The sequence below is a fragment of the Bos taurus genome, chromosome 17 (assembly GCF_002263795.3).
Source record: "Bos taurus isolate L1 Dominette 01449 registration number 42190680 breed Hereford chromosome 17, ARS-UCD2.0, whole genome shotgun sequence".
Classification (NCBI taxonomy): Eukaryota; Metazoa; Chordata; class Mammalia; order Artiodactyla; family Bovidae; genus Bos; species Bos taurus.
Window position 1 is genome coordinate 63,813,759 of NC_037344.1, and position 204,140 is coordinate 64,017,898.

At 48.9% G+C, this 204,140-nt stretch overlaps 5 protein-coding genes across 18 annotated transcripts; 2 read left to right on the forward strand and 3 right to left on the reverse strand.

Moving 5' to 3' along the window:
* Nucleotides 1-5,011: 5,011 nt before the first annotated feature.
* Nucleotides 5,012-28,023, forward strand: FOXN4 (forkhead box N4). Its single transcript, NM_001205815.2, has 9 exons — nucleotides 5,012-5,097; nucleotides 17,677-17,822; nucleotides 21,890-22,014; nucleotides 22,108-22,221; nucleotides 22,531-22,658; nucleotides 23,277-23,373; nucleotides 24,359-24,566; nucleotides 26,290-26,682; nucleotides 27,764-28,023. Exons 1-9 carry the CDS (start codon nucleotides 5,012-5,014, stop codon nucleotides 28,021-28,023), a joined length of 1,557 nt encoding a protein of 518 aa, NP_001192744.2.
* Nucleotides 28,024-31,792: 3,769 nt separating this feature from the next.
* On the reverse strand, nucleotides 31,793-146,894 carry ACACB (acetyl-CoA carboxylase beta). 6 transcript variants are annotated; one of them, NM_001205333.2, is made up of 53 exons: nucleotides 146,781-146,864; nucleotides 128,929-129,584; nucleotides 103,980-104,112; nucleotides 103,650-103,788; nucleotides 100,700-100,809; nucleotides 100,405-100,486; nucleotides 99,150-99,248; nucleotides 98,003-98,112; nucleotides 97,774-97,884; nucleotides 96,300-96,509; nucleotides 95,841-96,011; nucleotides 95,090-95,251; nucleotides 93,472-93,635; nucleotides 91,654-91,804; nucleotides 91,444-91,547; nucleotides 89,846-89,927; nucleotides 88,974-89,119; nucleotides 87,350-87,500; nucleotides 85,926-86,060; nucleotides 83,389-83,535; nucleotides 80,120-80,308; nucleotides 78,534-78,634; nucleotides 75,276-75,364; nucleotides 75,061-75,185; nucleotides 73,442-73,555; nucleotides 73,158-73,271; nucleotides 72,480-72,569; nucleotides 69,693-69,811; nucleotides 68,004-68,141; nucleotides 66,878-66,977; nucleotides 66,671-66,778; nucleotides 64,493-64,549; nucleotides 64,214-64,255; nucleotides 62,701-62,916; nucleotides 60,883-61,038; nucleotides 59,650-59,853; nucleotides 59,152-59,307; nucleotides 55,247-55,369; nucleotides 54,369-54,638; nucleotides 52,721-52,818; nucleotides 51,420-51,540; nucleotides 49,071-49,181; nucleotides 47,649-47,792; nucleotides 46,869-46,989; nucleotides 45,275-45,371; nucleotides 43,369-43,465; nucleotides 41,610-41,745; nucleotides 40,381-40,558; nucleotides 37,060-37,172; nucleotides 35,590-35,744; nucleotides 34,515-34,685; nucleotides 34,095-34,231; nucleotides 31,793-33,379 (listed from the first exon to the last, which is right to left on the reverse strand). In NM_001205333.2, the coding sequence occupies exons 2-53, from the start codon at nucleotides 129,498-129,500 to the stop codon at nucleotides 33,253-33,255; spliced, it is 7,296 nt and encodes a 2,431-aa protein (NP_001192262.1). In that variant the 5' UTR covers nucleotides 129,501-129,584; nucleotides 146,781-146,864; the 3' UTR covers nucleotides 31,793-33,252. The 6 variants fall into 6 exon arrangements, with proteins under 6 accessions (NP_001192262.1, XP_059731966.1, XP_059731967.1 ...); XM_059875983.1 differs by lacking the exon at nucleotides 146,781-146,864 and adding an exon at nucleotides 136,154-136,215; XM_059875984.1 differs by lacking the exons at nucleotides 128,929-129,584; nucleotides 146,781-146,864 and adding an exon at nucleotides 116,017-116,274.
* Nucleotides 146,895-151,367: 4,473 nt separating this feature from the next.
* UNG (uracil DNA glycosylase) lies at nucleotides 151,368-162,371 on the reverse strand. 2 transcript variants are annotated; one of them, XM_005217795.4, is made up of 7 exons: nucleotides 162,160-162,371; nucleotides 161,300-161,506; nucleotides 160,508-160,603; nucleotides 157,789-157,886; nucleotides 157,098-157,186; nucleotides 155,910-156,088; nucleotides 151,368-152,518 (listed from the first exon to the last, which is right to left on the reverse strand). In XM_005217795.4, the coding sequence occupies exons 1-7, from the start codon at nucleotides 162,289-162,291 to the stop codon at nucleotides 152,378-152,380; spliced, it is 942 nt and encodes a 313-aa protein (XP_005217852.1). In that variant the 5' UTR covers nucleotides 162,292-162,371; the 3' UTR covers nucleotides 151,368-152,377.
* Nucleotides 162,372-163,986: 1,615 nt separating this feature from the next.
* Nucleotides 163,987-169,817, forward strand: ALKBH2 (alkB homolog 2, alpha-ketoglutarate dependent dioxygenase). 6 transcript variants are annotated; one of them, XM_005217791.5, is made up of 4 exons: nucleotides 163,987-164,319; nucleotides 164,559-164,991; nucleotides 166,588-166,786; nucleotides 168,463-169,817. In XM_005217791.5, exons 2-4 carry the CDS (start codon nucleotides 164,715-164,717, stop codon nucleotides 168,821-168,823), a joined length of 837 nt encoding a protein of 278 aa, XP_005217848.2. In that variant the 5' UTR covers nucleotides 163,987-164,319; nucleotides 164,559-164,714; the 3' UTR covers nucleotides 168,824-169,817.
* On the reverse strand, nucleotides 168,965-192,964 carry USP30 (ubiquitin specific peptidase 30). Of its 3 annotated transcripts, XR_238110.3 has the most exons (14): nucleotides 192,737-192,898; nucleotides 190,672-190,781; nucleotides 189,186-189,368; nucleotides 182,777-182,880; nucleotides 180,986-181,084; nucleotides 180,337-180,382; nucleotides 179,023-179,117; nucleotides 176,852-176,911; nucleotides 176,284-176,370; nucleotides 175,230-175,310; nucleotides 174,485-174,704; nucleotides 171,875-171,995; nucleotides 169,874-171,430; nucleotides 168,965-169,784 (listed from the first exon to the last, which is right to left on the reverse strand). XR_238110.3 is itself a non-coding variant. In XM_005217725.5 (13 exons), the coding sequence occupies exons 1-13, from the start codon at nucleotides 192,817-192,819 to the stop codon at nucleotides 171,405-171,407; spliced, it is 1,293 nt and encodes a 430-aa protein (XP_005217782.2). In that variant the 5' UTR covers nucleotides 192,820-192,898; the 3' UTR covers nucleotides 168,965-171,404. The 3 variants fall into 3 exon arrangements, 2 of the variants coding, with proteins under 2 accessions (XP_005217782.2, NP_001178290.3); XM_005217725.5 differs by having other exon boundaries at nucleotides 168,965-171,408; NM_001191361.3 differs by lacking the exon at nucleotides 168,965-169,784 and having other exon boundaries at nucleotides 169,862-171,430; nucleotides 192,737-192,964.
* Between the last annotated feature and the right edge of the window lie 11,176 nt (nucleotides 192,965-204,140).

Below are 204,140 nucleotides of genomic sequence, written 5' to 3' on the forward strand. Positions count from 1 at the left end.
TAGAGTACTCCTTTCCTGGAAACATCCAAGGGTTTAGCATCCTTTTGTTAAATAAGACGTAGGCCAACAATGATAAGCAGCAGTTCCTCTACAAACTTGCTCCCAAAGAACCATAATACACATATCAGTCATGCTAACAGGAGCAAAAGAGATCAACAGCCAGGGTACTTTCATGGTCTCCCACAGGAAAAAAAAAAAAAAAACCCATTCTGTCCTCCCCATCTGAGGAAGCTGTGTTTAGACGTCAAACAGGGGCTTCACGGTGCTGTGGAACTGACTTCTTAGGAAATCAGAATCAGAAATTACTGTTAGAGGCAGCATCAACTTTCGGTAGTGAACACAGGGTATGCTGTTTCAATTGAGAACTTTCTTAACAGAAAATACCATCTGATTAGGGTTTTTTTTTTTTTTTTTTGCAATAGATGAAGCAAGAAGAAAAATTTTTAAGCCTATAAGAATCCTGTGTACTACATACAGGCCTGGGTGCTGTGGCCTGGAGGGGTTGTTCTACTATAATTGAACCTGAAAAAACACCTTGATATTTCTGCTTCCTGGGCATGCCCCGTGGTTTACTATGCCAATCAGTGAATCAGAGTGGGAGAAAGAGAAGTGATTATTTATTGCTACAGATCATCTATCTCTGACCACACTCCCTTTGCCCCTTCACCGCCAGAAAATTAGAATAAGCAAAGCAAAAGTCAAGAAAGTAGAAAGAAACAGTCGTAGTCTGTAACAATATGGAGCTGCTACTTGGTCTAACAAAACCTGTTTTAAACTTGCTGGTGGTTTTAGTTTTAGTTGCTAAGCCGTGTCCGACTCTTGCGACCCCCTGGACTGTAGCCCACCAGGCTTCTCTGTCCATGGATTTTCCAGGCAAGAATACTGGAGTGTGTTGCCATTTCCTTCTCCAGGGGATCTTCCTGACCCAGGGGTAGAACCCAGGTCTCCTGCATTGCAGGCGGATTCTTTACCGACTGAGCCCCCAGGGAAGCTTGCTGAGTAGTTTTTAATCCTTCTATACCAACTCTGCTCCTACACACTGCTGTGAGGAACTGGTCTTCCCAGCTATGACTGAGTTGGTTTTAAGCTCATAATCAACGAACAAACATTTCTTACACAGTCATGGGCACCCAAGTTCTGAATAGACCAGGCAAATAATATACTGCTCAACTACCACAACTTCAGAAACACTGGAGCAAGTTGAAACAGTCTCTGCTACATCAAACCAGAGAGCGAGAGAGAAGCCACACGCAAACCTATTGTTTTTGCTCTCTTCTGCCTTCCCTTTGTAATCAGAGGACTGATGAACTGTTGAGGCTTTGGGAGATCTTACTAGCAAGGAAGCAGGTCCGCTGGCAAAATCAGAGTCGATCTGAGGTTCTCGGTAACCAGAAGCAAATGATAAGGGGCCATATAGCCATGAAAGCAGGTGAATTTCATATTCTTCCAAAAAGAAAAAAAGGGTAGAATCGGCCATCTTTATGTAACTCAGTGAGATCACCTGCTACAGGTGTGCACGCTTAATCATAGAATTACCAGAAACTCTTGTTACAAAATGAGGATTCCCCTGTTCTTCCCTTTTATGGTTCTAATTTCACCCCCAGGTGACTCCTCTAATTCAGCAGGTTTGAGAATTACCATACATTTATAAAAGGCAGAAGATACATTAACCTAACAAAAGAAGGATTTCTGCCAAGTTACCTGGGTTTTCTGAATAACTCTAACAGTAGGCATTTGAGTGGCAATGTTTTCACCAACCAATCCTGGAGCAAATAACTCAAAAGCTCCACTCTTTAGGGAAACAGTAGTTGCCAACCAAAACCCCTGCAGAGAGGTCAAGTTCCTGAGGAAAAGGGGATTCCGAGGAACCGCCCAGGACATCCTGAATCTCTATCTTAAACAACTATTTTCTTTTAGTGAGAAGTCTTTGCTCTTTTTTTCCCATAATGCATAAGTCTACAGAAATTCAAGATTGTCTGCCTTTTATTTTAAAACCTTTACTGAATTTGCCAGTTTCCAGAAGAGAGACTTCCTTTCCAAACCATCCTAAAGATATAAAATTATACCTGGATGAAAAGGGCTGTTACTTCAAAAGAAGGTTGTCAAGTTACCTCTCCTCCCTCAAACCGGCCCCCTCCCCACACTATTTACTGACAACTCTCTTAAGGATTAACACAAACAAACCCAAATGTTTTGAATGCTTACAACGTAACCTCTGAACAAATTGTGGGTCATTCCAGGACGTTCAAAGCAATGTAAACCATCTTTAGAACTGGTCAAAATACATATTTTCAATACACGCAGGTCGAAGGGATGAAAACTGAGACGTTTCATGACCATGACCTTAGCTAACATCTGTAAATTACATTCTCCCCACCCCCAGAGAATGCAAGCTGATCTATTTACTCCGGGCAGAGAAGAATGAAGCAAGGGCGCCCAGGTGCTGCAAGAAAACATTCGGGACGTGGAGCACGGCCAAGATCACAGCCCACCTGAGTGAGAGATGAAACCCAGGTACACCCAGCCTAGGGAGCTCCGGCTCCTTCTTGAAAGTAAACAGAGGGTCGGAAAGACTTCCCAGCCACAGGTGCGGAGACACGGTTCCCCTGCCCGCTTGGGGATAAACCACGTGAATACAGCCTCCAGAAACCCAAGAAGCATGGGATGCCCGGCCTGACTCCGCCAGAGGCGCAGACTCCGGGGCAGGTGCTGTGGCGTCGCGGGGGCCGAGGTTCCAATACCCACTCCGCCCGTGCGCCCTCGTCCACTCATTACCGCCCAGAGCATCAGTTTCCCCAAGAGGACCATCCTGTCCCCTAAGGCGCTGGTGTGAAGGATAAACCAGGCGGCAGAAGCAAGCACATAAAGGATGACTGTGACTATTATCATTGTTAAGTCGCCGAGTCCTGTCCGACACCTTGGTCACCCTTGGACTGTAGCCCTCCAGGCTTCTCTGTCCATGGGGATTCTCCAGGCAAGAATACTGGAGTGGGTTGTCATGCCCTCCATGGGATCTTCCGGACCCAGGGATCGAACCCGCGTCTCCTGCACTGGCAGGCGGGTTCTTACCCATTGCAAATTATTTCAACAGAGGCCCAAGACGGAGGGAGGGGTGCCGAAAACGCAAACTTCCTCGGAGGATCAAACTAACTCAAGCTCCACTTAGGGGACTGGGGAGACCTTTGTCCGCGTTCGACCCCGCGGCCCGCGCCACCTTTCCCGCGGCGGGCGCGGGGCGGGGCAGCCGGCGGCGCGGGCCGGGCGGCGGGGAAGGCGGGAGCGCGGGCGCACCGGCGGGCCGCGGCCGCCAACGGCTCGGCTGCGCTCCGCTGGGCTCCGCCGGCCGCGCGGGACCGCGAGCACCGCAGCCTCCACCGCACCCGCCGCCGGCCGGGCCTAGGGATCCGCCGCGCTCGCTCCGGGCCGACTCACTTTCCACGAGGGACGGGGGCTGGCGGACCCCGGGTATCCCGCCCTAGCGGTCCCGGCAGGTGCAGGCGCCAGGCGCGAGCGCTCCCAGCTCCGCGGGCCCCTCCGGCAGCGCGCCGCGCCAATCCGCGCGGGCGCAACTTTCTTAAAGAGACAGGTGGCCTGAATCCGTGTTTACCTGGGGCCCCCACTCGGCCTCCTGGCCTGTCCGCACCTCCCTCCCCGCCCCCCAGCAAACACCCTTTGCGGGAGAGAGAGGGGGCTGCAACAGATCTCCACACCCACCCATCTGCTTTCCCCCTGGGCAGTGACGGACTGCAAGTTTTTAATGCACCCAGCATCCTTTTGCAACTTAATTTTTTGGGCCTAAATCACCCTCCCACTCACTGCTCCTCAACGCATGCTCGCGGGAGTGCAGTTTGGGGGGCCACTGCTGGCAAAGTTTGAATAGGGGTGTCCCTACCCCCTGCGCCACACCCCACCCAGAGCCCCCGGGGCATGCAAGGCTCGCTGCTGCTGGGAAACGTCCGCTGCAATCCCCTTGACCCTGCCCTGTAACTGACCCCTTGGGGAAAAGCCCCCCTACTTAGCTACTGCGCATGCTCTGAGCTGGACAGCTCCAGAGAGGGAAATTTAAAAACGGTTCGAGCTGCGACGGCGGCCAAATTGCGGAACGCGAGGGGCGAGCGCGAGGGAGCCCCCCGTCTTCGGAAACCCCGGCCCGCCCCAGGAGCGCCTGCGGCGGCGGCCCAACCAGGATCGGCTCCAGGTACCGTCTGCTTTGCTTCTCTCTTCCCGGGCAGTGCCCGGCATTGCATTTCCTGGGAGGGGGGAGACTCGGGGCAGGGGCTGCAGGGGGCTGCCTCTCTCTGCTCCCCTTTCCTCCTTTCCAAGAATCCTTGATGACTTTGGGGGCGGATCTGAGAGTCTAGTGGGTTTCGGTGTTCGTTTCAGGCTCAGAGTTTGGGAAACTTAAGGGAGATTTCTTTTAAAGACTGTTTGTATGTAGCGGGGGTGGGGGGCTGAGGATGGAGTGGTGGTGGTAGTGGTGGGGGTTTGGATTGGTTTTCCAGCAAGGGCATGTGACATTTCTGAAGCCAGTTCCAGGGTGGGAGCCCTGCGGAGATTATTTCCTTTGCAAGTGGGAATTTGGCTCCCCCAGAGAAACGTCCATGACTCATCAGGCTGTCCTTTTTTATTTTTTCCAAAGTGATCCTAACTGAGCTGTGGTTGACAATACTAGGCTTGGAAGGGAATCAGGTTTTTCTGATTTCTATTTTGCAAGTCCACGTTTTCCAGGACTTGACATTTGGCTTCTAGAGACTTCCTTTGCCCTTCCCCCATTAATTTGAAAGAGCCTGGAATTTCATTCCATTCTCTTCATTTGCTTCTAAAACCCTGTAGAACTGCCCTGGAAAAGTGACTTGTGACTCCCAGGAATTCTCTAGTTTTTTTTTTTTTTCAAAGTGTTCTGTTGGTTGAGCTCTATCCTTTTGAATTGGCGGAAAACTATGAGTTTTCCATCCTGTCCACATCGTTGCTGATGGCAGTTTTGTTTTCTGCTTGTCTTTTTCCCAAGGAGATGATAGAAAGTGACATATCATCCATGATGTCAGGAATTATTCGAAACTCAGGGCAAAATCACCACCCCTCTCCACAGGAATACAGGTGAGGGCTTCGACAATAACAAATGACATATTTTTGAATTGTTTGAAGTGTTTATGCACTGGCTATGGTTTCTGAAACTGCCCAAGAACTACGGTTACATTCAGTTCTGTGATTTTGCAGGCGAACTAGAAGATCTTGGTTTTAAAGGTGGTGTCTCTCTGAGGGTGTGTGACTTGTGGCCTGGGGGCAGTGGGGCCATGGTAACCTGCAGTCTTTAGTCCCCTCCTGGGTGAGAGACTGGGCATCTGGGTGGATGTTGAGATGACAATAGCAGTTATGGCTTCTCCAGTGAGCTTAACAGGCCTCCAGGAAATGCCCCCCAAGAAAGGAGAAAGGGCTTGTTCAAGGTCATCAGCGAAGGGAGGGAGGAGGAGAACAAAAATGAATCCTCAGCCTCTCTCCCCTGTGAGCCACTGAAGGCCTGCCTGCCCTGGTTCCCAGTGCCCTGCCCCCAAGACAAGCACCATGTGCCCCTGGGTGGAGGGGGCACGGCCCACATGAGGGAGTGGGGACGGGACAGGGGCTGGCTGGGAAGAGCAGGCTGTCACCTCGGATCAGCCCTGTTTACCCAGGGGCTGTCTGGCCTCCTGGAGCTGCTGCAACTCACCAGCGGTGCCTTTGGGGAAGACCACAGACCCCAATTAGAGGGTGACTGCTTCCAGAAGGCTGTGGATCTGGAGACTGCCTTCAGAGACCTGAACAAGGCCATGCATTCAAACAAGGGTTTGCTGAGAGGCTGCTGTGGGTAGGGCTGGAAGCCTAGACACGTGCCAGGTACACAGCAGTTTGTGGGCACCTACTGTATGCCCAGCTTGAGGAGCTGCTCTGATGAGCCCCCATCATACAGGTGGGAAAACCGAGGCTCAGAAAAGTGGAATGCTTTCCCCAAGATCCCACAACCAAAGACCTCTGGGCTTCCTGTGCTGAAAGGTTTTAAACCCTGGCAGGTGGACTGGGGGCAACACCAGAGTCAGGAGCTTGGCTCTGGGGTCAGAATCCCAGCTTCTCTGGTTGTGTGGACCTCTCTGAACCTCAGTTTCCCCCTCCATCAAATGGGGACAGAAATGGTACCCACTGCATAGAGTTGTTAGATTAAAAGAAATTTCATCTCTGTCACTTGCCTGCTACATGATCTTGGGGAAATCCTGGAGGGTTCAGCCTTTCCTTTTCATAGGGATTCAGGGATGTTTTCTTATGTTAAACAGCATAAATAGAAAGCAGAATAACAAAATACCAACAACAACAACAATAACAGCTGACGGTTTCTTAACGCTTTGGTACCTGCCTGCCTGCCCTGTGCCACAACCACCCTATGAAACGAGCACTGTTGGGCCCATTTGGCAGATGAGAAAACCAAGGCTCAGCTAGATTAAACAACTTAACAAGAGGATGCAGCTAGTTACAGGGACAGTGGGGACTCAAACCCTCACCCGGAGGGTACCACGGCCACCACTCCCACGCCCCACTGGTGAAGAGCACAGGGGGTTGGAACAGAGCAAGTCGCTCCACCACCTCATGGCTGTGTGACCCTGGGCAAGTCACTGCCCCTCTCTGTGCCTCAGTGTCTTCATCTGTGACACGGAGCCGTGAGAGCCCAATTCGCAGGTCCTTGGGAGGAGCCTGTGCATCCATCAGCCACACCCGGGGGAGAGTGCTTTCTTGTGGAGGGGAGCTTTTGTGATTATACAGTGACTCCCCCTAGCCCACTCCCATTTCTCCGACCACTCCCATTTTTCTCCCGGGATAATAGCCCAGGAGAAGTTTATGGGCTTCTCATTCCCCCTCCCGCCTCTCCAGGGAGTGGCTCTGAGCCTGGTTCCAGCCCTCTTGCAGCCCTCCACCCAGACGCCTGCCCTTCCATCCCCAGGGGCGGAGTTTGGCCGTTAACTCTCAGAGGCTGTGCATGGGAGGCTGGGGCTGGGGGGCATAGCAGCTGCCGTGTCCCCCAGGGAGCTGTCCGGAGTCAGGCTGGGCCTAGACAGCAAATTGGCAACGGCATCCCAGCCCGCCTGGGGCCAAGGGGTGAGGCAGCCCGGATTGCCTGAGCAACGGCTAACAGCTCCTGCTCAGCTCCTGCTTAGCGTGGGTTAGCTGGTCTCCCCCTTGGCTCAACACTCTTGGAAATCCACTCTCTTCAGGGTAGCAGGAGACCCTGAGAGGTATTAAGTACTTCCTGTGTGCTAACTCCTTATTCTAGAGATCAGGTCCAACAACTTCCTTTTACAGATTGGAAAACAGGCCCAGAGAAGCCAGAGGAGGCAGGGTGCTGACCCTTGGAACTTCAGGTTCTCCCAGGACCATGAGGCTCAGTAGTTATCATCACAGAGCCTTATACAGGGTATTGACTCCCCAGACCCTCAGTCCCTCCCCTAAGAAAGGAGGTGACTTTGCCTTAGGTGGAGAGATGAATAGATAAGTATCACATGAGAAATAGCACATCCAGAGAAACTCAGGGAAGTTGCATGCTCAAGTGATGACAAAATCCTGTCCTGTGGACCAAGGCAAGCAGACACCACCTGCCTTTCCTCTTAAGCTTCCCACTGCATAGAGTGTGGGGGATGGTTTACCCTCATTCCAGAATGGCTCCACTCATTGGTTGTAACCTCCTTGGGTGGGGGGGGCTCCATCTGGCATGGGCAGTGACCATCCAAGTATCTTTACAACCTTCCGCCCTTCTGGGTGTTTGGGGTGGCCAGGATGGCTACTCAGGCTACCCGAGGGCAAGGGACGAGAGGTAGCCTTCCTGGGGTGCCATCTCCCTTCCGGGTCTTGTGTTTCCACCCCCAGAAACATGCATCTGGCACTCGCATGCGCACCAAGTCCCAAGCCAAGTTCTAGAAAGGAAAGAGTCTCTTCCAAATTCCTAATCAAATCGTTGCATGTTATGCTCATGTTATCCCCGGTGGGGACTTTCTGAGCTTGCTACAATGGCATTTGATTTTCTTCTTCCTGTAAACGGTTACAGAAGATCTTACAAAAGATGTGTTCACTAAATAAACAGCTCCATGAAATGCTAATCCCTTTTGTGTAAAGGTTGGGTTGGAAACAAGAACAGTTAGTAATGATGTAACAATCTCTTACTAACCACAGAAGGCAGGTAAAACCTTCTGGTTATAATCATAGTGGACAGACGGATGGACAGACAGATGTGCCTCTGTGATTCTGCCCCACTCCCCACAGAGACAATATTTTCTGGGCAAACCCCTCCAGTAACAATGAAAGGCCAGAGGAGAAAACAGTGAAATGTGGTTGGAGTAGCTGCCTCGTGCCCTTTCTTAGAGGTTATCTGATCTTATCCTCACAGTTATCCTCTGTGGGGGGAATTCTTATTCCATTTTACAGGTGGGAAAACTGAGGCACAGAGGCCTGAAGTGACTTGCCTAAGGTCACACAGCTACAAAGGGACTGAGACACGATTCAAACCTCAAACATCTGTTCCTTCCACTGCACAATTGCTGTATCAACTCTAAGAATCCCCAAGATAGGAAGTAAAGGGTTAAATGTGGGCTCTGGACTGAGAGAGAGCTGGTTGGATGGCATCACCGACTCAATGGACATGAGTTTGAGTAAGCTCCGGGAGCTGGTGATGGACAGGGAGGCCTGGCATGCTGCAGTCCACGGGGTCACAAAGAGTCGTACACGACTGAGCGACTGAACTGGACTGAGAAGGCAGATAATAGGGTTAAAATAAATCAGTGAGCTCAGGAGTCTATGCCAGGGTAGATGCTAGCAGCAGTAGTCATTCCAGGGGATGGAAGGACTAGGAGATACCAGGCTGGTCTGGGAGGGCTTCCTGGGAGGGGTGGTGTCTAAGCTGGGCAGGAAATGGATAGAAATTGGGGGATGTTAGATGTGTTGGAGCTGAACTGGGTTGAACTTGGGGGAGATCCCTCTTCCTTTTGCTACTCCAGCAGGTATGGAATAAATGCCCACAGGGTGCCAGATCCTTTGCTGGGTGCTGACCACAAAAGAGGGCCTCTCTGTCCTTGCCCTCCTTGAGTGGAAAGACCGGAAACATGTATACATGAATAACTCAAGAGAAAATGCTAAATATTCCTCAGACACAACACTGCAAGGACCACCAGGGATGGGGGTGACGAGGGAGGAGGGAACGGTTAGGCTGTGGTCAGAAGCACAAGAAGGCACTAGCTGTGAATGAGTGCAGGGAACAGCATTCCCAGGAGAGGGAACAGCATGTGCAAACAGAACATGGAATGTTTGGGGAACCTGAAAGATGAGCAGGTTTGCTAGAGCAAAGGGGTGAGGGGAGGAGATGGTCAAGGGTCAGATCACAGCAAAGAGCTTGAGCTTACTACGCTAATGGATTTTAAGGACAGTGACAGGTTCTGATGTCCCTTGTAAAAGGCTGCTCTGAATGCTGGGTATGAAATCCACCCCTTCCGCAAACATGCGCCTAGTACTTGAGCCAAACCCTGCACTGTGGCCTGCAGTGATCTACCTACCCTGAACCAGGAAGCAAGCTAGGCCCTTCCATCACCTCTGTTCTGTGCGTGAGAAAACTGAGGATCAAAGGCAGTGAGTCGCCTGCACAAAGACCACCCCTGCTCCATTAGGAGCGAGGCCAGGACTGCGATCCAGGTCTCCTGGAGCTCACCCACCCCAGGCCCCGCTCTCCTGGGTCATCTTCCATCCCTCCAAAGGATCAATGAACATAGCTAATTGATGAAGGATATTGTTCAGTGTTTTCAGCATGGCCCCCTGGCCAGTGCAGAACAGTAGCCATGGACTCCAAGGATCTCTCTCTTTGCCCAGGGCCACCACAGGGGCCCCTGACCAGTGGCCCCAGCAGCATGCAGGTACCTTGCAGCCTGATCCTCCTAAAAACAACATGAATGGCGTTTGCCCTTCCTGCTTACAACTCGCTATAGCTCAGCCATGCTGGCAGAGTATCCAAGTGAAGAGGCTCTAGGGTGGGTGGTTTAAATCCCAGGTCTTTTGCTGACATGCTGTGAGGCTGAGGGGTATCTCCTCCTTTCTCTGGGCCTCAGTCATCCCATCTGAGGAATGGGTATTGTAAGCAGCCATTCCACAGGTTGGCAGGAGATGAGGGAGTTATAGACCTGAGTGGACTGGCAGGAAGATGGGCATGCCAGGGGTAGACCTCTCCTCCTTTGCATCCCTAGGTCAGTTAGAAAGTTCTTTCCTTGGACAGAGGGAATTCTGTCTGCCTGCCGGAACAGGGCCTGACAAGTAGGAGTTTAGGAGGTATTAGTGGAATGAATCAGATGCTTCCTGAGTCAGATCCTCTGCGGTGTCCCTCCCCATGGAGCCTGCTTCATGCTGAGTCCATACCCTGCTGAGGACGTGTACGCTAATCTGAACTGCTAGCATGCCATGCATATTGATGTGTGCTCTGGGGTGTCCCACTGAACTACGCTCAGTCCTTACAAACCCCTAGGAGATGGGTACAGGTGTTAGCATCCCCATTTTACAGATGAACAAACTGAGGCTCAGAGAGGCAGATGACTGCAGACAAATCTCACAGCTATTAAGGACTGGGTGGGGTTCAAAACCAAGCCTGGTGGACCCTAGGGCCTCCACTCACAACCAACTACACAAAAATGCTACAGAAGGAGAAGCACAGGAGCCCTGGGCCCAGGTTTTCTAGATGCGGTGAGTGCAGAAGATAGCCTTGCAGGGGGCCCACCCCTTCTGATAAGCCCAGAGGCTTCAGAGAGAAATGCGTGATGGCCACACGGAACACAAGCGAAGTGATAGGCGCAGAGGAAGCGCCTGAACACGGCGGCCCTGCTGTTGGCGGGGCTTCCTCGCAGCTCAGCGGTGAAGAATCCGCCTGCAACACAGGAGACGCGGGTTCAGTCCCTGGGGCGGGAAGATCCCCTGGAGAAGGAAACGGCAACCCACTCTGGTGTTCTTGCCAGGAAAACCCCATGGACAGAGGAGCCTGGCGGTCACAGTCCATGGGGTCTCAAAGAGTCGGACACAGTGGAGCCACTGAACACACACACACACCATTGCACTGATAACAGGTTATTCTGATGCTGATTTTCCCAGGGTACCACCTGGCTCCTAACCGGGGTCTGCCCCCTCTCAGATGCTCCAGGCCGTGACCCCCTCATAATGGGTCGGTACCCTTCAGCATCCCACTCTCCGGCACAGCTGGGCTGCCCACCTCTATAGTCCTCCAGGCCCTGCAGGCTGTGTGTCCCAGTGGCTGCCCCACGGAGATGAGAGAGGCTCAACTCCGACATTCCAGATGGGGCAACTGAGGCCCCCGGAGGGACAGGCGGAAGGTGCGGGGGCAGGTTCCTGGGGCCATTGCCAGGAGGTGGCTGAGGCCAGCTCACTGGGCTTGGCCTCATCTTTCCTGTCTCTGAAAGGGAGTGATGGTGCCCCCTGGGGTGTGTATGTATTTTAATAAGAATAAGATGAGTGGGGCTGAGCTTTGAGAAGGAAGATTGCCCCCTGAGTGGGTGGAGAGCTGTGGGGGAACCCTTTCATTCAAAAGGGGACTCTGGAGTCCTACCTAGGTCGTCTTCTTTTTGACCCCAAAGCTTTCCATTCACTAATGAGGATCCCCAGCTGGCGGCAAATTTCCCCCACTGGGTCTGAGAAGGGTGCATTGCCAGGGGTCCCCTTTGGAGCCCCCGAGCTAATAGTTTAACCTACTTTTTCTGCAGAAAACTAGATGCTTCATCTGATCTGATGCTTAGATGAACTCTCAATGTGTTCTTGACAGCCCGCTTAGGGTCGGTGCTATTATTATTATTCCCATTTTACACATAGGGAAACTGAGTCCCAGGGCAGGTGACGGTCATACAGTCAGGAAGTTTTTCAGGCCGGCCTGTCTTGGGGTTCACACCTGCTTCTAACCTTGGGGTGCTACTCCACCTTCTTAGAGTCCTAGGGCCAGTGGGACCCTGAGGAACTATATGTGTTTATATATATATATATATAAAGCCAGTAATGCTTTATAGATGGGGAAACTAGACATGTGGGAATTACCTGAGCACAGGCGCCTGGGTTAACTGCTGTCATCCCCCAAAAAGTAAAAGTGAAAGTCACTCAGTCGTGTCCGACTGGAATTCTCCAGGCTTTTCCCTTTCCTGGGGGAATCTTCCCAACCCAGCCATCAAACCCAGGTCTCCCATATGGCAGGCAGATTCTTTACCAGTTGAGCCACAAGGGAAGCCCAAGAATACTGGAGTGGGTGGCCTGTTCCTTCTCCAGCAGATCTTCCTGACCCAGGAATCAAACCAGGGGTCTCCTGCATTGGAGGCAGATTCTTTACCAACTGAGCTATCAGGGAAGCCACATCCCCTGAAAGCCTGGCTCAATGGCAGCCCTGTGGTGGGGACACAGGAATGATGGGTGGGGGAGTGTGTGGGAGGGAGATGAGTCTGTAGGAGACGGGGGCGGGGGTGGGGGATGACGTGGATGCTGGATCAGAGAGAGAAGGGACTGCAGGAAGCTGGTAGAGGTTTAGCAAGAGCCTCTCCCGGGCTCTTGGCCTCTGTCAGTTTCACCCCACTCTGCAGGGGAGGGGACGGAGGCTGAGGAGGTACGGAAGCGCGTCTGATGTCAGCAGACAGGAACAGCGGGGCCAGGACTTCATTACAGGGCCCCTCAGACCCAGGGACAGGGAGACACACCGAGAGGACAGAGACACTGGCGAGGAGAGGGGGAGACCTGGAGCAGAGGGGCAGGGATGAGGCAGGATGGGGGTGGGGGAGTGGGGGAGCAGACGGAAGGAGCTGGGTCTTTGCAGTTTCATGCTCCTTGTGGCTTTCGCTGGGGGTGAGCCTAGGTGGGCAGGTATCAGTGACATGGTACCCGGGGTTGGCGGAATGCTTTCCTCCTTGCCCATAGACACAGAGGGACCCCAGGGTGATGGGGCTGGGTTTGCCTCTTCCTTTGCATCGCAAACGTCCATCATTTTCCAGCAGATGAGAAACCCATTCAAGAGACTGGCACAGGCCCACACACACACTCACTTGTGGCAATAGTCCCAAACCCTCGCAGATGGCAGGACAGTTCACAAGCCACTTCACCTCTACACTGACATGCCAGTCCTGGGCACAGTATAAGACACTGCAGCTCTGTTTATCATTTGTGCCCATTTTACAGGTGGGAAAACTGAGGCTGGGGAATTCAGTGCCTTTCCGAGGGCCTGTGGCTCAGAAGCCATAGTGGTTCCTGAACCACAAAGTCTTTCTCTTGTCACAACTGCCACGGATCCCATGGTTGAGGCCATTTAACATGAAGTTCTCTAGGACAGAGCAGAAAGTAGGCCCCTGGGGGCACCTCGAATGAGGTAACTCAAGGCACAGGTGGGGGGAGGTTTTGGGGGCCTTCACATGGCACCATGGAGAGGGGCTGTGTGCCTCTGCAGGGAGCAGAGGAGGGTGGGAGAGAAGGAAACAGATGGTCAGGGCCCCAGGCCGGGCACGGGGGACGGGACACTCCCATTTAGGCCCCAGAGCATCACCTCCGGGTTCCTGTGACCCATGATGAAGAGGTGCCTGGAGCCAGATGAGCCAGGGGCAGCAGGACGTAAGCCAGGCTTCAGGGCCGGCAGGCTCCAGCACAGCTCCTGGCAGCCACAGCCATCGCAGGAGACTGGCAAGGCCATGTGCCAGGCACACGGAGGCTGGCATTCTGGCCTGGCTGGGAGGGAGGACCAGACAACCTCTGGGATGCCAGAGATGGCAGGGGGAGCAGGGTCTGGTTGTCCACCCCCAGAATGAGCATTAAGCCCCCAAGGAGGGAGGGCTTGAACACACGCTGTCTCACTTGATGCCCTCAACAGCCCAGGGGGAAGCGGTCTGTTCCTCTCCCATTTTCCAGATGAGAAAATGGAGACTCAGGGACTTCAAGTGACTTGTTCAAGGTCACACAGACAGGCAATCATAAGGACTTGAACCCAGATCTGTCCAAGCAAAGCCTGAGCTGTGTGAAGCCCCTGCCACACCCCCTCCGGGCTGTCTCCCACCCCCCGCCCCCTAGAGCTCAGGGAGGCACTAATACACAGATTCCAGGGCCCCACAGCCCCAGTGTGAGACTCCAGGGACTGGGCTGAGCCTTAGATTCTGCAGTGGAACCAGCTCCTGGGTGACGCTGGTCCACACGGCCCCCGCTGAGAGCCCCAGACTCAGGATGGGGGCATCTCCCCCAGAGGATGGGGCTTCTCTGCCTGTGGTGCCACAGGTACAGCCCACAGTGCAGCAGACAGACCCGGGTTTGAGTCCTGGCCACAATTTTGCTTTTGCCAGTCTGGCCTCAGTTTTCCCATCTGTAAAGTGGGGCTGCCTGCCCCTTGTCCCTCTCCCGAGGCTGTTGCAAGGGCTCGAGGAGGCAGAGGACAGCTAAACTGCTGGACGTGACAGTCACTGTCCTGTCACCCAGGTTCTCTGGATTGGTGGCCTGGGGTCAACCTGTTTGACTGGCCAAGCAGGCATTGAAGTCGCTCCACGGTGTGCCGAGGCCTGGGGTGATGGGGACTGGGGGCCAGCCCTCCGTGAGCCGAGAGGCAGGATCTGGGCAAAGAGATGGCCGGGCAGGACTCACCCACCCAGGGTGCGGATGGGGTCTCTGAGCTTGGGGTCTAGGTTGCAAAGACTTCCTGGAGGAGAAGGTGCTCCCAGGCTGGAAGGGGCCCACACAGCGAGCCCGGAGTCCCTTCCCTAGTCCTTTCCTGGACGATGACATTGGGAACAAACTGCCTCCTTTCTCTCGGTCTCACTCTCCATGTGGGTAAAGTGAGGGGCGGGAATTTGGCATGAAGAAGCCAGAACATAGGATTTGAAGTGAGCCTCCACGGGTGGGCACAGTTGGGCTGGGGAGAGAGAGCCGAAAGGGCTTTCCTGTCCCAGAGGTGGGACTGTCCTCCCGTGTGGGGGCAGGGCGGTACCAGGGGCAGGATGGATGCCAGGCCACTGCAGGGCTGGGGGGTCTGGGGTGGGGGTGTGTGTGCTGCTGTGGGGGCCAGGGAAGCCTGACGGGGCTCTCAAGCAGCAGGAAAAAAAAGAAAAGATTGATCAGATGAGCACCATTAACTCAGCCTCTACCACCTGTACAGCTGTGATTCTCACTCTGGGGGAAGAAACTCAGAGCATCTGCGAGCTCAGGGCCTCAGCTTCTCCATCTGTAAAATGGGCCTGTCAAAGGACACAAGCAGCACTCAGCAAATGGAAGCCGCTAGTAGTAGCAGCAGCAGGGGCAGGTCTGTGTGACCCCAGAGCCCACCAGGCTCCTCTGTCCATGGGATTCTCCAGGCAAGAACACTGGAGTGTAACTGGAGTATTACTGGAGAATAACCCAGTATTTCCTTCTCCAAGGGGATCTTCCCAACCCAGGAATCAAACCTGGGTCTCCTGCCTTGCAGGTAGATTCTTTACCTATTACACTACGAGGGAAGTCCAGAGGACCTGGCTAATATTATCATTAGTATTGATATTAATGACAGCAAAGTCAGACATGGTTCCAAGTCTTTTCATGCAACAGTACCTTTAATCCTGATCATACTCTGTGTGATAGGAACTATTGCTGTTGCTAAGTCGTGTCTGGCTCTTTGTGACCCCATGGACTGTAGCCACCCAGGCTCCTCTGTCCATGGGATTCTTCAGGCAAGAATACTGGAGTGGGTTGCCCTTTCCTTCTCCAGGGGATCTTCCCAACCCAGGGAGCGAACACTCATCTCCTCTACTGGCAGGTGGATTCTTTACCACTGAGCCATCAGGGAAGTCCGATAGGAACTATTATTTAGCCCAACTTTGTCGATCAAAAACACTGGGGCTCAGAGAGGTTAAATCAGTGGCCCCAGGGCACACAGGTAAGTGTGTAAGACCAGGATTAGAACCCAGAGTCCAGGCTCTTAAATAACACATCACCTAACAGAGTCACCTGCCTCCAGAGATCCTGCCCCATGGTGATGCCCAGGACCCTGCTGTGTTTACAAGCCCCATGCCACCATTCAGAGCGCTCTGGTGGGGCCCCCACCTGAGAAACCGGCACCAGGGTTTCACCTCCAATCCTCCTCGGAGTAGGAGGAGGCAAGGATGCCGCCAGGCAGAGCCGCAAGGGCACTGGGGAGCCATAGCAGGTTACTGAGCAGGGCTGGGGCTCCCGCCACCAGGGGCCGGGAGGTCGGCCAGCCCCGGGGCAAGGAGGGGGCTTGGGTGGGCGGCACATCAAGCCTTCAGCCTCACCCCGTGGTCTCCACGGGCCCGAGGGGACAGATGGCATCACCCAGGCCTGGCCCGTGGCTGTCACTCATCCGGATGAGTTATGAGCGGGTTGAATGGGCAGCAGCCGGGGGGTGGGGGGGCTGTAAAAACAATTGCAGGGAGACCCCAGGACAATGGGAGCCACGTGCCATGGGGGCAACAGTCGTTTGTCACACAATGGACCTCCAGGGGACAGCAGCTGGGCCAACTGCTGCCACCGACACGGGCTGGCAGAGTTTTCAAATCGTTTCCAGGCTGTGTTTTCCTACGAGGCAGCCAATCGCCAGGGCGGCCAGGCGGTCACCTGATGCTAGCTTGGTGGGCTGAGGGCCCAGGCCCCGCGACAACCGAGCAGCCGGTGCCATGGCAACGCTAATTGTGGCCCTAAAACACAAGGAAGCAAGAGCAAGAGAGATGGAGAGAGAGAACCGCTTGAGAGGGGCCATGCAGATGGCAGGAGGGGTGGAGGCTGATGCCCCAGCTGGGTCCACGGTCCTGGTCACGAGGAAACCCCAGGCTCCACCTCCCCCCACCCCAACTCTCTCTGAGGTCCCAGGACACCTACTTTTGAAACTTGGAGCTTAAAATTGGGACGATGGGCCTTGGGTCAACAGACCAGGAAGTGCCTAGCCTGTGGGGTGGCAGGCATGGTGGGGCTGGCATGGGCCCCTGGCCGGTTTGCAAACACACTATGTTATAACACAGACAGGATGGTACTGTGAGGTCCAGGGCCCTGGAGGTGTGGGGTGAGCACTTGAAGGACATTGGGGAGCCATGGTTACCCCAAATTGGGGGTACTTGTCCTGGTATCCTTGATGGGCACTCTTTCTTTGCATATAAAGAAATGTTTTTGCTCTGGTATTGGGTGAGTTGTGGGGGGCATGTATCCTAACTGGAAGCTCCAGGGGCTGCCTGGGGTCATGGTGAGGAATTCAGGCTGGGGTTCCAGCCCTACCACTTCCTGTTCTGGGTTGGCCTTGGGTGAGTGACTCGGGGCTATGAGCCTCAGTTTGCCCATCTGTGAAATGGGAAGAATAACACCTGCCTCATCAGGTGACTGGGGGTGTCCTCTGGGTTGCTACCTGGGAAGGACTTGATACAGTGCCTGGCACATAATAAGTGCTCACACAAACACTAGTGTTTATCATTTGGGGGTAGGGATTGAGTAAGATGTGTCTAGTGAATAAATGAAGGAAAGGTGTGAGGATGTGCAATCTGGCTGCTAAAGAGGGCTCCTTAGGGATGGGCAGATTGGAAGGTGAGGTGGCCTGGGGGAGGTGAGAAGCTTCTGGGGTGATTCCAGAGGTGGAGGAGCCCCCAAGAGCTGGCCTGAGCTCCCCGCCCCCGCCCGAGCTCCTGCCCCTCCCTGCAGGCTCCTGGCCGCCACCTGCGATGATAACCTTCCCGGGGACCTGCAGTCGCTGTCGTGGCTCACAGCCGTGGATGTGCCGAGGCTGCAGCAGATGGCGAGTGGCCGTGTGGACCTGGGCGGCCCCAGTGCGCCACACACGCACCCAGGTAGGCACAGGGGTGAGGCGGGGCGGCGGGAAGGTGCAGCAGGATAGGGAGATGGGGAAAGGTGACGCCCAGTGCTTCCGTGAACCAAGGGATGGCCGTGGCCAGGTCAGTCTCTCTCTCTCTCCAGGCCTCAGTTTCTGCCTCTGTAAAATGGGACTAATTCTACCTTCCCCAGAGGGATATGGTTCGCTCTTTTGCTCATCATGGTGTGCCAGGCCCTGTGTGAGCTCAGGTTTCAGCACAGAATAAAGACAGCCCCTCCCCTCACCCCGGGACATCTAGAACACCGAGAGCAGTCGGCAGGTGACCACCTCTGGGAGCCAACGCAGCCCATGGCTCGTTTTTGTGTGGCCTTTGTGTTAAGAATGCTTTTACATTTTTCAAAGGTTATAAACCACAGACAAGACAGATCAAGTGGCTGGCAAAAGCCTAAAATATTTGCTGTCTGACCCTTTACAGAAGTTCAGTTCCTTTACTTCTTTAGGAGTACTTTGGGTTGGGGGTGGTGGGGGAGACAGAAATTTGGAGTTTGGGACTAACGTATACACTACTATATATAAAATAGATGAACAGCAAGGATCTAGTGTATAGCGCAGGAAACTATACTCAATCCTAAAGGAGGGCAATACCCAAGGATGTTCAAACTACCGCATGATTGTACTCATTTTACATGCTAGCAAGGTAATGCTCAAAATCCTTCAAGCTGGGCCTCAATAGTACATGAACCAAGAACTTCCAGATGTACAAGTTAGATTTAGAAAAGGCAAAGGAACCACAGATCAAATTACCAGCATCTGTTGGATCATAGAAAAAACAAGGGAATTCCAGAAAAATATTTTCTGCTTCACTGACTACACTAAAGCCGTTGACTGTGTGGATCACAACAAACTGGAAAATTCTTAAAGCGTTGGGAGTATCAGACCACCTTACCTGTCTCCTGAGAAACCTGTATGCAGGTCAAGAAGCAACCATTAGAACTGGACATGGAACAACAGACTCATTCAAAATTGGGAAAGGACTACATCAGGGCTATTGTAACCCTACTTATTTAACTTACGTGCAGAGTACCTCATGCGAAATGCTGGGCTGGATGAAGCACAAGCTGGAATCAAGATTGGCATGAGAAATATCAATAACCTCAGATGTGCAGATGACACCACCCTTATGGCAGAAAGCAAAGAGGAAGAGAAGAGCCTCTTGATGAAGGTGAAAGAGGAGGGTGAAAAAGCTGACTTAAAACTCAATATTCAAAAAACTGAGGTCATGGCATCTGGTCTCATCACTTCATGGCAAATAGATGGAGAAACAATGGAAACAGTGAGAGACTTTATTTTCTTGGGCTCCAAAATCACTGCAGATGGTAACTGTAGCCATGAAATTAAAAGATGCTTGCTCCTTGGAAGAAAAGCTATGACCAACCTAGACAGTGTATTAAAAAGCAGAGACATCATTTTGCCAACAAAGGTCTGTATAGTCAAAGCTATGGTTTTTCTAGTAGTCATGTACAGATGTGAGAGTTGGACCATAAAGAAGGCTGATTGCCAAAGAATTGATGCTTTTGAAGTGTGGTGTTGGAGAAGACTTTTGAGAGTCCCTTGGAGAGCAAGGAGATCCAAGCAGTCCATCCTAAAGGAAATCAGTCCTGAATATTCCTTGGAAGAACTGATGCTGAAGCTGAAGCTCCAATACTTTGGCCACCTGATGTGAAGAACTGACTCATTAGAAAAGACCCTGATGCTGGGAAAGATTGAGGGCAGGAGGAAAACGGGGTGACAGAAGATGAGATGGTTAGATGGCATCACCAACTCAATGGGCATGAGCTTGAACAATCTCTGAGAGATAGTGAAGGACGGGGAAGCCTGGCATGCTGCATGCAGTCCATGGGGTTGCAAAGAGTTGGACACGACTGAGCAACTAAACAACTATAAGGGAAAAGAATCTGGAAAAGATTTTCAGGTTATATATAAAAAGTTTATATATATATATATTATATATATATAATATATATGACATATGACATATATATATATATATGACATGACTGAGCGACTGATCTGATCTGATATATTCCTCTGTCCATGGGATTTTCCAGGCAATAGTACTGGAGTGGATTGCCATTTCCTTCTCCAGGGGAGCTTCCTGACCCAGGGATCGAACCCGGGTCTCCCACATTGTAGACAGATGCTTAACTGTCTGAGCCACCAGGGATGTCCCTATACACACACACACACACACACACACACACACACACATACATATAACTAAATCACTTTGCTGTATACCTGAAACTAACACAGCATTGTAAATTAACTATAGTTCAACTTTTTTTTTCCTTATGTGAATCATTTTTCAGTCTTTATTGAATTCGTTCCAATATTGCTTCCATTTTATGCTTTGACTTTTTGGTTTTTGGCAGCCAAAAAGCAAAACATAAAACAGAAGTGATATTGTGGGATCTTAGCTTCCTGACCAGGGATCAAACTCACACCCCATGCATTGGAAGGCAAAGTCTTAACCACTGAGTACCAGGAAAGTCCCAGAAGTTACTATCAGTCTTAAGCCAGAAAAAAACCTTAGAAGAATGTGATTTAATATTAATGTTATTCAAGGTGGTGCTGAATGTACTTCTCCATGGCAGATACTTCAATTTTTTAAAATGGTTACCACAAAAAAATTTTTTACGTACTTTGACTTCTTTAAAGAAAGTATCACAGGGACTTCCCTGGTGGTCCACTGGCTACAAGACTCTGAGTGCCCAATGCAGAGGGCCTGGGTTCGATCCCTGGTCAGGGAACTAGATCCCATATGCAAGCTGCAACTAAAGATCCTGTGTGCTGCAACTGAGACCCAGCATAGCCAAATAAATAAATAAACAAATATTTGTTTAAAATGTACTGAGCACAGGGCCCAGCACACAGTAGGTACTCAACAAATGGCAGCCTGTTTGCAGTCATAGCAAGTGGATTAAATGTTTAGGGACACAGAAAGTGTGTCATAAGAAGAAAAAAAATCAACAAAAACAATCACTGCAGTACCCATAGTTAAAGGACCCATAGTTAAAAACGTATCGCCTAGGAGTATTTCTTTCATTGGACAAATTGTTCTTGGCCAAGACATCAGCAGGAGTCAGCACAGTTTTTCTGTAAGGGGCCAGTAAATATTTTAGACCCTGTGAGCCAGATGGTCTCTGTTGAAACATTTCAACTTTGTCACTGCTGTGCAAGACCAGCCATACATAATATGTAAATGAATGGCTGTAGCTATGTGCCAATAAAACTTTATTTACAAAAACATATTGTGGGCCAATTTGGTCTGGTGGCCAATAGTTTCTCAATCCCTGATCTAGAACCCTGAGGGGACAGCTATGTGACCTTGGGCAGATGGCTTTGCCTCTGAACTTCTTTCCTCACCTATGATGAAAAGATAATAGAACTGCCTTCATGGGGTGTTGGAGGACTCAATGCAGAAAGTACCTTGCACACAGTAGGCATTCAGTGGATGGGAACTGTGAAGTAAGGAAGCCCTTCCTTCACTGCATCACGCACATCTCCTGCGTGCCTGTCACTATGTGAGGTGTTTGTAGCACTGAGTTATATAAAATGTGGTCCCAGCTCTCAGGGAACTAGGGGTCTGGTCAGAGATGGAAGGACAAAGTAGACAGACCAAAGCACAAAGGATGAGCCCAGGTGGCAGCTAGAGCTCAAAGGAGAGCTGAAGGCCCCAGGGCGGGATAATTTTGAACATCAGCTTTGCTTGATCGGCAGTGTCTACCTAAAGTCAGGCTGGGGCAGTGAGACTCTGTGATAGATTAGCAATGCCTGTCACAGACCCAGCACAGGAGAAGGGGGTACATCTGCTATTCCTGAGCTGATCCTTGGCAGAAGAGAAGGTGGGAACCCACTCTTCACCACTATCATCCAGAGACATGGTTTGCCAAGCACCTACTATGTGCTGAGCCCCAAGGGTAGGGGACAGCTTCATTCTCTGGAGGTGCCCAGGGGTGGGGCTGTCCCTGTCCACAGCCACCATTCCCCCAGCCCAGGCATCTCTGCGCTTCCCTTTTCCAGGTGCCTTGGCCAGGGCGGCTGACCTGCATGTGGCAGCCACCCCAGGCCACCTGCTCCAAGGCCCACCTGGCATGGCCCCCCAAGGCGTGCTGGGTCTGAGTCCCCTGACCAACCACGGAGCCAGTGTAAGTGCCACCATGTGGGTCGGGGAGCAAGGGAGGTGTCCCACAGGGCTGGGGTCGCCCTCGACCCTTCGTCTCCTTCTCTCCCGGCCCCAGCAAATGAACCAGTTCGCTGTGGGGGGCCAGCCCTCGTCCAGCCTACAGAACCCACCACAGCTGTACTCTGCCGCCTCGCAACCTCAGTTCCCGCTACCCTCAGGTGTCCAGCAGGTACTGCGGGCTGGTGAGGGGGGCCTGAACTCAGAAGCAGACAATCCTGACTTGGGCTGGCTAGGGACTGCTCTGAGCCTCAGTTTACCCACCCAGAACATGGGAAGAACTTTCTTCACCATGTCATGGGGTTGTTCATTTGATTTCCACCCAAAACTCTGTGCTGGGGGGAGACAAGATGGTCTGCCAGGGCCATAAATCCTGCGTCTTCAAGATGGGGGTGTGGCGGGGTGATTGTGAGTGACTGATGCTCTCTCTCATCATCTCTCTCCCTGCCACCCTTCCTTACCCCCCACCCCCGATGGGAAGTGCGCTCCTGTGGGCCTGTATGGCTCCACGTTTGGGGCACGGCCTCCCTACCCCCAGCCCCGCATGGCTGTGCATTCATCCCAGGAACTGCACCCCAAACACTATCCCAAGCCCATCTATTCCTACAGGTGAGGTTCTGGGGGGCTGGGACGGTGGGGGACTCAGGGAAGAGAGGGGTGAGGGCTGTCTCGAGGGCACCTCAGAGAGATGGGTGTGGTGGCCTAGGCTTCCCAGGGGAAGGTTTTGGGAAGTGGGACCCATTCTCAGGACGGATCGTCATGTGGTCAGTCAGTTCCCAGGGCTGAGAACCCACTCCAGACCCTAAGCCCAGTGCTCCACTCTGTCATTCACAAGCTAGCTGTGTGACCCTGGGTAAGAGGCTTGGCCTCTCTGAGCTTCAGTTCCCTCTGATGCAGAAAGTCATCAAATAATAGTATTGGGTACTTCACAAGATTTGGGGAAGGCAGTTAAACAGCCCAGTTAATGTCTAAAGGCCCATTAATGAGAAAGGGGTAAAAGGAGGAAAAGACAAGATTTCTCAAATCGTTACAAATAGCTGAGCTCAAGGTCAAGGGCAGAGGGTGGGAAAGACATAGAGCCATGAAAAGGTATTTAGAGCTAACATTGTAAGCGTCTAGGGGCTGGTACCAACGGGGTTAAGCAGGGCCAACTTCCTGGCAGAGGGGACCTTGGGCTGTCAGCTTGAGATGCCTTCACATCTGGCCTGCCCCACATTTTGCCTCCAGCTGTCTGATCGCCATGGCCCTGAAGAACAGCAAGACAGGAAGCCTGCCTGTGAGCGAGATCTATAGCTTCATGAAGGAACACTTCCCCTACTTCAAGGTGAGGGGCCTCAGCCAGGTTGGGGGTGGCTGGAGTGGCTCTGGTCTCTCCCTGGTAGTGCTAGAACCTGGGCCAAACTAAGCCACCCTTTTAGTCCCCGAGTCATGTCCAATGGCACCCCACTCCAGTACTCTTGCCTGGAAAATCCCATGGACGGAGGAGCCTGGTAGGCTGCAGTCCATGGGGTCGCTAGAGTTGGACACGACTGAGCGACTTCCCTTTCACTTTTCACTTTCATGCATTGGAGAGGGAAATGGCAACCCACTCCAGTGTACTTGCCTGGAGAATCCCAGGGACGGGGGAGCCTGGTGGGCTGACATCTATGGGGTCGCACAGAGTCGGACACGACTGAAGCGACTTAGCGGCAGCAGCAGGCATGTCCAAAGACATCTGCAATGTGCACTCACACAGACATGGGCCAAGAAATCCAGAAAGAGAAGGGGGCATTTGAGCTGGGCATTTGACGGATGAATAGGAGTTCACCAGGCATCTCAGGGGGCAAAGGCTAGAGGGTCAATCTAGCTATTCAGCACAGACTCGGTAAAACATAATGATGCAAACACAGAGAAACTGTGTGTAAAATGAAGAGGGTGTGAGGTGCATCGCAATGTCTGGTTACCTTACAATAAAGTATGAGCACTTAAAATGATAGGCATTTAATACACTCGACAAATTATCCACATATTAGCATCATCTCACTTGTCTGCTGAGTAGGAGAAAAAGAGCAGAGCTGGAAGCCTTGGGCCTTGCCCTTGTGTCTTAACCATTGCCCAGAGCTGAAGTACAGCTGCCCCTCTAATCAGAGCGGGGACCCTCCTGGTTGCCACAGTTCTCACTGCTCCCTCTCGTTTCCCAACCCAAGGTTAAGCATTGGACACTGTCCCTCCTACTCCTCTAGGCCTGAGTCTGAGATTTCCCCTAGGGAGATGGGATTAGAGAGGGGTCCCTGCAGAGAGGTCTCCCATGGGTCCATTTCTTCCCCCAGACAGCTCCTGACGGCTGGAAGAACTCTGTGCGGCACAACCTGTCCCTGAACAAGTGCTTTGAGAAGGTGGAGAACAAGATGAGCGGCTCCTCACGCAAGGGATGCCTGTGGGCCCTGAACCTGGCCCGCATCGACAAGATGGAGGAGGAGATGCACAAGTGGAAGCGGAAGGACCTGGCTGCCATCCACCGGAGCATGGCCAACCCCGGTGAGGCCCAGGCGCCCCACCACACACATGCACGCACGCGCACACTCACACAGGAGCTTGCACGCTGCCCATCCTGCAATGAGTATAGAATCTCACTAACAACCCCAGTGTCTTCCACAGACATGCCACACAAAACAAGCATGGGAAAGCAAGGCTTCCCTACCTTTCCTACCATACTGGAACAGACTCCCCAAAGTAATAACACAGTAACGCCCAGCGTGGGCTACCATGTGGAGAAATCAGCACTGTCGTGCCCAACTGGTGGGAGTGCAAAGTGTGAAACTTTCCCAGGGCAAAGTAATATCATGAAACTTTGCAAATTTGGTCCCCAGTTTGGTTCATTTATTCTACTTCTGGCAGTTCATGCTGAAGAAATCAAAGATTTGAGCAGGAAGTTTATGAACAAAGTTATCTATCATGAAGTGATTTCTGATGGTAAAAAACTGAAAGCAATCTAGACACCCTACAATAGGAGATTAAATAGATATAATATTATACCATGCAAGTATTAGTATTCCAAAAATATTTCTATCTCTAAAAAGAAATGTTCCCAATATGATAGATGAAGAAGCAGGTTATGAATCGATATACATAGTGTAGTCACATTCTAAAATGCATATGTAGCCACACCCATTTGTGTGTCAATTAACGTATATCTATATACATATATATGTATACACAGAGACTAGAAGAAATACATCAAAATCTTTACTGTGAATGAAGAGACCACTGATAATTTTTATATTCTTCACATGTTTCTCTATTTTCCAAACTGTCTACCCTGTTCATGAGTTACTTTAGATTTAAAAAAATATTGCACCTGCTTTTTTTTTTTAATTAAGAGATGTGAAGCTGGGGATATAGGAGTGACATGTGAATAGAAAGAGTGACCTGGGAGGCTAATGCCACCCAGCCTTCGGAATATTTGGCTTGGCCCTGTGGATAGCATCATACCTGAAGTTTGGGTGTGAAGGGGATGGGAGTCTAGCTCAGAGGTGAACAGTTCAATAAGTTGATCAGAACCATAGCAGGACCCAGTAGGCCCTTGGCTGCGAGCTGTGGGATCTGGTTTGATATCCAGGGCTCGTCCTGACTCCTATTTGGTGTGAGATCTTGGGCGGGCCATTTCACCTTCTGAATTCTAAGTGTCCTCATTTCTAAAACGTGTGCAACCCTAGTGGTCCAGTCTGAGAACTGCTGCAGTCAAAGAGACACAAGCCAACAACTCAAAATAATTTTGAGTAACTTCTATCTTATTTCTATTGAAGAGCATTGAAGGAGGAGGATCCAATTTTCAGTCCACAGCAAGGCTTCATCTCTCTGGCTAGGGCCCCCTATATGTTAATAACCTTTGTCCCAGTCTCGTGGGATTTGTAATCTCTGCCTTACTTCCCTCTTGTAGGCCTGTTATGAGGTTTTAGTGAAGTCCTAGAGTTACAGGATTATTCTATAAAGCACTGTCCCCATGAGGGAAGCCAGTGTTATCTGAGACCCATCTCATTGTTCCAAGTCTCTATGTCATTTGCAATTTCATTCCATTTCCACAACCCCCGTGTAGAGTATGTGAGGCCATCTCATAGATGAAGAAATTCATGTTCTGAGAGTCCAAAAGGCTTGCTAAGATCACACAGCTGATAATACCGGGTTTGAATCCATGCCTGGGCTTGGGGCCCAGGAGCTAGAGGGTGGCTTCTGATGAATGACCTCTCCCACCTGCCTGCAGAGGAGCTGGACAAGCTGATCTCGGACCGGCCGGAAAGCTGCCGACGCCCTGGCAAGCCAGGGGAGCCTGAGGCCCCGGCGCTGACCCACGCCACCACAGTGGCCATGGCCCACAGCTGCCTGGCCGTCTCCCAGCTCCCACCCCAGCCGCTGATGACCCTGTCCCTGCAGTCGGTCCCCTTGCACCACCAGGTACAGCCCCAGGCACATCTGGCCCCGGACTCTCCTGCCCCAGCCCAGACCCCACCTCTGCACGCCCTGCCGGATCTGAGCCCCAGCCCCCTCCCTCACCCTGCCATGGGAAGGGCGCCCGTGGACTTCATCAACATCAGCACCGACATGAACACCGAGGTGGATGCCCTGGACCCCAGCATCATGGACTTCGCTCTGCAGGGTGAGGTCGGAGGAAGCGGGTGAGGGGAACAGAAGGGGAGGGAGGGACTGGGGAGGGGGCAGCCAGAAAGACTGGGGGAAAGGAGAGCCCTCGGCATTTACCCCACGGCTCATTCCTTCAATAAACACCTCCCAAGCGCCTAATCATGTCACAGCAGGCATTTAGTTAGCGCCTACAGTATACCAGGCCTTGTGCCAAGCACTTCAGAGGCATCATCCCATCTCAGCCTGCGACAGTCCTGGAGGCCACTGCCATTTCACACTCCCGTTCCACCGCTGAGAAACCTTAGACCAAGAGAAACGAAGTCCCGTTTCTTCATTCAGACCTCATTCGGCCTGAGGCCACCTGGCTATATGTGGCAGAACTGGCATTTCAATCCAGCCCTCTCTGACCCCACATTGTCAATCAGAAACTGCGTCAACTTGCATGTGCCAGCCTCATGCCAGGTCACGCTCTGACCCACATGGTCACCCTCAGTACGCAGGGAATGAACGAATGAACGAACAAGGGAAGTTCAGATTCAGTGAGGCCTCACAAACCGTCCATGCACTGCTGCACCTACTATGAGCCCGCCAAGGGCCGAGTAATCCACTCTCCTTCAAGGAGTTGCATGTCTAGTGAGGGAACGGGACAAGTTAGCAGGTTAGTTAGTTAGCAAGTTACTAACTAGGTCAGTTATCCTGTGAAATGGGTATGTTTGAACTCACATCTCCCCTCACCTCTCCCCTGGATTACCGTGCAGTTAAAAGGAAATCACGCTTTTGTCCCCTGACTTTGACCACGATGGTGCCACTTAACGCAGACCGAATGCTTCCCACGCACCCCCTAGTTTAAGCCTTGCAGTCCCAGGAGGTGGGTTCTCTGATCATCTCACTTCCTCCAGAGGAGCCCAAGGCTCCGAGACGGTGGTGATGTTCCCGAGGACGCCTGGGGTGGGAGGGGAGGACCGGGGCTGGACGCTGGCCCCTCCCTACTGTCCTGTGATGCCGTGAGTTTAAGCCCCACGTGTGGTCTTTGCTGCGTCCCTGGGATGGGATTCGAACTCCTGTCCTTTTGACATGAATGCTCCTGTCTTTGGAAGGGAACCTCTGGGAGGAGATCAAGGATGAAGGCTTCAGCCTGGACACGCTGGGGGCCTTCGGAGACTCCCCGCTTGGCTGTGAGCTGGGGGCCTCGGGCCTGACCCCCGTCTCTGGTGGCAGCGACCAGTCCTTCCCAGACCTTCAGGTGACCGGTCTCTACGCTGCCTACTCGACCCCGGACAGTGTGGCCACGTCAGCCACCACCTCCTCCTCTCAGTACCTGGGCGCCCCAGGGAACAAGCCAATAGCCCTGCTTTGAGCTGACCGCTTCGCCTGCCCCAGAACATGGGCCCTGGAAGGATGCTCATGGAGCCGGGTGTTGTCGGAAGAAGGGCCCCCTACCCTCCCACAGGTCTCTGAACTGTGGCTACTGGCTGACCTTGCCTGACCTCCAGGGGAAGTTTCTGGGCCCGCCTCAATTCAGCAGGACAGAGAAGAGCGGACAAGGCCCCCGTGACGCTCCTCTGAGGCTCGAGACGCAAGGCCTGGCCGCGCTGAGAACAAGGTCTCTCCAGTCTGCCTCCCTGCTGGTTCCTGAACAACCTGCAGCCCACTTTGGGACGGGTGCTCCACGGAAACACCCCGGTGGGAAGGCCTTTAAATTATTCTCCTGGGATGAACACCTGTCTCAGTCTCCAGCGGACAGGCCCCGAGGCCGGGGTGGGCTGGCAGACTGTCCAGCCTTCGTGGACCAGAGAAGGCTGAACTCGGAACCGGGCATCTGCCCCACTGGCCGGCAGCCCCCTTCCCTCGTAGTCTGTTAGGTTTCACAGGCAGATTCCTGAGCCGCTCCAGGCACTGTGACCCTATGTACCTTTATTTATATTTATTGGAGCCCATCCACGCCACCTCTTCAAACCCCGCCCATGGCCCGTGGAATGAGATTCCATGATCCCTCCCTGCACCCCTAAATGATCCGTATATCACATCTCCAACTGACTCTTAAGCCCTCTGCAGTCTTGGACTGCTTTTTTTAGAAAAAGCAAGCACTTTTGATACAGTGAAACATTCTATTTTTTTAAAATTAGAGACCGGATGTTTTCCTAATGCTTAGTCACGATTCAAAACTCTTGAAATGTGTACCTAAGAAGGGAGACTCCTAGTTTGGATTTTGGGGGCTTTCAAGTCAGGATGGGATGGGAGGAATGGGAAGGGGTTTTTTGTACTGGAAATGAAGACACCTGATGAAAAGAAAGTTAATTGTGAACCAGGTAAAGCCACTGACCCACGTGGCTAGTGGGGCCCTAGAAGCTGCCATGCAGAGTATTTATTGGCGCTTGATGGCCTGTCTCATCGCCCCATGACCTTCTTTGTGTCTTTTTTCCCTCTCTTGTTGCCAGTGACTGACTTTCCAAGTGGCAGTTTCTACAGATAGTTGGCTTAGAGGGGAGCCAGGTGAATGACTGGGAAAAAAGCCAGGGATCATCCAGCTAAGCTGAGAAACCATGGCAACCGCTTAAACCACTGTCCTCTCTGGCCCCGCCGGATGTTCGGTTCCTTCATCTGGGAGTTCCCGAACCTTAGAGCCAGAATTTTCTGAGTAATCCACAGGTCTGCCAGTCACCTGGTAGGCTTGGTGTTCAGGCCTGTCTTGAAGGACCATCTCTAACCTCTTCCAAATTCTGGAACTTTCTGCCAAGCATCACCATCATTACTCATAGCTCAGTGCTACCTGTTGGAACAGCACCGCTCGCCTGCGTTGTGTGACATGACATCCCCTCCCATAAGTCAAGATGTTTGAGTCATTGTTAATGAAGATTGTGTTTGGGCACCCCCAGGACTGTGTATCGTAGTGTTGGAGATCCGTCTTCTGTCAATAAAGGCTGAACGCAGCTCTGTGGCTCGAGGCAGGGGTGAACAGGAGAGGGAGGGGTGAACGAGGGGGGACGGGTGAACAGGGGAGGGACGGGTGAACAGGGGAGGGAGGGGCAGAGGACAACAGCGCCTCCAGCCCCTCACAGTGGAGACCCACTTACAGATGGGAAAACAGGCCCTGAGAGCAAACACTGGACCCAGGTCCTCTGATGCCAGGTTCCCCTCATGCCAGACTGAGAGGATGCGGTCATGATTGGTAAAATTAGTCCGGCTGCCAGCCCCCGCCCCACAGTGCCCAGGCTCTGGACAAGCACTCGCTCAGGCAGGGATGTGAACCCTGCCTACTGCTCAGAAGGCGAGGCTCAGAGAGGGTGGGCAGGACTCGGGGTCCCAGTGAGGAGGCAGGACTGAGACTGTGTATGCCAGGCTGAGGAGCTCTCTCTTTGGTGCCTGCTTGGGGTCAGGGTGGGCAGCGAGGTGGGAGGAGGTACACTCTTTCCAGCACCAGGCCCTGTGCCAGTCAGGGCTGTAAATCAGCTCATTCGATCCTCGTGACAACACTAAGAGGCATGTCTTACTACTTGCTATACCCATTTTACAGATGGAGAAGTTGAGGCCCAGGACTAAAGGAGGTGACTAGCCACCCAAGATAACAGCAGAAGGGCATTTTGATTAGCAGTCTGGGACTTCCCTGCTGGTCCAGCGGTTAAGAATCTGCCTGCCAATGCAGGGGACACAAGTTCAATCCCTGGTCCTGGGGCAACTAAGCCCATGAGCCGTAACTAAAGTGGCTGAGCCTGTGCTCTGCAGCAAGAGCAGCCACTAAAATGAGAAGCCCACACACAGCAACTGGAGGAAGCCCACGCACCCACAAACACCCAGCACGGCCCAAAATAGAAATAAATAAATACTTACAAGTCTGTCGAACTTTAAGCCCACCCAGGAAGGGGCTTGCAGCCTCATCGGGAGACCAGACTCACACATAGGCGATGATCAGCCAGTAGGGAAGGTAGGGGTCGATTAATGGGGCTGTAGGTGGTACCGGGAAGGGCTGACCGGGGCCCTGCTTCAGAGGAGAACAGGCAGGCAGTGGGGAGGGGGTGCTGCCTTTCTCTCCCCAGCACCTCTCCTCCTCAGCTTGGCTCCTCGGTGGCTCTGTGACTTGCCTCCCAGCCCCAAGGCACCCTCGGTGATGAGTTGGGGGCAAGGGCCTCGGTCGTATGGGTCACAGCCAAAGAGCATTAACTGCCCGGTCTGCAGAACCTCTGAGACACAGGGGTGCTCTCCTGCTGGGGTGCCGAGCTGGGCGGACGGAGCCCGAGCAGCTGGATCACCATGTGCCGAGGGCTGGGGAGCCCCTTCTTGGGTCTGATATCCATTCCTTACCATGGGCGAGTGGGGCTGGTATGTATAGAGTCAAAGCGCAAATGCCAAGGTCACATGGTCATGGACTGTGGGCAAGAGCCCGGGTCACAGCTGGAAGACTGCCTGTGCCTGGATCGTGCTGACGCTGGAAGAAAGCAGGGAGGAGACACAGGAGCAAAGCTTCGCTGAGAGTCTCTGCAGCTGGCTAACTAACGGGTGAGATGTACTCACTGCCGCCCTTTGAGGACCTGCTGCACACACATAAAGCACCGTAGGACTGGGTTTGTCAGCCTGGCCACTTCTCACCAGCTGTGTGACCTTGGACATCAAGTCCGCTCATCTCTGAGCTGAGGTTTTCTTGTTTATAAAAGTGAGGCTAGAAATGTAGCATCCACCCTCAAAAGGCTCTGCAAAAGAACTGCACGCGATGGAGGCCAGGGCACTGAAGGTGGCCAGTGGGATGACCCTGAGTGCTCAGTGTAGGCCTGGGTAGGCAGCCCAGGCCTCTGGGCACACTCAGTGGCCTGATCCTTTCTCCCTCCCTGGAGGCAGCTGTGCTAAGTCTCCCGAAAGAGGGAAGTCGATCTTACTGGGGAAGGTCCGTTCATGCTAAACTCGGCAACACCAGCTGGCGGACAGCAGCTTGTGTCCAGGTGTGAAATGGCAATGCAAGGATGAAGCGGTCTCCCTGTGGCCTTCGGGAGGGGAACTTGCACCAGAGCTCCGTCCTCCTGAGATGGGGGCTGGCACAAGATCTCAGCAGCGACAGGAGGAGGGAGCCTCCCAGGGAATCCCCTACCAGTCTGCCTGCCTGCTCTACTCCAGGTAATAAGCCAAGGCCAAAATGCTTCCTTCCAAAAATAATTTATTCCACACATTTCCTGGTAGTTTCCTCCACGCACCGTTCCTGGGTTGTAGCTAGTCATCGATGTATCGTCCCTCCCAAACCCGCAGGGACTCCCCTACATGGAAAGAAATCGGTTCCCAAAGCCGCATGGACTCTTACCCACTCCCATCAGTCTCGGGACACGAGAGAGGCTGATTTCTCTTTCTCCCACCCCTCACTGCGCCCACACCACCTACGCTGGCCAGGGCTGTCATCATTGGCCGATGGCCTCAGACATCCCCCGGCATTCCCGCTTGTAGGGGCTTCCCCACGAAACCTCGCTGGCCTCCATGTTGGACAGGTGTAATGTCCGGTGTCCTCAGGCAGACTGCCCGTCACGGCAGTGGAGGATGGCCGGCTCCCTCCATCATGGGCACCAGGGACAGATGGACGCGGCCGGGAGGATCGCAGGTCCTGACGCTGTGTGGTCTTCGGGGCTGTGCTGGCAGCGGCCTCACGAAGCCCTCCCTGAGTGAATCAGCGTGGTCCTCATAGTCCAGTCCTTGGGAACCACCGGCTCTGTCCTCGGGCTACAGCCCCCCACGGACACCGAGGCAGGAGGCGCGAGAGTGAAGGGGACCTGAGGGGCCTCCGAGGCAGGTGACGGCAACCACAGGGGTGACACCTGTGAGCAAGCCAGGCTGCTGAGGTTGGAGGTCTTGCCTCTCTTCTCTGTCCTCCCAGCCCAAGCTAGAGTCCCCTCCTCCTTGGAGAGAAGGGGCAGGCAGAGGGCTGTGAACCACGTGAAAAAAAAAAAGTCTCCCAACGCCCTTGAGCCTAGGGCTATGCAATTTTCTACTAATGAGGGAACTAAGCCCAGTAACGGGACTTTGCTAGTGATTAGCTAGGAGTCTTGTGGGGAACAAAACACCATTTTGTACTCTTAATTAAAAAAAAAAAAATCACCCTTTCCTGGGTGAGAGGAATTCAAATAAGGATTCAAATAAGCAGACTACAAAAGTAGATTTTCTCTTTTCTCATCTCTTATTTTGATTTCCTTGTTATACTGCTGAAACCTGTGAGAGGCTTACATCAAGAGCTAGTCCTGGAGTAAAAAAATAATAATAAGATTCCATGCTCTGATAGAAAATGAGTCTAAAAGAATACCTGGATCCTGCAAAGCAACAGAAAGTGGATGGAAGCTGGAGTGTTTGGGTTCAATTCGATTCAACGATGGAGCAAAGTGTCTTAAAGAGCTAAAAACCAGACTTCCCAGCAACGGAGAAGGGGGCGGTTTCTGCTTGGAAGGGGGCGCTCCCGAGCCTTTTATTAAACAGGAGTGAGCTGGGGGTCAGCAGCCTTGCGGCAACGCCCAGGAGTTTTAAAAAGCAAACCCCCACGGTTCTGGCAAGGGCCTGCAGTCAGTGGATCGGTGTGGTTTCTCTTGCCCGAGGTCCTGCGAACGACCAGGAGGACCGGGGGTCAGGTAGAGGCCGGGCCGTCCGTGGTGGACAGGAGGTGAATGACCTGGGCCCGCTCGGCCGGGCTGATGTGCTGGCTGACGTACACCAGTGAGTCCATGGCCAGCTCGGGGTTTTCTTGAACCAGGCTGCAGGAGTCGGGGGAGGAGGGCGAGGTCATTTCTCCCGCTGAGTTCAGTGGGCCCCCGCCCCCCTGTAGCCCCAGAGCCCCAGGGCCTGTCCCACTCCTGGGTGGGCAACCAGCCACCCGGAGCGCCCAACCCTCTTCCTGTCGCAGTCACAGTGGGGGTAATGGTCCTGTGGGGCAGGAAGGGCCACAGCACAATCTCAAGGAACAACAGTGGACCCTCCTTCTCACAGGTTGTGTGATCTGACACACACACACTCTCACCCTGAACCTCAGCTTCACCCCCAGACGGGGTCCCATGCGCTCAGCTCCCTACCCCATGGGGACGCGGGGAGCAAGCCGTCCAGAAAGGATCATACCCAGCAGGAGCTGGCAGTCCAAGGACCAGGTGTTCAGAACATGGTTGTCTAAACAAACAAGCTTTGGCCATGACCTTGGATGAGGTCTAACCAGGATAACGAATTGAAATCATTGTACCCCCCACCCCCGCAGACGGCATCCCCAGGACTCTGGGCCGGGAGACCTGGCTTGGGGGGAGTGGTGGCCTCTTAGCTGGGGGGCTGGTCTGTGGACCCCGACCCTGAGGTGGGGGCCATGGACCGTGAGATGCGGTGCACTCGAGTGGCCGCTCTGGGGCCAGGTGACCGGACACGAGTCCTGGTGACCAATGTGGGTGTGGTGAGGGGGCGGGGGGTGGGGGCGGGCCGGCCACTCACCCCTGGATGGTCTTGAGGGCGGAGTCCCGCCTCAGGCACGTGATGTTCTCCCGGATGGTGGAGTGCAGCCCCTCGCTCGCCTGCCCGTGCGCCTCCAGCCACTGCACCACCGTCTGGTTGTTGTCCCACAGGTAGGCCTGAGAGAAAGCGTGACTCGCTCAGGCGTGTCCGACTCTTTGCGACCCCACAGACTGTAGCCCGCCAGGCTCCCATCTTCCCCGCCCAGGGATCGAACCTGCGTTTCCTGCATTGCAGGTGGATTCTTTACCGTCTGAGCCACCAGGTAGGCCTGGGGTGGAGGCTGAGGCTGCATCAGTGAGGGGCCCCTGATGGCTGGGCAGGCCCCCTGGGGCCCCCGCCCCGTGTGTCTCTGCGCCTTGGACCCCCGCCCACGCGTGAGCATCTCTGCCCCAGGCCCACCTTGACAGCGCCCTCCGTCTCCACAAACCAGCGGCGCAGCATGGACTGCACATGCATGTGGCTGAGCTCGGGGCAGGCCCTCAGGACCTCCTGCTTCACCTGGCTCTCCAGCAGCAGGCGGCGCAGGCGCCAGTACAGGAAGCTGCGGGCCGTCTTCCACTCCAGGATGTCCTGCAGACAAGCCGTGGGCCTGAGCCCCGCCCCCGCCCCAGAACGGTGGAGGGGGATTCTAGGAGCTGCCCAGGGCCTGGCCTTGTGATCACTCCCATTTCACAGGCCGGAAAACTGAGGCTCAGGGAGGTGGCAGAGACAGGACACTGCCAGGTCTCCGGACCACCTCCCCCGGGTACAAACCCAGGGCCCACGTCCACCTCTAGACCCAGAACACAGGCTCATGAGGGGTGCGAAGGGCCTGGAGAGGAGGGAGCCCAGCACACAGGGGTGTTCAGGACTGCGGATGACCTCGTGGGGATGAGGCAAGAGGATGGGGTTGTGACCATCAGTGGTGGGGGAGTGTGTTGTGGGAACAATGGTCCCAAACCCGGCCCAGCAGTTCTGAACACACACAGGGGTTGGACTGGTAGTTCCCAAACTTGGCGACCTACTACAATCTCTGGGGGATTTGGGAAAAAAAATACTGATGCCTGACTCCCCTCCCACCCATATTCTGATTTAATTGGAGAGCCACCTGGGCACTAGAGTTTAAGAAATATATTTATTTATTTATTTTTGGCTGCACTGGGTCTTAGTTGAGGCACACAGGCTTCCCTCCAGTTGTGGAGAGGTGTGTGGGCTTAGCTGCCCTGTGGCATTGGGATCTTAGTTCCCTGACCTGGGACTGAACCCATGTCCCCTGCATTGGAAGGTGGATTCTTAACCTTTTTGTTTTTGTTTGTTTGTTTTGTTTGAATTGTTTTTGTTCTTTAAAAAGAAAAAAAAAAAGATCCCCAGGTGATTCTCACAGGCGGAATTTGCCTCATCCCACAGGCCTGAGTGCAAATATTCTCTGCGTGTGGGACACCAGGTGACCTGAGGCTCGGCCATTCACGCTGACCGGAGCGCCGCAGGCTCTTACGTAAATGACGCCCTTCTCCAGCATCCTGCCCGCCGTGTCGTGGAGGTCGGCAAAGTGCAGCGCCACCTGGTGGTACATGGGCAGCAGCAGGTCCTCCCGGGCCTTCAGCTGGCCCTCCAGCTCCTTGCGGTCCGTGTCTGAGAGCTCAGACACTCCTGCGGGCAAGGCAAGAGCCAGGGTTTGCAGGGCAGGCCTGAGCTTTAACCTCCCAAGCCAGGTTGCTCCTGCACCCTCAAAAACACACCCAGTGCTAAACAGCTGGTTCCCACCAGCATCTGTTGTACACATGGGAGTGTGTGTCAGCCCCAGTCTCCCAGTTCATCCAGTCTCTGCTCCCGGTCCCACACGTCTGTTCTCTATGTCCCTATTTCTGCCTTGAAAATAGGTTCATTTGTATCATTTTCTTGATTCCACGTATACGCATTAATATACGATATTTGCTTTTCTTTTTCTGATAGCTTGGCTCAGTGCTCTATGATGACCTAGAGGCGTGGGAGGGGGGTGACGGTGGGAGTGGGGGTCCAAGAGGGAGGAGACATATGTTCAATGAGGATCCACCTCGTTGTACAGCAGAAACTAACGCAACATTGTAAAGCAACCTGACTCCAATAGAAAAAAATGCACCCAGATTTGCAAGACAGCATTCAACACTCAACTTCAAATTTGTTCCCTTTCATCAGGCCCACTGCGCTTACAGGACACCATCAGTTACCGTTTTTAATTTACGTAGTAAAATCTAATAAGGGGATATTATAAACAAGTCTACTCCGATTTGATAATTTAAATGAAACAAACTCCTTGAAATAAAACAAACTACAAAAGCTCACCTAAGAGCAAAGAGATTAAACTGAACAGTCCTCTATATAAAAAAGCAATTGAATTTGTAGTTGAATTATAAATCTTTGCTATCAAAGATTTAAAGAAATAATGCCCACTCAGACTCAGAAAACAGAGTGGGGAACACTTTCTGACACACCCTATGATATCAGCATTACCCTGATACCAAACCAAAGAAATTATATACCCGTCATCACCATAAATCTTGTGAATTTCTGATGACATAGATCAGTTATAAAGGCAATGCTATGTCTCATGGATTTTTAAAGAGAATTACAAATAAGTTGCAAGTGAAGCAAACCTATCACTCAAACAAAATTAGTAAAATGCTGGATGGAAAAATTCTAAAGGGTAATTTTGCTACCAAAATTCAAATGTTTCTCACTGGCTTGAAATACCTCAACTATTCTGTTTTGGGTGTGTTGAGAAATTACACTCACCGAGGCGCTGTGTATGTTTTTTCATGTTAAAGGGCTTGATGGGCTGTGTGGGAACGTTTGAAACATCTCACAGGTGCTGCTGCTGAGTTTTGGTTTGTCTTCACTATTTTTAACCTGATAAGAAGCCTCCAGCCATGAGTGGGCTGAGCCCTTTCATGACCTCTGAGAGGTGATACGTTTCAGACCCACTCACCGAGCTGTTCCACGAGCTTCTTGGAAATGGGGTCGAGTCTTCTGATGGTCTTCACCAGATCTTTCTTCTGGTACTTAATCTCCACTGTTCCCTCTGGCTCCAGAACACTTGCTCTGAAAAAGCCAGCAGCGGGGGAGGCGTATATGAGGGGCTCCCCAGTAAGCAACCGCCAGAGGACATGCAGGGGGAGGCAAGACCTCCAGGAAAGCTGGTGGCAGTCCTCTGCTCTGTAGCTGGCTTTCTGCGTGCCCTTGGGCAAGTCACTTCCCCTCTCTGGTCATCTGCTTTTCTATCCATTGAATGAAGAATTAAACCAGCTTTTAAAGTAAAGTGTTCTGGGACTTTCCTGGCAGTCCAGTGGTTAGGACTCCATGCTTCCACTGCACGGGACATGAGTTCAATCCTTGATCAGGGAACTAAGATCCCACATGCCATGGCATGGCCAAAAGCTAAAAAATAAAACAAAAATGTTCTGAACTCTAGAAGGCCCTTTCAGCAACAAGAGTGTGTGACTTTTTCCAGAACAGCATATCCCACCAGCTCTTCAGCTACAGTCCTCTCTGGCTTTCCTAATCTCTGCTCTCCTCAGGCCAGGGTGGTGGTGTTGTTCAGTCACTCAGTCATGTCCGACTCTTTGTGACACTGTGGACTGCAGCACACCAGGCTTCCCTGTCCTTCACCATCTCCCAGAGTTTGCTCAAACTCATGTCCATTGCATTGGTGAAGCCATCCAACCATCTCATCCTCTGTCGTCCCCTTCTCCTCCCACCTTCAATCTTTCCCAGCATCAGGATCTTTTCCAGTGAGTCAGTCAGTTGCATCAGGTGGCCAAAAGTACTGGAGATTCACCTTCAGCATCAGTCCTTCCAATGAATATTCAGGGTTGATTTCCTTTAGGATGGACTGGTTTGATCTCCTTGCAGTCCAAAGGACTCTAAAGAGTCTTCTCCAGCACCACAGTTGGAAAGCATCAATTCTTCGGCACTCAGCTTTCTTTATGGCCTAACTCTCACATCCATACGTGACTACTGGAAAAATCATAGCTTTGATTATATGGACCTTTGTCGGCAAAGTGACGTCTCTGCTTTTTAATACTCTCTCTAGGTTTGTCACAGCTTTCCTTCCAAGGAGCAAGCATCTTTTAATTTCGTGGCTACAAGATACTCTTTAATCTCTTAAAGCACACAAAAGCACATGGAGGAATCCAAGATGTGAGTGGCCCCCTCCATTCCCAACCCTCTCACCCCACCCCTTGGTTTCCCCCTGCCCCCTTCTCTTCTGACAGCTGGGAAGCCCTGACCAATATTACATGTAGCTCTGAGCCTCCTGGTGACCAGAGTGAAAAGTTAATGTGACCCCATTTGGGGCTGCCCTCGTCCTGAGTCTTCTGGAGGTCTGACCTCAGCAGCCTCCCGTGAAGGTCACAGGGCACTGAAGGCAGGACAGGCTCGGCTCATTTGCACCATATCACGATGTCTAACGTAACGCCTGAGACACAGTAGGTGCTCAATAAATATACACTGAACTGAGGAAAGAATACAGGAGTAGACACAGGAGGAAGGTGCCTATCTATAACTTGAGCAGAACTATTCTTTTTTAAAAATATGTTTGTTTACTGGGCTGCTCTGGGTCTGAGTTGCAGCATGCAAGCTCTTAGTCATGGCACGCGGGATCTGGTTCTCAGACCAGGGATAGAACCTGGGTCCCCTGCACGGCAAGCACAGAGTCTCAGCCACTGGACCACCAGGGAAGTCCTGGGCAGAGCTTGGGGCCTTTACATTCTCACAGCATTTGGCATAGTCTTCATTTTGAAGACACTCAAACACTGAGTTACAACAAGCATTATTGTCAGCATCCTTTCTGGAAGAATCTATCTGGGACAGATTCCCACTTGAAAAAAAAAAGTGCCAGGAAGGTTTCTCTCCCCTGAGGAACTGGTGTCCTCTCATGCAAGTATACATTTTAGTCATTCGCTTGTCCAGTATTTCCCAAGCACCCATTAGGAGTCAGGTACTGTACTAGGCCCTAGGCTATAACAATAAATAAAAATGAATAAAACATAGCCTCTATGGAACAGTTTTGGGGAAGACTGAGAGTCTAGTAAGAACTAGACATCTAATCTTATTTCCCTTTTCATCTTGGCTGCCAGGAAGCTCAGGTGCTTTTCGTCTTTCTTTTTTCTTTGGCTGCACCAGGTCTTCGTTGCTGCATGGGCTGTCTCTAGTTGCAATGAGTGGGGGCTACTCTCTAGATATGATGCTCAGGCTTCTTGTTGTGGTGGGTTCTCTTGCTGTGAGGCACGGGTTCTAGAGTGCATGGACTCAGTAGTTGTGGCTTGTGAGCTCAGCTGTCCCGTGGCATGTGGGATCTTAGTTCTCAGACCAAGGATCAAACCCGTGTTCCTGCATTAGCAGGTAGATTCTTAACCACTGGACCACCAGGGAAGTCCTAATTAATTAATTAATATACAATCAATCAATTGATCATAATTAATATTTATTTTAATATATTTAATATTACTATATTATAATTAATTATATATTAATATAAATATATTATATATTATTATATATAACACAATAATATGTATTAATATATTTATATATATTAATAATTATATATAATATATTAATATATTATATATAATATATAATATATTAATATATTATATGTAATATATAATATATAATGTGATATATAAAAATTAGTATACAATATATAATAATAATATAATTAATTAATTATATATAATCTATTATACATATAATATAATATATAAAATATGTATAATATATAATTATATATGTTATAATTGTATAATATATATCATATTTTATGTAATTATATTATATAATATAGTTACTATATTATATAATATATATTATATAATTATATTATATATATTATGACTTAATATAGTCTATATATTATTATTATATAATAGTATATAATATAACATATATATTTATATATTATTAATATATCAATACTATATATTATATTAATTATATATTATAATTATATATTATAATTTTTATATTTTCTTTAAGTGATTGCAAACCTTGGGAAACAGGTGAGTGTAAGTTGTAAAAGAACAAATTACAATTCCTCCACTACTTCTGGGCTCCAGTCACTAATTACACTGAGAAAATCCAGTAGCATGCTGGACGCTGGTTTCAGACTGGGAGAACTGGCAGCTCTCCACCCCTCTGGAAGTTCAGAACAGCCCTGCGATCCCCAGAGTGTGACTCCCAGGGTGTGGGGCCTCAGGACTGGGAGTGAGAGCAGGAAGGCGGGGCTGGGCTGGGGCGGCACACCCACCTGCTCTCTCTGTCCGCGTACATCTCTATGCACAGCGGGTTGATGGAGGTGTCCATGACTGCCCAGGAGCCGCCCCGGACCTCCGCATAGGGCGGGATGTAGATCAGGACGGGCTGTCTGTACTTCCGGAGGCCATCCACGATGTAGGCTCCGAACTTTAGCACCTGGTCATACATGTCTGAAAAGCAAGGCAGCCACCGTTGAGGCGACCTCCGGCCCACCCTTCGCTGCCCAGGGGCTGTGGTGAGGCTCTCATGGGGCCAGGAGGCAGGATCAAGGCACAGAGGGCTCCCTTGACCAGGTCCTCCTCCCTGCCGGGGCCTCAACATTCCCACCCAGAAAAGGAGGCATGGGCTGATCTCTAAGATCCCTTCCAGCCCTGGCTCAGAGATGCCCCCGGCCTGTCCCTCTGTTTCCAGAACAGAACCCTCTCCAAGGATAACACAGTCTCTTCCCCCTTGCTGCCCACAGGCATATGGTCCTTATTTTCTACCAAGACACGTCTAATTAGGCATGGTACATGGAAACAACAGCACAATAACAAAATCTAGGACCTCCCTGCTGGCCCAGTGGCTAGGACTCTGAGTTCGCAATGCAGGGGGCCCAGGTTCAGTCCCCGGTCAGGGAACTAGATCTCACACGCTGCAACTAATACCTGGCACAGCCAAATACACAGATAAATATTTTTTAAAAACAACTCAAAATCACACGGAGAGTAACCACCACACGCAGGCGAACCCTCGCCTTGGCCCTCTGAGGTTGGTCTATCTTTACCCCTCTTTGCAGAGGAGAGAAACTTTGGCTTGGAGCAGTCACCCACCCAACAAGGACTCAGACCAGGTCTGCCCGGCCCCAGTCCAGCTCTTTCTGAAACATCCCACTGACAGCCTCTGTCTCTTGAAATGCGCTCAGTGCCTTGAAGCACTTGCATTTGAGTGTCAGGTCACTGAGGCTCACAGTAGCCCCCTAAAGAGGGCAGGAGCCTTCTCATCTTCCTAAGTGGGGAGGTGACCGCCCAGGTCACTCGGCAGCTTCCGGGGGCCACCCCTGCCTCTCCCTGCATGACGGGGACCTCTGGAAAGTCACACTGGAAGCCCTCAGTTCCCTGAACAGCTCTCGTCTGCCGGGCTGCAGGAAGCGCAACTAAGATGATGATGTTGCGATCCCAAGGGAGCTGTCCAGGGTGCTGACCCCGAGGCTTCAGGGCACCCACAGGAAGGCCACTTTACCTTTCATGCCCCCGGAGAACCCCCTCCAGTTGGCAAAGATCATCAGGGGCAACTTCTCCCGGTTGAAATCCTTGATGGCCTGGGCCGTCTTATAGGCCGAATCTGGGAACCACACCTGGCCAGCCTGCTGGATTATCTGGAACACAGAGCAGCCTGCGTCAGACTCTTCTGAGCAGAACATGGGATGGCCGCCCACATGGCACCCTGGAGGGCAGGCAGCCTGATTGGCATCGGTGACAACACCAGAGATGGGGCTCAGACATGTGACTCTCACGCTGCGGCCCAGGGAGGCTCCTGTTGCCTGTTGATAGGTGCCAAGCTAGTAAATGCCACCCTGAGTAGGGTCCCAGGACCCGCCCTCTGACTTCTGAACTCCTCCCAGGGTGCGATGTGGCCCACCCTAGAAACAGCAACAGTGGAGAAGGAAATGGCAACCCACTCCAGTGTTCTTGCCTGGAGAATCCCAGGGATGGGGGAGCTTGGTGGGCTGCCGTCTATGGGGTCGCACAGAGTCGGACACGACTGAAGCGACTTAGCAGCAGCAGCAGTGACCATATAACATCCAGCTGAAGACTAGCAGGGGGGTACTGTTTCTGCCCCCTTCTGATGCCTATGTCAGAAGCTTTCTCTATCTCCTTTATACTTTAATAAAACTTTATTACACAAAAGCTAAAAAAAAGAAAGAAACAGCAACAGTGACGGGGGCAGGAGGAGGGAGGAATTCCTAGGGACCTGTCATCCTCTGAAGAAGACAGTGAGGAGCACCAGGCATCCTGCAGACACAGTGCTGGGGCCCCCACCCCACCCCACTCCAGAGCCAAGGATGCCTCTGAGTCTGAGCTGGAAGGACAGACATGTGGCCACTCAGGACCCGCTCCTGTCAGCTCAACCGGCCTACACAGCAGACCCAGCAAAACCACAGTCATGGTCGTCAGAATGGCCATCATCAGAGAGTGCAGAAACAAATGCTGGCGAGGACGCAGAGAAAAGGGGACCCTGGAACACTCCTGGTGGGCATGCTAACTGGTGCTGCTACTATGGAAAAGAGTATGGAGGCTTCTCAGAAAACTAAAAACAGAACTGCTATATGACTCAGCAACTCCCTTCCTGGGTACGTATGTGTATATATAACCCAGCACTAATGTGAAAAGATACATGACCTCAGTGTTCACAGCAGCACCGTTTACAGTAGCCAAGATACGGGAGCAATCCAAGTGCCCGACAACAGATGAATGGAGAAAGACGACGTGGCGTATACACATACACAAGGGAATACTGCTCAACCACTAAGAATGGAATTCTGACATATGCAGCAATGTGGATAGATCTAGAGAACACTATACAGAGTGACATTAGTCAGAGAAAGACAAGCACTGTATGTTATCACTTATATGGAAAACCTAAAAAAATAACACACATCAACATACAGGCAAAGCAGAAACAGATTCACAAAAATAAAACAGACAAAAAATAAACTAGGGAGTTACCAAAGGTGAGAGAGAAGACGGGAGGGACACACAGGGGCATGGGATTAAGAGACACAAACTGCAATGTATGAAATACCACAGCAACAAGGACATACTGTACAGCACAGAGAAATACAGCCATTATCTTGTAGTAACTTTTAATGGCACACAATCTGTAGAAATGCTGAATCACTATGCTGTACACCTGAAATGAATGTAATTTGTAACTCAACCTCACTTCAATAAAAAAAACAAAACATGAAAAGAGCCAGCCCAGCTCCCCGGCCCCTAACCTTGGCCTCGGAATCCAGGTTGGCAGGGTCGGCGGGCACAACCAACTCCACCGTCCGCGTCTCTGCAGCTATCACTCCGACGGGGATACCCCCCAGCCTGCAAGGTGGACCACAAGTGAGCAGGGGCGCGGGGCAGCACCCCAGGCCAGTTCGGGGGGGCAGGTGGGTCTGGCCAGCCCAGACTGATATTCTACAGGCATGCGGGCTGGGATGAGGGTGGACAGAGAAAAGCGTGCTGTTTTCAACTTGGCCCTGAAGCGGTGAAAAGCCTCACAAACAAGCAGGCTGGAAAAGTCCTCTGGGTGCCCATGTCGGGGCAACAGCTGCCGGGGTTGTGGGGAGGCTTGGGCCAAGTCAGGGATGGGAGCAGCATCGTCCCCTAGAACTTTCTGTGATGATGGCCACACTCTCTAGCAGCCTGACCAGTGTGGCAGCTGTGAGCTGCACATGACCACGGAGCATCTGAAACACGGCAGGGACGGCTAAGGAACTGAACATGTGACATGCTCTTTTACTGTGTGATTCCTCTGAATTTGAGCTGTCACACGTGGCCAGCAGCCACCACGGTGGACAGCACGGGTCCAGACCCCACGCCACATCGGGAAAGGATGGAGGTGTGCTAAGCCTGAGCAGCTTCAGTTACGGGCGGTCCATGGCATCAGTCTCCATCAGCACCCACCACCGGCTGCCCCTGGCCACCTGTGTCACTTGATTCCTCTCGGTTACGCTCCCAACAGTTTATGGGGCAGGTGTGGGGAGAGCAGTCTTCAAATCAAGCACTTCCATGTGGAAGGGGGAATAGATTTCATCTCAGTTTAAAGAACATATTCCAGGGGATTTCCCTGGTGGTCCGGTGGTTAAGAATCCACCTTCCCATGCGGGTGCCATGGATTTGATCCCTGGGTGGGGAACTAAGATCCCACATGTTGCAGGGCAACTAAGCCCACATACTGGATGAAGACAGTGCAGCCCCCCAAAAAAGAACATTTGAAAAAAGTAAAACACTTATGGAGAGAAGCAATCCCAGTAACAGACTTAGTATTTTAACAGTTATTACAGAGAAGTAAATAACAACAATAATGGCAGCTGCTATTAACAACATTATGGAGCATTTATGATTTTTAAATGCTTTTTATTTATTTAAAAAATATTAACCACCATGTGGCATTTGGGATCTTAGTTACCCAGCCAGGTGTCAAACCCGCACCCCCAGCAGTAGAAGCAAGGAGTCTTAACTGCTGGACCACTGAGGAATTCCCCATTTGTGATATTTTAAATGCCTAACACATCACCACTTCTATTAATCCCAGCAATCCTTTGGGAGTGGGAAGGGGCGGAGTTATCAGCCTCATTGTACAGATGAGGATGTAAAGGCCCAGAGCGGGTGAGTGACAGCAGAGGTCTGACTCCAGAACCTGAACTCGTAGTGCCTGTCTTGTGCCAGGAATCTGAGTGGTAAATTATGAGGCTGTTGCTTTGGGCTCCATAAAAGGAAGAACTCTGGGGCAGCTGGACTCATCCCGAAGAGAAGGAGTGAGCTCAGCTTTGAAAGAATCCAAGCATTATGCCTTCCGCCAGCTCTGGTATACAATAGCGGTTCCTGCCCACGGCCCTCCTAAATGGAGTTCGTACTTCCGACTGTGTGGTTTTCCAGAGAGTACCATGGCCACCTTCTGATTCCCAAAGGGGTTCATGGCCCCCCTGGCGAGGGTGCCCTGGCCCAGGGGCAGACACAAGGGGCAAGGGTCCTGGCCCCAGGAAGAAGTTGGTGGTGTGTCTTCTAAAGTTATGGACAAATCCAGACTCTATGAAGACTTTCATCAGCCAGAAACACTCCCCGCCCCCCAACTCTCTGCATTGGTTTTTCTTTCAGAAAATCCAAGGCCAGGCCCGCCCTCAGGGTTACCTTGCTCGTCCCGTCACCACAGTCTGGGCCCAGGGCACCATGATCTCCTTGAAACTGCCCTGGTCAAAGAATCCACTCTGCCAGGATCCCTTCAGAGCTGTGGGCAGAAGGGCAGAAGCTCAGGCCGGGGTCTGGTTGCTGAGGGCCCCCAGTGTCCACCTGGGGGCAGACTCCTCTGCCCTCTCTCTAGGACAGCCTGACGTTGACAGCCCAGATACCTTTGTTCCTGGAAAACAACAACACTTCCCCTGCCCAGCCCCCAACACACAAAACCAGGGCTGCCAAATGATACGCCGAATCCGGAAGTCAGTCCATACAGAACACCCACCACACGAACCTCCCTCAACGCCAAGCACAAGGAGACCCTGGTCACAGCCTCTGCAAAAAGAGCAGGTGGCTGCCTTCGGAAGGCACGATCTCAGAAGGGACCATCTACTCTGAAAAACACTCATCCCGGACCTGGGGGCTGCAGCCTCAAAACCGTTACACTGCGAAGAACGTGTTCTATTGAGAGACAGAGAGGCAGAGAAAGGGAGAGTGAACAAGCGGATGTCAGTTGCGGCCATCCTGGGGAGGACGCGGTGCCTGGGATCCACACCGCGCTGTACGTGTCTGTGGTTTGGACACGAGGAGGCAGGTAGCAGGAGAGATCTCACTTTGCAGGAATAGCGGGGCTGGGCCCCTGGGAGCAAAGCACCCCAGCCTCAGGGTCTGCCTGGGGGCCGGCCCTACTAGCTGGAGCAAATGGTCGGTAACATATCAGACGTTTTTAAAAATCAAGCTAAAGCCAGTGCTCGCAGGTGAGAAAGCCTAAGAGAAGTAGCAGAGGAGGGGAACAGGCCACGGGGCATCTTTCGCTGGTGGAGCCTGGCATGCTCCTGGCGGCACCTCCCTTGCCCCACGCAGCTGGAAGGAGAGGCCGAGTTCTAAAGGGGGCAGCACGTGAAATTCTAGACTCGGGATTGTGGCAACAGGGGCAGCTCAGCTTTCCAGTTCTGTCCTGGTGGCTCAGAATGTAATCAGATGCCTCCATGAGGCCAACCTGTCCCTTTGGGGGAGGGGGACAGGGAGGGAGGGAGGGAGAATGTGGGCACGTGCAAGCACGTGCGTGCACACGGGTGTGTTTGGATATATGTGTGCACACCCACGTGTGTGTCTACAAACGGAGCTGCAGAAGAGGCAAAGTTGCTCGTCCTGGGTGAACTCATGGAGAGCTACCTTATGAAGGTTTAAGCCAAACAGAAAGAGAGAGGGACAGAGAGAGAAGCGCTCTTCTCTCTGAAACCCTGAGGTTGCAGCCCCAGAGTTGCCACCTATGTGACCACATCTGGGGCAATTTCAGGGAAGGAGGTCATGACCTCTGCTGCTTCTCACCTCCATCCATCAGCTCCAGAAACTGGAGGCTGTTCCCACCCCTTCTCGGTCATCAGCTTGGGAAAAGCACAGAGAAAAATCTCCATTCTTCCACCCCTTTTTGCATTCGACCTCAGGTGTATCCCTTGGCGATAATCTTCTACTGACTCATTCTTTTATCTTGGTGGCAGAAAAGAAACCCCAAAACCCAGGGCTCGGACAAAACCCCGGAGGGACCTACTTGGGTGAGGTCTTCCTGCAAGCAGCCACCGGGGGTCGTAGGGCCCGCGAGATGGTTGGAATTCAATTTCTCTGTCAATGGGGTCCTTGGGTGTGACGACTGGGACTGGGCTGCGATTATCCTAGGAAAGAAAGCAGGTCTCCCACTCGGTCCTTCGGGCTCGTCAATAATGTCTGTAATTCACTCTTTGCCCTCCTCTCCCCTTCCGACTATGGTGATGCCTGGCTACGTGGCAGAAGCCCAACCCAAAATAGGTCATCATCATAATTAGGAGTAGCATTTGGCTGAGGGCCTGCCAAGCGCTGAACTCCACACATCATGTCACTGAGCCATCAGTGATAACACCCTGGGATGGGTGCCATTGTTACTCCCACTTTACAGATGAGGAAACTGAGGCTTAGAAAGATTAAGAGATGGTCCTGAGGTCTCATTGCTATGAGAAGGAAGCCAGAAACCAAATCCAGCCTGACTGCAAAGCCTGAGGATTCTCTGTTGTCCGTGTTACCTCTTTTGATGACGGGCAATGTCACCTCTTTCTAAAGGATAGACACAGCCTCCATACAAAGTCATCAAAAAAAAAAAAAAAAAAGCAAATAACAGTGAGTACAGGGCTGGGCATCAGAAAGGGAAGGAGGGAAGAGAAAAGAAAAATTAACCCTAGACACGATTTCAGTGTTACCTACTCCCTACCCTTCCACACCATTTGGCAAATGAACCAGATAACAGAGTCTTCCAGGCTCCAAGCTTCAAGAGGCGGGGGCGGGGGGAAGGATACTGCACCTTTGGCATATAGGACAGCCATTCCAGGATGGTACAAACACCCTCAAAGTCATCTGGCACGGTGACATGCGAGACGCCATTGTGATGCATGATCTGCACACCGCCCAGCTGGTTGTTGGACGTGTAAACGTCTCTGCCCAGGACCTGCTTTGACATGACATGGTTAGCAAGGTCCTGCCCGACCTGGGGGCCTTCCATCTGTTCAGATGGTCCTCAACCCTGGCCGCATGTTCGGTGGTCCTCAACCCTGGCTGCAAGTCAGAATCACCTGGGAGCTTTCAAGAGTCCTGATGTCCAGGCTGCAGGCAGCCAGACCAATTACATCAGAATCTCAGGTATCTGTTGTTTTTTTTCAACTTCCAGATAATTCCATTATGCAGCCCAATTTAAGAACCAGAGATTCACCTGGTGACTGGTCATCTCCAGGCAAAACCCAACCTAGTGTTGCTGATGGAGCAGGTCTGCAGTGGGGCCAGAGAACTTTGCACTTTTATCATGATCCCAGGTAATGCTGATGCTGCTGGTTCAGGGGCCAGACTCTGAGACCCACTGTGGGATTTTTAGCAGACCTGATGTTAGGGAGGCCTTACAGCATTGTGGAAGGCATTTCAAGACAGTAAACAGTCACACGAAACTGTGTTCACCAGGAGTCTAACTATGTAAAGACATGAGATGAGAGGAAAACTACACAAAAACTACAGTAGGGACAAAATTACTTTTTTTGTTTTTTTGGTCTTTTCCCAATTTTCTGCAATGTGTAATGCTATTTTAATAAGTTTTAAAATTTAAATTACAGTAACACAGAGAATTAGTTCCACCAGAAGAGTCTAACACATACATTGTTGCTGTTAAGTCACTCAGTTGTGTCGGACTCTTTTTCAACCCCGTGGACTGTAGCCCGCCAGTTTCCTCAGTCCATGGGATTCTCCAGACAAGAATACTGGAGTGGGTTGCACTGGAGTGAGAAATGGCAATTTCATTCTCCGGTGGATTTTCCTGACCCAAGGATCGAACCTGCATCTCCTGCTTTGTAGGCAAACTCTTAATGCTGAGCCACCAAGGAAGCCCAATACACACCTATTTGTATGTATCTATCTATCTATAATATATGTTAGCTCATAAGAGGCTCATATAACTGCAAAATGAAAGAACAGCTCTCATAATAGCAGGGATGGAACTGGCTTCTTTTTTCCCTTTTCTTGCTGCATCATGTAGCTTGTGGGATCTTAGTTTCCCAACCAGGGATTGAACCCGGGCCCTCAGCAGTGAGAGTGTGGAGTCCTAACCGCTGGACCACCAGGGAATTCCTGGAACTGCTTTCATGCTGAGAAAAATTCCCCACTGGGGACACTGGGAATGTCAGAATGAGCCCGCCCCCGCCCCAACACGTCCACTCCCCGGCTGTCCCTTCAAGGTGGTCACCTTATTGAGCGCCGTCGCCCCCGTGAGGATGATGTGGGAATTCTCCACCTGGATCACTCGCTGGCCCAGCCTCACCAGGTAGGCCCCGATCCCGAGGGCCCGGCAGCTCACCTGTGGAGACAGGACCCCTCCTGCATTCCTCAGGGCCAGTGCCCCACCCCCCACAGCGGGGACGGTCCAGGAGCCACTGGGCATGAGTGGAAGCTCAGCTTGGCCACGGGCATCCTGATCGGTGGCCGGACAGCGTGGGCTCAAGCCTGTCCTTCAGGCTGCCTGACCTCGACCGAAAGAATGGGGCTAGCGAGGAAGAGTGTTGTAAAGACACACGCAGACGTGGAATGTTCTGGCTCTTACTTCAAGAGGCATCTCTGTGGTTCTTCTGAGTTTGGTCATTCCCAAGACACTGCATGCATTCACACAATGAAAGGAAGCCTAGGAGGGCGGGTGAAACTGGGAAAAAATGATCGAGGTCTGTGTCCAGTTAACAGTGTCGTGCCAATGTCAGTGTCCTTGTTTTGATCACATACGACAGTTACACGAGACTCTATCACACGGGAGCTGGACGAGGGGCACCCACGACCTGCCTAAACTATCTCGTAACTTCCGACGCAGAACTATTTCAAAACAGGAAGATTTATACAGGCAGACCTCATTTTATTGTACTTCATGGATACTGAGGTTTACTTATTTATTTTTTAACAAAGTTTGTGGCAATCCTGTGTGTCAGATGAGGGTTAGCATTTTTTAGCCATAAAGGATTTTAAAATTAAAGTGTATACATTTTTAAAAGACATAATGCTACCGCAGATTTAACAGACGACAGTACAGTATAAACATAACTGTTACATGGATTGAGAAACCAAAAAATCTGTGTGACTTTATTACAATCTCCACTTCAATACTATATTCATTCACTTTACCATAGAGGTCTGGGACCAAACTGCGACATCTCTGAGGTGAGCCTGTCTGTGTATATATATATAAATTAAAGATATGTAAATGTATATCTATTTTGGAATATATAAAAATATTCCTTTTTATATCCTTCAAAAGAAAATGACATATTTTGGAATATGTAAATACATATATGTCTTTTTATTTTGAAATAGGTATGAAACATACATAATGACACCTACACGATACGCCCAAGGAAGACACTCAAGGCCAGCATTTTCCATCTTGGAAACTGAAGAGCCAAGACGAAGGGTAAAAGTCAGGACTTGAGTGACAGTTTACCACTGAAGAGAACTATTACTACGACTCCAACAGAAACAGAAGATATTTCTGTAAAGGCCACACTAGGGAATGAGAAGACAGTCACTTCGTACCAGTTAAAATTAGATAAAAGTTCTTTTTTTTTTTCCCACACTGCTGGGCATGCAAGATCTTAGTTCCCTGACCAGGAACTGAACCCGTGCCCCCTTGCAGAGAAAGTGTGGAGTCTTAGCCACTGGGCCACCAGGGAAGGCCCAAAAGTTCTTCTAAATACTCAATATCTTTTAAAGAAGAAGAGATTGAATCCTGATTCAAGCCAACCAACTATAATAAGACATTTTGAGATAACTACAGAAACTGAAGCCAAGCTGAGTTCTGACGATATAAAGAATTGCTGTTGATATTGTTGGGTGTAATAGTATCATGGTTATGTTATTTAAAAAAAAAAATGAATGGGAGAGCATTTGTCTAGCAAAGAGCCACACTATGGTACTTACAGATGGAAAGATATAAGTGGAGGCTGCTTTAAAATATTCCAGAACAGCGGGCAGATGGGCTGAGGATGCAGGAATGGTTACACGCTGACAACTGTTGGAGCCGGTGATGAGTACATGGGGCTCGTTATCAATTCTCTTTACTTTGGCAACTTTTTTTTACATTTATTTTTACTTGGAGGATAATTGCTTTAATTATGTTGTGTTGGTTGTTTCCATACAGCAAGGTCAATCAGCCATCAGAAAACACACGTGCCCTCCCTCTGACCCTCCCTCCCACCCTCTACCCCAGCCCACCCCTCTGGGTTGTCGCAGAGCGTTGAGTTGGCTCTGTGTCATGCACCAGCTTCCTGCTGGCTATTGTACGTATAGGAATGTATAACACGTGTCTCAGTGCTCCTCAATTCCCCCCACCCTCCCCTTGCCCTGCTGTGTCCACAAGTCTGCTGTGCCTGTGTCTCTATTCCTGCCCTGCAAATGGGTTCATCAGCACCAGCTTTCTAAATTCCATACATACGCGTTAATATACGATACTTGCTTTTCTCCTTCTGACTTACTTCACTTTGCATGACAGGCTTTTCCTGATTAAAGTTTCCATAATAAAAAGTTGAGTTGGAAAAGAAAACGGGCGGGGACTCACCATGCTGATGGTGACGATCTCGTCGTAGTCCTGGGAGGTCTCCCCAGCAATCATGCCTGAGCCCCTCAGGTTCTCTACGCCCAGGCCCTCCTCCTTCCCAATGATGTCCGTGATGACATACCTTTAGGAACCAAATGAGAGTTACAGACTGAGCTCCAGCCTAGGACAATCCAAGGCTGATGCGCTTCCCAAGGACCTGGAGAAGGAAGGCTGAGCAAGGTGAGAGACTGGAGGGTGAGAAAGCAGCCAACGGCGAGATGAAGGCAGGGGTCTAGGACCCTCACGATTGGCCCTCAAGTTTCCAGAAGGGCAAGTACAGCCTCGATGATGATCACCCCTCCAACCAAAGAGAAAGTCTGCTGATTCAGAGGCTGTCCTAACAAAGCATCACCCCTGCCCTGCACTCCTTCGGAGACAGTCTAGAACAGCCTTTGGTCTGCAGAGAGGTGGGCGTGTGCCCGGGGAAGGCATTCGGCTCATGACCGACCAATCGTGGCCACGGAAGTCCACCGCACAGCCGAGCCTCCCTGATGACCCGAGGCGGAGCTGATTAGTAGTAACAGAAGTGCACAACAAACGCAGAAGCTGAAGCACCCCAAACCATCCCCGCCTCCTGGTCCGTGGAAAAATCAGTCCCTGGTGCCAAAAAGGCTGGGTTAGGCCCTAACCCGTTAGGGATTCACAAGGCATTTCAGTGCATTAAATGCTCTGAGAACGTCTGCAGTAAAGATGCTTGTTGGATCTCATCTAACCCAGTGTTTCTGAAACTTACTTGACTATGGAAAATCTTCCCACCCCCCCACCCCCCCCCCCCCGCCACCCAAAATCAATGACTAACATCCCAGGAAACTCAGCCTGGGAAATTTTGATTTAAGTCAGAATCTGATTTTAAAAACCTACAACCTTCCCTGGAAACAACACCAGTATCGCCCTTGACGTTCTCATGGAGCAGACCCTGTCCACGTCTTCCCAGCCCACCCAGTGAGTCAGTTTGGCTCATTTGGTCATAAAATGTGAGCCCACAAGCTCTGGGGACATGCGGGAATCCAACCTAACTGTCCCCGAGTGATGTGCTGTTTTTGTGAGAGATGTGCCTCATGCGGGGACAGCAAGGATGGGGTCACCCTAAAGGGGGCCCCAGGTGTCTGAGCTGTCAGTGCCCACAATGGAAGCTGGGGGGACCCTCTGTACAAACACCCCCACCTGCTTGAGAAACTGTCACCAGCCCAGAGGCAGATTCCCCACGAGCAGCTGAAATGAACCACAGTCAGAACATGGGAGCTGCCTGCTAAGTTATTTACCTGGATTCTCCATCTTCCTCCACGTGTTTACAATGGACGGAGTTCAGGGAGCTGATTCTGGTGTAGTCTTGGGGGGTCAGGTACAGGTATTTAATTCCCTTAAAAACATGTAAATACTTCAATGAGGCTATGAGTCCAGCTCCGTGTACTCAACAGCCACTGTTTTTAGTGCCAACACTGTGTTTGAAGGATGCAGGAAGGACACTGTGTTAATAACAGTCACCTGTCTGATGTTAACAGACATCTGATGTTAACATGTTAATAACACCAATTAACTGAACGTCTGCTCTGTGGTTGCCACTCACCCTTACCACACAACCTCACTTTTCCTCTGGCCATCTCTCTGATTCACTATCTGTTTGTTTTTAAATCTTTATTGAATTTGTTACAATATTGTTTCTGCTTTATGTTTTGTTTTTTTTGGTCCCCAGACACAGGGGATCTTAGCTCCTCCACCAGGGATCGAGCCCTCGGCCCCTGCATTGATAGGGGGAGTTTTAACCACTGGACCACCAGGGATGTCACTGATTCAGTGTTGTTTAATCATCTTTTCATTCTCTCTCCCCAAAGGAGCCTTTCAGATACTTCTTTTTCCCTGATTACCAACCCCTTTGCCCCAGTCAAGCTTTATTATAGATATACTGGTTATGTAATAAATGTACGCATATGTGTGTGTGCACTTCTACATGAAAATAATACTTTTTGTCCCTTTTGGGGGACAATACCACCTCCTTGAGAACCTGTGCCATGGTTGCAAAGAATGCCTCTGTTCCCTGCATTTTCACATCACAAGATGTGTGTTTTTCTTTATTCATTCTGCCTTTTATGATGTCCTGAGGTCTTCTGGATGAATTGTAAGAACTTCCTGAGGCCAGGGATTATATACCACTCACCTCTGCATCCTTGGTATGTACTGTGTTCAGAAGATGCTCAGTATGTATTAAGTACATGTTTATATAAGAAATAACTATTTTCATTATTTTTCTCCAAGGATCCTTCTGAGAGCTTCTGAAGTAGCTCAGTGGTAAAGAATCCGCCTGCCAATGTAGCAGACACGGGTTTGATCCCTGGGTTGGAAAATCCTCTGGAGAAGGAAATGGCTGCCCACTCCAGTATTCCTGCCTGGAGAATCCCATGGACAGAGAAGCCTGGCAGGCTATAGTCCATGGGGTCACAAAGAATCGGACATGACTGACTAACACTTTCAGAGCTCTATGAAGTGACTACTACGATTATTCCCATTTTACAGATAAGGAACCTGAGTCATCTGCTCGTGGCGAAGGAGTGAGGGCTCCCAGGTGGCGCTAGTGGTAAAGAACCCGCCTGCCAATGCAGGAGACGTAAGGAAGGCAGTTTCGATCCCTGAGTCAGGAAGATCCTCTGGGGAGGGCATGGCAGCCCACTCCAGTATTCTTGCCTGGAGAATCCCACGGACAGATGAGCCTGGCGGGCTACAGTCTATGGGCTTGATGGCAAGAGTAGGACGCGCTGAGTTTGGACTTAGCGACCAAACCACCACCACCACGTGTATCCGTGCCGTCTAAGAGCAAGACTTTTCTCCCCACTCCCTTAGAGGTGCTGTCACGCCCTCGGAAAACACAGCAGGAGCCAGGTGGGATCACACTGCCACGCCAGCTTTGTGCGGTACCTTGTGGGGGTCTTCCGGGTCCACCCAAGCCACCTGGAACATGTGCTTGATCTCCTCTGCCAGGCCGATACGGGCCCCACTGTTGGCCGCGAGGTAGACTCTGGGGATGCCCTCGGCCCGGGCCAGCTCAGACGCCCGCAGGTACAGAAGGTCTTCTCCGGGGCCAAAGGATCCGATACGGAAGGTGATGTCATTGCTGATGAGGATAATGTCACGCCCTTCGGGGTACTCGAGGGTCTTCAACGTCATTTTGAAGGCCACCATGCCCACCTGGAGAGGAGATGAGTGCACAAGAAAACAGGTTTGCTTCTTCAGGGAGGAAGAAGATTTTTAAGTTTTTTTTTTTTTTTAATGTGGACCATTTTAAGAGTCATTATGGAATTTATTACAATATTGCTTCTGTTTTATGTTTTGTTTTTTCGGCCATGAGACACGTGGGATCTTAGTCCCCCGACCAGGGATCAAACCCACACCCCCTTTACTGGAAAGTGACAGTCGCTCAGTCGTGACCAACTCTTTGCGACCCCATGGACTGTACAGTCCATGGAATTCTCCAGGCCAGAATACTGCAGTGGGTGGCCTTTCCCTTCTCCAGGGGATCTTCCCAACCCAGGGGTCGCACCCAGGTCTCCTGCGTTGCAGGCAGATTCTTTACCAACTGAGCCACCAGGGAAGCCCTTCCTACACTGGAAAGCAAAGTCTTAACTACTCAACAGCCAAGGAGGTTCCTAGGGAGAAAAATTTTTTAAAGGGTGATTCCAGCCAGGAGCTGGGTTCTGTGGGTTTGCTTTTTTTTTTTTTTTAATTTTATTGAAGTATAGTTGCTCTACAATGTTGCGTTAACTTCTTCTGTAGAGCAAACTGACTCAGTTCTTTACCTCATTTCCTCCAGGAAGTCGGTTCATCTCCACCAGCTGGCCCTGCGGATCCAGCACGAGTTCGGTGTACGTCAGGATGTCTTTGGGGTACTTGTCCGGAGAGGGCCACATTTTAAAAAGAGCCTGCAGAGAAGGGAGGAAAGAGAAAAGCTGAAGTTGCCAGTAAGGAAGTACATTTTCTAGGGCTGCCTTTCTTTCTTAATCGCAAACTATTTAAATCACGCAGCAAAAACATGCAGAAAAAATAAATACCCGTGCATCTATCTTGCAGTTTTGTCAAATCATAATTTCTCCAAAGTTGCTTTAAGAATTTTTTAAAAAGAAATAATAGAAATGCAGCTGAAGCCCCTGGTGTGCTCCTTCCCATCTGTCCCTCCCCCTGCTCCCCTCAGGTAACCATTATCCTGAACTTGAAAGAAAGTGAAAGTTAGTCACACAGTTGTATCCAACTCTTTGTGATCCCATGGATGTAACCTGCTCAGCTCCTCTGTCCATGGAATTCTCCAGGCAAGAGTACTGGAGTGGGTTGCCATTTCCTTCTCTAGGAGATCTTTCCAACCTGGGGTTTGAACTCCGGTCTCCTGCTTTGCAGGCAGATTCTTTACCAGCTGAGCCAGCAGGGAAGCCCATCCTGAACTCAGTGTCAGTCAAGTCCTCTGTATGTGTTTATGTCTTTATCTCATCATATGTGCAGACATTAAAACATGTAGCATTATTTTGCATGACTTCTCTTTTAAATAAATGGTGTCACACCAGACATGTCCTTCTACAACTTATTTTTCCAACTCTCCAGTATAGTTGAGAGATTTATCCATGTTGATAAATTTAGCTCTGGTTTATTCCTTTTCCCTCATGTTCAGTTTTTCATGGTATGAATATGTCACAATTTATTTACTCATAATTTTTAGTAGAAACGTTTAGCTTTCCAATTCTACAGTACTACCGATAATGCTATAATGAACATTCCTATGGTCTTTTTACATGGGTATATTCCTAGGAGTGGAATTGCTGGGTCATAGCATATGTGAATCTTCAGTTTTCCTAGATATTATCAAATTGCTTTACAGTAAGAATGTGTGAGAACTCCTTTGCTCCATATACTTGTCCACATCTGGTTTTGTCAAATATTTTCATGCTTTCCCATCTGCTGGGTGTGAAATCATGCTGTGATTTTTTTTTGCTGTGATGTTGATCTGTACTTAACTGACTGTCACCTAGGTGAGCACCTTAAAATATATTGATCAGAGTTTCTCTTACATAATATTGTTCTAATCTCTTGCTGGTAACAGACATCGAAACATATTCTCCCAAGCTGGGGTCTTTTTAAAAAAAATTAATTTATTTTAATTGGAGGCTAATTACATTACAATATTGTGGCGGTTTTTTGCCATACATAGACATGAATCAGCCATGAGTGTACATGTGTCCCCTGATACTGATCCCCCCTCCCACCTCCCTCCCCACCCCATCCTTCTGGGTTGTCCCAGAGCCCCAGCTTTGGGTCCCCCAACCTGGGGTCTTTTTACATAAATAACTTTTAAATTTTAATGTAGTCAAATTTGTGGGGTTTTCCTATGCTTATGCTTTTAACTCACTCCAAGTGGTTTTAATCTCTTGAAATTTATTTTTGTACACCAGATGAGGTAGAAATAAAAATTTATTTTCCCAATTAGATAAGAAATGTCTTTGTATCTTTTCGTGAGATGTATTCCCCTTCATTCACAATTCCACCTCTGCATTCTGTCAAGGCTTTGTTTATAAGTGGGTCTGATTCTAGACTCTATTCTGTTCCATTGGTCTATCTGTTTAGCTCCATTACAATAATATTATGCATTACATATTAAGTACATTACATTATTAAGTACATTACATTATTAAGCTGCTTGAAAAGTGACTTATTTTAAAGGATGGCTAAGACAAGTTCCCCAGATTATTTTTTTCAAAATTGCTTTTGCTACTCACAAACTTTTACTTTTCCTATGAACTTTTAAGTTACACCCACAACTCCAGAATTATACTGAATATATTATGTGGGGAACTATTATCTTTACAATATTGACTCTTCTGATCATTCATAAGCACGATGTATCTCTGTTTATTTAGGCTTAAAGTACTTCCATAAAGTTTCAAAATTTCCCCTATGTTTTTTTTAATTTATTCCTTGTATGTTTTTTAAATTTATTCCTAGGGAAACTTTAGAGTTGATCTTAATATTGTAAACAGCATTTTTCCAATTAGATTTTAGAATTATTGCTTGTCTATGAGAGCACAATTAATTTTTGTATACTGATCTAGCTGGAGAAGGGAATGGCAACCCACTCCAGTATTCTTGCCTGGAAAATCTCATGGACAGAGGAGCCTGGTGGGCCACAGTCCATGGGGTTGCAGAATCAGGCACGACTGAATGAATAAGCATGCACTTGTATCTAGTAATCTTGCTGTATTCTCTTGCTATGTCTTCAAATCCTCTTGGATTACTTGTATAGGTATCTTATCATCTACAAAAAACACCACTTTGCTTCTTTCTATTCTTGTATCTGAACTCCAGTTTTTTAAAAAAAGGTGGAACAGATGGAGTAATTCAATTTCACTAATGCTTATAATCTATATTTTCTATTTCTTCTTGAGTTAGTTTTGATAAGATGTATCTTTCTGGGAAATTTTCCTTTTCATCTGTTCTCAAATTTATGGGTAGTCCACAGTACTCTTTCTTTATCTAAAAGAAAAGTGGATGGATTTATTTTTGATGTGTCTGCTTCTTATTCTTGTGGCCCATGATGTCCAAGGCAGGAGGATACAGACAATAACATTCTTAATCATAAAAGTTTCCATTTATTAAAATAGCCTCTGCTGCTACTGCTGCTGCTGGTAAGTCGCTTCAGTTGTGTCCGACTCTGTGCGACCCCATAGACGGCAGCCCACCACGCTCCCCCGTCCCTGGGATTCTCCAGGCAAGAACACTGGAGTGGGGTGCCATTTCCTTCTCCAGTGCATGAAAGGGAAAAGTGAAAGTGAAGTCGCTCAGTCGTGTCCTCTACTGAATACTTAATATGTATTTCTTACTACAACCTTGGGAGGTAGGTACTAATTATTATTCTCATTTAACAGAGGAGAAAAGAGAGGCCTCGAGAGGTGAAGGAACTTGCCTGGAGACACACAGGAAGCAAAGGACAGATGTGGGATTCAAGTCCAGGACTTCCTGACCCTAAACAGCAGCTTTTCCTACTACCTTGCATCTCATGCCTAAAGTGCATGGATGCTTTCCTGTCTACAGTAGAAGTCCACAGGCTCAGTTTCATGAATGTCATTCACAAGGCAATGGAGAGGATGTACAAAGGCATCCTTATCACCAATGCCAGTGTGTTCAGTTTCCTTGAAAGGCGCTTCTATGTAAAAAAATATAGGCATAGAAGACATACTTGAAGGAAGTATCCAGTATATATTCTGTGTCCAGTGTATACTTCAAAATTCATCAAAACATAAAACATTCTTTTTTTTAATTCATCAAAGGTAGTGACCCCATCCTCTTCCTCATGGTCTATCCACCCTTAAAATGGTGCCTGGCTTATGGCAAGTACTTAATATAAGCAGTAACAAGACCAGGAGGAAATGGTAAGCAATTTGTCTTTAGTATATGGAACTAGGAGTTACTTTTTTATTCCTTCCACTCTCCTTTGTTGTCCAAAGTTTCTATATTATATTCTTTTTACCACTGGGATGAAATAAGTCTTGTTTTTGAAAAATATACTACAAAGTCATTCCCAGTATTAGTTTCTTTTCGTTTATGAAGACTGTTTTTTAGAGTGAGGTCTTTAGAAAAGTAACTGAGAATGGAGATTGTGGATGCTGGTGGAGTCTTTAAAGGGGGACCCCCGGCGGTGCTGAGTCTCAGTCCCAGGACTTACCTGCCTGAACATTTCTGGGAAGTCATACACATAGGTGGTACCCAGGGACTGGGCCTGGAATCGCTTGGCCTGAAGCAGATCCTTGGTGACATAGGGAGTGTTGATCAGCATCCCATGCTGGGGGCCTTGCTTGTTGCCAAAGGAGTGAAACAAGATCTGGACCAGAAAGAGAAAATCAGAGAGTGAGGGAGGCAAGTCTCAGAGAACCACACTCTTGCTCAATTTATTTCTTCCTGCTCCTCAATGAAAATGCAAAGAGGGAATGCTACTCAGCCTTAAAAAAGAGCAAAATAACGCCATTGGCCGCAACATGGATGGGCCTAGAGATTATCATGCTAAGTGGAGTAAGTCAGAAAGACACCACATGGTATCACTTCTGTGTGGACTCTAACATATGACACAAAGGAACTTTTCTGAAACAGACACAGACCCGCGGACGTGGAGGAGAGGCTTGGGCCTCTGCTCTGACGCGACTTCTGTGACCCAGCCCGGCCTTACGTTTCCAGATCTGGGGTCGGTCACTTCCTTGTAGAGGCTGATGTCCAGGTAGTAGCCTGACTCGTTGGTGATGAAGAGGCGGATGGGGATGGCGCTGTCGGCGGTGGTCTGGCGGATGTTGATCTTGACCTCAGCCTGGAGCACGCGGAGCTTCCAGAGGCGGCTGCCGTAGCGCATCACCATGGACCGCACCGACTCCTCAATCTGCAGCAAACCACAGCGGTGCAACTTCAGAACCTAGACTGCACACACTCCTAACAGTTCTCACTCTGATGATGACAGAATGGTGAGGTATACCGAATGCAAAATGCACTGATGTATACAGCGGAGTGATATGTTGCGTGTATCATCGTTAGCTGATAAGAAGCAAAGGCATCTTCGACTTAAGCTCAGTATCTCGCTCTGTCCCCACAGTTACCCAGAGAGGCTAGCATTTTTGTCCCCTATTGACAGAGGAGGAAACTGAGGCTGTAAGAGCTAGTGCTCCTATGTTACACCGTCTTCCTCTCCTTCATGTATCCCAAGACTAAGCATTTTCTCTTCTGGGAACGACATGAACTGATAGAGCTGGGGAGTCAGCATGAGCCTCTGCACCCCCCCACATGCCAACCCGATGGACTGAAAGGACTTATTTCATCCCAGAATCGCCATCACAAACTCCAACCCGATGGACTGAAAGGACTTATTTCATCCCAGAATCGCCATCACAAACTCCAACCCGACGGACTGAAAGGACTTATTTCATCCCAGAATCACCATCACAAACTCCAACCCGATGGACTGAAAGGACTTATTTCATCCCAGAATCGCCATCACAAACTGCCGGCTTGTGAGGAACCAGCCATGGAGGATGGTTGGGTCACAGACCTCAGGTGCTCACCTGCTCCCCCACCCACAGGCAGCCCATAACAGAGCCTGGAACCAGGGAGAGGCCAGAACTGTGTTTTGCAAAGGACATTCTATTCTAGGCATCCGCATTTCCCAAAAAGTGAAGCATGCCCATGGAGGGGGAACATCCTTAGGGACAGTCCTCAGGGGGGTGGCTGGAATACAGTTCTAGAATTAATTGATGGAAGCTTTGTGCTCCACCTGCAGCAATTGAGGCTCAGACACGCACGTATGCACCCTACAACTCGGGTCTCGCACACCGGGAGGCAATACCACGAAGCAGGAGGGTCCCAGGGAAGGTGAACCCCCAGAGCCTGGTGAGGGCCCTGCGCGCCGAGGGGAGACCTTGGAGGGGTCCATGATGACGGTGGGCACGAAGTTGAGGAAGATGTGGTTGCAGTCTGTGCGCACGCTGGTGTTGTTGAATGCCACCTCCAGCTCGTCCATGGCCTCCAGGAGCAGCCGCTCGCCCTCGTTCTGGAGGTACTCGAAGGAGGCTTCCTGTCAAAGTGGGAGGGGGCAACCGCTAAGGCCAGGGGTGCAGGGCTCAGAGTCAGGGAGAGGGGAGAACAACCCCTCCTCCGAAAGGTGTGCCCAGTAAGACAGCAGAGCCCCACCTCCAGAGGCAAAGAAATGTTCAAGGCCGTCTCGTGTACACGGCACCTCTTTTATTTTCTGTGTTTTCTGCTGTGCTGACCCCAGAGGGGTCTTACAGTCTCTTGCAAGATATTGTAAACAACTCTCCCATGAGCCCTTGCTTTTCAGGCAAACCAACCAATCCAACCAATCCAAGGTCCACACCCCGCTACTCCTCATCAGGTTCACGCCCCAGGCTACTGTCCTGGGGCCCTAATCACCCCAGGGCCAGGCATCAGACAACGAGACAGCCCCTACGTTCAGAGCCTGCTGAAATCACTCAAGCCAGCCACTGCCAAGTCTGCCTGCCGCTTCACCTGGTCCTTCTTGCGAAACCCACAATAAAGGCCCCTGTCCACGAATCCCCCCTCCCACGGCCTCCTGAGCAGCCCTGGCACTTCCCCACGTGGTCCCCATGATACAGGGTGCCCCCTCCCCTTGGGATCTGTGAGTGACAAACCATCTTTTCAACAACCATCTCCTGGTCTGTTGGCCTTTCCCTGGTAGCTCAGCTGGTAAAGAATCTGCCTGAAATGCGGAAGACCTGGGTTCGATCTCTGGGTTGGGAAGATCTCCTGGAGAAGGGAATGGCTGCCTACTCCAGTATTCTGGCCTGGAGAATTCCATGGACTCTACAGTTCATGGGGTTGCAAAGAGTCAGACACAAGTGAGCGACTTGCACTTACCCGGATAATCATAAAAGCTATTAGAACATCTGAGGCAGGAAAACACTGAGATTAGCTTAGCACTCATCACTAGAGGATTCCTTAAAAACATTGCATACACATGATACCTCCGTGCTAGGGGACTGCAGGGAGGGGATCATCTTCATTAACATAGAACGAGGTCTACAGTAAAAACCAATTCTTTACATGGTATGTCCAGCCTGAGCTGGAACCTTCTACCTACAACCCAATTCAAATACACATATGGAATGAGGCCTACAAAGGGTCACCAACAGGGCTGACCCCTGAGTGGCAGGATTCTGGGTCCTTTTCTTTTTTTGGCCAAGCCACGCAGCGTGTGGGATCTTAGTTCCCCGAACAGGGATCGAACCTGTGCGCTCTGCATTGGAAGCAGAGTCATAACCACTGGACCACCAGGGAAGTCCCTCCTTGATTTTTGGAAGTATTCTCAGTATTGCTTGCAATCTTCACAGGATAGTCATGAATTACTTTTGTAAATGAGAGAAACAAGGGGATATGATGGTACACTCAATCAACAAATACAAAAAAAGCCCCTTAACAAACCAGGATCTGTCTTTTCTATCCTCCTGATTCTCTCATGCAGACACATCTCCGTGATGGAACAAAGAATCCTCACGTTACACCATGAAAGTAAGCCGCTATTACCTCCTGTCCCCTCTAGACTGGGCTGTCGGTCACAAGGTCAGGGCTGTGGGTGCCCCGTTCACCCTGCGATCCCCGCGTGCAGCCCAGGCCCTGCCCCGCGTGGGACTCAATCCTGCCAAGGCCGGCCCCCGAGGGACAAGTTCAGGGGGAAACACAAACACCCGCTGACCCTGACCTTGGTGATCAGGTCTGAGTGCCTGATGATGACCCGGATGAAGAACCTGTGGTCCGTGACCTCGGCGCCCTCCTTCACTCTGGCGGCACCCAGGTACAGGTGCATCTTGTGGTTGGCGCAGGGCATGGCGGTCACGTCGAAGTTTCGCAACCGGCTGAGCTCCAGCTGGAAGGCCAGGGCCGGCTCCAAGTGACGGTAGATGCGATCTTCTGCAAACTGCGGGCCGACCGGGGAGAGAAAACAGATGGACACACAGACACACGTGGAGCTGGACACTGAGGCGGCATGCCTGCTTGGTCCACGCCCTGCCCTGCACGCCCCCTGGCGCTGCGGGTTTAGTGCTCAGGAAAGAGGCAGTCATGGTGTCCTCTAGCGTGAACTCGAGAGATCGGAGAGTTGAGATTTTGCGAAGTTCCAGCAGAGAGGAAGGTCTTGTGCTGGTATAGGTCTCTCAGCCCTGGGGGAGCCCAGTGAGTCCCCAGCACCTCCTGGCCCACCAGGCTGTTTTCTGTGATCATGACACAGAGTGCTTCTCAAGAAGTCCCTGGTTTCCTTGAGGAGATTGGTCCCCAGAAGGAAGCGACTGATGGTGCTAGAGTTTTAACTGAAGAGGCTAAAGGAAGGATGGGTCTTAAGTAGTAAAGTGAGGCTCTGGATAGATTAAAATACTGTTTGCTGGATGCTGGGTCTGTGCTGGGAACAAGACCACCTGTTCTAGAACAGGGATGAGCAAACTTTTTCTCAAAAGGCCAGAGAACCGATGGAGTACACAGTCGGTCTCAGCCACAGTCCGACTTCTGAATCCACGTGCTCTGCGTCCGCAGATAAGGCCAATCACAGAGATTCCATCTGTGGTTGGGTGAATCCACGGATGTGGAAACCGCAGACATGGAGGGCTGAGTGTACTCGATTCTGCCTGATTCTACTGCTGGAGCCAGAAAGCCATAGGAGACAGCAAGAGATTAATAAGTAGGGCCTGTGTCCCAATCAAACTTTGGTTATAAAAACAGGGGGCTGGGGAATTTCCTGGTGGTCCAGTGGTTGAGACTCTGTGCCTCCACTGCAGGGGGCCTGGGTTCGTTTCCTGGTCAGGGAACTAGGATTCCACAAGCCATGTGTGGCATGGCCAAAAAACAAAACAAAAACCAACCAATCGATCCCTAAAAAACAGGGAGCCAGTTTGCAAGCCATAGTTTGCAAACCACTGTTCTAGAAGAATATAAACAAAAGAGGTTGGGAGACCTGTCTTACAGAGTTACAACAGCAAGTATAAAAATTCTCCAGGTGAGACCAAAATGTGTATAGCAAAGGCTGAAAGGGTAGGAAATGTGAGGTCTGAGGCCCACATACAAACACGGGGCTCTCACTGGAAATACCAGCCCAGAGGAAGGCTGGAGTCTGCACTTAAGTTGCACTTCTAGAATACAGGGATCATAAGGACTGGGGACAATATTCTTCCTGAATATCAAAGATCGCAGGGAAGAGAGAACCACTTCATTGCTCTTCACCATACCTCATCTCTTGCTCTGAATGTGAAAAACTTGGGAAATTCTTTCTGCAAAAAAGACATATGAAAGACAATTAAGTCAAGCAAGACTTATTTAAATATTTATAGACTTGTTTTATGATTTTTAACCATTACCCAGCCCACTGCTAGAACAAATCATTTGGAAAGCCATCTCTCCTTTAGCCACCGATCTTTCCCACCCCAATCTACAGAGCAAACTTCAAATAAATGGCACCGAGTCTTGAAGAATGTAAAGAACTCAGATGCGCCGAGCATGGGACTGACCTCTTGGGCAATCAGGAATGTGATTCTTCGGAGTCCACACTCCACAAGGATGTTTTTCTGCATTAAAAACCAAACATACAATGGGATCATACTTGGTCACACAAAGGAATGAAGTCCGGATACATGTTACTACTACCTGGATGAACCTTGAAAACATGCCGAGTAAAAGAGGCCAGTCCCCAAAGGCCTCATATTGTATGAAATTCCACTTAGTTTATTGATAGGAAACACCCAGAATGAGCAAATTCACGGACAGAAAGTAGATTAGTGGTTTCCAAGGGCAGGGAAAAGGGTGTTGAGTTGAGGGAAAATGGGGTGGCTACTAATGGGTATGGGGTATTTTGGTGGGGGTGGTGAAAACGTTCTAAAATATAATGATCATAATGATGGTTACACAACCCTATGAATATATTAGTAATCTCTCCTTACTGACCAGGGATATGATCCAGGATCCCCAGTGGATGAATGGAACCATGGATAATACCAAACCCTATATATAGTAGGTTGTTGGTTTTTTTTTCCTATACATACCTACAATAAAGTTTAATTTACAAATTAAGTACTGTAGCCCACCAGGTTCTTCTTTCATGGAATTCTCCAGGCAAGAATGCTGGAGTGGGTTGCCATTCCCTTCTCCAGGGAATCTTCCTGATCCAGGGATCAGTCCTGCATCTTCTGTATTGTAGGCATATTCTTTACCATCTGAGCCACCAGGAAAGCCCACAATAGGAGATTAACCACATAGAAAAATTATAGCCATTTACTGTAATAAAAGCTATGTGATTGTGGGCTCTCAAAATATTTTCTTGTAGCTTAATGCCTTTTCTGTCTTAACTAAGAACTTATCACTCACTGTGGCCATAATGTTTGCAGTTTAAGGGTACATTTCTTTTTTCCTCCTTCACAATTTCATGGCTAGAAGAGTCAGTCTTACTGTAGATCTTAGCATCTCATATGTTTTTTTTCCTGCCTTATTAAGTCAAGAACTTTCACCTTTTCATTTAAGGGAAGCACCCTATGGCTTCTCTTTGGCATATCCGAATTGCCAGCATCGCTACCCTTGCACTTTGGGGCGTAATTAGGTAAAATTCGGGTGACTTAACATAACTACTGCAATACCATGACAACTGACGGGACAACCCAGCCACCTACTAAGTGACAAACGGTGGATGCGCTGGACAAAGGGATGATTCGCATCTGAGTCAGAGTGAGCAGAATGGTGCAATACTTCCTCATAGCAACTCAGAATGGCACACGACTCAAAACTGACAAATTGCCTATTTCTGGCATTTTCCATTTAATGTTCTTGGACTACAATTGGCCATGGGAAACTGAAACTAAGGAAAACAAAACTGCAGAAAAGAGGACTATGGTACCAAGAAGCACTGAACTGCACACTTTAAGTGGAGGAATGGTATGGTACGTAAATTATGTTCATACAGCTATTAAAATATATACACACACATTATTACACATGACACCACATGTTTATAAAACCAACCCAGTTATTTGCATAAGTGGTTGTTAACGTAAGTGACCATTTTAAAATTGGGAGTTTTGGACTTCCCTGGTGGCCCAGTGGTAAAGAATCTATCTGCCAATGCAGGGCACAGGGGTTCAATCCCTGGTTGGGGAAGATCCCACACGCCGCAGAGCAACTCAGCCTGTGTGCCCTTCAACTACCGAAGCCTTCACACCCTTGAGCCTGTGCTCCGTGACAAGAAAAGCCACTGCAACAAGAAGCCTGAGCACCACAGCTAGAGGGCTGCCCCCGCTGTCCAGATAGAGAAAGCCCGCTCACGGCAACAAAGACCCCGTGTAACCAAAAACAAATAAATACAATCGTGAGTTTTCTGGCTTATCCCAATGAAAACACTGCCCTAAACTCCAAAACTATTTACTGACTGTATCATCTGCATAAGGTGGTGTATATACTGTGTCATCTTATTATGGCAACTCCCAGGGAGAGAGAAATGCCACCTCTGTGTTACTGGGGGGAGAAGCCAAATTTCTGGCCTGTTCAGCCTCCTCTGCCCAAGGTCACTGGCAAAGCAAAGCCGGTATGGGCAGCCAGGCCTACGGCTCTGAAGCTCTCAAGACAACTCGGGCACATGGACACCTCATCAAGACAGCCCTCCTCCTTCTCAGGGACCCAGACCCAGAGGCTGCCCAGCATACCTTGGACTGCACGAATGTTCGGAAAATGGGCACCAGCTGCTCATCCTCCTGGTGGTCCGCGTGCTGGAGGGCCACATTTAGGATGTGGATTGGCTCCTCTCGGAGGCTCTAGGACAGAAAGCCAAGGGGGGCGCCAAGAAAACCAAGTAGAAGGGCCCGGGGCCCCAGCCCGCCCCTCCTCGGCTTGCTCCCTGCTCACACCCTCACCTTGCTGTCGTCCTCAGAGTACAGGGAATTCCGGGCCTCGCTGAAGAGGGGGGTGTCCTTGGGCATGTTGGCAAAGCAGGAGATGACCTCATCAAAGTTCCTGGGGGTGCGGGGCAGAGAGGGAGGGCTGAGGGGCCGCTGCCCCACGAGGTCATAGGTCAGATCCAGACCCTCCCTCTTTCCCAACCACCACGCTGCGAGCGCATCCAAGTCTGTACAGAGCTCCTGTGGTTCCTGACTAGGTCCAAGGCACTAGTGATGGGGTCTTCCCCCCAAAAAAGAATGAACCTATGTGGTTTGAGATGGTGAATAAAAGAAAGGGTTCCAATACTTTGGGGGCATGGCTAGGGTCCCTTTTTTATTGGCTGGGAGACTCCTGCAATCTCATCTCACTTCTCTGAGTCAACTGAGGATAACAGAAGTAATCACTACACCTCCCAAGGCTGTTGTAAAGATACCAGATAATCCAAGCATGATGCATAATATACAGGGGCAGGCTGAGAAAAGCGCAATGGGGACTTCCCTGGTGGGCTGGTGGTTAAGAATCTGCCTTGCAGGGGACGCGGCTTTGATCCCTGGTCGGGGAACTAGGACCTCACACGTTGTGGAGCCCACGCGCCACAACTACTGAGCCTGTGTGCCACAACTAGAGAGTCCGTGTGCCACAGCAAAAGATCCTACGTGATGCACCGAAGACCCAACACAGTTGAATACATACATCAAGACTTTTAAACAGGGGAATGATACTGACATTTTTGAGCACGTTATCTACATACTAACGATGGTTTAAATACAATATTTTTAATGTATTATCTCATTTAACTTTCACGGTGACCCTATGAAGTAAGTCCTCTTGTGCCCTTTATACAGATGAGAAAACAAAGGTATTGAGAGAAATCATTTGTTCAGAGTCTTAGAGTCAAGAAGCAGGGTGAGCCAGTATTCAAAAGCAGGAGGTGCTGACATGAACTCACACTTTTGATGCTATATTATTCTATTATTAACTCGCTGTGCCGTGTGTCTAGGCCACCCCCACCTGCGTGTGCAATGAACAGGTGGGTTCAGGGGAAGCTCGCTCAAGCCCTATGGTTGGGGTGTTCTGGGGAGACTGAACCCTGCTGGGTACCTGACGAAATCCTCGAATCTCTGGAAGGCGACCATGGCCCCCATTCGCTGGGACTTGGGGGAGAAGCCACTGTCCATAAAGAGCTCCGTGCTGTGTCTCAGCAGTTCCGGGTTGGTGACACTGATGGGCACGGTCATCCTGCAGTGGGGGTGGGAGGTGGGGGGGGAGGTAGCCGCCTGCAGATCCAGCCCCAAGAGCCATTCCTGCCCTGGAAGCTTCAGTGAGCCAGCCCCACAACACAGTCTTCTGAAAGAGGGGGGCTTAGAATCGGAGGTGGAAGGGATAGGGGAAGAGATCCCCCTCTGGCCATGCACAGCGCACCAGGGGCCTGGACCTCAGTCCTGCTGGTCTCTCACCGGACCTCCCCTATGGTCACAAATGCACACAGGTGTGGAGGGTCCAGTCAGGCTCGGCCTGGGGCGGGACAGTGAGATGTCACCCCTTGTGACCTTCCCAGAGGCCTGGAAGAGCAGGGCCGTGGGGCAGCTGAGGCCACAGGTCCCAGGCAAGCTCCTGACCCTTCTAGCCGACAGCAACAGCAAGGGCCTGAGATGGTCAAGGAAGCCCTCCAGGGTCCTCAGTATCTCCCTGGCTGATAATAATGCCATGTGTCTATATATACTAAGGGTCACAACCATGAGCAGGACACTCATGTAGGTTCTTCCAAGAAACAGAGTGTGAGTGACTACCCCAGCCTTCTTTCCTAGCAGTGTTGAACTGCTGCAGCGAAGAACTCCAGAGGCAAAGAATTCTAGGACTTCCCTGGTGGTCCAGTGGCTAAGACTCTGTGCTCCCAATGCAGGGGGCCTGGGTTTGATCCCTGGTCAGGGAGCTGGACCCCACGTGCCACAACCACGAGCTCATGTGCCACGACTAAAGACCCCACGTGCTACAGTGAAGACTGAAGCTTTCTTGTGCTGCAACTGAGACCTGGTACAGCCCAATAAATAACACAAACAAAGGCAAGGACTGCCTCATCGGGGGGGGGGGGGGGGGGCAAGTTCAAAAGTTCTTACAGCACATCTCCCACAAGCCCCAAAAGGATCCCAAGCCCCTAGTCAGTCCCCCTTTCTCTCAACTGGGCAAAGGTGACAATCTTTATTTTGTGGGATGAGGAATAAAGCTGAATAGAGGAGAGTGTGGAAGCTCTTAGCACAGGACTCGACACACGTCACGCCATCGGACAGTAGTAACAGTGTCCGTCACGATCATCAGAGGGATCCTCACTATTCACCAACTTGCTGTGTGCCAGGCACGGGCCTGAATGCTGTCTGTGCCTCATTCTTCATCAGGGTCTTGGACAACTTTGTGCAACAGAACTTTCTGCGGTGATGGAATGTTCTAGAACCACAATGTCCAATATGGCAGCCACAAGTCACACGTGAGCTGGTGTGACCAAGGACCTGAATTTTTAATTTAGTTTTGACGCGTTTTAATTTCAATATCCCACAGGTAGGTAGCAGCTACCAGCCCAGACAGTGCAGAGTTAGGCGGCAGGCATGGGGTTATCTCCATGCTACTGAAAAGAGAATGGAGATGTGGAGAGACGCCAGGCTGGGGAACGGTGTGCCTAATGTCTCCCCAGCAGTTCCCAGACATCCCTGCTGGGTCCCTCCAGAGACAGGACTACAGTGGTCAGGGAGAAAAGAAACATAAGCCACCCCTCCCCAGGTGGGCACCACTCTGTACCGGTGCGGGTGGGAGGAGGGCAGCATGAACTGGAATTCCACCACGCAGGTGCCATCCGGGAACTGGCGGTGCTGCAGGCTGGTTAGCTCATAGGCGATGTAGCCCCTCCGCACATAGACCTGGTGAAACAGGAGCACAGACCGCACCTGAGAAAACCCAGGCTGGCGGGCCCTGGAAACAAGCCCAGAACACGGTCCCCAAAGCGGAACAGCGCAAACAGTGCAGACTGTATTTTGGGGCTCCAAAATCACTACAGATGATGACTGCAGCCAGGAAAGTAAAAGACGCTTACTCCTTGGAAGGAAGTTATGACCAACCTAGATAGCATATTCAAAAGCAGAGACATTCCTTTGCCAACAAAGGTCCGTCCAGTCAAGGCTATGGTTTTTCCAGTGGTCATGTATGGATGTGAGAGTTGGACTGTGAAGAAAGCTGAGCGCTGAAGAATGGATGCTTTTGAACTGTGGTGTTGGAGAAAACTCTTCCAAGTCCCTTGGACTACAGGGAGATCAAACCAGTCCATCCTAAAGGAGATCAGTCCTGGGTGTTCATTGGAAGGACTGATGCTAAAGCTGAAACTCCAATACTTTGGCCACCTCATGGGAAGAGTTGACTCATTGGAAAAGACCCTGATGCTGGGAGGGATTGGGGGCAGGAGGAAAAGGGGACGACAGAGGATGAGATGGCTGGATGGCATCACCGACTCGATGGACATGAGTTTGAGTGAACTCCAGGAGTTGGTGATGGACAGGGAGGCCTGGCGTGCTGCGATTCACGGGGTCGCAAAGAGTCGGACACGGCTGAGCCACTGAACGGAACTGAACTGAAAGCAGTGAAGAGTAAAATATGCTCACTCTTTAGAATGCTACTTCCTCTGCAAAAGACCAGGTGGTAAATATTTTAGGCTTTTGTGGAATATACCATCTTTATCACAAATCACAACTACTCAATTCTGCTGCTGTAGGGACTTCCCTGATGGTCCAGTGGTTAAGACTCCGAGCTCCCACTATAAGAGGCACGAGTTTGTGCCATGGACAATATGTAAATGTGTAGACGTGGTTGTATTCCAATAAGACTTTATTTACAAAACTGGGCAGGGGGCCAGATGTGACCCACAGACTATAGTTTGCTGACTCCTGCTCTAGAGTAATGCCATCCAGTGGAAATATAACACAGGCCATGGAGGCAGTTTTAAATTAATTTGAGATTTTCTAGTAGACACTTAAAAGGAGCAGGTAAAGATGATTTTAATAACATACCTCATTTCATCCCCAATAACTAAAATATTATCATTTCAACATGCAACCAATTTTTAAAAATTGAGATATTCTCCATTCTTTCTCCATACTGAGTCTTTGGAATCCAGTGTGTATCCTACACTCCGAGCACATCTCAGTCAGACTGGCCACATCTTAGGTGCTCACAAGCCACATGTGGCCAGCATATTGGACGGCATGGTTCTGAAGACTAAGCATTGGGAATTTTTTTAACTGGATAGGGAATCCAGGGATTAACTGCTATCCTTTGAAATTGCTGCTTGCAAGGCTGGCCCTTGGCTAGCATGTGAGAACTTGGATTTGGGAGGGTTCCCACCATTCCCAGGGAAGAATGGTTGGCAGTGCATTAACTAAGCAAACAGTATGACTTATGCTGAGCATATATTTTCTTCCTGGGAGTCTGGAATTGTGGTATGTGCCAAGCAGAGGGCGCTTATGTGCTGTTGCTGCTGCTAAGTCTCTTCAGTCGTGTCCGACTCTGTGGGACCCCATAGATGGCAGCCCACCAGGTTCCCCCGTCCCTGGGATTCTCCAGGCAAGAACACTGGAGTGGGTTGCTATTTCCTTCTCCAATGCATGAAAGTGAAAAGTGAAAGTGAAGTCACTCAGTCATGTCCGACTCTTCGCAACCCCATGGACTGCAGCCTACCAGGCTCCTCCGTCCATGGGATTTTCCAGGCAAGAGTACTGGAGTGGGGTCGCCTTCTCCAGTGCTTATGTGACCAGCCCTCAATAAAACTCTGGACACTAAGTCTCTAATGAGCTTCCCTGGTAGACAACTTGCACATGTTGCCATAATTTGTTGCTCAAGGAATCAAAAGTTTAGATGAAGTGCCTTGGACCTGGCCCTTGGGGGGTTAGTATTTAACTGTGCCTGTGCCAGAGGAGGCTGGAATAACACACAAGACAGCTGGGGTTACCAGCAAGAACTTTGGACTACGACAGTGAAGTGAAAGTCACTCAGTCATGTCCAACTCTTTGCGACCCCATGGACTACACAGTCCATGGAATTCTCCAGGCCAGAATACTGGAGTGGGTAGCCGTTCCCTTTTCCAGGGGATCTTCCCAACCCAGCGATTGAACCCAGGTCTCCTGCATTACAGGCGGATTCTTTACCAGCTGAGCCACAAGGGGAAGCCCAGGAATACTGGAGTGGGTAGCCTATCCCTTTTCCAGCGGATCTTCCCAACCCAGCAATCAAACTGGGGTCTCCTGCATTGTAGGTGGATTCTTTACCAACTGAGCTATTGGACTAAGATAGACTTGATATACATCCTAGCTCTGTCACTTCTTAGCTGTGTGACCTTGAGCAAGTTGCTTCACCTCTCTGAGCCTCCATTCCCTTTTCCGTGAGACGGGTGTAAGTAAAAGGACCTACCTTGGAGAGAAAATGCTGAGATCATGTTTGCCAGGCACATGGCCCAGGGTCAGGCATGTGGAGTGCAGGCAGCAGATGCCAGGACCGACACTGGTCTACTGAAGCTGTTCCAGGGACCTCTCACTTACTTACCTCCAAGGATGCCATGCAAACCACTTTGTTAGCGTGGTAGAAGAAAGTGGGCAGCACATCAAAGATGGTTGTTTCTGAGAGTATTAATTTCTACAGGAAACGGAAAGGGAAATAAAGAAGGAAAGCGGAATGCTAACAAATTCCAACCAGCAGTCAGAGGAGGGGAGGGATAGCGGCAGGGAAGAGAGGTTGGTCGTGTTGTTATCACAAAATGCTGCCAGGCTCCAGGCCCATGAGATCTGAATGTGCAGGCAGTTTTGGGTGACTGTTCTCAGGGCTCCCAGCTCTAGCCATAGAGGGGGTGCCTGGAAGCTTGTGAATGAGGCAGATTTAGTGGGTGAGGAGGGGGCCCTGGGAAAATGAAGCCAAGACCCAGCCATGTGAGTGCTCACAGCTTCCAATAAGCTCCATCACATGTGGAGTTTTAACATCATGCCTCCTGAGAGAGCCTTGCTGCCTTGCCATCCATCCTGCAGGACCCAACCTCTCTCAGAGCTACCCCTGGGCCCCCTCAGGCAGCCCTGGCCATGCTGAGCTAAACCACTGGTGCTGGTGATTGTGCCCTGCATCCGAGCACCAATCCGTGGAGGGCAGGGAGAGCCCGCCTTCCCACTCCCAGGCCCCACCTGGGCCATGGCATGTGCTCTGTGCAACGTGGAAGGATGCAGATGGCCTCACCTTGAGGTTTTCTGGGCAGAACTGGTGGCCGTACATGTCAATGGCAGACAGGAAAATGGACTCCACTTGGTTGTGCCTCAGCTCGTAGGAGGGGAGATGGGAGGCAATCAGGACCTGCGAGGGGAAGAGAGGGGATCGAGGGGCTGGGGTGAGCCATCCTCGCAGGGAAGACGCCAAGGGCTGGTCCTGCAGCAAAGGGGCTGTGCATGTGGGGGGCTGGGCATGGTGGAGGATGGCACCCCGTGAGCCCGGGGTGCGGTGGGGACCACAGCCGGCCAGCCTACCTGCCTGGCTCTGAGGGCCACCTTGCAGTGCTCGCTTTTGCTCAGCTGAGTCAGCTCGTCGAGGATGGAGGTCAGCTCATCGGACAGGGATGGGTCTGGGCCACAGAGCTCATCCTTTTGGGGGACAGAAACAAGATCCAAGGGGATCTTCTGTTCCACCAGAAGGAGACAGGCCAGCACTCACTGGCCCTTGGCTGGGGGTCCAGCTGCCCCAGCCAACCTCCACAGTCTCATACATAAACCCTCCACCATTCTCCACTGCATTTTCATCCACCCCAAAACATGCCCTAAGTTCCTGGCACGAGGGAAAACAGAACCAAGTCTCTGCCTGCATCACTATTAATGGCCAGCAGGTCTAACAGGTATTTACTGTGGCCAGGCAAGCAGCTAGACACTTTCCATTTATTTCCTCAAATGTCCTTCACCCACCGAGGAGTTACTATATGATTCCTATTTTACAGATGAGAAAACTGAGGCTCAGAGAGGCAACGTGCCTTGCCCCAAGGCTACCAAGCACATGCAAGGCAGAGTCATACTTGAACCCAAGGCTCTCCTATCCCTAGGCCCTCTCACTCTTTCCTCTGCACGTCTCTGCCTGACTTAAGGGGCTCAGTTTCAGAGAAGAGGGATGAGGGGAAATAGAAGCAGGTATGAACAAACAGTAAGGGCTATGTGAGGCTCTAGTGCGGGTATGCAAGCCAACTCTAGGAGCCTTGGCATGGGGGGAGCATCTAGGGCCTGGAGACGTCCTGCCAGAGAGAAGATATAGAGGTGAAACCTGCCAACGAGGCAGGGAGGTTGGTTCCTATGGGCAACCCTCCTCTCTGCTTCTGGAACAAGGGACCTTTCTGCCGGAGACCAGGGCTGGGCGCGGCCAGTCTTTGCATCTACTCTTATGCCCTAAATGCAAGAAGGGCTTAGGAAAGGCTCAGAGTTGATGCTCCCTCAATACCCACTAAGACAAAACAGTGACTGCTGGGACCCTGAATACCTGGGCATCACGCCCCGACCTCCGCACCAGGCTGTTCTCCAGGCAGTCACCAGACGGTGGGGCCGGGGAGGGGGGGGTCATTCTTTTCTACTTCTGCATGTCCCTAATTAGAATGAGCCCACATTTTGTTTCTATAATCAGAAAATTTGTTTAACATATTAACATTTCACACACATACACAAGCACACAAGCAGGTCTGTGGTGAAGAAATCTCATGGGAAATTATTCTCAACCTTCTCTCCCTCCCAAATTTTGATTTGCTTTGTGTTATCAAATGGTGGTGACATTCATCGCTATCATTCCCCTGGCCTGTGCCTCCAAGGACAGCATGGAACGCAGGCACTGTCCAACGGCCAGGCTAGTGGTTTTCTAAGACAGGAAAGACTCGAGAGCTCCCTGGTGGCCTAGAGGTTAGCATTCCAGGCTTTCACTGTCATGGCCCAGGTTCAATCCCTGGTCAGGGAAGATCCTACAAGCTGTGCAGCGTGGAGAAATGAATAAACAAGAGAGGCAAGACCCAAGACAAGTTTGGTATGAAGTATTTTAAAATCTGGCGACCAGAATCTTTCCAGGGGAAGCCGGCAGAGCCCTGTCCAACTCTGGGGAAAGGACGCCTTCTCCCGCTTACAATCAACATGATCACCAGCTGGTTCTTCTTGGCCACCTGCGAGTGGGAGAAGATGCAGTCCAACACCTGGGCCATGTCTGGCTTCAGCTGCTCCCGGAGGTTTATCACACACTTGTCGTAGTGGGCTGCAGGGGGACAAGAAGCCATGTGGGGTAAGGCTCCGGGCCGCCTGCCCCTGCGGACTCATCACCAGTGCCTGGGGTGGCGACTCTTGCCTTGCTGGAAATGGTGCTCAACCAGTAAATATCTCCGCAGGAGGTCCAAGACCACCGCCTTCATGTAGCCGCGGGCCCCACTGCGGTACCTGGGGAGGAGGAGAAGGCCGCTGAGTGATCAGCTCTGTGTCCTGGGGTGCCTGTCATCTCCAGCAGGACTTTCAAGACTTGAAAAAGGACTTCAGTTCAGTTCAGTTGCTCAGTGGTGTCCGACTCTTTGCGACCCCATGGACTGCAGCACGCCTGGCCTCTCTGTGCGTCCCCAACTCCTGGAGTTCACTCAGAACCATGTCCATTGAGTCAGTGATGCCATCTAACCATCTCATCCTCTGTCATCCCCTTCTCCTCCCACCTTCAATCTTTTCCAGCATCAGGGTCTTTTCAAATGAGACATTTCTACGCATCGGGTGGCCAAAGTATTGAAGAGAAAACACTAATAAAGAATCTGGAGGAGGACTTCCCTGATGGTCCAGTGGCTGAGGATCTGCCTTGTAATGCAGGGGACATGGGTTCGTTCCCTGATCTGGGAACTAAGATCCCACATGCTGTGGAGCAACTAAGGCTGCCCACCACGACTGCTGAGCCTGTGTGTCACAACTAGAGAGTCCGTGAGCCGTAAGTAAAGAATCTGCGTGACGCAATGAAGATCCTGCATGCCACAGCTAAGACCCAACATAGCCAAACAAATAGATAAATATTTTTACAAAGAATCTAGAGGCTGCACCCTCGAATCCTTAGGTCTGGGAGGGATGCGTGAGTTGGTCCATCTGTGTTAACTCTACCAGTCAGAGACAGTGACAACTTGCCCAAGGTCACACGTCCAACCAGAGGTCCCCAGAGAGAAGGAAAAACAATCACAGAGCCGGGATGCTGAATGGGGTCAGCCTTGCCTGAATGAGTGAAGACAAATATTTTCAATTAACCATCCAATGGATAAAGACAATTCGAAAAATAAAACTTGAAAGACATTTACAATCGGTAACCTGGAGGTTCCTTAAACTATTTCCTCTTCCAAACCATTTCGGAACACGAGGAAAGGGACGCTGAGTTTCAGGAAAGTTGAAACCAGCTTTGCCCCAGCACCAGCAAATGACATCAAAAGAGAGTACGAACCAAAAAGGCTCCTGGTTCGTATGTGATTTTTAAAAACACACACGCACACAATACAGGATATACCTCTGAGATTTATATTTAACACAAGAAGAACGTGCTAGGGAATTGGATTCATTTCTCATTTGTTCATACCTCCCGGTCATTTCTCCTGTACTAAAGGATGGATTAGGGTTAGTGCTGGAAGAGTTCTGGGGAAAGGATTAGCCTTGGCTATGGAGCTCTCACTTTGTGGGGAATCCAAACGCAAATCTCCTTCCTCAGCTGCAACCCTATATTGTCAGTATGTGTCCTCACAAGCCAAGGAGTGCCCTGAAAAGAAGGGCATTTTCCTATAGCCATCTATCTTCTGCACCTTTTATAGTTTTTGGCACGTGGCTAATATGTGCTGAATTAACTCACTCCAGTCTGAAAATGTTTGAATTCTGTCCAAGAAGGCAAAGCTTTCTTGCTGGGTAGAGTTTTCATACAAAAGGGCAGTTCTTTTTATCAGCAGCATAGTTCTTCCTGCTCAAGAGCTATGTAAGACAAAATACAAGTTCTTAAAGAAAATTCTTTTTAAAAATTCTTACAAAGGTGGGACTATAGAACCCCTTACCCGACTCTTGAGAAATCTGTATGTGGGTCATGAAGTAACAAGTCAGAACCGGACATGAAACAACTTACTGGTGCAAATTGGGAAAGGAGTGTGCCTGAGGTTGTATATGGTCACCTTGCTTGTTTAACTTATATACAGAGTACATCATGCGAAATGCCAGGTTGGATGAAGCTCAAGCCGGAATCAAGATAGCCGGGAGGAATATAAACAACCACAGAATATAAACAAACACCCTCTTGAAGAGGGTGAAAGAAGACAGTGAAAAAGCTGGCTTAAAACGCAACATTTAAAAAACTAAGATCATGGCATCCGGTCCCATCACTTCATGGCAAACTGATGGGGAAAAAGTGGAGGCAGTGACATGTTTTATTTTCTTGGGCTCCAAAATCACTGTGGACGGTGACTGCAGCCATGAAATTAAAAGATGCTTGCTTCTTGAAAGAAAAGCTATGACAAACCTAAACAGCGTATTGGGCTTCCCTGGTGGCTCAGCTGGTAAAGAATCCACCCGCAATGCAGGAGACCTGGGTTCAATCGCTGGGTTGGGAAGATCCCCTGGAGAAGGGAACAGCTACCCACTCCAGTATTCTGGCCTGGAGAATTCCATGGACTGTATAGTCAATGGGGTTGCAAAGAGTCAGACACGACTGAGGAACTTCCACTTCACTTCACTTCAAACAGCGTATTAAAAGGCAGAGACATCACTTTGCTGACAAAGGTCCGTATTGTTGAAACTATGGTTTTTCTAATAGTCATGTACAGATGTGAGAGTTGGACCATAAAGAAGGCTAAGCACTGAAGAATTGATGCTTGAATTGTAGTGCTGGAGAAGACTCTTTGAGAGTCTCTTGGACAGCAAGGAAATCAAACCAGTCAATCCTAAAGGAAATCAACCTTGAATACTCATTGGTAGGACTGATGCTGAAGCTCCAATACTTTGGCCACCTGATGCGAAGAGCTGACTCATTGGAAAAGACCCTGATAATGGGAAAGATTGAGGGAACAGGAGAAGGGGGTGGCAGAGGATGAGATGGTGTCTAACCATCACCAACTCAACGGACATGAATTTGAGCGACCTCTGGGAGATACTGAAGGACAAAGGAGCCTGCAAGAGTTGGTCATAACTGAGCAACTGAACAAATTCTTTACCAATTCCTCCTTTGCAAGGATCCCCCAAAATCACAAGAACAATTTCTAGAATCATTTACAGCTTATTAAGTCATTTCATTCCACTATCTTATAAGAAAAGCTACCATGAGGACTTGCTGTGTTTCCGCACTTTACAAAAGTTAATCTACTGGTAATGCAAAATGATTCAGCATGTGAAGTGTTTTTAATTCCCATTTTACAGACTAGCAAACTGAGACTCGGAAGTAAAGGATGTTGCTTTGTTCTTCTGTTAGGCAGGGCTGTGCCAGGGCTGGAACTGGGGTATCAGACCCTAGGCACTGTCTCTTGGTTTGAGCCTGCCCTTAAGATAGCAGCACCCTGGGGCAACACATGGATGAGTAAGTGTGACCACCACATCCCACGGAGGGCCCAGGACTCACTTCTGGACCAGCTGTACAATGCTCTGGGTGTTCATGAAGAAGACCTCCCGGTCGGCCTTCCGCTGCAGGGTGGCTGCGTGGCAGTCCAGGATGGTGGCTATCTGAACGCGAAAACAGGACAAGTCTGGCCGCTCAGACCATACAATCTGCCCACCACACAGAAGTCACTGGAAGGACCCACCACAGGTTCCCACGCAGAGCCCCCCAGAGGATCATTCAAAAACTCCAACCCAAAGCCCTCTGCCCCCCCAGAAACAGCTCTGTGTGCCCCACTCACCATGTGGCTTGAGGACTAAAGAGCTCAGGATGACAACAATCACATAAAGACTTATGCATGTTCACACCATCCCTCTTCACAAACACTCCATGGGAAGAGGAGAAGGGAATTTCCAACACCAGGGAGCATGAGGGTGTCGGGTGGGCCCTATTTTTACAGTTAGGTTGAATGCTATTGGCATACTGTTTTGTGGCAACAAAAATACCTCTAATGAAAAACCTGCATCAATAACAAATTCCCAGAAGGTTCCAACATGTACGATTCTCCACTGCGGTCCTTGAGAGCTTTGTTTTCATTATTTCTTAGTTGAGCTAGAATACATACACTATCATATTCCCCTCCTTCCTTTTAAAGTGTATATTTAATTCAGTGGTTTGTACTATATTCATGGAGATATGCAACCACCATCACTAATTTTAGAGCATTTTCATCACTACCCAAAGAAATCCTATAGCCATGGGCAATCACTCACGCCTGCCCTGAGCTCCTGGCAAACACTAATCTACTGTCTCTTCTCCATGGACCTGCCAACTACGTTTCATATAAATGGAATTGGGCAACGTGAGCTTTTGTGACTGGCTTTTTTCACTGAGAATCAAGCTTTTAAGGTTCATCCCCAGGGTAGCATGAGTCATTTCATTCCTTCTTATGGCCGAACAATATTCCAACTTAGAAGTTGACTTCTGGCAATAAGCTGACTTACACTGACCTCGAGCTCCCCAAATTACTAACTTATGGGTGGTGCAAGGAAGCCCTTCTCACCAGACCGAGGGCATGAAAATAAAAAAGAGGGGACTCTTCCAGATGTAGTTTTCCTTTAACCTGCTTGATAAAAGCAACCCCTCCCTCCAAAAGAACAAAATGAGGCCAATGTAGAATTATTAGAGGTTTCTGATACTCCCCGGGAACGGCTTCCATTCTTAGAAAACGTGATATACACGTACAGCCCCACGACTGTCACCCTACACAAACCCGAGGAGGAAGAATCGACACTACACACTAGCGAGAAAAACTCACAAGCTCCTCTCTTGCGTCAGCCAGTGTAGTTCTGGAAAATGCTGACTATTCACACCAACCACCTACTCCTGTTCCGAATCCGAGGACTACTGATAACTGCTTATGTCCATCTAACGCTGCTGTTTTGGGGGAAAGTGCTGGGATTCTGCAGAGCAGGCGTGAAAGAAAACTCTTTTCAGGCCCCAGCATCTCTGGCTGTCGGTGTGGGTCTCACAAAGCCCGATCTGACGAGAGGCTGGGGGTCCAGGCTGACGGGGGGCTGAGTTCCTGGAGGCTGTGGGTGCGGCCCTACCTGCTGGCTGGGGAACTGGCAGAGCACCGAGGTGATGTTGCTGGCGTACTGGGCCATCACCCTGCGGACGGCCTTCTCCACGGGGGCGGGAACGCGGCCCGACACACTGGTCATGATCTCCTGAAGCTCCAGCAGCGGCAGCGACGGGTGCCGGAGGGCCCTCAGGAGCTTCTGCACCCAGTCCTTCAGCTGCAGCGGGACCAGAGCGTCGGCCCGAGGCCTACAGCCACCCAGCACGCGGCGGGCGGCGCCTGACACACTAAGCCATCCAGGCCCCGTGCACGCTAGCAGCCCCTCTGGCACAGTCCCGGGGGGAACGGCCCCAGCCACAGAGGGGGAGGAACACCCACCCGGCTTCCCCCCCGGGACAGCCCCACTCCCCATCCTGTGCTTCCAAACTGCCAGCCTGGTGCGGGGTCAGGACATCAAGCTTTGCAAAGCATAGATGTTTGTGGGACGCTTGCTTTGTGCCAGACGCTGTTTGAGGACCCAAATTGACCTGTTCTCACTTGATCCTCAGAAACAACCCTAGGGAGTAGGTATAATCGGTACTCCCATTTCCCATTTGAGGATATTGAAACAGAGAGGTTAATTGTTACCCAGTCACCCAGCTAGCAGGAAGCAAGGCCAGGATGCAAACTCAGAGACTCTTAATAGCTGCACTGCCCTGCTTCTGGGTCACCGGAACTGTTGATGGTTTTTGAATGGGAAGGAGAAAGTTGTCAATGCCGTAATGTGGTTGTAAGGTTTGAACTTGAAACCACGCACACACTGGCAACTGCAGAGGCTAAAAAAATGTTGCAGTGCTGGTAATTAGGCAGCCTAACACAGGGGCTAAGCACACGGACTCTGAAGCGGGAGGGTCATTGTTCAAACCCCTCTTTGCCTCCTTATGGGTGAAAGGACCTAACAGAAGCAGAAGATATTAAGAAGAGGTGGCAAGAATACACAGAAGAACTATACAAAAAAGATCTTCATGACCAAAATAATCACGATGGTGTGATCACTCACCTAGAGCCAGACATCCTGGAATGTGAAGTCAAGTGGGCCTTAGAAAGCGTCAGTACAAACAAAGCTAGTGGAAGTGATGGAATTCCAGTTGCGCTATTTCAAATCCTGAAAGATGATGCTGTGAAAGTGCTGCACTCAATATGTCAGCAAATTTGGAAAACTCAGCAGTGGCCACAGGACTGGAAAAGGTCAGTTTTCATTCCAATCCCAAGAAAGGCAATGCCAAAGAATGCTCAAACTACCGCACAATTGCACTCATCTCACATGCTAGTAAAGTAATACTCAAAATTCTCCAAGCCAGGCTTCAGCAATACGTGAACCGTGAACTTCCAGATGTTCAAGCTGGATTTAGAAAAGGCAGAGGAACCAGAGATCAAATTGCCAACATCTGCTGGATCATGGAAAAAGCAAGAGAGTTCCAGAAAAACATCTATTTCTGCTTTATTGACTATGCCAAAGCTTTTGATTGTGTGGATCACAATAAACTGTGGAAAATTCTGAAAGTGATGGGAATACCAGACCACCTGACCTGCCTCTTGAGAAACCTATATGCAGGTCAGGAAGCAACAATGAGAACTGGACATGGAACAACAGACTGGTTCAAAATAGGAAAAGGGGTACATCAAGGTTGTGTATTGTCACCCTGTTTATTTAACTTATATGCAGAGTACATCATGAGAAACGCTGGGCTGGAAGAAGCACAAGCTGGAATCAAGATTGCCGGGAGAAATATCAATAACCTCAGATATGCAGATGACACCACCCTTATGGCAGAAAGTGAAGAGGATCTAAAAAACCTCTTGATGAAAGTCAAAGAGGAGAGTGAAAAAGTTGGCTTAAAGCTCAACATTCAGAAGACGAAGATCATGGCATCTGGTCCCATCACTTCATGGCAAATAGATGGGGAAACAGTGGAAACAGTGTCAGACTTTATTTTTTGGGGCTCCAAAATCACTGCAGATGGTGACTGCAGCCATGAAATTAAAAGATGCTTACTCCTTGGAAGGAAAGTTATGACCAACCTAGATAGCATATTCAAAAGCAGAGACATTACTTTGCCAACAAAGGTCCATCTGGTCAAGGCTATGGTTTTTCCAGTGGTCATGTATGGATGTGAGAGTTGGACTGTGAAGAAAGCTGAGTGCCGAAGAATTGATGCTTTTGAACTGCGATGTTGAAGAAGACTCTTGAGAGTCCCTTGGACTGCAAGGAGATCCAACCAGTCCATTCTGAAGGAGATCAGTCCTGGGTGTTCTTTGGAAGGAATGATGCTGAAGCTGAAACTCCAGTACTTTGGCCACCTCATGTGAAGAGTTGAGTCCTTGGAAAAGACTCTGATGCTGGGAGGGATTGGGGGCAGGAGGAGAAGGGGACGACAGAGGATGAAATGGCTGGATGGCATCATGGACTCTATGGACGTGAGTCTGAGTGAACTCCAGGAGTTGGTGATGGACAGGGAGGCCTGGCGTGCTGTGATTCATGGGGTTGCAAAGAGTCGGACACGACTGAGTGACTGAACTGAGCTGAACTGACTGAAGGCAAGTTTTGTAGCCTCTCTGTGTCTCAGTTTCCTCACCTATAAAACGGAATAATAAGAGTTCCTACCTCCCTGTTGTTGGGAAGGTGAAATGACCTAATAAGTGTTAAGTGCTTAATAAGCACTTAACTTAATAACACTTAATAAGCACTTAACTTAATAACACTTAATAAGCACTTAACTTAATAACACTTAATAAGTGTTAAGTGGTAGCTGGCACATAGCATGTACCAGACTAGAGCTGGCCATTATTACCATGACCACCATCACTGTGATGGACTATTCTGGGATAGAAGGTAATGTAGCAGTAGTTTTATAGCTACTGATGTCGAGTTCAGCAGCACAGGTCCTTCACAGAGGTCTGCAAATTTGAGGACTTACTTCTCTACAGACAACGGGACCCTGGATGAACAGAGTTGTGTCTCTGGACAAAGTCGCTTCCTTACTGTCTCTTTAACAGGTGACCCACATCGACTCTTCTCTTAGAACATGAACATTCTGTGTTGAGCTGAACTGAATCAACAAAAGCAATGTAACCTTCACACTGGTTTATAATCAGAGAGAAACGTACTCTGATGTATACAACGAAACTGAGGAATCCCCTGAGAACAGGTCCTTGACAGAAATGAGAGACTTTCAAAGATCTCTGGGATCTTTGGGCTCTTCACCTGTACCTACGCACGTGTGCGCAATGCACACCTACCCTGCACACGTGACCCACCTTGATGCTAAAAATAGGCTCCGGCAGACAGTAGCCATTCATGATGTTGGTGAGATTTTCCAGGACGCTGTGAAAAACCTGGTGCAGCTTCTCTCCGAGGATGGGCAGCGTGGGCTGTGAGGGGAGCTCCCCCGTGAACGGCTCAGCCTGATGAGACACAACAGGAGCCAGAGGTCAAGACCACCATGGCCTCCAAAGGAGACGGACCAGCCAAGGGCCAAGGCAGAGCCACCAACACACAATATGTACACCACACACACAGTGTGCTTAGGATGAAGCCTGAAGGGGAGGGGGACAGAAGAAAGCATCCTCTTGGAAAGTTAAAATTGCTCATACACACCCGTTTGAGGGTTCCAAATCTTCCCCTTGGTAAATACCGTAGTCACTTATGTATTCTAAATAATTTTGGAGAGTGTTAGATGTGATTGTTTTTTAAAAAAAAATGTTCACATGTAGAGGTCAGGGGAAGTCATTGTGGCTTCTACATGAGTTAACTTGAATTTCATACTAACTAAGCAGCCTGTTTGTAGCCAAACATACACTGGACATCTGCTTTAATTATTAAAGAAAAGAGCACACTCACCAGAAGTACAGAAAGTCCATGTTAAAAATAAAGATGAGTATGGCTGAGTCCCTTTGCTGTCCGCCTGAAGCTATCACAAAATTACTAATTGGCTATACTCCAATACAAAATAAAAAGCTAAAAAATAAATAAAACAGAGATGCAATGCCTTCCCTCCTGGGATGCCAATGCTGTTTCTCTGATGCTAGCAGGACTCCCTTCCTGGGCGCCAAGGCCATGGTGACCTGCTGTGCACACGCTGGTCTGGTTTTTTCCTTTTCATTTTTTTTTTTTTTTTAATCTTAGAGGAAAGTCTTCCTGATTTGTTTCATGTTCATTGCTCCGACAAGACACAAAACTGTGCTGAAAACCATGCTTCTTGGGAGCAATTCCTCAGAGTTATCTGAAAGGTTGTCTTCCAGGCCGTGGTCCTCAGTTTGGCTCAAATAAAATTCTTTTCGTATTGCTGATTATTTTTGCTGACAGATGTTTTTGTTTGGCTTTGCTTTCTAACCAATATCATCTCCCTATTTTTCTATTTCTTTTCAGCTTTGCTCAAATCCCAAAGATGAATGCCTAGCACAGAGAAAATTTAGGAAACTCTCATACAAATGTACAAACAAAAAGCTCCCCAAAGGGACTTCCTTGGTGGTACAGTGGCTAAGGCTCTGTCTTACAATGCAGGGGGTACAGGTTCAAATCCTGGTCAGGGAACTAAGATTCCACATATTGTGAGGTGAGGCCAAACATTTTTTTTTTTAAAAAAGGGGCAACACTGACTTCATGCATTCATTCATCTGTTAATTTATTTTACAAATATCTACTCAATATGGAGTAGGAAATGGCAATCCATTCCAGTATTCCTGCCTGGAAAATCCCACGGACAGAGGAGCCTGGCGGGCTACAGTCCGTGGGATCGCAGAGTCGGACACGACTAAGCGACTGAGCACATCCACTTACCACTGACCGTGTGAGGCACTGGAAGCTGGGAGTTGGGAGCATGCTATTCTGCTGGCCCAGAACCCTCAGCTTCCCATCCCCTCCGCTCCGCTCCCAGCCCTGCAGGCTCCTTTCGCCCTTCAAGATCAACTGGAGGGCTTCCTTTCTTCACAATCTGCTGCTGCTTCTCCCTCTGGACCTCCAGAGCCAGCGGCCAAGGACGGTCCCTCTGATTGAGCTGAATTACAAGGATTTATCTGCCTGTCTTTCTCACAGGCAATCATGAGCCTGCTGGGACTGGTGGCTGGGTTCCTGTCTCCAGACCCCAGCCCGGCGGGAAACATCTGCTAAAACGAATCACAAGGTAGACACAGATTCATTTCCTGTTATCTAACAAGCTCACTCTACTCCTAGCTTTGGGAACCCTCGGGAGACAATAATGAAAAGACAGAGGAGAGAACAAATGAAACTGATACGACAGTCTGGAAAAAAGAGACAATTTGATTTAAAAAAAAAAAAATGCTTTTCTAGCTTTTTTCCTTCCTGGGCATATATGCTAATTATTGTAGAGAAAAACAAACATTACCTGCATGACGGGGGAGCCACTTCCCTGCACGCCTGGCCTACTGTAGGAGGGCAGGTCGCTTCACGTCTAGGAGACGTGACAATGCTATATAATGCACTGCGGGGAAGAGGGCTGCGTCAGAGTTTACAGGAAATGAGAGGACGAGCCCTGTGCACATCTCGGGGAAGGTTCTTCTGGGCAGAGGGAGCTGGCCCGAGGGGGAGGAGTCCAGAGAGTGTGATTAAGGCGGAGAGGGAGGCAGAGGGTGAAGCCAGGGAAGAAAGTGGGACACAGCCCCTGGGGCACCCTGAAGATCATCGGAAGCACGTGAGTTTTGCTCTTAGTGGGATGCTGAGGAGGGTGTGGGCACAGGCAGGCACCTTCCTGTGCCCATCGTGGTGGGTGACGCTCGAGGTCCAGGAGCCACCGGCCTGTCCATCTCACAGAGTAGCTGTGCCGTGTGTCACATACCGGGCGCACTTTAGAAGGGTCATCGAGCTCCAGCCTGGCCACCACGCAGCCAGCTTCCAACACAGCCCCCGGGCGCCTGACATACTTCACCCGGCCACTTTCCTGCACGTTCAGGGTCGTGGTCATCTTCATGACCTGTTTTGCACAAAGAAGTGATTTCTACTTAGGTGGGGCCCCTCGGGTCTGGCCTGGGTCACCCCAAACTAGCAATTCTGGAGCACGGACTTGTCACTTACAAAGAATGACCCTGTGGGCAGAGTTCAAGTGCACTGGGGAGAGAGGAGCAGCATTTACACAATCTATCGTGTGCCAGGCACGGCGCTGGTCATAAATCTTTACCACCTGCAAAGCCAGTCAGGGAGGCTGGTGTTCACTGTGCCCATTTTACAGCTGTGGAAACTGCTCCTTATTTCCAAATGAAAGCCTTTCTCTTAGAAACACAGCTAAATCATATGATGTATATGATGTAGGGTGATTGATACATATCTTCCTAAAATGAGGTACTTTTTATGACTGGCTCCTTTTCTTAAAGGCAGAGAGAAAACCCTCTGGGGAATGAAGAATGTGCTCCCAGTCCAGTCATCAGCCCCTTTAACTGGTCTGAGTCTGGCCGTGTGGACACAATGAATGTTGTTAGCATGTATGGCTTCAGACAGACAGGACCATCCTGCTCTTTGCTCAAAAGTTCATAGCTTGGTCAATCAGGTCAGCCAGGCCTGGGCTGGAATCCCTGCACCCCACCCATCACTCTGTGATCTCTAGCACATGCTGTCCGCTCTCTGAGCCTCAGTTTCCCTAACTGTAAAATGGGAGGGGGGGAATGACAGGCTTGTCTCACAGGGCACTGATAAGGATTAAGCCAGAGGGCGCACAGCAAGAGGCCAACAGGTGTCGGCTCCCACCACTGCTGCATCTTCATTACAAAATTCATTCTTTTCCTTGGCAGCAGAGAATGAGCAGGTTGGAATCCTCGCTTTGTGTGACCTTGAGTGAGTTTCTTAGGCTGCCTGGGTCCCATGTCTTCATGTGCAAAATGGAGGTTCTGTTTGGGTCCAACTTACGATTGCCAGGAAGATTAAAGAAGGAATTAAAGACAGAGAAAATGCTTAGAAGGGTGCCTGCCATGTGGTAAGTGCTTTGCAGGTGTTGGGTTACCACTTTTTAATTGTCAGCATCATTATCATTTATCAGCTGGGGAGGTACACATTTTTTGAGATTTTTTTTTTTCCTATGGAATAAGGCAGGGAACTGGGGCTGAACCCCCCACACAGTGGCTCTTTGAGGGATCTGCATGAGAGAACGCAGGAGAAAGGGGCGGTCTGTTGGCTTGAGTGCAGCAGCCTGCCCAGAGGGTCCTCCCTTGGGGAGTGGGTACGAGGGCGGCCAGGCTGCAGCCCCACCCTGGGGGCCAGCTCTGCAGTCACCTCTATCTCGGCGTAGCTGCCCCCAGCCTCAACGTGTTCCCCGTCTGCCACAGTGTACTTCACCAGCTTCCCAGCCGAAGGGGATCTCAGGACTGTGGGGTCATTCTCCTTCTCAAACACGCACGTCTTGTTGCCAATGGTGATTCGGTAACTGGAGAGAGAAGGAGGTGGTGGGGACACTGGAGGGTACCATCTACCAAGGTGCCGGAGTCAGGCTTCTGACAGTGTCTTCCCTCCCTAACAGCAGCCAGGAGCATCACCCTGGGATGGTTTGAGTGACTCACTCCACTCTTCCCAAATGGTGTTGACAATTACCCCAAAGACTTTGGGTGTGAACTGGGGTGGGGCCCCTTCTTGGCAGAAAACTAGCTCCTTTTCCTAACATAATTCCAACAGGCTCTGGCACAGAGAAAGCAATCAGCAATATCGGTATTATTCAATACACACTGACCCAGGGAAAGGCTTCTCCTTATAATAGAACCGCTTCTCTGGTGGCTCAGACAGTAAAGAATCTGCCTGAAGTGCAGGAGACCTGGGTTCGATCCCTGGGTTGGGACGATCCCCTGAAGAAGGGAATAGCTACCCACTCCAGTATTCTTCCCTGGAGAATCCCCATGGACAGAGGAGCTCTGGTCCAGGGTCACAGAGTCAAATATGACTGAGAGACTAACTCTTTCACTTTCTGTAACAGAACCAGGAAGAGCATGCCCCATGGGCGGTGCCTATAATCACCCTGAATATCCTTGGCAGAGAGAACATGGGTTAAAAAAAGGTAACACAATGCCGATTTGGGGTGTATCTTGTCTGCCTTCTTCCATGGAGGACTGGGAAAGGAACCTGCATTCCCTAACTGGAGCTTTTTCAAGCCTGGGGTCTCTGGAAACCCCACCCCCCATCCCTCCCCCACTTTACTCTTCTTGGCCTGGGGTCTTTGCTGCCTGTTCAGCTCGGGGGTGGGAGTAGGGGTTTGTGTTTCATTGTGTGAGCTCGGGTTGGTCAGACACCCCAGAGTAACAGGGTCTCCATCTCGTGAGGCTCCCCACACCGAGTGCTTCCGGGTCACCCCATGCTCCACCCATCCTGACCCACAGCAACCTTCCCTGCTGCCATCCGCTTGTTCGATGCGTCTTTTCCCTGACAAGACTCCGTGAGTCGTGACCACGGGTCTCTGCTGACACCTAGCCTGACACCTGGGCTAAGTATTGAGTTGGCCAGAAAGTTTATTCGTAGGAAACATCTTACAGAAAAACCCAAGCGAACATTTTGGCCGACCCAACAGATGCTCAAATAAATAGCCATTACCCTAACTGGATAACCGCATCTTCTCCCAGCCTTGCTCTGATGGGTGTGGACACTGCAGCTCAGACCCGGAGCTGAGGGGACTCAGTGCACCTCACAGGCTGTGGAGCTGGCAGCCCTGAATCCGTCCACATTGCTAGAAAAGGGATGCCTAGGGACCTTCCATGGATGCCAACCTGCAGCCTGGGATTCCACCCTCGAGATGAACCTCCCCAAGAGCCCCAGAAGGTCCTGGAGAAGGTGCCTCGGCTAAGAGCCTGAGCCTGCACACGGACCTCGTGTGGGTGGGTGGGGGAGCTGGCTCTGGGTGTCCCCGGCCACACACCTGTCCACCTCCTCCTTCAGGTAGGTGGTGTAGCTGTTGCCGCTGCAGGACAGCAGTAGCCCCCCGTCGTTCAGCCGGTGGGCGTCGATCTCGATGTGAGAGCCGTTCATGATGAGCACGAACATGGTCGGAGACTGCCGGGCCACCTGTGGGGACAGGTTCTGCCCTTGAGCCGTGGTTCTGCTCGCATGCTGTGAGGGGCTGAACAGTGTCCCCCCAGGTCCACGTCCTTCCCAGAACTTCGGCACGTCACCTTACTCGGAAACAGGGTCTTTGCAGATGTAGTCAGTTAAGGAGGGGTCACGCCGGATTAGGGTGAGCCCTGAATCCAGTCTGACTGGTATTCTTGTAAGACGAGAAGAGACCCAGACAGGCACAGTAGGAAGATGAAGACAGACAGACACAGACGCACTCATAGGGGGCCGTACCAAGCCAGACGCTGGCAGCAATTGGAGTGATAACCTCTAAGCCAAGGAACACCGAGGACTGTCCACAACCACCGGAAGCTAGGAAAGGGGTGGTTCCTGGCAGCCTAAGAGACCTCAGCACAGCCAACACCTTGATGTTGGACTTCTGGCCTCCAGAACTGAGAGGCAATGAATGTCTGGTGAAACTGGTGAAGACACCGGTTTATGGAACTTAATTACGGCAGCCGTGGGAAACCAATACATGCTCTATGATGCCATGTTTGTGCACGAGGCCCAAGCCTAAGGGTTCTGAACCCAAAGCCCATGGGTCTCAAGGTCACGGGACTGCAAGGGGAGTCCCGGGAGCAGGCATGGAAAATCCATTGCAGGGGTGGCGCGCGGCAGAAATAAAACTCCCTTGAGCCCCCAGAGTGTTGGAGACATCCAAGAAATAGAGACCTTTACCTTGAGAATGTACTTGACACCTCCATAGATTAATTCCACGTCCACGATGTTCAGCAGAGAGTCTGCGGGGAGGACCTGGCCCCTGGGAGAGAAGACAGATCTGCAGTGAGTCTAGGAGTGACCAAGAACTCTGCGGCCATCCATTCTCTGGACTTAAAAAGCTACCTGCTCTTTGCCTCTCCTAAGCATCACCATGGCTGGTTGATAAAGTCAAAGGATGGACAGTCCCAAGGAACCTGATATCCCTTAGAACTGAAGGAAACTGGTCTTGCTGCAGGATGTGAAATTTCAAAAGGGCTTCCCAAGAAGCAAACTCCACGCTGCTTCTTCTCAGAACAAGTCCTTACGTGGGAATCCTGCCACCTGCTCGTGAAAGAAACCAGCGCACAGACAGGGCCTCTGCTGCTGCTGTTTAGATGCTTCAGTCGAGTCCGACTCTGCACAATCCTATGGACTATAGTTTGCCGGGCTCCTCTGTCCATGGGAGTTCCCAGGCAAGAGTATTGGAGTGGGTTGCCATGTCCTCCTCCAGGAGATCTTCCCGACCCAGGGATCGAACCCAGGTCTCCTGCATTGCAGGCAGATTCTTTACCGCTGAGCCACCAGGGAAGCCCATACTGTGACTCTATTACCACTCAAAAGCATATGGTCTGGGATTTCCCTGGTGGTGCAATGGCTAAGCCTTGGCGCTTACAATACAGGGGGCCTGGGTTTGATTTCCGGTCAGGGAACTAGATCCCACAGGCTGCAGCTAAGACCCAGTGCAGCCAAAGAAATAAGAATATTTTTTTAAAAAGCATATGATTCAAGGACTAAAAACTTTCATCCTTCTATTTCCCTTTTGGTAGTCTCCTTTGCCTATCATGGTGGTTTTCAATGGGGGCGGGAGATTTCTGCCTCTCCCCAGAGGACAGATGGCAGCATCTGGAGACACACTCGATTGTCCTGACTTCAGGAGGAGGAGGAGGGGATGCTTTGGATGGGCTAACGTCCCATCTGGCACAGGTCAGCCTTCACCACAAAAGATGACCCAGCCCCAAATGCCAGTGGTACAGAGGCTGGGAAGCCCTGGTCCATCCTAAGAGGGACCTCCTGGCCATCTTCATGGGGTCCATTTCGCTGGCCACCTGATTCATTTATAGAAGTGACCTATAACCTGCTTTGCTTCTCAAGTTCACATCCTCCTCTCTGAATTCCTGCCTGTTGTAACTTAACTTACACAAGTCAGCATGAGTATGTACATGGCTGTCTGTAGGATGATGGCTCTCTTGGCCTTAAGAATCCCTCTCATCCCCCACCCCAATCATCCAGCCTCTTCCAGGGCAACCCAGGTTTATCTGAGGAATTCTACAGAGGCAAGCATGTTGGAAGGACTGATGCCAAAGATGGAGCTCCAATACTTTGGCCACCTGATGCGAAGAGCCGACTCATTGGAAAAGACTTTGATGCTGGGAAAGACTGAGGGCAGGAGAAGGTGATGACAGGAGGGGTTCACTGAATGCGTGGTAACTGACTTGCACCCAAAGAACGCATGTGTCTGCCTTACTTGCCACCAACACGTATCCCAAGAGGGGAAAGGAAGTACCCCTACGCCTTACCTTTCCAGCGAGTGTAGGAAGTCCGTCATGCATGTTCTAAACATGGAGTCGGCCACGTTCAAGGCTCCGCACACAACCCCGAGCATGATATCTGGCTTCTCAGCCTGGGAGAGACTCTGTGCATCAGTGTCCACAGGGACCATGGCCACAGGGAGCCGGGGGAGGGTGGTGGCTCCAGGACCCCCAGGGGAGACACGTGCAGCCCTCTACCTGCACTTTCTCAGCAATGAGGTTATCCAACCAGCTGGTGTCAATGTCGTTGTTCTGAAAGTTCTCAGTCTCCAGAAGGTTGGTGAGATATTCCACGGTGGTCCTGAAGTCGCCCCTGATGGATAGTTCCTTCAAAGCCACCACCATGTTCCTTGAGGGGAAGGCACACAGATTGTTTTCCCAATTAACATATGTGTCATCAGCTCCAGCATGGTTCTCAATGAACCAGAACCGCAAAGAGAGGGTCCCGAATCAGACAGCCTCCAGCATGGACTGGCCCAGCAAATCTTGGGCCAGTGACTAAACTGCCCCGGCCTCGGTGTCCTCATCTGGAAAATGAGGGGATAACCCTGCCTTCTCACAGGTACTTGGGGATTCAAATGAGATAATCCATATAAAGCACATGGTCCCTGATCAGTAAATGTTAGCTGTTATGAAATGATTAATTAGTGATTATAATTGTTATCAACCTTGCCAGTCACTTTGACTCTCTCTCCTGCTGGACCTGTCAAAATCCCTCAGTGTCCCAAGGAGGAGTCACTCTCTAGCTGTCCACCCAGCTCCCCAGTGGGCCTGGGGTGCACAGACAGATGGCTGACGCCAGTACCCCACTCTGCACAGGGCAGTCACCACCCTGCATGTGTTTGGCTGTAACCACCTCCTGTTTCCCAGAGGGCCCCCCCGCATCAAACACATGTCCAGTCTAAAGGGCAGAAACCCCACTCTCTATGAAATCAGGGAGAGTGTTATAGGGGAAACACACCAGATGATGTCGCTTATACATGGAATCTAAAATATGACGCCAGTGAACGTATTCATGAAACAGGAACAGACTCACAGACATAGAGAACAGACTTGTGGTTGCTGAGGGGGTGGGGGAGGGATGAGTGGGAGGCCGGGGTTAGCAGATGCAGACTGTTATCTATAGGATGGACAAACAGCAATGTCTTACTGTATAGCACAGAGAACTGTATTCAACATCCTATAATAAACCATAACAGAAAAGGATATTTTTAAAAAAGAATGTACATATATATATGTTTAACCGAATCACTTTGCTTCTGCTGCTAAGTCACTTTAGTCTTGTCCGACTCTGTGCAACCCCATAGATGGCAGCCCACTAGGCTCTCCCGTCCCTGGGATTCTCCAGGCAAGAACACTGGAGTGGGTTGCCATTTCCTTCTCCAATGCATGAAAGTGAAAAGTGTAAGTGAAGTCGCTCAGTCGTGCCCGACTTCGCAACCCCATGGCCTACAGCCTACCAGGCTCCTCCGTCCATGGGATCTTCCAGGCAAGAGTGCTGGAGTGGGGTGCCATTGCCTTCTTTGAATCACTTTGCTATTCAGCAGTAATTAAGAAGACACTGTAGATCAACTATACTTCAATTTTTAAAAAGATGTAGGTGTTTTGGCATTTGAGGGCTTCTTTGTCAATGTGGATTTCTCAGGGAACTACTTAAGAGACTTAAATTTAAAAGAGGGCCCCCCTGCACCTTTTTTTTTTTTTAATAAAAAGCTATAGCACTCAGCACCTTTTAAACTCCTGGAATCACCTTGAACATTCTTTGGATCACCTTCAAGTTCAACCTGTAACAAGCTCAAGATCAGTGACCTTGGTGAACTGATTCCATGCATGTCATCACAGGTCTCAAACGAGGAAAGAGGACAGATTGTGTTCTTGGACTCTGGCATAAGGTGTTTAAGATAAGGTCTGCTCTTCATCCCCTAAACTGCTCTGCATCTGAAGCCACAGGCTAATAATTTCTAGTTTCTCAAAGGAAGGGGTCGAAGGAAGGGAAGGAGGGAGGGAGATACTAACGAAATGGCCTCTTCCCGGTTCTCCCCCCAGGAAAAGCAGTGCCCAAACTGGGAATCCGCAAATTCGTGTAAGCCACCAGTCGCAGCCACGCTGAAATAACCCCATACATTCTTGCTGCTGCGGAAATTCAATTCTTGGACCGTTCCGGAGCTCGGCTTAAACCCCTGGAGCCCAGACAGAAGAAGCAAACAGAAGAAATTATTACTCCAGATCTACTTTCATCAGAATTAAATCCTAGGAAAACCCAAGAGCCCCTCCCACACCCAAGAGTTTGGTGTGATCAATAAAACATTGATACTTGTCATGAGCAGTGCAAGTATATCCATGTGAGCACGCCAAGGCGTGGAATTTTTATTCTTAAAAAAAAAGTTGAAAGATAACAACCAAGTTGGGGACCAGTAATCACTTGATGAGGCTGAGTGATGGTACCTACTGATTTTATATGCTTGCCGTTGTCGATCAGAAAATGTTTAAATATAAGACGAGAGGGATTTCCAACTCTAGACTATGAAAAGTCTGGCAGATACAGAAATCCAGTGTTAGCCCTAGTTGATGCTAACACACACCAAAGTTCCCTTTGTGTGAATGACCCGTCCCCTTCTGAGTATAATTCTGGTAAAAGGGGAAAGGTGGGTTTGATGTTCCGGCTGGGATTGCCTGTGATAAAGGCATTCATTTTGGCAGACATGCTTGGAGGCCAGAGATGCAAAGTTTCGGGTGCTGGGTTTTTTCTATACATGGCCTTCCATCCTGTGACTAAGCCATCAACCCCTAAAAGCCTCCCATTCTGCCTGCCCACCACTGGAATTGACTGTTCGCTCTCAGCCAAAGATCCCCAGCTAATACAGTCACCACAGGAGAGGGGATAAAACTTCTCTCATCCCAAGTTTCTTGAATGAAGTCATTAAATAACTAAATCGTGGTAGATTATGGTGGTTATGTGACAACTGTTAGTATACACATAAACTGTGACAGATGCCAGCTGCTTGGTACTTTAAGGCACAAGTAAGAACAAGTCACAGAGGGACTCCTTAGACCAGGGGTCCCCAACCACTGGGATCTAATGCCTGATGATGTGAGGTGGAGCTGATGTAATAATAATAATAGAAAGAAAACGCACAATAAATGCCATGTGCTTGAATCACCCGCAAACCATCCCCGCCCCCCACCCTGGTCCACGGGAAAACTGTCTTCCACGAAACCAGTCTCTGGTACCAAAAGTGGGGACTGCTGTCTTAGACTGTGTGTTGTAGTCAAAAGTTCACGGGGCCACAAATCCAAGGATCTGTGCTCTAAACACAGCTGCCTGTCCCAAAGATGGACATATGTGACCTTTGTAGTGCACCACTGGGACTTGGCCCTGGGCTCAGCAGGTCCTAGGCGTGAGGCGGGTCGCCCCAGCCTCTGGAGCTGTGATATAGGGTGACGATGCCCAGAGGCGAGGCTGTCCTCTGACACACCAGGCACCTTTCACCCCTTCCCTTCCCGCATATCAATTTCCTCGTCTGTAAACTGCAAGGCCTGGGCGTCTCCTCCAGGCTAAGGTTCGGGGTCTGCCCCAAGCTGGGAGGTCGGAGGTGGTGGAAACGCAGGCCCCCCACCACCACCCCGGACTTGCCTCATCTGGGTTTTCGCTGGTGATTCTGGCTGCAATGACGTGGCCTCGGGGAATGGGAGGGTTGCTAGGGGTCTCAAAAGAAATGGGCGTCACCCCCCACGGGGACTCTCCGTACAGAAGCCGGATATCCTTCAGCCGGTGCAGCGGCACACCCATGGCAATCTGAAATCAAGAAGTCCATCCCGTGAGAGGGTCAGTCCTCAAACGCAGAGCCCAGAGCTAGAGGTGATGCAGGAAGCGGTGCAGTGAATGATTTGGAATATACTGAGCTCCTCCTGGGTCCACAAGACAGTGCAACACGGAGACGCAAGGAGAGAAAAAGACAGCTTGCCTCTGCCCCCACGGAGCCGTGTCCTTGGGCAAAGAAGCAACAGTCACAACACATAATGAGCATCAGAAAAAGCTACAGACTCTTAGGAGGTGGGAAGGGAGGGGAAACAGCGTCCAGATGCAGAGCTAAAGAAAGTTTTGTGAAGGACGCAGGGAAAGCTGATCTGGAGGAATGAGGAAGGAGCAGACAACAGAGGACACCAGCTGAGCCAAAGGATCACACTGAGTCTACTGGGTCTTAGGATGTGACCCACTCAAAGGGACCTGTGTCATATCCCGCCAAAGTGTGTGAGTAACTCCCAGAAGGAAGAAATGACCAGGCCAGTCCAAGTGGAGGGAGGTCTGACCTAAGCAGGATAGGAGACCCCCACCCCCAGCTCTAGGCAGAAGCCACCGCAGGGCTCAGAGCCCGTCTCCTTGCCTGCAGCTGGGCAGCAGGCAGGTTGACATCCGCGATCATTTCCGTGCAGGGATGTTCCACCTGCAGGCGGGGATTCAGCTCCAAGAAGTGGAAGCTGCCATCCTGGCTGTAAAGGTACTCGACAGTCCCCGCGCTCACGTAGCCCACCGTCTTGGCCAGGCGCACGGCACACTGCAGACAAGATGGGGAAGGAGGGGGTGCCGGTGGTTTTCTCCGGGGGGAAAACATCCCGGTTCCCTGACCGAATGCAGGCTGAGGACCTGCAGTGTGTAAATGACCTTAGGGCCTCAGAGATCATAGCCCAGTAAACCTGCGTGAGGCTGAATTCATCTCCTCCCTCCACCCCCTGCCCCTTCATCTCTTCCTGGACACCCACTCCACTTTGGCAACTTGGGCGTTGAGAGCTCTTGCTGGCGCTGAGCTGAGATGCCTCCCCCACCCAAGCTCCCCAGAGCCCACCTGCTCCATGAACTCGAACACGGCTGGCGTGGCAATGGTGGCCGGCGCCTCCTCTATGATCTTCTGGTGCCTCCGCTGGATGGAACAGTCACGCCCGAACAGGGACACTGCGTTCCCGTACTGGTCGGCGAGGATCTGGACCTCCAGGTGCCGGGCACGCTGGGCCAGCTTCATGAGGAAGACTGGGGAGCCAGGGGTCTCGCTCTGCACCTGGGTGGGGGACGGCAGGGTGGCAGGCTCTTCCCTGGGGAAGCAGGGCTGGAGCAGGAAGCTCTCCAAGGAGAGCGCGCAATAATGGCAGGGACGCCCATGGTCCTGTCGATCTTTTAGTTTTACCTCTTCTCAAAGATATAACATTCTCAAAATCAAAGATGATCAAAAATACATAATGTAGAAGGCGGAGTAAAAATAAGGATTCACATGGAGTTATTTGTAAGACAATTAAAAAAAAAAGCAGATTGCAGTAACACATGGGAGGATCCTACTTCTGTGAAAAATAATAAAACAGAATGATGGAGACTTCCCTGTGGTCCAGGGGTTAAGGATCTGCCTGCCCATGCAGGCAGGGGACGCAGGTTCGATCCCTGGTCTGGGACGATCCCACACGCCTCGGGACAACTAAGCCTGGGCACCACAACCACCGACCCGCGTGCTCCAGAGCCTGTGCTCCGCGACAAGGAAAGCCACTGCGGTGAGGATGCTCGCCGCAGCTAGAGAAAGCCAGCGCGCAGCAACCAAGACTCGGCACCGTCAGAAATAGACAAAGTAACTAAAAAGCAAACAAAAAAATCTAGAACTATATGAAGGTCTATGCAAAAGTATATACTACAGGAAAAGTACTGGAAAGAAACCCAGTGGCTAACAGGAGTTATGCTGGTTTTTTTTTTCTTTTCCAGATTCTTTTCCCTTATAGGTTATTACATAATACTGAGTATAGTTCCCTGGGCTACACAGTAGATGCTTGTTGGTTATCTATGTTAAATGCAGTAGTGTGCATATTTTATTCCCAGTCTCCTAATGTATTCCTTCCCCCATCCCCCAGGCAAAATGGTTTAAAAGTAGAAAACCAGCTACAAATAAGTAAATACATGATTTGCTCCAACGATAAAACTGATCATCTACAAACATTAAAAATACTGAAACCGCTTAACTGTACAAAATATTCCATCTCTCGATAGACAAATAGTCACAGATAGATATTCTCACAAACAAGTATCTGAAATCCTTTACAGACACGCTGGTTCATAGAACCAAACATCTAAGCAAACAGTGTACAGATCAACCCAAGCCTTGGACTTTTTCAAGTAAAGATGCATACATTCGCTTTGCAACACAACACAGCGATACTTCAGCTCCCCCAGGTGTCCTCTTGGTTGTGACACAATAACATTAGTGGAAAGAATCTGGTGGCCACCGACCGAAGAAGCACAATTCCCAAAGACACGGGGAAAAACATGCGGCGCGAGGAGCTCACTTGTCTGAACAGGATGGGGAAGTCCTCAGCAGTCTCCGCCTTCCGGATTCCTTTCCCTCCACCGCCTTCAGAAGCTTTGATCATCAAGGGAAAACCAATTTTTTCTGCTGCCTGAGGGCAATGGACAAACAGACTTCTTTAGAGGTTTAGACAGTTTCTGCTGCTACCAGGCTTATGAGAAGGTTCTGGCTCCTGGCCCCCCCACACCCCTCCAAGGATCTGTATTTACCTCCAAGCCTTCATCTACATCTTTCACGCAACCATTGTTGTAGACGGACTCTGGGATGCTGATCCTTTGCCCCTCCTGTAGACTGTGTTCCGCCCACTCCACCGTCAGACCTGCAGGGTCACAGAGGAAACAGAATCCTCCCCAAAACAGCCTGGACACGACACGGAAATACAGTGCCTCTTCCCAGCACAGCGGCTCTAGACCTGGCCTCTGGGCCAACAGAATTCAGACACAGTCCTTCAGTTTCCCACCGTGCATTTTCATTTCCTTAAGGACCAACTCGACCCCGAATGGGAAACCAAGCTTAAGACAATTCAGGCTGAGTCTACCAAGAACAGCCATGTTGATCTGAATTTTTTTAAAAAAAAACCGACTCTATCTTATGGAGTCATTTGTAATGTCAATCACTACTTTCTAAAATCCTATGAAGATTTCAAAAACAAACAACAACAAACAAAACAAAACAAACTTTTCACTCCAAATTTAAAATTCAATCTTTATAGGAAAAAATCAAATTGTTTAGAAACTCTTGAAATGTTTTCTGTTTTTTAACTTATTCTAAGAATTCCACTTTTAGGAATTTACCCTAAAGAAATTATTAAAATGTACATAGAGAGTTAGCTACAGGATTATCAAGGCTTTAAATATTTTCATATTTAGAAAAAAATTAATTGGAAACAACCAAAAGTATAACTACAGAGGACTGTTAGTAAATTAAGGTACATCTGTGTAATATAATCCTATGCAGGCACCTGAAGTGTTGTGAAGTGTATTTATTGACATAGACAGACTAGTGAGAAAAAAAACACATCACAAACTATTAACTATAAGAGCTCTGGCTTTTAAATGGATGTGCCTAGAAAAAAGGCTGGAATAAAAAAACAAATGATCAAAACCAGGTCATTGGATTATAAACAATTTCTATTTCTTTTTCTTACACTTTTCCTATTTTCTAAGATGTCTACAAAGATATCATACCACTTTCTTGATAATTAAAATTTTTTTTTATCTTTATTTTTATGCAATTTTATTTTTAATGTATTTCTTTGCCTGAATGAAAGAATTAAAGAAGCATACTCCTGTCACCCCTTGTGCTCTCAAGATGCGGCCCAGGCGTCCTCCCCAAGTGAAGTTCAGGGCCCCTTACCACTTCCGTTCCAGGGCAGCGTTGGGATCTGCAGAGTCTGGGCCACGATGGTGGAGGCAATCTTGTCTCCTAGTGCCCACATGGCCTCGCTGGGAGGGCCTGAGGGGTGGGGCAAGGGGGAAGGCAGACTCAGGCCCTCAAAACTGGGGGCTGATTAGGTACACAAAAGAAAAGTCCCCAGGTCCCAGCTTTAAAGGACTGAACATCAAGATGGGGAAGAAAAAAGATCTATTAGTCTGCTACTTCGTCAGTCAACTTTCAATACATGTGGACTGTAAACATGATTTATAGCTTAAGCTAAGTGGCCTATACAAAGTTCACCAGCAAAAAACTAGACCAAGGGGAGCAAGCCAGCACCTCAAAACACTAGACCATGGGTTAGCAAACTTTTTCTATAATGAGCCATAGGCAGTACATAAATGAGCCATAGGCAATACATAAATAAATGGGCAGGGCCGTGTTTCAATAAAACTTTATTTACAAAAGCAGGCAGCAGGCTGGATTTGGCCTGTAGGCTGTAGTTGGCTGGCACCAGGGCTGAACCATCAACTTCCAGAACTAAAAATGAGAGATAATGAGAGTCCCATGTGACAGCCAATGAGAGGCCATGGAAAAGAACACATCAGTGAGCACAGGTCACCAGGCAGACCCTCAGGTGAATATCAGGTACTGACTTAGCACCAAGCTGCTGTATATACAAGTCTGTGTTGTGGGCCCAGAGGTTAAGGAGCAGCAACAGGGATTTACTGAGAATGGTAGATGACTCCAATTTACACACAAGGATGACAGACAACCTAACTGAGTAAAGTTTACAAATTATACATCTGAATTATGAAACAAACAGATGCCATGAACAATAAGTGTCATTTTACCTAATAAGTAGCAGAGATGAGAGGTTCTGGTTCGAGGGGGTAAGGGCATTCCAAAGGCCTAAGAACAGCCCAAGCAAAGGTGTGGCCTAAAGATTTCCAACCTGAGTTAGAAATCTGAACATGGCTGGTATCTCAGTACCAACAGGAACACCAGCAGAGGGTTCTGCTTGCCCCAGCATCATTCTGCTGTGGTAACCATGGTAACAGCTATTTCCCTGGGCTGGCCAACCTTTCCATGTGACCTCCCACTGCTGGACTCAGTTGCTCCTGACCATGAACGTGTGATATGGGAACATCAAACAGGCCCCCTCCTTCCAAGGCTGTATTAGCGAGAATTCCATCAAGACCCCCATTCCCACATATCTGATGGAGGTGCACTCTACCTAGGAAAGCAATCTCGTGCTTGCGCAGGAGCTCCGGAAGTTTGGGGTTTTCAGAAGCATGGCCCCAACCAGCCCACACCGCCTGCAAACACACAGAGGCATGAATAGAGGTCTTTCTTCAAGAATCCGCCCCCCATCACACCCCAAAAGCTCCTTGCTGGGTCCTACCAGCCCTGGCTTTCAGAGTCTCCTAGGACCAGCTCCTCCATCCCTTCCGAACTGTGGAACCGGGTTGCTCCAGAGTTGAGGGCATCGTCCCCGTCACAGGCAGACGGGGGCACCCCGTGTGACTCACCTGCACGGGGATCCTCTTGGCGATGTCTACAATCAGCTCCACGTTGGCGTAATTGTTGTTGTTGGGCCCTCCTGGGACAGGGACATACTGATCTGCCATCTTGATATACTCTGGAATTAAATGAGAGGAGATCAGAAGGACTGACAGACCCAAGTGGAGGACAGGACCCAGCGACGCACAGCCACTGAAAGGATAACCGTGACGACTCTAGGATCACAGTGGAGGAACGTATATGATAGTTGGAAGAAAGAACTGGGTTTGACTTTAATTGTGTGAAAATATATGTGTGTCTGGTCATGGCCTGGAAGGCAACAAAAAAGAAGGAAGCAAGCTATCAATATACAATATAGTTGGATTAGAAGTGGGTTTTAAAACATCATATATATTTTTAATTTTTGGCAGTGCCATGTGGCTTGTGGGATCTCAGTTCCCTGACCAGGGATTGAACCCATGCCAGGGCAGTGAAGACTGGAATCCTAATCACTAGGCCACCGGGGACTCCCTAAAAATTCTTGGGTATCTTAATAGTGTTTTGCCACTAAACAATACAATGTTTGCTTTTAATCATGGTGAAAAAAAAAAAAAAAGCCACATAACAAAATTTACCATCGTAATCACTTTTTAAGTACATAGCTCAAATACTGTCAAGTATATTCACACTGTTGCGAAATGGATCTCCGGAACTTTCTCATCTCATGCAACTCAAACTCGATACCCATGAACTGACCCCTCCCCATCCCACTGCCCAGCGCCCCTGGCACCCACCCTTCTGCCTTCTGTCTCTATGAATCTGACTGCTCAGGACCTCATGTAAGTGGAAACATCCAGTATTTGTTTTTCTGTGACTGGCTTATTTCACTGAGCGTAATGCCCTCAAGGTTCACCTGTATTATGTGCCTAGTCACTCAGTTGTGTCCAACTCTTTGCAACCCGATGGCCATGGACTGCAGCCCACTAGGCTCCTCTGTCCGTGGGATTCTCCAGGCAAGAATACTTGGAGTGGGTTGCCGCGCCCTCCTCCAGGGGATCTTCCCCATCCAGGGAGCAAACCCAGGTCTCCCTCATTGCAGGTGGGTTTTTTACCATTTCAGCTACCAGGGAAGCCCCACCTGTGTTATAACATGATGATTTCCTTCCTTTTCATTGCTGAATACAATACAATGCTTTGATTTTAATATACTCATGCTCTTCAAACACAGAAATCCTACTTCTAAGAACATGTTCTAAAAAAACATTCATCAATGAAGCCAAAGACATGTAAAAGGGTGTTTGCGGGGCAGTGTGTTTTTATTTTTTGCCTGTGGAACTTCCCTGGCCAGGGACTGAACCCAGGCCGCCACACTGGAAGCACAGTCTTAACCACTGGACCCCTGGGGAAGTCCGTCCTCACAGGGCAGTGTTTTGAACTGTGCAAAGTAGATTCAATCAAAAGTCAGGAGTTAGTACATCTGTACTATGACATTCTCTAAGACCCTGAGAAGGAACTGTCAAATGTTATGTGCAGACTTGGAAAAAGAACTCGAGAGCAGTGCTTCCTTCTGGCCCGCTGGCCTCTGATGCTGACCCAACGCAGTGTGTTGGTGATGGGAGAAGTTCCAGAGATTACAAATCAAGGCGTCAGGCCATGACCCACTCCTTGCTGAATTTTATTTTCATGTTGGAGAAGATAAACAAGAAAACAAGCAGGGTAACCACAGGCTGTGGGCAGTGCCAGGGCTCTGACAGGGATGGCCAGGAGAGCTATAACATTCAAATTGTGCATGGGGGAGTGGAGGCCTGCTGTGCAAAGAGCTTCCGGAAAGCACTGTCAGCAAACGGTCCAGAACTTTCCAAGCCTCTGCAACAGAAAAGAGCGAGGCCAACACTGATGAGGCCAGTGGGACAGGGACCCAGGGATAGAGGCTGAGAGGCAGGAGATGGGAGTTTGGGAGGCCAGCAGGGGCCAAGTCATGTGAGGCCTTAACTAGCCTTGGTGAGGTTCTCAAATTTTAGCCTAAGTGTGAGGAGTGACCCCACAGCATCAGGCTGTGGACTCAGCCCACAGTTCCAATCCCCAGGTCCCTGGGCAACTGAGTCACACCTTTGTGCCTCAATTATCTCATCTGTAAAATGGGGCTAACGAGCAAACCTGTCCTCACTGTAGTAAATAAAACGGAGACTCCATCAGTGCAGAGCAGAGCCCAGGACCTTCACTATGGGGAGGTTCGGGGGTGAGGGAGCTGGTGCTGGACACAGGGTGGGGGACAGGGCATGCTGATGGAAACTGAGTTGTGTTTTAAAAGATCTGTTTGGCTACCGTGTGCAGAATCTATAATGGGACACAATTGTTCAGGGGAAAAATCAAACTGCTGCTGCTGCTGCTAAGTCGCTTCAGTCGTCTCCAACTCTGCAACCCCATAGATGGCAGCCCACCAGGCTCCCCCGTCCCTGGGATTCGCCAGGCAAGAACACTGGAGTGGGTTGCCATTTCCTTCTCCAATCCATGAAAGTGAAAAATGAAAGTGAAGTCGCTCAGTCATGTCCAACTCCTAGTGACCCCATGGACTGTAGAAAAATCAAACTGCCCAATAGTTATTAACAGAATGATCTATGCTGATAGACATGGAGCGATAAATAAGTAGAAAAATGAAGGAACGATTGAAAAAACAGCACATACCCGTGCAAGAAAAAAGCATCTGGAGGGAAAGATGCCAAGCTACTGTAACATGGACGCTCCTCAAAGGTGAGATTTCCACTTTGCATGTTAACCATTTGCATTTTTATCAGGCTTATGGGTCACTCTTGTTAGAAGCAGACATTTTAATTAAATAGAGAAGATTGGGAAATAAATATGGAATTGGGAGAGGTACCCTGCAATGCTTTCTGGGGTACAGGATGGACTTGGCCCAGGCTGAGTGGAGGAGGTGAGGATGGGGCGTGGCAGAGAGGGAGGGAGTCAGGGCCGCAGTACCTGCGTTGGCCTTGAGGTCCTCTGGCGTTACCATGACTACGAACCGGATGGCCCGCTCATTTCGGAACATCTCATAGGCCCACCTGCGGATGGAGCGCATGCATTTCACGGCGGCAATACCGTTGTTCGCGATGAGCACCTGGACAGAGGAAAAGGGCAGGGGGCCTGTGCTGGAGGCTATGTGCTACCCCAGGGTTCCTCTCATCTCTGAGAGCCTCCGAGGGTACCTCCTGCTCCTGCAAGTGCTCACCAACGGGCGGGCCTTTCTCTGCAGCCTGAGGCAGGTTGGCCTGTTCCACCCCACCCCGAGTGCCGGGACCCCACCTGTACCTTCTCGATGACCAGATGCCCCGCAAAGCGTGTGACGAACTCAGCAGGGGAAGCCACGGTGAAGTCTCTGTGCAGGTCCACTTTCTTCTGTTCTCGGCCCCTTCTTGCCAGGTGGAGCCCCGACATGCTGGGCCTGCAAGGGAACAGGACAGACCCGTGAGCAAGCAGGTTGGGGACACGCAGGCCCCTAGGAAATTCATTTCCACAGAGAAGCCAAACTCCATCAGACTCCTGCAGCTTTGCAGTCCCTCTCTGCGGACCCTGAAACACTTTACGAAGAGACTTCAAGAGGTTAGATCACAAAAGAAGCAGAAGAGACCCCGTGATCTGTCCTAAGCTGTATTTTCAGGTTTTTCATCTTCAATTCACTCTTTTTATAAATTCTCACAATTTAGGAACTCAAATAATACCAAAAAAACCCCCAACTTACAACAGGGTACTAGTGTAAGATCAGAGAAGCACACATTCTAATACTTTATATTTGTGAAGCAGTTTGTACCTTTCGTGTGCTTTTCTGTACTTGTATATCAAGCTTAAAAAAAAAAAACTGAGAACAATAAAGAAATGCATAACAACAAAATAGAAGGTCCTTGTCCCATTGCCCCTCTAGAACCCCACTCCACAGGAAATCACATTGGACTCAGGCATTTACACATCTCTGTGCTTCTGAACGATGTGTGTTCGTTATCTTATGAGTCATCCATTAAGACATCATCCATCTATGAGCTTGTTATCTTGGCAGACATGGAATTACTGCTCTTAAGCAGCCACCCCATCCCCTTTCCCCAACCTCGTAATACAGGTTTCCTGCGATTTGGTAAATTTATGGTGTTTTATGGGTCTGGGATCATTATTCACAGGTGAGGGTTTGTGGCATATCAGATGTCCCTTTCTTTTTGCTTTTTTTTCCCTGGATCAATGACTTTTTTTTTTTAGCTTGGTTTTCCTTGCATCTTCATCTCACTCCTCAGCCTCCTAGGACACGTAATGGCACCCCACTCCAGCACTCTTGCCTGGAAAATCCCATGGACGGAGGAGCCTCATGGGCTGCCGTCTATGGGGTCGCACAGAGTCGGACATGACTGAAGCGACTTAGCAGCAGCAGGACACGTAAGACAATCAGTTCCACTGCTTTTTCACTGGCCACATCCCTCCTGAAAGCCCCAACACCGCTTTCATCTGGACAGAGTCCACTAAACCCCTGTACAACCATCAGCTGGGACTTCCCTTTACTGACATCCTTCGGCTTCCCTGTGCCTTTCCTGGGGTTTTACCCCCAAATTCAGGGCACCACGTGGCTCCCTCTCTTTTGATAGACCCCTTGTCTTGCCAGGACATATCCTACAGTAGTTTCGTCCAGTTAGAAAGATGACAAACGGCAGGACACACGACAGTGATGCCCCAACATGCCTGTCTTGGTCCCGGCTGTATAGGCTTCTTTTGTTGCTCTCACCCCAGAGGCCTTCTTTGGTTCTCTTAGATCCCTTTGCTTTTTTGTCCTCCATGTCTTGCTCTTCTTTGATCTACTCTCTTGGTTCAACGGAAGACATCCTTCAGTAGCTTTCTAAGAAAATGTGTTCGGGGGAGCACATGCTCTGTGGCCTTGCGTGTTCTAAAAGTGTCTTCCTTCTGCCCTCACACCGGACTCAGTCATTTAGCTGTGCATGGAATCCTAGGAGGGAAAGCCTTCTCCTTAAGAATTTTGGAAGCCTCCAGCCATTGTTGTTGTGGCTTTCAAGAATGCTAGAACCAGAGCTATGCTGATCCTCGGTCCCTTTGTAGGTGACCTGTTTTTTCCTATCCAGAAGCTTATAGCTTCTTCTCTTTTCGCCAGTATCCTATAAATTTAGGGAACAATTTTAGGAATATGCTGAGGTATGTGTCTACTTCCATCAGTAACACTGGGAAGCTGTCAGGTTCCTTCACTCTAGAAACTGAAATCTGGAGATTTATCTGCAAATTGTCCATCACTTTCCTGACAAAGGTTCGAGTAGTCAAAGCTACTGGTTTTTCCAGTAGTCATGAACAGATGTGAGAGTTGGAGTATAAAGAATGCTGAGCACTGAAGAATTGATGCTTTCGAACTATGGTGCTGGAGAAGACTCTCGAGAGTGAGTCCCTTGGACAGCAAGGAGATCAAACCAGTCAGTCCTAAAGGATATCAACCCTGAATATTCATTGGAAGGGCTGATGATGAAGCTGAAGCTCCAATACTTTGACCACCTGATGTGAAGAGCCAACTCATTGGAAAAGACCCTGAACCTGGGAAAAATTTGAGGACAGGAAGAGAAGGGGACAACAGAGGATAAGATGGTTGGATGGCATCACCCACTCAATGGACATGAGTTAGAGCAAACTTGGGAGATAGTGAAGGACAGGGAGGCCTGGCATGCTGCAGTCAATGGGGTCGAAAAGAGCTGCACATAACTCAGTGACTGAACAACAACAAAATCTCCTTAGTGACTTAACTGCCTCTTTTTTCTTCACTTTCTCCTATTATCTGGATGTTGAAATTCCTGAATTGGCCCACAAGTTTATATATTTTTCCCTCTCTTATTACTCTTTTCTTATTCCTTCTGGGCTATTCCCTCAGCCTTAGCTCCTAACTGTTCTAATAGCATGCTTTTAATGTCCAAGAGCATGGTTTGGGGCTGCAAATGTCCCCTTTCCTATGCACCCTGTTCCTATGTGTGCGGCACCCTCCCTGCCCCTGATGAGGGTATTTACCATAGCTTTTCCAAGTTCTCTTCTCCTGATGTGGTTTCTGTATCTCCCATGTTTCCTGTGTCCCTTTTGGTTGGGTGTTTGTGGTTTGCCTTCCATCTTCGAAACTGTACTTGAATGTATGATAAGCCTTGGTTGCTCTCTCAGGACCAAGAGCAGGAACCAGAGAGTTGATGAAAAGTACTGGGCATGTGGTGAAGTCACTGAACCCTAAGCTCAATGCAGAGTGATTGGGTGGGAGGGCTGTGTGTTGGGGAATTCCAAGTATTTTTCAAGTCATCCTTGCTGGCTGGTCCAGTTCCTCCAGCAAGGACAAGTCTGTGGGGCTTCTGTTGTTCAGTCACCAAGTCGTGTCCTACTCTTTGTGACCCCACGAACTGCAGCAAACCAGGCTTCCCTGTCCTTCACTATCTCCCAGAGTTTGCTCAAACTCATGTCCATTGAGTCAGCAATGCCATACAACCATCTCATCCTCTGTAGTCCCCTTCTCCTCTTGCCCTTGATCTTTCCCAGCATTGGGGTCTTTTCTAATGAATCAGCTGTTTGCATCAGGTGGCCAAAGTATTGGAGCTTCAGCATCAGCCTTTGCAATGAATATTGAGGGTTGATTTCCTTTAGGATTGACTGGTTGGATCTCCTTGCAGTCTAAGGGACTCTCAAGAATCTTCTCCAGCACCACAGTTCGAAAGCATCAATTCTTTGGTGCTCAGCCTTCTGCCTGGAATTAAAGGTTGGCCAGGTGCTGGGACAGGTCTGGAGGACAGGACAGCTTTCAGGATTCAGCAGTGACACAGCACCCATCCTCCGGTGTGGGAAGCAGGCCCCACATGCTCCACCACGCTCATCAGTGTCCAGTCCGAAGACCCTCTACTCCCCACCCTCCAGAGACCAAACCACCTGTGTGCAACCGGGGTGGGAGTGGGCAGCCCCCAGCCACCTGGGCAAATGAGAGACCTGTGGTTCTGTCACCTTGTCCTCCTCACGTTGGGGTCCCCAGACGCAGAAGCACACGATGCTGCTGATCCCGGTGCCTTCGGGACACAGGCTCTCAGCTTCTCTCTCTGCTCCTTATGGCTCAGACCTCTTGGTTCCGTTAACCAGAGACTGCTTGTTCATCTGCTTTCCAGTTTCCAAAATGTCACTGCTAACTCCTGCTTCTGTTCTGCTGGGGCCTGATGGGTTTCCAGCTCTTTAAGAAAAAGCTTGGAATTCCCTGGTGGTCCAGTGGTGAAGAATCCACCTGCTAGCGGCTGGGATGCAGGGTTGATCCCTGGTCCAGAAGGATCCCACATGCCGCGGAGCAACTAAGCTTGGGACACAACTACTAAGCCTGCGCTCTAGAGCCTAGGAGTCGAAACTACTGAGCCCACGTCCTGCAACTGCCGAGGCCCCAGCACCCTAGAGTCGGCGCTCCCCAACGAGAGAAGCCACCGCTGCGAAAAGCTTGCTCACCGCATCTAGAGAGCAGCCTCCACTGACTGCAACTCAGAAAGCACGCACGCAGCAATGAAGGCACAGTGCAGCCAAACGAAACAAACAAAACTTAAAAGAAAAAGCTCCTGTCATTTGGTGAGGTTTAAATAGGTGCGGAATCAGGCGTTCTGTCCACTCTCTCTCATCCCACCAATGGGCTATTCAAGCAGGGAGACAGCCACCTGCCAGGGATTAAGTTAGAGGTTTGCCACCGAGGGATGTGTCCAATAACTGTGTCACCAGGAATCTTGGGAGGGCAGGGCTGAGTGGGTCTGAGGGGCCAAAAAGTTTTGGTGAAGAACTGACAGGTCCCAAGGAACACTGCCAGCAGGCCACTGGCAACAGCAAAGTTGTAGGCCAATAAGCCGCTGGGGGAAAGAGATCCCATTTTACAGATAGGCAAACTGAGGCCCAGCCAGGCAATCACCCAGCAAGTAAACAGGATTGGGGCTCTTGCCATCACATCAGGAAATGCTGGGTGTGGGCACTTCCTGCTACACAAAGTCTTTGCATCCAGGATAGTTCCCCATGGGGAAAGCCTTCTAGAAACCTGCAGTCTGTCCCCCCTCACCCTCTCCAGGCTCTGCCTATCAGAAATGAAAAAACTGACTTCCAGGCCAGGGAGCAAAACCAGAAATGAATGACAGAAACCCATCGTGAGGGCATGAGGCTACACCAGAAGAGGACTTGTATTTTTCAGTGAAGACTTTCTTAGTTCAACTGGGCTTCTGCACGCTGCCTGAAAGAACAAACAAATGGACAAGGGATTTCCGGCCCTTGAGCTGGCGGCCTTCCTGCCTCCCATAAACTGCAACCAGCTTCTCTTCTAAAACCTCCTGGGACTGAAGTGCTAAAATGAAATGGGACTTGGAAAAGGACTCTGGAGGTCAATATCATCTTGCAAATGTGGACAGGGCTTTCATCAGAATTACATCCCGTGAACCAGCAAGCAGTTCAGCGTGTTTTGTTTCACTGAACAACAGCCTGTTTTTATTTCTTTAAAACAGTGGTCCCCAACCTTTTGGCACCAGGGGCCAGTTTTGTGGAAGATCATTTTGCCACAGACAGGGCAGCGGGGGAGATGGTTTCAGGATTCCTCGAGCACATGACTTGTATTGTGCATCTTATTTCTATTATTGTTACATCAGCTCCACCTCAGATCATCGGGCAGTAGATCCCAGAGGCTGGGGACCCCTGCTTTAGAAAACAGGCAGATTTGGCCTTAGGGCCGTCATTTGCAGACCCCTCATGTAGGAAAACAGACACCAAAATAGGCAGTCTTCTCACAGTGGTTGAACAACGGGCTTTTCCTGTTTTCTTCTTTTTGCCTACATTCGTTAAATTTTCCATCACACTATTATTTTCAGTAAGAAGAGAAAGCTATTAACGTTGTAACAGGGATGCTGAAAGCCATGGTCGTTTTGGTTTCCACCGGCACTCAGTAGCCTCCACTGTAAAGTGAGGATAACAACACGTGCCTCACTGGATTGTGAGGATTAAACAAGCTAGTATGTTTTCCAGTGGTCATGTGTGGATGTGAGAGTTGGACCCAAAAGAAAGCTGAGCGCTGAAGAATTGATGCTTTTGAACTGTGGTGTTGGAGAAGACTCTTGAGAGTCCCTTGGACTGCAAGGAGATCCAACCAGTCCATCCTAAAGGAGATCAGCCCTAGATAGTCCATGGAAGGATGGATGCCGAAGCTCTGATACTTTGGCCACCTGATGCAAAGAACTGACTCATTGGGAAAGACCCTGATGGAGGGAAAGTTGAAGGCAGGAGGAGAAGGGGACGACAGAGGATGAGATGGTTGGATGGCATCACCGACTCGATGGACGTGGGTTTGAGCAAGCTCTGGGTGTTGGCGATGGACAGGGAAGCCTGGCGTGCTGTAGTCCATGGGGTCGCAAAGACTCGGACATGACTGAGTGACTGGAATGAACTGAACTGATAGAAAGTAAAAGCCAGCACTGGGTGCACGGAAAACTTTATTATTTCAGTGCAGTGATGCCAAGAGATCAGGGGCTACTGATCTCCCCATCTAACCAAGAATAGCATCAGGCTGCTCCTCTGCCCAGGGCCTCCTCCCCAACCACCCACTCTCCCCACTGGTCTCCCCAACTGGCTAGCTTGATCCTCTGGCTTCAGAAAATCTGAGACATCCCATTTTTATACACACAATCTTAAAACTCAGCGATTTGACCTAAAGTGCAACAAAGAAAATCTCAACCGCTAGAAAAACACCTTTTTGTGGCCTGGGGAAAACCATTCATGGCTGCCATTTTGATTTCAAAACTGGGGACACAGCCCCTCCATCAGGTGGGCCCCAAACCCATCACAGCGAAGTAGGTGGGTGAACACAGTGCTGCTGCTGTGGCTTTGCTTCGGGGCCAGCCTCAGAGCCGGTGGCTATTTTTAATCTGTTTCTGACGAAGCTGGAGGCCAATCAACATTAGCTCTGGGGGGCTGACCTTTGGCCGGCATTTGTTCCAAGACAAGTGTGGGGGCTGAAATACTCCACGGTGACTTTGGAAATGACTTCAGGTGCAGTCAACTATGCAAGAGAGCTGTCAGCAAAACACCAAACACCGTCAGCTGCCCAGGCATGAGAACAGGCAGGGCTGCATGGGGAAGGAAGGAATAAACATCCTCAAGTGTCACCATAGACTGGGCCCAGAGGGTGCCTCCCTGAATCCCCAGCCTTACACAGGGGAGGCCATCATCTCCGCACAATGAAGAAACTGAGGCTCAGAGAGGCCCACGGACCTCAAGTCACACAGCTGGCAGGTGGCAGAGCTGGGCTTCCAGTCCGACTCTCCCTGACCCCCGGAAGCTAATTTCAAGGCAGAAAGCCATCTGAAATCAGTGGAAGTAACTATATGGTCTGGACTTAGAAAAATAAGCACTCCCATCTGAGACACAATTTTGAAGGCCAGGGTTCTCAACTGGGTGCGACCTTGCCCCCCTGGGGACACACAGCGATGCCTGCAGACATTTTTGGGTGTCACAATGTGGAATGTGCTCCTGGCATCTAGTGGATAAAGCCAAGGATGCTTCTCAACATCTTGCAAAGCCCCCCACGAAGACTCTCATTCGGTCACTAAGTTGTGTCCAACCCTTTGTGATCCCATGAACTGCAGCATGCCAGGCTTCCCTGTCCTTCACCATCTCCCAGAGTTCATTCAAACTCATGTCCATTGAGTCAGCGATGCCATCCAACCATCTCATCCTCTACCGTCCCCTTCTCCTCTTGCCCTCAATCTTTTACAGCATCAGGGTCTTTTCCAATGAGTCAGCTCTTTGCATCAGGTGGCCAAAGTACTGGAGCTTCAGCTTCGGCATCAGTTCTTCCAATGAACATTCAGGGTTGACTTCCTTTAGGATTGACTGGTTTGATCTCCTTGCTGTCCAAGGGATTCTCAAGAGGCTTCTCCAGCACCACAGTTTGAAAGCATCAATTATTCGGGGTTCAGACTTCTTTACAGTCTAACTCACATCTGTACGTGACTACTGGAAAAACCACAGCTTTGACTAGATGGACTGTTGTCAGCAAAGTGATGGCTCTGCTTTTTAATACGCTGTCTAGGTTTGTCTCAGCTTTCCTTCCAAGCAGATTTCTTTTAAGTTTGTGACTGCAGTCACCATCTGCAGGGCCCCAAATGTCAACAGTGCCACTGCTGAGACATCCCAGCAGATTAGAGCGGTCCTTCCAGGCTTTGAATCAGAATCTACTACTTATGACCTGGGGAGTCAGGGGAAAGTTGTTTCCACACTTTGTGCTTTGGCTCCTGATAAGAAACGCAAACATTCAAAATCCTAATGGGGGACTTCCCTGGTAGTCCAGAGGTTAAGAATTTGCCTTCAGATGCAGGGGATGGTGTGATCCCTGGCTGAAGAACTAACACCCCATATGTCATGGGGCAACCAGAGGTCCCGCTCACTCTAGAGCCCATATGCCACAACTAGAGAACCTGGCCCTCTACGATGAGAAGCCCGAGCTCGGCAGTAAGAGCCCATGTATCAAAACTAAAGAGAAGCCTGTGCACATGCCACAACAAAGACCCAGCACAGCCCGTCCCCAAAAAACTGATGCCCGGTCTACTAATCAATCAGCATCTCTAGGGGTGGAGGGATTGATGGGGGACTCAGGCATCTACAGTTTTCAAAAGCCCCCCCAGGAAATTCTAATGTGCACGACGCAGGAGTGAGACCCACCAACAATCAACAGGTCAACATGGGCAGCTGGCCGTGGTGCTGAGCCGGATTCCCTTAGCAGTGATGTCACCATGGGGTATTGTGGGACTCACTGAAGACCAGATTCTTCTGCCTCCTGGCCCTCAACTTTATCTCATTCTATTCCACTCAAGACTCCTCTTGAGCAGCTCTTCTCCAACCACTCTGACCCACATTCATTCATCTGTTCTCTGAACTCTAGTCCTGTTTGCACACCAAAGGATGCTGGCTGGCATTTGGGACCTTGCCTTCCTGCTAGTTCTGGCTCCTCAGTAGATCATCTAGGCCTTCAGGACAGGATTACAAACACCTCACAACTCCCCAGGAATCTTTTGCAACCGAATCCTGTCATCACTGTTATCAGCTATGCAAATGTCTGTGCTGACTCAGGACAGCACTCAAAACCCCAAGTTCTGTGCATAAGAAGTCTGGAAAGTCCAGTTAGGATCAGCCTCAGGGACAGATGAGGAAACCAAGGTTCAGACGGTGGATGACACTTGCTAAAGGTTACACAGCTCAGTGGCAGAGTGGGGCTGTCTATCTTCATCTTTTTAGCGACTCTAAGCTAAGAGAGGATCCATGCAGTGACCCAAGAAAGCACCTTCATAGTGGCTCATAGATGGTAAAGTGTCTGCCTGCAATGCAGGAGACCCAGGTTCAATCTCTGGGTTGGGAAGATCCCCTGGAGAAGGAAATGGCAAACCACTCCAGTACCCTTGCCTGGAAAATCCCATGGAGAGAGGAGCCTGGTAAGCTACACTCCATGGGGTCGCAAAGAGTCAGACACAACTGAGCGACCTGACTTTCACTTTTCACTTTCATTATTATATACACTGTGATCGCATGGTCTTCTGAACTTGCCAGGACAATTCCAATTTTTTGCAAGTTCACTCCTTTGGATTAAAGTATTTGTGAAAGCTATTCTTTTGGGTTAAGGTGTGGTTGGATGGCATTATCGACTCAATGGACATGAGTCTGAGCGAAGTCCAGGAGATAGTGAAGGACAGGGAAGCCTGGCACACTGCAATCCATGGGGTTGCAAGGAGTCAGATATGACTTAGCGATTAAACAACAATAAACAACAAAAGTTATAGGTTAAGGACTTCCCTGGTGGTACAGAGGTTAAGACTCCACCCTCCCGATGCAGGGGGCCCAGGTTCAACCCCCTGGTCGGGGAACTAGATCCTGCATGCTGCAACTAAGAGCCTGCATGCTGCAATGAAAACCCAGTGCAGCGAGAAAAACGAAAAGAGTTACAGGCTAAAGTTTTTGTGGTAATAGGGAAAAAAAATATATCCTCTCCAGACTACCTGTTACTCTAGGATTTGAGTGTTTTGGCTGGACAGGTTAGATTAGGGCTCCAAATGTGGAAGAAATGTAACTCCCATACTCCCCAAAAAACTTAGTGTACAAGAATGACCGTGACCCAAATCTGGGAGCCCTGCCCTTCTGCGGGCCCTCTGCACAGACACACTCTGAGCCCTTCAAGTCTCTCTGAAGGCTCTGACAGTCTGCTCTGCGGAAGGACCAAAAAACTGGAGGGTCAGCCTCCCTCCTGGAGGAGTGGCCGCACGTCTGGGACACGGCTCTTGCTCTCTCTGAAGCCCACAGCTGAGAAATCATCAACCACTGAGGTCCTTCTGGCTCTAGGAGTCCTTACTTTCCTGGTGTGCTCACCAGCCATAGTCACTAGCTGCCAGCCGAGTCCTTTAGTCTTCTGACTAGTCCAACATGAGGAAGGGCTGACATTTAGAGTCTGTTCACGCACATCAAGCATTCGAACATGGCTGCCCATGGACAGCCCTTTGCGCAACAGCCTGAGTGTGAATCCTGGTTATCCTCTCACCAGCCCCGACAGCCTCAGTTTCCTCATCTGTAAAATGGGGGTGACAGCACCCACTGAGTGTCCCATGGTGGTGATGCAGACCTGGCATGAGCTCACACATACAGAGTGTTCAGTCTGGCATCCTGAAAGCACCCCATAGAGGAAGCACTTAATTACTGTTGCCCCAGGGGGCCGTGATTTTGAATTACTAAGAAAACACCTGCTTCCCCCACTAGATCAAGAGTTCCCAGAAGGCAGAGCTCAGGTTTCCCAAACATTTCTGGGTCCCTTCCCGTTTGCAGATGCAGACCTTACACTCGGGAGATATTCAAGGAATGTTTATGGGCCAGATGGATATATCCTGGGAAGAGAACAAGTGATAGAGACTTAGCTATGAAGCTGTCTTTTGCTCTGTTGGTTATAATACGAAAAAGGGAGAAGGAGCCCAAATATCCATTCTTTGTAGGAGATTATACATTTTAAAGTGTATCCATTTAAAGGAACACAGTGGATCCCTTCTGCATGTTGCAGAACAAGGGTCGGCAAATGTTTTCTGTCCAGGACTGGATAGTAAATACTTTAGGTTTTAGAGTCTAGACAGTCTCTATTCCACTACTAAACTCTGCCCTTGAAGCACAAAAACAGCTATATATGTTCCAATAAAACCTTATTTGTAGACACTGAAATCTGAACTTCATGTAATTTTCACAACTCACCAAATAGTATTCTTCTTTTGATTTGTTTCAGCCATTCAAAAGTTATAAACTATTCTTGGGACTTCCCTGGTGGTCCAGTGGCTAAGACTCCACGCTCCCATTGCAGGGGCCCAGGTTCGATCTCTGATCATGGAACTAGATCCTATATGCTACAGCTAAAACATCTCATGTGCTTCAACTAAGACCCAGTGTAGATAGATAAATAGAGAAGGAAAGAAAGGTAAAAACTATCCTCTGCTCACAGGGTACACAAAAACAAACTGTGGGCCACAGCCTGCTGAGCCTGGTGGTAGAATACTTATCAAAGAATGAGACATAAAATGAAAATGTGAGTTATGGTATAGTATGTTCAGTGTGATTCGAGTTCATAAATTAAAATACATCTGCACACACACACAAAGGCTGCAAGACTATATAGCAACTGTTAATAAAGATCAAGTGTGGGGCAGAAGTACGGTTGAGTTTGTTCTTCCTTTTTCGCTTATCTATAATTTTCTGAATTTTGAGCAACGAACATAATTATCATCACTTTGGTAATTTAAAAAAAAGCAATTAAAATGAGACAAAAAAAGAAATGAGATAAAACAAGTTGGCACCAAGGGCTCAGGCACAGAAATGGCAGCGCTCATCTGCTTAGCAAACAACCTTAGATGGGATGCCTGCCCAGGGGCACGCGAGTTCCCCCCTGGGCTTCACGATCACGAGGCTTCTAAAATACCTACCGTGTGCAACCATCATCTTTATCAAGGCTAAGGGGAGGACGAGGCGGAAAGCTCGGCCTCCGCCAACCTGTCAGCTAGAGGCACCTGTGCGCTCCTGCGCTGCCTCTTCCAATCAGCATCACTGCCAACACTGCCTCCACTTCAAATGCCAAGCCGAGCTAGCGTCTTCGAGGAGGGCTCCATCTCCCCAGCTGCCAAACTGAACCGGTGTTTCTTTGGGTGCGGGCGGGGAAGACGGGGTGGTGCAGCTGGTCTTCACTCGGGGCAGGGAGTTGGGGGGTGGGGTGGGAGGGACTTGGCACAAGCTTATAAAAGATAACGGTCATTATATTGGAAGACTTACTTACTTTACTTTGCGGTCAGGGGAACAGACCTTGCACTTGGCAGGGCTCATGTTGACCGTCCTGCCGCTCACCAGGCTGCTCTTGGGACGCAGAGCATGCATCCCCGAAACTCGTGAAGCAGACCCCGGTCCTGGGGCCCGGCCAGGTCGTGACAGGGAGGCAGAGGCGCTGTCCTAGAGACCCTCGGGCCGAGTGGCGCACCAGCCTGCAGGAGCTCAACTCTGCGCCTGACTTCTCCATCCTGAAAAGCGTCTGGCACGCGAGTGTCAAGGGTAGACGCGCCTGCCAGGCCCCGCCCCCAGGCGGGCCCCGCCTTCCGGGCAGGCCCCGCCCCCATACCGGGCCCCGCCTCCCGCCTCCAGTCCCGGGACTCAACGCGGACCCCGCCCTCTCCCCACAGCGTCAGGTGCCCCTCCACCTCCCCCTGCCCAGCCAGCAGCCAGCCGCGCAGCCACCGCTGACCTTGGGCGCCCGGAGCTTGCGGCCCGAGAGTTTAAAAGAATCTCGAGGCTCCCCAGTTCTTCCGACTGGAGTAGAACAATTCCAGGATAGCAATCCCCTACACTCGGGCAGCTGGGAAAAACTCTCAAGCAATTCACGTCCTGGAATACGCACATAGTAGAGAAGTGGTGGAAAATAGGGGTTCTTTAAAATGTGAGTCCAATGTCACCTCGGTGCCTGGTAAAAGCCCCCGGAGTCAAAGTCAACTTTGGGCTTCCAAGTGCCGGCTTTTGCTTATTCTTTCATCTATGCTACCAGACACATGTCTGCTCCATGCCTCCTCCCTACCCACCCACCTCTCCTCCCCACCCCCATCCTCCCACCCCCTCCCCCGTGATCGTCTGGCACACACTTGGAACCACCTGGGTCCCCAGCTAAAATGAGGGCCTCCAAGACAGGAAGGACGCAGCTGCCCTGTGACCCTAAGACATGTACAGGGTGCTCTTTGGTGCCTTTGTCTCATTTAATCATGGCAACAACCCTACTGGTTTTATTTCCTATCATTATACAGATAAGGAAAGAGGATGCAGAGATAGAATTTATACAGGTGCTGGGGACTTGGACCCGGACAAACTGATTCCAATTAGAATGAATGAATGAATGCTTCTCCAAGTAGTTGAAAGGACCCAAAACACTGCCTAGCAAACACTGCAATAACAATAAATGTAACTTATGTTGATAGCAAACCAAAAAATTAAAAATAAACTGTGTGCATGCTCAGTCTTGTCCTATTCTTTACAACCCCATGGACTGTAGCCTGCCAGGCTCCTCAGATACAAAAAGACAATAACACCCAGCTGCCATTTCTGAAGAGCTGGGAGCAAAAAGTGGGTGTCAGGATTAAAAGCAGGGTATTATGCATGCCCCCTGCACACAACCCCACAGAGGGCTGGGCAGACCACCTAAGCCACCTCTCCAACCTGACCCCTGGACACACCTCTACCCTCCCCCCACATAAGGAATGAGTTCGCCCCCCTCCTGGGGGAGCAAACAAAGGAACCTGTTACTTGTTTTCTCTCCCTCCTGCAGCCGGCAGCGGCTGCCGGCACTTCAGCCCCAATAAAGCCTTGCCTGAACTTCTTGTCTGGCCTCTAGTCAGTTTCTATTGATTGAGAAAGGCCAATAACCCTGGTCGGTAATACTATCTCCTAACTCTTCCCATTGGGCTTCCCTAGTGGCTCAGATGCTAAAGAGTCTGCCTGCAATGCGGGAGACCTGGGTTTGATCTCTGGGTTGGGAAGATCCCCTGGAGGAGAGCATAGCAACTCCAGTATTCTTGCCTGAAGAATCCCCATGGACAGAGGAGCCTGGTGGGCTACAGTCCATGGGGTTGCACAGAGTTGGACATGACTGAAGCGACTAAGCACAGCACAGCACAACTCTTCCCATTAATGGAAAGAACAAGTTAGAAGGAGGCTGGAGGTGCCTTTCCTGGGGCCCAGGTTAAGCGGAAGCATCAACACTGCGAGTTCGAAGACCACTTTCTGATCTGCATCTGCTGAGGGTCTGGGTTTGAATGGCTTTGGGGGTCTTCCCAGCCTATGCTGGGAGGCCTCGGGGAGACCCCGGAACCTCTCTGGGCTTCAGCTTCTTATATGTGTAGTGAAATGACTGGTTCGCTTTCTCCTCCCCATCACTTTTATACTGTTTTGTGAGTAAACATCATTAAAACATCTTATAACAATATTTTCAGCAGAAAGAAAATGTAGAAGAAGATATAAATGACCCATAATTGTACCACACAAAGACAATGATTACTGTTTGGAGACACTGCTTAGTCTCTTCAGACACACACACTTATTAAGAATGAGCAGTTTCTTTCTTTCTTTCTTTTTTTTTTTTTTGCCACAACACATGGCTTGTGGGATCTCAGTTTACCAACCAGGGATCAAACCCACACCTTGGCAGTGAAAGAGTTGAGTACTAACCATTGGACCACCAGGGAATTCCCTCGAACGTTTTTTGTGCTTACTATGCACCAGTAAATATTCTAAGCATACTACACACACATGTCCACAATCCCTCACCAGAAATCCCCAGGGCCCAATGTATTTTGGAATTGGGGAATTTTTTTTAGGAAGGTAAGCCTTATATGACACATTATGGTGTTAATATTTCACCAGAAGAAGGCATAAATATTCACACAAAGTGGGATAAATGAAGACCAAAAATAACTGGGCATCTATGCAAGGCAGGTTTTGATAAGTACATTCACAGCCAGTTTATAAACTTAAGTTTCATAACTTTAAATTTTAGGACTCAGTTGTATGATCCTGAGCCTGCCCCATTCCACTCAATCCACACATGCATTCCCAATGTGGGAACATTAGGGTAACATGCTAGTAAGAGGTGGCTTTGAACCTAGGATCTTAGCCAAGGTCCATTGTGTACTAACCACTTTGCTGCTTGTCACGAACCCATGGGATTGCCCCATAACCTTCATTTCACAGTATAATAAGTAAGGAACTATTTTGCTACATCATGTAACGTTCTCATCAGCTCTGTTTCAAATGGTTGCATGAGATTCCGACCCTTAGGGGAACTGTTTTCAAGTCCAAGGAAAGGTCAGGTTCCAACTCTTGGCCTGAGATGAACCCAAAAGGAAAGGGACAGGAGGGGAGCCCAGGAGGAATCCACACAGTTGTTTTCCTTTTGTCCAGGAGGGCTGGGTCTGTGCCATCCAAAGCAACAGCCGCCAGCCACAGGAGGCTATTTAAGTTCATTAAAACTTAAATTAAAAACTCAGTTCTGGGAATTCCCTGACAGTCCAGTGTGCTAAGGGTGCAGGCTCAATCCCTGACTGGGGAACTGAGATCCCAAAGCTGCATCATGAGGCCATAAAAAAATAAATAAAATTCAGTCCTTTAGTCACACCAGGCACACTTCAAGTGCTGAATGGCTGCCATACTGAACAGCGGAGTTCTGGAATATTCCAGAATGGAATATTCCAACCTGGCAGAAAGTTCTATTGGACTGTTCTGGTTTGGCTTGAAAGTTGCCTCCTCTAAGAGCTCTTACCTGACCTGACCACATTTCTCTAAAATAGATCCCCACGGGTATTTATTCTGTACCCTGTTTCCTTCCTGGCATTGAACACACTTGGAAACTAACTTAGCAGTTTACCTATTTATTTGCACATTTCCAATCTTCCTGCTAGGATATTCTATCTTATTTCCTGCTGGAACCATTGTGCTAAATGCATCTCTCCATCCTTCTTCCTTAGAAGTCGCTTAGAACCAGCTCATTGGACATCCAGGTCTAACAATGTCTGATGCTTATCCATTTGAGTAACTTGGTTTAATAAACTGCTTTTCCCTAATCCCTGCTGAAATTGCCACAATGAGGGAAAGAACGGGGTCTGGAGGGGAGAGGATATTGGAGATTACCGGAGAACACACTGTGATACAATAGAACCTGAGTCCTGCTGTCTAGCAGACCTGGCCCTGAAACCTGGCTCTGCCACTTCTGAGCTGTGTGATTTTAGAAAAGGTACTTTGCCTCTTTTTTAAACCATTTTTTAAAATTGAGGTATAATTTCCCTGATGGCTCAGATGGTAAAGAATCTGCCTGCAATGCAAAAGACCTGGGTTCAACCCCTAGGTTGGGAAGATCCCCTAGAGAAGGGAATGGCAACCCACTCCAGTATTCTCGCCTGGAGAATCCCATGGACAGAGAAGCCTGGCAGGCTACAATCATAGAGTCGCAAAGAGTTGGATATGCCTGAGTGGCTGACATTTTCATAGTCGATTTACAGTGTTGTGTTAGTTTTTTGTACACCAAAGTGATTCAGTTATACACATATACTTTTTCAGATCTGTTTCCTTTATAGGTTATTACAAGATATTGAATTATTCTCTGTGCTATATAGTAGGTCCTTGTTTATCTATTTTAAATATATAGCATGCGTGAGTGCTATGTTGCTTCAGTTGTGTCCAGCACTTTGCGTGTATGCATACACACACACACACACACACATATATATATATCTGTGTCCAGCTCTTTGCAGACATATATATGTTAATCTCAAACTTCTAACTTATATCCTCCCCTGCTATCCCTTTTGGTAACCATAAGTTTGTTTTCCATGTCTATGAGTCCGTTTCTGTTTTGTAAGTTCATTTGTATCCTTTTTTTTTTTAGATTCCACATATAAGTGATATCATAAGATATTTGTCTTTTTTCTGGCTGACTTACTTCACTTAATATGGTTATCTCTAGGTCCATCCATGTTGCTGCAAATGGGCTTATTTCATTATTTTTTAAAATTTATTTTATTTATTTTGCTGCATTGGATCTTAGTTATGGCATTCGTGATCTAATTCCCTGAGCAGGGATCGAACCCAGACCCCCTGCATTGAGAGGGCTGAGTCTTAGCCACTGGACCACCAGGGAAGTCCCTGTTTCATTGTTTTTTTAAAGCTGAGTAGTATTTATTTCACCTCTCAGAGCCTCAGTTTTCTCATCTGTAAAATAGGGATCCATTGCCAGCATTGTACCGTGTTTATGAAGGATAAATGGGTAATTTGCATAAACTATAGGTAGAAGTAGGTAAGTTCTGGGTAAATTTGAGTGCTGGATGAAGTGGGTGCTGGTGGGAAAGGCGCTGGGGAGGAATCTACTTCTTATTAAGCACCTACTGTGTACCAGACTCTGCATACTTTATAAACATTATCCTGTTTAATTTTACAGATGCAGCACTGGGGCCAGGACAGCTGCTGCACCCCGTCCAAGGTCACGCAGTGGAGGGTGACAGAACCAGAGTGGAGCTCAGCTCTGAAGTCTGGCCGTTTCTTTAACCTCTCCAGAAACTCAAAACTGCCTTCCCCTAAAGATCATCAGTTAGGGAATATTTTCTTTCTCACTTCCAGTAACCAGGGTTAAAAGTTAAGCTCACCAGAAACATGGTGCCTATGGAAGAGGCTGTCTCCTCATCCAGCTTTCCCTCATTTGACAGTGTATACACATGATGTGCTTAAAAGTGAAGGAGGAAACAGAACAGGCTCTATCTTGAAAGCAGGACTCCATCTTGGGCTGGACTGTGGACTTTGAGCTATATGCCCAGTAACTATGGAAACGACACACCAACTGGAAAACCAGGCCCCCAGAAGGAAGAGCCCCAGGGCTCTCCATCGCTAAAAGAATACCCTAATTTTCTGTGTAATCGAATAGAATCGTACATTCTATTATGCTTAATGGGGTATGACCACAAGCCTATTGATAATTGTGCACTGTGGGCACCCCACTCCAGTACTCTTGCATGGAAAATCCCATGGACGGAGGAGCCTAGAAGGCTGCAGTCCATGGGGTCGCTAAAAGTGGAACACGACTGAGCAACTTCACTTTCACTTTTCCCTTTCATGCACTGGAGAAGGAAATGGCACCCCACTCCAGTGTTCTTGCCTGGAGAATCCCAGGGACGGGGGAGCTTGGTGGGCTGCCGTCTATGAGGTCACACAGAGTCGGACACGACTGAAGCGACTTAGCAGCAGCAGCAGCAGCACCAACTATCTAGGCTTAAGGCATATGAATCACGGGTTAACTTTGATTGCATCTTTCTTTTTCCTGTGTTCAGACTATTCAGGGACCCTTATACACTTAGGGTATATAAGGTTTTCACAAAAACTGGTTGGGGTCCTTGGCGAAGAGGAGACTCTGCCCTGGGCCCGCCGGTGTAATAAACTGCACTCCAATATCTGCATTGTCCTTCTGAGTGAGTTTGTTTCCCGGAACGCGTGGCTACAACATTTGGTTCACTGCCCAGGAAACTCCTCACTTTGAGGAGACAAGTCCCATTTGGGACTACTCCGAGGCCTTGTGGCTTGAATCTTCTAGAGGGAGGAAGGCGCCCCACCCTTCTGGAAGGATTCTGCTTCTCAAGGCCCGGACCTCTCACGTTAGCAGGTAGTGGATGGCAGCAGGGGAACTGAGCGCTCAGGTGAGGAGGAACCCACCCGGCAGGGTGGAAGAGGGGGCCTGATCACCCCCCTGGGAGGGATTAGAAGGGGCACAGACCCACAGGAGCCTGGAATAGGCAGGTGGCAGCAATTGCTTGGCGCACAGGTCGATGAGCGTGCTAGGGCTTAGGAAGGAAATTTGTGAAGGTCATTCAGGAGGTGTGTGCACGCCGTCTCGGGGAAAATTATTACCAAGCAATCGCCAGGGGATTTTTAGGAGAAGAAACTTGGTCTTTGTGTGCTCGTATTCTACACTCCCCTAGAGGTGTCCTCTCTGCTGTGAAATTCTTGACCCCCTCAGAATTGTCAGGCTAGAAGGAGGGGGATACATAAGTGAGTATGAATTGGCTTTTCCAGAGATGGCCTGGGACATGGGATATTTAACCCATCTGTGTTTTCATCCACACCTGATCAAGCCCACCAAGGCAGAACAGACTCTAAGGGAGAAACAGTCTTGGACCACCTGGTGTTCTGGTTCGGCCATGCTGACTGGCAGGTGAAGACATGCGGATCCCGATCCCCCTTCTCCCTCTGGGATCAGGCAGGATTTGGACGAGGATGACCTGCCCTCCCCCATACTGGATGATGATGCGCCCGCCACCCAGTGCTCCACCAGGACCGGAGGCCGCCTTAACGCCCGACCCAGGGCCAGGTGAAGTTCCTGCAGCAGCCGCTGCTCCTCCGCCAGGTCTCCCAGAGGTCATAGAGCTGCCACCTCGGCAGGCTCTGATCCCGGTGGTAGAAGCCTCTAGCCAACACTTCCAGGATCCGGCTCCAGCCAAACCACCCAAGCTATACCCGCCTCTCCTCTCCCAGTGAGTACTGACAGGAAGGGGAAAGGAGACACCAGAATCAAACAGAGGCTGCGCTCCTCTAAGGAGCCAGAGGAAAGGGCCCCCACTACAAATGCCCCTCAGAGAGTTACAGCAGCCTCCGGTTCAGGGGACAGACGGCCACCACCAGCAGCTCCACCGTAGCCTATTATTACCAGATTAGGCTAATGGAGACTGTTTTTCGAATTATTACCAGATTAGGCTAATGGAGACTGTTTTTCGAATTATTACCAGATTAGGCTAATGGAGACTGGTTTTCGAATTATTACCAGATTAGGCTAATGGAGACTGTTTTTCGAATTATTACCAGATTAGGCTAATGGAGACTGTTTTTCGAATTATTACCAGATTAGGCTAATGGAGACTGTTTTTCGAACCCACTGCCCTGCATCGGATGACATAATCCAACTATTCGTCTCCCTCTTCAGCACTGAGGAGAGACACAGGATCCTAACTAAGGCCAGAAAATGGTTAAGAGCGATGGCACCTGAGGGTACTGCAAACCCGCTGCGGTGGGCAGAACCAGCCACCCTGACGAGAGGCCCAGTGGGGACTGTAACACAGAGGAGGGAGGGGCCACCTCGAGAGATACCAGGCGGCTATTTTACAAGGTCTCAAGAGCGGGGCCCGAAAAGCTACGAGTATTGCAAAACCCTCCAGATGTGATTCTAAGGGAAAGCGAATCACCCTCTGAGTTCTCCGAAAAGACTGTGCGAGGCCTATAGACCCAGCCAGAGGCTGCTGGGTCTCAGATGGTGATAAATGCAGCCTTTGTGTCTCAAGCCTACCCCGAAAATGTCAGATGGGGGGGCACCAAGTGACTCAGGAATTTTTAAACATCTCTGAATGCCCAGTACCTTTGTTAGGAAGAGACTTGCTGTCTAAATTGGGGGCACAAGTGACCTTTCCCCCCACGAAAGGCCCACTGTTCGAGTGGGCTCCACCACCTATTTACTCTTCCTCTCGGTAACCCCTCAAGATGAATGGAGGTTGCACGATCTCCGGGAAGGGAAACTGGACGGGCTAAACAGTTGAGAGAGAAAGTTAACTCAACAATTCCGAGATCTGGGCAGAAGACAACCCCCACCTCCACCCACCGCCCCAGGCTTGCAAAACAAGTCCCACTGGTAATAGAACTCAAACCCGGTACAATGACGTCAGCACCTGCCATGGGCCTGCCAGACCTTGCTAAGCCGTTTACTCTTCACGTGACTGAAAAGGATAAGGTGGCTATGGGAGTGTTGTCCCAGATTATGGGAACTTGGGACAGACCAGTGACTTATCTCTAATCAGCTGGACAATGTTGCCACTGGGTGGCTGGGAATCTTAGGGGTAGTTGCTGCAGTTGCCTTACTGGTCCAGGAGGCAACCAAGCTGACTTTGGGCCAAGATTTGTTCGTAAAAGTCCCGCATGGGGTCAACACTCTCCTGCGAGGGGACCCCCATAAATGGCTGTCGACATCCTGGATTACTCAATACCAGGGACTATTATGTGAGAACCCCCATGTTACTACTGAGCCTTGTCAAGCCCTGAATCCGGCCACTCTCCTTCCTGTGGGAGAAGGTGGGCCCTCACATGATTGCGAGGAAATATGCCAGCAGACCTGACTTAGAGACCAGCCAATCCCGGACCCAGATTGGGTCCTGTCCACCAAGGGCACCAGCCTGGTGAGACAAGGACAATGACGGGATATGCAGTCGTCATGGAAGAAACCATCGCTGAGGCTCGCTCTCTGCCATCACACTGGTCCCCTCAACAGGCCGAACTATATGCTCTAATCCAGGCCCTCCAGCTGTCAAAAGGGAAGAAGACAAACATTGACAGACTCCAGTATGCTTTTGCCACACGACAGGGCTCTGTATAAGGAGAGAGGCCTTTGACAGCTAGTGGAAAAGATATTAAAAATAAGGAAGAAATTAAGACCCTATTAGATGCTGCCTGGGAACCAGAAAGGGTTGCAGTCATACACTGCTGAGGACGTCAAAAAGAGGATACCCCCCGGGCTCAGGGAACAGACTGGCAGATAAGACCACTAAACAAGCAGCCGAGGGCTTGGGGGTGACAAGTGAAGCCCCTATTAAAGCTCATTTTGGCAGAGCTGCCTGAGCTAACGCTGGACTCTCCAAAATACAATGAAGCCCAAAACCAACTAGCCAAAGCAGAAGGGGCCATCAAGACTGAAAAGGGATGGTGAGAATTGCCAGGTGGCCAATTATTGGTACCGGAGGAGCTGGCACCCACTCTGGTAAGCCAAACACACCAAGCGACCCATCTAGGCCGTGATAAACTGGAAGAGCTAGTTCGAAAATATTTCTTGGTTCCCCGCCTCTCTTCCTAATGCAGGACAGAATCTCAGAACTGTACTGCCTGCTCACAGGTCAATGCTGCCTCTCGGCATGGACAGAAACCTCCAGGGATTCAGCTAAAAGGCATGCTGCCCTTTGAACACCTGGAAGCGGACTTCACTGAAATGAAACCTCACCAACACTACCATTACCTGCTGGTCATGGTATGTACGTTCCTGGGATGGATAGGAGTTTTTCCTCCCCTGACTGAAAGAGCATCAGAAGTAGCCCAGTGCCTGCTTGGGGAAATAGTTCCCAGATTTGGACCTCCTACTAGCATTGGATCAGACAATGGCCCGGCTTCCATAGCTGATTTAGTACAATAAGTAAGCAAAACTTTAAACATAAAATGGAAACTGCACACTGCATATAGGCCCCAGAGTTCTGGGATGGTGGAAGGAACCAGCTGGACACTTAAAGAGACACTATCCAAGTGGCTCATAGAGACTGACTGCTCCTGGGTGGACTTGCTTCCGACAGCTCTGCTCAGACTCAGGATGACCCCACGGTCCCATGGCTCTTCTCTGTACGAAATTGTGTATGGGAGGCCCCCTCCCATAATAAAACAGGTGTCAACAAATTTGCCTCAGGTAGAGGGGATGAGATTTCACAGCAGATGGAACAACTGGGTAAGGTAATAAATCAGGTAACTAAGTTTGTACAAGAAAGGGTGCCGTTCCCCCTTGGGGAACAGATTCATAAGTTTACGCCTGGTGACCAAGTATGGGTCAAAGATTGGAAACATGATTTACTAGCCCCTCAGTGGAAGGGCCCTTACACTGTTATTCTAACTGCCCCTACTGCAGTTAAAGTTGCAGGTATTGCCCCTGGAGTTCATCATACAAGGGTGAAGACAGCAAACGACGCAGACCCAGAAAACGCTCAGTGGACTGCGCAGAGGGGCCCCCCTGACCCTCGGGAGGCCTCGGGAAAAGAAGATCCCGGATGAGCCCCTTCAGGATGAAGCCGCATGATCGACTCCTGCTGCTTGGCCTCATCAACGTGCATATTCCTACACAGACTTCACAATACCTCCAGCTGTTGGGTATGTGGGGCTATGCCTCTGTCTGTGATGGATGGACTTCCCTGGTGGGTGTCACCGCTCCACCAAGAAGATTTTAAATCACTCTGCTCTTTTCTGGGACGACAAAAAGAGGCTTTGCTTTCTCTTGTCAATCATAATCTTTCCCTGCTCTCTTGCTGTAAGCCAGACCTACAGTCAGTAGACTCAGCTCATGGGGTTACATCTTATGTAAACACCAGTTTCACAGAAGTAACAAAAGTGGTAATTCAGAATAGAATGGTTTTGGACATGCTCACAGCTGTTCAAGGGGGAACCTGTGCTATAATTAAGGTTGAATGTTGTGTATATATTCCTGATTTATCTAGCAATGTATCAGATGCTTTAGATGATATGAAAAAAAAAAAAAAAAAAAACAGGTAAGAGCAATGTAAAATGAAAACATTCCTTTCTGGACTTTGGTACTATCTTGGGTAAAGGGTGATTGGTGGAAAACTATATTTACCATTGTTATAGTTGCCTTGATAGTTCTGCTCTGTGGACCCTGCATTTTACAATATATTATGAACTTTGTAAGCCAAAGGTTGGTGTCGTTCTCCCAAATTGGCGGTCGGAGAGCCAGGGAGAAATATATCCCTATGAATGATGCTCATACTATGAGTTAAGAGCATCAAGAGGGGGGAATAAAGGAGGAAACAGAACAGGCTCTATCTTGAAAGCAGGACTCCATCTTGGGCCAGACTGTGGACTTTGAGCTATATGCCCAGGATCTATGGAAACGACATACCAACTGGAAAACCAGGCCCCCAGAAGGAAGAGCCCCAGGGCTCTCCATCGCTAAAAGAATACCCTAATTTTCTGTGTAACCGAATAGAATCATACATTCTATTATGCTTCTTGGGGTGTGACCACAGGCCTATTGATAATTGTCCACTGTTAACTACCTAGGTTTAAGGCACATGAATCGCAGGTTAACTTTGATTGTCAGGGAATTTTGGGAGGTGGGTTTGGGCACGTACACTTAGGGTATATAAGGTTTTCACAAAAACTGGTTGGGGTCCTTGGCTAAGAGGAGACTCTGCCTGGGCCCGCTGGTGTAATAAACTGTACTCTACTATCTGCATCGCCCTTCTGAGTGAATGTGTTTCCCGGAACACGTGGCTACAACGCTAGAACACAGCAGAGGTTCTTTCAGGCTGTCGGAGTCGTGGTTGATGGAGGCTCTTTCCTGCTCTCTGCTCACCGCATTTCCCATGTTTTCTACCTGCAACTATTGTATTCCATTCATAATTTGGGAGGGGAGGTGGCAAAGTCCAATAATAGTCACAACAGAAACAAAGCCAGTGGGACTTCCCTGTGGCCCAGTGGTTGGGAAACCGCCTTGTAATGTAGGGGATGTGGGTTCGATCCCTGATCAGGTAACTAAGATCCACATGCCTCTGAACAACTAAATTCACGAGCCACAGCTAGAGTGTCTGTGCAGCAACAAAAGACTCTGCATGCCACAGTGAAGACCCGACACAGCAAACAAATCAATAGTAGTTTCACACTTCACTATAAAAAGCAAACAAAAAAAAATAACTGGAAAAAAAAACAAATCCACTGACCGCACCCCTGGGACAGTCCCACCTGGGATGGACCTATAGGTGTTTGTTTTCAACAATCAACTTGATGGATGTGGTTACAGTATTTGAATTTCTGCTTTTTCTTTTTTTGGAGGTGGGATCTTAGTTCCCCGACCAGGAATTGAACCCATACCCAGGGCAGTGAGAGCACCAAGTTCTAACCACTGCACTGCCAGGGAATTCCCTTGAGTTTCTGCTTTCATCACTGGAGGAAGACTTGTTTTACAGTTGTTAATTATCTGTTGGATGAATCAACAAATAAATGAATATTCATCAGGAGGCAGGGACACAGTCCCTCCCTTGGGGTTTCCATCATTGCTTTGGCTCTTGCCAACCTGAGCTTCTTTCTGCTTAGATTATAACTAGTTGTTACATACAAGGTCATCTGCCCCAACTAGACCACAGTCTTCTGGAAAGCCAATGTCCTGGCCTGGAGCCCTGTACTCACAGGAGATACTCAACAAATGATTTTGAGAGGAGGGAAGGAAGGTGGGGGGGGGGAGCCTCATGTCTCCTGCTTGCCACATAGCCACCTTCAAAGCACTGGCATAGCCGGTTGCTTGGCTGCACAGGGAAGGGTGTAGACCCCACCGCAACGCTGCACCTCCTGGTTACGGGGACAAAGTCTGAGTTACCTTATAACGGGGGCACAGGTCTCAGTCTCGCCTGCGGCATGAGCAGTCTCCAGGGACAGGGTCCCCAGGCTGGCCCGGCTGCCCTTCCGGGAAGACTGTCGGAACAGGGCAGCACCAGCATCTTCATCGGAGGAGTTGTCATCAAAAGAGCCCAGGATGAAGTTGGTCATCAGCTGTCTCTTGATGTGTGCCTGCTTCCTGTCTTCTCTGGAGAGGGTTCTGGCTCGCTGGCCCTGGGGCCTGGCTGGCGCGGACAGGTCATTGGTATTTGGGATCTCCGGGCCTTCAGTCTCTGACCCGTTGGCTTGGCGTGCTGGGGAGGCGTCATCAGACGAGAGGGGGTTTCCTTGGGGATTCTGTGGCAGAGGTGATTGGGAGGGCCTCTGCTGGCAGGTGTCTTGGGGTCCTTTGTGGGAGGCCAGCTCAGCCTGGCTAGGGGTCTTTGGCAGAGGGCTGCTGTTGCAGTCTTCCTGCGGTGGCTCCTGGGATCCCTCTGAGGCTGGAATCGGCTCCTGACTCGGGGTGAAGCTCACTTTCCGTTTACTCTTGGTGACTTGCTTGGAGTCTGACATTTTCCCTCAGCTTTTTAATTGGGAAAAGGTCAGGCAGGAGAAAATCAGACAAGATAGAAAAAGAAGCAGGATCATTCAGAAAATCTGTAAGGAGAACAAGAGAGCCATTTTAGGATCTATGCAATCATGTTACCTGGCTTCTTAAAGGAGCTGGTGGCAAAAGCCAGTTGGGGTGCTATATTCGGCAGAGAGAGCTAGAAGGGAGAAGCACTAGACAGGGAGCGGAGAAGGAGCTCTCCTCCCCCAGCTCTGCCCATCATGAGCTCTGGGGTCTGTGGCATGTTTCTTAACTTCTAATTATAGACACTGCTACTGCTGCTGCTGCTAAGTCACTTCAGTCGTGTCCAACTCTGTGTGACCCCATAGACGGCAGCCCACCAGGCTCCCCCGTCCCTGGGATTCCCCAGGCAAGAACACTGGAGTGGGTTGCCATTTCCTTCTCCAATGCATGAAAGTGAAAAGTGAAAGTGAAGTCGCTCAGTCGTGTCCGACCTCAGTGACCCCAAGGACTGCAGCCTACCAGGCTCCTCTCTCCATGGGATTTTCCTGAGACATGCATAAATCATGAAAATGCATGTGAGAGAGAACTCAATGAGATTAGGTACATTGAAAGACTGTTACAGAGTCACTGGGCTTCTCTAGTGGCTCAGGTGGTAAAGAATCTGCCTGCAATGCAAGAGACCTGGGTTTGATCCCTGAGTCAGGAAGATCCCCTGGAAAAGGGAATGGCCACCCACTCCAGTATTCTTGTCTGGAGAATCCCACGGACAGAGAAGCCTGGTGGGCTAAAATCCATGGGGGTCACAAAGAGTCGGACACAGCTGAGCGAGTAACACTTTCACTTTTCACTCATAGCATCATTATTCATAATATCTCCAAAGCTGAAACATCCCAAGTGCCCACTGATAAAAGCCACTGACAAGATGTGGTGTGTCCATACAATGGAATATTGTTCAGCCACTAAAAAGAATAAACTTTATGCTAAGTGAAGACAAACAGTTCCGGCAGACCACATATGGTGTAGACAATACATCTGGATTAGGCAGAATTGATAGATATGGAAAGATTAGCAGTTGCCTGGGGCTAATGGGGTGGAGATGAAGGTTAATTGTACAGGGTTTCTGACTGGAGTGATGAAAATGTTCCAAAACTGATTGTGGTGATGGTTTCACCACTCTGTGAATAGATGAAAAACTGCAGAATTGTGCACTTTAAGTGAGTGAGTCATATGGTATATGAATTATACCTCAATAAAGCTTTTCTTTAAAAGAAAAAAAAAGGGTAGGGGGACTTCCTTGGTCCAGTACTTAAGAATGTGCCTTCCAGTGTAGGGGACACAGGTTCAGTCCCTGACTGAGACACTAAAATCCCAATGCCTCTAAGCGTGTGGATGACTACCAGGCCACAAGCCACAACCAGGTAAGAGCCCACGTGCCGCAAGGGAGATCCCACATGCTGCAACTGAGATCTAACGAGCCAAATAAATAAGCACTTAAAAAAAAAAAAGACTTCAGGGGCTTCCCTGGTGGCTCAGTGGTAAAGAATCCACCTAATGCAGGAGACACAGGTTCCGTCCCCAATCCGGGAAGATCCCACATGCTGAGGAGCAACGGAGCCCATGCACACAGCTACTGAAGTCCATGCACCCTAGAACCCATGTTCCACAACAAGGGAAGAGGCTGCAATGAGAAGCCCGGGGCACTGCAACTAAAGGATAGACCCCTGATTGGGCAGCTAGAGAAAGCCCTTGGGCAGCAACGAAGACCCAGCAGGGCCAAAAATGAATACACAAATTTTTTTTTTAAAGACTTTATTATATTCCAATTTGTAGATGAAAGGGATTGTTGGCTTCTAGAATCATCAGGACTTGCTGAAATGTGGTTTGGGTTATTTTCTGGGTAACACACAGGGTCAGAAGATGTTTCTCTTTTCATGTGCTCAAGTTTCCTTTTAAAGAAAAGTCAGTTAAGGGTTGGTCAATGTTAATCAATGTAACAAACCACTTTAATAGAACAAAGCGGGGAAAAAAATTGATCATCTCAATGAACACAGAAAAATCCAACACCATGGGGAATTCCCGGTGATTAGGACTTTCAGCTTTCACTGCCAAGGGCCTGGGTTCGATCCCTGGTTGGGGGAACTAAGATCCCAGAAGCCAAATGGCATGGCCAAAAAAAAAATCCAACACCCTTTAATAACAACATTCAGAAAAGCAGGAATAGAAAAGGACTTCAACAGAGTAAGGCACACTGATGAAAAAAAGTACAGTAAATATATATTCAGTGTTGAAAGATGGTAAGCTTTCTCCTAAGATCTGGAACAAGACAAGGATGCTCACTTTTATCACTGCTATTCAACATCCTACTGAAAGTTCTAGCCAGAGCAACTAAACAGGAAAAAGGAATAAAAGGCATCCAAATTGAAAAGACATAAAATCACCTCTGTCCACAGATGCCATGAGCCTATATACAGAAAATCCTAAAGAACTACCAAGAAATGCTAACAAAGGTAGTAAATTAAGTGATTGTTGGATATAAGATCAATACACAAAAATCAGTTTTGTTTCCATACACCAACAATGAACAATCTGAAAAGGGAATTAAGAAAATAACTCCATTTACAAAATCACATTCCAAAGAATTAAAATACCTAGGAATAAATTTAATCACAATGGTGAAAGACCTATAGACTGAAAACTAAGAAACGTTGCTGAAAGAAATTAAAGAAGACCTAAATAAATGGCAAGACATCCCATGCTCATGGGTTGGAAGACCTACTTTTGTTAAGATGATGACACTACCCAAAGCAATCTGCAGATTCATATGGAATGGCAAGGGGCCCCAGACAGCCAAAACAATCTTAAGAAAGCAAAACAAAGTTGGAGGACTCACACTTGCCAATTTTGAAACTTACTACAAAACTGTAGCATGGTATGAGAATCAAGAGACATATAGACAAATGGAATAGAATCGAGGGTCAAAAAGTAAACCCATACATCTATGATCAGTTGATATTTGACAAATATCAGGCTTCCCTGGTGGCTCAGCTGGTAAAGAATCTGCCTGCAATGTGGGAGACCTGGGTTCAATCCATGGGTTGGGAAGATCCCCTGGAGAAGGGAAAGGCTACCCACTCCAGTGTTCTGGCCTGGAGAATTCCATGGACTGTATAGTCTATGGAGCCACAAAGAGTCGGACACGCCTGAGCGACTTTCACTTCACTTCAGCTCACTTCACTTTTGGGAAGATCCCCTGGAGAAGAGAAAGGCAAGAGTCTCTTCACCATGTGGGTCTGGGAGAGATGGCTTGAAGCAGGCTACAATTTTGATTTTCAGATGTCATTTCTGAAGCTGCATTCAGGAACACCAGCTGGTGTCTCCATAGCAGTTCTGAAGAGTGCCAAGCAGAAGACCTTGTACAAATGTGGCTGATTTTAGGTACACTTTAAATGTACACGTTGGTGGGTCTTTCCGAGGGTCCAGTGGCTAAGACTCCACGCTCCCCGTGCAGGGGGCCGGGGTTCGATCCCTGGTCAGGGAACAACTGCCACAAGTAAAAGTGCATGAGCCACAACCACAGAGCCCCGGTGCAGCTGAACACATGAATATTTCTGAAAAATAAATGTACTCGTTGGAGGTTTTGAGAAATAAGAAACTATAAGTGCATTAAATGGAAATGCTGAGCTGCCCACTACTCTAAACAGAAAACCACTTGAGATATTGCTGAGAAAATAAAAGAGCAAAAACACGCTGCAATGGTTCGAGGTTTTGGAACCCTGAGGATGCAGTCTTCACATTGACTCCCACTGGAAAACCAGCCACTCTCTGGTTTTATATGACACGGGCACCCTGATAACTTGCTGGCTGTGTGAATGGATGGCTGATGGGGGCTGCAGGTAGAAGGACGGAGAGGTGGTGCGTGGAGAGGGGTCAAGTGGATGGGCAGACGGGCGAGATGGCGAGAAACATGCATGGTAAGCAATTGAGGGCTGGTGGGTAAAGCAGCCAAGCTCTAAACTGGGCGCTAATGAATGGAAGGGATCAGCAATTCCCCTCACTTTGGCCTCCTTTCTCACTTTAAGATCTGCTGTTAATTCTGATAGGGGCCAGTGGACCTAACATCCCAAATCTACCTTGCAGAGGTTCAGTTCAGTTCAGTTCAGTCGCTCAGTTGTGTCCGACTCCTTGCGACCCCAGGAATCACAGCACGCCAGGCCTCCCTGTCCATCACCAACTCCTGGAGTTCACCCAGACTCACGTACAACGAGTCAGTGATGCCATCCAGCCATCTCATCCTCTGCCGTCCCCTTCTCCTCCTGCCCCCAATCCCTCCCAGCATCAGAGTCTTTTCCAATGAGTCAACTCTTCGCATGAGGTGGCCAAAGGACTGGAGTTTCAGCTTTAGCATCATTCCTTCCAAAGAAATCCCAGGGCTGATCTCCTTCAGAATGGACTGGTTGGATCTCCTTGCAGTCCAAGGGACTCTCAAGAGTCTTCTCCAACACCACAGTTCAAAAGCATCAATTCTTTGGCGCTCAGCCTTCTTCACAGTCCAACTCTCACATCCATACATGACCACAGGAAAAACCACAGGCTTGACCAGACGGACCTTTGTTGGCAAAGTAATGTCTCTGCTTTTGAATATGCTATCTAGGCTGGTCATAACTTTCCTTCCAAGGAGTAAGCGTCTTTTAATTTCATGGCTGCAGTCACCATCTGCAGAGGTTACCTGCACAAAAAAACTCAGAGTCTTTCCCTATATTCTTTTTTTTTATTTGTTTGTTTTTAAATCTGGCTGCACTGGGTCTTGGTTGTGGCAGGAGGGACCTTTCTGTTGAGGCACGTGGGATCTTTAGTTGCAGCATGTGGGATCTAGGTCCCTGACCAGGCATCGAACCCCGACCCCCTGCATTAGCATCAGGAAGCATTTAACAGGAGGCTTCCTGTGTGCTGTTTTGGATCTGTCATGAATCCTCTGTCCCTTATTAATTCCTGAATATTCAGGAATTAAGTGCAATAGCAAGCTTAGGAATTAGGAGTAGGGGTTTAGGAATGCATGTATTTCCTTCGTTAGTTTTTCCATACGGTGATAAGTAACTATTTACGACCCTCTTCCTTTTTATGAACCATACGGTTGAAGTGATTATTTACAACCCTCTCTCTTTCATATGGATGACCTCATGTTTCCTTGATAACTTGTAAGTTTTGATTTTATCTCTGCCGAAAATAGCTACCTTGTAAGGCAGTATAAATACCCACACAATGTTGAATAAAACACCTTTGCTCCATCAGAGCTTGGGTCCCCGTGTCCTCTCTCTCTCTCTCTCTTTTTCTCTCTCTCTCAGGCTATTTCTCTGGAGCGCAGAGCCCGCTGTGTTCACTTTCCTGCCCAGGCTTCTGAGACCCTCTCGAGAAGGCGCTCTGCGCCTTCACCCCATCGAGAGGGCACCAGGTGCCTTTGTGAACAGCGCAAGCCCCGTGTCAGGAGCTTTACTGGTTTTCTGCATAAACCAAGGAATGTCAGCCTCTTTCTCTCTCCTTTACTTTCTTATCATCGACTCCGGACCACCAGGTTCCGGTCCATTAAAGGACCTCAGCACATTAGGAGCACAGGGTCTCAGCCCCTGGACCAACCTGGAAATCCCCATGTTCCCTACTTTTGCCAGTGTGATGACTGGGGGGAGGGGGGTGGCCCATGGGCCACCACATGAGAACTTTTCACAAGTACATAGAGACAAACGCGGAACTCTCTGAGAAAGCGCCTCTGAGCCTCAGTTTTCTCATCTGTAAAATGGGGATACCAATTCTTGCCCCATTTACAGGCCTCACCGTTGCTCTTTGAATAACCTAGATAGCATTTGTGTAAATGCTATCAGAGGCATCAAGGAGCCATCAAGCATGTACAGTGCCTTCAAGATCCCAATCCTCAGGACAACCTGGTGGATGTTACAACTGCTACGGTCTCTATTTCAGTCCCATTTTACAAGTCAGTAAACTGTGGCTCAGAGTTCAGTTCCTTGACTCTGCTTATACTCAGGCCCATGCCGGTACCTTTCCCACTGCACCACCATCAAAAGTGGATATAAGTAAATCCCATAAAGTGGAGGGTGTTCCCCTGAATACCTGGATACGATCCTAAAGTCAGATACCCAGCCATGAACCTAGAGGGTGGAACCAGGTGTGCACAGCCAGAGTCTAGACGGAGCACTGTGCATGTGGTTCAGACCCACGGGCAATCAAGGCCAGTGACGTCCTTCCCGTGAACCCTGGCAGACAAGCCATGCTGAGCCGCTGCCCTTCACTGACACAACCCAGCTGACCCGAAAACCCAGTGGAGGGCCGAAGCTATTTTTGTTTCTTGCAAACCGAACACAAGCAACAGCTGCCTGGTGCCAGGGCAATTGTGGCCTTGATCGTAACACAGGCAGAAAACCGCTCATTTCCAACAGGTGCTGGCTGGTGGCCGGATGGGGCTGGAGAGGGAAACGGGTCAGGGGTTTGTTTTCCAGCTCTCCCCCACCCTCCCCTGCCGCAGCACACCCAACCATACCTGGCTGGGCCTTCGAGGGACAGAGAAGGGCAGCAAGTCAGTGTTAAACCAGCCATCCGTTCCCTTTCCACAGAGATGAACTCTTGAGCACTCACTGCCACTTACCCCCGCTGCTGGGCCGCTGGCTCCACTCTCGTGTGGGTCCGACAGGCGCCCACGGGGTGACTAAGGGAAGTGGGCCGTGGAGTGTCCTGTTTCAGCAGGAGCCTGGTGTCATGCATCAGGCCAGGGTGGGGGAGGAGTTTGGACCAGCCCGTGCTGTACACGAGTGAGCTTTCTCCCAAGTCAGGCACCCTTATCTGCCATCTGTAAATATAAGCCATTTGCCAAAGTCCTTGCCCTTCTCCCTCCTGTGGGTTCAAACTTGAGTACTTAAGAAGCTGTCTGTGCTCTAAGTGGCTCTAGGGCCCACTGAGCCACCTCCCTCTGGCTTCCCACCATCCTAGAGTTAGAGCCTACTTCACTGCTCATGCAATCACCCACCCTCTCGCCCAACTCCAAGTCTCTAGAGTTTTAAATACTCCTGTAGGGACTTCCCTTGGGGTCCAGTGGTTAAGAATCCACCTCCCAATGCGGAGGACACAGGTTCCATCCCTGGTGAGGAAATTTAGATTGCCTATACCAAGGGGCAACTAAGCTTGCACACCGCAACTACAGAAAGCTCGAGAGCCACAAGGAAGACCCAGTGCAGCCAAAATTAAACAGAAAGCACTCCCATAACCAGGCCAGCTTCTTGGTCCCGTGTATTCACCTGTCAGACACTGGTAGGAGGTGTCCGTCCCAGCACAACCTGGGTTTGGCCAAGGTGAGCCTGATGGAAACAAGCAAAAACATCAGGATGAAGTCCAAGGCCCCTCGGGCTAGCAGGCAATGGTGCAACATGCTTTTGCAAATTCAGAGAGCATTACAGTAATAGAGGATGCTATGCCAGGCCCCCAAGGCGGTCAAACCTGCCAGTAGATAATTAAACCTGCACTCTGGCCCTTAGGTTTGGGGTGTCGCAGGTAACCCTGTGTTTCCCCATAAGCCACTTAGGTTCCCACTGCCAGGCTGAGAGGGGGACATTTGGCAGGTCCAGTGTTCTTGCTTGGTAGGTGAGCAGAGGCCAGAGGTCACATGTGAAATTCATGACACTGCCGTGAGTGGCACCAAGATCCCCCGCTCCAGGCCAGCGTGGGACAATAGTCACTGTAAAGACCCACTGTCCTCAGGTACCTTGGTGGGTGCCCGGGACACTGATGTGGGTTCTCACCTCACACGGGGTGAGTTCTGGGCGAAGGAGCTTCAGCATGCTCGTCGGCAAAACAGTGTAAGGGCGCAGCTCCCAGAGGAGGCGCCAAGAATCCAGAGCGGTCACTCAGGCAGGGCGCTGAGCACAGTTGATCCAAGCAGAGAGCCTCAGGCAGGATGGATCACTGCCCAGTGGCACTCTGCCCCCCAGAGGGTTGTCTCTGACGAATCCTGTCCCCTCTCTGAATGTTTCCCCATCAAGAAAAGGAGGGAAAATCCCCAGCCTCACACATGTCATAGGATTACTGGTAGGATCAACCGAGACCTGTTGAACACCACCCTCCCCTTCTTGCTGAACCAAAATGGAAAGAACACGGCTGGTGATGGTGAGATTCTCCTCCACCAAGGGGCAGAAACAGACTGGGTGTTTCTACGCGGGTGGCCGCCCCAGTCCGACACTGCTCAGGTGCCCGAGTGGGACAGGAAGACCCTCACAGAGAGACACTCCTTGGACCCCCTTCAGCTTTGCAGGCCTGTGGGGCAGGTGGTTTCTTCCAAAGAGGAGGCCATCTGTGGGGCTGCAGCAGATGTTAATTCAGGCTGAATTCATGTCTGTTAATTAAATTCTGTCTGTTCCCTGATCCAACAGAGATGGTCCTGAGAACTGTGTGTGTGTGTGTGTGTGTGTGTATGACTTTTTATGTTATTCAGAGAGATGAGGTTCTTAATTTTATATTTATTTTGCGTTTTTTATTTTTTCTTTTTGCGGCTGTGAGATCTTAGTTCCCTGACCAGGGATCAAACCCACGCCCCCTGCATGGGCAGTGCAGAGTCTTGACCATTGGATGGGCAGGGAAGTCCCAGAGACAGTGGTACGGGACAGGAAGTTTATCCCTAATAGATCAGAGGGGTGTGTCTTCCTGCCAGCAGCGTTTTCTGAGCGCACGGCCACTGTGCTGAGAGCTTCACACACATGGTCTCATCAAGAGGGGCCCCTGAAGTCCTCTACAAAGGCACTGCCTCTTCCTCACCTTCTGTGGGCCCCATCGCCTCCCAGGCTCACACCGATAGGACGCAGGTGGCCACGCTGTGAAGCCCACGCTCCTAATCTTCATGTCCTCCTGCTCTCTGTGCACAATTTCCCCCATAAGCCCCGAGGAAGGTCCTAAAACCCCAGACCTGAGAAGTGACTGTTGGGGGCGCTGCTTGGGTTCTTAGAGCCCTGGCTTTGTTTTTAAATCTCTGCATCCACGCCTTTAAGAAACTAAAATGCAACAAGAAATAAATAACAAAATGACTTCTCTAGCCTCGGGGGTTCTTCTCCTGGGAAAGGTTTTGGGAGAGATGGGAGAGTTCTACCCAAAGGGAAAAATAACCTTTTAAAATCAAGATTTAGCCACTAGAATCCCAGAATCAGGAAAAGTCACATCTGGAACGCAGTTCATTTTCTTTTTTTTTGGCCGCACTGTGTAGCATGTGGTATCTTAGTTCCCTAATCAGGGATGGAATTCATGTTATCTGCATTGGAAGGCAGACTCAGCCACGGACCACCAGGGAAGGCTGTGGAAGGCAGTTCGGAAAGAACTCCTTCCAGGTGTGGAGATGGACAGGGGGAAAATTAAAGAGATGACATCTGCTCTGGGCCTTTGAAGGAGGAATAGGAGTTCACCAGGTTGCCAAGGGGGCAGGAAATCTCAAAGAGAATTTGCCCTCAACACCTGCTGGATGGCAAATTTCTAACTCTACTGTCTAAAGATGGGAACTCAGCCAAAGTCACTAAACTGGGAGCAGTAACCAGCAGAATGGTTCTACTGTGAAGGGATAATCATTTGTTTTCTTTAGAAAGTTTGCATCTGAAGAAGATATTTAGGTATAGCTCCCTACAAATGGGGAGACTTGAGAAATCACACTGGCTGTGTAATCCGCAAACCTCACCTTTCCCTGCGACTGTGGCTGAGGGCATCAGTACTGCGTCCACACATCCTGGCCCCCTGAGGAACAGCAAGAGAACTGCAGCCTCCACCTCTGGGAACAGACTCTGTGCTCTGTTATTCTTCAACTACGAACAACAGCTAATAAATAACAACAGCTACCCCTCCCATTATGGGGCTTCCCTGGTGGCTCAGAGGGTAAAGCGTCTGCCTGCAATGCAGGAGACCTGGATTCGATCCCTGGGTCGGGAAGATCCCCTGGAGAAGGAAATGGCAACCTACTTCAGTACTCTTGCCTGGAAAATTCCACGGACGGAGGAGCCTGGTAGGATTGCAAACAGTCAGGATTGCAAAGAGTCGCAGACGACTGAGCAAATTCACTTCTCACCCCTCCCATTATAATGAGCATCCTGCATTCAGGATCTCATTTACTCCTCATGTAGTCCTACGAGGAAAGTATCTTATCACATTTCACAGATCAGGCATGAGAATCCAATGCCCAGAAAGGGGAAGTGAGTTTCCCAAAGTCACACAGCTTTGGAGGTGCATAGAACCCAGCCCTGTTCTGCCTGACTCCAAAGCCTAGACCCCTAAGAGGGGGAGGTGAGCAAACTATTGATTCAATTGATTAACTGGCCACCCTCTTGGATGGATGGAATCAGAAGCCTGGAAGAGACACGGGGAGGGTCGGCAGTTCTGAAACTTGTCACCTGTCAGAACACCTAGGCCTCTGGAGAATCTCAGCAAACACTGATAGAGCAAGCCTGAAATACCAACACCCAGTTGGTCCTAGAATCGAGCAGGTGTGCGGCCTCAGGGGCCACCGATGTAAGAACCCAGCTTCCAACAGGAAAACACATTTGAGAAAAGTCTGTACATTTCAGTTCTTCCTGCAGTCGGGAAAGGCTCAGAATCAGAAGTCCCAGGGTCCTCTGGGACTGTTGACCTGGAAAGGGGCACGTCCCTGGTGCCTGTTACATGGCAGGTGCTGGATTTACACCTGGGGAGACAAATTCAGCTTTGGATGGGGTTGACCTGTGTGTGTGGGGGGGGTGTGCAGGCAAAACCAGCCCGAATGTTTCCAGATTGACCCCTGTCTTGGAGGAATGTAAGAGCAGCGATCCCTCACCTCCAGAGGAAAACTTCCTCTGTGAGCTCAGAGGTCTATTGGGCTCATCTGTCCTGATCCTGTCTCACTGGCATCATTCCTATAGAAACTGCAGAAGCTGACTGTTCTGCGCGCCTGAGGTCCCCTCCACCTTCCAGAGGGAACTCTACCCTCCTTCCTCTCTCTTCCTTCTGTGCCGGGAATTTGCATTCTTCAACCATCACTCATTCACAAGCAGGTAATTCCTGGGCACAGGCGAGGTGCCGGTTGTCATGGATATGGAGCAAACAGAGCAGGAATGGTCCTGCCCAGCCAGGGTTTACACTCTCAGTGGGAAGCAAGTTAAGATCTTGGAGCAAAGTAAGGGCGCAAGCAGGGGCCCTGCCTCAGTCTTAGAGGTGAGGGAAAGCTTTCTCAGGGATATCTCAGCTGAGACGGAAGGTGTGTGACTTCACCAGGCAGAGGTACAGGATCAGGAGGAGACAGAATCTCTCCAGGAACCCTACACGGTCGGCCTGGCGCTGAGAAAAGGGTGGGGTGGGGGTGGGGGTGGGGTAGCAGACGGGGATGGTGAGCAAGGTGGGGGCCACACCTCCTTCTTGGAGCTGGAGAGGGCTGGAGCTATGGAGAGAGCTCAGAGAAGGTGCTACAGCCAGGCCACCCCAGCAGGAATCTCAGCTCTGCCACCTACCTACCAGCAGAGTGGGTAACCCGAGCCTTAGTTTCCCCAACCTCAGCAGCCCACCGGGGCGATTAAATGCACTCACGGGGTGGGTGAATTGTTTGCTGTTGTTCTTTAGTCGATGAGTTGTATCTGACCCTTTGTGACCCCATGGACTGTTGCCCGTCAGTCCATAGGATTTTCCAGGCAAGAATACTGGAGTGGGTTGCCATTTCCTCCTCCAGGGGATCTTCCCGACCTAGGGATGGAACCCACGTCTCCTGCTTGGTAGGCAGATTTTTGACCACTGACCTACCTGGGAAGCCACAGGCGAACTGTTTAGCTTGGTGTAAATGAAGGATGGCCCCTGCCTTGGGGGTCAGGGATCCAATGCCTTGTTTTCCCTGTGAGGTAGAGCTGTTATATGATGGGGACTTCTTCCTCCCGTCACCCCTGGCTCTGTTGGCTGAGCGCCTCCACTCAGGCTGGTTCCCGGGTGGGACCACTGCAGCACCCAGCCTGGAAGGCAGTGGTGTAACTCGGGGCGGGGGGGCACCTCCTTCCCATCTGAGCCATACACCACCCTGGGGACTGCGGTTCACTTTCAAGGCTGCCCCCATGCTTCCTGCCAGCTTTGGAAATGCAGTTGCCAACTTTAGAGCTGAATCGATTGAGCAGCAGCGGTCTCAAGGGCCACTTCCTGCTAAAGTGTAGTGACACAGAAATGCCAAGGGGCGGGGACGGGGTCTGACGGTTGGCTCTGCCCTTGGGACCCAGCCCTCTCACTCTGGAATCCCGGTTTACAATCTCATGAAGTGTAAGCAAGTCGGCCTCACTGATGAGGGATCAGGTTTAGTGCCAGAAATAACCTAGGTGTTTTTTTTTCTTTTTGAGTTTGAAATAATGACACCTATGAGCAACACAGTGTATTGGTTGAAGTATTGGATCTGGAGATGCTAGATTCAAGATTTCTGCTCTTTATTTCCTGCATGATCTTGAGCAGGTTTCCTCACCTCTCTGAGCTTTGGTTTTCTTGAGGATTAGACGGGGATGGTAAGAATGCCTTCCTCCGAGAGTTTTGGTAAGGTTTCAGTTCACTAATATACAAACAATGCAAATCATGAAAGCATGTTTCTTTTATGCATTTCCCATTGGTTGCATTTCCCAGGATGCTTCAAGCCTTGTGCTAAGTACTCTGCCTAAGACCAACTTTAAGCCACAGTTTTCTCTCATGGGGACCAGTGTACCAGCCTCCTGACCCATCTACCTGCCCCCAGTCATGTCTCTCCAGTCCATTACGAACAGAGCAACCACGGGAATCATGTCATAGAGTCACGGAACTTCCCTGATGTCCAGATTATGATTTCTAAGTATATTTCCCACTAAAAGGAACCAGGACCCCTTGGAGAAATGACTGACTCCAGGGCTGGGGCAGACTTGTAAACACAGGAGGTACACCCTGAACGGCCTTCCCTGTCAAAAAAAAAGATACTTAGGGCCAGAAAATAAGACGACAATTGCAGTGGATTGAAATACATCAAATATATTGACATTTTTAAAAATCATGAGGTCATACTGTTATGACAACAAATACAAACCCTGCCCCTCACTGACACCTGGAAGGTTGCCGTGGCATCACTTATTACTTTGGAGACTGAATTACCAAAGAAAGGGATGTGATTGAGCATCTATCCTGCCTTTGCTGTAGGAAAAGACCCTGTATGCTTCAAGGTTACCAAGCGGTGGGTGAAAGTTCTAAGTCATAGAACAGGGATGGCTCATAAACACGGAATGACTGATGGCAGTAGGAAACCATGATTCACAACCATAACGAAATAATAATGTCCTAGGCTCCAACCATCGGTGACTTGTAAAGCCATCTGGGGAAAGGTTGAAGAGGAATTTCACAACGGAGATCAGGTTATCCCCAGACTCTACGATGAGTTGGCATCACTGCTAGTGGGATAATCAGACGTTCTGTTCTTCTCGACAGGACATGAGGAGTATACAGCAACAGCTCTGCATTTGGACCTGAGTTCATTCAAGACTCTAGACTTAATACTTTATTAAGAAGGACAGAGAAGCTTGCTACATGATGCCTTGAGGGTGCTTATTCAGCTTAATCAGCCAAGTCCAGCATGGGGAAAATTCTACAGGACACATGATTCCATTTCTTCAATAAGCAACTGTCATTTAGTAAAGGAGGGTAGTGATTACTTTAGGTGAAAAGAGACTTACTACGACCTTTCGTGGGTCCTGATTTGAACAAAACAACCTCAAAGACAAAATCTTTGAGGTGACCAGAGGACACTGAGCATGAGCTGGATACTGGATAAAGGAAACAGCATTAATTGCGCTGGAGGTAGATAATCATGGCAATGACTTTATATTTTTATTTATTTAACTGGCTGCGCCAGGTCTTAGCTGCAACTTGCAAACTCTTACTGGCAGCGTGTGGGATCTGGTTCCCTGACCAGGGACTGAACCTGGGCCCCTGCACTGGGAGGGTGGAGTCTTAGCCACTGGGCCACCAGGAAAGTCCTGGCAATGGCTTTTGTAAAAAGTCCTCATCTCTTTTAGAGCAATGTACTGAAGTATTTATCTGGCTCTGAGATTTGCTTGAAAATACTCCAGAGAAACAGAACTTGAGTTAATGACAGTAACTTGAGTTACTCAGTAACTCGAGTTACTGAAGTATTCAAGGGAAAAGGTATTGAAGACTATAATTTCTAAGAAATGTGTACAGGACTTCCCTGGCAGTCCAGTGGTTAAGACTCCATATTCATAATGCAGGGACCCAGGTTCAATCCCTGGTCAGGAAATTAAGATCGCGGCCAAAAAAAAAGAAATGTGTAAAAAGTGTAGATAGAGAAACAGACATGTGATGAAGCAAATATAATAAACCGTTACTGGCAGAATCTAAGTGGTGGGTGTATGAGTGCTCACTGTAACTTTCTTTCAGTGTTGTTGTATGTCTGAAAATGTTCATAATAAAATGTTGGAGGAAAATACAGGAGGGAAAGGTGTATGTGTGAGTAGGAGAAACTAGAAGAGCAGAAGGCCAACTGCCATTGAAGGCAGCTGGTGAATGTGTAGGGCTTGCTGTGCTATTATTCACTCTACCTCTGAGTGCGTTTCCCAAAAAAGTTCATTTGTTGTACTAAAAAGTTTAAAAATACATAAAGCAAGACGTAAGGCACCCAGCCTACTGATTAGAACCTGAGTAGTTAATGGGCTTCCCAGGTGCCATTAGCAGTAAAGAACCCACCTGCCAATGCAGGAGACTTAAAAAGAGACTCAGGTTCGATCCCTGAGTCAGGAAGATCCCCTGGAGGAGGAAATGGCAACCCACTCCAGTATTCTTGCCTGGAGAATCCCACAGACAGAGAAGCTTGATGGGCTACAGTCCATGGGGCCACAAAAAACTGGACATGACTGAAGCAACTAGAACACACACACAGTCACTGAGTCACGTCCAAGTCTTGCGACCCCCTGGACTATAGCCCGCCAGGCTCCTCTGGCCATGGGATTTCCCAGCAAGAATAATGGACTGGCCATCATCAAAAAATCCACAAACAACAAGTGCTGGAGAGGGTGTGGAGAAAAAGGAACCTTCTTGTACTGCTGGTGGGAATGTAAATTGATATAGCCACTATGAAGACAGTATGGAGATTCCTTAAAAAACTAGGAATAAAACCCCATATGACACAGCAGTACCACTCCTAGGCATATACCCTGAGGAACCAAAATTGAGAAAGATATATGTACCCCAGTGTTCACTGCAACACTATTTACAATAGCTAAGACATGGAAGCAACCTGGATGTCAATCGACAGATGAATGGATAAAGAAGATGTTGTACATATATACAATGGAATACTACTCAGCCATAAAAAAGAACACATTCAAGTGAGTTCTAATGAGGTGGATGAACTTAGAGCCTATTATACAGAGTGAAGTAAGTCAGAAAGAGAAAAACAAACAGAAACAAGTATATTAACATATATATACAGGGAATCTAGAAAGATGGTATTGATGAATCTACTTATAGGGCAGCAATGAGATGCAGACATAGAGGACAGGCTTTCGGACAAGGGCAGGGGAGAGGAAGGAGAGTGTGAGATGCATGGAGAGAGGGGCGTGGAAGCATAGACACTACCATATGGAGAATAGATAGCCAATGAAAACTTGCTGTATGACTCAGGGGACTCAAACCAGGACTTTGTAGGAACCCAGAGGGGTGGGGAAGGGTGGGGAGTCAGGAGGAAGGTTCACGGGAGGAGACATATGTACACCTATGGCTAACTCATGCTAATGTATGGCAGAAATCAAACCAATATTGTGAAGTGTTCATCAATCAATTAAAAATAAACAAGTATAATTTTTTAAAAAAAAGAATACTGGAGTGGGATGCCATTTCCTTCTCCAGGGGATCTTCCCAAACCCCCCAAGGATCAAACCTGGGTCTCCTGCATTGGCTGATGGATTCTTTACCACTGAGCTACCTGGGAAATTAAAGTGTTTATTTCCCCGTAAAGATCAAGTATCTGGTATAAAGTCATACTCTAATTTCTATCTCAGATCTGAAGGTAACAAGAGGCTGAGGGAGTTTACATGACACCCAAGCAGGGGCACATAAAACTCTTTTGCATGAACACAAAACGCCTTCCCAGAGCTCTTCAAATAAAGTCACGCTCTGGGGATGCTTGCAACTCTGATCACCTGACTTAGGATGGGCTGGGTCTTTCCATATAAAACCTGGAGAGGTCAGTCAGTAAAGAAATCGCATCTTGGAAAAGATGCCCCAAGACACTGTTAGAAGCAAAAATTATTTAGAAAACAATGTCTATACCTTCCAGTTTTTAAATTGAAAAAGACCTGCTTCCTGGGAACTCCCCCTCAGTCGTGCCTGTGTGTGTCAAAATAACAGTAATGACTGACGTGAGACGGGATCAAGAACACAGTGCATTTTCAGAACAAAAAGTCTGAAGGACATAAGGTCTGGGAAGTTTTACACTAAACTGCATCGTAAAGGGGCTTCCCAGGTGGCGCTAGTGGTAAAGAACCGGCCTGCCTATGCAGGAGACCTAAGAAACTCAAGTTCGATCCCTGGTCGGGAAGATCCCCTGGAAGTGGGCATGGCGACCCACTCCAGTGTTCTTGCCTGGAGAATCCCATGGACAGAGGAGCCTGGCGGTGTACGGTCCATAGGGTCACAAGGAGCCAGACACTGAAGCGACTGAGCACACACACACGTGCACTGGTAAAGGTGGGGCTCCCTGGAAGGAGGAGAGAGAGACTGAAGGATGGTTCAGGGAGGAGCCCTATTTTACTACATGCTTGATTCAAGACTTCCTTAGTACTACGCTTTTTAAAAAATGAAAGAAAATCATGTCTTTCTGGCCACAGAGGACACCAGAAATGTTTGACTCTTAACAGTCTGCATTTAAAAAAAAAAAAAAGAGCGAGTTTGAGAAATCAGACATCTATAGGAAACAGAATTCTTTTCCTGATAACAGAAGCTTTGGGAGTCAAAAATCTCCCCCCTTGCCTTTTAGGTAGGCCTAAACTCTTCTGGTTTGGGGAACTGATAAAAGTTTGCACAGGGATCCCCAGCAACATACCCATTTATAGAAGCAAAGAAAGGTCCTTCATCTACACTACATTTCCAGCCCTTTACATCAGCTTCTCACAGCCAGCCATGCTTCTGTCCAGAGGCTGCCCTCGCTATGTGTTAAATTCCTGTTCACCTGGACACTGGCTGTGTGGTCAGTGACCCCAGGGAGAGGAAAGCTCACTTACCACTTATCTCTGCCTCTTTCCTTTCCCCATGTCCTTTCAACTGGGCATCCAGGCTGAATTTTCCAGGTTCACTTTTTGCCGAGGACCTGAATGTCAGCTAGCCAGCTGCTCACTGAGGGGACTATAAATGTCACTTTCAGATGAACTAGCTCCTGCTGTTTAAAAATATCCCTGGGGCACTCCACTCCCAAGGCTGTGAAGAGTGGCATAAGCCAGGCGAAGTGCGAAAAGTTCTGTCACCTCCTTTTAATCCCATTCCTCGCTTTATTTCAAAATCCCTAGATCTCTGAACCACAGGTCATTTAAAGTCCAAGCTGCCATCAGCAATACAGTCATTTTGGCCCTCCTGACACGTGTGGAAAATTAACCCTGAGCAGGTCGTGGGGTGTCCGTGAAATGTCTTCTGGAACAAGCCCACAGTGAAGGCCCAAGATGATCACTTTCAAAAGATCTCCTGGCTTCTCTCCCCGCAATCTCTTGCGTCTCAAGAAAGATTTTGTAAAATCTCTTGAGTCTCAAGGGTCTCAAGGGTCTCAAGGAAGATGCCACCTGATGAAATGTCTCCTATTTTTCAGGACTCAGGGGGAAAAAAAACAGAACCAAACAGCTCTGTTCCCATGCAGGGTCAGATGGCTGTCTCGGGGACTGACGGAGAAGACATAAATCGGCTCTGTGCCACGGTTACAGAGTGTTCCGCAGCTGGGGTGTGTGTGTGGAGGGAGGGGGGCTAGAGGCTTGTAGGACAAAGGTCACGTCCAGATTCGAGCCAGAGCTGGGGCGGGGGGAGCCAAGGCCGCACAAAAGGGCATTCCACTGTGCTCCGAGAAGGGATAAGGGCACCGCAGTTCAGTGGCCTGGCAAGCGGAAAAACCCGTAAGGGCGCTGAACTAACGCACACATGATTTCAGCGGTGGGTATGCCAGGTACAGCTTCACCCTGCCAGAGCGACTTCATTTCTGGGCACGTTTTTCAAGAAGGAAGAGTTAGCAAATAGTGAATCTCATGGGATTTTCTCCAGTGGACTTACAAAGAGGAAGCGTATTTCTTGCCTGCTGCCCGGGTTCTCCTGAAGCCTGGATATCATCAGCGGGAGCCTGGAGTTGGGGAATGAAAAAAATGCAGGTCAAGGACTCAGTCAATGGTGGGGCTTAGGTTGTTTGCCCAGCCTACTTCACTCCAGAAGAGCTCACACAAGCCTGTGGAAGAGCCATCTCTCTAAACGCAGACGTGTCCTCCGATGTCTCCAGGGGGAGCCATTCGTAACTCAGGGAAATTTTTTTAACACTCCATTGAAAATCTCTCCCTAATGACTCCAAAAAATTATGATCTGGGCAGAGGGTCAATAGTGGCAGGACTACTGGGCTTTGAAATCAGATTGATCTGACTCTGAATCCTTGCTCTGTCACCTGTGGCTTTGGGCAAACGGCCAAGCCTGTTTTTTCATCTAAAGACTTCACCGCATGGTTGAGAAGAATAAATGAAACACTACAAACTTCCTTAGTAGTCCAATGCTTGTGAGTCCACCTTGCAACGCAGGGAAAGAGGGTGCGATCCCTGGTCAGGGAACCGAATCCCACATGCCGCGGGGCAACTGAGCCCTCGCATTCTGGAGCCCAAGGGACACAACTAGAGAATTCCATGTGCTGCAAAGCAAGATTCCTCACGATGCAACGGAGATCCCGTGTGGTGCAACGAAGACCTGAAGGATCCTCCAGCCTACCCTCTTATCGTACAGATGGGGAAACCGTGGCTTGAACTGGGGTTGGTGGGTCACATGATCTGTAAGCAGAGGAGGAGTAACAGAAATCCTCAAGTGGCCAAGACCTGCCACCTCCAGCACCCCCACCCTGCATGGTGTAACCCCCGACTCCGGGGGTCCCAGGTGATACCGACGCAGCTCTGAACTCCAGCTGCCCAAGGGGGAGGAGATGGAGCCAAAGCACAGAGAGTTCCTGCAGGTACAGCGAGTCGCCTCGCAAGGGCATTTGCCCTGCTCAACCTTGAAGACTCTGGCTCCTCTACCCTGAATTCTTCCTACCTCCCAGCCACCCTGACACCCCTCGGGACGTCACTGCCTTCCTGGCGTGGCCTCAGCGCCCCCTGGTGGCCACCCAAGGCCCAAGCTGCAGAGTCGGCCCATCGCCAAGCCCAGCTCACATGTGGCTTTTTGCCCAACTGAATTCCAGAGCAGGGTCCCACCCTGGATGCTGCAGCCCAAACCCTTCTCCCGGGGAGCAGATGATTCCACCCACTGAGGCCCATACCAGCTTTGTCCCCAGGGTGCCCCAGTTCTAAGAGTTCCATTTACCAAAATCCCCCTATGGCACAGAGTATCTGATTGTTCATGTATGGATGTGAGAGTTGGACTGTGAAGAAGGCTGAGCGCCAAAGAATTGATGCTTTTGAACTGTGGTGTTGGAGAAAACTCTTGAGAGTCCCTTGGACTGCAAGGAGATCCAACCAGTCCATCCTGAAGGAGATCAGCCCTGGGATTTCCTTGGAAGGAATGATACTAAAACTGAAACTCCAGTACTTTGGCCACCTCATGCGAAGAGTTGACTCATTGGAAAACACTCATGCTGGGAGGGATTGGGGGCAAGAGGAGAAGGGGATGACAGAGGATGAGATGGCTGGATGGCATCACTGACTCGATGGACGTCCCAGTGAACTCCGGGAGTTGGTGATGGACAGGGAGGTCTGGTGTGCTGCGATTCATGGGGTCGCAAAGAGTCAGACACAACTGAGCGATTGATCTGATCTGATCTGATCTGATCGTTACATAGGATTGATTCCGAGTTTCCCTGTTTGGCCCATGGGTCAGCAGGGAGTTGTAGCTTTTTGTCATCAGTGCCAGCCTGGGAAGGGTCTATTCTCCTCCACTGATAGCTACAGGGCAGGTGAGAAAGCTGGATTTGGAGCAGGCCTGCCGGGAGGATGCTGATGCTGACGACCTTTGAAGGCCCTGAGTTCTAAGGACCCACCTGCTCCTTCTCTGACTCAGTCAAGGTTCAGGTGGAAACAGCCAGCCAGAGGGCAAGGGACCTGTCACAGGTATTTGAGCTTAGGTGACTGCTGTCTGCTGTTTAGTTCCCCAGTCGTGTCCAGCTCTTTATGACCCTCCCCCGTGCCGCCCCCATGGTAACCCACCAGGCTCCTCTGCCCATGTAATTTTCCAGGCAAGAATATTGGCATGGGTCGCCATTTGCTACTCCAGGGGATCTTTTTGAACCAGGGATTGAATCTCCATCTCCTGCACTGGTAGGTGAGTTCTTTACCACTGTGCCACCTGGAAAGTGCTAGGTGACTTGCAGGGGTTACTTAATGTAAGCTGTCTCTGGAGGGCTATATCCTTGAGTCTGATGCTGGAGCTTGAAGCCCCGGGCCAGGCTGTCGGGACAGAGGGATCTGAGGCAGCCGGGAGCAAGAAGGTGCTGGAATCCACAGGCACAAGCCCATGCGGAACTAAGTAATCTTAGTTCCTGAGATGGTGTACCAAGAAGGGCACATAGCTTCTGTGGTATTGCCAAAAATGTATAAATTCATAAATCACGGGAAAGACTGAGAACATGTCACAGACCAGCTTTGAACGAGACATCATAGTGAAGTGTAATGTGGCATCCTGGATCCTGATATAGAAAAGACATTACTGGGAAAATGAGAAATTTGAATAAAGCTTGTATTTAGTAGGGAGCATTGTACGAAGCTTTTTAATATAACTGCACTTTAAAGTCTTTTTGGCTGCACTGGGGTCTCGATGCTGTGTGGGCTCTTCCCTAGGTGTGGCAAGCAGGGGCCACTCGATGCTTGGGCTTCTCTGTTGCAGGGCATAGGCTCTAGGGTTCCTGGGATCAGCAGTTGCGGCTCCTAGGCTTAGTTGCTACTCAGCACGTGGAACCTTCTGGGACCAGGGATCAAACCCGCGCTTCCTCCACGGGCAAGCAGACTCTTTACCACTGAACCACCAGGGAAGCCCCTGTGCCGTTTTGATTCCTGGTTTTGATCCTTGTACTGTGGCTCAGTAAGATACAAACATGAGAGGGAGCCGGGTGAAAGGTAAATGACAACAGAGTTTAAAATAATTTTACAGGTTTAAAAGGAAGTTCAGTGGGAAATCTGCTTCCCTCCTGTCCTTCAACTACCCAGGCTGCTTCCCCACAGGGATCAATGTTAGCAGTTTCTGATGTCTCCTTCTAGAGTAACCTGTCTGCCCCAACTGTCTCCAGCCCATCTGCCGCATTTGCCATCTTGACCTCTGACTCGCACATGCTTCAAATGCCTGGTGACCCATGGCTGCTTTCTCAACATCAAGAGCGGGAAAAATATTTTTTCCAGCCCGAAGAGGTTCCCTGAGGGTCCCAGCAGATCCCACCCCCATCTAACCCCCGCCCACGCGCCACAGCACCCAGGGTGCTACTCGGGGTCGGAAGGGGGCCCAGGGCTGCCAGGCAGTGGAGCGGGGGCAGGGGTGGGAGGAAGGAGGAAGCACAGCCAAGTGTGGCCCTTCCTGCCCACAACGGTTGTCATGGTGACCCCGGGTCAAGAGCAGCCCAAGGGCATCCACCCAGGCCCAGGAGAACTCGGCACAAGTGAAACTTCACAGTCTTTTATTACCAAACTCAGGCAGCTGTGAACGCAGCTGGGTTAACCCTTTAAACCCAGCTTACAGCAAAACCGTGCCATCTGGATGCAGGTGCACGCCTAATAAAGGCTGTCTCCTAAAAAAGAGGATTGAAAGTATATATACATATCCGCACATCTTTTTAAAAAGCAAAATTCACCAGTGTCTCAGAAAAGAAAAATCCTAAAGTGATTCCAGTCAACCCCCGCCCCTCTAAATGAAGAAACAGCATTGGCAGTCTCTGGTGGCTCAAAAACTCCAACTCAGGATGTACCCAGGAAGCAAGCATTTCTTTCCTCTTAAAACGCTTTCTGCTTCATGTTCAACCTCCATAGCTTACTCCTTAGAAACACCTGAAGAAATACTGTATAAATAAGACCAAATTTGCTTTTCCCAGCTTCTATCCACTGAAAGTTCACACCAAGGATGGTTCCTTAGCAATTTTCACCTCTACTACAGGCAGGAAATCGATCCCTAATTTCTGGAAACTGGCAAAACATCCTCAGTCTTCCTGAGGGCTCCATGAAAGACCACAGATCAGACTGAAATGCCAGGGTAGGCAAAGGGGGCCTTTCTAAATAAAAACAGTCAGCATCCCCAAATCTAAAGTCTAACCTATCAGGTAAAAACAAGCAGCAGCTGGCTGTAACAGAAGGGGTTCTCTCCCTGCTCTAACCATGAAGATGCTAACAAAGGGCAAGAGTCAGTACTCGACCTCAGGTCCCTTCCGGGAAGCCTGAGCCACAGCTGGTGTGGTCATCTCTAGCTGAATAAAGCCGCCACTCCCAGGCAGCCTGGCTCATGGCTGCTCCACTTGAAACATGATCCCTCGTGCAGGGGGCTTGAGAATCACAAGGGAGATTTTCTTCTTACTTTGACTTCATAAACAACCAATACTTCTATTTCGCAGCTTCTAGAAAACTGCTCAGAGACCCCAATCCCCAGGGTCAGTGTCACCCCCAGGATCCAGGTCACAAGGTCACAGGTCCTTCCAGTTAATGGGCTCTTTGCCGGACTTCTGCAGCAGCTCGTTGGTTTTAGAGAAATGCCTGCATCCGAAGAAGCCCCTGTACACCGACAGCGGCGAGGGGTGCGCCGTCTGCAGCACGTGGTGCCGCTTCTGAAAAAGGGGGAGACGGGTGGTGAGACCGGGGGGGCATATTTGGAGTTTTAACCAAACCACTCTGGCACTCGCCCTTCCCATCAGCTCTGCCGCTGCGCTGTGCCAGCTCTAAATTCGCAGCGTCCGCACAGGTCTGTGCGTGTGTTCATCCTCCAATGGCTGGTAGAGCCACTACCTGGGGAGGCTCCAAGAAAGCAAAAGACCCCTCCCTCTCCACCTTCTGCTGGGCACTGTGTGGGATGTGTGGGTGCCTGTGTCCTCCTTGACCCAGCAGTCCCACTGCTGAGACCGCCTCTGGTGAGGGACTCAGCGATGCACGCGTCTCCACAAAGATGCAGGGACGAGCAGGGGCGCTGCTGCGCGGCTCCTAGCCGGTGCTACGTGTGCGGAAGACACAGTTCTGCAACGCAATGCCGCACAGCTACCAGAACAAGGTCAAGCTATACATGCTGATATAAGGAGCCCTCCAAATCTGTCACAAGTGGAAAGAGACAAGAAAGGATAAATGCATTAAATTTAAAAAAATAATAATCTTCTGGGGGTGGGGAACAGACACTAGTTGGGAGCAGACCCAAGACACTAATTATAGTAGTTCCTTTAGGGGAAGGAGCAGAAGGCATTTCCTTTCCATCCTGTACCTTCCTCTGCTGTTTCAATCATCTCACCACAAAAATGGAATCCTTAAAATTTATTAAAATGTCACCTGTAGCTAACTGAGTGGGAAGATCCTGGACCATTTTTGTTTTCTTCCTAATTCTTTCCTGTATTTAACTAAAAATCACCCAACAAGTAGTTTCTGCCTCAGATGGTAAAGAATCCTCCAGGAGTGGAGGAGATCCTGGTCGATCCCTGGGTCGGGAAGACCCCCTGGAGGAGGGCAGTAGAATGGCAACCCACTCCAGTATCCTTGCCTGGAGAATCCACGGAGAGGACCATGGCGGGCTATAGTTCATGGGGTCACAGGGAGTCAAACAAGATTAAGCAATTGACACGACACCCTGCGAATAACTATCTTTCAAGACACGGCTGCTTTCAAGGAGCTCGGTCCAGGAGGGGCTGCTGGGGAGGCCGGGCAGCCTGGATCCAGGTGCTGGCCCTGCCGTTCAGCAGTGGGGCACCCTCCAGAGAGTCGCTGACCGTCCCTAGGCCACTGTTCACCTGTGGCCTGGGAGTAACAGCAGTGACAGCTTGGCTAACATCCCATGAAAGACAAAGCTGGGTCTTGGGCACAGAGCATCACGAAGGGATGCAGGCCAGGCACTCAGCACAGGGCCCGGCAGGCAGGGCAGGTCCCCGTGTGCACTCCAAAGGGCAAGTCAGCAGCCAGCCTGGGCACACAGAGACCTCCACGTGCTGGACAAAGGCAGGCAGGGGAGCGGGGCGCCCACGAGAAACCCAGGTGGTTCGGGGATCTGGAGTTCAGAGGCTGAGAAGCAGGCCGAGGCCACCCCCAGACCCCAGCTGGTGACCCCAGTCAAGGCCTTCCAGGGAGAAGGCGTCTGAGCGCTCTGGGCAAGATGAGATGAGGCTGACCTGAGGCTAAGATGGGCAGGTGGGGAGGGGCTGAGAGAAGAAAGGCTGTGAATGGTTGGTGTGTCTGTGGCGGGGGAGAGGGGTAGGCGAGAAGGGGTGGGAGAAGGGGGAAGAGAGGTCTAGAACATGTGTGATTATTTACTTTCAAACTAAACCATATTTAATACTACAGATTACAGATATACTGAGTAAGGGCGCTTCTGACCACAAACCTCCCTAAGACACAGACTGGAAATGACTCCCGTACACATTTTGTTACCTAGATAAGCAAGCAGACCTTACTGAGCAGTCAGTTCATTTATGCCGGGTTTTATTCCTACTATTCCCTCTTCAAAAGAAAAACATCTGAAAATATCCTGCTCATTCACAAAGAACCTTTACAGAGAAAATTAAGACGGAACTCCACTTCAGAGAAAATGGAGAGGATAAATGACATGCGAGTCCAGTCTCTGGACCTGAACTCGATGGCTGGCTTGGTACCCTCGCCCGCAGGACCACCCAGGTCTGAGCGGGATGCTCAGATCAGAGTCAGAAGCTCCACTCACAAGTGAGCGGGCAAGTGACCTCGCCTCCCTGAGCCTGTGACAAAGGGGAGTCCGTGTATCCCCCGTGCCTCGCCCTGGACGTAGCCTTTGTTAAGATTAGGTGAGTCGCTGCTTAAGAAGTGCTGGACTTGCTCCGACAGCAGGCAGGGCTTCAGCATGTCTGCACATCTCTGACACACCACCCACTGCCAGGCCGCCTTGATTTTTCCTTCACTTATTGAAGTGTCTACACTATAATTTCTCCACCCAGCTTCATTGCCCAATTCAGTGCCTCCAGCAGCCCAAGCTAAGCACCCTTCCTTGCTGCCAGCCTGCATGCCTCCCCCCGTCCCAGCCCCACAACCACCAGTCTCCAGTCTCCTTCAAACCAGCTTTACCTGCAGTCTGTGACAGGCATCTCAGAGAAACGCCAGGGCTCAGCCCAGAGGAGTGGCAGGATTGGGTGGTTTTAGGACTGGGTTAAAGGGCATGAGGGAAATGATTGGAGGATAACTTCTGGGTGGGTTTTTTTTGGTCAAGGCACACGTGGGGATTTGACTAGGGTTCGAATCCCAGGCCCCCTGCAGTGGAAGCATGGGATCTTAACTTTTTAGGATGACTTCTGGTTTTTCATCACAGTAACTGGGTATGCATGGGTGCTTCAGTAAGTTAAGTGGAGAGGGAAGGAACAAACTGAGGGAGGATGCGGGGAGGGCAGAGAATGACGAGCTGAGTTAGTGGTGTCAGGAACTGGCAACTAGAGCACTGACAGTGTTTTCACGGGGGAAGTTAAATTTGCGCTGAACTGGGACTCTTCGTGTTTTCTATATACCCTCAAACTTGCTGAAAGCAAGAGACTTACCTGACTCATCCTTTACTGCATTGTTTGTTTCATGAATGGAACCCGAGGACCTGTGTGGTTTTCCATGTATATGGCAAGTTTATGCCAGTGTTACCAACTGCATCTAAGCAGAAGTGGGCCAGCTGCTCTCCTCATTACACAACTAATCATTTTATCTAAGGTCTGTTCAGTTTTCCTTCTTGATTTTTATTTTTTGGCCTCACCATGTGACATGTGGGATCTTAGTTCCCCAATCAGGGATGGAACCCAGGCCCCCTGCATTGCGAGCAAGAGGTCTTAACCACTGGATCGCCAGCAAAGTCCCTGAGTTCTCTTCAATTTTTGACGGGAAACCTAATACTATCATAGTCATAAGGAAAAATAAGCTTCATTTTAAGAAATGGATTTTCTAGGACCACATAACTGAAATTCTTAGAATTCTCTAGCCTGGTTTAAACTACTAAAAAGACAAAAACCCCGCACAACATACCCTATCAATGGCACTGCCCTTCTTCTGAGCATAAGAGCCCCAGAGCAAGAAGACAAGGCCGTGGGCGTTCTGATTGAGCCACGACACGACGGCGTCGGTGAACTGCTCCCAACCTCTCTCTTTATGAGAGTTGGCCTGATGTGCCCGGACCGTGAGGACAGCGTTGAGCAGCAAAACACCTGTGAACACACAGCCAAAAAGCGGTTTCCAGGGAGGCTGAAACGTGGGACCTAAAACACGGCACAAACGACCATGTCCAAGAAACAAACACAGACTCACAGATAACAGAGAAGAGACGTGCGGACGCTAAGGGGAGGGATAAACTGGAAGTCGGTTAGCAAACTATTGTACACATGATGGGCAAGCAACACGGTCCTGTGCAGCACAGGAGACTCTATATCAGTATCCTGTGATAAACCAAAATGAAGAAGAATATGAGAAAGAATCTGTATAATGGAAGCATGTAGCTATACAGCAGAAATAACACGACATTGTAAAATCAACTATATATCAATAAAACTAAAAAAAAAAGAGGCTGAAATGAGTCAGCCAAAAACCCAATAATGAGCTCAGTGCATGACAAAACCAGGTAGCATCAGGGCAGGATCAGTAGGTGCCTCTGGGCGAGATTTATTTTCACCTCTACACTTTCAACATCTTCTGAGTATGCAATCATACATTATGTCCATCATGGGAAAGAACTGTTAAAAAATATATATATACATATATATCCAAAGTGACATGAAATAACCTCAGAATTTAACGCAAGGAAGCCAAGACATTTCGCTCAAACAATAATCTCACTGCAAGAAAACAAAGAGTAAATATTCTTTCCTTTTCTTGGGTATAGTTTATTTGTTCAGAAAGAGAAAAAGTCCCGTAGATAGGTATTAAACACATAACACAAGCCATGTATTGACGTGAGAAAAGGACCATGCTGCCTTCTGCATGGTCCAAGTGGGTAAACGTGAAGTATGGATGCCAAGGAACCAATTTCTCTTTCACATTACAAATAAAACATGAGAAACACTGGCTGTAGGATGAGACACATTTCTTGACTTAAACTTAGCCATTTGACCAGAGCTCTCTAGTTCCACACGGATATCTTTTCAAAATATAAGCCGGCCAGACAGGAAAGAGAAGGCTCTTGAAACCCACCCAAAGCACATCTAGCAGTGGTTAGCTTACCTTGTTTGGCCCATCCGGATAAATCTCCATGACCAGGGTGAACAAAACCATCTACGTCTGTAGACAGCTCTTTATAAATGTTTTCCAAACTGAAAACAAGTCAAAAGAAAAACAAAAACCCCACAATCTTAAGTACCATTGTGAAAGTTTAGGATCCGCCAGCACACATGCAAATTATAGCCTGCAAAGCCAGCCTTGGGGCTGCCCTTCCTTCTTTCTGACAGACACACCTGCTGAACCCCTTTACTTTGGTCACTGCTAGTGTTTAGGGAAGAGAACTTTGGAAAACCCAGCAAATTAGCCCAGGATTTACCACCACCCTCAAGCGATGGTTTTAAAGTTTATATCTTTAATAAGTTTATTATATTTACAAATAATACATGAAATCCTCCAAAGCAGGGGTTCTTGACCAGAGGCGATTTCTGCACTCCGGGGGACTTCTGGAAATGTCTGAAGACACTTTTTATCATCTCATGTCGGGGGCAGTACTGCTGGCCAGGGGTGCTGCTGAGTATCTACAGGGCAGTCCCAGCCTGCACAACAAAGACCCAGCCCCAAATGTCAGCAGTGCCGAGAATGAGAAACCCCGCTCCAAAGGCGAGTGGAGGTCCCACAGACAGGCGCACCTGTAGCCTGCAAAGCACGCATCTGAAAGCAGCCACGACTGGAGCCACCAGTACAGCCTGCCTACCTGGGCGGGGGCGGTACGGGTCTCTGAACACTGAAGCAGAGCCCATGAGCTTGATTGGGTCCGTGATATGGATCCTGTCCCAAGATGACGACCTTCACCTGTGAACACCAGACGGCGAGGATCAAACAGTGCGGCACCAGCAGTGCGAATGGACACCTGGCTGCTGCTAACTTACACGAGGGGACGCTGCGAGGGCAAAGGCAGCCCCCCGCCCGATCCCACTCAGGGTCCCCGGAAGGGAGGAGGGGGACCTGGCACTGTGGCTTTGCATTACCAAGTTCTCCTTCCCTCAGCCACCTGCTGCAACGCCCCCCTTCTCCGACCCGAATGTCTGAAACAACTGGGGATCAACTTTGCTTCCATCCCCTTCGTTTTTCAAATTACAAAAGGAGTTACACCCCTGTCACAGGATGACCATCCAGAAACAGACCAAGTGGCCACTCCCACCCCATGCTGACCCAACTGTTTATGAGCACCCGTCTAATGAGGGCCACTGGGCTCCACTCTAGAAACAGACCAAGTGGCCACTCCCACCCCATGCTGACCCAACTGTTTATGAGCACCCGTCTAATGGGGCCGCTGGACCCCACTCTACAGTCTCTGTGTTTCTCGTGTCATACGTTGTGACCCTCCTTTAAGTCAGTGGAGCTCAATCATTAACGGGCAGTCAGTCCGTTTCCCAATTTTTTCCTTACAAAAGACAATGAGGTAAACATCCTACTATATGCATCTTTACATACTGTTGCTGTTTTTGGCCATGCTGTGTGGCATGCGGATCTTATTAATAGTTCCCTGACCAGGGATGGAACCTGTGCCCTCTGAATTGGAAGTGAGGAGTCCTAACCACTGGATGCCAGCAAAGTCCCACTGTTGCTTTTATTTCTATGGAACAGATTCAGAAGAGTGGAGTTGCTGGTCAGAGGATAAGTGTATTTAAAATTTTCAGACATATGCCAGATAGCTTTTCGACGAATTAAAAGAAATTCCCATCCCCCACCAGCTGCATTATGAAGGTGCCTGTTCCCCTGGACAGGCACACCAAGGAGATACTGTGGGTTTGATTCCAGATCTTCTCATTAAGTGAATATGGCAATAAAACAAGTCATGTAAATGTTCTGGTTCCCAAACTGTCCAACTGCATGAGGTCAAAAAAAAAAACATAGATCGTATTACTTTATGGCTAAAAAATGCTAACCATCATTTGACAGTGAAAGCTTGCAACAAAACTTCCATTTATAAAAACCGCAGTTATCTGTGAAGTGCAATAAAACGAGGTCTGCCTGTGTCCTCTTAAGGGATGGCCCCAGAGGAGACTGAGGCCATTGTCAAGGTCGGTGTTAACATACTACTAGGCCTTTTGACGGATCCCACCCACCTCTCTTCGTACCCACACTTCTCTCAAGTTCCTTCTTAAAATCTTCTTCCACAGCTGAAGTACACTTTATCCGAGAATCCAGACTGGACCCGGCCGCTTTCATGGACCTCTCTGTCCCCCTGGTTGGTACCCACATAGGCCCTGGCATATTCTTGAAGAAACCCATCCAGCAGCAAAGCTTTCCCATTCTGGTCCTAGATAAGGGCCTTGGCAGAGCCAGGTAACATCCCAGCCCTCCAAACGCTCACGGGCAAAGAAGCCCCCGGGCCATCTGATTCTCAGAAGTTTCATGCTCTTTTCTTATTCTTTCTTTACAGTATTGCTCGCTGATATTCAAAACAGCACATATTTCGAACAAGGAGCAATCCAGCACTGAATTTAATAGGACTTAAGGGTTTTTTTAAAACTCTATAAACAAGGAGATATATTCAAAGTACTTGCTCTAAAATGAAAATTAAGAAGTTTGCTAAGTTTTAGGAGTGGCAACCTTATCATGATGGCTTCCTCAACAATTTCGCTTCTCTTTAAGACACTTATTAAGTCATGGGATTCCCACTCTCAGCTCATAAAATCAGTAAGGAGAAAGGAGAACAAAAAATAGAACACCTCCAGCGCAAGCAGATACTGAAGGTTTAGAGGAAATCCACATCACAAAGGTAGTAGGGGACAGGCTTCCTTCCGGGAGGTGCCAGAGACGGATCTAGTTGGTTTTCAAAGGACAAAAGTGAGGCGAGAGTCACCAACCGGTCCAGCTCCAAACCAGGAGAATGGGAGGTGGAGGTGAGGCTGGAAAGCAGGTGTGTCTGTATTCAGGCTCAGCTGTCAACTTGCCTTGAACTATGCAAAGGCACCATCAAGCTTCCGAACAGGAGTCTGAGGCAACCAGAGCTCCCAATGAGCAGCCATTGTACACAACGAACTGAAGCAGAGAGATGTCTTTAACAGATATATTCAGGCCAGAAGTCAGCTATAAGGCAGTGTGGTCACACAGAAAGAACACTGAGCTACTAGTCAAGGTGGAGTTGCTGGGAACCAGTTGAAAGACACTTAACTGCTTCCTGCCTCAGTTTTCCCACCACCACAATAATACCTCACATGGGCATGGGGCCCATTTCAGAATTAAAAATAAAAAAACAGAAGTCATAGCACATGCACATATGCACAAACTTCTCTTTTTTTGTTGCATAAATGGCACAAAGACAGCCTGCCAAACCTCACAATTTCAGTGTTATTTCTAAATTATGAATAGTGGTTTAACGCCACTGCCCCTAATTAAGAAATGCCATTTGAATCCTACTCCCGTTTTAGTAATTTTAGTAAAATTCATCCACAACTTGTACTTACATCTCTTATGTCACACATTTGGGTCCATGTGAAGACTTGGTGAGGGGGAGGGTAAACAGTGTAATGTTTTCTTTCTTCTGCAACAAATCCCATAAGCTGATGGAAAGATAAACTAGGTTTACAAACCAAATTCTCACAGGAAAGCCTAAGAATTCAATAAGAAAGTTTCAATTGGAAGAACTATTACCTAAACCTTTTCCAAGTCTTATACCCAAATTCTGCTGGGAAAATCCGAAACAGTCTCCGCACCCCACGGACCTTTCAATTCCCTCGGGCTTTCTTTGGGCTGGGTCCAAGCTGATGGGCTCTGTGGCCCTGATTTCCCGCGGGTGCAAACCGCGCCCTCTTTTTTTTTTTTTTAAACCCAGATTTTAGTCTGTGGAGTTCGTGGTTTTACTTCGCCACTCTTTCCTTGAGAGCAGACTAAGTAACTAAACGGGTTAGTAGAAGCCGTGATAGGTATCACAAAATCGTAGAGCAACCACACTCCAATTAAAAAAAAAAAATTAAAACCCAGCGCTGTCAAAAATAAATAAAAATAAAATTTAAAATATCAAAATAGGAGTGACTTAAAATTTTTTAATTATTTTAAAAAACTTTTAAAAGAAGCTATGATATCTCACAGCCTTTTAAAAACCTTAAACTGCAGATTGAAAACACCTTGACTGTATTTTACCCCCTGAGTATGAAAAGAACGTCGAAGGAGGGAAAGGAGGAACCACGAAAGCAATCTCGTACAACCGTGGGCTTGGCCCGCTCTATGCACAAGATGCCCGCAGCCTCCAAGTTTACCTTTATGAAGTATGGCTTCCCGAACTCCCCGCTGAGGTGCTTCTTCCAACTCTCACCAAAACCCACCGGCACGTTACGCGCCGCGAGTCTGAGCAGCGCGGCCGCCTTGTTCCTCTGGATGCGGATCAACTGCTCCGGGCTCAGCGGCGAAGAGGGCGGCGTGCCGGGCTCCTCCGGCCCGACCCGGGGCTTCTTGGCGGGGCTGGCCTGTAGGTAGTCCCCGCAGAGGCGGCTCAGCAGCTGCAGCGGGCCTCTCCCGGACACCCGCAGCTTCCGCCCCCAACCCAACGGCCCGGGGCAAAGGACCCCCATTCGTGGGGGTTTTTAGCCCCGGGGACCCAGGGCTGATCCCGGTCAGGCACTAGCAGGCCGCGGCCCCCATTTTCGAGTTTGGTACCACAACAACGCGGGAGCAGAAGGGTTTGCTAGGAAGACTCGCGGCGCCTCGCGAGGGGTTGGCTGGGAATGGGGCTCGGGACGCCGACGCCCCGCCCCCTCGGGCCCCGCCACTGGCGTCCCCACGCTGTCTTTTCGCGGCAAAAACCTTCCCTGCCGGGGCCCACCCCTTCCCTCCTCTGATTGGAGGGCGGGCCGACCCCCTCGCCTCTGATTGGCTGTGTGGGCCCCGAGGCTCGCCCCCATTGGCTGGCCCCTCAGCATGGCCGCCGATGGGGCGCTAAGGCGGCTGTTTTGAACACGTGGAGGCGGCCCCCGTTCACCCAGTCAGCTGCACATTCCCGCAACCCCCTCGGTCCGGGTTCCTCTCGCGGGGTCCGCCGCCCACCTCACCCTCCTCACCCTTTCGGCCTCCCTGAACCCTGGCCCCACGAGAGGTCCCCCCACCCCCAACCGCTCCTCACCGCCACATCCCCGCTCTGAGCTACGGCCGCCACGCCCCGGGTCCCCGGGTCGGCCGGCTCGGGGCTGCAGGCACTTCGCTTCCTGGCGGGGTTCGGGGAGAAGAAGGAGTAGAGCGTCTTCTGGCCGATCATCCCGAAGCCGAGGAAGAAGCCAACGCGCGCCGCCCGGGGTCCCGCAAGTTTGGCGCCAGCCGAGGTGGGCAACAGTTGGCGCCAAGCGGCCCGCGCATGCTCCAAATGGGATTCTGGGCGGGGGGCGGTGGAGGCCCCAACGCGCATGTGTGGGAGGGACTGCGAAGAGAGAACCCTGGGGCCTAGTAGGGCTTCTAATTGTGTTTGAAAAGGGCGGAATCCCTTAGGTCTGTTCGCTTAGGTTTTGATTCTTTTATTCACTATTCTCAGCCTTGGGCAAGTCCCTCCACCTTTCAGCTAGTAAAAAGAACTTAAAGTCCCGCCCCATAGGGTTGCTATGGGAGTGAAATTAGCATTCAAATTAACTATACTTCAATTTTTTATTTTAATAGTTTAAAAGAAACAGTCACGGAACATCCCCAGTTTGTCCCTCCTGCGGTCTTTACACCTTGCGGGCGCTGTCCCCCTGCCTGGAAAACTTTTAAGTCTCTACTCGACACGCGTCCTCTGAAGGGTCTTCCCCTGCCCCACTTTCTAGCCTGACACTATTTATAGCTTCATCCAAAATAATTTTATTTAGGGACTTCGCTGGTGGTCCAGTGGTTAGGCCTCTGTGCTTCCACTGCAGGGGGTACAGGTTCGATCCCTCATCAGGGAAGTAGGATTCCACATGGTGCACGCCTCCCCCCCCGCCAAATGATCTTATTCTCTCCTTGCTTATTTCTGTCTCCAGCCGTTTTAAATTATTTTTAAAAATAACATAAAAGCCACTTTGAAAAACAGTTTGGCAATTTTGTATAAAGTAACACATACACTCACTCGTCTGTGCTTAGGATTTCCCAGCCAAGAATACTGCAGCGGGTTACCATTTCCTTCGCCAGCGGATCTTCCCCACCCAGGAATCGAACCCGCGTTTTTTATGTCTCCTGCATTGGCAGGCGGGTTCTTTACGATCTAGCGCCACCTGGGAAGCCCATTTAACACATAGACTTAACATGTGCCCCTGCAATCCCATTCCTATTTACCTGAGTGAAATTAGAATCTATATTCACAGGAGAGCTTGTACATGATATATTCATGTACTATATCTGGATGTTCCCCAAACTGGAAACAACCCAAATGCCCCTCAAGTGGCAAGTGGGTGATGGATCTGTAGAGAAGATAATAAAAAACCGGCGATAATGAAAGTTGACGTTTGTTTGGAGAACAGAAGCATCGTCTCACACATCCTCTCATTATTTAATCCTCATGGCATGGGTTTTGCAGTTCCCACTGTGCAGAGGAGGCAATTCAAGCCCAGAGATGTTAAGGGATTTGTAGGAACCACACAGCTTCAGTGGAGGAGACAAGTGGAAGTTACAAGGGTCTGATTGCAGAATTCGTACTCCTACCTATGACAATATGCTGGTGGCCCAGCTCCCTGTCGGGACGCCAAATTAATCCCCAGGGAGAGATGCCATCAACCAGCAGCTCCCAAACGACTGGTGATCCCGCACAACTGTGAAACAAGTAACGACCCCGCACCACCGTGGTGCTTGCAACGCGCAGTGAGGGCCAACAGGTGGCGCCCGAAGACCGCCCACGGCTTTGTTTTGCAAATTTGCCTGGATTTTCTCCGGAGCGCCGCTGCAATCTACCCGGAAGCAGTTCTGTGGTCGGGGCGGGTAAACGTTTTCTCTTCCCCGCCAGCCCTTCCTAGAGTGTCTACAGGAACTGGAGTTCAGCGGGTGCTGAGATTTTTAAAGAGAACCCTCGGTACCGCCACCCAACGCACGTATTACAGTTCTTATTTTCTATCAGAGTTCGGCGTGCTTGCTTATGACCACGTTTAACCGTTGTTAAACATTTAGATTCTGAATCATGTCCATTTCAAGATCCCAATACTTAATCTGTTAATACTTGTGTGGGAGGGCCTATCAGTTATCCACCCCTGTCCTTTGCAGGGTGGCAGGGGGAGAGAGAGAGAGACATGCTTTTCTGGGTGAATTTGGGCAAACCCCTGCTCCTCTCACCGTGTCACTTTCCCAGGTATAAAGTGAGGGATTGGATAGTAGTTTCCAGGTTTGCCAGTGGCATGCGAATTCCGTGGGGGCAGGGAGAGGGGGAGTTATTTCTTTAAAATTCCTATTTGGGGGGGTGGGTGGCAGGCACGTGGGTTTTGCAAGCCAGGCTGCTGATTCTGATACCAACCCGGGTGTGGGAGACCCCTGACCAGATCACCTCTGAGGGATCCTTCCAGCCTTAACCTCCTCTTTCTTCCTTTATAGGACTTGGTGTTAAACTTTTAAAATGGAACCTTAAAAATAGGAGGAATGCCCCTGTGGGACCACTTTGCAGAGTAGATTTTGGTGTTTGGGACAGACCCTGGGCAATCTCTCTTGGCCTGGCGATCAGCTCCCAGGTCTTCCTGTTGTGGAGACAAGATGGACAGATTCCTGGTAAAGGGGGCTGTTGGGAGCCTTAAGAGAAGGATGGAACAAGAGCAGACTGGAGGAGGCCCAGCAGGGTTGGCAGAAGAGGAGGGAAACAGCAAGAAAAATCCCAGGAGAGCAGCCCCAGGGAATGGAGTTGACTCAGCAGGCCTCACCTGGGGGCGCATTCGAGCGGAGGGCCTGAACTGCGATTACACAATCCTGTTTGGCAAAGCCGAAGCAGACGAGATTTTCCAAGAGTTGGAGAAAGAAGTGGAATATTTTACAGGTAAGCAGGGGATGGTGGCTGGTTTGTCCACACTACTGTGTGTCTGTGTTTAGAGAAATCTGAACTTAAGAGCCATAAACGGATTCCAGCACAAGCTGGAATCAAGATTGCCGGGAGAAATATCAATAACCTCAGATATGCAGATAACACCACCCTTATGGCAGAAAGCGAAGAACTAAAGAGCCTCCTGATGAAAGTGGGAGTGGAAAAGCTGACTTAAAACTCGACATTCAGAAAACTAAGATCATAGCATCCAGTCCCATCACTTCATGGGAAATAGATGGGGAAACAATAGGAACAGTGAGAGACTTTAATTTTGGGGCCTCCAAAATCACTGCAGATGGTGACTGCAGCCATGAAATAAAAGACGCGTGCTCCTTGGAAGAAAAGTTATGACCAACCTAGACAGCATGTTAAAAAGCAGAGACATTACTTTGCCAACAAAGGTCTATCTAGTCAAAGCTATGGTTCTTCCAGTAGTCATATATAGATGTGAGAGTTGGACTATAAAGAAAGCTGAGCGCCGAAGAATTGATGCTTTCGAACTGTGGTGTTGGAGAAGACTCTTGAGGGTCCCTTGGACTGCAGGGAGATCCAACCAATCCATCCTCAAGGAAATCAGTCCTGAATATTCATAGGAAGGACCGACGCTGAAGCTGAAACTCCAATACTTTGGCCACCTGATGCGAAGAATTGACTCATTTGAAAAGACCCTGATGCTGTGAAAGATTGAAGGCAGGAGGAAAAGGGGATGACAGAGGATGAGATGGTTGAATGGCATCACCGACGCGATGGACATGAGTTTGAGTAAACTCCAGGAGTTGGTGATGGACAGGGAAGCCTGGCGTGCTGCAGTCCATGGGGTTGCAAAGAGTTGGACACGACTGAGCGACTGAACTGAACTGAATAACGGATGAGTTTGTTAATTAACACATACTCCTGGCACCTCTGGGCCAAGCACCTTACTGGGTGCTTGCGATACAAACTGAATAACGGGAATCGCCTGTCCGCTGAGAGCTGGGAAGTTACTAGGCAATCCCTGTGCACCAGTTCTCAGTATCAGCTGGAGGACTCTGTTGCTTGTCAACACTCCATTGCTGGCCCCGCCCCCTGCAGTCTAGTGTCCAGAGTTTCCGGTGCTGCTGACGCTGGAACCCACACTGAGAACCACTGCAGGGTGGCAGAGCACAGGGGAGTGTAGAAACGCCCATGGGAGACCCAGCCTCCATCAAGATCTGCATTAGCGCCATCTCCCCTGGATGCCCACACCCCTGCATCCCCGCAGTTGGCAACATCACAGTGCTAGCATGTAAGCTCACTTCATATTGCCCCAATTGTAGTCTCTTTTTTCTGGTTCTGCTGAGCAATTAAGTTACCGTGTTTTGTTTTTGTTTTTTAATTTGGACTAGAGCTGTTTCTCTCAGTGTTGGACAAGAATCACTGCCCTCATGGGAAGGCTTTGGGTGAGCCACAATCATTGTTGAGGAGGAGGTCCTCGGCCAGAGTAATAGATGTCACTCCTGTTGCACTTTCGCTCCTGAATGCTCAGGGAGCCAGTGGAGACTTCTGAGGCCCTGCCGTCTCTCCCCTGCACAGGTGCGCTGGCCAGGGTCCAGGTGTTCGGGAAGTGGCACAGTGTCCCAAGGAAGCAGGCGACCTACGGCGACACTGGGCTAACCTACACGTTTTCAGGCCTCACTCTGTCTCCGAAGCCCTGGATCCCCGTTCTGGAGCGTGTACGGGATCGTGTTTCTCTGGTGACTGGACAGACCTTCAACTTTGTGCTCATCAACAGGTGACACTCTGTCTTTACCTTTTTTTTTTTTTTTTCCCAGGAGCATGGACTGGATTTTATAAATCTTCTGTCTCTTCCAAAAGGAAGAACTTAGGATTCCCCTGCATTTTACTCATTTGTACAGCAGATAATTCTTTAGCATTCTTGGAGCCGTAGTAGTGGAACAGCACCAGCATTTCATCTTTATGGAGCGCTCACCTCAGGGTTGGGGGCCTTTCCAGGTGGCTCGGTGGTAAAGAATCCGCCTGCCAATGCAGGAGATGTGGGTTTGATCCCTGGGCTGGGAAGATCCCCTGGAGGAGAGCAGGGCAACCCACTCCAGTATTCTTACCTGGAGAATCCCATGGACCGAGGTTATGGGGTCCATGGCCTCGGAGATGTGGGATTGCAAAGTGTCAGATGTGACTGAGCACGCATGCGTGCACCTTGGCAGGGAGGGAGAGGCCGAGAGCTGACGAGTCATTGATAAATGTCTTGTAGAAAATTAAACAGGCTGATCTAAGAACATCTGAGAGGGAGGGTTTCTCAACAGCACTCGATGCTTTCAGCCAAATAATCCTCTTCTTGAGGCTGACTTCTGTGGTGTCAGATGGGCAGCATCCCTGACCTCCACCGACCGGATGCAGGGAGCTCCCTGTGGATGAGAAATGGTTGCCCGCCGCATCAGCACACGGATTCTTGCATCTTCCCATATACAGAAAACACTGAACTCATTAACCTGTGACGTCTGGTTTTCTTTAATTAACAAGAATCTTTTGATGTTCCGACTACCTGGTTTTTGTTGCAAAACCCCTTTATCCTGGCTCCTGCCTTGTCTCTTTGGGGCCATCGCTCAGAGCTGCGAGACCACCTCCCGGGCGTCAGTCCTCAGTTCTGTCTGCAGAATGAAACACGGTTTTCAACTTTTAGGTTGTGCGTTTTTTTCAAGGGTCCCTTTGGAGCAACGGAATGTCTCCAGACATCGCTTGAGTGCCCCGGGGAGGGCAGAATTGCCCTGGTTGAGAATTTGGGGTTTAGGGGAAGATGGTTAGAGGAGGGGTCAGGAAAGGGTGACATTGGAGCTTATAACTAAACCAAGGGAACGTGAGCCCCACAGGCCTCTGCAGGGAGAGCAGAGGGAGTTTGGAGTGTCTGTGGAGTGGAAATCCCACTGGTGGTGCCAGAAAACAGTGTATGAGGGAAAGAGGGGTGTGGGGTGAGCTCAGCTCAGAGGTGGGCAGGGGCCAGGCGAGGAATACAGATTTTATTCTAAGTTACAGAGAGAAGGCATCTTATATAAAAAGGGTTTACAAATATGAATCAGGGGTACTGTAAGACGTGTTTGGCCTCTATCCACGTGTGTGGGATTTTTGTTTGTGGCCGCACCATGTGACTTATGGGATCTTAGTTCCCCAACCAGGGACCCAACCTGGGCCGAGGCAGTGGAAGCGTGGAATCCTAACCACTGGACCGCCAGGGAATGCCGTACTAGTGGGCTGTTTGAAAGCCTGTGATCAGAGGGTTGATAACAAAGTGAAAGGCTAGCTTCACTACGTAGACCAGGGGCGGCCCTTCAGCCCCTGCACGAACCTGGGTTTGTGGCACTGTTTCCTGGCTGGTGGACGAGGTGCCCCGATGTGGGTGGCACGTTTCCAGAGAGGACTGTACTGTGAACTCTGCTCATTTTCTCACTGCAGGTACAAAGACGGCCAGGACCACATTGGCGAGCACAGGGATGATGAGAGAGAACTGGCTCTCGGGAGCCCAATCGCCTCTGTCTCCTTTGGGGCCTGCAGAGACTTCGTCTTCCGGCATAAGGATTCCCGGGGGAAGCACCCGTCCCGGAGGCTGGAGGTGGTCAGGCTCCAGCTGGCCCATGGCAGCTTACTCATGATGAACCACCCGACCAACACTCACTGGTACCACAGTCTCCCAGTCCGAAAGAAGGTTCTGGCTCCCCGGGTCAATCTGACATTTCGGAAAATCCTGCCTACTACAAAGCGAACAACATTGTTAACAGCAAGCGCTTCTGTTGGCTCCTTCGCTCTCCACTCCTAGAGGGAGCTGCTGTCTCTTTTACCAACAGGGAACACGGAACGGGTTTCACCCAAGCGCAGGGCTTCTTACGGGTACAACGCAGAACTCAGAGAAAGAGGACATTTGTATCAGACTGGTGAATTATGAAAGAATACCAGTTGATGTTTTTCCTAACAAAATGATTCTTTTATTGCTATAATACAGCAGATACAAAAGGTACCTTAGCAAATACATAAATCAACAGTTATTATGGCATAAACTATGAGTTTGACTCGGGTTTTTGCAAAAAAAAGAAGTGACTGTAAATAACTGAATGCTAGAAATAAGATTATTTGGCTGCTAACTAACGCCTAATAATTTACAATGTGAAGAAGCAGGGGTAGAGAATGTGCCTAGAGATCATTCACATTTACAGCCGTAGCCGTGGCCCAGTCCCTGGCCTCTGACCAAAGGTCTGCTTACAACCAAACATTCAAAGGGGGCACTGTTCACACCCGGCACCTCTCTTTGATGGCAGATTTCAGAGTACGCAGCGGCAGAAGGGCAGGTGCACAAAGCTACGGTTGGCCAGGCAGGTGAAGGCCACGTGACCTGGGCACGTGTTGCCCCAGGCTCGGGTATCACAGGGACGCTCCTTTCCCCATCAGAGCTGGGGTCTGCGATGAAGTCGGGAAGGGACACCTGCCGGGAGCAGAGAAGCTTCACGCTGCTCCTTTCTCCCTGATGCTCGCGGTCTGGAGAACTCCACAGTCTGTTTGTGTCCGTAGCAGGACTTCCCAGTCCTCGGGACGCACACACACCTGGCCCAGTGGAATGGGGACTGCCTGGGCCTCCGCTGGGTTCAGCTGACACCAGGGTCTTGTCTGGGAGTGTCGCCAGCCTGCCCGCCAGGGAAGCATGGTCCTCAGCCTGACCTGGGTGACCACGATGCACCTGATTCCAAATCTTACTCTGAGGAATCAGTCTGGACTTGGTATCCTTTCTTTTTTAAATAAAAAAATCTAGTTAAAACATAGATACCGCTGTGTCCTCGAAATTCCTTTGGCCCTGGGCTGCCTTCATGAGACTTACCTGAGGATGGGGGAGGGTGATCAGATGGGGCCTTCTGTATGAGGTACTGGAAACCAACACGTGTAGAATATGGATCTAGGACAGGATGATGGGACTAGGTGTCAGCCGCCATTGTGTGTTTCAAAAGTTTTCTTAAACTTCTTTCTTCCTTTTTTGTGGGATGGGATGGGCCGGACTTTGATGGCCATGGAATCGAACTCTTCACTTTACAGATGAGGAAACCGAGGTGTGGAGAGGTGGAGGCCCCGAGTGAGATCTGTGCCCTTCCTTCTGAATCCAGCTCTCATGCGGAGGCCAGGATTGTCTGTCTGTCTGTCTGTCATGGCCCCCAGCTCCACCTGTAAACCTCAGGAGCGCCACGTGGGCAATAAATAAATAGGTGAGAGTAATGGTCCACGGTGGGTCCTGGCGTGAGAAAGGGTTTTCTACGGAGCAGGGTGGTCGTGGGTGCAGTGCAGAGGCCGCCAGGTTCTGGCTGTCCGGGCAGTTATGTAGTAAGCAGTGGCCACACCTCTCAGAGTCCAGGACACGCAAGATGATGGCAGCAAGGAAGCTGGTCACTTGTCACTGATGAAGTAGAGACAGAATTCCCCAGAGGGGCGGGTTTGGCAGATGAGCTTTCACTACATGTAAAGACTCTGAAAGGTTAGAAAAAGACGTACAAAAGGGAAGGTGGGCGTGCGCCAGGCGTCCTCTGAGCTGTCCCTCTGCTCTCCATTCGGTCACTCTGCAACAATCAGAGCTTTGCAAAAATTGTCCGTGTGACTCCCAGATGAGGTCTGTTTTCCAGAAGGGACGTGCTACAAAAGCAGTTGAGAGTGAAAGGCACTTTTTTTTTCTGTGAAATTGTTGCCTTTAATGATTTCACTAATTCATCAGTTTTCGTGGGCCTTGCTTGCTTATTAAAAAGATCTACGCTGAAGCCCTGGAGGGTCAGACAGAGTTAACTCCCCTTTAAGAACACCTGATGCATCAGAATATATTTAAAAAAAGGTGGCTTCTGGAGTCTGGTTCCTTTTAATTACCTGTATCGGGTGAGTGACAAGACACGGTCTAGACACACATGGTGCCCGGTACCACCCTGGTGCAAGCTGTGCGGGGAGGGGGTGGGGGCCTCATCTGGTGTGAATCGGGGCCGCCAGTTCCTCTGTGGAGCCTGCTCTTACACCACACCAGAAGGCCACAGGACTCTAGTGGGGCTGCTCACACGCGCGCACACACGCCACACACACGCACAGACACACAGGGCTGGGACAGTGCTGGCGGCTCTCCAGCCCTGGGGCAGGGCAGGGTCATTCCTCAGACTTGTACTCCCGACCCTGCGGCTGCATCTTGGAGAGGACGCGCTCGTAGAACAGGAGGTAGGCGCTGGAGGACAGCACCTCCTGCAGGCTGGCCTTGCGGACAGTGTCGTCGGAGACCCACAGCCACTGGCTGCTGGCGGAGACAGGGTTCTTGGCCGAGGGCGGGGAGCGCCGGTAGGTCACGAAGTGTCCAGAGTGCATGTCCCCGTGGTGGACGACCACGGCCATCAGCTGGAAGAGGTATGTGGAGGAGCTGAACGGTAGGAACAAACGCCAGTGGTTTACAAATACAACGAGGAAGGTTTAGAGGCAAAAGCAAAGAGTAGAGGACCCTAGCTGGATTCAATGACAGGGGACTGATGATGGCGCAGCCTGACAGCTGGACGCTATACAATGCTTAAAACGCAGACCTCCACTGACTGGCCTGGTGGGCCATCCAGTTCTGAAGGTGTGCTTGCATTGTGTGGTATATGCACACAAACACACACCTTTACAGAGAGGAAAACCAAGACTTAACTGGTGATCTCTGGGTGGTGTCCCAGAGACCTAATTTCTTTCTTTATACTCTGTGTACATACTTTCTTACATATGTACATGTATACACACGTACCCGTAATATTTATGATTTATGGACTTCATAATTCTTATTTTTAAAACAATCAGTGTATGAGGCTTGTGAGTCTAAGGAGCAGCTCACCTGTAGTCAGGAACAGCTGGGAGGGGGAAAGGCATGGGGGTCGGCAGGGCGGGCAACAAAGACGGGGAGCAGGCGCCGTTCATGAAAATCTGTGTTTTGGGGCCCCCCGGGTGATTGCGAACTGCAAGAGAAAAAGGCCCGAGGCGATTAAGATGAGCAGCGGCTCTGGGTAAACAAAATGTGGTTTTTGCTTAGCTTGAGATTTAACTCCCTGATAAGGCTACAAAGGAAAAACAGATAACTTGATTTTGTACTATGTTGATTCATAAAACTTGCTACTTGTTTGTCTTCACCTGCTTTATTCCCAAACAGAAAAACTGTATCCCCCTCCCAGCCTCCTGCTCACTGTGACAGCTTTGTGGATCTTTGAAATTTCCAGGCCTGGCTGCTAAAGACACATGTCAGAGCCAAGCAGTGGCCCGCTTACTGGCCTGACCAAAACCAAGGCTTCTCAACCTTGAGGCTCTGGTCGCCCTTTGTGGGCGCTGTCCTGGTCACTTGCAGGATGCTGAGCAGCACCTCTGGCCTCCACTCACACCAGCGCCTCCTCTCCCGGCCGGCGGAGACAACCAAACACGCCACCAGCCCCAGCCTGGTGCCCCCGGGGCCAGACTCCCTGCTGAAAAGCACTGATCCCAGCCCGGTGCCCCTGGGGGCCAGACTCCCTGCTGAAAAGCACTGATCCAAACATTCTCTTTTCTCCGAATGTCAGCTTCTGAGGAGCGCAGTCGGCAGGCGGAGACAGCAGGGATGTGTTCACGGGTGCAGATGAGATAATTAAAGAGATGTTTACATCTCTTCTCCTTTCAAGTATCATATTTGGGGGCCTTTAATACCGACCAGCTACACTGTTGGCCTCTTTAACCACCACATTCTGAACACTAGCAGACCTGCGCCCCTACCTGGGAGAGGAGAAAGTGAGGCCAAGAGGCCCTTGATTTAAAACTGGGCCCTCTTCCCACCCCTGCTGCTCTACTCTCAAAGTTAATCTGTGGATCTGCTGAGAAAGGACAAAGCTCCGTCCCCCTGTGAGTGATGTCCTGCCAGGCCACGCTGCTACTGCTGCTAAGTCACTTCAGTCGTGTCCGACTCTGTGCGACCGCATAGACGGCAGCCCACCAGGCCTCCCCGTCCCTGGGATTCTCTAGGCAAGAACACTGGAGTGGGTTGCCATTTTCTTCTCCAATGCATGAAAGTGAAAAGTGAAAGTGAAGTTGCTTAGTCGTGTCCGACTCTAGTGACCCCATGGACTGCAGCCTACCAGGCTCCTCCGTCCATGGGATTTTCCAGGCAAGAGTACTGGAGTGGGGTGCCATTGCCTTCTCCGCCAGGCCACGCAGCTGGATGTAAAAACGAATAACAGTATTGAGGGGGCGGAGACTTCCCTGGTGGTCCAGTGGCTAAGACTGTGCTCCCAGTGCAGGGGGCCCAGCTTTGACCCCTGGTCAGGGAACTAGGTCCCACATGCCACAACTAAGACCTGGTGGGCCAAATAAATAAATAAAAATAAATATTAAAAAAAAAAAAAAGAATAAAAGTAGTGAGGGGCACTAGGTGAGGAAAGGCCAGAGTGCAGGGAAGACAGTACTGGCTTGACTAGGAGCAGCAAACGAGGTGGGCGGTTGTGGAGGGAGAGTGGAACAGGACAGGATGTTCAGGCTTGGAGCCTTTAAAGTCAGTGGGTTTTCCCTCATTAATGAAGAACTAAACACATTACATTCAAGACCTTTACAAAACTGCCCCACACTCCATTCCAGTTCCAGATGCCCCGTCTGGCACTCAGCCTCTGGAAGCCTTGGTTCTCTCTTCAGTGAGACTGAAGGTGATAACAGCTACCTGGCTTCACTGGTGCCTGAGTCAAGGATTAACCTCAAGGGAGGATTGTAATGGGATCGGATAAATCAGCAATTCAGTAAAGAAGTAGCAACCCAAGTAAGATGTTTAGGGATCTTCAGCCAGGATACTGCCTCCCCACATTTCCTGTCTAAAGGAGGTGATGGGAGGGAGGCTCAAGAGGGAGGAGATATATGTATACCTATAGCTGATTCCCTGGTGGCTCAGACGGTAGAGAATCCACCTGCAATGCAGGAGACCTGGGTTGGGAAGATCCCCTGGCGAAGGAAATGGCTACCCACTCCAGTATTCTTGCCTGGGGAATCGTGTGGACAGAGGAGCCTGGCAGGCTATAGTCCATGGGTCACAAAGAGTCAGACATGACTGAGTGACTTTGACACATAGCTGATTCACACTGTTGTACAGCAGAAACCAACACAACATTATAAAGCAATTATCCTCAATTAAAAATTGAATATATTCACTAGGTGACTGTATGGGGGCAGAAAAGAAGAAATTCAGTGGACTGAGGCGAGTCAATTATTGTTTAGCCAGAAGATCAGAAAGCAACCTTCCTCCCTCCTGCCTGTGTGTTTCCATCCGTCATAGAGCTTTTAAAAACTAGACATCACTGTATCATTCTAACCTCTTTTATGAAACCCGCCTTCTCTCACCCCCAATCCTGCTGTTCTCAAGAATTGAAGCGCCATCGGGCAAGTGTGGCCCTGGTGGCGCCAGGGCCCAGAGGGTCCCTGTCTCTGCCCCTTGGACACACACCTGACTTGGGGGCTGCCGGCCCGTCCTGCAGCTCCAGCGCGGGCCCTGCTTTCTCACACTGCTCGGGGCTGCGGTGACCGGGCTTGTGTCCCAGGAGGTGGTACTTGTAGATGTCCATCATCAGGAACTCGCCGAACTGCACGTGCTCATGCCGCTTCAGGGGCGTGCCGTGGCTGGACCAGCTCAGCCGCTGGAGGTGGATGCACAGGCACTGCGGGAGCTGCGGCGGAGAGACGGGAGGAGTGGAGGGCCGGAGCGGGACCCGGGGGGCCCCAGAGCAGAGCCAGACCCGGGGTTCTGGGAGCAGAGCCAGATCTGGGGGGCCCCCAGAGCAGAGCCAGACCTGGGGTTCTGAGAGCAGAGATGGATCTGCGGGGGCTCCAGAGCAGAGCCAGAGCTGGGGGTCCTGGGAGCAGAGCCAGACCTGGGGGCCCCCAGAGCAGAGCCAGACCCGGGGTTCTGGGAGCAGAGATGGACCTGGGGGGCCCCCGGAGCAGAGCCAGACCCGGGGTTCTGGGAGCAGAGATGGACCCGGGGGGCCCCCAGAGCAGAGCCAGACCCAGGGGTCCTGGGAGCAGAGCCGGATCTGGGGGGCCTCCAGAGCAGAGCCAGACCCAGGGGTCCTGGGAGCAGAGCCGGATCTGGGGGGCCCCCAGAGCAGAGCCAGACCTGGGGGTCCTGGGAGCAGAGCTAGATCTGGGGGGCTCCAGGGGCAGAGCTGGCCAGGTGTGCGGCATAGGCTCACCTTCCCCAGTTTTAATTGTTTGACAAATGTGGTCCTCTGGTGTTCCACCTTCTCCCCATTCAGCGTCCCTTTTGCCTCAATCTGAAATAAAGGAAACATCTCTCTGAAGAAATTCTTGAAACAGGACCCTCAGAGAGAGCAGAGGGCCAGGCTGGAGTTAGCCCAGCATTCACTGGGCACTTGGCATCCACCTGCCAAAGGAACTCAGCTGCCCAGATATTTGCAAATTGGTTTCACTGTTTTAAATGGGCTTCCCTGGTAGCTAAGCTGGTAAAGAATCCACCTGTGATGCAGGAGACCCCAGTTGGACTCCTTGGTTGGGAAGATCCCCTGGAGAAGGGAATGGCTACCCACTCCAGTATTCTGGCCTGGAGAATTCCATGGACTGTAGAGCCCATGGGGTTGCAAAGAGTCGGACATGACTGAGCGACTTTCGCTTTCACTGTTTTAAAGAGGATGACATGGTTGGATGGCATCACCAACTCAATGACATGAGTTTGAGCAAACTCCGGGAGATAGTGAAGGACAGGGAAGCTTGGCATACTGTAGTCCACGGGGTCACCAAGAGTTGGACATGACTTAGCAACTGAACAAAAACAAGAGTCATTAAATAATTGTGACTGTTGCAGCAAGAGAAACAAAGAGGCCGCAATGAAACTCTGCACTGGCTGCCTGTCATCTGTTTTGTTTTGTGTCTTCAAAAATTCTTTCCCGTACACTTTCTCTTAATTCAGAGGATGACATTCCTGGGGCAGTTGGGCAGGAGTGAGACAGGTGGGCATGGAGGGGACTGTAGCAAATTGGAGCGGGCATGTCTCACCTCAAAGCATATGATTCAATTTTTTTCCTTTAAACATTCTGTGAATGAAACAACTCATCTGGGAAAAGATATAGTCCGTGGGCTGCCAACTTTCTAAGCAAGTTAGGTGGAGGTGGCTGTGGCTGCAGGGAGCCTCTGGGCCAGTCAACAGAGCTCAGGGCTAAGAGTATGAGAGGCCTTGTATCCGGACATGGGGGCCAGCTCAGGAGATGGCAGCCAGGGTTAAAGTCATACCTTCGTACAGTTGTCACAGACGACATCCCGCACGGATTCTGACGAGATGAAGTGGTGAAGGCAGTGGTCCAGGGTCAGTGGATGACCCTATGGCACAAGAAGCACGTTCATGAATACAAGTCAAGGAGAGCTGGACTGACACCGCTAACAGGGTGAAGCCCAGAGCTTTACTCTGCTTAGGTAGGCTGCGAGGCCTCACAGACACAAGTGGGTGTTTCCCGAACAAAATGGAGAGTTCAGAGCATCCTAGATTTGTTATTCTGGACGGATTCAAGGGTATGAGGACCCAATACTGCAGAAAAGTATGCGCTTCTGTGCTGTTTTACGCATCTCTGAACTTGAGAGGTTTGTGTATATGTATTTGAAAAAGCCAAAATTTCTGCAGCGAGAGAGAAACCACCTTCTTCCCCGACAGGTCGTGGTAACCACAGATTAAAACTAAGACAGGTTCAACCAACTATGTGTCTGAGTCATGTGTAGTACCTGAGTTACACGAGATGCCTCAAAGCTCTTTCAGATTCAGATGTCTCTGAAACAGACTCGAAATAAACCAGAGATGGGTACATACCCATGTGGAGGCTGGAATACTGAGGGAAAGACTGTCGAAGGTATCGAATCGAACGGGACTCTGAAACATAAATTGCAGGAAATACAGAAAGGACTTAGGTTCAAGTCGAAGGTATATGCCTATAAAACAGTTTCATATTTACACAGCCAACAGTAACATAGTCAAACATAATGTACTTACCGAGAAGCAAAGTCTACTAAGAACACCTTTGTAAACATAAGAACTACGATAATACTAAAGGACAGTTTGGAAAAACTGTACAATAACATACCTGACCCAGCAAAATGGGGGTATTATCCTAAGGAAATAACCACAGACAACGTAACTACACGGATGTAGTTACCACAGCACCATTTAAAACAGGGTGAAACTTCCAGGGAATGACAGAGTAAATTATATCATGTCCACATAGAGTGGAATACTGTATTTAAAATACTGTAGTAGAAGTATACATGATTACACAGAAAGATGTGCATGTTTTATGATTAATTGGCACCCCCCCCCCAAAAAAAAAAACAGATGACAAAATACATTTAATAAGAGTTCCTGCTTTTGGGACCTCCCTGGTGGCCCAGTGGTTAAGAATTTGCCTGCCAATGCAGGACACATGAGTTCAGTCCCTGGTCCAGGAAGAACCCACATGCCATAGAGCAACTAAGCCCGTGTACCACAGCCCCATATAGCCAATGCTCTAGAGCCCATTCTCTGCAACAAGAGAGGCCACTGCAATGAGAAGCCTGCATTCCACAATAAACAACATCCCTGCTGGCTGCACCTAGAGACAGCTCACATGCAGCAATGAAGACCCAGCATAGCCAAAAATAAATAAATTAATTTTATTTATAAATAAAACAATAAATAATAAAATCAATAGAGAACTTATTAAAAAAAAGATTCAACATCATTAGTCACTCAGTCATGTCCAACTCTTTGCGACCCTATGGACTATAGCCTGCCAGGCTCTTCTGTCCATGGGATTCTCTAGGCAAGAACACTGGAGTGAGTTGCCATGCCCTCCTCCAGGGGATCTTCTCGACCCAGGGATCAAACCAGCATCTCTTACGTCTCCCACGCTGGCAGGAGACATGGGAAGTTCTCATGATAAGGCCAATTAAAACCACAATGAGGGGGAAAAAAATGAGACACCATGTTGCACACAAGAGAATGGCTATAAATAAAAACTTAGATTAAAAAGTGTTGATGAGGATGTAGAAAAATTTGAAACTTCATTCACTGCCGGTAGAAATAGAAAAATAGTCTCACAGTCTCTCAAAAGGTTAAGCTTAGAGTTACCATATGAGCTAGCAATTCCACTCCTAGGGAAATATTAAAGAGAGATAAAAACATGTTTCCACAAAAATGTGCACATAACTATTCACAGTAGCATTATACATTAATAGCTGACAAGTACAAACAACTCAACTGTCCATCAACTGATGACTGGATAAACAAAATGTGGTCTAGCAATACAGTGGAATAGTACTTGGTAATAAACAGGAACAAAGCACTGGTATGGGCTACAACACGGAAGAACCCTGAAAACATGCTGAGTCAAAGAAGCGAGTCTCAGGGCACCAGACATTGTATGACTCCATTTATATGAAATGTCCTGAACAGACAAATCTATAAAGACAGAAAGCAGATTAGTGGTTTCCGAGGGCTGACAGTGTGAGGAGAAATAAGAAAGGAAGCTAATGGGTACAGGGTTGGTTTATTCGTGTGTGTGGTGGGGGGATGATAAAAATATTCTAAAATTGACTGAGGTGACAGCTGTACAATTCTCTATTTTTGCATCATGTTCAAAATTTTGCATAATAACATTTTAAAATCTCAGAAACAAAACACACACACATACACACACCAAAGCTAAACAAACAAACAAAAAAACCAGCCCTAGAATCTGTAGTGTTCACCAAGAGTACAGACCCAACCTCAGGACTCAAAACCCCGCCAATCCACAGTAGGTTTGCTGCTCTTGGTACAGAAGATGCCATCTGAGAGTCAACTGGTACGTCAGCACTCACCAAACGTGGGCAGTCAGTTGACTAAGCACAGAGACCCCAGAAAATGACAAAAGCCAGACACCCATGTCAGTCGGCACACTCCGGCTCCTTCATGAATCTTAAATCAAAACCTTGCCGGAAAATAGCAGGCACTGGTGGTGTATTTACCTGGTGCTCACAGTGTTTGCAGACCATGTTACTCGTGAGTCGTCCGTGAAAAGGATGCTGAGACTTCCAGTGGTTGGATGTGGGATGTGGTGACCCTGAAACACAGAACACCTTTGGACAGGCCACCTCTCGCCCTTTGGCACCAACCTCAAAATTCATCCTCCTTCTTAGTACGTGGTACAAACACCCTCTTTAGAAAGAAAAGTTTCTGGACTTCCCAGGCAGTCCATTGGTTAAGACTCCAGGCTTTCACTGCACAGATATTGGACTTGATCCCTGGTCAGGGAACTAAGATCCTGCATGCCATGAGGCAAGGCCAAAAGAAAACAAAGGCAGAAAAAAAGGACTTCTGAAAACACGAGAATGAGCAGGTTCTAAAGAGCTGGGGTTTGGGGGTTAGGAGGGGGTTAGTGGAATAAACACAGCGGTGTGGTGTGCCAGTTAGAACCACGCGCTGGAAGACAGGCCGGCCTCGGCCGCGTCCTGGCTTTGCTTCTTTAGTCACCGGGCCCAGAGCCAGACTTCATGTTTATAAGCCTCAGTGTCCTGGAAATGGGGATAATTGTGATCCCACTATGCCGCACACCTGGGGCTTCCCTGATGGCTCAGCAGGTAAAGGATCTGCCTGCAACACAGGAGACATGGGTTCAATCCCTGGATTGGGAAGATTTCCTGGAGGAGGAAATGGCAACCACTCCAGTATTCTTGCCTGAAAAATCCCCTGGATGGAACAGCCTTGTGGGCTATAGTCCAATGGGGTCGCAGAGTCAGACACGACTGAGCGACTAAGGGCATGCCCCACACCACCAACTTCACAGAGCAGCTGGAAGGCTCCTGTAAGGTATTATGGTGACTGGCACAGAGCAGGGACCCAAAAGATAACTGTTCTCATTACTACCAGTGCACAAAGGAACTGATGTCATTTTCTTAAGAAAACCATGTTTCCTTCTAGGGAGGCCTGGGACATTTGCAGGAAGAGCTGGCCACAGTGCAAATGCGGAGGACATGGCACCTTCAGCTTGTTAAGTTACAGGACCAATTCAAGAAGGTAGAGCGAGACCACCATTTGAGGCAGAAACAGGTCCATTAAGCAGAAACTGAGCAGGGCTCGGCTGTGATGGAATACTCGAGATGCTCATTGCGGGGACAGTTTAGAGCTGTTTCCGAAACACAAGTTCCTCTCAAATGCACACACTCCAAGTCGGGATGGATGTCACCAGAAAAAAAACATTCTTTTTAGAAAACATAAAGCAAATTACTGTCCTATCAAAAAGGTACACATCTCACACGTTACAGTTCAAGGGAAACGACTACCTCTGGTGCGGCAGGTGATCTGTCTGGGAGTTATTTCTGTCTGCTGCTGCAGGGGAAGAAAGAGAAAGAGGCTGAAAACCCTACTGCTCTCCCTCTGGCCACCCACCCTCAATCCCCGCTTAAATCTCTTGTTTCTGTGCTGACTGCCCTGTTTAAAAATCAACTTTAAGCTAAGCTTCCTAAAAGCAGCCTTAACTGCTTTTGGACTGATTTCTGTACCTATTCCTTCACCAAATGCAACTGGACACCTTTCCTCTCTGGAATATCTGCACCCTCCTCCTTTGACTAGTTAACTTTTATCAACTCTCTAACATTTACAATGTGCCAGGGAAATGAGATTCATTGAGCATTCTTGGGGCTCCTTGCTCTCCTGTATTAAAAGTGGGGGCGGGGGGAATACACTCTTTCCTCTCAAGGCCAATGCAAATTGCAGCAAGGGATTACTTTCAAGAACCTCAACACTGCTAACCACAGTCACTGAATGCCAACTGTGAAGGTTCAGACCCTTCCCCAGCCTCACTCCCACTACTGGCTTTTGATCGAATTTTACTTTTCAGTTTAAAGTTGTAGGAAAATCACACTTGTGTCCCCCGCACCTGTTCGATGTGCACAGACCACACTGGATGTACTGAGAGTGTTAACAGTTTACCTCCAGGGAATGCACATCAAACAGATGTGTGACCCGGGGCTGGCGGTCCCGCTCATCCTCCAGTGATGAAGTGATCACATGGAATAACTCGTGGGCGTCCTGTCAAGAGGGCAGAGCGTTCTTCAGAGCGGCTGCAGAGGCTGGGCAACGCCAGAACCACCCGCCGTGTGCACCGCCAGGCAGACCCTCTATGGCTAAGCTGGGTAGAGTTTGCTTTCCAGCTTCTCAAGGCCCAGTGTGTTCAATGGAAACGGCTATAAAAGTGGCTGGCTGACCTGATCACTAACAGTGAAGGTGTGGACCAGGTCCCGTGCTAGATGTTCTGATATGCTCAGAGAGGAAGGGAACCATAGACAGACGTGGTTTCTCGCCCCACATGCACCGCAGCACCATGCGGCTCAGAGTCAGACCCTGGAAACACTCCCCAGGAGCAACTGGGACCCAAGTGGGTCCTTGACAGAAGAGCAGGACTTAAGGAATGTGGACAAAGAATGTCACTCGTCACATCAGTAAGCAAAGGATGGTGCGGCCACCAGACCAGACCCTGCAGTCGCCCCACACTGTGCACCCTGAGGGGATTCAGGATGGAGAAAAGCAGGATATAGGCCCGAGATAGCTAAGGTGCACACTGAAGGAATGATTTCAATGAGCCCAGATGTGTGCATCTTCCCTTACGTAGAAAAGTGCTTAATTCATTAACTTGGGCAGTCGGTTTTTCTTTAATTAACAGTAATCTTTCGATGTTCTGACTACTGGTTTTTTTCTTTTTGCAAACACTTGATATATCCTGGCTGCTCCCTTACCTCTTCGGAGAAGCCCCCAGAGCTATCTGAGAGGCCGTCTCCCTGCTTAAGGACTGCCTTCAGTATGCCCGTCAAATAAAACCCGATTCTCGGCTTTAAGGCTGTATGGTTTTTTTTTTTTGGCTGACAGGTATCTGATGTCCTGAAGAACTAAACTCCAGTCGCTCTGTCAGTTTAGACAAATGTGAATTGTAGCTAAATAATTCCAGTTACCAGAGGAGGATTACAAAAGTAGTTTCTAAATGGAAAAATATTTCGACATGTAATGGATTAGTCAAGAAGCATCATGAGAAAGCAGAGATATTCTCAACATCGTGTTTAAAAAGTAACACACACATGATTTCCGATTAAAGTGGAAACGGAGACCATCTTTAAAGAAAAGGGGGGTGAGAAAGCCTTCCCACCTCACTTTTCTGAGTTTTTAAATGCCTCTCACTTCAGCCCCACAGTATGGGGAGTCCAAAGGCTCTGGTCCAAGGGATGGACAGTGGAGGCGGCGGTGGCCAGCACAAAGCTGGCCGGGGCCAGCCTGGAACACTAGCGGATGGGAGGAGGTGCTGCCGGAAGTGCACACCCACGGGGGCGAAACTGTCGGTCCCCAGAGCTTCACGCTGTCAGCCCCAGCGCTGTCTTCTGGAGAAGGGGAGAAGGTAGAGTCACTCACGTCTCTCTGAAGGCCTCACGTGTCCCCATCAGCCACTGAAGTGCAAAGTCACTCGAGAACTAAAAAGATCTCCCCTCCCTGGCGACAGCGTGCCTACGCCCTGTCCTGTGAATCTTCTCTGTCCCCAATCACAACCTGGTCTCAGGACACTCAGGCTGTCTGAAACGTCACAGAAACATCCACACAGGCCTGGCCACTAACTGCAAGGTCAAGGCTGGCATTTACTCCTCCCGCTGCAGCGAAGCAGCTGTTTCTGGAGCTGAGGCCCCAGCTCATGAATGGGAAGGAGTCTCCGAGGAAACCTGTTTTGAATATCGTGTTCACCTGCTCTTCAAACGAAGAGATCTGCCATCGGTACATTCTTAAGACGTCCAACAAGCAGCTTGCATCCAAGACCTCTTCGTCAGTGACCTCTTGGCAGGATAAAGCTGGAATCAAAAAAGGCAACAGTTATTAAGTGAACCAACACAACAACTAACCAAGAAAACCTGTGCAGAAAGATGTGTCAAAGCTAATTAAAAATGGAAGGACTGGAAAATTCACCCTGGAATTATATCTCTTTTGTTACTCTTCCCTGTAGCCTTACCCAGTTAGGACGCTGGTAGACACCTGGAATTTGCTGAATGAATGTAATTTTTCATGCGGCCGCAGCATTTAGTAACCGACTTTCAGATATCTGAATTACTATCATCAACAGAAACTTACTGTTGCAAGATTAATGTTGAATAAAATGAGTTTAACTCTCAACTTGGAGGGACAGGAGGGCCCTTAAACATCTAACTGTTCCCCCATACACTTTCTGTCTAGCTCCTTCTCTACAGGACTGTCCCAGGACCATTAGGCCTTGTTTGCATCTGAATTTCTATTACTACAAAGCATCAAGCTCTATGAGGCAGCCTGAAGGAGTCCTCTGAATGGTTTACTTTTTTCTTTTTGTCATTGTTGTTTTTCGTCGCGCCACCTGGCTTTTGGGATCTTAACTCCTAGAGTAGATATTGAACCCAGCCTTCAGCAGTGAAAACACCAAGGCCTAACGCCTGGACAACCAGGGAATTCAATCTGAGTAGAATCAAGCTTAACAGATACACATAAAAGTTTGATGAGCTTATGAATTTATACTGCAATTAAATCTACATCAGGGGTTGGCAAACTTTTGCTGTAAAAGGTCAGCTAGTAAACATTTTAGGCTTGGCAGGTCTCTGTAGCAACTACTCAACTCTGCCACTATAACACAAAAAGCAGTCATAGATGATAGATATATAATATGTAATATTATATAGATATGTAATATTATAAAGATGGTACATAATAGTATATATTACATAGATACATAAGCAATATTACATAGATAAAATGTAAACAAATGGACATGGCTGTGTTTCAATAAAGTTTTATTCACAAAAACAGGTGGCATGCAAATTTGGCCCTGGGGCCAAAGTTTATTGATTCCTGATCCTGACCACCCCTTTCCCTGGCATTATTAATCACGTTAGACCTTAGGCTAAGTAAATTCTTTCCTTAACTAAAACCCACTACACCCTCACCCTGTAGGAATGTAACTTTATTTGGGTGGCGTCTGTTTTGAGACTAATCAGCCCTGGAGAAATAAGTGTCCTGATTGACTGACCGCTGTCACAAGGAGAGGGTCTTAAATTGTCAGCAGGCCCCCCTGGCCAGAAGATGATGTAACACCCCTAAGACCTCTGTATACATTTGTGTGAAGCACCTGACTTTAATAAAAGTCAGGACTGCTGTCCCCACGTGACTTTTGTATAACATCTCAGTGTATAAAAACAGACTCTGGAAAATAAAGAATTGGGATCAGTTTCTCGAAATACTGGTCTCCCCATGTCGCGCTCTCTCTCACTCTGGTTGAGTCTCCATCTGGAGCGCGGAACCCACCATGCTAAGGACCAATATATTACACTGAATCAGCACTGCCATGAGATAAAGAAGATAAAAATATAGGAGGAGCCTGCCTCTCAGTGCAGTTTCTGGGAGTTCAGTGACTCTCCAGATAAATTAAGCCGATGTTTCTTCTCTGTGATTTGCATTCAGTGAACTGGCAAGATGGCTGTGACCCTGAATACTGCCACCCCGACCCATGTCGAATCATGGCTGGTGACCTGAGGAGAAGTAGCAGCCTTGACAGCTGGTAGCCAGTTACTGGTGCAATAAACCCTGGGGTCAGACCCTTACCCTACCTGTCTAAAGATGTATTATTCCTTCCCTCTTCCTCCTACAGCCCCAGGCAGCCCTGTTAGCTTTTTCCCTCCCAAAGAACATCTGAACGTCCCCTTCAGCCCAGTTTTGCCTACAACACTGTGGGGCAGCGCGGAAATGTCTACTATTTTCCTATCTTACAATCCAGCAACCTTTCTCAGGATCTGCCCAGGGAAACATGTGACTGTGTGCTTGACGGCCATGTACAAGGAGGTTCGCTACAGCCAGTTTATCTAGACAAGGCACCAGAAACTAATAGCTAAGTGGATGGGGGACGTGGTACAGCTGTAAAGGTGCATGAGGTTTTGCAAACCATGTATGTGATACAGGATTAAGATTCAAAATATATTGCTGCTAAGTTGCTTCAGTCATGTCCGACTCTGTGCGACCCCACAGACGGCAGCCCACCAGGCTCCTCTGTCCATGGGATTCTCCAGGCAAGAACACTGGAGTGGGTTGCCATTTCCTTCTCCAATGCATGGAAGTGAAAAGTGAAAGCAAAGTCGCTCAGTCGTATCTGACTCGTAGCGACCCCATGGACTGCAGCCCACCAGGCTCCTCCATCCATGGGATTTTCCAGGCAAGAGTACTGGAGTGGGGTGCCATTGCCTTCTCCTCAAAATATATTAGAAAAAAAAAACTCCTAAAACTCAACAATAAAAACACAGAAAACTGATTTCAAAAATGGATGAAAGATTAGGATAGACATTAAAAAAAAAAACATATAAATGGCCAATAAACACATGAGAAGATGCTCAACGTGACCTATGATTAGGGAAATGCAAATCAAGGCCACAGTGAGACATCACTTTCACACCTACTGAGGTGGCTGTTATCAGAAAGACAGACAATGACAAGTGCTGGTGAGGATATGGAGAATGGAACATCCATGCCAAGGGAAGGTAAAAGGCTATAGCCGCTGTGGAAAGCGGAGTGGTGACTCCTCAAAGGATTAAATAGATTGCCATCTGATCCAGTGAGTCTACCTCTGGGTATATGACCCCCCAAAATCAAAAGCGGGGGCTTGAACAGATATATATGTCCACCAACGTCCACAGCAGCGCTATTCACAACGGCCGAAAGGTGGAGACAGCCTAAACGTCCACTGACCTATGAATGGGTAAACAAAATGCGGTGTGTACATCACACACACACACACACACACACTGGAAAGTCGTTCATATTCAGCCTGTAGGAATGACCTTCGGACACATGCTCCAGTGTGGATAAACCTCGAGGACATTACGCTAAGTGAAATAAACAGGGTACAAAAGAACAGATATATTGTCTGATTCCACTTAAATAAGGTACACAGTCAAACTCACAGAGACAGAAAATAGAATAGCAGTTACCAGGGTCTAGGGGTAGTAGAAAATAGGGAGTTACCGTTTAATGGATGTAGAGTTTCAATACGGAAGATGAAAACATTCTGGAGATAAACAGTGGTCACGGTTGCCCAACAGTGTCAATATATCTATTACTACAGAACTGTTTGCTTCAAAACAATTAAGATGGTAAATTTTAAGTTATGGATATTTTACCACAGTTTTATAAATGGGCAAAGGATATGAGCTAGTAGTTCACAGAAGACAAAATACATGAGACCAGTAAATTCAGAAAAAGAAAAAAAAGTGAATGAGGGAGAGACAGGTGTACGAAACGGCTGTTTCTCTAATGCACATAAGGTTATTTGGTCATGAAAAAACAAAGAAAGCAATATATCATTTCTGTGGGTAGGTAGAAATGCAGTTAAATTCACAGAAATGGTCTGGAAGGTTACACTTATCTTTTGCTTTCTGGAAGGAAGTGGGGAAGAAGGGCTGGGATAGTGGTAAAGAGAACTTCAGGCCTTTCTGTAATGCTTTAACTTTTCACAAGGAGAATTTATTCAGGCTTTACTTACGGAAGTAAAAATTATTTCTAAAAACCAAAATAAAAGACACAAAGAGGCAGAAGCAGAGAAGGGAGCATATGGCAAGAGGACACCTAACCCTCCCTTATGACAGCACCTAGCCTGCGTTAGGACACCCGTGTAGACATGTCAGTTCTTCACACAGTCTTTGGGGTGGTAATTTCTTTTTTAAACAAGGCAGTAAAAGGAAAGAGTTTCAAGTTGCCTCTTATGTAGAAGAGCAGAACTTGCTTTTCAAAAAGGTTTCTGGTCAAGGTGAGATCATACCTCAGGTTAAGCAATACTCAGCTAACTGTTTTCAAAATCCAATTTTTTTTCTGATTATTTTTTTCTAATAATACACAATCATTATTGAAAGTTTTAGTAGGTTTTTTTTTTCATCTTTTAAAATTGTCACCTGTACCATACCAAAATATCCATGGCTAATGTTTTGGCCTTTTTCTGTCCACCCTTTATCTGCAGACATTTTCGCTTTCCTGACGTCAAATTATACCATATTTTGTATCCTGCTCTTTTAAACTTAATAGGATAGCTGATGCCTCCTCCCAAATTAAAACTAAAACTAAAACACTTCAGAAAGATGATTCTTAATGGCTGGGTAACATTCCATTGCTGGCTTAATCACCCTACTGCTGGATAACCACACTCTTCCCTTGCTTCCCAAACCCCCGTTACAACAAGGTGCTAGAAGTCTTTGCTCACACAGTCAGCCATCCATACCCACTTGTTCCATATCCTTAGAGTCTGCCAACCAAAGACTGAAAATACTCAGGGAAAAAAATTCCAGAAAGTCCCCCAGAGCAAAACTTGACTCTTCCAGGCACTGGCAACTATGTACATGGAATTTACATTGTATCAGACATTATAAGTAGTGTAGAGATGATTGACAGTTGATGGGAGGGTGTGCCTAGGTTATACACAAATACTACGACATCTCATGTAAGGGGCTTGAGCACCTGCAGGTTTTGCTGTCTGCCTGTAGGGGTGTACAGATGCTGCAGGAGGAAAAACCAGTTCTACAGTAAAAAAAAAAAAAGTGGTTAAAAATAAAACAAGAGGAAGCAACTTAGATGTCCATCGACAGATGAATGGATAAAGTTGTGATACATATATACAATGGAATATTACTGAGCCGTAAAAAGGAACAGAACTGAGTCACTTGTAGTGAGGAGGATGAACCTAGAGCCTGATACAGAGCGAAGAAAGAGAGAAACAAACACTGCATATTAACATATATCTGTTATGGAACCTAGACAAATGGTACAGATGAACCTATCTGCAGGGCAGGGACAGAGACACGGACACGCAGAGTGGGCTTGTGGCCGCAGCGGGGGCGGAGCGCTGGGACGGACTGAGAGCAGCGCTGGCACACACACCGTCGTGTGTAAACTGGCAGCTGGTGGGAGCTGCTGTACAGCACAGGGAGCTCAGCTCGGTGCTCGGTGATGACCTAGAGGGGTGGACTGGAGAGTGGGGAGACGGAATACAGGGAAGGAGGCTCAAGAACAAGGAGACACCTGTGTGCATGTGGCTGATTCGTGTTGTTGTCCGCAGAAACCACTACAACGTTGTAAAGCAGTTATACTCCAATATTTTTTTTAAGGAAGTTAGACTGGTGGCTTCCTAAAACCTTTACCAAGCCCACGTACACTGTGGCTTCCCAACCTCAGGGCTAGTACTGGGCCGTTCCCAAACGTGCCTGCCCTGGGAACAAACTCCACTCCCAGCTAGTACAGATCACAGTCCCCTGAACCACTAGGTCAAACGGTCCTACGTGTTTTGCAAGTTGTTACCATGTGGTTCCAGACCGCCTTCCGCCAAGGCTGTCCCAAATGACACCACCAGCATGTATGAACGTGCCACCCAGGGGCAGCTCAGGACTGTAGACTTGCTTTTGAATCTTTGCTGACAGGCCAAAAAGCGATACCTCACTGTTATGCTATTAATATTTCTTTGATGGTGGACACAGTGAATATTTATTTTGCTTGTTTTGTTTGTTAGATACATCCTATGTGTTAGTCGCTGAGTCATGTCCGACTCTTTTGGGACCCCAAGGACTGGACTGTAGCCCACCAGGCTTCTTTCTCCATAGGATTCTCCAGGCAAGAATACTGGAGTGGACTGCCATGCTCTCCTCCAGGGGATCTTTCCGACCCAGGGATCAAACCTGGGTCTCCTGCATTGCAGGCAGATTCTCTGTGGTCTGAACCACAGGGGAAGCCCAGATATATCCTGTCTCTACCTAAATACAATTTGTATTATTGCTTTTGTCAATTACCTCATTTCCTAGGATAAAATACTTTTTTTTAACTTTGATGTTTTTGAAACTGGAGTACTTCTTACAATCCAAATGCTTAAATGGCAGTGGGTTTTTTTTTCCTTCCTTAAAAAGCTATTACTGACAATTTTTAAAATAAATGATTACATCTTTGATAAAAAAAAAAAAAAGCCTGAGTGTATCTATTGGGCCCTTAGTGCTTTTTTCATAAGAATCTGTGTGATTTTTTTTCCTACAGGAAGGCTATTAACCCTTCGCCTGCCATCTGGGCTGCTGCTCTGAAAACGCACACAATCCCCTTTCCATTTCCAACTCAGTACCTTTCAGGAGGTGCAACAGCGTTAACGATAAGTACTGGTGTTGGGGGGGCTCCTTGTGACCCCCAGTGTACTGGGTGGTGAACTCTTCCAGCCACTTGATGAAGGTGGGGCAGGCGGACAGGCCCTGCAGCAGGGAGTTCATGAAGCAGGTGTTCCCCAAGTTGACAAGGCCAGGCACAAGCCCTAAGTGAGGGGGGAGAAGAGAACAGCACATCACACAGGACCGGCTCTTTGTTCCTCTCCCATCTGGGCCCCAGAGCTCCTGCACTGTGGCCTTGGACTGGAGATCCCAATCTCAGAAAGCCCTTATCCACAGGGACCAGGGGGCCAAGTGTTCTGTCCCAGCCAAGGCCTGGCCCTAATAATGCTCCTTCAGGAGATCGGAGGCTGCAGAAGGGCAGGTCCTGGCCACGTGGGACTCGTGAAACTCATCAGAGCACCAGAGTGTCTGGCACAGCCTGGCTTACGTTAAATGTACAGAAACACTTAGTAACCTCTCTCTTTCTCTCCCTCACTCTCTCTCTCTCTCCTTCGTTAAGAAAGCAATGTTTCTCGCAACAGAAGAAAACAATCGTTTTGTTCTTGCTCCCTCAGGACAATGATTTTGTTCTTATAATCAGTGGAAAAGACACTGCTCCTGCCATTCTGATCAGTCTTTCTGCAAAGAGATTAACAAGATCTGACAAACTTTCCTCTTCTGCTGAAACTGAAAACAACAAAACCAAAATTTTTATTATGAAAGTTCTCAAACATCCACAAAAGAAGAATAGATATCTAATGAACCCCAATAACAACCGTCCCCAAATTGAACAATGATTCAGGATGGGGTGGGAGGTGGAAGGGAGGTTCAAGAGGGAGCGGACACATGTATACCTATGGCTGATTTATGTTGATGTATGTCAGAAATCAGCACAACATTGTACAGCAATTATCCTCCAATTAAAAATAAATATTTAAAAAATGATTAACATTTTGCTACATCTGTCCCTTTTATGTATTTATTTTGGCTGAATTTTAATCAATATAAGTAGAGCAACATTGACAAAAGGAGGCATTTTTAAAAATAAGAAAATAGATTTTTTTGTTAATGAAGAAATGAACTTGAAACATTTACTAGTGACTATTTACTAGCGACTAGCAGCCATTTGGTGAAAGCACAAAGCCATCACACAATTAGGCAGCTGTACAGCTGAAAAACACAATAGCTGTAATAATGAGGACATTTAGACAATTAAGCCACTTGAAATTTCTCATTACGAAGCATGTCTCAAACTCACGCCCTTAGTGGGGGTGAAATATAAATCTTTTTACTACAGGATATAAAATAATGAGTCATTAAAATTAACTTCTGCTTAAAAGCAAATACTGTCGACAAAATTGAAGACGCAGGAGAAACACACATGTCCTCCCCCTTTGGTAATGTTTTTGAATAATTAAATGTTTGGGTCAAATCTACAGACTATGATGCAAAGGCTTCATTTCTTACCTTTTCTACGCTTCTTTCTTTCTGTAATGGGACCCCAAATAACATAGATTCCTGCTGCAAGAGCAGCGGCAATTCCACCTATAACACCCCAGTTCTTCATGACTTTGTATCTAAAAAAGAAAATAAGTTGACTGTCTTTCTTCATAACAAATACAATACATGTATATATAGGGACAGGTACACAGATATAACATTTCATCAAAATAACCCATTGGCCCGCCACATACCTAGCTTTCAAATTAAAGTAATATACAGTATAGGATATGTCTTGAAAATCTGCACACACAGGAATTAGGATTTAAAACCTAAGTCGGAGCACAACCTCAAAAAGCCCCACTTCACTGGAGAGCGGGGTCCAGGGCTTTCCTCCTGCTCTGTCTCTCATCCTACCGCCACACTGGCCACCACCCCAGCCAAAGCCACGCTCCCGCCCCAGGGCCTTTGCATGGCTGCCCTCTCTGCCTGGGGTGCTCTCCCCGCCAGTCCCACTGCTTGGCTCATTCCCGCCCCTCCTTCCTTTTTTTAAAATTATTTTTTATTTTTTTGCCTTGCCATGTGGCATGGGGGCTCTTAGTTCCACAACCAGGGATTGAACCTGTGCCCCCTGCAGCAGAAGTGCAGTCTTAACCACTGGGCTGCCAGGAAAGTCTCTCCCTCTCACATCTAACAAACTATCAGAACCTGCTCTCATGACATTTTACCCAGCTCTACTTTTTCTTTTCACCATAGTGCTCTCCACTTTCCAACATAACATTCACTGATTCACTATGTTTATTCTCAGTCTCCCTCAAATAAAATGCAAAGTCCCCATGGACAGGGATCTTTGTTTTACACACTAACATATTCCAAGCGCTTCCAAGTGTTTAGATCACACAGTAGGTTTTTGATAGTATTTACTGAATTATTGGAGAAATACAGACATGGATTTATCTTTTAGGTTATTAAATGGTGGGAGATCTTTATACACAGTATAAAGATAGATAGATAAAGTATAAAGATAAATAGATGTAAAAATAGATCTTTATACAATCATATAAAGATCTTCTAAATATTTATTACATATTAAATATTTCTTCATTTGAAGCTTGACTTCAACACTGAAGTTATTCTTTTACTACAAATAAAGAAATTTCACCAGCAGTTTAAAACACTGTCTTCACACACAGTTATGTATTTCCACTAAATAAGGCAAACAATATATATACGAACTTTTGCAGGAAGTGGGGGCTGAGGGTAGCCACAGTGCTCAGTCCGAAACTGCAGCTCGTGGGAGGAGGGTAGACAGAGAAGGGACATCAGGACCCTGGCAGGACTGGGGACTCATACTATCGGGGGTCCTGGCAGGAATGGTGGTATCTCAACAAGCCTGGGAGCCCTAACAGGTTAAGGGGTCCTGATTGATTTAGGAGCCCTTGCAAGATAAGGAGTCACTAATAAGACCGGGGACTCGTACAGACTAAGAGATCCCTGGCAAAACGGGGGCGGGGGGCGGTGACAGGAAGAGGGGTACTGACAAAATGGGGTGGGGGGGACATTAGCAAGCTCGGGGTACTCTAACAGGGTTGTGAGAATCATGGCAGGTTTGGGGAGCTGGGCAAGGTTTGTGAAACCTAGCAGGCCAGGAACTGACATAACTGGGGAGCCCAGAAGAATTGGGGGTATCCTGACAGGATGAGGGAGTCCAGGAAGTCCTCCGAGGCGCTGAGAGCTCCGAGAGGCCACTGACGGAATTCGGGGCCCTGACAAGCCTGAGTCTCCCGGAAGTTCTGGCGACAGTGACAGGGTTGGAGGAGACATTGGCAGGTGGAAGGACGGGGGTGCAGGGGGCACTGATAAAACTGGGGGCCCAGCAGAACTGGGGAATGCAGACAGAACCGGCGTTGCCTTGAGGCCCTGGAGGCTCGACACCCCCACCCCCGACCCAGGGCCTGGGCCTCCAGCCCTGCCGACGCAGACGTCTCCGGAATGCCCGCTCCGGCCCCGGGGACCCTGACTGGAGCGTGGAAGGGCCTCCACAGGCGCCCCGGCCCCGGCCTCCCCGGCCGCCCCGCCCCCCAGAGCTCACCTGACGGCCGCCCCGGTCCGCAGGAAGCGCTGGATGGCCCTGTCGGCCGCGGTCATCGCCGCCGAGGCCCGGGAGCTCAGCATCGCGGCTGCGCGGGAGGCGAGCCGCCGCCCCCGCCGCGGTCGCCGCGGCCGGACCCAGGGCTCCGAGGGTTCCCGAGGCGGCGGAACCCGTGGCCAAAGCCCCAGCTCCTCCGGGGAGGGTAGACCAACGGACGGGCTGCCTGAAGAACCGGAAGTGGCTCTCACCGGAAGACTAGAGTCGAAGGACCACAACCTTGTACTTCCTTTTCCCCCTTAGCAACGGATGTCGGCGTCGGTTACTAAGGGAGGCCCGGTGGCCCGGGACCGCTTGGTTTTAAAGTTTTGTTCGGGTCCCGTTCTTATATACAAATGTCCCATTTGCAAAAGGGACCCTGGCTAACTTTTATTTTTCGGTGTGAAGAGGGCGATTCCCTCCTGAAAGCGGGATCACAACTTGTCTTCGGAGTGGAAACGGGTCGCAGAAGAGGGGCCTTTAAGGAGCGTGTGGACCGTACTGACGACATCTATAGATTAATCAGACCTTGAATAATCAACAACCACCAAACCTATTGTTTAATTCAGTGCATTGCTAAGTACTTCACATGCATTATTCATATTTAATCTTCGCACTTACATTATCCACATTTTACATCCCAGGAAACTCAAGAAATTCAGAGAAATAATAAGTTTTTGACACAGGTGTAAGTGGTGGAAACAAGATTGTCAGGCAAATCTGTGTCTCAAGTATAGCACGGTCCAATAGCATATATCGGAGAAGGCAATGGCAACCCACTCCAGTACTCTTGCCTGGAGAATTCCATGGACGGAGCCTGGTAGGCTACAGTCCATGGGGTCGCTAAAAGTCGGACAGGACTGAACGACTTCACTTTCATTTTTCACTTTCGTGCATTGGAGAAGGAAATGGCAACCCACTCCAGTATTCTTGCCTGGAGAATCCCAGGGACAGAGGAGCCTGTTGGGCTGCCGTCTATGAGGTCGCACAGAGTCAGACACGACTGAAGCGACTTAACAATAGCATATATGGAAGGCCATATTTTAAATTTTCTAGTAGCCACATTAAAGTGAAAAAAAAAACAGTAGATTACTCTCATCAGTATCTTTCACTTGCCCCAATATGTTCAAAATATCATCATTTGTATGTAAAAATTTTTATGAGATAATTTACATTCTTAGGGAGTGGCAACCCCCTCCAGTATTCTTGCCTGGAGAATTCCACCGACAGAGAAGCCTGGTGGGCTACATACAGTTCTGTTCAGTTCAGTTCAGTCGTTCAGTTATGTCCGACTCTTTGTGACCTCATGGACTGCAACATGACAGGCTTCCTTGTCTATCACCAACTCCTGGAGCTTACTCAAACTCATGTCCATCCAGTCGGTAATGCCATCCAACCATCTCATCCTCTGTCATCCCCTTCTCCTCCTGCCTTCAATCTTTCCCAGCATCAAGGTCTTTCCCAATGAGTCAGTTCTTTGCATTAGGTGGCCAAAGTATTGGAGTTTCAGCCTCAGCATCAGTCCTTCCTAAGAATATTCAGGACTGATTTCCTTTAGAATTGACTGGTTGGATCTCCTTGCAGTCCAAGGGACGCTCAGGAGTCTTACTCCAACGCCTCAGTTCAAAAGCATCAGTTCGGTGCTCAGCTTTTTTTATAGCCCAACTCTCACATCCATACATAACTACTGAAAAAAACCATAGCTTTGACTAGATGGACTTTTGTCGGCAATGTCTCTGCTTTTTAATATGCTATCTATGTTGGTCATAGCTTTTCTTCCAAGGAGCAAGCATCTTTTCATTTCATGGCTGCAGTCACCATCTGCAGTGATTTTGGAGCCCCCAAAAGTAAAGTCTCACTGTTTCCATTGTTTCCCCATCTATTTGCCATAAAGTAAGGGACCAGATGCCATGATCTTAGTTTTTTGAATGTTGAGTTTTAAGCCAACTTAAACAGGAGATCAACCCTGGGATTTCTTTGGAAGGAATGATGCTGAAGCTGAAACTCCAGTACTTGTGGCCACCTCGTGCGAAGATTTGACTCATTGGAAAAGACTCTGATGCTGGGAGGGATTGGGGGCAGGAGGAGAAGGGGACGACAGAGGATGAGATGGCTGGATGGCATCACTGACTCGATGGACGTGAGTCTGAGTGAACTCCGGGAGTTGGTGATAGACAGGGAGGCCTGGCATGCTGCGATTCATGGGGTCGCAAAGAGTCGGACACGACTGAGCGACTGAACTGAACTGAACTGAAACATAACTTAAACAACATACAGTTCATGGGATCACAAAGTCAGACATGGATGAGCCACTAACACTTTTCACATGTTTGTACTAAGTACCTCTCCATTTGCACCAGCTGTTTTTCATGTTCTCGATGGCCACATGTGACCAGTAGCTACTACACTGGATAATATTGGAGCTAGAGAGACCTTGCCCTCCCTTGTAATCAATTCCCCCAACTCCAGAGCGAGTAATTGCAACTGCTTTAGTAAAGAAATCAATGTTCTGGTTCAGTGATTCTCGAAGTTTTTCATCTCAGGACCCATTTATAAGCCTAAAAATTATAAAGCTTTTGTTCATGTACACTATAACTATACTTACACTGCTAAAAATTAAAATTGAGAAATATGGAGCATCCTGATAGTACACTGGGTTTCACACTTCCTTTGTCTATAAACATAATAGTTGAAATCACTTGCCAAACATTTGCTAGTGGCTAGATAGATCCTTGTGCTGAATACCTGTGTGCATTGTCCTATTCCATCCTCCCAACAAACCCACCAAGTAGGTTCTATTAAAATTTCCACTTCAGGGGACTTCCCTGGTGGTTGAGTGGTTAAGAATCTGCCTTACAATACAGGGGGCTTGGGTTGAATCCCTGGTCAGGGAACTAAGACTCCACATACTGCAGAGCAACTAAGCCTACCCGTGGCAACTACTGAGCCCATGTGCCACAACTACTGAGTCCCTGTGCCTCAAAGCAAGATACTGCATCCCTGTGGGAGAGTAAATGGGTACCATCTTCATCCTGGGCAGTTTGGACTATTTACAAAAATGACGAATCTGCATACCCTGTGATCTACAGAGTAATCTATTTATCACACACACATAAGAATAAAGGTGTTTATTGCAGCATTGTTATGAATAATAAACAATGAGAAGAAATCTAAATACCTAGAAAAATTTAATCCCATGCAGTGGAGTACTATATGCTATGAAAATAATTCAGCAGCTCTTGTGTATTGATAAGGGAGGGTCTAAGATTCATTGTTAAAGCAGAAACAGTAAGGTACAAGGCAATGGAAGAGAATGCTTTTAACTGTGTGAGAATAAATGTTTATAAATATAGAGATAATTAAGAAATTGGAGACACTGCTGGCCTCTGATAAGGCAGCGTGTGATTGAGGGCAACCTTTTGTCCTTGGGAATTTTGTGCCGTGTGTGTGCATTATTATTCAAAAAATAAGAAAAAATCAAAAAAATTTAAAAGCTTTAAACTTGAAAAGCATCATCAAAACACAGGGGTATAACTTCCATGGTCTCCCAGTGGTTAGGAATCCACCTTGCAATGCAGGGGACGTGAATTTGATCCCTGGTCGGGGAAATAAGATCCCACACGCCGGGAGGCAAACAAGTCAGCACAAGCCAGAACTACTGAGCCCTAATGCAGCAACAAAAGATCTCCTATGCTGCAACTAAAACCTAACACAGACAAAGGAATAAATTAATTCTAAAAACTACAGTGGGAAGACAGCATCAAAATTGATGTTCCTTCTTGTAAAAAAAAAAAATTCATTAGAAGCTCATGAAAATTAAAAAAGCAGGCCATTTAATAGGATAAATATGAACCCAAATTTGTAAGAAGACATCTTTGTTTAACTGTCCCTATGTCAAAAAATGGCTGGAAGGCAATAGTCCTCAAATGGTAACTCTAGTTCTCTCTTTGTGGTAGGTTAGTAGTAAGTTTTATTTTCTTCTGAATGCTTTTCTTATTATCTGAATTTCTATCATGATCATTTATTTCTTTCATAATTAGAAACACTTTTAAGAGATGACTATATAAGTGTATCTCTCTTTATGCAGCAGCTCTAAATTGTTGCAACCTTTGTAACTCAAACCTTCCTTTTCTGGTAGGATCTCCAATCTCCAGAGAGACCCTAAAACCCAGTTTTTAAGCTCACCTTACCTCTCAGATCGTCACAATAAACCCACATTTAAGCATTCCTAGGTAGCTCTTCAATATAAATCCTTTATAAAAATAATAAATTTGCAATAAATAATTGTGGGAATTACTACCTAATTCATGTGGTTGATCAATTCGTCTTTCACATGTATTCACTTTCTAAAACCAGCAAGCCCATAAAAGTTTCCAAGAACTTGTTTATGTTTTTTTGTGTGTCTCCTCCTATCTGCTGTGAATGTATTTGTTGTCAAAGAGTGACTAGATTCCTGTTTCATTTTCCAGTAACAAAGAATGGCAGTAGTGTCAAAGTCACTTCCTCCTGTTCAAACAGAAGCCCTGTAAGACTTCAGCACGTTGGTTCCCAGAACATCTGATCATAACATCTTATAAGTCACCATTATGTATTTTGCTAATCAGGAATGATCTTGACTGAAGAGGCCATCAGAGGTCAGTTCACTGACTGGTGAGGAAACTGAGGCCCAAAGACTTCACTGATAGCAGAATTAACTTCTGCAATCAGTTAAACTAGTCGCCTCATTTCCTGGCAGAGACTCTGTGTTTTTTTCCAATTGTCTTTTCTGAGAGTTTCAAACACGTAGAACAACATAGAAGGGAAGCTGAGTGTAGTAGCCAACCTCCAAGGTATGACCCCAAAGACCTTATATATCCTGGATTCACACATCCCATGTTAAATACAGCGGACATATGTAACCAGATGACTATTGTGAGGGACTTTCCTCGTGGTCCAGAGGTTAAGAATCTGTCTGCTAGTGCAGGGGACATGGGTTCGATTCCTAGTCAGGGAAATCCCACATTCAGAGTGGCAACTAAGCCGGTTCACCACAACTACTGAAGCCCACCTGTCTTAGAGCCCATGCCCCACAACAAGAGAAGCCACCAGAGAGAAGCTGGTGCCCCACAACTAGAGAGCAGCTGCCGCTCGCCACAACTAGAGAAAGCCCACACACAGCAATGAAGACCCGGCCAAAAATAAATAAATAATTTTTTTAAAATTTTTTTTTTTTTACTGTGAGAAAGATGGTATGTAAATTTCAAGGTCAGGTCATAAATGACATTCCCGTATCCACTTTGCTTTCTCTTGGACCACTTGCTGTGGAAGAAGCCACTCACTATGTTGGTTGTGAAGATGCTCAAGAGAGGATCTGCCTTTTTCCTTATTTTTTATAATTAATTTTCAATTGGAGGATAATTACTTTACAATGCTGTGTTGGTTTCTGCCGTACAACACGGCAAATCAGCCATAAGTATACCTATGTCCCCTCCCTCTTCAACCTCCCTCCCACCCCCCACCCCATTCCACCCCGCTAGGTTGTCACAGAGCACCCTGTTATGCAAACTGTGTTATGCATTATCTGTTTTACACAGCTATCCCATTAGCTAAGTAGGTTGCACGTGGTAAGGTACATGTTTCAACGCTGCTCTCCCAATTCGTCCCTCCCTCTCCTTCCCGCACTGTGTCCACACTTCTGTTCTGTGTCTGCATCTCTATTCGTGCCCTGCAAACAGGTTCATCAGTACCATTTTTCTAGATTCCATATATTCACACTAATATATATTTGTTTTTCTCTCTCTGACTTACTTCACTCTGTATAACAGGCTCAGGGTTCACCCACCTCACTCGAACTGACTCAAATTCATTTCTTTTTATGGCTGAGTAATATTCCATTGTATACATGTACCACAACTTCTTTACCATTCATCTGTCAATGTACATCTAGGTTGACTCCACGTCTCGGCTATTGTAAATAGTGCTGCAATGAATACTGGAGTACGTGTGTCCTTTTCAATTATGGTGTTCTCGGGGTATATGCCCACTAATGGGTTTGCTGGGTCATATGGTAGTTTTAGTCCTAGTTTTTTAAGGAATCTCCATACTGTTCTCCATAGTAGTTGTATCAATTTACATTCCCATCAAGAGTGCAAGAGGGCTTCCTTTTAGGAGAGGATCTTCTTATGGAGAGGTCTACCTGTTAAGAACTGAAGCTCCTGCCAACAGTCATCACTAACTTACCAACCATGTTAGTCTACCACCTTGAAAATGGGCCTTCCTGTCTCATTCAAATCTTCAGATAAGACCACAACCCTGGCTGATATCTGACTGAAGCTTCATGAGCGACCCTGAGATAACTGGCTCTTGGATTCCCTACCCACAGAAATTGTGTGAGGTAATAACTGTCAATATTTTTCAAAGGTCCTAAGTTTCGGGATAATTTGTTATGCAACTATAGATAACTAAGACACTGGAAACAGTGTTATTTAAAATGTGGGCCTTATACCACATAGCTCAAAAATCCCCTGACTTCCTGGTTAAAAGTGCAGGTCCCTGCTCATACACTCTTGTAGGGAATGTAAATAGGTGTGGTCACTATGGAAAACAGTACAGTTCAGTTCAGTCGCTCAGTCATGTCCGACTCTTTGCGACCCCATGAATCACAGCACGCCAGGCCTCCCTGTCCATCACCAACTCCCAGAGTTCACTCAGACTCACGTCCATCGAGTCAGTGATGCCATCCAGCCATCTCATCCTCTGTCGTCCCCTTCTCCTCCTGCCCCTAATCCCTCCCAGCATCACAATCTTTTCCAATGAGTCAACCCTTCGCAGGAGGTGGCCAAAGTACTGGAGTTTCAGCTTTAGCATCATTCCTTCCAAAGAAATCCCAGGGCTGATCTCCTTCAGAATGGACTGGTTGGATCTCCTTGCAGTCCAAGGGACTCTCAACAGTCTTCTCCAACACCACAGTTCAAAAGCATCAATTCTTTGGCGCTCAGCCTTCTTCACAGTCCAACTCTCACATCCATACATGACCACAGGAAAAACCATAGCCTTGACTACACGGACCTTTGTTGACAAAGTAATGTCTCTGCTTTTGAATATGCTATCTAGGCTGGTCATAATTTTCCTTCCAAGGAGTAAGCGTTTTTTAATTTCATGGCTGCAGTTACCATCTGCAGTGATTTTGGAGCCCCCAAAAATAAAGTCTGACACTGTTTCCACTGTTTCCCCATCTATTTCCCATGAAGTGATGGGACCGGATGCCATGATCTTCGTTTTCTGAATGTTGAGCTTTAAGCCAACTTTTTCACTCTCCTCTTTCACTTTCATCAAGAGGCTTTTTAGTTCCTCTTCACTTTCTGCCATAAGGGTGGTGTCATCTGCATATCTGAGGTTATTGATATTTCTCCCAGTACAGAGCTTGCTTAAAAAACTAAAATTAGAGTTGCCATATGATCCAGCAATTCCACTCCTGGGTATATATCCTGAGAAAACAAAAATACTAATTTGAAAAGATATATGCACCCCAATGTTCATAGCAGTATTATTCATTTACTCACAATAGCCAAGAAATGGAAGCAACCTAAGTGTCCATCAACAGATGAATGGATAAAGATGTGGAATATTACTCAGCCATAAAAAAGAACAAAAATTGGCCATTTACAACAATGTGGATGGGCCTGAAGGATATTACAGATAATGAAATAAGCCAGACAGAGGAAGACAAATACTGTATATTTTTCACTTATATGTGGAATCTAAAAAATAAAATGAATGAAAATAACAACAAAAAAAGGTGCACGTTCTTGGCTCCATCTCAGCCCAATGTATTAGAAGGTATCAATGTGATACTCACGCTTCTGTATTTTGACAAACTGCTGTTGTTTGGATAACATCCTAAATTTTTGTGGTCATATCCAGACATCACCTTTACTATTTAATCTAATTAGCTTTGTTTTTTTTTAACTGGGGTGCCTATATCACATAAATATTTTAAATTTTCTTTTGTTTTTAATTTGTTTTCATATCTGGACAACATACGTTTTTCTAATATGTATAAAAATAAGGAGCTGTATTTATTTTAAGTAGGATAACTGTTTATCCCATGTATCACCTAAAATCATCTTCCTTACGCTCAGAATGAAGTGTAGCACACTCTATTTCAGGTAAAATGCTGAGATATAGAAACAGAGATTATTTGAAAATGATAAGAGCCATAGCACCCCTCGTTTTCTCTGAAGCTGGACCAGTTCTAAGTGCGGGCACCTGTAGCATCTCCTCCCAGTCTCACCGCCTTCTTGGGCAGCAGGCAGGCTAAGGTCTGATCAGCGCCACTCTTACAGATGAGAACACTGAGCCACGCACAGGTGCCCAGGCCTGTCTAAGGTCACAAATGCTATCACAGAACGCAAGCCCTGTCTCCGGTCTTCCCATTCATACAGTTTTGCAAGATACGCCGTTCCTCCATGGCCAAATCACCCATAGAGATCAAGAGAAAAGGAAGGATACCTAAAATATAGAGGGCATATTATTGTGAAAGAATGCAATGAAACACTCAGACTTACTGGAAATGGATCGCAGACCTAAGCATAAAAGCTAAAACTATAAAACTCTCTAAGGAGGTTTTCTTGTAGGAGAAAAATATTTGCAACCTTCAGATAAACAAAGATTTATTTGCCACAACTAGGACCCAGCACAGCCAAATAAATAAATAAATACCCCAAGGATTTCTTAGGTCACAAAAGCCCAAATTAGAAAAGAAAAAATATCTGGTAACCTCAATCTTATTTAAGTTTAAACATTTTCTTTGAAAGATACTGTTAAGAAAATGAAAAGGTATGACACAAATTTCAGAAAATTTTAAAGGTACACACATCTAACAACGACCTGTATCCATAATGTGTAAAGATATCTTACAATTCAGTAAGAAGACACACAATTTTCCCCAAACTGTCAAAATATTTGGACAGACATTGCACACCAAAAAAAGATACATAAACGGCCAATAGGTACATGAAAATATGGTCAACATAATTTGTCATGAGGGAAACAAAAATTAACACCACAATACACTATATTAGAATGATGACAATTAAAGAAATGGTCAATACTGCTTGTTGGTAAGGATTTGAAGCAACTGGAACTCTCTGATACATCACTGATGGGGATGTAAAATGATACGTGTGCTTCCCAGGTGGCACTAGCGGGAAAGAACCCGCCTGCCAATGAAGGAGATGTAAGAAATGTGGGTTCCAGCCCTGGGTTAGGAAGATCCCCTGGAGAAGGAAATGGCAACCCACTCCAGTGTTCTTGCCTGGGAAATCCCATGGACAGAGGAGCCTGGGGGGCTACAGTCCACGGGGTCACAAAGAGTCAGACATGACTTAGTTATTAAACAACAACAATAAATGCTTTGGAAAGCTAGAAGTTTGCTATGAAGATAAACATAACCCTACCACAGTGACCCAACCATTTCACTCTTCAATATTTATTTATCCAAAAGAAATGAAAATGCAAATCTACAGAAAGACTTGTATATGAATGTTCACAGTTACTTTATTCATAAGAGCTCCAAATTTGGAAAATTTTAAATGGTCATTAATTGATGACTAAATAAGTAAAATGTAGCATATCACACAATAGAATATTACTCTGTGATAAATAAGAATGCACTATTAAAAATTGGTAACATTTATGAATCTCAAAGCCATGCTGAATGAAGAAGTCAGACAGAAAAGAATATGTACTTTATGATTCTGTTTACATAAATTCTAGAAAATACAAATTAATCTATAGTAACAAAAGCAGATTAGCGGTTGTCTGAGCAACCAGAGATGAAATTTGGGGATGATGGAAACATTCTGTATCTTGATTGCAGTATTGTTACACTTTTTCTTTCCAAGTGCATATTGGCTATTTACATGTCTTCTTTGAAGAAATATCTATTCATATTTCTTGCCCATTTTAAATTGAGTTATTTATCTTTTATTACTAAGTTCCACAATTGCACTCATCTCACACGCTAGTAAAGTAATGCTCAAAATTCTCTAAGCCAGGCTTCAGCAATATGTGAACCATGAACTTCCTGATGTTCAAGCTGGTTTAGAAAAGGCAGAGGAACCAGAGATCAAATTGCCAACATCTGCTGGATCATGGAAAAAGCAAGAGAATTCCAGAAAAACATCTATTTCTGCTTTATTGACTATGCCAAAGCCTTTGACTGTGTGGATCACAATAAACTGTGGAAAATTCTGAAAGAGATGGGAGTACCAGACCACCTGACCTGCCTCTTGAGAAATTTGTATACAGGTCAGGAAGCAACAGTTAGAACTGGACATGGAACAACAGACTGGTTCCAAATAGGAAAAGGAGTACGTCAAGGCTGTATATTGTCACCCTGCTTATTTAACTTATATGCAGAGTACATCATGAGAAACGTTGGACTAGAAGAAACACAAGCTGGAATCAAGATTGCCGGGAGAAAGATCAATAACCTCAGATATGCAGATGACACCACCCTTATGGCAGACAGTGAAGAAGAACTCAAAAGCCTCTTGATAAAAGTGAAAGTGGCTAGTGAAAAAGTTGGCTTAAAGCTCAACATTCAGAAAACGAAGATCATGGCATCTGGTCCTATCACTTCATGGGAAATAGATGGGGAAACAGGGGAAACAGTGTCAGACTTTATTTTTGGGGGCTCCAAAATCACTGCAGATGGTGAGTGCAGCCATGAAATTAAAAGACGCTTACTCCTTGGAAGGAAAGTTATGACCAACCTAGATAGTATATTCAAAAGCAGAGACATTACTTTACCAACAAAGGTCCGTCTAGTCAAGGCTATGGTTTTTCCTGTGGTCATGTATGGATGTGAGAGTTGGACTGTGAAGAAAGCTGAGCACCGAAGAATTGATGCTTTTGAACTGTGGTGTTGGAGAAGACTCTTGAGAGTCCCTTAGACTGCAAGGAGATCCAACCAGTCCATTCTGAAGGAGATCAGCCCTGGGATTTCTTTGGAAGGAATGATTCTAAAGCTGAAACTCCAGTACTTTGGCCCCCTCATGTGAAGAGTTGACTCACTGGAAAAGACTGTGATGCTGGGAGGGATTGGGGGCAGGAGGAGAAGGGGAAGACAGAGGATGAGATGGCTGGATGGCATCACTGACTCGATGGACGTGAGTCTGAGTGAACTCCGGGAGTTGGTGATGGACAGGGAGGCCTGGCGTGCTGTGATTCATGGGGTCACAAAGAGTCGGACACGACTGAGCGACTGAACTGAACTAAGTTCCAAGAGTTCTTTACATATTTTGAGTTAGTCTCTTGTTAGTTATACGATTTTCAAATGTTTTCTCTTATTCTATGGGTTGTCTTTTCACTTTCTTGATAGTAT

Bases quoted from the DNA above. Each gene is read 5' to 3' on its own strand.
- FOXN4 (NM_001205815.2), top strand. From the start codon at position 5,012: ATGATAGAAAGTGACATATCATCCATGATGTCAGGAATTATTCGAAAC. The intron at 17,823-21,889 runs GTAGGCACAGGG...TCCCTTTTCCAG, and splicing joins TGCGCCACACACGCACCCAG to GTGCCTTGGCCAGGGCGGCT. The intron at 23,374-24,358 runs GTGAGGGGCCTC...TTCTTCCCCCAG, and splicing joins AACACTTCCCCTACTTCAAG to ACAGCTCCTGACGGCTGGAA.
- ACACB (NM_001205333.2), bottom strand. From the start codon at position 129,500: ATGTCAGACTCCAAGCAAGTCACCAAGAGTAAACGGAAAGTGAGCTTC. The intron at 98,113-99,149 runs GTAAGGGGCCCT...GTGACCCTGCAG, and splicing joins GCTGCCCTGGAACGGAAGTG to GTCTGACGGTGGAGTGGGCG. The intron at 59,308-59,649 runs GTAAGGCCGGGC...TTTCTGGTCCAG, and splicing joins CCGACCCCAGATCTGGAAAC to ATCTTGTTTCACTCCTTTGG.
- UNG (XM_005217795.4), bottom strand. From the start codon at position 162,291: ATGATCGGCCAGAAGACGCTCTACTCCTTCTTCTCCCCGAACCCCGCC. The intron at 156,089-157,097 runs GTAAGCTAACCA...GTGTGTTCACAG, and splicing joins ATCCGGATGGGCCAAACAAG to GTGTTTTGCTGCTCAACGCT. The intron at 152,519-155,909 runs GTATGTTGTGCG...CCCCTTTTTCAG, and splicing joins AGGGCAGTGCCATTGATAGG to AAGCGGCACCACGTGCTGCA.
- ALKBH2 (XM_005217791.5), top strand. From the start codon at position 164,715: ATGGACAGATTCCTGGTAAAGGGGGCTGTTGGGAGCCTTAAGAGAAGG. The intron at 164,992-166,587 runs GTAAGCAGGGGA...TCCCCTGCACAG, and splicing joins AGAAGTGGAATATTTTACAG to GTGCGCTGGCCAGGGTCCAG. The intron at 166,787-168,462 runs GTGACACTCTGT...TTCTCACTGCAG, and splicing joins AACTTTGTGCTCATCAACAG to GTACAAAGACGGCCAGGACC.
- USP30 (NM_001191361.3), bottom strand. From the start codon at position 192,819: ATGCTGAGCTCCCGGGCCTCGGCGGCGATGACCGCGGCCGACAGGGCC. The intron at 190,782-192,736 runs GTGAGCTCTGGG...TTTCTTTTTTAG, and splicing joins CGGACCGGGGCGGCCGTCAG to ATACAAAGTCATGAAGAACT. The intron at 181,085-182,776 runs GTGAACACGATA...CCCTCTTGACAG, and splicing joins TCTCTTCGTTTGAAGAGCAG to GACGCCCACGAGTTATTCCA.